Source organism: Phyllobates terribilis, unplaced genomic scaffold, assembly GCF_046119375.1.
Source record: "Phyllobates terribilis strain yellow unplaced genomic scaffold, ASM4611937v1 Scaffold_11__3_contigs__length_659146591, whole genome shotgun sequence".
NCBI lineage: Eukaryota > Metazoa > Chordata > Amphibia > Anura > Dendrobatidae > Phyllobates > Phyllobates terribilis.
In genome coordinates, this window is record NW_027362771.1 from 16,359,029 (window position 1) to 16,647,386 (window position 288,358).

At 44.1% G+C, this 288,358-nt stretch overlaps 1 long non-coding RNA gene across 1 annotated transcript; it reads left to right on the forward strand.

Annotated features, from left to right (window-relative positions):
• The first annotated feature begins 5,881 nt into the window (after positions 1-5,881).
• On the forward strand, positions 5,882-238,027 carry LOC141164965 (uncharacterized). Its single transcript, XR_012251003.1, has 3 exons — positions 5,882-5,982; positions 31,019-31,060; positions 236,949-238,027. It is a non-coding gene; the product is annotated as an uncharacterized lncRNA (long non-coding RNA).
• The last annotated feature ends 50,331 nt before the right edge of the window (positions 238,028-288,358 follow it).

Genomic DNA, 288,358 nt, shown 5'->3' on the forward strand with positions numbered 1-288,358 from the left:
GCAGCACCAAGGCGGTAGGCATGTGAGGGTGGGGGAGATGGTTTTACCAATGCGCATGGTAGCAGCCAAACTAGTGAGGAAGGTGCAGGAGCCCAGGAAGAAGTGGAGGACGAACTGATGGAAGACTCATCAGATGAGGGAGTCCTTGATCACATTTCTGTTGTGCGAGGTTGGGGACAGAGGGCAGAGGAAGGAAGCATGATTGTTACCTCGCCACCAACACAACAGGGACTTGGTGCTCCTGGATGCGCAAGACACATGAGTGCCTTCTTGCTGCACTACCTGCAACATGACCCTCGAATTGTGAGAATTAGAAATAATCCTGACTACTGGGTTGCCACACTGTTAGATCCCCGGTACAAAAGTAAATTTGCAGAAATTATTCCTGCCATAGAAAGGGATGCACGCATGCAGGAGTATCAGCAGAGACTGTTGCAGAATCTTACATGTGCTTTTCCACAAAACACCAGTGGTGCACGTAGTGAATCTCACAGTTCCAACTTGCCAACCGTAGGACCGTCGAGTGTTCAGCACTCAAAACGTAACAGAAACACAGTATCTGCTGGAAACATCAATTTTGCGGAATCATTTCACCACTTTTTTAGCCCATCCTTTGCAAGGCAACAGGAGACAAGAAGTCTGACACATAGTCAACTGCCTAGAGACGATGGTACAGGAGTATCTCCAAGTAAACATTGAAGCCATGACTGTGTCACTGGACCCTTGCTCTATTTGGGCTTCCAATCTGGATAAATGGCCGGAGCTCGCCACTTACGCCTTGGAGATCTTGTCATGCCCCGCAGCCAGCGTTCTGTCTGAACGTGTGTTCAGCGCTGCTGGTGGTGTGCTGACAGATAAGCGCACGCGGCTCTCCACTGATAATGTAGACAGACTCACGTTCATAAAGATGAACAAATCATGGATCCGAAAGGATTTTTCTACCCCTGTGTCATCCTGGGGAGAGTAAAAGCTTGATGATTTGTTAAAATCACCTCACCAACAGTTTTAAGCTTTCAAATTACTAATCATGTTTATCTGTATCTTGACTGTATAATAATTTTGGCCTTGCAGCACTGTGCAGTACACATTCTATTAGGCCATCTATACTAAACTCCACCAGATTTAAAATTACTAATCATGTTTATCTGTATCTTGGCTGGAAAATAATTTGGGCCTTGTAGCAGTGTGCAGTACTGATTCTATTAGGCCATCTATACTAAACTACACCAGATTTAAAATTACTAATCAAGTTTATCTGTTTCTTGGCTGGAAAGTAATTTGGGCCTTGTAGCAGTGTGCAGTACTGATTCTATTAGGCTATCTATACTAAACTCCACCAAATTTAAAATTACTTATCATGTTTATCTGTATCTTGGCTGGAAAATAATTTGGGCCTTGTAGCAGTGTGCAGTACTGATTCTATTAGGCCATCTATACTAAACTACACCAGATTTAAAATTACTAATCAAGTTTATCTGATTCTTGGCTGGAAAGTAATTTGGGCCCTGTAGCAGTGTGCAGTACTGATTCTATTAGTCTATCTATACTAAACTCCACCAAATGTAAAATTACTTATCATGTTTATCTGTATCTTGGCTGGAAAATAATTTGGGCCTTGTAGCAGTTTTCAGTACTGATTCTATTAGGCCATCTATACTAAACTCCACCAGATTTAAAATTACTAATCATGTTTATCTGTATCTTGGCTGGAAAATAATTTGGGCCTTGTAGCAGTTTGCAGTACTGATTCTGTTGGGCCATCTATACTAAGCTCCACCAGATTTAAAATTATTACTAACCATGTTTATCTCTATCTTGCCTGTAAAATAATTTTAGCCTTGTAGCAGTTTGCAGTACTGATTCTATTAGGCCATAAATACTAAGCTCCACCAGCTTTCAAATTAATAATAATTTTTAGCTGCATCTAGCCCGGAAAATAATTTTGGGGCTCCTAGATGCGCTAGACACATGAGTTCCTTCTTGCTGCACTACCTGCAACATGACCCTCTGATTGTCAGAATTCTAAATAATCCTGACTACTGGGTTGCCACACTCTTAGATCCCCCACACTCTTCGATCAACCTTTTCATTTTAATAAAGAACAAAAAATGGTCATTTTTGAAATTATAAGCATTAGCAGGTTATTATAAACTGAAATCAAACAGTTTTCAACTCAAAACTTTATTCTAGGTGATGTTACATTTGCACATAGGACCCCTTGTTCGAAAGGAGCTTCTGAACTCTCTCGTCCATTGAATTTGTCAGGTTTTGGATGGTTTTTGCTTCAATTGGTTTGCATGAGGACAGAATACCCTCCCAGAGCTGTTGCTTAGATGTGAACTGCCTCCCGCCATCATAGACACTGCTTTTGATGATGCTCCAGAGATTCTCAATGGGGTTGAGGTCAGGGGAGCATGGGGGTCACACCATAAGTTTGTCCCCTTTTATGCCCATATCAGCCAGAGAAGTAGATGTGTTATGTGCAGCATGAGGCGGCGCATTATCAGGCATGAAAATGATCTTGCTGCGCAATACACGGTTCTTCTTCTTGAACCATGGCAGGAAGTGCTGTTTGAGAAACTCCACATACATTATGGAGTTCATCTTTACCCCTTCAGGGATCCTAAAGGGGCCGACAATCTCTCTCCCCATGATTAAAGCCAAAACATTACTCCACCTCCTCCTTGTTGGCGCCGTAGCCATGTTTGCATGGGGTGTCCATCAACTAGCCATCCTCCACTCCATCCATCTGGACCATCGAGCGTTGCACGGCACTCATCGGTGAACAAAACAGTTTTGAAGTCAGTCTTCATGGTTTGTTTGGCCCACTGGAGCCATTTCTGCTTGTGTACAGTGGATAGAGGAGGTCGACAGGATGGCTTACTCACAGCTGCAAACCTCTGAAGGACCCTGCATCTTGTTGTTCGGGGGACGTTGGAGGCCCCAGCAGCTTCAAAAACTTGTCTGCTGCTATGACAAGGCTTTTTTTGCCGCGGCTCTTTTAACCTGACGTAATTGCCTGTAGGACTGAGTCCTCAATTTTCCCTTATCAGCACGCACACGTGTGTACTGTGAATCAGCTACATACTTCTTGATTGTGCGATAATCAGGATGAAGTGTCTTGGCAATGTTGATTGTAGTCATGCCTTGACCTAAACACTCCACAAGTTGTTGCTTCTCAGCAGCCGACACATCCTTTTTCTTTCCCATTTTGGCAGAAAATGTAGGCTGCTTAATAATGTAGGACAGCCTTCTTAAGTAGTCTTGCCTTTCATTTTACACACTGCCAAACTAATTAACACAGGTGTCTGCAATTGCTTACAGTGATATAAAGAGCCCTGACACACATTACCATCAATGAGTTTAACTGCCAAACAAAAAAATTCTTACCTTATCACTCCTAAACACTTTTTGCATAATAATTTGGAACACAGTGTACATTTGCTTTTCCACAAAACATCAGTGGTTTACGTAGTGAATCTTACAGTTCTAACTTGCCAACCGTGGTCTGTATGAAGTTGTTCAATAAAGGGCCCAAAATTAAGATAACATAGACGGGAGAGGTCTCTATGAATAGGAATTCCTAAGTATTTGATACCCTGTGAGGGCGAGGCAAAGGGAAAGTTGGACTGGATGGAATCCTGTATGGATTTGGGGAAGGAGACATTGAGGGCCTCAGACTTCCCTGCATTGATTTTAAAATTTGACCATGTAACAAAGTGATCTATTTCAGCCATAACAGCAGGGATGGATATATGTGATTGAGTGATATATACTAGGATATCATCGGCAAATGCAGATCACTTGTACTTGGTGACTCCCACCTCAATCCACCTAATATTAGGGTTTTGGTGTATTGATGAGAGCAGGTGCTCCTTCACTAGGATGTATAAGAGAGGGGACAGAGGACATCCCTGCCTTGTCCCATTGGTGATTATGAAAGGTGATCAAAATGTTCCATTTATCTTCAGCCTAGGTGACGTATTGCGATACAGGGCCTTGATTTTGGCTATAAAAGGGTCCCCTAGACCCCTACCCCAAGCTTTTTAAGAGAATAATATATGGCGTGCCAGGAGACTCTATGGAATGCTTTCTCAGCATCAAACGAGGGTATCTAATTACAAATTTTTAACTGCATCTAGCCCAGGAAATACTTTTTGCCTAGTAGCAGTGTCTGCTAGTCAGCGGATTATCCCAGCTGTTAAGCAAGCTACACGACCTGTAGTTTGGACACTTAATTTTTTCAAAGGAAATGCTTCGGGCCCCTGGGACTCTCAGTGAAGAGCATCAGGAGGCACCCCAAGCCACAGGGGCTGGGACTGGCGGTAGGACGCCTTGAAGTGGACAGCCAAGCTCGATCCTTATAAAAGCTTTCTAACTGCAGCAGCTTTAGTGGACGCTACTGGAGCTGTAATTCCCATGGCTGCTGGCATCAGACTTGCCCTCCAATAGATCCTTGTAAAATGATTTAAAGTGTACTCATTCAAATTAGAGAGACAATTTAAATTTAAAAGCTTAGAGCTGCCTCCACCACAGGGGGGCTCTCTCGACCCACCAGCGGACAGGCACCAGTATTGGTAGAGGGGGGCTGGTCCACCACAGCTCTGGCACAAACCCGGCGACACGGAGGTCGCACGGGCAGGAACGGACTGGCCTTGTCAGCTTCGCACTTTCTTGATTTTAGAAGGGCATGATATGCCTATAGCTGTGTCTCCCCCTCCTTTTACTCCTCAACCTCTTTTCTTTTTGCATGACTATATGTACTTGTCACTTTTCCTTGTGTTAGTTGTGTCTTCTGAGCAGTTTGTCAGCTTTTGGACACCTTTGAAGTGCTTTCTATGTGTTTTCTATGTGTTTCTATGTGTTTTTGTTTGCCTGCCATTGGTTTTAACGGTGTTTGAAGGTGTTCGACGAACAGTTCGATGAACATACGGGTGTTCGACGAACCGAACCGAACTCGAACACTACCGGGGTGGCTCAACTCTAGTCTTTAGTCTGGGTTTGGCTGACCATAATGTTTACAGGTCCATCATTCTTGTCTGGGTCTCTGGTTATACAGAGGTGGGGCAGTAGCAGTCACAGTCTTAGATTTTTGTGCATCAAAACATTCATAATACATGTTACACCCCATTGCAGTCTCTTTACAGCTGTACTGATGTATTTCCTCAGCCACACAACACCATTTATTCACCTGTTGTTCTCTACCTTGTCTTTTAATCAACCCTTATTTCTCTTCCTGAAACTGTGTCTTTCTTGTACTTCTAAACATCCACACTCTGTCATGTCTGCCTCTTTTAGTATTGTTCCCACATTTTTCACTGCTTCCTTTCCTTCTTCTTTACTCTCTGTACAGCTGTTTTGGATCCCACTTGGGGCCCTCACTGACAACAGAACAAGTTGCCCACTGCTTCAACTTATTCTTCACACAGCTCACCTTTCTGCAAATGCCCTCTCAGTGTGCCTGGACTTTGTCCACTAGCCACACTTTAGCAAGTCAGAATGAGCTCTCAAGGTGTAGCGGGAAGGCTCTGGCATCTCTGTCACCTGTTAGACTAGCTGACTGTAATAGGAAGGCCCAGATGTGATAGGCCTCTCACCTACCAGACCAGCTTCATGGACAGTGGAAAGTCTCAAGCAGATCTCTAACCACTAAAACCACCCCCTCTGCTGACCCTTAAACAGCTGTACAGCAGCCACACAACACACAACTAGAAGCAGGGACAAGCACACTGATAACCAATCACTTCCAAATCTTCTTAAAATAGGCACAATATTTTACTTTCAGCATCCAATTTCAGCTTACAATTTTACCTTCAACTTTTGTACAGTAATGTCTCTTTAAAAACACACACACTTCTCAGCAGAGAAAACTCGCACGCACACAGCTGCAGCAACTTCACCCCTGCACACAGCACCAGCCCCTCCCAATAACACAGCACAGAGAAGGATTTTTCTCACACAGAGCTTGGAAGAATGCAGCAGGTATGGCAGTTTCTTAACAGAACTTATTATATTTATTCAGCATAACATAGAAGCTCCAAAAATTCCACATCAAATTCCTGTAGTACTCAGCCTGGCATACTGCACCCAGGACACTTCTATGCACCTTTCCCAGAATGACAAGTGACGAATCATTCATGCATGTTCATTCCTGGATCTACTCAACAGTGATTTATTTTTCTTTCACGTAGAGTCCTTTATCTTAATCACTCTGCCTGTTTCAACTCAAAGGGAGTTGAATATCCTCTCTCACATACAGTGGACCACGCCTAATGGAACCTCTTATATCAATCAAGGATTTATTTATTTGCCCTTTATACTCAGTTACTCATCACTCATGTCATTCAGAGGTTCTCATAAACATACATACAAAAATTCACAAAAAACTCACAGCCTGCCTGTCATGGGTGTATCAAGTCGTGAGCAAGTCAGTTCCTGTTTATTCACACAAAGAACACTATCTCTTATACCATTTACAAGCAGTGCAACTCAATGTAGCCCATTTAGCCCTCCCTCTAGGCATTTCATAATGACTTTATTCACCCTGTACCCATAACATGTTTTTGCATTCAACAGAATATTGCATATGAGATAAGAAGCATAAAATCCTTGACTGCAAAACTGTGAGGCTGGATAATTTTAAACAAAGTATAAAACAGAGACCAGACAGAAATGTAGAGCAGAGAGGAAAAACCTTAACCATTCTATATCATCACTAACTATGGGTCTTTTTGGAAGCCTTGCTATAGATATCCCCAAGCTCTCAAAGATTCCTTTGATGAAAATTTGAACACGAATGTCTTATGCAAAGCAAACAGAAAAATGTTAATACCCTTGGAAAAAATAAACATCAAACTTAGGTTCACTGTTTTTAGTTATATCCCACATTAAGTTTTAAATAAAATGGCGCTACTCGTCCAGACATCAAGGTTTAAGCACACAGTATAACAAGACACTCCACTGTATACGTCCGTTATTTGTTCATGATTCTATACCTGTCTTAGTTCACGCACCGCTACCCTCTATCCAATCCAAAATGCATAGAAAAACTAATAAAACATTAATAGGTTCTCTTAATCTAATTTTGTGTTAAGTTTTTTTTTAAAAAAAAAGCAATAAAAACCCAACTAAAATAAAGTAAATTTACCTGCTTAACCCCTTTACAACCCAAGGTGGTTTGCACGTTAATGACCAGGCCAATTTTTACAATTCTGACGACTGTCACTTTATGAGGTAATTACTCTGGAACGCTTCAACTGATCCCCCCTATTCTGAGATCGTTTTCTCATGACATATTGTACTTCATGATTGTGGAAAAATTTCTTCGATATCACTTGCGTTTATTTGTGAAAAAAATGGAAATTTGGCGAAAATGTAGAAACTTTTGCAATTTTCAAAATTTAAATTTTTAGGCCCTTATATTAGAGATATGTCACACAAAATAATTAATAAATAACATTTCCCACATGTCTACTTTACATCAGCACAATTTTGGAACCAAATTTTTTTTTTTATTGGGGAGCTATAAGGGTTAAAATTGACCAGCAATTTCTCATTTTTCCAACAAAATTTACAAAACCATTTTTTTAGGGACAACATCATATTTAAAGTCACTTTGAGGGGTCTTTATGACAGAAAATACCCAAAAGTGACACCATTCTAAAAACTGCACCCCTTAAGGTGCACAAAACCACATTCAAGAACTTTATTAACCCTTCAGGTGCTTCACAGGAATTTTTGGAATGTGGAAGAAAAAAATGACCATTTAACTTTTTTCACAAAAATGTTACTTTAGACCCAATTTTTTTTATTTTCGCAGGGGTAACAGGAACAAATGGACCCCAAAATTTGTTTTGCAATTTCTCCTGGGCACGCAGATACCCCATATGTGGGGAAAAAACACGGATTGGGCGCACAGCAGGGTTCGGAAGGGAAGGAGCGTCATTTGACTTTGAATGTAAAATTTGCTTGAATAATTAGGGAGCCCCTGATGTGCCTAAACAGTGGAAACCCCCAACAAGTGACACCATTTTGGAAACTAGACCCGTCAGGGAACTTATCTAGATGTGTGGTGAGCACCTTGAACCCCCAGGGGCTTCACAGAAGTTTATAACATTGAGCTGTAAAAATAAAATTTTTACACTTTTCCCACAAAAATGTTTTTCAGCCCCCACTTTTGCATTTTCATAAGGGTAACAGGAGAAATTGCACCATGCAGTTTGTTGTGCAATTTTTCCTGAGTAAGCAGATACCCCATATGTGGGGGAAAACCACTGTTTGGGCACACGGCAGGGTTCGGAAGGGAAGGAGCGCCATTTGACATTTTGAATGCAAAATTTGCTTGAATAATTAGCGGATGTGCCCCTGATGTACCTACACAGTGGAAACCCCCCCACAAGTGACCCCATTTTGGAAACTACACCCCTCAAGGATTTTATCAAGGGGTATAGTGAACATTTTGAACCCAGAGGCACGACACAGAATTTGATAACAATAGGTTATCATATTGAATAAGTTGTCATTAGTCTTGAGCGCAAGTGCTGCTACTTGAGTTTGCATCGGGCACTCAGGTATGCACCATGTATTGCGGGTGCTCGAGTGACATGCTCGAGTCCCTGCCCGCATGTTTCATGGTTATTAGACACCCAAAAAAAAACATGCGGGGATCGCTCATGCATGGCAGGCAATCCCCGCAAGATTTTTTTGGCCGCGAGGCATATGGGGCAGAAACTCGAGCATGTCACTTGAGCACCCGCGATACTCAGTGCATACCCGAGCAAACTCATGTAGCGAGCACTTGCTCTCAATACTAGTCGCCATATCATCATCCTTTTTTTTTTTTTTTTTTTTTTTTTACTTTTGAAAAAAAAGCAAACAACCCCAACCCTAACCCCAACCAACCCCAGCCCTAGTGTTTAATTTTTACGCCGTTCCTAGTGCGGTATAAGTGATTAGACTACTTTATTCTTCGGGTCGGTGCGATTACAGTAATACCAGAATCATATCGGGTTTTTATGATTGACAGCTGTCACACACTAAAAGACACATATTTTGTAAAATCTATTTTTTGCATCGCCATATTTTGAGAGCTATAATTTTTCCATATTTTGGCCGACAGAGTCATGATGTGACGGCTTGTTTTTTTGCAGGACAAGATGACGTTCTTATTGGTACCGTTTTCGGGCACATGACATTTTTTGATCGCTTTCTATTCCGATTTTGGAGAGGCAGAATAAACAAAAACCAACAATTCAGGAATTGTTTTTTTTTTGTTTTTTTTTTTATTCTGCTCCACGTGTGGTAAAATTGATAAGGCAGTTTTATTCTTCGGGTCAGTATGTTTACAGCGGCACCACATTTATATTGTTCTTCTATGTTTTGGCGCTTTTACACAATAAAAGCTGTTTTATAGAAAAAATAAATTTTTTGCATCGCCCTATTCTGAGAGCTATAACTTTTTTATTTTTCGGCTCATGGAGCTGTATGGTGGCTTGTTTTTTGCGGGATGAGATGACTTTTTCAGCGGTACCATTTTTGTTTACATCCATCTTTTTGATCGCGTGTTATTCCATTTTTTATTTGGCAGTATGATGACAAAGCATTGTTTTTTGCTTTGTTTTTGTTTTTTTACTGTGTTCACTGAAGGGGTTAAATAGTGGGATAGTTTTATAGGTCAGGTCGTTCCCGACGCGGTGATGCCAAATATGTTTACTTTTATTGTTTGTTGTTTTGTTTTTCAGAATAATATTTATTGATGGGTACATTATATTTTTATTTTTGGTGGATTATTTTTTTTATTTATTTTTTAATATTTTTACAATTTTTTTTTTTTATATTTTTTTTTCACTTTCTTACAGTTTTTTTATTTGTATACTTTGTCCCACTATGGGACTTTCACTTTTTTTATTCTAATCGCCTGCATTGCATAGGGATGGAGCACCATCCCTGTGCCATGCAGGCAGTCAGCGCTGCACAGTGAGAAGATCGTTTGGTCATGTACTGCGCATGAACAAACGATCTTACTGCTGTCTGGTGACCCGGATGTTGTCATGACGACATTGGGTCGTCATGGCAACATCCGGGAAGCAACGGCAGACAGCGCTGGAGGCCAGAAGAGGAGGTGAGTATCCCGATCACCTCCCCTTAGCCACCGCAATGCTGCGATCGACTTCCCTCTTCTTCCAGCCAAAGGAACCTTCCTGGGTTATCAGTTCTTTGATACGGCTGACAACCAGGTCACTGTCCTGGGTCTCCTTCCAACTGTGGTGAGGCAAAGTGTTTAGTGTCTTACCATGATACCTCCTGGAGGTGCGCTGCTCGTGGACCATCCCATTTCTGTGGAAGGCAGGTAGCTCCATCTCCTCCAGGTCATCCACTTCTTCAGTATCCGACTGGTGCGGCATTCTGGATAGGGCATCGGCATTGGCGTTCTTGTAGCCTGCCCGCCCGGTACTTGATGGTGAACTGATAGTTTGACAGTCGGGCCATCCAACGCTGTTCTATGGCTCCCAACTTGGCTGTCTCTAGATGCGTCAAGGGGTTGTTGTCAGTATAGGCCGTGAACTTACTGGAGGCCAGGTAGTGCTTGAATCGTTCAGTGATGGCCCAGACCAAGGCCAGGAGCTCCAACTTGAAGGAGCTATAGTTTTCCGGATTCCTCTCGGTCGGACGAAGCTTCCTGCTAGCATAGGCAATCACTTTCTCCTTGCCATACTGCTTCTGACTCAACACAGCTCCTAGTCCCTCGTTGCTGGCATCAGTGTACAGCAGGAACGGTTGGATGTAGTCAGGGTAGGCCAGGATTTCTTCGTCAGTCACGATCTCTTTCATCACTGCAAAGGACTCAGCCTGCTCTTTACCCCACTGGAAGGGGGGGTTCTTGCCTCTGTGGGACTGTCCTACCAGGAGATCTTGCAAAGGTGCTGCCTTCTTGGTGTAGTCCTTTACAAACCTCCGGTAATACCCGACCAGTCCCAGGAACTGACATACCTCCTTGAGACTCTTTGGTTCCAGCCATAACTGGATGGCAGTGACCTTCTCCAGGTCTGGTGCTACTCCTTCTGGACTGACGATGTGCCCCAGGTACTGAACCTTCTCTTTGAGCCGGTGGCACTTGGAAGGCTTCAATTTCATCCAATATCGGGACAACGACTCAAATACCTCCGCCAGGTGCTTCAAATGGTCCTCATACGTCTTGGAGTACACTATCACTTCATCCAGATATAGCAGCACGGTCTCAAAGTTACGGTGTCCCAAACAGCACTCCACCAATCTCTGGAATGTTCCAGGGGCGTTGCAGAGTCCGAACGGCATACTGTTGAACTCGCAGAGTCCCATCGGGGTAGTGAAGGCCATCTTCTCCCGGTCCTCCTCAGCAACTGCAACTTGCCAGTACCCACTAGTGAGGTCAAGGGTAGTGTTGAGCCACCCCCGTAGTGTTCGAGTTCGGTTCGGTTCGTCGAACACCCATGTGTTCGCCGAACTGTTCGTCGAACTGTTCGTCGAACACCTTCGAACACCGTTAAAACCAATGGCAGGCAAACAAAAACACATAGAAACACATAGAAAACACCTTCAAAGGTGTCCAAAAGCTGACAAACTGCTCAGAAGACACAACTAACACATGGAAAAGTGACAAGTACATATAGTCATGCGAAAAGAAAAGAGGTGGAGGAGTAAAAGGAGGGGGAGACACAGATATAGGCATGTCATGCCCTTCTAAAATCCAAAAAGTGAGAAGCCGAGACGGCCAGTCCGCTCCTGCCCGTGCCACCTCCGTGTCGCCGGGTTTGTGCCAGAGCCACGGTGAACCCTGACGGCCAGCCCCCCTCTCCCAATACTGGTGCCTGTCCGCTGGTGGGTCGAGAGAGCCCCCCTGTGGTGGAGGCAGCTCTAAGCTTTTTAATTTAAATTGTCCCTCTAATTTGAATGAATACACTTTAAATCCATTTACAAGGATCTATTGGAGGGCAAGTCTCATGCCAGCAGCCGCGTAATTCCAGCTCCAGTAGCGTCCACTAAAGCTGCTGCAGTTAAAAAGCTTTTATAAGGATCGAGCTCGGCTGTCCACCGCAAGGCATCCTACTGCCAGTCCCAGCCCCTATGCCTTGGGGTGCCTCCTGATGCTCTTCACTAAGTATCCCGTGGTCCCGAAGCATTTCCTTTGAAAAAATTAAGTGTCCAAACTACAGGTGGTGTAGCTTGCTTAACAGCCGGGATAATCCGCTGACTAGCAGACACTGCTACTAGGCACAAAGTATTTCCTGGGCTAGATGCAGTTAAAAATTTGTAAGTAGATACTCTCGTTGGATGCTGAGAAAGCATTCCATAGAGTCTCCTGGCACGCCATATATGATTCTCTTAAAAAGCTTGGGGTAGGGGTCTAGGGGACCCTTTTATAGCCAAAATCACGGCCCTGTATCACAATACGTCACCTAGGCTGAAGATAAATGGAACTGTAGCACCGAGGGCTCGGTTGCTACAGACGTATTGCACCTCACCCAGAGGTGTGATATCTCACTCTCAGATAAGGATGGAGTGTGGATCAGGACCCGACACCTGCATGCATTACACCACATTGCCGTGGGGCAGGGCGACCAATATGCCCCTGAGATGGGCACGACAGTCCCTGTCCCTGGCTGGAGTGGGGGGAGGGAACACTGAGGAAGGGGAACCCTGCAGTGCAGGAGCAGGGAGGAAGCAGTTCCTGGGTGCATTGAGAAGGGAGTATAAAAGGTGGGCACCATCTTAGTTCAGTGCAGAGAAGTCTGAGCAGAAGTGGCAGGGAGCAGGGGCTCTGCATGAGCTCTGCTCCGGAGGCGGGCCTAGTAACAGAGGCCCAGGCCTGCAAGAGGGAGAAGGAAGGAAGAGGAGCGGAGAAGGCTCCAGGAACGAGGAATGAAGGGATCCCAGGGGTGCGGACGGGCGAGTCGCCACCGCACGCCCGAATCCACCTGCGTGGAGGGGTCAGGCCAAAGGGGGAGACCGGTCCCCGAACTAGTGGAGGCAGGAAACGACCCTCAGCTAGAAACCGGAGGCTCTGACATTTTATGTGGCGCAGCCCCTTGCTCCACCCGCTAGGAAGGCACCACATAGGGTCAGGGAAACTGGCGCCAAGTTTACCAAGAGGAGGCCCGAGGCAGCCGGACAGAAGTGTTGGTAAGAAAGGCCAGACAAAGGACACACAAAGTGGGTCCTGTGAAGCACTCCAAAGTTATCTGGGAGTTGTCTGAGCCCCTCACCTGGTGAGCACAGTACGACGTGGGCAGCCGTTACCTGCAGACGTGGTCTGGATAATAAGAACTGTGAGTAAAGGCCCTGAACTGCATCACTGACTCCGTGTCGTTATTGCTGCTGCCCTGCACCATCACCCCCATCCTCCGCATACACTGCCCTGAGGCTATACTCCTCCCGTGGGGAGTTATGCTACGCTCTGCTGCACCCACAACACCAGCCTTAGCGGTCTGCCCTGTAGCGGCGGTTCACTCTGACCGCAATCCACGGGTGGCGTAGTCGGACATTTAAACATCAAAACCACATAAATAGTTCCGCCACTGGTTTGACCGCCCTGAGCCACGGAACCGGATCGCCGCCACGAAGACTACAACCACCAGCATCCACCAAAAAGTGTCCGGCTCCGGGTGTCCCAAGGCCCAGGGGGTGCGTCAGAACATTTTCATCACCTTTCAAAATCACCAATGGGACAAGGCAGGGATGTCCTCTGTCCCCTCTCTTATACATCCTAGTGACGGAGCACCTGCTCTCATCAATTCGCCATAACCCCAATATTAGGTGGATTGAGGTGGGAGGCACCGAGTACAAGTGCTCTCTATTTGCTGATGATGTCTTAGTATATATCACTCAATCACATATATCCATCCCTGCTGTTATGGCTGAAATAGATCACTTTGTTACATGGTAAAATTTTAAAATCAATGCAGCGAAGTCTGAGGCCCTCGATGTCTCCCTCCCTAAATCCATATAGGATTCCATCCAGTCCAACTTTCCCTTTGCCTGGCCCTCACAGGGTATCAAATACTTAGGAATTCCTATTCATAGAGACCTCTCCCATCTATGTTATCTTAATTTTGGGCCCTTTATTGAACAATTCCATACAGACCACGGTTGGCAAGTTAGAACTGTAAGATTCACTACGTGAACCACTGGTGTTTTGTGGAAAAGCACATGTACACCGCGTTCCAAATTATTATGCAAAAAGTGTTTAGGAGTGATAAGGGAAGAATTTGTTTGTTTGTCAGTTAAACTCATTGATGGTGATGTGTGTCAGGGCTCTTTATATCACTGTAAGCAATTGCAGACACCTGTGCTAATTAGTTTGGCAGGTGTGTCCAATGAAAGGCAAGACTACTTAAGAAGGCTCTCTCACATTATTAAGCAGCCTACATTTTCTGCCAAAATGGGAAAGAAAAAGGATGTGTCGGCTGCTGAGAAGCAACAAATTGTGGAGTGTTTAGGTCAAGGCATGACTACAATCAACATTGTGCGATGATCAGGATGAAGTGTCTTGGCAATCAAGAAGTATGTAGCTGATTCACAGTACACACGTGTGCGTGCTGATAAGGGCAAATTGAGGACTCTTTCCTACAGGCAATTACGTCAGGTTGAAACAGCAGCGGCAAAAAAGCCTTGTCATAGCAGCAGACAAGTTTTTGAAGCTGCTTGTGCCTCCAACGTCCCCCGAACAACAAGATGCAGGGTCCTTCAGAGGTTTGCAGCTGTGCATATGCCATCCTGTCGACCTCCTCTATCCACTTCACACAAGCAGAAACGGCTCCAGTGGGCCAAACATTACATGAAGACTGATTTCAAAACTGTTTTGTTCACGGATGAGTGCCGTGCAGCGCTCGATGGTCCAGATGAATGGAGTGGAGGATGGCTGGTTGATGGACACCCCACGCAAACACGGCTACAGCGCCAACAAGGAGGAGGTGGAGTAATGTTTTGGGCTGGAATCATGGGGAGAGAGATTGTCGGCCCCTTTAGGATCCCTGAAGGCGCTAAAGATGAACTCCATAATGTATGTGGATTTTCTCAAACAGCACTTCCTGCCATAGTTCAAGAAGAAGAACCGTGTATTTCACAGCAAGATCATTTTTCTGCATGATAATGCACCATCTCATGCTGCACATAAAACATCTGCATCTCTGGCTGATATGGGCATAAAAGGGGACAAACTTATGGTGTGACCCCCATGCTCCCCTGACCTCTACCCCATTCAGAACCTTTGGAGCATCATTAAAAGGAGTGTCTATGATGGCGGGAGGCAGTTCACATCTAAGCAACAGCTCTGGGAGGGTATTCTGTCCTCATGCAAAACAATTGAAGCAGAAACCATCCAAAACCTGACAAATTCAATGGACGAGAGAGTTCAGAAGCTCCTTTCGAACAAGGGGTCCTATGTGAAAATGTAACATCACCTAGAATAAAGTTTTGAGTTGAAAACTGTTTGATTTCAGTTTCTAACAACCTGCTAATGCTTATAATTTCAAAAATGACCATTTTTTTGGTCTTTATTAAAATGAAAAGGTTGATCGAAAAGTTTGGGGGATCTAAGAGTGTGGCAACCCAGTAGTCATGATTACTTCGAATTCTGACAATATGAGGGTCATGCTGCAGGTAGTGCAGCAAGAAGGCACTTATGTGTCTTGCGCATCTCGGAGCCCCAAAATTATTTTCCGGGCTAGATGCAGCTAAAAATTATTTTTAATTTTAAATCTGGTGAAGCTTATAGATGGCCTAATAGGATCAGTGCTGCACACTGCTACAAAGCCCAAATTATTTTCCAGTCAAGATACAGATAAACATGATTAGTAATTTGAAAGCTTAAAACGGTTGGTAGGGTGATTTTAACCAATCATCAAGCTTTTACTCTCCCCGGGATGACACAGGGGTAGAAAAGTCGTTTCGGATCCATGATTTGTTCATCTTTATGAACGTGAGTCTGTCTACATTATCAGTGGAGAGCCGCGTGCGCTTATCTGTCAGCACACCACCAGCAGCGCTGAACACACGTTCAGACAGAACGCTGGCTGCGGGGCATGACAAGATCTCCAAGGCGTAAGTGGCTAGCTCCGGCCATTTATCCAGATTGGAAGCCCAAAAAGAGCAAGGGTCCAGTGACACAGTCGTGGCTTCAATGTTTACTTGGAGATACTCCTGTACCATCGTCTCTAGGCGTTGACTATGTGTCAGACTTCTTGTCTCCTGTGGCCTTGCAAAGGATGGGCTAAAAAAGTGGTGAAATGATTCCGCAAAATTGATGTTACCAGCAGATACTGTGGTTCTGTTACGGTTTGAGTGCTGAACACTTGACCGTCCCACGGTTGGCAAGTTGGAACTGTGAGATTCACTACGTGCACCACTGGTATTTTGTGGAAAAGCACATGTAAGATTCTGCAACAGTCTCTGCTGATACTCCTGCATGCGTGCATCCCTTTCTATGGCAGGAATAATTTCTGCAAATTTACTTTTGTACCGGGGATCTAACAGTGTGGCAACCCAGTAGTCAGGATTATTTCTAATTCTCACAATTCGAGGGTCATGTTGCAGGTAGTGCAGCAAGAAGGCACTCATGTGTGTTGCGCATCCAGGAGCACCAAGTCCCTGTTGTGTTGGTGGCGAGGTAACAATCATGCTTCCTTCCTCTGTCCTCTCCCCCCAACCTCGCACAACAGAAATGTGATCAAGGTCTCCCTCATCTGATGAGTCTTCCATCAGTTCGTCCTCCACTTCTTCCTGGGCTCCTGCACCTTCCTCACTAGTTTGGCTGCTACCATGCGCCCTGGTAAAACCATCTCCCCCACCCTCACATGCCTGCCGCCTTGGTGCTGCCGACCGTCTGGACCTTGCAGATGTTAGCCCTTCCGCATACAACTCCTCCTCCTCTACTTCCTCCACCTCCTCTTGTGCCACCACCTGACTCCGAATTCTGTTTAACATGTGCTCCAGCATGTAAATCACCGGAATAGTCATGCTGATAATGGCATCGTCAGCACTAAACATCTTCGTCGCCATTTCAAAACTGTGCAGAAGGGTGCATAGGTCCCTGATCTGAGACCACTCCTCCAGCGTGATTTGCCCCATCTCTGAATCTCGTTGGCCCAGGCTATACGTCAGAACGTATTGCACCAGGGCTTGTCGGTGCTGCCACAGTCGCTGCAACATGTGCAGAGTTGAATTCCACCGGGTAGGCACATCGCATTTTAGCCGGTGAAGTGGCAGGCCCAACGACTTCTGTAGAGATGTAAGTCGTTGAGCTGCGGGATGCGAACGGCGGAAGTGAGCACACAGCGACCGTGCCCTCTGCAGAAGGCCATCTAGTCTGGGATAGTTTGCTAAAAATTGCTGGACAACAAGGTTCAACACGTGAGCCATACAAGGCACGTGTGTGACATTGCCCCGGCGAAGGGCCGCACCCAGGTTTGCAGCATTGTCACATGCGGCCTTCCCTGGTTTCAGGTCCAGTGGAGACAACCATTCATGAAATTGGTTCTCCAGAGCTGACCACAACTCCTCAGCTGTGTGACTCACATTTCCCAGACATTTCAATGTAAAAACCGCCTGATGACGTTGAGCCCTACTGCCAGCATAGTAAGGAGGTGTGCAGGATCCCTTCTGCGCAGTTAGAAAGCTTGTGGCATGACCAGACAGGCTTTGGGTGCAGGTGGAAGACCGAGAGGAGGTTGAGGAGGCAGAAGCAGTGGAGGAACTTTGACATAAAGAGGATTGACGCACAACTCGTGGGGACGGCAAGACTTGGACAGCAGCCCCTTGTCCTGCTGTCACCATAGTTACCCAGTGCCCAGTCAGCGACATGTAACGCCCCTGTCCATGCCTACTCGTCCAAGTGTCTGTGGTGAAATGCACCCTGTCACACACAGAGTTTCTCAAAGAAGCGGTGATGTTGTGTGCGACATGCTGGTGGAGCGCAGGCACACCTTTCTTTGAGAAGTAGTGCCGACTGGGCATCTGGTACTGGGGCACTGCGACGGACATAAGGTCTCGAAAATCCTCTGTGTCCACCAGGCGGAAAGGCAGCATTTCTGTAGCCAAGAGCTTGCAGATGGTGAAATTCAACCTCTTAGCTTTCTCATGGCTAGGAGGAAATGGTCTTTTACTTGTCCACATCTGAGGGACCGAGGGCTGGCTATTGTGCTTAGACGGGGTTGATAAGGGTGTCCCCGGCAAACTGCCGGTCTGTGAGGAAGATGCAGGCGGACATGTTAGGTTGCCTTGATCCAAAGGTGGTGCTATCGATGTCGGACAGCGCTCAACACCAGCTGGTGTTACCACCTCCAAAGAAAATGATGACCTGCCAATCACGCTGGCTGTTGCGGGTAAAGAGGTGGCAGGTCTGTGCCCCAAAACAGGTGTGACTGCTGTCCCCCCAGTCACAGAGGATGAAGAGGCCGCGGATGCACAAGATATGGCAGACGGTGATTGGCCCGGCCGGCTAGGCCGCATTGTAGCACACTGAGCTTCCCACTGCAACTTATGCTTCATGTCCATGTGCCGGTTCATGCATGAAGTACTCAAACTATGTATTTTTTGGCCTCTACTTAGCTTTTGCTGACAAATGTTACAGATAACACGAGTTGGGTCATCTTTATCGATCTGAAAAAATGCCCAGGCTATGCAAGGCCTAGCACCCATGCGACCTGAAGAGCCACCATGACTTGTGGTGAGAGGCAGAGTTCTGTTTGAGGATGCAGTTGTTGACGTGCTTCCAGTACTACGTCTCTGTCCAGGAAGGCGCAACCTGACCTCGTCGTCACTAGCATCTTCCTCCACCTCCTCTGCTGACCTCATCTCTTGGCTGACTGTGGGTTGACAGTAAGTGGGATCTCCGACCTCATCATCATCACCCTGTGCGTTATCACACCCGTCGTCCTCAGAGCCAACCTGTTCCTGCCCTGACAAAAAACTAAAGTTGTAGCTCCAATCAGGTATTTGAGTCTTATCATCGTCTTCCTCATTGTCTCCACCAACAGGAGTTACAGTTTGGGAATGAGGGTCTACATTATGGTCAGAACCTTCTGCGTCTGGTCCTGGATCCGACTCATAAAGATTCTGGGCATCAGTGCAGATCATTTCCTCGTCTGGATTCACAGAAGCGCTGGAGTCGACCTCTGATTCCCAGGCTATAGTATGAGTAAACAGCTCTGCAGACTCAACCATCTGTTCTACCTCATACTCAGACGGGCAGCTGGAGATTTGGGAGCTGTGAGGAAGCAAGTGCGATTTGGGTGACACCTTTGAGGACTGGAGTATTTGTGATGTTGAAGTTGATGTGGAGGAGAGCCCACTTAAAGGAGCACTTGATATCCGTTGAAGCACCTGCTGTTTTTGTGCCTCATCTGGAATTTGTGGTGATTGGCGTGGCCGTAAGAAAGGGATCTTATCACATTGTCCGCTAAAAGAAGTAGACATTTTAGTTTGGCTGGAAGATGGTCTTTCTTCTGCACCTACCCCACGGACACAACCTTTTTTCCCCTTCCCAACACGCCTATTCCCCTTTCCACCAGCAGCAGGCCTTTTTCCACTCATTTTGGTGGTTAACTAATTCACAACTCTGGAGTTGTTTGCACAAAAAAACAATGGATGGTAACCGAGCAGAGCTGAGTGGCCAAACTGTGGTATTAGGCCAAAACTATTGGCTGGGCTAGATGCAGAAAAAAATTATTTTTAATTTGCAACCTGATGGAGGTCAGTATAGATGGACTAATAGAACAAGTCCAACACGCTGCTAGAAGCCCAAATATTTTTTCAGAGATAAATGAAGAAAAAAATTATTTTTAATTTGCAACCTGATGGAGGTCAGTATAGATGGACTAATAGACCAAGTCCCACACACTGCTAGAAGCCCAAATATTTTTTCAGAGCTAGATGCAGAAAAAAATTATTTTTAATTTGCAACCTGATGGAGGTCAGTATAGATGGACTAATAGACCAAGTCCCACACACCGCTAGAAGCCCAAATATTTTTTCAGAGCTAGATGCAGAAAATTTTTTTATTCAATTTGCAACCTGATGGAGGTCAGTATAGATGGACTAATAGACCAAGTCCCACACACTGCTAGAAGCCCAAATATTTTTTCAGAGCTAGATGCAGAAATTTTTTTTATTCAATTTGCAACCTGATGGAGGTCAGTATAGATGGACTAATAGACCAAGTCCCACACACTGCTAGAAGCCCAAATATTTTTTCAGAGCTAGATGCAGAAAAAAATTATTTTTAATTTGCAACCTGATGGAGGTCAGTATAGATGGACTAATAGACCAAGTCCCACACACTGCTAGAAGCCCAAATATTTTTTCAGAGCTAGATGCAGAAAAAAAATATTTTTAATTTGCAACCTGATGGAGGTCAGTATAGATGGACTAATAGACCAAGTCCCACACACTGCTAGAAGCCCAAATATTTTTTCAGAGCTAGATGCAGAAAAAAATTATTTTTAATTTGCAACCTGATGGAGGTCAGTATAGATGGACTAATAGACCAAGTCCCACACACTGCTAGAAGCCCAAATATTTTTTCAGAGCTAGATGCAGAAAAAAATTATTTTTAATTTGCAACCTGATGGAGGTCAGTATAGATGGACTAATAGACCAAGTCCCACACACTGCTAGAAGCCCAAATATTTTTTCAGAGCTAGATGCAGAAAAAAATTATTTTTAATTTGCAACCTGATGGAGGTCAGTATAGATGGACTAATAGACCAAGTCCCACACACCGCTAGAAGCCCAAATATTTTTTCAGAGCTGGATGCAGAAAAAAATTATTTTTAATTTGCAACCTGATGGAGGTCAGTATAGATGGACTAATAGACCAAGTCCCACACACTGCTAGAAGCCCAAATATTTTTTCAGAGCTAGATGCAGAAAAAAAATATTTTTAATTTGCAACCTGATGGGGGTCAGTATAGATGGACTAATAGACCAAGTCTCACACACTGCTAGAAGCCCAAATATTTTTTCAGAGCTAGATGCAGAAAAAAATTATTTTTAATTTGCAACCTGATGGAGGTCAGTATAGATGGACTAATAGACCAAGTCCCACACACTGCTAGAAGCCCAAATATTTTTTCAGAGCTAGATGGAGAAAAAAATCATTTTCAATTTGCAACCTGATGGAGGTCAGTATAGATGGACTAATAGACCAAGTCCCACACACCGCTAGAAGCCCAAATATTTTTTCAGAGCTAGATGCAGAAAAAAATTATTTTTAATTTGCAACCTGATGGAGGTCAGTATAGATGGACTAATAGACCAAGTCCCACACACTGCTAGAAGCCCAAATATTTTTTCAGAGCTAGATGCAGAAAAAAAATATTTTTAATTTGCAACCTGATGGAGGTCAGTATAGATGGACTAATAGAACAAGTCCCACACGCTGCTAGAAGCCCAAATATTTTTTCAGAGATAAATGAAGAAAAATATTATTTTTAATTTGCAACCTGATGGAGGTCAGTATAGATGGACTAATAGACCAAGTCCCACACACTGCTAGAAGCCCAAATATTTTTTCAGAGCTAGATGCAGAAAAAAATTATTTTTAATTTGCAACCTGATGGAGGTCAGTATAGATGGACTAATAGACCAAGTCCCACACACTGCTAGAAGCCCAAATATTTTTTCAGAGCTAGATGCAGAAAAAAATTATTTTTAATTTGCAACCTGATGGAGGTCAGTATAGATGGACTAATAGACCAAGTCCCACACACCGCTAGAAGCCCAAATATTTTTTCAGAGCTAGATGCAGAAAAAAATTATATTCAGTTTGCAACCTGATGGAGGTCAGTATAGATGGACTAATAGAATGATGCTATGCCCAAAAGATTTTACTTCACTAGGTGCAGTAAAAAAATTGGTATTCTATACACAGGTGGTATATCTTGCAACACAGATAGGCTACTCCACTGACTAACACACTCTGCAATAGGCCAAAAAGGATTAGCTTTGCTAGATTCAGCCAAATGCTGTGAAAAAAACTTGCACAGCACTGGCACAGACCTGCCTGGCAAAAACTGATAGGAACTGATGTAACCTAGTCCTGAAAAGGACTCCAATTACAATTAGTCTTTACTCCCACAATCTATCTATTTAAGAGCACAGACCTGCCTGATAAAAGTCGTAGGAAATGCTGTAACCTAGTCCTTAAAAGGACTGCAATCACAACTATTCCCTACTCCCAAGCTATCTGTATATTTGTGCGAAAATTGGCTTGAAATTAACAAGGTATAGCGCACACAGCAACAGCGGTGCCGTCTAACACGCAGCTGCAGCAGTGAGAAAATGGTGGCGACGGGGAAAATGGCTTGGTCTTATAGGGCAAGGACATGTGACATACACTGCCAATCACACATGCCCTTGCTTGTGTGAAAAAAAGCACTTTGCTCCGTGTGTGCGCTGCTGATAGGCTGACAGATTGCACCTCCCCACTGCAAATGCGGGAAAGAGAAAAAAAAATGGAAATCTTCATTGTTCCTGCAGAGATCCATCCCCTGCCCCTCCCCCCGCCCCGCTGTACACTCAAACTGCGTATTAACATTAATTTTCATCATTACTGAGAAAAAATCCAGTTATGATTTTGGTGCACGAACAGTTATCGAACATAACCTCGAACAGCCGAATTTTTCTCAAATTGTTCGTGTTCGCCGACCGGCTCGAACACCGCCCAAAACAGCTCGAATTTGAGATTGGCGAACAGTTCGAGTAGAACAACGCTCATCTCTAGTCAAGGGTAGAGAAGTAATTTGCAGACTTTAGTGCTGACAGGGATTCCTCTATATGGGGCAAAGGGTATGCATCCTTGTGTGTTTGCGATTTACCTGTCATTAATCTACACACAGCCTCATGCTTCCATCCTTTTTCCTGATTAGGACCAGGGGAGCTGCCCAGGGGCTACAGCTATCTCTTATTACCCCTGCCTTCTTCATGTCATTCAACATTTCCTTCGCTTTCTGGTAGTGTGCTGGTGGTATGGGCCTGTAACATTCTTTGATGGGTGGATGGTCACCTGTGGGTATATGGTGTTGTACCCCTTTAAACCTCCCGAAATCAAGTGAGTGTTTGCTGAATACTCCCTAGTATTCTTGAACCACCCTGTGTACACCTTGTTTTTGATGGACAGGAGTGGCGTCAGTCCCAACATGGAGCTGTTGACACCAATCCTCCAGCTGGGTTTCAAAGTCATTATCCTCCACTCTGTCTGGTGAGGTTAAGGACTCCACGGTGTGGATATCGTGTTATTTACAGTGTACAACCTGGCAACAGTGGCATAGTGGTAATTTGACTTCATCCTCCCCACAATTTAGGAGACGTACGGGTACCCTCCCATTGCGTACATCCACTACCCCTCTGGCAGTTAAGAGTGTAGGTCTATGTTCTGAGCTAAGGTGCTCTACTACCTCCTGGTAGCTCTGTCCTCTGAGACCTATTGCTGCTCTACACCAAATCAGCATTTCACTCATCGGGGGAATCACAATGGGTATCGAGTCTGTCACCCGTACATTACCAATATCACCACCTGTTAGCTTTACCTGTTGCTGGTACATAAGGACTTGTATCTCTTTCTGGAGCACCCTCCTCTGCCCTGGCTTGGCAGTGTCAGCCATCTGTTGGAGCAAGAACAACACTTCTCCCAGTTATCAACAACATTAGTACCAAGTATCATGTACAAGTCTGTATCATCAGGATTAGTCTCTACTACAATTAGTCCCTGGTCCTTCAGTTCCACTCTTCTCACCTTTACTGCCACATCCTTAACCCCGACTAGGTTAAGGGGAAGGCCATTGGAGGCATACACGGAAAGATTTGGAGCTGGCGGCTGAAGTTCATCTATGGACCTGAACCTTTTGTAGAGGACATCAGGCATGATGGTTACCTGAGATCCAGTGTCCAGCAGGGCAGGTGTCGCGATGCCATCCAGCACAATGGACAGGAAAGGTCTTCCTCCCACGAACCGATGGTACCAGCCTGATGGGCCTGCTTGATCTACTCCTGGGTGTCGGCCCTCGGCCCCAGGGTTTGCTCGTTTAAGGGACAGTTCCGCACAGTGTGGCCTGCCTTCTGGCAGCGGTAGCAGATGAATTCTCCTGGATGACGACGTTGGTCGTTGGTCCTCCTCCGGGGTGGCATTGTCCTCCTACAGGGTGGCGTTGTCCTCCTACGGGTGGTGTTGTCCTCCTTTTCCTCCTCATCCAGGGGACGTCCTCAGGGCTGTCGGCCAGTAGGATCCTTCCTTCTGGCTCAGACTCCGTCTGTAGCTGCAGGGTGCTCAGGACAGTGGCCAGGGCTTTACTTAACTGGCGCACTTCAGAGCGTAGGCTGTCCAGCTCGCTAGGAGGCACTGTTTGCATCTTTGTCTCAGCCGTTACTGAAGGAGCAGTGGGTGATGCGGGCACTGGGGTAGCCCCACCCTGGTAACGCTGGTTAGCAGTATCTATTGATTCCAGGGGCTGCAAACCCTTTATAGCTATGTCCATAAGGTTGTCAAAGGTGGCATCTGGATGGTCTAAGGCCCACCACCGTACAGTCCTGCTCTCCTCCTGAGACCTCAACCCCCGGATGAACTGTTCCATCAGCATTTTATTTTCATTTTGTTTGCTGGCTGGACTAAACTGTTTCAGGGCCCGCAGGGCTTCCTGTACACGCCAGGCGTAGTCCTGGACACTGTCCTCAGGTTTCTGGACACAGTGGTAGAACCTCATCCGGAGTGCTGTTTTCAAACACAGTTTGCAGTCTCTTAAAGATGATGGATACTGATTCCTGGTCTGCGGCTGACTAGGTTTCAACTTCCCGCTCTGCGGCACCAGTCAATTGTCCTAGTACAACAGCGGCTCTCTGTTTGCCAGTCATAGAGTACATATCCAGCACACTGCATATTTTTCTCTTGAATCCGGACAGAGTGTCTGGTTTGCTGTTATACTGGGGGAGCCATTTCGCTCTAGGGATATATGGCAGGGCCACGGGTATCAACGGGGTCATAACCCCTGCTTATGAAGCGGCCGCTCTGGCCTGTGCAGCGCCGGGCGCAAATTGGGCATCAGGAGCATTAACCGGTACTCCGGCGGCTTGCTGGTCGTCGGCCATGGTTGCGCCCCCCTAGTGAACCGGAGCCTACCTTCTTCACTTTTCATCCGGTAGGCCGCAGCTCCGCGGGCGACGGTCTTCTTTCAGGACCTTGCGTCGCTCGCGCCTGACGTCAGAGCATCCTCTGGGCTCCTTCCAGGACCTGACACTTCCTGGTTCGACGTCAGGGGCGGGGCGTGTCCTGGGCTTCGCGCTCTGATTCCCGCGGTTACACCACTCTTCTTCCCGTGTGGTGACAGGAAAATGGCGGACAATGGCGGTAAATTTTGGGAATGGCGGGAAACCTTCACCACAGTGAGTATCACAGTCTTTTAAGGCGCACAGTACCCGGTGGCAACGGGCACGGAATCCTGTTTGTGACGCCAAGACATGACGCGCCCCCTGGGCCGTGAGAGTACTCAGCAGCCGGGCCTCTGCGTATGCCGGTGGGGGATATCACGGTGGCTGGCCCGGTCCATGACCCAGGGCGGTCAGTAAAAAGGGGAATTTATAGGGGATTTGAAAATTTTGTGATGCCACCTGTGGAATGCGGCAAAAGGGGTGCCGCCGCTGCGGAGCAGTCCTCTGGAGCTAGTGTAATGGCAGCAGGGATGGTGTGGCTCTCCACAGGTAGAGCTAGCTCCAGGGCAGCGTGGGGTGTAATGGAGGATGCTGGGGAGAGACGGCAGGACGGTCCCAGAGGAAAGACAGACACTCACACGGGGGTAAGCTTCTGTACCTTTACTGGTGATGGTGCAGGCACGGTCCAGGGTACTCCAGGCAAAGGGTGCATTTTTGGACTCTCCCCAGTGAGCGAGTAAAGGGCCTCCTGATCCGTGGCTTTTCTCGTTAAGCTTATGGCCTGCCTGGAACTAGGCCTAGCTTGGTTACTTTCTCTCTCTCTCTCTCTCTCTCTCTCTCTTTCTTGCACCTGCTGATCTGGTGGTAGGGCCTTCTCTTTGGAGATCACTCTCCCTGGATGCTGGGACCTCCGTGACTCCTAGCCCTGGTACTGTAGTCAGCGTTTGCAAACCTGGGACCTGTAGTCCTCCAGGGGTTCCGGTAGTCCCTACTGGGTGTAAAGAGTCCCTGTAGGCGCGGTCGCGGTGTCCGGTATGTATCTGGGGTGAGCCTGGTATGCTCCTCTGCCCCCTTGCTACTTTTTCCTTCTCCTCTCGCCTTCGGCCCACTCAAGGCCCTCACTAGGCCTTCACTCGTGCTGTAGGTCTTGGCTCGCCTAAGCACAGCAGCCAGCATGCTACCTCTTCACTTCTCTCTGAGCGTCAGCACGCTGTCAGCTCAACTCTGAGCTCTGTCCCTCTCTGTGTCTGAGCAGGAGCTGAACACTAAACTGAGCTGCCTGGCTCCACCCTCCCTATATATATCCCTATCAGTGCTCCTCTGCTGGTCTGAGGTGGTAGGGTGGAGGTGTGTGAATGTGTGAAGGCCTCTTGTGGAGAAGTCCATCCATGCACCCTTCTGGGTTCTGTGGCACCAATGCGCAGCAGGGCGCCACATTTGCATGTCAGTACATATACAAATCAATATGAAATCCATATACTAATTTATACACAGTTGCAATACATACAAACACCCATAAAAATACCCTTAACCGTTCACTTATAAAGACATGCAAAAAACACAAAACAAGCAGCCTCCCCCAACCGTAACAATACTAACTGTACCGATTACTAAGAGGACACAATGCTATAACACAAAGAGGTATAGGGGTATTAGAAAGGGTTAGGGTGTAAATAGGGGGAGACACAGGAGTAGGGTTTGATACTTATGAGGATCTTGTTCTGCTGTGGTCTTGGAGGTGGTTCTGGTGGATTCTCTTCTTTCTCTGTGTGTTTGTAATCAGTCAGTGTCCTGAGCTCTTGGGAGGCTATGCGCTTCATAGATGTTCAAAGCTCCGTCCATCTCCCAAGGTACTGCCTATCTCTTGGGCTATCTTTTTATCTACATTTCAGTCATTGACTATAATGTGTCCTTTCCTGATTGGTCTAGTCACCTTGTTCTGATGGAATGTGTTTGTATATTTACAAATATGGAAAGGTGTAATTTGCAATCATTGTATTCTGGCATTTATGGCTGTCCCCAAGCTACTACCACAGGTGTGATGTGGGGGCACAAAGTAGCTGTTTTTGTGAATGACAACAATCATATCCTTGTGTATTCCATCACAAATGCCTGACAGTTTTACCATGACCTTAGGATGCAAAGCTACCTATCTAGCTGCGGATCTAATTGTGTTGATGAAACAGCTGACCACCCTTCGTCCCGGAGCCAATGTAGAAATGTCACAGGAATTCCCTGAGCTGCGGTGAACATGCAAAAAACAAGCTAACATTTTCCAAGTGGGGTGAAAAGTTGACAGCAAGAACATGAGAGTAAATACTTTATATACATTTAGTACACATCGATGTATATACTCTACATGTCAAATCATACATTTAAATTTCACAGATTTCTACATTTTCCTTTACACTGACCAACTTAAAAACATTTGTTTATTGATAATAAAATTATCTTTATTTTACTTTTGTCGGATAAAGATAAAAAAGCAAAACAAGTTTTGTGCTTCTTTAGTGCCTCCAATTCCATATTCTACAAAGATTTATGCTTTAGTTTTTTAAAAAAAGGAGGCCTCAGTACATAAACTAACTAAAATAGAATACTTAACCAGAACACTGTCTAATCACTCTCTACTAAAGTTAATGGAAGACTTCTGCATGGGTACCTCAACTGAAGGGTTGGTCTTTAGACTAAATGCTTCCTGTATTCCATTATGAGATGATTGCTTTATTATCAAACACATTGTTAAATAATAAATAAATGTATAGCAAAATTAAGGGTAGTATGAGATTCCATGAAGACATTATCTACTACACACTACTTGGTTTCAGTTGTATTGCTCATGTGTTTTTGGTGTGTAGCTTAGCACCCATTTACTCTAGTGATGCCTGCTTTTTCTCTTTGTCTGCTGAGTAGAATAATTGAATGGTGAATTAATCAAACTGATTAGACATAAGAAGCTAAAAAAAAGGCTGGAAGGTGAGGCCTTGCATAAGAGAGTTGCAAGGTGACTCTGCTAGGTGAAGCTTTGTGTAAGAGGAGACATTTTGTACTTCAAGGCAAAATGTGGGCAGTGGCTATAAAAGGGGGCAAGAGAGGCTATAAAGGAACATATTTTGGAGGTGACAATGTCTTTTTAGTAGGCAATACTATTTTGAGGACGAGAGAGCACGCTCGCTTATGCTGGTTTATCATAGCTACAGTAAGTCTAAAGGTGGGTCATTATCAATGTGTTACAATTCTGAACTGGAGATGTGATCACTAGTGTTGATATAAATATTGGCCATGATAGTGGCCACTGGACTTGAGAGAGAGTACAACCTCTTACCTGGCAGCGTTTGTGGCTTTTCTTTTGAATGGCACAAAATGACACAAGTGCATCACACTGCAATGATGACATCATATCAGGCTGGCTAATCAAAAGAAAAGACATGTATACCTCCAGTTAAGTGGTTGTACTCCCTTTCATATCAAGCAGCCACAGACCACTGTTGTGGTCAATGGAATGAGACGTGTGGACCTATTCACGCCAACTTTATTGGTCACAGATGTTGTGGGTACCTCCAATATTTTATATAGCTAATATAATGAAGTTCATCAAACTAGACTGCAGGCCTTGCAATATTACATTTCAATATTGTCTAATGATAGGATATTTATTGAGTCATCATAACAGTTGGTTTTTGGAGATATATTGGTGACAGTGCATCATCTTTCACAATTTATGTAAGAAGCTATCATCATAGTGCTGCTGAAACCAGGGAACAACTCATTTATTCTGTACTACTGCTGCTACTACTGATATACCTACTACCAGTGGATGTCAAGTTATTGAAGAAGGTCTTGTACAGGCAGTAACAACCCTGATTCATCAAGTCCAAATGAGCTTCTTGCTAGTGAAATTGACTGCAATTAGTTTTCAAAGAACAGTTTTGAACTTGTAATTGACTGAGGACATTACTGGTCACAGAGATATACTATATGTTGTTTAAATGTGTAGCAATTCCTTTTGACAGCAAGGATTGGGGGTGCTGGTGGAGGCATATAAAAAAATGGGCTTCTGAGAAACTTTTATTAAATAGGCACCACTCACGGCAATTTATCCTAAGTAAAGTGTTCTATGAGTATTGTTCTTATGGAGGTCTTTGTCATGGGCAGGGCAAACAGTAGAGTTGATTCCTAACTTCTCATCTTTACATAGCCGCTATTGAGCCTTTGGTTGCATGCTTAGGACACACTCCTACTTTTACTAGATAACTTTGATGGTTCACTGTAAAATAGCATATCTGCCATCAGGGAATTTGGATGGTATTTTCGAGTTTCGAGTAACCAGTATAATGGGAGTAAATGGGAAATCCGATCATTTTTCTGGAAGATCCTATAAGGAGGTTTGGGGGGCAGTGACAATGTTGAAATGCATGGAAAAAGTGCTGAATGGAAGGAGAATAGCATGGGAAGACCCCTGGAAGCATCTCTGACCCCCAGATCGCTGCTGAGAACAATGCTGTTAAACTTTTACTCCACTTTAAAGACTGACAATAAAACATTCAAAATCTGCGAGAAATTGGAGTTTTCAGGAAAAAAATGTTAAAAAACTTTCTTTCCTGTATAATGACTTGTAAATAAGGCAAAATTTAAAAATATTTAAAAAAATAATAATTTAAGTAAACCAAAATTGAATTTTTTATTTTTTATTATTTTTTTCTAAAAAAAAACTATGTGCTGCTGTCATTTTGTGGTGTGGAAAAGTTTGGACTAATCCTGGCTTTGTTCATGTTTATCAGAGTGAGACTGTCAGCACTTTCGGTGGACAGGCGAAAGCGCCTCACTGTTATGACCCCCTCCAGTGGCATTAAAACCTCATTCAGACAAGACGCTAGTGGTTAGGCAGCACAACACCTCCAAGGCATAGAGGGACAGCTCATGCCAAGCTTTGAGATCCAATAGTTGAAGGTTGCAGAGGAATTAGGAAGTATGCTAGTTTTGTCGGCCAGGTATTGCTTGACCAACTTTAAAAAAGTTTCCCTCCTTGTCAAAAATACCCAGACATCACGGCCTGGACACTGAGAGGGTGTTAAATATTTGGCCCAGGCCTTTGACAGTGTACCCCTGCCTCAGTTGTACCTGGTGAGTGTCTCCCTTGCCTATCCTCCTTGGTTGGGCAATCTAGCTTGTTCCCTGCCACTAGGGTTGTCTGATGGGAATTTTTTCAACATATTTTCCACAATGGCTTTCTGGTATAGCACCATTTTATTAGACCTCTCCACCTCATGAAGGAGAGATGCAAGGTTGTAGTTTGGGTCCAACAGGTTGAACAATCAGTACTCTTTTTTGACCAAGATGAATGTAACGCGAGGGTCACGAGACAGACAGCGGTACGTAAAGTCTTCCATATCTGCCAAGGTCCCTACAGCCAACACTTCCCTGTCTCCACTATGATGACTATTCAACATCTCCTCCTCCATCTCTTCCTCCTCATTCCCTTCCTCAGTCCATCCACAAAGGAGAAACAGGACAAAATTTCTGTAGGTACTAGCCTCTGTTGTGCTATCAGCCAGCTCCTGTTCCTCCTCCTCTTGTGACAATTGAAACGTCAACATTTGTAGGCATACTTATATATTTGGAAATCCTGCTGACTTCATATTCTATTAAGTTACATTAGCTGTAGCTAGAATGTTATATATGGGGAGAAGACTTATTGCTCAATATTAACCTTGGCAGAGAGAGTTTGGAAAAAAATTAACTGGCTATAAAATGCTTCTCCTTTATTAGTATCTATATGGATTTTCCATAGTGAAAATGATGTCACATGTTATGTATTGTAACTTTTTCTTTTCATTTTCTGAAGGACACTGTGGATATATCTTACCAGTCTAACCACGGATGAGAGGTGGGTATTTTCTGGTTGTTATTGAATTCTAAAACATAAAATATATTTCAAGAAAAAAAATTAATTGTTTAAAAAAAATTGCTGTGCTAAAGTGAATTCTAACTTTTTCACGTGCTGTTAGGCTACCCAGAGGTGACCCTCAGGAATAGCCTGCCATACTCACTCACAACGCACCCATCACTAAAATTGGGAAATGCTTTAAAGCTCTATGGATCTTCATGACGTGTATGCTACTAAACATCAATGGCTGTAAGCATGTAAAATCTCACAATATTATATGGCAAAACAGTCCAGACTTTTGCCCTTGTTAGAAATGGATATTGTCTTTTCAATGGACAGATTTACTTATAACATCTTGAGCAGCAGTACAACTGAAATTGTCATTTACTCAGTTACACATAGAAGTGAGAAGCATTCTTCAAGGAATCTGCTGTGCTTTATAATGTCCCACCAGTATCTTCACTCTACTGGAATTTGACAAAAAGGCATCTCATTAGTCAATAATCTAAATGTAACACATCTCTCATGATCTGTTGAGTTTATCAGAGCCCTTTTAAAGCACTGACTTTAAAATGGCTCTGATAGACTCACATACTCTGTCTCAGCTCATTAGCTTGTTTTTAGACAGCAACACCCAGGCACACATGTGCAGCACCATATGATACTCTATATGTCTTGGTGTTTAGCTAACTGATGGTATCCTGTCAGCTACAATGGACTATTGTGCACACAAGGTTCGGACTTCACATGACTTTCTTCTGTCTTGAGACCACAGTCACTTTTGAGTGTCAGTTGTGCCTTTTGCCTACCAGCTAACAAACTGAGCAAGTTACTCTAGTCATTTATACGGGCACTGTGTACTCTTTATTGCTGGCATTAAAATTCCATTCTTGAAACACTTAAGCTGCTTAAAGAGGCTCCAATGATTGAACATACAAACAGCATGTCTTTTTTACTTTTATTAATGTTTTTTCAGGTACTTTTATGAGTGGATCTACTCCAAGTTTTCCTGAAATATGTCTTGTATAAACATAGTCTACTAGTTCCCAGTGGTGATGAGCGAGCACTAAAATGCTTGGGTGATTGTTGCTCGAGTCGACTGGATTGGAATGCTCGGGTACTCGACTCGACAAATGTAAGTCTAGAGGAAACTCGAGCATTTTTCCGGTGGGCCCCCCCGGAGGTCTGCAGGGGGTCTAAAAATTGCCCAAAATCTATGGGAACAGTGCTCAAATGACATGGGAACTGCACGGGAAAGACTCCTGGAAGCATCTCTGACTCCCATGTCACTACTATGAACAATGTTGTCAGAGTATTACGCCACTTTTACGGGCTCACAATAAAACATACAAAAACAGAACCAAAATGGATTTTCCTGGGAAAAATGCTAAGGAACATCCTTTCCAGGGTAATGACTTGTATATAAAGCAAAATATTAAACCAAAAACAAAGATGATCCTCTACACCTTGGGCTATGTTCACTCATAGCGTTTTTGATGCGTTTTTGCACTTTTGCATTGCTTTCAACGATGGTGAAAAAATACATTTACCTGTAAATGTCATTTTAACATGTTAATACCTTATCTGGCCATGTAGTGTGTGAGACATGATTAGACACATCATGTTTCATTTATGAAGGAGGGACTCTGAAAGTCACAAAGCCAATTTTTATAGGGCCATCAGATGGCCTTTACTATTCTTAAAGGGCCAGCAGTCAGCCCTCACTATTGTTAGAGGGCCATCAGCTAGCTATGCTTTGTTTTCCCATTAAGAAGCAGGTTTCCTATAGTGCTATAGCATATGCAGTGACTGCAAGGGCTGCCCAAAATTTGGAAAAACCCCATTACCCCTTTTGAAGAGACATAGAGGGCCTGATTTAAAAAAATAATTTCCCATTATTAAGAAGCGGCTCTCCTATACTGTTATTGCATATTCAGTAACTGAAAGGGCTGCCTAAATTTTGGAAAAACCCAAAATATAAATTTGAAGAGACATAGAGGAGGGCCTCAGTAACAAAATGTTCTCATTATAAAGGAACGGTTCTACACTACAGTAATTGTCTATTCAGTGACTGCAACGGCTGCCTAAATTTTTGACGCATCCCAATACCCCTTTGAAGAGACATACAGAAGGATTTCAGTAACAAAATGTTCCCATTATAAAGGAGCGGTTCTGCTATACAGTTATTGCGTATGCAGTCAACGGCTGCCTAAATTTTCGATGCATCCCAATACCCCTTTGAAGAGACATAGAGGAGGGCCTCAGTAACAAAATGTTTCCATTATAAAGGAGCGGGTCTCCTATCCTGTTCTTGCGTATGCCGTGACTGCAAGGGCTGCCAAAATTTTGGACGCACTCCAATGCCCCTTGGAAAATACATAGAGGAGGGCCTCATTAAAAAACTGTTCCCATTATAAAGTAGCAGGTCTCCTATACTTGTAATGCCCGTGCACTAAGTGCATGGGCTGAAAAACATTTACCCCTGTGGGGTGTACATGAACATGCTGTATAACAAACATTTCCTACAGGCATCATAAACACTCTTAAAAAAAATATGTGGGTGTTACATCACGGTCACCCTAGTGATATGGTGGTGGAGGATGAGGAGAAGGAGGAGGAAAACAGAAAATACACAAAATCAGGAAGCGTATACCCATGTCTGGGTGTGAAAAGGTGCATGGAAATAGACCTCCCAAAAAAAAGACACTGTATTTGAGGTTGTTATGCTGCTATCATTCGGCGGTGTTGAGAAGTCTGGCCCAATATGTCCCTTGTTCATTTTATAAGAGTCAGCCTGCCAGCATTTTCAGTTGACTGGCGGATGCGCCTATCAGTTATAGTTCCCCCGACAGCACTAAAAACCCACTCTGAGGGCTAGCAATAGGGCAGGACAGCAGCATCTTATATAGACCCAATGACACTATGCAGCCAGCCATTCACTGTAATGCCACAACCAAGATGGCTACGGCATTACAATGAGTAGCAGACAATCCCTGCATCTTCATTGGCTCTCTAAAGAGTGGCAAACATCGCCCGAGCCTCCCATAAATACTCGCTAAGCATCTCGAGCAGTGAGATGCTCGGGCGAGTACCGAGCAGTGACAAGCACACTCGCTCATCATTAGTTCCCAGTACTACCTAAAGTCCAAAAAGAAAAGTAAGGCTTATTCCACACTAGCAATTAATGCAGTCTATTCAGTTTTATAATAAAATTTCTAATACCTTTAACAAAATGGTTATCTTAGTCTATAACTGTTAGGCGCCAGGCGCTTGCTGGATCAGAAATGGGTTCTGAGTCATCAGTGTATTTGGTGGTCTCCCATTCTGGTCCAGCCAGGGCTGATGCTGCACAGCATCACTGTCAGTCCCAGCACCTAGCCAATGTATGAGAGGTACAAGTGGTATCTGGTGTATTTGTGCCTAGCAACATGAAGCACAGGTTGCGGAGAGAGACTAGGCTACTGCAGCCTAAGTCCAAGATGCATCGCACTGAGCAAGCCCGTGACATGGCGGACCGTGATTGGTGGTTCGGGAACCAGCTGACCCGGTGACCTGGCACCGCCTGATTGGTCACAGTTGACGTCACCAATGGTATGACAGTGGGGCAGGGCTTAGTCTATAAGAGGCCCGCCCACAAACATGGCGGGGCGCTCAGATCATTTGAGCTGGTTGTTTTGTGTTTGCACGCTTCTCTCTGGAGCTCCTTTAAGAGCCATATTGAGCGGGTCGGCTCAGTCCGGTAGCATGCCGGCTGAGTGCACGTATACCTGGCGGGAATCACACCCGCACACTAGCGCCTACTCCTATAGCGTAGCGCCTGTATCGAAGACAGGACTATAGCTTCTTCTCCGGTCACACGTCTCCCTGCGGTTCTTGGAGATTGTGTGAACCACTTTAGCACCATTCCCCATAGCGTAGCGCCTGTATCGAAGACAGGGCTACTGCTTCTTCCCGGTCACACGTCTCCCTGCGGTTCTTGGAGATTGTGTGAACCATTATTCCCTTTCTGTGTGCAGTAACACGGTGAGGTTAGGCAGTTTGTAGGTGCGTCGCCGGATGCTCTTCTTCTGTGCACCTATCGGAGATAGAGCGTACCGCTATACCCGGTCCTGTGTGAAGTTAACACGGAAGGGTTATCTTTTAGTTGGTTTCTTCCCTTCTCACCCGGGAAGTGTTCGGCAGCAGTCCACCAGGCTGCATCGCGGACCCCGGGGTCGGTTGCGTTCCAATTTAATAAAGTTGTTTGCAACCGTCCCCCTAACAGTATCTGAGCGACAGGGTCTCGCCGAACATGGCCGACAATCAGCAGCTGCAGCGCTATATACCGCAACTGGAGACCAGACTCAGGTCTCTGGAACAAACTGTCCCGGTTGCTGATACCACTGCAGTAGGTACCCAAGCGGCTTCTCTAGCAGCCAACATGATTAACTCGGCTGCCACCACTGCAAGTGCTCCATTACCCCGCTTTGCCCTCTCGGAGAAATTTTCTGGGGACAGTAAATTCTGCAGGGGTTTTATAAATTTATGCTCCATACACTTGGAGATGATGGAGGCACGATTTCCCTCTGAGAGAGCCAAATTGGGTTATATTATCTCGTTGCTCTCCCAAAGGGCTCTGGAGTGGGCTACTCCACTGTGGGAGCGGAATGATCCGGTCGTGGCTAATGCAGGTCTTTTTCTTAGGACCTTAAAGAGTGTTTTTTGGGGGGCCTCAGGTCACGCATGATACGGCTCTTAAGCTGCTTGCATTGACCCAGGGTTCGGCCACCTCCAGCCACTATGCCATTCAGTTCAGAACCTTTGCGGCTGAACTGGATTGGCCGGAGCGGTCGCTAATCCCGGTGTTTTGGAGGGGGCTGGCTGGGCATATTAAAGATGCTCTAGCTACCAGGGAGATTCCAACCTCTCTGGAAGAGTTAATTACACTAGCTAACGCTGCGTCATGCAGAATGCAAGTTAGAGCTGGAGGTTTCCATACCTCGATTTTGGTTGGCACCAGCTTTCTCTAGGCCTATCTCCAAACCCACGGTTCCCAACCCGGAGCCTGAGGCTATGGACATATCCCGGACTAAGTCTAAGCCCCCTCGTTCCCGACTCCCTGGAGTACCCCGTTAATAAGGTCTCCAAGCAGTCGGGAAACGAGGGTGTCTAACCACCGTTGGAGGGGGGGTGTTAGATTCAGGGGTTTCATCCTCCAAATTACATTATGAGGTGACGTTGTCCTTCGGAACAACCGTGGTTACCGCCAAGGCGTGGGTGGATTCTGTAGCTGATGGCAATTTTTTGTCTTCAGCATTTGCCCAAAGGCATGCCATTCCTATGGAGTTACTGTCTAGGTCAATGAACATCAGGGTGGTCAATGGTTCTCTGCTGGATACACAAATTACTCACCAGTCTGTTCCCCTCACCATGTCATTTCCTCAGGGTCACTGGGAGGTTATCTCCTTCCTTATTATCCCTGGAGGATTAGATGAGGTGTTATTGGGCCTTCCTTGGCTACGACATCACTCTCCACACATTGACTGGAGTACAGGGAGAATTTCTTCCTGGGGTAAAGATTGTGTGCCCCAGTGTATGGTTACAGCTGCCCGAGGAGCAGTCTCAGAGCCTTCTCCCGACTTGTCCGCTCTTCCTGTGCAATGCTTTGCGGATGTCTTTTCTAAAAAGGCTGCTGAGACTTTACCGCCCCACCGACCGTATGACTGCCCTATTGACCTGGTTCCCAGTACTGAGCCTCCTCGCGGTAGGGTCTACCCTCTGTCTGTACCCGAAACCCAGGCCATGTCTGACTATATCAAAGAGAATCTGGCTCGGGGGTTTATCAGAAAATCGGTCTCTCCTGCGGGAGCAGGGTTTTTCTTCGTCCAAAAGAAAGGGGGTGATTTGCGTCCCTGCATTGATTACAGAGGATTAAATGCCATCACCATCAAGAATAAATACCCTCTGCCCCTTATTTCTGAGCTATTTGACAGGTTGCGGGGGGCTCATATTTTCACTAAGCTGGACTTGCGAGGGGCATATAATCTGGTGCGAATCCGTGAGGGCGACGAGTGGAAAACAACCTTTAACACTCGCGATGGCCATTACGAGTATCTCGTCATGCCTTTCGGATTATGCAATGCCCCTGCGTTTTTTCAAGATTTTGGCAACGATATCTTTCGGGGTTTGCTGCTATCTTCCGTGGTAGTCTATCTTGATGATATTCTTATTTTTTCCCCGGACCTCTCCACACACCGAGAGGATGTTCGCAGGGTTTTTGAGCGATTGCGAGCAGATTCTTTGTACTGTAATCTGGAGAAGTGTCAATTTGAACGAGAGTCGTTACCGTTCCTGGGCTACATCATATCCAGTAAGGGATTGGCTATGGATCCACAAAAGTTGGTGGCGGTGCAGAACTGGCAGAAGCCCCATTCTCTTAAAGCGGGACAACGCTTCAAGGGCTTTATTAACTACTACCGGCAGTTCATACAACATTTTTCCACCCTGGTGGCTCCCTTAGCCGCTTTAACCCGGAAGGGTGCCAATCCCAATGACTGGTCTCCGGAGACTTCCGAGGCGTTTCGGGAGATTAAATCCTACTTTGCAAGAGCTCCCATTCTCCATCGCCCGGATGTGGACAAGCCATTCTTCCTGGAGGTCGATGCCTCCTCTGTCGGAGCAGGAGTGGTTCTCTCCCAAAAGACTGAACAGGGTCGGACAAGACCATGTTTTTTCTTCTCCAAGACCTTCTCTCCAGCAGAGAGGAATTATACTATTGATGACAAGGAATTGCTGGCCATTAAAATGGCTTTTTCGGAATGGAGGTACCTCTTAGAGGGAGCTAAGCATCCTTTTGTGGTATATTCCGATCATAAAAACCTATTATACCTACAGACCACGCAGAATCTTAACCCGTGGCAGGCCAGGTGGTCTCTTTTGTTTTATCGGTTCAATTTTTCCATTCGTTTCTTAAAAGGAAAAAAGAACCCTCGTGCGGACGCTTTGTCCCGGTCTATGGATTCGGCTGAGGATGAGGGCGAGCCAAGGATTATTGTTCCGCCAGAGTGTATGCGGACGCTGGCTCCAGTGTCTCTGAACCAGGTTCCTCCCGGGAGGACCTTCGTTCCTCCAAATTTACAGAATGAGGTACTGTCCTGGGCACATGCCTCTAAGATCGAAGGTCATTTTGGGGTTAAGCGTACCACAGAGCTTCTCCAATGGTCGTATTGGTGGCCTCGCTTATCCCAGGATGTTAAGGACTATGTCCAAGCGTGTGTCTCCTGTGCGAGAAAGAAATCGTCCCGTCAGAGGCCGGCTGGTCTTCTTCATCCGTTACCCGTGGCGGATAGACCTTGGAAGCTGGTTGGGATGGATTTTATTGTTGAGTTGCCCAAGTCCCGGGGAAATACGACTATTTGGGTGGTGTCTGACCATTTCTCTAAGATGGTTCACCTGGTCCTTCTGCCCAGGGTCCCTTCCTCCCGGGTTCCGGCATCGTTGTTCATTCGTCACGTTTTCCGTCTCCACGGGGTGCCTGATAGGATTGTCAGTGACCGGGGACCACAGTTTTCCTCCTGGTTTTGGAAAGAAATCTGTAATTTGCTCAGCATTGAACTGAATCTTTCCACTGCCTATCACCCGGAGACCAATGTTCTGGTGGAACGCACTAACCAGACGCTGGTGACATACTTGCGCCATTTAGTTTCGGCCAACCAGAATGACTGGTCGATATTGCTTCCCTGGGCAGAGTTTGTCTTAAACAACGCAGTGGCGGATTCCATGGGTCAGACTCCGTTTCTCCTAAATAATGGCCAACATCCGCGAGTCCCGGTTCCTATGCCGGTTTCCTCTGTGGAACTTGGGGTCAGAGATTGGGCTCAGGAGGCGCGGGAGGTTTGGGATCATACCAAGGACGCTATTTTGGCTTCCAAGAATCGGATGAGAGAGTCGGCTGATGCTCATCGTCGTCCAGCTCCCGTATTCTCCCCGGGCGACAGAGTGTGGCTCGCGGCTCGCAATATCAGAGTACGCGGGGAATCCGCTAAGTTTGCTCCCCGTTTTATTGGTCCTTTCAGAATCCTGGCCCAAATAAACCCCGTAGTGTACCGCTTACAATTACCTCGACACATGAAGATCTACGACACCTTTCATGTGTCGCTTCTCAAACCGGTTCATCTGACCAAATTTTCGGAACCCCAATCTGCTCCAGACTCCAGGGGTGATGATTTCAAGGTACAGGCGATTGTGGGGTCTAAGATGGTTCGGGGGAAAAAGTTTTACCTTGTAAACTGGAGAGGTCATGGATCTGAGAATAGCTCCTGGGAGCCAGTGGAACACATTCATGCCCCCCTGCTCATTGAGGAATATGAGCGTCAAGTGGAGGGGGAGGATAATGTTAGGCACAGGCGCTTGCTGGATCAGAAATGGGTTCTGAGTCATCAGTAGTGTTGAGCCACCCCCGTAGTGTTCGAGTTCGGTTCGGTTCGTCGAACACCCGTGTGTTCGCCGAACTGTTCGTCGAACTGTTCGTTGAACACCTTCGAACACCGTTAAAACCAATGGCAGGCAAACAAAAACACATAGAAACACATAGAAAACACCTTCAAAGGTGTCCAAAAGCTGACAAACTGCTCAGAAGACACAACTAACACATGGAAAAGTGACAAGTACATATAGTCATGCGAAAAGAAAAGAGGTGGAGGAGTAAAAGGAGGGGGAGACACAGATATAGGCATGTCATGCCCTTCTAAAATCCAAAAAGCGAGAAGCCGACACGGCCAGTCCGCTCCTGCCCGTGCCACCTCCGTGTCGCCGGGTTTGTGCCAGAGCCGCGGTGAACCCTGATGGCCAGCCCCCCTCTCCCAATACTGGTGCCTGTCCGCTGGTGGGTCGAGCGAGCCCCCCTGTGGTGGAGGCAGCTCTAAGCTTTTTAATTTAAATTGTCTCTCTAATTTGAATGAATACACTTTAAATCCATTTACAAGGATCTATTGGAGGGCAAGTCTCATGCCAGCAGCCGCGTAATTCCAGCTCCAGTAGCGTCCACTAAAGCTGCTGCAGTTAAAAAGCTTTTATAAGGATCGAGCTCGGCTGTCCACCGCAAGGCATCCTACTGCCAATCCCAGCCCCTATGCCTTGGGGTGCCTCCTGATGCTCTTCACTGAGTATCCCATGGTCCCGAAGCATTTCCTTTGAAAAAATTAAGTGTCTAAACTACAGGTGGTGTAGCTTGCTTAACAGCCGGGATAATCCGCTGACTAGCAGACACTGCTGCTAGGCACAAAGTATTTCCTGGGCTAGATGCAGTTAAAAATTTGTAATTAGATACTCTGGTTGGATGCTGAGAAAGCATTCCATAGAGTCTCCTGGCACGCCATATATGATTCTCTTAAAAAGCTTGGGGTAGGGGTCTAGGGGACCCTTTTATAGCCAAAATCACGGCCCTGTATTGCAATACGTCACCTAGGCTGAAGATAAATGGAACTGTAGCACCCTGAGGGCTCGGTTGCTACAGAGGTATTGCACCTCACCCAGAGGTGTGATATCTCACTCTCAGGTAAGGATGGAGTGTGGATCAGGACCCCGACACCTGCATGCATTACACCACATTGCCGTGGGGCAGGGCGACCAATATGCCCCTGAGATGGGCACGACAGTCCCTGTCCCTGGCTGGAGTGGGGGGAGGGAACACTGAGGAAGGGGAACCCTGTAGTGCAGGAGCAGGGAGGAAGCAGTTCCTGGGTGCATTGAGAAGGGAGTATAAAAGGTGGGCATCATCTTAGTTCAGTGCAGAGAAGCCTGAGCAGAAGTGAGAGGGAGCAGGGGCTCTGCATGAGCTCTGCTCCGGAGGCGGGCCTAGTAACAGAGGCCCAGGCCTGGAAGAGGGAGAAGGAAGGAAGAGGAGCGGAGAAGGCTCCAGGAACGAGGAATGAAGGGATCCCAGGGGTGCGGACGGGCGAGTCGCCACCGCACGCCCGAATCCACCTGCGTGGAGGGGTCAGGCCAAAGGGGGAGACCGGTCCCCGAACTAGTGGAGGCAGGAAACGACCCACAGCTAGAAACCGGAGGCTCTGACATTTTATGTGGCGCAGCCCCTCGCTACATCCGCTAGGAAGGCACCACATAGGGTCAGGGAAACTGGCGCCAAGTTTACCAAGAGGAGGCCCGAGGCAGCCGGACAGAAGTGTTGGTAAGAAAGGCCAGACAAAGGACACACAAAGGGGGTCCTGTGAAGTGCTCCAAAGTTATCTGGGAGTTGTCTGAGCCCCTCACCTGGTGAGCACAGTACGACGTGGGCAGCCGTTACCTGCAGACGTGGTCTGGATAATAAGAACTGTGAGTAAAGGCCCTGGACTGCATCACTGACTCCGTGTCGTTACTGCTGCTGCCCTGCACCATCACCCCCATCCTCCGCATACACTGCCTGAGGCTATACTCCTCCCGTGGGGAGTTATGCTACGCTCTGCTGCACCCACAACACCAGCCTCAGCGGTCTGCCCTGTAGCAGCGGTTCACTCTGACCGCAATCCAAGGGTGACGTAGTCGGACATTTAAACATCAAAACCACATAAATAGTTCCGCCACTGGTTTGACCGCCCTGAGCCACGGAACCGGGTCGCCGCCACGAAGACTACAACCACCAGCATCCACCAAAAAGGGTCCGGCTCCGGGTGTCCCAAGGCCCAGGGGGTGCGTCAGAACATTTTCATCACCTTTCACAATCACCAATGGGACAAGGCAGGGATGTCCTCTGTCCCCTCTCTTATACATCCTAGTGACGGAGCACCTGCTCTCATCAATTCGCCATAACCCCAATATTAGGTGGATTGAGGTGGGAGGCACCGAGTACAAGTGCTCTCTATTTGCTGATGATGTCCTAGTATATATCACTCAATCACATATATCCATCCATGCTGTTATGGCTGAAATAGATCACTTTGTTACATGGTAAAATTTTAAAATCAATGCAGCGAAGTCTGAGGCCCTCGATGTCTCCCTCCCCAAATCCATATAGGATTCCATCCAGTCCAACTTTCCCTTTGCCTGGCCCTCACAGGGTATCAAATACTTAGGAATTCCTATTCATAGAGACCTCTCCCATCTATGTTATCTTAATTTTGGGCCCTTTATTGAACAATTCCATACAGACCACGGTTGGCAAGTTAGAACTGTAAGATTCACTACGTGAACCGCTGGTGTTTTGTGGAAAAGCACATGTACACCGCGTTCCAAATTATTATGCAAAATGTGTTTAGGAGTGATAAGGGAAGAATTTGTTTGTTTGTCAGTTAAACTCATTGATGGTGATGTGTGTCAGGGCTCTTTATATCACTGTAAGCAATTGCAGACACCTGTGCTAATTAGTTTGGCAGGTGTGTCCAATGAAAGGCAAGACTACTTAAGAAGGCTCTCTCACATTATTATGCAGCCTACATTTTCTGCCAAAATGGGAAAGAAAAAGGATGTGTCGGCTGCTGAGAAGCAACAAATTGTGGAGTGTTTAGGTCAAGGCATGACTACAATCAACATTGTGCGATGATCAGGATGAAGTGTCTTGGCAATCAAGAAGTATGTAGCCGATTCACAGTACACACGTGTGCGTGCTGATAAGGGCAAATTGAGGACTCTTTCCTACAGGCAATTACGTCAGGTTGAAAGAGCAGCGGCAAAAAAGCCTTGTCATAGCAGCAGACAAGTTTTTGAAGCTGCTTGTGCCTCCAACGTCCCCCGAACAACAAGATGCAGGGTCCTTCAGAGGTTTGCAGCTGTGCATACGCCATCCTGTCGACCTCCTCTATCCACTTCACACAAGCAGAAACGGCTCCAGTGGGCCAAACATTACATGAAGACTGATTTCAAAACAGTTTTGTTCACGGATGAGTGCCGTGCAGCGCTCGATGGTCCAGATGGATGGAGTGGAGGATGGCTGGTTGATGGACACCCCACGCAAACACGGCTACAGCGCCAACAAGGAGGAGGTGGAGTAATGTTTTGGGCTGGAATCATGGGGAGAGAGATTGTCGGCCCCTTTAGGATCTCTGAAGGCGCTAAAGATGAACTCCATAATGTATGTGGATTTTCTCAAACAGCACTTCCTGCCATGGTTCAAGAAGAAGAACCGTGTATTTCACAGCAAGATCATTTTTCTGCATGATAATGCACCGTCTCATGCTGCACATAAAACATCTGCATCTCTGGCTGATATGGGCATAAAAGGGGACAAACTTATGGTGTGACCCCCATGCTCCCCTGACCTCTACCCCATTCAGAACCTTTGGAGCATCATTAAAAGGAGTGTCTATGATAGCGGGAGGCAGTTCACATCTAAGCAACAACTCTGGGAGGGTATTCTGTCCTCATGCAAAACAATTGAAGCAGAAACCATCCAAAACCTGACAAATTCAATGGACGAGAGAGTTCAGAAGCTCCTTTCGAACAAGGGGTCCTATGTGAAAATGTAACATCACCTAGAATAAAGTTTTGAGTTGAAAACTGTTTGATTTCAGTTTCTAACAACCTGCTAATGCTTATAATTTCAAAAATGACCATTTTTTTGGTCTTTATTAAAATGAAAAGGTTGATCGAAAAGTTTGGGGGATCTAAGAGTGTGGCAACCCAGTAGTCATGATTACTTCGAATTCTGACAATATGAGGGTCATGCTGCAGGTAGTGCAGCAAGAAGGCACTTATGTGTCTTGCGCATCTCGGAGCCCCAAAATTATTTTCCGGGCTAGATGCAGCTAAAAATTATTTTTAATTTTAAATCTGGTGGAGCTTATTATAGATGGCCTAATAGGATCAGTGCTGCACACTGCTACAAAGCCCAAATTATTTTCCAGTCAAGATACAGATAAACATGATTAGTAATTTGAAAGCTTAAAACGTTTGGTAGGGTGATTTTAACCAATCATCAAGCTTTTACTCTCCCCAGGATGACACAGGGGTAGAAAAGTCATTTCGGATCCATGATTTGTTCATCTTTATGAACGTGAGTCTGTCTACATTATCAGTGGAGAGCCGCGTGCGCTTATCTGTCAGCACACCACCAGCAGCGCTGAACACACGTTCAGACAGAACGCTGGCTGCGGGGCATGACAAGATCTCCAAGGCGTAAGTGGCTAGCTCCGGCCATTTATCCAGATTGGAAGCCCAAAAAGAGCAAGGGTCCAGTGACACAGTCGTGGCTTCAATGTTTACTTGGAGATACTCCTGTACCATCGTCTCTAGGCGTTGACTATGTGTCAGACTTCTTGTCTCCTGTGGCCTTGCAAAGGATGGGCTAAAAAAGTGGTGAAATGATTCCGCAAAATTGATGTTACCACCAGATACTGTGGTTCTGTTACGGTTTGAGTGCTGAACACTTGACCGTCCCACGGTTGGCAAGTTGGAACTGTGAGATTCACTACGTGCACCACTGGTATTTTGTGGAAAAGCACATGTAAGATTCTGCAACAGTCTCTGCTGATACTCCTGCATGCGTGCATCCCTTTCTATGGCAGGAATAATTTCTGCAAATTTACTTTTGTACCGGGGATCTAACAGTGTGGCAACCCAGTAGTCAGGATTATTTCTAATTCTCACAATTCGAGGGTCATGTTGCAGGTAGTGCAGCAAGAAGGCACTCATGTGTGTTGCGCATCCAGGAGCACCAAGTCCCTGTTGTGTTGGTGGCGAGGTAACAATCATGCTTCCTTCCTCTGTCCTCTCCCCCCAACCTCGCACAACAGAAATGTGATCAAGGTCTCCCTCATCTGATGAGTCTTCCATCAGTTCGTCCTCCACTTCTTCCTGGGCTCCTGCACCTTCCTCACTAGTTTGGCTGCTACCATGCGCCCTGGTAAAACCATCTCCCCCACCCTCACATGCCTGCCGCCTTGGTGCTGCCGACCTTCTGGACCATGCAGATGTTAGCCCTTCCGCATACAACTCCTCCTCCTCTACTTCCTCCACCTCCTCTTGTGCCACCACCTGACTCCGAATTCTGTTTAACATGTGCTCCAGCATGTAAATCACCGGAATAGTCATGCTGATAATGGCATCGTCAGCACTAAACATCTTCGTCGCCATTTCAAAACTGTGCAGAAGGGTGCATAGGTCCCTGATCTGAGACCACTCCTCCAGCGTGATTTGCCCCACCTCTGAATCTCGTTGGCCCAGGCTATACGTCAGAACATATTGCACCAGGGCTTGTCGGTGCTGCCACAGTCGCTGCAACATGTGCAGAGTTGAATTCCACCGGGTAGGCACATCGCATTTTAGCCGGTGAAGTGGCAGGCCCAACGACTTCTGTAGAGATGTAAGTCGCTGAGCTGCGGGATGCGAACGGCGGAAGTGAGCACACAGCGACCGTGCCCTCTGCAGAAGGCCATCTAGTCTGGGATAGTGGGCTAAAAATTGCTGGACAACCAGGTTCAACACGTGAGCCATACAAGGCACGTGTGTGACATTGCCCCGGCGAAGGGCCGCACCCAGGTTTGCAGCATTGTCGCACACGGCCTTTCCTGGTTTCAGGTCCAGTGGAGACAACCATTCATGAAATTGGTTCTCCAGAGCTGACCACAACTCCTCAGCTGTGTGACTCACATTTCCCGGACATTTCAATGTAAAAACCGCCTGATGACGTTGAGCCCTACTGCCAGCATAGTAAGGAGGTGTGCAGGATCCCTTCTGCGCAGTTAGAAAGCTTGTGGCATGACCAGACAGGCTTTGGGTGCAGGTGGAAGACCGAGAGGAGGTTGAGGAGGCAGAAGCAGTGGAGGAACTTTGACATAAAGAGGATTGACGCACAACTCGTGGGGACGGCAAGACTTGGACAGCAGCCCCTTGTCCTGCTGTCACCATAGTTACCCAGTGCCCAGTAAGCGACATGTAACGCCCCTGTCCATGCCTACTCATCCAAGTGTCTGTGGTGAAATGCACCCTGTCACACACAGAGTTTCTCAAAGAAGCGGTGATGTTGTGTGCGACATGCTGGTGGAGCGCAGGCACACCTTTCTTTGAGAAGTAGTGCCGACTGGGCATCTGGTACTGGGGCACTGCGACGGACATAAGGTCTCGAAAATCCTCTGTGTCCACCAGGCGGAAAGGCAGCATTTCTGTAGCCAAGAGCTTGCAGATGGTGAAATTCAACCTCTTAGCTTTCTCATGGCTAGGAGGAAATGGTCTTTTACTTGTCCACATCTGAGGGACCGAGGGCTGGCTATTGTGCTTAGACGGGGTTGATAAGGGTGTCCCCGGCAAACTGCCGGTCTGTGAGGAAGATGCAGGTGGACATGTTAGGTTGCCTTCATCCAAAGGTGGTGCTATCGATGTCGGACAGCGCTCAACACCAGCTGGTGTTACCACATCCAAAGAAAATGATGACCTGCCAATCACGCTGGCTGTTGCGGGTAAAGAGGTGGCAGGTCTGCGCCCCAAAACAGGTGTGACTGCTGTCCCCCCTGTCACAGAGGATGAAGAGGCCGCGGATGCACAAGATATGGCAGACGGTGGTTGGCCCGGCTGGCTAGGCCGCATTGTAGCACACTGAGCTTCCCACTGCAACTTATGCTTCATGTCCATGTGCCGGTTCATGCATGAAGTACTCAAACTATGTATTTTTTGGCCTCTACTTAGCTTTTGCTGACAAACGTTACAGATAACACGAGTTGGGTCATCTTTATCGATCTGAAAAAATGCCCAGGCTATGCAAGGCTTAGCACCCATGCGACCTGAAGAGCCACCACGACTTGTGGTGAGAGGCAGAGTTGTGTTTGAGGATGCAGTTGTTGACGTGCTTCCAGTACTACGTCTCTGTCCAGGAAGGCGCAACCTGACCTCGTCGTCACTAGCATCTTCCTCCACCTCCTCTGCTGACCTCATCTCTTGGCTGACTGTGGGTTGACAGTAAGTGGGATCTCCGACCTCATCATCATCACCCTGTGCGTTATCACACCCGTCGTCCTCAGAGCCAACCTGTTCCTGCCCTGACAAAAAACTAAAGTTGTCGCTCCAATCAGGTATTTGAGTCTTATCATCGTCTTCCTCATTGTCTCCACCAACAGGAGTTACAGTTTGGGAATGAGGGTCTACATTATGGTCAGAACCTTCTGCGTCTGGTCCTGGATCCGACTCATAAAGATTCTGGGCATCAGTGCAGATCATTTCCTCGTCTGGATTCACAGAAGCGCTGGAGTCGACCTCTGATTCCCAGGCTATAGTATGAGTAAACAGCTCTGCAGACTCAACCATCTGTTCTACCTCATACTCAGACGGGCAGCTGGAGATTTGGGAGCTGTGAGGAAGCAAGTGCGATTTGGGTGACACCTTTGAGGACTGGAGTATTTGTGATGTTGAAGTTGATGTGGAGGAGAGCCCACTTAAAGGAGCACTTGATATCCGTTGAAGCACCTGCTGTTTTTGTGCCTCATCTGGAATTTGAAGCGATTGGCGTGGCCGTAAGAAAGGGATCTTATCACATTGTCCGCTAAAAGAAGTAGACATTTTAGTTTGGCTGGAAGATGGTCTTTCTTCTGCAGATGTTACTGTTGCTTTAACACCTACCCCACGGACACAACCTTTTTTCCCCTTCCCAACACGCCTATTCCCCTTTCCACCAGCAGCAGGCCTTTTTCCACTCATTTTGGTGGTTAACTAATTCACAACTCTGGAGTTGTTTGCACAAAAAAACAATGGATGGTAACCGAGCAGAGCTGAGTGGCCAAACTGTGGTATTAGGCCAAAACTATTGGCTGGGTTAGATGCAGAAAAAAATTATTTTGAATTTGCAACCTGATGGAGGTCAGTATAGATGGACTAATACAACAAGTCCCACACACAGCTAGAAGCCCAAATATTTTTTCAGAGGTACTGTAGATGCAGATAAAAATTAGTTTTAATTTGCAACCTGATGGAGGTCAGTATAGATGGACTAATAGAGAAAGTCCGACACACTACTAGAAGGCCAAATATTTTTTCAGAGGTAGATGCAGAAAAAAATACATTCAGTTTGCAACCTGATGGAGGTCAGTATAGATGGACTAATAGAACAAGTCCCGCACACTGCTAGAAGCCCAAATATTTTTTCAGAGGTACTGTAGATGCAGATAAAAATTAGTTTTAATTTGCAACCTGATGGAGGTCAGTATAGATGGACTAATAGAGAAAGTCCGACACACTACTAGAAGGCCAAATATTTTTTCAGAGGTAGATGCAGAAAAAAATATATTCAGTTTGCAACCTGATGGAGGTCAGTATAGATGGACTAATACAACAAGTCCCGCACACAGCTAGAAGCCCAAATATTTTTTCAGAGGTACTGTAGATGCAGATAAAAATTATTTTTAATTTGCAACCTGATGGAGGTCAGTATAGATGGACTAATAGAGAAAGTCCGACACACTACTAGAAGGCCAAATATTTTTTCAGAGGTAGATGCAGAAAAAAATATATTCAGTTTGCAACCTGATGGAGGTCAGTATAGATGGAATAATAGAACAAGTCCCGCACACTGCTAGAAGCCCAAATATTTTTTCAGAGGTACTGTAGATGCAGATAAAAATTAGTTTTAATTTGCAACCTGATGGAGGTCAGTATAGATGGACTAATAGAGAAAGTCCGACACACTACTAGAAGGCCAAATATTTTTTCAGAGGTAGATGCAGAAAAAAATATATTCAGTTTGCAACCTGATGGAGGTCAGTATAGATGGACTAATACAACAAGTCCCGCACACAGCTAGAAGCCCAAATATTTTTTCAGAGGTACTGTAGATGCAGATAAAAATTATTTTTAATTTGCAACCTGATGGAGGTCAGTATAGATGGACTAATAGAGAAAGTCCGACACACTACTAGAAGGCCAAATATTTTTTCAGAGGTAGATGCAGAAAAAAATATATTCAGTTTGCAACCTGATGGAGGTCAGTATAGATGGACTAATACAACAAGTCCCACACACTGCTAGAAGCCCAAATATTTTTTCAGAGGTACTGTAGATGCAGATAAAAATTAGTTTTAATTTGCAACCTGATGGAGGTCAGTATAGATGGACTAATAGAATGATGCTATGCCCAAAAGATTTTACTTCACTAGGTGCAGTAAAAAAATTGGTATTCTATACACAGGTGGTATATCTTGCAACACAGATAGGCTACTACACTGACTAACACACTCTGCAATTAGCCAAAAAGGATTAGCTTTGCTAGATTCAGCCAAATGCTGTGAAAAAAACTTGAACAGCACTGGCACAGACCTGCCTGGCAAAAACTGATAGGAACTGATGTAACCTAGTCCTGAAAAGGACTCCAATTACAATTAGTCTTTACTCCCACAACCTATCTATTTAAGAGCACAGACCTCCCTGATAAAAGTCGTAGGAAATGCTGTAACCTAGTCCTTAAAAGGTCTGCAATCACAACTATTCCCTACTCCCAAGCTATCTGTATATTTGTGCGAAAATTGGCTTGAAATTAACAAGGTATAGCGCACACAGCAACAGCGGTGCCGTCTAACACGCAGCTGCAGCAGTGAGAAAATGGTGGCGACGGGGAAAATGGCTTGGTCTTATAGGGCAAGTACATGTGACATACACTGCCAATGACACATGCCCTTGCTTGTGTGAAAAAAAGCACTTCGCTCCGTGTGTGCGCTGCTGATAGGCTGACAGATTGCACCTCCCCACTGTAAATGCGGGAAAGAGAAATAAAAATGGAGATCTTCATTGTTCCTGCAGAGATCCATCCCCTGCCCCTCCCCCCACCCCGCTGTACACTCAAACTGCGTATTAACATTAATTTTCATCATTACTGAGAAAAAATCCAGTTATGATTTTGGTGCACGAACAGTTATTGAACATAACCTCGAACAGCCGAATTTTTCTCAAATTGTTCGTGTTCGCCGAACGGCTCGAACACCGCCCAAAACAGCTCGAATTTGAGATTGGCGAACAGTTCGAGTAGAACAACGCTCATCTCTAGTCATCAGTGGATTCGGTGGTTTCCCATTCTGCTCTAGCCAAGGCTGATGCTGCACAGCATCACCATCAGTCCCAGTGCCTAGCCAATGCACGAGAGGTACCTGTGGTATCTTGTGTATTTGTGCCTAGCAACATGAAGCGCAGGTTGCGGAGAGAGACTAGGCTACTGCAGCCCAAGTCCAAGATGCATCGCACTGAGCATGCCCATGACATGGCGGACCGTGATTGGTGGTTCGGGAACCAGCTGACCCGGTGACCTGGCACCGCCTGATTGGTCACAGGTGACGTCACCAATGGTACGACAGTGGGGCAGGGCTTAGTTTATAAGAGGCCCGTCCACAAACATGGTGGCGCGCTCAGATCATTTGAGCTGGTTGTTTGGTGTGTGCACGCTTCTCTCTGGAGCTCCTCTAAGAGCCATATTGAGTGGGTCGGCTCAGTCCGGTAGCACGCCGGCTGAGTGCACGTATACCTGGCGGGAATCACACCCGCACACTGGCGCCTACTCCTATAGCGTAGCTCCTGTATCGAAGACAGGGCTACTGCTTCTTCTCCGGTCACACGTCTCCCTGTGGTTCTTGGAGATTGTGTGAACCGCTTTAGCGCCATTCCCCATAGCGTAGCACCTGTATCGAAGACAGGGCTACTGCTTCTCCCCGGTCACACGTCTCCCTGTGGTTCTTGGAGATTGTGTGAACCCTTATTCCCTTTCCATGTGCAGTAACACGGAGAGGTTAGGCAGTTTGTAGGTGCGTCGCCGGACGCTCTTCTTCCGTGCACCTATCGGAGATAGAGCGTACCGCTATACCCAGTCCTGTGTGAAGTTAACATGGAAGGGTTATCTTTTAGTTGGTTTCGTCCATTCTCACCCAGGAAGTATTCGGCAGCAGTCCACCAGGCTGCATCGCGGACCCCGGGGTCGGTTGTGTTCCTATTTAATAAAGTTGTTTGCAACCGTCCCCCTAACAATAACAATGTTCTTGAGGAAAAAAAATCTATCTCAATAAAATCAACAGTCTTCCTGATTAATTCACTATTGTTCATTAAATAGATCATGCCTATTTGTCATGGCTTTATTATGCATCCTAACAAAAGGAATGTACCCTTTTCTGTGTACCAGTGTTAGAGAATAGTTTTGTAAGGCTACATTCCCACAATGTGCTTTTGGTGAGCTTTTGATGTTGCACATTTTCTGTACCCATTGAGTAAAATAGGTTACTTTGCATTTCTTTGAAAATAGCAGCGTAAAAAATTCACCAGAAACTCATGGTGGGAACAGTGACTTACACTGTGTTCCAAATTATTATGCAAATAATATTTTCTCAGATTTTCCCAAATTACCTATATGAATTGCAGTCATTGTAATGTTCCAGTCAAATAACTATTAGAGTACAATTGAAAGGTTTTTGTACAAACTGCCTATGATAACAGTATATTTTTTAAAAAAATAAAAAACTCAAACTGCACTCAAAATGCATGTTCCAAATTATTATGCACAGCAGAGTTTTCAACCTTTTCATTTTAATAAAGAACAAAAAAATAGTAATTTTTGAAATTATAAGCATTAGCTGGTTATTACAAACTGAAATCAAACAGTTTTCAACTCAAAACTTTATTCTTGGTGATGTTACATTTGCACATAGGACCGCTTGTTCGAAAGGAGCTTCTGAACTCTCTCATTCATTGAATTTGTCAGGTTTTGGATGGTTTCTGCTTCAATTGTTTTGCATGAGGACAGAATACCCTCCCAGAGCTGTTGCTTAGATGTGAACTGCCTCCCGCCATCATAGACACTCCTTTTGATGATGCTCCAGAGGTTCTCAATGGGGTTGAGGTCAGGGGAGCATGGGTGCCAAACCATAAGTTTGTCCCCTTTTATGCCCATAGCATCCAGAGATGCAGATATGTTATGTGCAGCATGAGACGGTGCATTATCATGCATGAAAATGATCTTGCTGCGGAATGCACGGTTCTTCTTCTTGAACCATGGAAGGAAGTGCTGTTTGAGAAACATACATTCGACATACATTCTGGAGTTCATTTTTACCCCTTCAGGGATCCTAAAAGGGCCGACAATCTCTCTCCCCATGATTCCAGCCCAAATAATTACTCCACCTCCTCCTTGTTAGCTATGTAGCCGTGTTTGCATGGGGTGTCCATCAACCAGCCATCCTCCACTCCATCCATCTGGACCATCGAGATCATTTCATGCATGATAATGCCCCGTCTCATGCTTCACATAACACATCGGCATCTCTGGCTGCTATGGGCATAAAAGGGGACAAACTTATGGTGTGGCACCCATGCTCCCCTGACCTCAACCCCATTGAGAACCTCTGGAGTAGAGATGAGCGGTGTTCGACTAGAACTGTTCGCCAATCTCAAATTCGAGCTGTTTTGGGTGGTGTTCGAGTTGTTCGACGAACCCGAACGATTTGCAAAAAATTCGGCTGTTCGAGGTTATGTTCGATAACTGTTCGTGCACCAAAAGCGTGTCCTGCATGTCTGGCGCTATTTAGAGCACCAATCATGCAGGGATTGTCTGCCACTCACTGTAATGCCACAGCCATGGTGGTTGTGGCATTACAGTGATTGCCCAAATCGATGGGAACACTGCTCACAGTGAAACATGAAAAGCCGGCAATTCAGCAGCGGCATACACCGGTACCCGACAATTTAGAACCGAAAGAATAGAGCTTCACACATAGATTAGATACATAGAAACATGTCAGTCACACATATAAGAAGTACAGTGACAGTGTTGCTTACTGTACTTGTCATTTAGTGCAAAGGATTTATCAAAAAAAATAATAGTGTTTTCATGCACCGTCTCTTTAAAAAAGCCGGCCGGCAATTCAGCAGCGGTACCCGACAATTTATAACAGACAGAATAGAGCTTCACACATAGATTAGATAGATAGAAACATGTCAGTCACATATATATGAAGTACTGTGACAGTGTTGCTTACTGTACTTGTCATTTACTGCAAAGGATTTATTAAAAAAAATAATAGTGTTTTCATGCACCGTCTCTTTAAAAAAGCCGGCCGGCAATTCAGCATCTGTACCCGACAATTTATAACAGAAAGAATAGAGAATCACACATAGATTAGGTAGACAGAAACATGTCAGTCACATATATATGAAGTACTGTGACAGTGTTGCTTACTGTACTTGTCATTTACTGCAAAGGATTTATTAAAAAAAAATAATAGTGTTTTCATGCACCGTCTCTTTAAAAAAGCCGGCCGGCAATTCAGCATCTGTACCCGACAATTTATAACAGACAGAATAGAGCTTCACACATAGATTAGATAGATAGAAACATGTCAGTCACATATATATGAAGTACAGTGACAGTGTTGGTTACTGTACTTGTCATTTAGTATTAAAATAAAGGATTTATTATTAAAAAAAATTGGCGTGGGGTTCCCCGTAATTTTAGTCTCTAGCGGAGGTTAAGCAGACAGCTGGGGCAGATGTTTGAAGCCTGGGAAGGGGGTAATACCCACGGAGCTTCCCAGGCTACTAATATCAGCCCCCAGCTGAATACCTAGCCTTTACTAGCTATTAAAATGGAGGACCCCCCCCCAAAAAATGACGTGGGGTCCCCCCTAATTTAATAGCTAGCAAAGGCTAGGCAGACAGCTGGGGGCTGATATTAATAGCCCAGGAAGGGAGCCATGAATATTGGCCCCCTCCCAGGCTAGAAACACCAGCCGTCAGCCGCCCCAGAAATGGCGCATTCATAGGATGCGCCAATTCTGGCACTTAGCCTCGCTCTTCCACGCTGCCCTGGTGCGGTGGCAGGGGGTAATAGGGTTGGGGTTGATGTCAGCTTATAATGCCAGCTGACATCAAGCCCAGGTTAGTAATGGAGAGGCGTCTATAAGACACCCCCATTACTAACCCCATAGTCAAAGTTAAAAGAAAACACAAACACCCAGAATAAAGTCCTTTAATTGAAATAAAGACACATTCCTTTATTGTTCTAAATTAAACCATACTTACCGTCACGCCCATTCCAGCTGAAGCCAACGATCTCCTGCAATAAAAGAAAAATAATAAAGCAACCTCATCCTTACCTTTCCATGGTTCCCACGACAGCTTCAGCTCTGCTACATCGAGATAACAGGCTGGACCGCAGCAGAACGCTGCCATCCAGCCTGTCATCCCGCAGACACTGAGAAGCGCAGGCATGCTTGCGCTCTGCAGTGTCTGGCTGTGACGGCATAAAGATGAGACGAGTTCATGTCCAATGAACTCGGCGCACCTCATGCACGTCACTGACAGCGTGGGAGAATTCTCCTGCACTCAGCACTTCAGCGTGAGAATTCTCCCACGCTGTCAGTGACGTGCATGAAGTCAGCTGAGTTCATTGGACATGAATGAGCTCACCTCATGCACGTCACTGACAGCGTGGGAGAATTCTCACGCTGTAGCGCTGAGTGCAGGAGAATTTTCCCACGCTGTCAGTGACGTGCATGAGGTGAGCTGAGATCATTGGACATGAATGAGCTCACCTCATGCACGTCACTGACAGCGTGGGAAAATTCTCCTGCACTCAGCGCTTCAGCGTGAGAATTTTCCCACGCTGTCATTGACGTGCATGAGGTGAGCGCATTCATGTCCAATGAACTCAGCTGACCTCATGTGCGTCACTGACAGCGTGGGAGAATTTTCACACTGAAGTGCTGAGTGCAGGAGAATTCTCCCACGCTGTCAGTGACGTGCATGAGGTGCGCCGAGTTCATTGGACATGAGCTTGTCTCATCTTTATGCCGTCACAGCCAGACACTGAGGAGCGCAAGCATGCCTGCGCTTCTGAGTGTCCGCGGGATGACAGGCTGGATGGCAGCTTTCTGCTGCGGTCCAGCCTGTCATCTCGATGTAGCAGAGCTGAAGCTGTCGTGGGAACCATGGAAAGGTAAGGATGAGGTTGCTTAATTATTTTACTTTTATTGCAGAAGACATTGGCTTCAGCTGGAATGGGCGTGACGGTAAGTATGGTTTAATTTAGAACAATAAAGAATTGTGTGTTTATTTCAATTAAAGGACTTTATTCTGTGTGTTGTGTTTTTTTAAATACTTTACTAGAAATTCATGGTGGTCATGTCTAATATTGGCGTGACCCCATGAATTTCGGGCTTAGGGCCAGCTGATAATGCCAAGCTGACCTTAACCCCTTTATTACCCAGTGAGCCACCGCATCAGGGCCCTGGATGAGTTGGGTACAGCGCCAGAAGATGGCGCTTCTATGAACGCGCCATTTTCTGGGGAGGCTGCGGACTGCAATTTGCAGCGGGTGGGGCCCAGAAAGCTTGGGCCTCCCTGCGCTGCGGATTCCAGCTCCCAGCTGCCTAGTTGTACCTGGCTGGGCACAAAAATAGGGCGAAGCCCCACGCATTTTTTTTTTAAAATTATTTCATGAAATTCATGGAATAATTAAGAAAAAAAGGGCTTCCCTATATTGTTGTTTCCAACCAGGTACAAATAGGCAGCTGGTGGTTGGGGGCAGCCTGTCCCTGCCTGCTGTACCTGGCTGGACACAAATATAGTGCGAAGCCCCACGTCAATTTTTTTTAAATTATTTCATGAAATAATTTTTTTAAAAAAGGGCTTCCCTATATTGTTGTGTCTGGCCAGGTACAAATAGGCAGCTGGTGGTTGGGGGCAGCCCGTTCCTGCCTGCTGTACCTGACTGGACACAAATATAGGGCGAAGCCCCACGTCAATTTTTTTTAAATTATTTCAGGAAATTCATGAAATAATGAAAAAAATATTGATGTGGGGCTTCGCCCTATATTTGTGTCCAGTCAGGTACAGCAGGCAGGAACGGGCTGCTCCCAACCACCAGCTGCCTATTTGTACCTAGCCGGATACAACAATATAGGGAAGCCCTTTTTTTCTTAATTATTCCATGAATTTCATGAATTTAAAAAAAAAATACGTGGAGCTGGGGGCTGGAATCTGCAGCACAGGGAGGCCCAAGCTTTCTGGGCCCCACCCGATGCAAATTGCAGTCCGCAGCTGCCCCGGAAAATGGCGCGTTCATAGAAGCGCCATCTTCTGGCGCTGTACCCAACTCATCCAGGGCCCTGGTGCGGTGGCTCACTGGGTAATAAAGGGGTTACCTTTCCATGGCTCCCACGACAGCTTCAGCTCTGCTACATCGAGATGACAGGCTGGACCGCAGCAGAACGCTGCCATCCAGCCTGTCATCCCGCAGACACTGAGAAGCGCAGGCTTGCTTGCGCTACTCAGTGTCTGGCTGTGACGGCATCCAGATGAGCCGAGGTCATGTCCAATGAACTCGGCTCACCTCATGCACGTCACTGACAGCGTGGGAAAATTCTCACGCTGAAGCGCTGATTGCAGGAGAATTTTCCCACGCTGTCAGTGACGTACATGAGGTGAGCCGAGTTCATTGTCGGCTCATCTGGATGCCGTCACAGTCAGACACTGAGGAGCGCAAGCATGCCTGCGCTTCTCAGTGTCTGCGGGATGACAGGCTGGATGGCAGCGTTCTGCTGCGGTCCAGCCTGTCATCTCGATGTAGCAGAGCTGAAGCTGTCCTGGGAACCATGGAAAGGTAAGGATGAGGTTGCTTTATTATTTTTCTTTTATTGCAGGAGATCGTTGGCTTCAGCTGGAATGGGCGTGATGGTAAGTTTGGTTTAATTTAGAACAATAAAGAATTGTGTCTTTATTTCAATTAAAGGACTTTATTCTGGGTGTTTGTGTTTTTTTTTTAACTTTGACTATGGGGTTAGTAATGGGGGTGTCTTATAGACGCCTCTCCATTACTAACCTGGGCTTGATGTCAGCTGGCATTATAAGCTGACATCAACCCCAACCCTATTACCCCCTGCCACCGCACCAGGGCAGCGTGGAAGAGCGAGGCTAAGTGCCAGAATTGGCGCATCCTATGGATGCGCCATTTCTGGGGCGGCTGACGGCTGGTGTTTCTAGCCTGGGAGGGGGCCAATATTCATGGCTCCCTTCCTGGGCTATTAATATCAGCCCCCAGCTGTCTGCCTAGCCTTTGCTAGCTATTAAATTAGGGGGGACCCCACGTCATTTTTTTGAGGGGGGTCCTCCATTTTAATAGCTAGTAAAGGCTAGGTATTCAGCTGGGGGCTGATATTAGTAGCCTGGGAAGCTCCGTGGGTATTACACCCTTTCCAGGCTTCAAACATTTGCCCCAGCTGTCTGCTTAACCTCCGCTAGAGACTAAAATTACGGGGAACCCCACGCCAATTTTTTTTAATAATAAACCCTTTATTTTAATACTAAATGACAAGTACAGTAACCAACACTGTCACTGTACTTCATATATATGTGACTGACATGTTTCTATCTATCTAATCTATGTGTGAAGCTCTATTCTGTCTGTTATAAATTGTCGGGTACAGATGCTGAATTGCCGGCCGGCTTTTTTAAAGAGACGGTGCATGAAAACACTATTATTTTTTTTAATAAATCCTTTGCAGTAAATGACAAGTACAGTAAGCAACACTGTCACAGTACTTCATATATATGTGACTGACATGTTTCTATCTATCTAATCTATGTGTGAAGCTCTATTCTGTCTGTTATAAATTGTCGGGTACAGATGCTGAATTGCCGGCCGGCTTTTTTAAAGAGACGGTGCACGAAAACACTATTATATTTTTTAATAAATCCTTTACACTAAATGACAAGTACAGTAAGCAACACTGTCACTGTACTTCGTATATATGTGGCTGACATGTTTCTATCTATCTAATCTATGTGTGATTCTCTATTCCTTCTATTCTAAATTGTCGGGTACAGATGCTGAATTGCCAGCCGGCTTTTTTAAAGAGACGGTGCATGAAAACACTATTATTTTTTTTAATAAATCCTTTGCAGTAAATGACAAGTACAGTAAGCAACACTGTCACAGTACTTCATATATATGTGACTGACATGTTTCTATCTATCTAATCTATGTGTGAAGCTCTATTCTGTCTGTTATAAATTGTCGGGTACCGCTGCTGAATTGCCGGCCGGCTTTTTTAAAGAGACGGTGCACGAAAACACTATTATATTTTTTAATAAATCCTTTACACTAAATGACAAGTACAGTAAGCAACACTGTCACTGTACTTCATAGATATGTGACTGACATGTTTCTATCTATCTAATCTATGTGTGATGCTCTATTCCTTCATGTCTAAATTGTCGGGTACCGGTGTATGCCGCTGCTGAATTGCCGGCCGGCTTTTTTAAAGAAAGCGTCTTCTGAGCAGTTTGTCAGCTTTTGGACACCTTTGAAGGTGTTTTCTATGTATTCCTATGTGTTTTTGTTTGCCTGCCATTGGTTTTAACGGTGTTCGACGGTGTTCTAAGGTGTTCGACGAACAGTTCGACGAACAGTTCCTCGAACATCCCGGTGTTCGACGAACTGAACCGAACCCGAACACTACGGGGGTGGCTCAACACTACTCTGGAGCATCATGAAAAGGAGTGTCTATGATGGCGGGAGGCAGTTCACATCTAAGCAACAGATCTGGGAGGGTATTCTGTCCTCATGCAAAACAATAAAAGCAGAAGCCATCCAAAACCTGACAAATTCAATGGATGAGAGAGTTCAGAAGCTCCTTTCGAACAAGGGGTCCTATGTGCAAATGTAACATCACCTAGAATAAAGTTTTGAGTTGAAAACTGTTTGATTTCAGTTTGTATAACCTGCTAATGCTTATAATTTCAAAAATGACCATTTTTTTTTCTTTATTAAAATGAAAAGGTTGAAAACTCTGCTGTGCATAATAATTTGTAACATGCATTTTGAGTGCAGTTTGAGTTTTTTATTTTTTAAGAAATATACTGTTATCATAGGCAGTTTGTACAGAAACCTTTCAATTGTACTCTAATAGTTATTTGACTGGAAAATTACAATGACTGCAATTCATATAGGTAATTTGGGAAAATCTGAGAAAATATTATTTGTATAATAATTTGGAACACTGTGTAGAGTAACATATTCTCATCTGGACCCAGCCTGTTCATGTGTGGCACCCCTGCGGGTTTAGTCGCCAGAGAGGTACTGCATCTCGCCCAGAGGTGTGGTACACCACTCTCAGGTAAGGATGGAGTACTGCCCGGGAATCACACATTTGCATCCATTACACTTCAGGATGGAAGGGCGAGATTGCTCCTAAGGGAGAGCACAGTCCATGGTCCCTAGCTGGAGGGTGAAACCATATAGTGGTTGTGGGTGGAGGAAGAAGCAGTTTAGGGGAGCACTTCAGTAGGAGTATCAGAAAGCAAGGGAACCATGTAGAAGGAGTCCAGTCAGAGAAGACAATCTGAGGAGGAGGAGTGGGAGCAGGAGCTCTGTAGGAGCTCTGCTCAGAGGAGCCGTCCTACAGAGAGAGGCCCAGGAGGACTGGGAGGATGAGGAAGGGAGCAGAGGAAGGCTCCAGGAGGAACAGAAGGGATCCTAGGGGCACGGGAAGTGCGGATGCCACCCGTGTGCCAGAATCTGCAGGAACGTAGAGGGATCAGGCCGCAGAGGGGACCGGTCTCTAAACTATTGGAGAACTACAAGGCTCAGCTAGAAAGCGGAGGCTGCTGTACTTGCAAGATGCAGCTGCCAACCACCACAATTATATCGCCAAAAAGGTGGCCACAGAGGGTCCAGGGGACTGCAGGTCGCCCGACAAGATCCGAGGCTACCAGCTTGGGACACTGATTGTGAGGCGCAGGGCAGGAGGGTGAAAGCCAGCACAGGAAGACGACCGAGGAAGGCACATAGAGCGAGGTCCCATTTAAGTACTCCTGAGTTACTTGAGAGATTGCTGAACCCCTTCCTTGGTGACTGAAGGACGACGTGGGAGGTTACCCTGGTACTGGTAACCTGGAGTTCAACAACTGTGAGTAAACCTTGAAGACTGCACCCCACTGTGTCCTGGAATTATTATCTGCACCATCCCCTGCACTACACTGCACAACAGCTACCTCATCATTAACCATCACAGCACTGCCCTGGAGCTTAGCTCTACCTGTGGAGAGCTGAACCAACTCTGCTGCATTACCAACAGCTCCAGAGGACCTGCTCCACAGCGGCGGCTCCATATAGCCGCATACCACAGGTGGCATCACGAACATTAAACATAAAAACTATAAATCCCCTTTTATTTTCCGCCCTCGGTCACTGACCGGGTCACCGCCACTGTGACATCTCCCCTAGCAATGACTGGCCCGGCTACTGAGTACCCCACGACCCAGGGGGCGCGTCACATGCATTACAACAAAATCTATTTACACTGACGAGCAAAATGGTAACAATGTTTTGAACTTTTGACTTTTAGGCTCCATATCTTACCATCCACTATTGCTTTGAACGTGAGACTACCATAACTTTATAGACAATCATCTTGGCTTTATCAAACATAAATTTGACTGGCAGCTATTTATCATATGATTAATTAGGCAGATTCTTGTCATGTCACTGCATTGGTACTGTTTTGCTCCTAAAAATCTAAATTTATATTTTTATTACTTTGTTAATATTTTGTAAATCCACCTTTGGCTTTTAACACTGCCTGAATCCTTCTCAATCATATTCAAGCATGTCTTGACCGAAATCTGATCCTAAGTCTCTTCTTTCCCTCTTCTTCTTCTCTTCTTCTTCTTTCCCAAAGTTGGTGCATACTGGTCAACTCACTTGGGTATGTATACAGCTTTTTCTTCAACTCTACCTTCAAATGTTTGGGTTGAGGTCGGGAACTATGGAGTCCAATTCAGCACCTCTACTTCATTGTCATTGAACCATTTCTTTGGCAATCTCAACATCTGCTTTGTGTTGTTGTCCCATAGTACTCGAGTGTACGAAGTAACTCATCTTGTAGGACACTTATATATACTGTATCTGAATGGCTGCCCCTATTGCTAGTGATAACAGCTAATTTCCAAGTGTTTCAGCAGCTGGGCTGACATCATCATAGCGGCTTCCATTCAAAAAAGGTTGTCCACTTGAATCAATCCTTTTAATTTTGAAGTGAGTGATCATAGTTGTAACTATTTATGGATGTAAAAATAATTATTAATTTGGCTGTTCGGTAAGTTATCACTTTTCATATTTGTGACAACACTTTGAATATTTTTCTTTCTGTTGTGAATAAACATCAAGAAACTGCATTATCTTTAACATTTTAAAGCTGCTATGGTGTTTGCAACAAATAGAAAAGTGTAATATATCTATTGTGTTTTGCAGCTAAGCTAATTTATTGATATGGAGGAAGCTTTATGCATTGTGACAAACTAAGCAAGCTTCAGGGTACTCGTCTGTATGGAGCTCATTTCAGATTTCTGTTCTGCGAACATGTCTTGAAATCTATTCTGCATTGTTGCAAATGCCTCACTCAATTAGAAAAGTTTTACCAGCTCAGAGAAATGGGATGTATGAATTATGCTAAAAATTACAGCTTTGTCATTTTAAAGAAAATATTTTTAAAAGTAAATAGAGCTGGAAATTCTAAATAGTGTAAGAGGATATATTAAATCAGAAGCATCCAAATTCTATGAAACTTTGTTATTTAAATCTCTTATGATAAATCTGTATGACTGCAAAAGTTATTTGCAAAACTGCAAGAATAAGAAATGTCTAAAGTATCTGAATCTTGAAAGCATAAAGCGAGAGACAATTATATTTGTATTTTTGCATGTATAATAGTTTCAATTTTGACTGTGCTTCAACTTACAAAATGTTAAGAAGTTATACAAATAGTGTACTTATTTTTTTCAGAGTAATTCTGAATGTGTCTTCTACTACCACAAAGGGGTCTTGATTTCTGTTTTAACCTTTTGTAATATCTAGGCTTTATAAGGCTGCATTCACACATTGGTGTGACATGTCCAAGGGCTTTCTGATATTTTTATCAGATAGCCCTGGGACCAATAAAAAAGAGAGGTATTTACACATCCATTAATGTTACGGATCTGAGAGGGAGTTCCGTGGGACTCAAAGCATGTCCTATTTTGATTTGATTTTGTGGATCAGATACCGCCATTAAAGGCTAAGAGAATTGGTATTTTTTGCATCAGTTTTACATCAGAGTTTCATCTGTCTTTAACTGTTCCATTATTGAGTCAATTGCTAAAAAAAGTTCAAACAGCATAACCTTCATCAGTTAAAAAAATGGATGCGAAAAACGTGTGCAATTAATTTGAAACTTTTTAAAAAATTGGCCATTTTCTCTCTTATGGTAACACTAAATTTTTACTGATAAATAATTTAAAAGAACTTTAAAAAAAACATACAATGCCAGAAGCAAAGGGAATATATCAACAAAATAAGCATGCATTTTCTTTACATATAAGTCATTTAGTAAAAAATATTTATAACATTTTGCAATTTGGATTTTGGAGATGGATGCTCAAAAAATGATTATGAGTAGAAGGTTTGCAATGTAAAAACATATTAAGGATGGTAAGGTAGTAAATAATGATAGGGTTATACATGCTATAAAATGCATACACAGTGATGCATACACATGCGCATCTAGGGAAAATTAACCTGACACGCGTTTTGCATCAAACTTCATCAGAGAAGTTATGAAAAATAAAAAACCCAGGATATTTAACTCTAATTGAACCAATTGTAGTGTCTCTTGCACACATTATCAAATTTGCAATACTCAGACTTAAATGATAAACATGAAAACTGGATATTGGAAAAGGAAGTAAGCAAAACAATGACGCATGCGTCTTGCAAATAGCACGGAACACATGTGAAGTAGTCACACAATCAGAATGGTCCAACATCATCGTACGACCTTGTCAGTTGAGGAGTGGGAGTCAATATGTGACTGCATCATCAATTGGGCAGGAATACTGCAAATTATGCAGGTTAGTTATATAGTTGGGAAAATATAACCGCAATAACAACAGTGGTTACACAACCTATACCACTGAATTTGCTAAAAAAGGTTTGCACAACATGCTACCGTATCATTAACTAAAAGCAGAATATAGAAAAAAAGTATATTACTGTGGTTATGGTAAATAACACACTACCCTAAATGAAAAAAGGTGCTGCAGAAGTGACTAGTAGTGATGAGCGAGTATGTTCTGTTAACCCTTTCGCCGAGTATGCTCGGCCGAGCACCGAGTATTTACAGCTGCTCGGTGTTATGTTTGAATGACTCCCGTGTGCATGATTTGCAACTGTTTGACAGCTCACATGTGAGGAATGTGTAAGAAGCAGGCATTCCTCACATGTATTAAAGCTGTCAAACAGTCGCAAATCATGTACACGGGAGCGATTGAACCATATCACCGAGCAGCTGTAAATACTCGGTGCTCGCCCGAGTATACTTGGTGAAAGGGTTAACAAAACATACTCGCTCATCACTAGTGACTACATCATCAAATAAGTAAAAAAAAATTAAACTTACAAGAATTTGATTAAAAAGATTCAAATATAAGAACACACAAACCTGTGAACAACCTGCAAAGTGCATTCTTAAGTCATCTAAATTTAAAAATGACATAGTATCCCCTATAATTCAATGAAATATATAAATGTTTAATAAGACTATAAGTATGGAGGCTATGCATATTTATAATGCAAATGGGGTTGCGACCATGTTACTGCTGGGCATCGCTAAACCATAGCTTTGAAGTGGGAGTACTAACAACAAGCAATCAGTCACATGATTGAATTGATACCATAATACCATATTGCATTGTAAAAAACAATAACCCTAAAAGAGTACATCATCAAGTAGATAGAGATGTCCTTGAGAAACTAATTAGAATAATTACAGTGGCGTACATAGTAAGGCAATAAGAATGAGCCGCAAAATGCATACTTCAGTTAGGTGAGTTTATTAGAATAATAATGTTGGCGGATGACTATGGTATACATAAGTAATACATCTAAAATAGGTATTACAATAGTAAAATGCTACATTAAGTACAGATAGCTTAAGATTATGAACTATACTGAAAATCTTAGATTGAAAATAAGTAAATAAATAAAAACAGATATAACAATGAGTGCATTAAGATACTCCCAGAATTAATTTGATGAAATCTATAGACCCCGAACATCACTGCAAAGTTGTAAGGTTAGCTGAGGCTGATACAGTAGTGATTTTGTGAGATTTTAACTATCCAGATATTTATTGGAGTCAAAGCTCTGAATAAAATGCAAGGAGATAAAAATCCTTAGCATGTTTCAGGATAATTTTACAAACCAGTTCATGTAAGATCCAACAGGGGCCGTTCTGTTGAATCTGGTAATTTCTAATTGAGAAAGCTAGGCAAAACGCGCTTTGGGAAGCGGGGTCATGTGATCCAGACTGACAGCCTCTAGTTATGTTCACTATATACCACATTTCATGTTTTGTTGATATTTACAGTGGGGAAAAAAAGTATTTAGTCAGCCACCAACTGTGCAAGTTCTCTCACTTAAAAAGATGAGAGAGGCCTGTAATTGACATCATAGGTAGACCTCAACTATAAGAGACAGAATGAGAAAACAAATCCTGAAAATCACATTGTCTGATTTGGAAAAGAAATTTTTTTCAAATTTTGGTGGAAAATAAGTTGTTGGTCAATTACAAACAAGCAAGATTTCTGCCTCTCACAGACCTGTAACTTCTTCTTTAAGAGGCTCCTCTGTCCTCCACTCATTACCTGTAGTACTGGCACCTGTTTGAATTTGTTATCAGTATAAAAGACACCTGTCTGCAACCTCAAACAGTCACACTCCAAACTCAACTATGGTGAAGACCAAAGAGCTGTCGAAGGACATCAGAAACAAAATTGTAGCCCTGCACCAGGCTGGGAAGACTGAATCTGAAATAGGCAAGCAGCTTGGTGTGAAGAAATCAACTGTGGGAGCAATAATTAGAAAATGGAAGACATATAAAGGCCACTGATAATCTCCCTCTATCTGGGCCTCCACACAAGATCTCACCCCCTGGGGTTAAATTGATCTCAAGAACGGTGAGCAATAATCCCAGAACTACACAGGGGGACCTAGTGAATGACCTGCTGACAGCTGGGACCAAAATTACACAGGCTACCATCAGTAACACACGCTGCCGCCAGGGACTCAGATCCTGCAGTGCCAGACATGTCCCCTTGCTTAAGCCATTACATGACTGGGCCCATCTGAAGTTTGCTAGAGAGCATTTGGATGATCCAGGAGAGTATTGGGAGAATGTGATGTGGTCAGATGAAACCAAAGTAGAACTGTTTGGTAGAAACACAACTCATCATGTTTGGAGGAGAAAAAATGTTGAGTTGAATCCAAAGAACACCATACCTACTGTTAAGCATGGGGGTGGCAACATCATGTTTTGGGGCTGTTTCTCTGCCAAGGGACCAGGACGACTGATCCTTGTACATGAAAGAATGAATGGGGCCATGTATCATGATATTTTGAGTGCAAACCTCCTTCCATCAACAAGGGCATTGAAGATGAAACGTGACTGGGTTTCAGCATAACAATGATCCCAAGCACACTGCCAGGGCAACGAAGGGGTAGCTTCGTAAGAAACATTTCAAGGTCCTGGAGTGGCCTAGCCAGTCTCCAGATCTAAACCCTATAGAAAAGCTTTGGAGGGAGTTGAAAGTCCGTGTTGCCCAGCGACAGCCCCAAAACATCACTGCTCTAGAGGAGATCTGCATGGAGGAATGGGCCAACATACCAGCAACAGTGTGTGCCAACCTTGTGAAGACTTACAGAAAACGTTTGACCTCTGTCATTGCCAACAAAGGATATATAACAAAGTATTGAGATGAACTTTTGTAATTGACCAAATACTTATTTTCACCAAAATTTGAAAAAAATTCTTTCCAAATCAGACAATGTGATTTTCAGGATTTGTTTTCTCATTTTGTCTCTCATAGTTGAGGTCTACCTATGATGTCAATTACAGGCCTCTCTCATCTTTTTAAGTGGGAGAACTTGAACAATTGGTGGCTGACAAAATACTTTTTCCCCACTGTGTTAATGTTGTGTTAGAATTTTTTAGTCTACTTATACTCTGCACTTCTAAACATTTGAGGTAACCCTACTCTGGATACTGGACCAATATACAATTTTCAATCTCAACCTTTTACCTTATTAACCCTAGAACGCATACCTGGGGCCTCACAGGCCCGCCCTGTTAATTGTTTTCTATTTTCTGCATGATTACTTTAGTTAGAATTTTGAAACTCTAGGTATTCCTCAGGTATATAGTTGTTTGTCATTTCCAGTTGTTCATTTATTTTTTATGTAACAGGCATTTTCGGTATAACAACTCTTTTTTGAAAATACCCATTTTTATGGTCATGCGTTCTAGGGTTAAAACATAGAGACAAAAATAAAGAAGAAAAGTGGAACCTGTATGCCCCATTTGAAGAACACAAAAAATGTATATAGTGCTTAATTCATGTATAAAAGTGTACATTTTATTAAATACATTAAAAAGTAGTTACTCAAATAAATGAATACAGTCAGACGTTCGTGTGTCTGCCACAATGAATATAACCTACATGTACGACACAGGAACTAGGGTGCCATAAAATATAACATTTATTGATATATATAAAATACACTTACTAATATAAAATATAAGGGAAAAGTGTCACAACAGAGGCCAAGTGGGGGTTGTTAATAATACATTATATTCATACAATCATGTGTGGAGATACCATGAATAACAATTACATTAAAAAGTAAACATCATAGCAAAATGAAAATAACATAAATCAATAGTAACAGGTATGAGGTGAATAGTATGAACACAGGGTATAATACCACTCACAGATCATAAGCAATCCATGGTAGTATAGACAATATATATCCTATTAATGTGTCAAAGGGGTCTAATCTATAACACGGGGGTGGGGGGGGGGCAGGACCTTAATGCCTAAAGCTCTCTATCCAAAGAAATACTGCTAAGTAGCGGTTATAAATAATTTTATTTGAGTATAGGGTTCAGCCTGGGTGCTACAGAGAAATTATGAGTTATTGTCGTACCTTTTTATACCTGGAAGAGGCTGTTTAATTTGTTATTCTGACTGGTTTATGGACGTTTAATAAATTGCCTGTTTGTTTGCCCCGGCAAACTGCATCCCTGTGTGTGAACCAGTGGCTACCACAGAGCACACCTTGTGTTGAATTTATTGTCTGCATATGTCCCCGCTTAATTGTAAAGTGCTGCGGAATATGTTGGCGCTATATAAATAAAAATTATTATTATTATTAAAATAGAACTTTTTGGTATGAACTCCACTCGCCATGTTTGGAGGAAGAAGGATAAGTACAACCCCAAGAACACTGTCCCAATCATAAGGCATGGTTGGGGAAACATCATACTTTTCGGCAAAGGGGACAGGGCGACTGCACCGTATTGAAGGGAGGATGCATGAGGTAATGTATCAAAAGATTTTGGCCAACAACCTCCTTCCCTCAGTAAAAGCATTAAAGATGGGTGATGGCTGGGTCTTCCAGCATGACAATGACCCAAAACACACAGCCAGGGCAACTAAGGAGTGGCTCCGTAAGAAGCATTTCAAGGTCCTGGAGTGGCCTAGCCAGTCTCCAGACCTGAACCCAATAGAAAATCTTTGGGGGGATTTTTAGATTCTGTCTCTTACAGAATCTTAAAAAAATTATGGACCTCTCCATTCTTTGCAGGTGGAAAAACTTGAAAATCGGCAGTATATCAAATGCTGTACTTATATTCTCCACTGTATAAGGACTGATCTCATAGGGTTGTAGTAGTGGTGAAGGAGATAGTCTCTTCCTGACACTAAAAAGGGTTTAAAGCGAGTTCCCAAAGTTAGAACCATCTGGGGCTGTAGTTTAGTAAAGGTGGGGTTAACTGTGACAGCTGGCCCAGAAGAGGGAGGGGGAACTCAGTACTAGTGTCTAGTGCAGGAAGTGAGCACAGTCAGTAGTGTGCAGTACTTCAGCTAGCTGACAGGCTCTATACTGTCTGCTAGGGTAGATGTGGGCCTAGTATCCCGGACAGTGGATAACCAGATAAAAGAATCCCTTGACAAGAGTCCCTTTAGCCGGCCTGGGAACCTCGAGAGAGCACATTCTGTCTGCAAGCCTGCAGAAGAAGTTAGGACTCAAGTCTAGGATGTGGAGGGAACTAGGATCCAAATATACTGTCTTTGGTTAGGAAGATTCTCTAGGGCTAGAGAAGAAAGCAACAGAGATACTTCATCTAAAATGGGAACCAGGGCTGAAGTTGTATCCAGTACCTGTGGGAAAGATAACAACCCATTGGCCTTATCCTTTATACCTGCCTGCAAACACTGTAAATACTGCAAGTTACTAAGTAAAATTCCAGATGTTGTTCTGAACTGTGTGTCCCCTGAATTTATTGCTGCCCTGGTTCCAGAAGAGGAATTCCTGGAGTCAGAAGAGGTCGGCTGGTCAGAAGTAAGTGGAAAACACAACATACACCGCAGCACATCAGAGGGAGGACACACTTTGTCTGTAGGGTGCAAAAGCGAGCATGGGCTACAGCTCGCCCATGACTACCTCGCTGGGGCACCTTACAGGGTTATACACTTCTTTTCTTGGTAGATGCATTATAACAATTAACTTTTTTAGGGAATATTAAGCGAAGCTAGCAAATTTGAATTTCATAAGATCTGCTGATCTCAAGCATATTTTCACATTAATTATAGTTTATGGTATGTCCTTCTCGGCAAATTTCTTTACAAAAGCTGGCCACAGATATATGGGAGCACCTATCCCAGGTCTAATACAAAATAAAACATTCTACCAATTGGTGGTGTACAAATGAAAAGATTTACTGTCTCACCTTTCTAATGAAACATTCAATGTACAATTTTATTTGAGGCATAACTTCTGTTCTCTACTAAGATTTCATTTCCTTCTGCCCCAGACTTTGATTAAATCTATTTCTGAATCTTACAACTCACTATGAGGGCTGACATAAAGTATCAAACAGAATGTTGTTGTCCCAAATGAAGTAGTTCATTTCTGTCAAGGATTAGACAGAGATTTAAAGATTCGATAGTAGATGAGTGACATTATTTCATGTGATCTAAAGCAGAACATTTTGACCACATGAATAGCTCAACTGGAAGCATGTAAACTAGCTACTGCTGCTGCTTTTGCATATGTCAAATAAGATACTATCAGGATAGTTAAAATACTTTATTAAAAATATTATGAATTGCAAATTCACTCATTCATTCAGCTGCACTTCTAGCAGAGCTGGGTTTTTGAGCTGTGTATAAACTTGCCCACAAGTTGCTCTTTAAACTGATACATGCCTCTTCATTAATGTAGAGCATCTGCTCCAGCACTCTCTTCATTAATTCTTTGTAACAAATGCTAGATATTGCATAAACAATGTTTAACAGCTAAAGATTTTGACTGTATAGAACAGACTCTGGAGCCACATGAGGCACGTGGCTGTCTGCCAGCTTGGTGCATTAGCACCAGGTCTAGCAAACAACCATGTATAGCAGGTCTCTAGATGGTGAATTTTGTATGTAGCCATAACAGAAGTGCAAACCTGAATGTACATATTCTGGCCTTGGGGGTTTGGAGATAATTTAAGTATGGTACGCTGGAGACCGGATGATGCTAACAGTCAGAGGAGGTACTTGAAGCTGGATGCAACAGTGTGGTGGGAGTGCTTGATGGGAGAATACTGGACGGGGGTATAATGGGAACCTCAGGATCTTGGCATGCTGCCTCGGAGTGATTTCTGTGTGATTTCTTTGGCTGTCATTATACCGTTAATGGGGGCTCTGTGTGTCGCTACTCTGAGGAGCGTGTGAGCTGGATGTGGCTCGCAACCCTCTCTTAGAACTAAATGTGGCTCACGACCCTCTTTCAAAACTGATTGTGGCTTTCTAGGTCAGAAAGGTTGTGGTCCACTAGTATAGAACATCTCAGACAATTCAATTATTTTCTTAGCTCCCTAATGACCAAGTCTGAAAGGACATTAGTGATCTGTCATATTTTGTTTTCTGTTTTCCCCTTTCTTCTCCTAAAATCTTTAACTTTTTTGTTTTTTTTTCATTGACATGGACGTATGAGGCTTCTACTTATTTGTGACAAATTGTAATATTTTAGCACTATTTTGTGACGCATATAATTTACTGTGTAACGTATGTATTTTTTTCCAAAGCAAATAAATAAAAAAAATTTCTTCGGATTAGTCATTTTTTTAAATTTTTTTTTACTCTGCATGTTTCACACTAAATAGTCTGATGAATGAATTATTCAGCTTACAACAGTATCCATTGTAACTGTAACATAGAAAAGAGCCCCAGCTATAGTGGAAAACAGCCCACTACAATGACTGAAGCTGCTGGTAAAGCTAATGTGGGTCTGCTTGGACCCCGCTGCTATGGTATGCCAGGCAGACACCCAGAAGCCATTTGCTAAAGAAATATTGGCAATGTCAATGCCTTTATTCAGTACATAGCGCTCACTCCTGCGCATCTTATTACTGCTTTGCATCCATCAAAAGATGCAGTAATAAATCACTTCTATCTAATCTTAAGGATCCCAGGGTATGGGATCTTCATGATCCCAATGTGTATGTGACAACTGAAGACACAACCTCCTCTGCTACATTGTAGGAATAAGAACTTTAACCCCACACAATAAATTTATAATTGCTCAAGCTTAGAGTGCTAACTTAAGCATTATTCATTTACATTGCATGGTTTACAGGTCAAGTAAAGGGAAAAAATATTGAATACGTTTATAAATTGCATTTCTTAAAGAAATATTGACAAAAGCCAAAAGGTAAGATACATTGAAGAGCACATCAGCAATAAGAATTTACCACTAATCAAAAATACTGCAAAGACTCCAGTTGCCATGAAAAGATGTGGCTGACACTCTGAGGTCTCCTAGGTCTGCATGCAACTCCTTTCACCCTCTTTAAAGTCAGCATTAGTAATATCAAAGTGACTATCTGGCTAAAGGTAAATGGATGGTAACCATGCTGTCACACTCACACACTGTACAGTTTATTCAGTGCTTTAAGACTTTCTCTAAATATCTCAATGCAAATCTCTGAGCTAAAATGCCCTCTCACTATCCTTATTCACCACAAAAGAGCTGCTATATTTCCTGGTTCTTTTATACAGGGTCTTATAGCTGCATCCGAGGTTATGTGAGCTTTCTTTGGCTCCTATAATTTTCTGCAATGTGTAAAATGGTGGTGGCCATTTTGGGCTATTCGAATCACAAACTGCATTTGTCAGGTTCAATGAATTAAAAAGTTCACACAAATTAAATTTTCATTGAATTAGTTTGCTCATCTCTACTTTGCTCTACATGAAATAACTTATAAATAAATTAGACCAAAAATACTCCAGATTTTCACACATGTCCAAAAAGTAAAGAGAAACAAATCAACCAAGAGAGTCAAAAATATTAGACCCTGTCTTTATTTTTTTTTAAGAAAATGTTTTTATACTACATATGTGTGAGTGGCAAAAGTATGTGAACTTTTAGAATTAGCAGATAAAATGAAGGTGAAAATAGAGTTTAGTGATTTCAATCAATGTAATGACAATCAGGTCAAAGTTAACAACCTTATTATTTAAAGAACAGGGATCTATAAAAAAAAAAGAATTTTCACAACTCATTTGTGTACGTGTATCAAGCCACAAATAAAGAAAACTCCTGAGGGTCTCAAAAGAAGATTTTTTTGATGCTCATAAGAATATTTTTTGATGATAATAATAATAATAATATTTCTTTGTGATTTACCATTTTGTTGATATAGAGAGGTTTAGGAAGGGAAGAAAAAAGTCTCATCATTCAAAAATCACACTGCAGCAGTTCCTAAAGCCTCTTCTTTTCTTCTCCACTGCATACAACATCTTTATTCTGTGTCAGGGTTTCTGTTGCTGAGTAGGCCTCAGATGTCATGGCTTTTGTCATGTTGTCAGCTTGTCACGCCGGCTATGTTTCATTGTTCCCATTACTAAAGAGTGGGTCTCCTATACTGTTATTGCGTATGCAGATAGTGGCAGGGCTGCCCAAAATTTGGACGCACCCCAATATGTCTTTGAAGAGACTTAGAGGAGGGCCTCCTGAAAACAATGTTCCCATTATTAAGAAGTAGGTCTCCCATTGTGTTTGCCTATGCAGTGAATGCAAGGGTTGGCAAAAATTTGGAGGCACTCCAATGTCCCTTGGAAGAGATGTAGAGGGCCTCATGAAACAATGTTCCCATTATTAGGAAGTAGGTCTCCCATTTTGTTTGCCTATGCAGTGAATGCAAGGGTTGCCTAAAAATTGGAGGCACTCCAATGCCCCTTGGAAGAGATATAGTGGGCCTCCTGAAAAAATGTAACCATTATTAGGAAGTGAGTCACCCATAGTGTCGACCTATGCAGTGAATGCAAGTGCTGCCAAAAATTGGGAGGCACTCCAATGCCCCTTGGAAGAGACATGGAGGAGGTCCTTATTAAAAAAAATTCCCATTAGAAAGAAGCAGGTCTCCTATAGTTGTAATGCCCATGCACTAAGTGTATTGGCTGACAAACATTTACCCCTGGGGGGGTATACATGAACATACTGTATAAATTTTTTTTTTACGGGCATCATAAACACCCATTAAAAAAAATTATGTGGGTGTTGCATCAAGGACCACTGTCACCCTGGTGATATGGTGGTGGAGGATGAGGATGAGGAGAAGGAGGAGGACAAGAGCAAATAGCCAAAATCAGGAAGTGTATACCCATGTGTGGGTGGGAAGAGGTGCATAGGAATACATCTCCCAAAAAAAGACACTGGATTTGAGTTTGTTACGCTGCTATCATTCGGTGGTGTTGAGAAGTCTGGCCCAATCCAGCCCTAGTTCATTTTTATAAGAGTCAAACTGTCAGCATTTTCAGTTGACAGGCGGATGCAGTTATCAGTTATAATTCCACCAGCGGCACTAAGAACCCGCTCTGATAAAACGCTGGCAGGAGAGCAGGCCAGGACCTCCAAGGCGAAAAGAGCCAGTTCATTCCATGTATCCAGCTTGTATACCCAATAATTAAAAGGCACAGAGGAATCACGGAGGATGTTGGTACGGTCGGCAAGGTACTCCCTCAGCATCTTCCCAAACTTTGCACTCCTTGTGAGAGTACCCCGCGCCTCAGGGCCTGTGCAATGGGAGGGACTGAGAAAACTCTCCCTGAACTTTGACAGTGTTCCCCTGCCTCTGCTGGATTGAAGTTGTGTCTCTCTCGCCTGTTCTCCTTGGTTGTCCTACAAACTGTGACCTCTGCCGCCAGCGTTTTCAGATGGGAATTTTTTTTAATAGTTCCGCAACAAGGGCCTTCTGGTACTGCCCAATTTTTATAGACCTGTCCACCTCAGGAATAAGAGATATAAAGTACTCCTTGTAGCGTGAGTCTAGAAGTGTCACCAACCAGTAATGACTGTCACCCAAAATTTTGAAAATGCGAGGCTAATGGAAAAGGCAGCATAACATAAACTCAGCCATGCGTGCCAGACTGCTAACAGGCAAGACTTTCATGTCCTCACCAAGAGGATGACTGACCGTGCTCCCCTTCTCCTCCTCTTCCTCTCTGTCCTCTGGCCATCTGTAGCATCGGCGTCCCTGCCCTCTGCTAGGCAGGGACACCGTCCCTCTCACCTCCGCGCTCCTCACATTGGCCCCTCCAGCGCTCCTGTCTCTGTCGGCGCAGCAGCGTCCCTGCCCCATGTCAGACAGGGACACCGTCTCTCTCGCCCTCCGGCTCCTGGCGCGGCTTCTCCCTGTGCTCCGTTCCCTGCTGTGGCCGGCGCGCGTTCCTCCTCCAGCAGAGTGCTTAGGGTGCGCACGCACTCCCCCCCTCTTAAAGGGACAGCACGCGTCTTCCTAAAGAGTCCCCGGCCAATGGCCAGAGGACTTCCCACATTTAAGGCACCTCCTCCAAAATGGAGGTGCCCGAGCAAAGTTGTTTGCACTGTGTCTAATCTGTGCTTCAGCCCTCAGGTTCCGCTGCTAGCCTGACTTCTCGTCCTGCCTGCCAGCCTGTTATCTGCCCGTTACCTGCCGAGCCTGCCAGCCCGCTCACCTGGAGCGCTCACCTGTTATCTGCCTGTTACCTGCCTTGGCTATCTGTCCGCTCACCTGGAAGCGTCCGCCTGCCTTGTCTGTCAGACCGCTCACCTGGGAGCGCCCACCAGTTACCTGCCAGTTACCTGCCTCGTCTGTCTGCCCGCTCACCTGGGAGCGCCCACCTGTTACCTGCCATTTACCTGCCTCGTCTGTCTGCCGGCTCACCTGGGAGCGCCCACCAGTTATCTGCCAGTTACCCGCCTCGTCTGTCTGCCCGCTCACCTGGGAGCACCTGCCTGTTTCCTGTCAGCCTGCCTGGAGACCCTGCCGTCACTTGCTGTGACCACCTTCCTGGTAAACCTAAAGACTGCTACTTGCCCTGCTTTCTCGAACTGTGCCCACCTGTCTGCCACCAGAGACTTCCGCCAGCTTGCCGTGTCCATCAGCCATACTGGTCAGTCCCAGCCATCTGACCCGTGGGAGCCACCTGCTCTCTTACAAGGTCGTCCCCAGAGTAGCACCTGGTCCCTCAGCTCGGATCCTCCCTGGTCACGGTGTTGTTTGCTGTTGTACGACCAGGGTCGGTTCGGGTGGATACTTAGTCACGCGCCTCTGGGTCCCTCCTTGCACCTCGGCACAGAGGTTCCACCACCCGGACCCGTAACACCATCCATGTTGAATAGACAGTATGACAGTTGAGCAGGTAGTACTGTCCATAGCGCATGAAACTTGCTCCTGTTCTTCCTCCTCCACCTCTTCTTCCTCATTGTCACCCAATCAACCTTGGGATGAGATGAGGCTTGACTGTGTGTAATCACCCTGTATGGCTCATTGCTCCATCTCATCGTGCTCCGCCTGCAATGCATCTTCTTTGATTGTGAGCAGCGAGCATTTTAGAAGACAGAGAAGTGGGATGGTGATTAGAGATGAGCGTTGTTCTACTCGAACTGTTCGCCAATCTCAAATTCGAGCTGTTTTGGGCGGGGTTCGAGCCGTTCGGCGAACACAAACAATTTGAGAAAAATTCGGCTGTTCGAGGTTATGTTCGATAACTGTTCGTGCACCAAAATCATAACTGGATTTTTTCTCAGTAATGATGAAAATTAATGTTAATACGCAGTTTGAGTGTACAGCGGGGTGGGGGGAGGGGCAGGGGATGGATCTCTGCAGGAACAATGAAGATCTCCATTTTTTTTTCTCTTTCCCGCATTTGCAGTGGGGAGGTGCAATCTGTCAGCCTATCAGCAGCGCACACACGGAGCGAAGTGCTTTTTTTCAAACAAGCAAGGGCATGTGTCATTGGCAGTGTATGTCACATGTCCTTGCCCTATAAGACCAAGCCATTTTCCCCGTCGCCACCATTTTCTCACTGCTGCAGCTGCGTGTTAGACGGCACCGCTGTTGCTGTGTGCGCTATACCTTGTTAATTTCAAGCCAATTTTCGCACAAATCTACAGATAGCTTGGGAGTAGGGAATAGTTGTGATTGCAGTCCTTTTAAGGACTAGGTTACAGCATTTCCTACGACTTTTATCAGGCAGGTCTGTGCTCTTAAATAGATAGATTGTGGGAGTAAAGACTAATTGTAATTGCAGTCCTTTTCAGGACTAGGTTACATCAGTTCCTATCAGTTTTTGCCAGGCAGGTCTGTGCCAGTGCTGTGCAAGTTTTTTTCACAGCATTTGGCTGAATCTAGCAAAGCTAATCCTTTTTGGCCTATTGCAGAGTGTGTTAGTCAGTGGAGTAGCCTATCTGTGTTGCAAGATATACCACCTGTGTATAGAATACCAATTTTTTTACTGCACATAGTGAAGTAAAATCTTTTGGGCATAGCATCATTCTATTAGTCCATCTATACTGACCTCCATCAGGTTGCAAATTGAATATAATTTTTTTCTGCATCTAGCTCTGAAAAAATATTGGGCTTCTAGCTGTGTGTGGGACTTGTTCTATTAATCCATCTATACAGACCTCCATCAGGTTGCAAACTGAATATATTTTTTTCTGCATCTACCTCTGAAAAAATATTGGGCTTCTAGCTGTGTGTGGGACTTGTTCTATTAATCCATCTATACAGACCTCCATCAGGTTGCAAACTGAATATATTTTTTTCTGCATCTACCTCTGAAAAAATATTGGGCTTCTAGCTGTGTGTGGGACTTGTTCTATCAATCCATCTATACAGACCTCCATCAGGTTGCAAACTGAATATATTTTTTTCTGCATCTACCTCTGAAAAAATATTGGGCTTCTAGCTGTGTGTGTGACTTGTTCTATTAATCCATCTATACAGACCTCCATCAGGTTGCAAACTGAATATATTTTTTTCTGCATCTACCTCTGAAAAAATATTGGGCTTCTAGCTGTGTGTGGGACTTGTTGTATTAGTCCATCTATACTGACCTCCATCAGGTTGCAAACTGAATATATTTTTTTCTGCATCTACCTCTGAAAAAATATTGGGCTTCTAGCTGTGTGTGGGACTTGTTGTATTAGTCCATCTATACTGACCTCCATCAGGTTGCAAACTGAATATATTTTTTTCTGCATCTACCTCTGAAAAAATATTGGGCTTCTAGCTGTGTGTGGGACTTGTTCTATTAATCCATCTATACAGACCTCCATCAGGTTGCAAACTGAATATATTTTTTTCTGCATCTAGCTCTGAAAAAATATTGGGCTTCTAGCTGTGTGTGGGACTTGTTCTATTAATCCATCTATACAGACCTCCATCAGGTTGCAAACTGAATATATTTTTTTCTGCATCTAGCTCTGAAAAAATATTGGGCTTCTAGCTGTGCGTGGGACTTGTTCTATTAATCCATCTATACAGACCTCCATCAGGTTGCAAACTGAATATATTTTTTTCTGCATCTACCTCTGAAAAAATATTGGGCTTCTAGCTGTGCGTGGGACTTGTTCTATTAATCCATCTATACAGACCTCCATCAGGTTGCAAATTGAATATAATTTTTTTCTGCATCTAACCCAGCCAATAGTGGCCTAATACCACAGTTTGGCCACTCAGCTCTGCTCGGTTCCCATCCATTGTTTTTTTGTGCAAACAACTCCAGAGTTGTTAATTAGTTAACCACCAAAATGAGTGGAAAAAGGCCTGCTGCTGGTGGAAAGGGGAATAGGCGTGTTGGGAAGGGGAAAAAAGGTTGTGTCCGTGGGGTAGGTGTTAAAGCAACAGTAACATCTGCAGAAGAAAGACCATCTTCCAGCCAAACTAAAATGTCTACTTCTTTTAGCGGACAATGTGATAAGATCCAATCGCTACAAATTCCAGATGAGGCACAAAAACAGCAGGTGCTTCAACGGATATCAAGTGCTCCTTTAAGTGGGCTCTCCTCCACATCAACTTCAACATCACAAATACTCCAGTCCTCAAAGGTGTCACCCCAATCGCACTTGCTTCCTCACAGCTCCCAAATCTCCAGCTGCCCATCTGAGTATGAGGTAGAACAGATGGTTGAGTCTGCAGAGCTGTTTACTCATACTATAGCCTGGGAATCAGAGGTCGACTCCAGCGCTTCTGTGAATCCAGACGAGGAAATGATCTGCACTGATGCCCAGAATCTTTATGAGTCGGATCCAGGACCAGACGCAGAAGGTTCTGACCATAATGTAGACCCTCATTCCCAAACTGTAACTCCTGTTGGTGGAGACAATGAGGAAGACGATGATAAGACTCAAATACCTGATTGGAGCGACAACTTTAGTTTTTGTCAGGGCAGGAACAGGTTGGCTCTGAGGACGACGGGTGTGATAATGCACAGGTTAATGATGATGAGGTTGGAGATCCCACTTACTGTCAACCCACAGTCAGCCAAGAGATGAGGTCAGCAGAGGAGGTGGAGGAAGATGCTAGTGATGACGAGGTCAGGTTGCGCCTTCCTGGACAGAGACGTAGTACTGGAAGCACGTCAACAACTGCATCCTCAAACACAACTCTGCCTCTCACCACAAGTCGTGGTGGCTCTTCAGGTCGCATGGGTGCTAAGCCTTGCATAGCCTGGGCATTTTTTCAGATCGATAAAGATGACCCAACTCGTGTTATCTGTAACATTTGTCAGCAAAAGCTAAGTAGAGGCCAAAAAATACATAGTTTGAGTACTTCATGCATGAACCGACACATGGACATGAAGCATAAGTTGCAGTGGGAAGCTCAGTGTGCTACAATGCGGCCTAGCCGGCCGGGCCAACCACCGTATGCCATATCTTGTGCATCCGCGGCCTCTTCATCCTCTGTGACTGGGGGGACAGCAGTCACACCTGTTTTGGGGCGCAGACCTGCCACCTCTTTACCCGCAACAGCTAGCGTGATTGGCAGGTCATCATTTTCTTTGGAGGTGGTAACACCAGCTGGTGTTGAGCGCTGTCCGACATCGATAGCACCACCTTTCGATCAAGGCAACCTAACATGTCCGCCTGCATCTTCCTCACAGACCGGCAGTTTGCCGGGGACACCCTTATCAACCCCGTCTAAGCACAATAGCCAGCCCTCGGTCCCTCAGATGTGGACAAGTAAAAGACCATTTCCTCCTAGCCATGAGAAAGCTAAGAGGTTGAATTTCACCATCTGCACCATGGCTACAGAAATTCTGCCTTTCCGCCTGGTGGACACAGAGGATTTTTGAGACCTTATGTCTGTCGCAGTGCCCCAGTACCAGATGCCCAGTCGGCACTACTTCTCAAAGAAAGGTGTGCCTGCGCTCCACCAGCATGTCGCACACAACATCACCGCTTCTTTGAGAAACTCTGTGTGTGACAGGGTGCATTTCACCACAGACACTTGGACGAGTAGGCATGGACAGGGGCGTTACATGTCGCTGACTGGGCACTGGGTAACTATTGTGACAGCAGGACAAGGGGCTGCTGTCCAAGTCTTGCCGTCCCCACGAGTTGTGCGTCAATCCTCTTTATGTCAAAGTTCCTCCACTGCTTCTGCCTCCTCAACCTCCTCTCGGTCTTCCACCTGCACCCAAAGCCTGTCTGGTCATGCCACAAGCTTTCTAACTGCGCAGAAGGGATCCTGCACACCTCCTTACTATGCTGGCAGTAGGGCTCAACGTCATCAGGCGGTTTTTACATTGAAATGTCTGGGAAATGTGAGTCACACAGCTGAGGAGTTGTGGTCAGCTCTGGAGAACCAATTTCATGAATGGTTGTCTCCACTGGACATGAAACCAGGGAAGGCCGTGTGCGACAATGCTACAAACCAGGGTGCGGCCCTTCGCCGGGGCAATGTCACACACGTGCCTTGTATGGCTCACGTGTTGAACCTGGTTGTCCAGCAATTTTTAGCCCACTATCCCAGACTAGATGGCCTTCTGCAGAGGGCACGGTCGCTGTGTGCTCACTTCCGCCGTTCGCATCCCGCAGCTCAGCGACTTACATCTCTACAGAAGTCGTTGGGCCTGCCACTTCACCGGGTAAAATGCGATGTGCCTTCCCGGTGGAATTCAACTCTGCACATGTTGCAGCGACTGTGGCAGCACCGACAAGCCCTGGTGCAATACGTTCTGACGTATAGCCTGGGCCAATGAGATTCAGAGGTGGGGCAAATCACGCTGGAGGAGTGGTCTCAGATCAGGGACCTATGCACCCTTCTGCACAGTTTTGAAATGGCGACGAAGATGTTTAGTGCTGACGATGCCATTATCAGCATGACTATTCCGGTGATTTACATGCTGGAGCACATGTTAAACAGAATTCGGAGTCAGGTGGTGGCACAAGAGGAGGTGGAGGAAGTAGAGGAGGAGGAGTTGTATGCGGAAGGGCTAACATCTGCAAGGTCCAGACGGTCGGCAGCACCAAGGCGGCAGGCATGTGAGGGTGGGGGAGATGGTTTTACCAGGGCGCATGGTAGCAGCCAAACTAGTGAGGAAGGTGCAGGAGCCCAGGAAGAAGTGAAGGACGAACTGATGGAAGACTCATCAGATGAGGGAGACCTTGATCACATTTCTGTTGTGCGAGGTTGGGGGGAGAGGACAGAGGAAGGAAGCATGATTGTTACCTCGCCACCAACACAACAGGGACTTGGTGCTCCTGGATGCGCAACACACATGAGTGCCTTCTTGCTGCACTACCTGCAACATGACCCTCGAATTGTGAGAATTAGAAATAATCCTGACTACTGGGTTGCCACAGTGTTAGATCCCCGGTACAAAAGTAAATTTGCAGAAATTATTCCTGCCATAGAAAGGGATGCACGTATGCAGGAGTATCAGCAGAGACTGTTGCAGAATCTTACATGTGCTTTTCCACAAAATACCAGTGGTGCACGTAGTGAATCTCACAGTTCCAACTTGCCAACCGTGGGACCGTCAAGTGTTCAGCACTCAAACCGTAACAGAACCACAGTATCTGCTGGTAACATCAATTTTGCGGAATCATTTCACCACTTTTTTAGCCCATCCTTTGCAAGGCCACAGGAGACAAGAAGTCTGACACATAGTCAACGCCTAGAGACGATGGTACAGGAGTATCTCCAAGTAAACATTGAAGCCACGACTGTGTCACTGGACCCTTGCTCTTTTTGGGCTTCCAATCTGGATAAATGGCCGGAGCTAGCCACTTACGCCTTGGAGATCTTGTCATGCCCCGCAGCCAGCGTTCTGTCTGAACGTGTGTTCAGCGCTGCTGGTGGTGTGCTGACAGATAAGCGCACGCGGCTCTCCACTGATAATGTAGACAGACTCACGTTCATAAAGATGAACAAATCATGGATCCGAAACGACTTTTCTACCCCTGTGTCATCCTGGGGAGAGTAAAAGCTTGATGATTGGTTAAAATCACCCTACCAACCGTTTTAAGCTTTCAAATTACTAATCATGTTTATCTGTATCTTGGCTGGAAAATAATTTGGGCTTTGTAGCAGTGTGCAGCACTGATTCTATTAGGCCATCTATAATAAGCTCCACCAGATTTAAAATTACTAATCATGTTTATCTGTATCTTGACTGGAAAATAATTTGGGCTTTGTAGCAGTGTGCAGCACTGATCCTATTAGGCCATCTATACTAAAGCTTCACCAGATTTAAAATTAATAATAATTTTTAGCTGCATCTATCCCGGAAAATAATTTTGGGGCTCCGAGATGCGCAAGACACATAAGTGCCTTCTTGCTGCACTACCTGCAGCATGACCCTCATATTGTCAGAATTCGAAGTAATCATGACTACTGGGTTGCCACACTCTTAGATCCCCCAAACTTTTCGATCAACCTTTTCATTTTAATAAAGACCAAAAAAATGGTCATTTTTGAAATTATAAGCATTAGCAGGTTGTTAGAAACTGAAATCAAACAGTTTTCAACTCAAAATTTTATTCTAGGTGATGTTACATTTTCACATAGGACCCCTTGTTCGAAAGGAGCTTCTGAACTCTCTCGTCCATTTAATTTGTCAGGTTTTGGATGGTTTCTGCTTCAATTGTTTTGCATGAGGACAGAATACCCTCCCAGAGCTGTTGCTTAGATGTGAACTGCCTCCCGCCATCATAGACACTCCTTTTAATGATGCTCCAAAGGTTCTGAATGGGGTACAGGTCAGGGGAGCATGGGGTCACACCATAAGTTTGTCCCCTTTTATGCCCATATCAGCCAGAGATGCAGATGTTTTATGTGCAGCATGAGATGGTGCATTATCATGCAGAAAAATGATCTTGCTGTGAAATACACGGTTCTTCTTCTTGAACCATGGCAGGAAGTGCTGTTTGAGAAAATCCACATACATTATGGAGTTCATCTTTAGCGCCTTCAGGGATCCTAAAGGGGCCGACAATCTCTCTCCCCATGATTCCAGCCCAAAACATTACTCCACCTCCTCCTTGTTGGCTCTGTAGCCGTGTTTGCGTGGGGTGTCCATCAACCAGCCATCCTCCACTCCATCCATCTGGACCATCCAGCGCTGCATGGCACTCATCCGTGAACAAAACAGTTTTGAAATCAGTCTTCATGTAATGTTTGGCCCACTGGAGCCGTTTCTGCTTGTGTGAAGTGGATAGAGGACGTCGACAGGATGGCGTATGTACAGCTGCAAACCTCTGAAGGACCCTGCATCTTGTTGTTCGGGCGACGTTGGAGGCACAAGCAGCTTCAAAAACTTGTCTTCTGCTATGACAAGGCTTTTTTGCCGCTGCTCTTTCAACCTGACGTAATTGCCTGTAGGAAAGAGTCCTCAATTTGCCCTTATCAGCACGCACACGTGTGTACTGTGAATCAGCTACATACTTCTTGATTGCCAAGACACTTCATCCTGATCATCGCACAATGTTGATTGTAGTCATGCCTTGACCTAAACACTCCACAATTTTTTGCTTCTCAGCAGCCGACACATCCTTTTTCTTTCCCATTTTGGCAGAAAATGTAGGCTGCTTAATAATGTGAGACAACCTTCTTAAGTAGTCTTGCCTTTCATTGGACACACCTGCCAAACTAATTAGCACAGGTGTCTGCAATTGCTTACAGTGATATAAAGAGCCCTGACACACATCACCATCAATGAGTTTAACTGACAAACAAACAAATTCTTCCCTTATCACTCCTAAACACTTTTTGCATAATAATTTGGAACGCAGTGTACATGTGCTTTTCCATAAAACACCAGTGGTTCACGTAGTGAATCTTACAGTTCGAAGTTGCCAACCGTGGTCTGTATGGAGTTGTTCAATAAAGGGCCCAAAATTAAGATAACATAGATGGGTGAGGTCTCTATGAATAGGAATTCCTAAGTATTTGATACCCTGTGAGGGCCAGGCAAAGGGAAAGTTGGGCTGGATGGAATCCTATATGGATTTGGGGAGGGAGACATCAAGGGCCTCAGACTTCGCTGCATTGATTTTAAAATTTGACCATGTAACAAAGTGATCTATTTCAGCCATAACAGCATGGATGGATATATGTGATTGAGTGATATATACTAGGACATCATCAGCAAATAGAGAGCACTTGTACTCGGTGCCTCCCACCTCAATCCACCTAATATTGGGGTTATGGCGAATTGATGAGAGCAGGTGCTCCGTCACTAGGATGTATAAGAGAGGGGACAGAGGACATCCCTGCCTTGTCCCATTGGTGATTGTGAAAGGTGATGAAAATGTTCTGATGCACCCCCTGGGCCTTGGGACACCCGGAGCCGGACCCTTTTTGGTGGATGCTGGTGGTTGTAGTCTTTGTGGCGGCGACCAGGTTCCGTGGCTCAGGGTGGTCAAACCAGTGGCGGAACTATTTATGTGCTTTTGATGTTTAAATGTCCGACTACGCCACCCGTGGATTGCGGTCAGAGTGAACCGCCGCTGCAAGGCAGACCGCTGAGGCTGGTGTTGTGGGTGCAGCAGAGCGTAGCATAACTCCCCACGGGAGGAGAATAGCCTCAGGGCAGTGTATGCGGAGGATGGGGGTGATGGTGCAGGGCAGCAGCAGTAACGACACGGAGTCAGTGATGCAGTCCAGGGCCTTTACTCACAGTTCTTATTATCCAGACCACGTCTGCAGGTAACGGCTGCCCACGTCGTACTGTGCTCACCAGGTGAGGGGCTCAGACAACTCCCAGATAACTTTGGAGCGCTTCACAGGACCCCCTTTGTGTGTCCTTTGTCTGGCCTTTCTTACCAACCCTTCTGTCCGGCTGCCTTGGGCCTCCTCTTGGTAAACTTGGCGCCAGTTTCCCTGACCCTATGTGGTGCCTTCCTAGCGGGTGTAGCGAGGGCTGCGCCACATAAAATGTCACAGCCTCCGGTTTCTAGCTGAGGGTCGTTTCCTGCCTCCACTAGTTTCGGGGACCGGTCTCCCCCTTTGGCCTGACCCCTCCACGCAGGTGGATTCGGGCGTGCGGTGGCGACTCGCCCGTCCGCACCCCTGGGATCCCTTCATTCCTCGTTCCTGGAGCCTTCTCCGCTCCTCTTCCTTCCTTCTCCCTCTTCCAGGCCTGGGCCTCTGTTACTAGGCCCGCCTCCGGAGCAGAGCTCATGCAGAGCCCCTGCTCCCTGCCACTTCTGCTCAGACTTCTCTGCACTGAAATAAGATGGTGCCCACCTTTTATACTCCCTTCTCAATGCACCCAGGAACTGCTTCCTCCCTGCTCCTGCACTACAGGGTTCCCCTTCCTCAGTGTTCCCTCCCCCCACTCCAGCCAGGGACAGGGACTGTCGTGCCCATTTCAGAGGCATATTGGTCGCCCTGCCCCACGGCAATGTGGTGTAATGCATGCAGGTGTCGGGTCCTGATCCACACTCCATCCTTACCTGAGAGTGAGATATCACACCTCTGGGTGAGGTGCAATACCTCTGTAGCAACCGAGCCCTCAGGGTGCTACAGTTCCATTTATCTTCAGCCTAGGTGACGTATTGTGATACAGGGCCGTGATTTTCACTATAAAAGGGTCCCCTAGACCCCTACCCCAAGCTTTTTAAGAGAATCATATATGGCGTGCCAGGAGACTTTATGGAATGCTTTCTCAGCATCCAACGAGAGTATCTAATTACAAATTTTTAACTGCATCTAGCCCAGGCAATACTTTGTGCCTAGTAGCAGTGTCTGCTAGTCAGCGGATTATCCCGGCTGTTAAGCAAGCTACACCACCTGTAGTTTAGACACTTAATTTTTTCAAAGGAAATGCTTCGGGACCATGGGATACTCAGTGAAGAGCATCAGGAGGCACCCCAAGGCATAGGGGCTGGGACTGGCAGTAGGATGCCTTGCGGTGGACAGCCGAGCTCGATCCTTATAAAAGCTTTTTAACTGCAGCAGGTTTAGTGGACGCTACTGGAGCTGGAATTACGCGCCTGCTGGCATGAGACTTGCCCTCCAATAGATCCTTGTAAACGGATTTAAAGTGTATTGATTCAAATTAGAGAGACAATTTAAATTAAAAAGCTTTGAGCTGCCTCCACCACAGGGGGGCTCGCTTGACCCACCAGCGGACAGGCACCAGTATTGGGAGAGGGGGGCTGGCCATCAGGGTTCACCGCGGCTCTGGCACAAACCCGGCGACACGGAGGTGGCACGGGCAGGAGCGGACTGGCCGTGTCGGCTTCTCACTTTTTGGATTTTAGAAGGGCATGACATGCCTATATCTGTGTCTCCCCCTCCTTTTACTCCTCCACCTCTTTTATTTTTGCATGACTATATGTACTTGTCACTTTTCCATGTGTTAGTTATGTCTTCTGAGCAGTTTGTCAGCTTTTGGACACCTTTGAAGGTGTTTTCTATGTGTTTCTATGTGTTTTTGTTTGCCTGCCATTGGTTTTAACGGTGTTCGAAGGTGTTCGACGAACAGTTCGACGAACAGTTCGGCGAACACACGGGTGTTCGACGAACCGAACCGAACTCGAACACTACGGGGGTGGCTCAACACTAATGGTGATGCTAAATATGGATCACCATCTTGGTGGACTCTTCAAAGTTTTGAGGGATGGTACATATGTCTGACATCCATCTCCACTCCTGAGGTCTTATGTGTGGAGTCTGAACTGAATACTGACTGCGTTGTTGATGATGATACTCAACAACTGCCCTCTTCTGCTCACAAATCCTTTCCAACATCTGCAGTGTACAGTTCCAACACGTGGGGACATCACACACCAGTCTGTGAGCCGGAAGCTGCAAACACTGCTAAAACACGGCAAGAGTGGCGGAAGCTGTAGGTGACTTTCTAAAATGGGCACACAGGCATATACTTTAACAAGCATATATGGCAGCTCCGGGTAGGATTTTAGAAACCGCTGAACCATGAGGTTAAGCATATGGGCCAGGCATGGTACGTGTGTGAGCTCACCTGCCTCAGAGGTTCCGGCCATTATCACACATGGCCATGCCTGGCTATAGGTTCAGCGGTGTGAGCCACAGATCTGCCTGATCTTTCAGAGCAGTCCACAAATCTTCAGCATTGTGCGGTTTGTCACCTAAGCACATTATCCTCAGCACAGCCTGTTGCCGCTTGGCCGAGGCAGTGCTGCAGTGACTGATGTGGTCATTTCAGAGATGGAGGCTGAAGAGGAGGAAGAAGCTGAGGAGGATGAGGTGCAGGAGCTGTACACTGTGGGAGCAACCCTGATTGACCTAGGGCCCTCAATCCTTGGCGTCGGGAGGACATGTTCCATCCCAAGGTCCAACTGGGTCCCGGCTTCCACTATGTTAACCCAGTGTGCCGTCAGCGAGATGTACCGTCCCTGCCCGCAAGCACTTGTCCACGTGTCCGTGGTTAGGTGGACTTTGCTGGTAACTGCTTTGTTGAGGGCACAGCTAATTTTTTGGGACACGCGCTTGTTTAATGCTGGGACAGCACACTGGGAGAAATAGTGGTGGCTGTAGACCGAGTACCGATGGTTGCCTACTGTCATCAGGTTGCGGAATGCTTCCATCTTCACGAGCCTAAAAGGCAACATTTCGAGCGCAAGCAGTCATGAAATTTGGGAGTTTAGTAGTGTGGCCTGTGGGGCGTTGGCTGAGTATTAGTGCTTGCATTCCAAGGACTGAGGTATGGACAACTGAACGCTAAGCTGGGACAAGGACGTGGACATGCTTCCTGATGCTGCTACGTGAGAGTGCAATGACAGGTGCAGGGCAGGAGTCGGGTGCTTTACTGACATGTGCCTGATCATGCTGGTGGTGGTCAGGCTGCTAGTTTTGCCACCCCTGCTGATGCTGGCCTGGCAAGTGGTGCAAATGGCCTTTTTGGGGTTATCAGCAGAGTCTTTAAAAAAACAACCAGACTAGGGAAGACCTAGCAGTTGTACCGGGAACGGTTGCCTGCCTTCTGTCTGCGGCCACAACATTGCTTCTTTCTTCCTGTTGGGGTGTTCTGCCTCCCCCACCCTGGGTGCTGCTGTCCTTGATCTGCATGTCCTCCTGCCAGGTTGGGTCAGTTACTATATCATCCACCAATTTGTTTTCCACTTCCGCACCCTGGTCTTCCTCCTGACTTTCTGGCAATTGTGTCTCACCATCGTCCACCTCTTGTGACACTTTCCCACCGTCGCCTTCATGTGACCATGGCTGCTCAAATATTTGGGCATTGCTACATGTGATCTCCTCTTGCCCCGCTTCAAGTGGACCGGGCGAGAGGTTCGAATCTATATACGGAAAAGTGAACAGCTCTTCAGAGTGTCCAAGTGTGGGATCAGTTGTCTCTGGGCTTTCGGCATGGTGGGAGGAAGGAGAATCAGTGTGAGGAATATGCAGTCCAGACTCATGGCTACTGAGACTTGACCATGTGGAAGACAGGGTGGTGGTGGTGGTGGTGGCTAAGTGACAGGAAGCATTATCCGCTATCCAACCAACAACCTTTTGACACTGCTCTGGGTTCAATAGTGGTATGCTGCGGTTCCCTAGAAATTGGGACAGGAAGATCTGGCGAGAAGATCTGGGTGTTTGTTGTGGCACAATTTCAGCTTGCCCATGGCCTCGGCCGTGGCCTCTGCATGCACCATCACCATCACCTCCAGTTCCCGGTCCCTTGCCACGCTCCTTGCCCATTTTAAATGGAGGACAATATCTTCCACGCTCACTACAAATGGCTGAATTTGGAGTGAAGTTACACTATATGTAATCCATGTGATGGAGAAACCACAGTTTTAAATACCTGTCCTGTAGGTAACTGTTTTTGAACAGCAAACCTTTGTCAAAAACTCTGTTGACACACTGAAAAAAAATTTGAATGGAGGCCAAAATTGCCAGTATTTTCAGCGCAATTATATGTGATCCGTGCTACGGACAAACCACAGTTTTAAATAGCTGCAATATGGAAAGGACCTGGCTCTATTCTGCAGTGCCAACAAGCAAATGGCGCAGAAACACAGTGTTCTGTGGATTGCTTTTTAAGCAAATAGTGAGGATTAAGATCCCCAAAAAATTCCTGCTATATACACTGCCTGCCTGCTTATATACTCTGCCTGCCTGATATCTCTGCAGATGGATTAGTCCTCAGAAGGACTGCCTGTTGAGATGTATATGTGTAATGTACTTGTTTTCTCCCTACACTACCTAATACACAACCAAATCTCTCCCTAGCTCAGCAGCACCTCTCCCTTCACTGTGAAGAACAAACGGAGAACAAAGGAGTAGTTAGCAAAGAGACAAAATCTTTATTAATAATTCATAATCACAGTGATAAAAAGTTATATAGAAAGATAGCAAGGCAAGGGGATCAGGAAGAACAGTGCCAGAAACAAGACAACCCCTGGCAATAAGGCTGCTGGGCAGTCCAAAATACAAGGGTACAAATAAATCTACAGGCAGAGGGACACTCCATAATTATGTAACTACAAGTAAAAGCAATAAATAAGTATCACAATTCACCCATTAAGGGATAAGAGTCAGTAAGATAGGTATAATCTACCATAGCATGTGCAAGAATCGCTAAGTAGCAGCAATAAAACAAAGATACAAATTAAGGATGAGTTGTACAACTACCCTATGCCATGTAGTGTTAAGTAAGAAGATATACCAAAAGTACCCGGAACGTGGATGGAATCACTCACCCACTCACTCACGCGTCTTTACTTGCAGCACGTTCTGTGGCTCCCCTGGCATCCTGCGGGCTTCCTGTCACCCGGGCACTCTGCCACTGGGTGAGTGATTCCATCCACGTTCCGGGTACTTTTGGTATATCTTCTTACTTAACACTACATGGCATAGGGTAGTTGTACAACTCATCCTTAATTTGTATCTTTGTTTTATTGCTGCTACTTAGCGATTCTTGCACATGCTATGGTAGATTATACCTATCTTACTGACTCTTATCCCTTAATGGGTGAATTGTGATACTTATTTATTGCTTTTACTTGTAGTTACATAATTATGGAGTGTCCCTCTGCCTGTAGATTTATTTGTACCCTTGTATTTTGGACTGCCCAGCAGCCTTATTGCCAGGGGTTGTCTTGTTTCTGGCACTGTTCTTCCTGATCCCCTTGCCTTGCTATCTTTCTATATAACTTTTTATCACTGTGATTATGAATTATTAATAAAGATTTTGTCTCTTTGCTAACTACTCCTTTGTTCTCCGTTTGTTCTTCATATTGGACATGAGTAGGCAATTTGAACCCGGTACCGGACAATCTGTCTTAGCACCGGGTTTTGTATTTTAGCATATAATTGGCCAGTTTTTTCTCACCTCTCCCTTCACTGCCTGATTGTGGAGTAGACTGAAGAGCACAGCGGCGTCAGGTTTGATATAGACCTAATGACACTGTACGGCCAGCCAATCACTGTAATGCCTCAACCAACATTGGCTGCCGCATTACAGTGAGTGGCAGGCAATCCCTGCATGTTAATTGGGGCTCTAAAGAGCGCCAAACATGCAGGGAGGGGACCTGAGCATCCGCCCGAGCATCTCGCAAGTACTCGGCGAGCTCCGAGCATCTTGAGTGCTGAGATGCTCGGGCGAGTAGAGAATACTTACGATTATGCTCGCTCATCACTAATCAGTATAAATAGGCTCAGAATCCTCTTAATAAATAAGAGCATCTCAAATGTATTGCCACATAAGATGACAAATGCCAAATTTTAAAAATGGTGCTCTTCACCCCTAATGACACGACCATAGGGCAGAAAGGGTTTTTTGGTATTCAACTTCAATTCCCTAAAGACTTGACTAATTTAAAAAAAAAAAAAAATTATCATTATGTATAGTTGATGCTCCAGCACTGACTCTCCTTTTTTTTAAAAGTTGTTCCACTACTAATATATTGATAGATCGTTGTGGTAAGGTCATCAATATAGGATACTTGTGGGACCAACAGCCAGCACCCCCACTGATCTGCGGTTACGAGTGTACATAGCAGAACTCCACCAGTTTGTCACACTCTGGTTTTTGCCGGCTGGGTACCGTAGATCTGTTCCTAATTTTTGAATAAGAGATGATCAGCAGTAACCAGCAGCAGCCACTATGTGATGAAGAGGTTGTGTCACGATCCACATACAGTTTATATCCAGACACTATCAAAGTCAGCAACAGCTATAATACTAGTGTAAAACCCCTTACTCATTGCCTTTGAGATCCTGTGTACAGCATATTAATACCACAGTAAATATTTTGACTTGGCCAAGGTAAAACAGATTTATAGAAAAAATTGAGCAGTTTTGCAGAGTGAATGATCAATGCTGGAGACAAAAAGTGACTGATAGGTGAGAAAGGGGGCATTTTTCTGTAGCAAGATGTTTTACAAAGTTTCTTATCTGCTTTTGCAGTGTTGAGTTATAAAAAAAAATAATAATCAAAGCATTGTCTCTGGGTACCCAATACCCAATATATTGTAAGCCAGTGTTTACTTAGTATCAATAATATAACCGGAGATGCATCCCTCTGTCTGAAGATTTTATAGACTGCGCAAGCATGACACGCCTATGCTGTCTGGCTCCAGACAGAAGAACGCGTGGAACCATTACTGGTAAGAGGAGTGTGTATGGCACCAGAGGTCGTGGTATGCGTAAGCACTGAATGCATACAACGATCTCCGACACCATACTGACATACTTACATGACTGGGAGCAGCGTTGCCGCGGCGCCTCTCTTCTCGCCGGAGATGGAGGCAGGAGTGACGCATCAGAATCGGCGCATGCACATAGCGCTATCCGGTGCCATTGTACTGAAGACACATTTGCGGTATGGGAACACGTGTACTCCGGCGCCGCACTCCTCCCCCAGCCTCCGGCAGAACGGGACACAGCTCTGGAGCACAGGGAAGAAAGGTTGATATAATTGTTTATATTTTTGTAAGTGTGCATAAGGATAAGCGGTGCCATACATACCAGGATTGGGAGTGAGGGGACCATGCATACCAGGATTGGGGGGTGAGGGAACCATGCATACCAGTATATCAGGATTGGGGGGTGAGGGGACCATGAATACCAGGATTTGGGGGTGAGGGGACCATGCATACCAGGATTGGGGGATGAGATGGCTATGCATACCAGGATGGGGGAGTGAGGGGACCATGCATACCTGGATTGGGGAGTATAGGGACCATGCATAACAGGATTGGGGGGTGAGTGTTCTCATGCATACCAGCATTGGGGATGAGGGGTACCATACATACCAGGATAGGTATGAGAGGGTACCATGCATACCAAGATTGGGGGATGAGGAGTGACATGCATAATAGGATAGCGATGCGGGGTGCCATGCTAACCAGGATAGGGATGAGGAGGCCATACATACCAGGATTGGGGATGAGGGAGCCATGCATACCAGGATGAGGGATTGGGTGCCATGCATACCAGGATTGGGGGATGAGGAGGCCATACATACTAGAATTGGGATGAGGGGTGCCATGTATACCAGGATGACGGGTACCATACATACCAGAATAGGGATGTGGGGTACCATGCATACCAGGATGAGGGATGGGGTGCCATGCATACCAGGATGAGGGATGGGGTGCCATGCATACCAGAATGAGGGGTACCATACATACCAGAATAGGGATGAGGGGTACCATACATACCAGGATGAGGGATGGGGTGCCTTGCACACCAGTATTGGGGGATGAGGATTGCCATACATACCAGGATAGGGATGAGGAGTGCCATGCATACCAGGATGGGGGTGAGGGGCCCATGCATACCAGGATAAGGCTGAGGGGGCCATGCATACCAGGATTGGGTATGAGGGAGCCATGCATACCAGGACGAGGCATGAGGGGCACCATTTATTTCAGGATTGGGATGAGGGGTGCTATGCGTACCAGGATTAGGGGTGAGGGTTGCCATGCATACCAGGATTGGGAGTGAGGGGTGCCATGCATAACAGGATTGAGGGTGAGGGATGCCATGTATACCAGGATTGGGGGTGAGGGATGACATGCATACCAGGATAGGGATGAGGGGCGCCATACATACCAGGATGGGGGCAGTACATAACAGGAAGGGGGCAGCACATACTGGCATGTGAGACCATATACCAATAAAAATGCTCGCCACCCAGGCGTAGAACGAGTTCAATAGCTAGTTTATAAATATATATATATATATATATATATATATATATATACACTGCTCAAAAAAATGAAGGGAACACTTAAACAACAGCATATAACTCCAAGTAAATCAAACTTCTGTGTAATCAAACTGTCCACTTATGAAGCAACACTGATTGACAATCAACATTGCATGCTGTTGTGCAAATGGAATAAACAATAGATGGAAATTATTGGCAATTATCAAGACACACTCAATAAAGGAGTGGTTCTGCAGGTGGGGACCACAGATCACATCTCAGTACCAATGCTTTCTGGCTGATGTTTTGGTCACTTTTGAATGTTGGTTGTGCTTTCACACTCGTGGCAGCATGACACGGACTCTACAACCCACAGAAGTTGCTCAGGTAGTGCAGCTCATCAAGGATGGCACATCATTATGAGCTGTGTCTGTCAGTGTAGTGTCCAGACGCTGGAGGCGCTACCATGCCTCACTTGATATGACATCAGTGGTGGATCACATGATGCCTGTGAGTGGCCCGCGATAGAGCCGCTCACAGGCAGTAACTGCAACGCAAGGTAATTACGAAAACCCTTATGGGCCCCGGGGAATATATTGGGGAGGGGGATAATAAAAAGTAATGGACATCTTCTTTAAAGTGGTTAAAAGATGCTCAACATATCCACAACAAATCATTTTTTTATATAAAATTGCATATGTTCATTCTTTTAAACATTTTATGAGTGCTTTTTCCGGTGGAATCTGCCAGAAAAATGTTTTCTTATCTGAAAACATGTCTTTATTGAGTTTAGTCCTGTGGCTTGTCTGAACTCTGTGACTCCAGCATGTTTTGGTAATTTGGTAAACTGTGCTTTTTTTACATTATTTTTCTTTTTTTAACCCCTTAAAGAGCACTGATACGCCTTTTAACAGCGGTCATTAAGAACCTAAGTGCTTTTAATGTCACTGAGGAATAAGTGAATAATGCCCCTCTCCCCCATAGGTGCAAATCCTGTGGGTGACAGCTGTACATGACAGCTGACCTCCTGAGGTGTCCACCCCAGCCGGTTTTGTGCGCCCCCTGGGCCGTGGGGTACTCGGTGCCAGGCCGGTCAGTGCAGGGGATGTCACAGTGGCAGTGACCCGGTCCATGACCCAGGGCGGTCAATAAAAGGGGATTATAGTTTTTATAGTTTAATGTTCGTGATGCCACCTGTGGTATGCGGCTATATGCAGCCGCCGCTGCGGTGCAGATCTTCTGGAGCTGATGGTGACACAGCAGAGTTGGGACAGCTCTCCACAGGCAGAGCTTAGCTCCATGGCAGGAAATGGTGATGTTATAGATGTTGCTGTGCGGTGTAGTGCAGGGGATGGCACAGATAATAACCAGTCCACAACTTAATGGCGGTTTCCTCTTATCTTTACTTGCGGTGGTTAGGCAGACCTGGGCACGGTTACTAGCTGGTAGTAGAGGTCTGGGCAGCCTGGAAGCAAGTTGGGAATCCACCTCCCCAGGTGAAGTTGGAGGCCCCCTTTGCTCTAATCTCTTTGGCCCTGTTGCTTATAGCTGTGCTGTGGCCCTCGTCCCTGAGTAAAACATCTTTGTGCTCACCAGTATGGCAGGCAGCTCGGGCCTTCCAGGAGTGTTGCTCCCACGTGGCAGTGCTGGGCCCTATGTGCTGCTGAGCCTCTGGGCATCTGATGGGGCCAGGAGACCTGCAGTCTTCTGCCCTCCGCTTTCTGCTGCTGGGCCTTCAGTGTCCCACAACCTTGGACTCCGGTGTCCGGTTCTTCTACGCTCCTCTCTGGGGTGAGCTGCCGTGCAGCTCCACTCACCAGGTCTTTCCTCTTCACTGTCCTGTCTTCAACTCCTCTCACTAACTTTAACTAACCCCGCCTTCAGATCCCAGTTGCTAAGGGGAAGAGCTTCCCTTGCTGGTCTGGAGCCAGGAAAGTGTTGCCATGCCTCGAAGCAAGCAGGGGTCCCCTAGTCAGGTATACTAGCATGCATCACCTCTTGTGGGGGAGGCAATGACACTGTGGCAACCACACCCCTGGGGTGCCACAGTTTTGAAACAGATCGGGCCATTTAACACTTTAAATACCATTAATCATGACAGCGGTATCTAAATGGTTAAAGGGGAGTTAAAAGACCCTCTTTGGCAGGATCAAACCCTGTGATTGTACAGTCATGGCCAAAAGTATTGAGAATGACACCAAAATTATATTTTCACATGATCTGCTGGCCTCTGGTTTTTATTAGTGTTTGTCTGATGTTTATATCACATACAGAAATATAATTGCAATCATATTATGAGTACCAATAAGTTATATTGACAGTTAGAATGAGTTAATGCAGCAAGTCAATATTTGCAGTGTTGCCCCTTCTTCTTCAAGACCTCTGTAATTCTCCCTGGCATGCTCTCAATCAACTTTTGGACCAAATCCCGACTGATAGCAGTCCATTCTTGCATAATCAATGCTTGCATTTTGCCAGAATTTGTTGGTTTTTGTTTGTCCACCCATCTCTTGATGATTGACCACAAGCTCTCAATGGGATTAAGATCTGGGGAGTTTCCAGGCCATGGACCCAAAATCTCTATGTTTTGTTCCATGAGCCATTTAGTTATCACCTTTGCTTTATGGCAAGGTGCTCCATCATGCTGGAAATGGCATTATTGGGCGCCAAACTGCTCTTGGACGGTTGGGAGAAGTTGCTCTTGGAGGACATTCTGGTACCATTCTTCATTCATGGCTGTGTTTTTAGGCAAGACTGTGAGTGAGCCGATTCCCTTGGCTGAGAAGCAACCCCACACATGAATGGTTTCAGGATGCTTTACAGTTGGCATGAGACTAGACTGGTGGTAGCGCTCACCTCTTGTTCTCCGAATAAACTGTTTTCCAGATGTCCCAAACAATCGAAAAGGGGATTCATCAGAGAAAATGACTTTGCCCCAGTCCTCAGCAGTCCACTCCCTGTACCTTTTGCAGAATATCAGTTGGTCCCTGATGTTTTTTCTGGAGAGAAGTGGCTTCTTTGCTGCCCTCCTTGAATCCAGCCCTTGCTCAAAGAGTCTCCGCCTCACAGTGCGTGCAGAAGCACTCACACCAGCCTGCTGCCATTCATGAGCAAGCTCGGCACTGCTGGTAGTCCGATCCCGCAGCTGAAACAGTTTTAAGATACGGTCCTGGCGCTTGCTGGTCTTTCTTGGGCGCCCTGGAGCCTTTTTGACAACAATGGAAGCTCTCTCCTTGAAGTTCTTGATGATGCGATAGATTGTTGACAGAGGTGCAATCTTTGTAGCTGCGATACTCTTCCCTGTTAGGCCATTTTTGTGCAGTGCAATGATGGCTGCATGTGTTTCTTTAGAGATAACCATGGTTAACTGAAGAGAAACAATGATACCAAGAACCAGCCTCCTTTTAAAGTGTCCAGTGATGTCATTCTTACTTAATCATGACTGATTGATCGCCAGCCCTGTCCTCATCAACACCCACACCTGTGTTAATGGATCAATCACTAAAACGATGTTAGCTGCTCCTTTTAAGGCAGGACTGCAATGATGTTGAAATGTGTTTTGGGGGTTAAAGTTCATTTTCTGGGCAAATATTGACCTTGGAAGTACAGTAATTGCTGTTAAGCTGATCACTCTTTGACATTCAGGAGTATATGCAAATTGCCATTACAAAAAATGAAGCAGTAAACTTTTGAAAAATTACTATTTGTCTCATTCTCAATACTTTTGGCCATGACTGTAATTCTGGGTGCCGATCGTTGCCATCTAATGTCCCCAGGGTATGGTGGCCTGTAAATTCCTGCTATAACCAGGGTCTCACAGGCTTTGTCAGTGAATCAATGACAGATCTCATGCATCGCAGTACACAAGTGCAAAAAATTAGCCCTCATAAAGCTCTGTTTGTTAAAAAAATAAAAAAGTTACACAATATGGCAACCAAAAGCTATTGATTTTATAAGAAAAACATTTTTACTGTGTGATAGCAGCAAAACCTGATATAAATTTAGTATTGCTGTAACTTACCCTAAGAATAAATCCATGTAATCACTAATACCACACATTGAACTGCACAAAAATAAAAGTTAGAACTACTTTCACATTTATCCTGCACCTTTCGTTGTGTGCTTACATCAAGGTTTCCGTGTAAATTCCAAGAAACACAATTCAGACAAAACCCCAATCAGGACCACTCAATTATGAGGCAGATGGAGTCCCTTTGGACTCCTTCTGGTCTCTGTTCCGGCAGTATTCCATCATTTTAGGCGCCTTTTTAGACCACAAGTGTGGACGACCACAGTTAAGTGCACACCTAATCTGATGAATCTCATCTGAGCACACGCCAAACAGAGTCCAAAGCATCTCCATCTGCTTCATTAGATTGAGTGGTTTCATTGGGGGTATTGTCTGAATGGCATTTTTGTGGGATTTACATGGAAACCCGACATAAGTGCTCAACATAAAACACAAGAATGTGGTCCCAGCCTTATACGGAAAGTGATCAAAAAATGTTATGTACCCCAAAATGTTACCAACAAATCCCTAACATATCCCGCACAAATCCAGCCTCCACTCAGGTCCATTATGTGTTACTGGATATATAGAGGTCCCCACGTTACTGGTAGACTTTGGAAAAATTACACAAATAAAATCCAGTGAAATCTGAGCTCCCAAATCTAAATGTCCTGCTCCTTCTGAGCCACACTGTGCTCCACTGTACCTAACCAAAGCAAGTGGCCACATGTTTGGCATTAATGTAGTGGGTAGAGAGCACTTAACAATTTATGTGTTATGTTCTGCAACTTAGAACTAAGGAATAGGAGGGAAAATCTGTCCATGCAATGATACTCAGCTTAACCCTACGCTGGGGTGGGTGCCCTATTCCTTATGAATAGCCCCAATGAAACTTCAGCACTGAACTCAAACGAAGACCTGTAGGAAGGGGAAAGGGGTCCCTTAAAGATCTAAGGACTGGGAGCAAAAGCAGGAGACCTCCTTACAGAAAAGTTAGTTGCAGAAACAAAGATTAAATGGAACAAAACTGGTGGAACAAGAAGTCCCAGGATAACAATTGTCCAAAGCACAAAGAACTAAACAAGGCTACTTACCCCGAGCACAAGCATAACAACACTAATGTCCAGCGGGGAATGGGAGCAAGGTGCTGTGTAATAAAGAGTGCAGAGATCACGTGACCAAGAAACCCAGCACCAGAGGAAAAGACTAGAAGCCAGCAAACCACAACAAGATGGCCGATAGTAAAACAAAATAGATTTTAACATTATGTGGTGCATGTCTCCAGAAGCACAAGCTAGATTCAATGTATGGGGGCACTACAATATATGGAGGCATTACACTGTATGGGGGCACAATGTATGGGCAATTTTCAAGAAAAACAGCCTTGCATGGATGTAGCAAAATAGTCACTGCAGCCACAGATAAACACATTGAGAGGTTCAACTTCTACACTTTTGGGATTTTATTGCTTTTCTGGCACCTTAGGAGCTCTACAAATGTTGCCTGTAAACTATCCTAGCAAAATCTGAGCTCCAAAAGTTAACTAGCGTTGCTTCCTTCACAGCCCTGATGTGTGGCCAAATAGTAGTTTCCGATGACATATAGGACATCACGTTTGGGGGAAATTGTGCGCTGCAGTTTCACCTATTAACCCTTGTGTAACTGACAAATTTGCAGCAAATAAACAAAATATTTTTTAACACTAAAATGTTATAATACCACTTCCAAATACTATAAAATTCTGTGAGGCACCTGTTGTTCAAAATACTCACTACACCCATATATTAATTCCTTGAGGAATGAAGTTTCCAATATGGGGACACTTGATGGGGTTTCAGCTGTTCTGGCACCTCAGTGGCTTGGCTAATGTCGCCCATAATCTATTCAAACGGAAACTGCGTTCTTAAAGCCAAGTAGTGCTATGTCCCATCCAATCCCTGTCATAAGCTCAAACAGTAGTGTGGAAAAATTACAATTTATTTTCTTTTCATTCCACTTTGCATTCATTTCTTTGTAGCACTTGAATGTCTAAAAAAATTCCTGACAGCAGTTTTGACAGCAGTCTACTTAAATCTGGATAGGTCTCTAAAGAAAAAGTTTTGGAAATTTCTTGAAAAAATGAGAACTTGCTGCAAAAAATTAACCCTTCTAACATCCTAACAAAATAAAACAACATTTGAAAAATGATGCAGATGTAAAGTAGGAATATCAGAAATGTTATTTATTAATTATTTTGTACAGCATGACTAACTAGTTTAAGGATATTAAGACTGAAAGTTTGCAAATTTTTTATTTTTTTCCCCAAAATTCCGATATTTTGACAAATAAATGCATAACATATCAAGCTAAATTCACCATTAACATAAAGTACAATGTGTAATGAAAAAACAGTCTCAGAATCACTGAGATATGTTGAAGCATTCCAGAGTTATTACCACATGAAGTGAAAATTTGACCTGGTTAATAAGGTTAAAATTGATTTGCTATGTCACTAAGGGGTTAATAAACTTTTTCAACATAGTTTTCAAATACCTTTAAATTGGTTGTACTTATCACATGGTTGTATTGCATTTCTATAATATCTAAATTACCATTATTATTTTAAAGAATCTATCACTAAAATGACTTGAATATGTGATAAGACTGATTCAGACATTCCATAAACCTCCTGAATATTTGAATGCACATAATTTTCCAGCTTGAATATGTAGCTTTGGAATCTTTTCTCCAAAATTTAAATATTATTAATATGATAATACATCTATTTTACACATTTTATTTTTAACTTAAATTGTTAATATTTCCTGGTGATAGAAAGTGTCACAGTAAGAGCAATGGGAAATTCCAGCTCATCATTGACCTATAGATCAGGTAAACAACCATGATTCACCTCTTAGCCTTTCCTGTAACTGTCAATGTGAATTAACATAGTAATTGATGGTCTGCTTTGATGAGAAATAGGATTTTTAATTCACTATACTGCTTGCCATGTCTATCATTCCAACAGTTGTCATTGTAGCTTTCAGTGGAACTAATTCATGTTAAATTGAAAATGGACTGGTATCCTAATATATTCCTATATAAACTTTGTTCTACAATTACAATGATTTTAGCAGCTTATAACATAATAGATTTTCTGCTTCACTGAACTAAGCAGGCCATTCAGGAAAGTGGAATGTAAAAATGATTGTTTTAATCCCTTTTAACTGTTTTCTGTTGGTGGACCTCAAATACTGTCTCTAAATCCTAACACACCATGATCAGTACTTTCAGGAGCACCTAACTGATTGTACAATGAAATGAGGTATCACTGTAATTGTATCGAGCTGTTAAATAACGTTAACATATTATCTATACTACACCAGTGTCCCCTGTGGAGAACCAAACATTAAAACTTTATTCTGCAAAAGACCTGCCCTAATCTGGAAAAGTCAATGAAAATAAACAAAGTTATGACTTCGAAGTGTGGCGATGGAAGGAAAAAAAATTCAGTGTCAGAAAGGACTAGATTAGGTCGAGACTTAAGAGCAGATTCTAAACACTTGAGGTGACAAAACAATATAAAAAGATCATCCATAACATTAAAACCACTCACCTACATAATACTGTTTAGGTTCTCATAAAAGAGCTCTGACATATTGAAATATGGACTCTCTGGAGTTGTCTTGTGGAATTTAGCACCAATACAGTAGCAGCAGATCGAAAAAGTCATGAAAATTGAAAGGTTGGGCCACCTAGTTTATTCCCTCTTCCCTGCCATCACTCATCCCAAACCTAAAATTAATCTTCCCTCTATAAAGAACTGAGCATTTTCTTATTTTGGAACCAGAAAATCACTTGTTGTTGCTCTGTTTCATTTAGGTCTTGATTGTAATAGCTCTGTATGCTAATGATCATTCTCTCTTCAAAATCTCTTGACAATCTGTCCTGTTTGCAGCAGCTGGGCACAGATTTCTGTCATATTGCTATACTGATTTCTCAACCTTATGCCAGGCACTGCACTCAGGTGATAGGTTGATCTTGTTGCCTTTCACACTTTGGAGACTAAAGATCGTGGCATGTTGAGTGGTACTTTATCACTCAGTGTCGCACAAAAAAGCATCAGATATCTGTAACAAACACTAGTTCTGTAAGTATATGCTGTATGTGAATTTTAGTAATGGAGGGATAATTTCGAAACTTGGGTCAAAAGGTGGTGTAAGCCTCCTCTCCATCCTCCCAAAGCCCCATTACTGTACGAAAGTACAGTAAATGTACTTTCGTACAGTAATGATCTCGCTGTAAACTCCAAAGAGTGATAACAAAATGTTCAGTAAATTGTTTATTCACATTCAAATGCTCATGTGAGGACAATGAGGACAACCTGACAGAACGCTAGTCTTGCCATATTTTCCAAACAAACAAGAACTCCCCAAGAAAGCCGGTATTGCTTCTAAGCGTTTTTGAACCCACTCCCACCCATTTGTAAAGGCTAACAACTCTTTTTAAGGTGTATCTGTAAGGAAAACAAAAACCCAACAGACACCTGAAAAAATCGATAAAATCACAAGTTCAGCAGAAACACAAGTGCAGACGTGAAAACAAGTTGAAAGGAGTGGTTTCTTCTTTTGTACGTTAATGGGGTTTTGGGAGGATGGACAGGAGGCTTACACCACCTTTTCACCAAAGTTTAAAAATTTTCCCTCAGTTACGAAAATTCATTTCAAGGGGTTGAAATTTGGGGTCTTTTTTATGTCCTTCCCCAAAATGAGGATTGGAGTTGGCAGTAATGCCACAAAAATGTGGGGCATTCCTTACTACAACAATACACACCACAATCCATGCTGAGTGTGTCCAAAATGCCTCAACCCCCCACTTTTACGAGGGGGGTGTTAAGGGTGTTTTTACCCCTTGGTGGCTTTTGACAGGTAATCTGATGGTGCAAATTGGTTAGACTGATCAGTAAATATGACATGAACACAATGTTTGCCTTTTAGCATAACATGACGTTTTGGGGGTAAATTCTAAGGGGCACACATGCAAAACCCCTGAAAATGGGGATAAACATTCCGATTTCTTGACAAGCTTCCAGACATTTTTGAGCATCTTTGAAAGTATACTGATTCAACCAAGGATAACATTATTGCCCCATTTACAACCCTTTGGGGAGGGTTTGAGTTTAGGGGTGCACCGGAGGGGTAGTTTTTTAAGTAGGCAGTTGAACAGGATCACAAATGATGGGCAATTGACCATCACTGAGGAGATTTTCAAACCAATCCATTTGACAGTTTCAGAGAAAAGTCGACTTCTTTTGAAATGCTCTAGTCACTTTCCAATTTGGGGTGTTTGGAGGGTTGCAGCACATAGAATTGATTTGAACAGCAAAACAATTTCCGTATCATGAAATTCATGGTCTGACCTAGAGCCATGCAAATTTTTGTTTCAATCCGACCATTGTTTCCATTTGAAAATGAGTTTGGAAATATTGATGCTTTAATTTTTCACTGGAGTGTATATATACAGGGTGGTCCAAAAGTAAGTGGACAGAATGTGTAATAAGGTTATGAAGGAGGAGATTTATCAAGCATGGTGTAAAGTGAAACTGGCTCAATTTCACGAGAACATGCATTTAACATTAGAGCAACAACTAAATGAGCCTGGTGTCAATGTTTGGGGTGGTATTTCAAGTTTTGGTATTTTAGGACCAATATTTATTGATGGAACAGTCACAGGAGATAAGTATCTCAAAATTCTAATGAATCAAGTTGTTCCCCAGTTACAGCAACAGCCTAATTCAAATGACCTTTATTTCCAACAAGATGGGGCCCCTCCACATTATTCAAGAGTAGTCCGCGAGTATCTTGATGAAACATTTCCTAATAAATGAATTGGCCGAAGAGGCCTACTTGATTTGCCGACACGTTCACCAGACTTGACCCCAATGGATTTTTTCTATTGGGTAGTACTCAAGGACAAAGTTTATAGTCGAAAACCAAAAAGTGTCAGTGATTTGAAAAATTACTTAAGAGATGCATTTCAATAAATTAATACCCAAAGAGACTTGTGCAAAAAAGTTTGTCGAAGAGTAAGAGGTAGTGTTGAGCGAACATGCTCGGTACTCACCCGAGCATCACGCTACTCGGGATGCTCAGCGAGCACCGAACATTTCCAGGTTACTCTGGCGGGAGGTCGGGTCTCCGCCCTGCATGTTTGGCGCTCTTTACTAGAGATGAGCGTTGTTCTACTCGAACTGTTCGCCAATCTCAAATTCGAGCTGTTTTGGGCGGTGTTCGAGCCGGTCGGCGAACACGAACAATTTGAGAAAAATTCGGCTGTTCGAGGTTATGTTCGATAACTGTTCGTGCACCAAAATCATAACTGGATTTTTTCTCAGTAATGATGAAAATTAATGTTAATACGCAGTTTGAGTGTACAGCGGGGCGGGGGGAGGGGCAGGGGATGGATCTCTGCAGGAACAATGAAGATCTCCATTTTTTTTTCTCTTTCCCGCATTTGCAGTGGGGAGGTGCAATCTGTCAGCCTATCAGCAGCGCACACACGGAGCGAAGTGCTTTTTTTCACACAAGCAAGGGCATGTGTGATTGGCAGTGTATGTCACATGTCCTTGCCCTATAAGACCAAGCCATTTTCCCCGTCGCCACCATTTTCTCACTGCTGCAGCTGCGTGTTAGACGGCACCGCTGTTGCTGTGTGCGCTATACCTTGTTAATTTCAAGCCAATTTTCGCACAAATATACAGATAGCTTGGGAGTAGGGAATAGTTGTGATTGCAGTCCTTTTAAGGACTAGGTTAAAGCATTTCCTACGACTTTTATCAGGCAGGTCTGTGCTCTTAAATAGATAGATTGTGGTAGTAAAGACTAATTGTAATTGGAGTCCTTTTCAGGACTAGGTTACATCAGTTCCTATCAGTTTTTGCCAGGCAGGTCTGTGCCAGTGCTGTGCAAGTTTTTTTCACAGCATTTGGCTGAATCTAGCAAAGCTAATCCTTTTTGGCCTATTGCAGAGTGTGTTAGTCAGTGGAGTAGCCTATCTGTGTTGCAAGATATACCACCTGTGTATAGAATACCAATTTTTTTACTGCACCTAGTGAAGTAAAATCTTTTGGGCATAGCATCATTCTATTAGTCCATCTATACTGACCTCCATCAGGTTGCAAACTGAATATAATTTTTTTCTGCATCTAGCTCTGAAAAAATATTTGGGCTTCTAGCAGTGTGTGGGACTTGGTCTATTAGTCCATCTATACTGACCTCCATCAGGTTGCAAATTAAAAATAATTTTTTTCTTCATTTAGCTCTGAAAAAATATTTGGGCTTCTAGCAGTGTGTGGGACTTGTTCTATTAGTCCTTCTATACTGACCTCCAGCAGGTTGCAAATTGAATATAATTTTTTTCTGCATCTAGCTCTGAAAAAATATTTGGGCTTCTAGCGGTGTGTGGGACTTGGTCTATTAGTCCATCTATACTGACCTCCATCAGGTTGCAAATTAAAAATAATTTTTTTCTGCATCTAGCTCTGAAAAAATATTTGGGCTTCTAGCAGTGTGTGGGACTTGGTCTATTAGTCCATCTATACTGACCTCCATCAGGTTGCAAATTGAATAAAAAAATTTTCTGCATCTAGCTCTGAAAAAATATTTGGGCTTCTAGCGGTGTGTGGGACTTGGTCTATTAGTCCATCTATACTGACCTCCATCAGGTTGCAAATTAAAAATAATTTTTTTCTGCATCTAGCTCTGAAAAAATATTTGGGCTTCTAGCAGTGTGTGGGACTTGGTCTATTAGTCCATCTATACTGACCTCCATCAGGTTGCAAATTAAAAATAATTTTTTTCTTCATTTAGCTCTGAAAAAATATCTGGGCTTCTAGCAGTGTGTGGGACTTGTTCTATTAGTCCTTCTATACTGACGTCCAGCAGGTTGCAAATTGAATATAATTTTTTTCTGCATCTAGCTCTGAAAAAATATTTGGGCCTCTAGCGGTGTGTGGGACTTGGTCTATGAGTCCATCTATACTGACCTCCATCAGGTTGCAAATTAAAAATAATTTTTTTCTGCATCTAGCTCTGAAAAAATATTTGGGCTTCTAGCAGTGTGTGGGACTTGGTCTATTAGTCCATCTATACTGACCTCCATCAGGTTGCAAATTAAAAATAATTTTTTTCTGCATCTAGCTCTGAAAAAATATTTGGGCTTCTAGCAGTGTGTGGGACTTGGTCTATTAGTCCATCTATACTGACCTCCATCAGGTTGCAAATTAAAAATAATTTTTTTCTTCATTTAGCTCTGAAAAAATATTTGGGCTTCTAGCAGTGTGTGGGACTTGTTCTATTAGTCCTTCTATACTGACCTCCAGCAGGTTGCAAATTGAATATAATTTTTTTCTGCATCTAGCTCTGAAAAAATATTTGGGCTTCTAGCGGTGTGTGGGACTTGGTCTATTAGTCCATCTATACTGACCTCCATCAGGTTGCAAATTAAAAATAATTTTTTTCTGCATCTAGCTCTGAAAAAATATTTGGGCTTCTAGCGGTGTGTGGGACTTGGTCTATTAGTCCATCTATACTGACCTCCATCAGGTTGCAAATTAAAAATAATTTTTTTCTGCATCTAGCTCTGAAAAAATATTTGGGCTTCTAGCAGTGTGTGGGACTTGGTCTATTAGTCCATCTATACTGACCTCCATCAGGTTGCAAATTGAATAAAAAAAATTTCTGCATCTAGCTCTGAAAAAATATTTGGGCTTCTAGCGGTGTGTGGGACTTGGTCTATTAGTCCATCTATACTGACCTCCATCAGGTTGCAAATTAAAAATAATTTTTTTCTGCATCTAACCCAGCCAATAGTTTTGGCCTAATACCACAGTTTGGCCACTCAGCTCTGCTCGGTTACCATCCATTGTTTTTTTGTGCAAACAACTCCAGAGTTGTGAATTAGTTAACCACCAAAATGAGTGGAAAAAGGCCTGCTGCTGGTGGAAAGGGGAATAGGCGTGTTGGGAAGGGGAAAAAAGGTTGTGTCCGTGGGGTAGGTGCAGAAGAAAGACCATCTTCCAGCCAAACTAAAATGTCTACTTCTTTTAGCGGACAATGTGATAAGATCCCTTTCTTACGGCCACGCCAATCGCTACAAATTCCAGATGAGGCACAAAAACAGCAGGTGCTTCAACGGATATCAAGTGCTCCTTTAAGTGGGCTCTCCTCCACATCAACTTCAACATCACAAATACTCCAGTCCTCAAAGGTGTCACCCAAATCGCACTTGCTTCCTCACAGCTCCCAAATCTCCAGCTGCCCGTCTGAGTATGAGGTAGAACAGATGGTTGAGTCTGCAGAGCTGTTTACTCATACTATAGCCTGGAATCAGAGGTCGACTCCAGCGCTTCTGTGAATCCAGACGAGGAAATGATCTGCACTGATGCCCAGAATCTTTATGAGTCGGATCCAGGACCAGACGCAGAAGGTTCTGACCATAATGTAGACCCTCATTCCCAAACTGTAACTCCTGTTGGTGGAGACAATGAGGAAGACGATGATAAGACTCAAATACCTGATTGGAGCGACAACTTTAGTTTTTTGTCAGGGCAGGAACAGGTTGGCTCTGAGGACGACGGGTGTGATAAGGCACAGGGTGATGATGATGAGGTCGGAGATCCCACTTACTGTCAACCCACAGTCAGCCAAGAGATGAGGTCAGCAGAGGAGGTGGAGGAAGATGCTAGTGACGACGAGGTCAGGTTGCGCCTTCCTGGACAGAGACGTAGTACTGGAAGCACGTCAACAACTGCTTCCTCAAACACAACTCTGCCTCTCACCACAAGTCGTGGTGGCTCTTCAGGTCGCATGGGTGCTAAGCCTTGCATAGCCTGGGCATTTTTTCAGATCGATAAAGATGACCCAACTCGTGTTATCTGTAACATTTGTCAGCAAAAGCTATGTAGAGGCCAAAAAATACATAGTTTGAGTACTTCATGCATGAACCGGCACATGGACATGAAGCATAAGTTGCAGTGGGAAGCTCAGTGTGCTACAATGCGGTCTAGCCGGCCGGGCCAACCACCGTCTGCCATATCTTGTGCATCCGCGGCCTCTTCATCCTCTGTGACTGGGGGGACAGCAGTCACACCTGTTTTGGGGCGCAGACCTGCCACCTCTTTACCCGCAACAGCCAGCGTGATTGGCAGGTCATCATTTTCTTTGGAGGTGGTAACAGCAGCTGGTGTTGAGCGCTGTCCGACATCGATAGCACCACCTTTGGATCAAGGCAACCTAACATGTCCGCCTGCATCTTCCTCACAGACCGGCAGTTTGCCGGGGACACCCTTATCAACCCCGTCTAAGCACAATAGCCAGCCCTCGGTCCCTCAGATGTGGACAAGTAAAAGACCATTTCCTCCTAGCCATGAGAAAGCTAAGAGGTTGAATTTCACCATCTGCAAGCTCTTGGCTACAGAAATGCTGCCTTTCCGCCTGGTGGACACAGAGGATTTTCGAGACCTTATGTCCGTCGCAGTGCCCCAGTGCCAGATGCCCAGTCGGCACTACTTCTCAAAGAAAGGTGTGCCTGCGCTCCACCAGCATGTCGCACACAACATCACCGCTTCTTTGAGAAACTCTGTGTGTGACAGGGTGCATTTCACCACAGACACTTGGACGAGTAGGCATGGACAGGGGCGTTACATGTCGCTGACTGGGCACTGGGTAACTATGGTGACAGCAGGACAAGGGGCTGCTGTCCAAGTCTTGCCGTCCCCACGAGTTGTGCGTCAATCCTCTTTATGTCATTTTTCCTCCACTGCTTCTGCCTCCTCAACCTCCTCTCGGTCTTCCACCTGCACCCAAAGCCTGTCTGGTCATGCCACAAGCTTTCTAACTGCGCAGAAGGGATCCTGCACACCTCCTTACTATGCTGGCAGTAGGGCTCAACGTCATCAGGCGGTTTTTACATTGAAATGTCTGGGAAATGTGAGTCACACAGCTGAGGAGTTGTGGTCAGCTCTGGAGAACCAATTTCATGAATGGTTGTCTCCACTGGACCTGAAACCAGGGAAGGCCGTGTGCGACAATGCTGCAAACCTGGGTGCGGCCCTTCGCCGGGGCAATGTCACACACGTGCCTTGTATGGCTCACGTGTTGAACCTGGTTGTCCAGCAATTTTTAGCCCACTATCCCAGACTAGATGGCCTTCTGCAGAGGGCACGGTCGCTGTGTGCTCACTTCCGCCGTTCGCATCCCGCAGCTCAGCGACTTACATCTCTACAGAAGTCGTTGGGCCTGCCACTTCACCGGCTAAAATGCGATGTGCCTACCCGGTGGAATTCAACTCTGCACATGTTGCAGCGACTGTGGCAGCACCGACAAGCCCTGGTGCAATACGTTCTGACGTATAGCCTGGGCCAACGAGATTCAGAGGTGGGGCAAATCACGCTGGAGGAGTGGTCTCAGATCAGGGACCTATGCACCCTTCTGCACAGTTTTGAAATGGCGACGAAGATGTTTAGTGCTGACGATGCCATTATCAGCATGACTATTCCGGTGATTTACATGCTGGAGCACATGTTAAACAGAATTCGGAGTCAGGTGGTGGCACAAGAGGAGGTGGAGGAAGTAGAGGAGGAGGAGTTGTATGCGGAAGGGCTAACATCTGCAAGGTCCAGACGGTCGGCAGCACCAGGGCGGCAGGCATGTGAGGGTGGGGGAGATGATTTTACCAGGGCGCATGGTAGCAGCCAAACTAGTGAGGAAGGTGCAGGAGCCCAGGAAGAAGTGGAGGACGAACTGATGGAAGACTCATCAGATGAGGGAGACCTTGATCACATTTCTGTTGTGCGAGGTTGGGGGGAGAGGACAGAGGAAGGAAGCATGATTGTTACCTCGCCACCAACACAACAGGGACTTGGTGCTCCTGGATGCGCAACACACATGAGTGCCTTCTTGCTGCACTACCTGCAACATGACCCTCGAATTGTGAGAATTAGAAATAATCCTGACTACTGGGTTGCCACACTGTTAGATCCCCGGTCCAAAAGTAAATTTGCAGAAATTATTCCTGCCATAGAAAGGGATGCACGCATGCAGGAGTATCAGCAGAGACTGTTGCAGAATCTTACATGTGCTTTTCCACAAAATACCAGTGGTGCACGTAGTGAATCTCACAGTTCCAACTTGCCAACCGTGGGACCGTCAAGTGTTCAGCACTCAAACCGTAACAGAACCACAGTATCTGCTGGTAACATCAATTTTGCGGAATCATTTCACCACTTTTTTAGCCCATCCTTTGCAAGGCGACAGGAGACAAGAAGTCTGACACATAGTCAACGCCTAGAGACGATGGTACAGGAGTATCTCCAAGTAAACATTGAAGCCACGACTGTGTCACTGGACCCTTGCTCTTTTTGGGCTTCCAATCTGGATAAATGGCCGGAGCTAGCCACTTACGCCTTGGAGATCTTGTCATGCCCCGCAGCCAGCGTTCTGTCTGAACGTGTGTTCAGCGCTGCTGGTGGTGTGCTGACAGATAAGCGCACGCGGCTCTCCACTGATAATGTAGACAGACTCACGTTCATAAAGATGAACAAATCATGGATCCGAAACGACTTTTCTACCCCTGTGTCATCCTGGGGAGAGTAAAAGCTTGATGATTGGTTAAAATCACCCTACCAACCGTTTTAAGCTTTCAAATTACTAATCATGTTTATCTGTATCTTGACTGGAAAATAATTTGGGCTTTGTAGCAGTGTGCAGCAGTGATCCTATTAGGCCATCTATAATAAGCTTCACCAGATTTAAAATTAAAAATAATTTTTAGCTGCATCTAGCCCGGAAAATAATTTTGGGGCTCCGAGATGCGCAAGACACATAAGTGCCTTCTTGCTGCACTACCTGCAGCATGACCCTCATATTGTCAGAATTCGAAGTAATCATGACTACTGGGTTGCCACACTCTTAGATCCCCCAAACTTTTCGATCAACCTTTTCATTTTAATAAAGACCAAAAAAATGGTCATTTTTGAAATTATAAGCATTAGCAGGTTGTTAGAAACTGAAATCAAACAGTTTTCAACTCAAAACTTTATTCTAGGTGATGTTACATTTTCACATAGGACCCCTTGTTCGAAAGGAGCTTCTGAACTCTCTCGTCCATTGAATTTGTCAGGTTTTGGATGGTTTCTGCTTCAATTGTTTTGCATGAGGACAGAATACCCTCCCAGAGCTGTTGCTTAGATGTGAACTGCCTCCCGCCATCATAGACACTCCTTTTAATGATGCTCCAAAGGTTCTGAATGGGGTACAGGTCAGGGGAGCATGGGGGTCACACCATAAGTTTGTCCCCTTTTATGCCCATATCAGCCAGAGATGCAGATGTTTTATGTGCAGCATGAGATGGTGCATTAATATGCAGAAAAATGATCTTGCTGTGAAATACACGGTTCTTCTTCTTGAACCATGGCAGGAAGTGCTGTTTGAGAAAATCCACATACATTATGGAGTTCATCTTTAGCGCCTTCAGGGATCCTAAAGGGGCCGACAATCTCTCTCCCCATGATTCCAGCCCAAAACATTACTCCACCTCCTCCTTGTTGGCGCTGTAGCCGTGTTTGCGTGGGGTGTCCATCAACCAGCCATCCTCCACTCCATTCATCTGGACCATTGAGCGCTGCACTGCACTCATCCGTGAACAAAACAGTTTTGAAATCAGTCTTCATGTAATGTTTGGCCCACTGGAGCCGTTTCTGCTTGTGTGAAGTGGATAGAGGAGGTCGACAGGATGGCGTATGCACAGCTGCAAACCTCTGAAGGACCCTGCATCTTGTTGTTCGGGGGACGTTGGAGGCACAAGCAGCTTCAAAAACTTGTCTGCTGCTAAGACAAGGCTTTTTTGCCGCTGCTCTTTCAACCTGACGTAATTGCCTGTAGGAAAGAGTCCTCAATTTGCCCTTATCAGCACGCACACGTGTGTACTGTGAATCAGCTACATACTTCTTGATTGCCAAGACACTTCATCCTGATCATCGCACAATGTTGATTGTAGTCATGCCTTGACCTAAACACTCCACAATTTGTTGCTTCTCAGCAGCCGACACATCCTTTTTCTTTCCCATTTTGGCAGAAAATGTAGGCTGCTTAATAATGTGAGAGAGCCTTCTTAAGTAGTCTTGCCTTTCATTGGACACACCTGCCAAACTAATTAGCACAGGTGTCTGCAATTGCTTACAGTGATATAAAGAGCCCTGACACACATCACCATCAATGAGTTTAACTGACAAACAAACAAATTCTTCCCTTATCACTCCTAAACACTTTTTGCATAATAATTTGGAACGCGGTGTACATGTGCTTTTCCACAAAACACCAGTGGTTCACGTAGTGAATCTTACAGTTCTAACTTGCCAACCGTGGTCTGTATGGAATTGTTCAATAAAGGGCCCAAAATTAAGATAACATAGATGGGAGAGGTCTCTATGAATAGGAATTCCTAAGTATTTGATACCCTGTGAGGGCCAGGCAAAGGGAAAGTTGGACTGGATGGAATCCTATATGGATTTAGGGAGGGAGACATCGAGGGCCTCAGACTTCGCTGCATTGATTTTAAAATTTTACCATGTAACAAAGTGATCTATTTCAGCCATAACAGCAGGGATGGATATATGTGATTGAGTGATATATACTAGGACATCATCAGCAAATAGAGAGCACTTGTACTCGGTGCCTCCCACCTCAATCCACCTAATATTGGGGTTATGGCGAATTGATGAGAGCAGGTGCTCCGTCACTAGGATGTATAAGAGAGGGGACAGAGGACATCCCTGCCTTGTCCCATTGGTGATTGTGAAAGGTGATGAAAATGTTCTGACGCACCCCCTGGGCCTTGGGACACCCGGAGCCGGACCCTTTTTGGTGGATGCTGGTGGTTGTAGTCTTCGTGGCGGCGATCCGGTTCCGTGGCTCAGGGCGGTCAAACCAGTGGCGGAACTATTTATGTGGTTTTGATGTTTAAATGTCCGACTACGCCACCCGTGGATTGCGGTCAGAGTGAACCGCCGCTACAGGGCAGACCGCTAAGGCTGGTGTTGTGGGTGCAGCAGAGCGTAGCATAACTCCCCACGGGAGGAGTATAGCCTCAGGGCAGTGTATGCGGAGGATGGGGGTGATGGTGCAGGGCAGCAGCAGTGACGACACGGAGTCAGTGATGCAGTTCAGGGCCTTTACTCACAGTTCTTATTATCCAGACCACGTCTGCAGGTAACGGCTGCCCACGTCGTACTGTGCTCACCAGGTGAGGGGCTCAGACAACTCCCAGATAACTTTGGAGCGATTCACAGGACCCCCTTTGTGTGTCCTTTGTCTGGCCTTTCTTACCAACACTTCTGTCCGGCTGCCTCGGGCCTCCTCTTGGTAAACTTGGCGCCAGTTTCCCTGACCCTATGTGGTGCCTTCCTAGCGGGTGGAGCAAGGGGCTGCGCCACATAAAATGTCAGAGCCTCCGGTTTCTAGCTGAGGGTCGTTTCCTGCCTCCACTAGTTCGGGGACCGGTCTCCCCCTTTGGCCTGACCCCTCCACGCAGGTGGATTCGGGCGTGCGGTGGCGACTCGCCCGTCCGCACCCCTGGGATCCCTTCATTCCTCGTTCCTGGAGCCTTCTCCGCTCCTCTTCCTTCCTTCTCCCTCTTGCAGGCCTGGGCCTCTGTTACTAGGCCCGCCTCCGGAGCAGAGCTCATGCAGAGCCCCTGCTCCCTGCCACTTCTGCTCAGACTTCTCTGCACTGAACTAAGATGGTGCCCACCTTTTATACTCCCTTCTCAATGCACCCAGGAACTGCTTCCTCCCTGCTCCTGCACTGCAGGGTTCCCCTTCCTCAGTGTTCCCTCCCCCCACTCCAGCCAGGGACAGGGACTGTCGTGCCCATCTCAGGGGCATATTGGTCGCCCTGCCCCACGGCAATGTGGTGTAATGCATGCAGGTGTCGGGTCCTGATCCACACTCCATCCTTATCTGAGAGTGAGATATCACACCTCTGGGTGAGGTGCAATACGTCTGTAGCAACCGAGCCCTCGGTGCTACAGTTCCATTTATCTTCAGCCTAGGTGACGTATTGTGATACAGGGCCATGATTTTGGCTATAAAAGGGTCCCCTAGACCCCTACCCCAAGCTTTTTAAGAGAATCATATATGGCGTGCCAGGAGACTCTATGGAATGCTTTCTCAGCATCCAACGAGAGTATCTACTTACAAATTTTTAACTGCATCTAGCCCAGGAAATACTTTGTGCCTAGTAGCAGTGTCTGCTAGTCAGCGGATTATCCCGGCTGTTAAGCAAGCTACACCACCTGTAGTTTGGACACTTAATTTTTTCAAAGGAAATGCTTCGGGACCACGGGATACTTAGTGAAGAGCATCAGGAGGCACCCCAAGGCATAGGGGCTGGGACTGGCACTAGGATGCCTTGCGTGTGGACAGTCGAGCTCGATCCTTATAAAAGCTTTTTAACTGCAGCAGCTTTAGTGGACGCTACTGGAGCTGGAATTACGCGGCTGCTGGCATGAGACTTGCCCTCCAATAGATCCTTGTAAATGGATTTAAAGTGTATTCATTCAAATTAGAGGGACAATTTAAATTAAAAAGCTTAGAGCTGCCTCCACCACAGGGGGGCTCTCTCGACCCACCAGCGGACAGGCACCAGTATTGGGAGAGGGGGGCTGGCCGTCAGGGTTCACCGCGGCTCTGGCACAAACCCGGCGACACGGAGGTGGCACGGGCAGGAGCGGACTGGCCGTCTCGGCTTCTCACTTTTTGGATTTTAGAAGGGCATGACATGCCTATATCTGTGTCTCCCCCTCCTTTTACTCCTCCACCTCTTTTCTTTTCGCATGACTATATGTACTTGTCACTTTTCCATGTGTTAGTTGTGTCTTCTGAGCAGTTTGTCAGCTTTTGGACACCTTTGAAGGTGTTTTCTATGTGTTTCTATGTGTTTTTGTTTGCCTGCCATTGGTTTTAACGGTGTTCGAAGGTGTTCGACGAACAGTTCGACGAACAGTTCGGCGAACACACGGGTGTTCGACGAACCGAACCGAACTCGAACACTACGGGGGTGGCTCAACACTACTCTTTACAAAGCCAAGGAACATGCAGGTATTGCCAGCCAGTCACTCTAATGCCGCAGCCATGCTTGTTGTGGGCATTACATTGATTGGCTGGCCGAACAGCGTCAACTTGAGTATTTAAAAACAAGTCGCCGCCATCTTGGACACAGACAGCTGGGATCAGACAGTGTAGGGACTAGTGTTGAGCCACCCCCGTAGTGTTCGAGTTCGGTTCGGTTCGTCGAACACCCGTGTGTTCGCCGAACTGTTCGTCGAACTGTTCGTCGAACACCGTTAAAACCAATGGCAGGCAAACAAAAACACATAGAAACACATAGAAAACACCTTCAAAGGTGTCCAAAAGCTGACAAACTGCTCAGAAGACATAACTAACACATGGAAAAGTGACAAGTACATATAGTCATGCGAAAATAAAAGAGGTGGAGGAGTAAAAGGAGGGGGAGACACAGATATAGGCATGTCATGCCCTTCTAAAATCCAAAAAGTGAGAAGCCGACACGGCCAGTCCGCTCCTGCCCGTGCCACCTCCATGTCGCCGGGTTTGTGCCAGAGCCGCGGTGAACCCTGATGGCCAGCCCCCCTCTCCCAATACTGGTGCCTGTCCGCTGGTGGGTCGAGCGAGCCCCCCTGTGGTGGAGGCAGCTCTAAGCTTTTTAATTTAAATTGTCTCTCTAATTTGAATAAATACACTTTAAATCCATTTACAAGGATTTATTGGAGGGCAAGTCTCATGCCAGCAGCCGCGTAATTCCAGCTCCAGTAGCGTCCACTAAAGCTGCTGCAGTTAAAAAGCTTTTATAAGGATCGAGCTCGGCTGTCCACCGCAAGGCATCCTACTGCCAGTCCGAGCCCCTATGCCTTGGGGTGCCTCCTGATGCTCTTCACTGAGTATCCCGTGTTCCCGAAGCATTTCCTTTGAAAAAATTAAGTGTCCAAACTACAGGTGGTGTAGCTTGCTTAACAGCCGGGATAATCCGCTGACTAGCAGACACTGCTACTAGGCACAAAGTATTTCCTGGGCTAGATGCAGTTAAAAATTTGTAATTTGATACTCTCGTTGGATGCTGAGAAAGCATTTCATAGAGTCTCCTGGCATGCCATATATGATTCTCTTAAAAAGCTTGGGGTAGGGGTCTAGGGGACCCTTTTATAGCCAAAATCACGGCCCTGTATCACAATACGTCACCTAGGCTGAAGATAAATGGAACTGTAGCACCCTGAGGGCTCGGTTGCTACAGAGGTATTGCACCTCACCCAGAGGTGTGATATCTCACTCTCAGGTAAGGATGTAGTGTGGATCAGGACCCGACACCTGCATGCATTACACCACATTGCCGTGGGGCAGGGCGACCAATATGCCCCTGAAATGGGCACGACAGTCCCTGTCCCTGGCTGGAGTGGGGGGAGGGAACACTGAGGAAGGGGAACCCTGTAGTGCAGGAGCAGGGAGGAAGCAGTTCCTGGGTGCATTGAGAAGGGAGTATAAAAGGTGGGCACCATCTTAGTTCAGTGCAGAGAAGTCTGAGCAGAAGTGGCAGGGAGCAGGGGCTCTGCATGAGCTCTGCTCCGGAGGCGGGCCTAGTAACAGAGGCCCAGGCCTGGAAGAGGGAGAAGGAAGGAAGAGGAGCGGAGAAGGCTCCAGGAACGAGGAATGAAGGGATCCCAGGGGTGCGGACGGGCGAGTCGCCAACGCACGCCCGAATCCACCTGCGTGGAGGGGTCAGGCCAAAGGGGGAGACCGGTACCCGAACTAGTGGAGGCAGGAAACGACCCTCAGGTAGAATCCGGAGGCTCTGACATTTTATGTGGCGCAGCCCCTCGCTACACCCGCTAGGAAGGCACCACATAGGGTCAGGGAAACTGGCGCCAAGTTTACCAAGAGGAGGCCTGAGGCAGCCGGACAGAAGTGTTGTTAAGAAAGGCCAGACAAAGGACACACAAAGGGGGTCCTGTGAAGTGCTCCAAAGTTATCTGGGAGTTGTCTGAGCCCCTCACCTGGTGAGCACAGTACGACGTGGGCAGCCGTTACCTGCAGACGTGGTCTGGATAATAAGAACTGTGAGTAAAGGCCCTGAACTGCATCACTGACTCCGTGTCGTTACTGCTGCTGCCCTGCACCATCACCCCCATCCTCCGCATACACTGCCCTGAGGCTATACTCCTCCCGTGGGGAGTTATGCTACGCTCTGCTGCACCCACAACACCAGCCTCAGCGGTCTGCCCTGTAGCGGCGGTTCTCTCTGACCGCAATCCACGGGTGGCGTAGTCGTACATTTAAACATCAAAACCACATAAATAGTTCCGCCACTGGTTTGACCGCCCTGAGCCACGGAACCGGGTCGCCGCCACGAAGACTACAACCACCAGCATCCACCAAAAAGGGTCCGGCTCCGGGTGTCCCAAGGCCCAGGGGGTGCGTCAGAACATATTCATCACCTTTCACAATCACCAATGGGACAAGGCAGGGATGTCCTCTGTCCCCTCTCTTATACATCCTAGTGACGGAGCACCTGCTCTCATCAATTCGCCATAACCCCAATATTAGGTGGATTGAGGTGGGAGGCACCGAGTACAAGTGCTCTCTATTTGCTGATGATGTCCTAGTATATATCACTCAATCACATATATCCATCCATGCTGTTATGGCTGAAATAGATCACTTTGTTACATGGTCAAATTTTAAAATCAATGCAGTGAAGTCTGAGGCCCTCGATGTCTCCCTCCCCAAATCCATATAGGATTCCATCCAGTCCAACTTTCCCTTTGCCTGACCCTCACAGGGTATCAAATACTTATGAATTCCTATTCATAGAGACCTCTCCCATCTATGTTATCTTAATTTTGGGCCATTTATTGAACAACTCCATACAGACCACGATTGGCAAGTTAGAACTGTAAGATTCACTACGTGAACCGCTGGTGTTTTGTGGAAAAGCACATGTACACTGCGTTCCAAATTATTATGCAAAAAGTGTTTAGGAGTGATAAGGGAAGAATTTGTTTGTCAGTTAAACTCATTGATGGTGATGTGTGTCAGGGCTCTTTATATCACTGTAAGCAATTGCAGACACCTGTGCTAATTAGTTTGGCAGGTGTGTCCAATGAAAGGCAAGACTACTTAAGAAGGCTCTCTCACATTATTAAGCAGCCTACATTTTCTGCCAAAATGGGAAAGAAAAAGGATGTGTCGGCTGCTGAGAAGCAACAAATTGTGGAGTGTTTAGGTCAAGGCATGACTACAATCAACATTGTGCGATGATCAGGATGAAGTGTCTTGGCAATTAAGAAGTATGTAGCTGATTCACAGTACACACGTGTGCGTGCTGATAAGGGCAAATTGAGGACTCTTTCCTACAGGCAATTACGTCAGGTTGAAAGAGCAGCGGCAAAAGAGCCTTGTCATAGCAGCAGACAAGTTTTTGAAGCTGCTTGTGCCTCCAACGTCCCCCGAACAACAATATGCAGGGTCCTTCAGAGGTTTGCAGCTGTGCATACGCCATCCTGTCGACCTCCTCTATCCACTTCACACAAGCAGAAACGGCTCCAGTGGGCCAAACATTACATGAAGACTGATTTCAAAGCAGTTTTGTTCACGGATGAGTGCCGTGCAGCGCTCGATGGTCCAGATGGATGGAGTGGAGGATGGCTGGTTGATGGACACCCCACGCAAACACGGCTACAGCGCCAACAACGAGGAGGTGGAGTAATGTTTTGGGCTGGAATCATGGGGAGAGAGATTGTCGGCCCCTTTAGGATCCCTGAAGGCGCTAAAGATGAACTCCATAATGTATGTGGATTTTCTCAAACAGCACTTCCTGCCATGGTTCAAGAAGAAGAACCGTGTATTTCACAGCAAGATCATTTTTCTGCATGATAATGCACCATCTCATGCTGCATATAAAACATCTGCATCTCTGGCTGATATGGGCATAAAAGGGGACAAACTTATGGTGTGACCCCCATGCTCCCCTGACCTCTACCCCATTCAGAACCTTTGGAGCATCATTAAAAGGAGTGTCTATGATGGCGGGAGGCAGTTCACATCTAAGCAACAGCTCTGGGAGGGTATTCTGTCCTCATGCAAAACAATTGAAGCAGAAACCATCCAAAACCTGACAAATTCAATGGACGAGAGAGTTCAGAAGCTCCTTTCGAACAAGGGGTCCTATGTGAAAATGTAACATCACCTAGAATAAAGTTTTGAGTTGAAAACTGTTTGATTTCAGTTTCTAACAACCTGCTAATGCTTATAATTTCAAAAATGACCATTTTTTTGGTCTTTATTAAAATGAAAAGGTTGATCGAAAAGTTTGGGGGATCTAAGAGTGTGGCAACCCAGTAGTCATGATTACTTCGAATTCTGACAATATGAGGGTCATGCTGCAGGTAGTGCAGCAAGAAGGCACTTATGTGTCTTGCGCATCTCGGAGCCCCAAAATTATTTTCCGGGCTAGATGCAGCTAAAAATTATTTTTAATTTTAAATCTGGTGAAGCTTTAGTATAGATGGCCTAATAGGATCAGTGCTGCACACTGCAACAAAGCCCAAATTATTTTCCAGCCAAGATACAGATAAACATGATTAGTAATTTGAAAGCTTAAAACGGTTGGTAGGGTGATTTTAACCAATCATCAAGCTTTTACTCTCCCCAGGATGACACAGGGGTAGAAAAGTCGTTTCGGATCCATGATTTGTTCATCTTTATGAACGTGAGTCTGTCTACATTATCAGTGGAGAGCCGCGTGCGCTTATCTGTCAGCACACCACCAGCAGCGCTGAACACACGTTCAGACAGAACGCTGGCTGCGGGGCATGACAAGATCTCCAAGGCGTAAGTGGCTAGCTCCGGCCATTTATCCAGATTGGAAGCCCAAAAAGAGCAAGGGTCCAGTGACACAGTCGTGGCTTCAATGTTTACTTGGAGATACTCCTGTACCATCGTCTCTAGGCGTTGACTATGTGTCAGACTTCTTGTCTCCTGTGGCCTTGCAAAGGATGGCCTAAAAAAGTGGTGAAATGATTCCGCAAAATTGATGTTACCAGCAGATACTGTGGTTCTGTTACGGTTTGAGTGCTGAACACTTGACGGTCCCACGGTTGGCAAGTTGGAACTGTGAGATTCACTACGTGCACCACTGGTATTTTGTGGAAAAGCACATGTAAGATTCTGCAACAGTCTCTGCTGATACTCCTGCATGCGTGCATCCCTTTCTATGGCAGGAATAATTTCCGGTGAAGTGGCAGGCCCAACGACTTCTGTAGAGATGTAAGTCGCTGAGCTGCGGGATGCGAACGGCGGAAGTGAGCACACAGCGACCGTGCCCTCTGCAGAAGGCCATCTATTCTGGGATAGTGGGCTAAAAATTGCTGGACAACCAGGTTCAACACGTGAGCCATACAAGGCACGTGTGTGACATTGCCCCGGCGAAGGGCCACACCCAGGTTTGCAGCATTGTCGCACACAGCCTTCCCTGGTTTCAGGTCCAGTGGAGACAACCATTCATGAAATTGGTTCTCCAGAGCTGACCACAACTCCTCAGCTGTGTGACTCACATTTCCCAGACATTTCAATGTAAAAACCGCCTGATGACGTTGAGCCCTACTGCCAGCATAGTAAGGAGGTGTGCAGGATCCCTTCTGCGCAGTTAGAAAGCTTGTGGCATGACCAGACAGGCTTTGGGTGCAGGTGGAAGACCGAGAGGAGGTTGAGGAGGCAGAAGCAGTGGATTAACTTTGACATAAAGAGGATTGACGCACAACTCGTGGGGACGGCAAGACTTGGACAGCAGCCCCTTGTCCTGCTGTCACCATAGTTACCCAGTGCCCAGTCAGCGACATGTAACGCCCCTGTCCATGCCTACTCGTCCAAGTGTCTGTGGTGAAATGCACCCTGTCACACACAGAGTTTCTCAAAGAAGCGGTGATGTTGTGTGCGACATGCTGGTGGAGCGCAGGCACACCTTTCTTTGAGAAGTAGTGCCGACTGGGCATCTGGTACTGGGGCACTGCGACGGACATAAGGTCTCGAAAATCCTCTGTGTCCACCAGGCGGAAAGGCATCATTTCTGTAGCCAAGAGCTTGCAGATGGTGAAATTCAACCTCTTAGCTTTCTCATGGCTAGGAGGAAATGGTCTTTTACTTGTCCACATCTGAGGGACCGAGGGCTGGCTATTGTGCTTAGACGGGGTTGATAAGGGTGTCCCCGGCAAACTGCCGGTCTGTGAGGAAGATGCAGGTGGACATGTTAGGTTGCCTTGATCCAAAGGTGGTGCTATCGATGTCGGACAGCGCTCAACACCAGCTGGTGTTCCCACCTCCAAAGAAAATGATGACCTACCAATCACGCTGGCTGTTGCGGGTAAAGAGGTGGCAGGTCTGCGCCCCAAAACAGGTGTGACTGCTGTCCCCCCAGTCACAGAGGATGAAGAGGCCGCGGATGCACAAGATATGGCAGACGGTGGTTGGCCCGGCCGGCTAGACCGCATTGTAGCACACTGAGCTTCCCACTGCAACTTATGCTTCATGTCCATGTGCCGGTTCATGCATGAAGTACTCAAACTATGTATTTTTTGGCCTCTACTTAGCTTTTGCTGACAAATGTTACAGATAACACGAGTTGGGTCATCTTTATCGATCTGAAAAAATGCCCAGGCTATGCAAGGCTTAGCACCCATGCGACCTGAAGAGCCACCACGACTTGTGGTGAGAGGCAGAGTTGTGTTTGAGGATGCAGTTGTTGACGTGCTTCCAGTACTACGTCTCTGTCCAGGAAGGCGCAACCTGACCTCGTCGTCACTAGCATCTTCCTCCACCTCCTCTGCTGACCTCATCTCTTGGCTGACTGTGGGTTGACAGTAAGTGGGATCTCCAACCTCATCATCATCACCCTGTGCGTTATCACACCCATCGTCCTCAGAGCCAACCTGTTCCTGCCCTGACAAAAAACTAAAGTTGTCGCTCCAATCAGGTATTTGAGTCTTATCATCGTCTTCCTCATTGTCTCCACCAACAGGAGTTACAGTTTGGGAATGAGGGTCTACATTATGGTCAGAACCTTCTGCGTCTGGTCCTGGATCCGACTCATAAAGATTCTGGGCATCAGTGCAGATCATTTCCTCGTCTGGATTCACAGAAGCGCTGGAGTCGACCTCTGATTCCCAGGCTATAGTATGAGTAAACAGCTCTGCAGACTCAACCATCTGTTCTACCTCATACTCAGACGGGCAGCTGGAGATTTGGGAGCTGTGAGGAAGCAAGTGCGATTGGGGGTGACACCTTTGAGGACTGGAGTATTTGTGATGTTGAAGTTGATGTGGAGGAGAGCCCACTTAAAGGAGCACTTGATATCCGTTGAAGCACCTGCTGTTTTTGTGCCTCATCTGGAATTTGTAGCGATTGGCGTGGCCGTAAGAAAGGGATCTTATCACATTGTCCGCTAAAAGAAGTAGACATTTTAGTTTGGCTGGAAGATGGTCTTTCTTCTGCACCTACCCCACGGACACAACCTTTTTTCCCCTTCCCAACACGCCTATTCCCCTTTCCACCAGCAGCAGGCCTTTTTCCACTCATTTTGGTGGTTAACTAATTCACAACTCTGGAGTTGTTTGCACAAAAAAACAATGGATGGTAACCGAGCAGAGCTGAGTGGCCAAACTGTGGTATTAGGCCAAAACTATTGGCTGGGTCAGATGCAGAAAAAAATTATTTTTAATTTGCAACCTGATGGAGGTCAGTATAGATGGACTAATAGACCAAGTCCCACACACCGCTAGAAGCCCAAATATTTTTTCAGAGCTAGATGCAGAAATTTTTTTTATTCAATTTGCAACCTGATGGAGGTCAGTATAGATGGACTAATAGACCAAGTCCCACACACTGCTAGAAGCCCAAATATTTTTTCAGAGCTAGATGCAGAAAAAAATTATTTTTAATTTGCAACCTGATGGAGGTCAGTATAGATGGACTAATAGACCAAGTCCCACACACCGCTAGAAGCCCAAATATTTTTTCAGAGCTAGATACAGAAATTTTTTTTATTCAATTTGCAACCTGATGGAGGTCAGTATAGATGGACTAATAGACCAAGTCCCACACACTGCTAGAAGCCCAAATATTTTTTCAGAGCTAGATGCAGAAAAAAATTATTTTTAATTTGCAACCTGATGGAGGTCAGTATAGATGGACTAATAGACCAAGTCCCACACACCGCTAGAAGCCCAAATATTTTTTCAGAGCTAGATACAGAAATTTTTTTTATTCAATTTGCAACCTGATGGAGGTCAGTATAGATGGACTAATAGACCAAGTCCCACACACTGCTAGAAGCCCAAATATTTTTTCAGAGCTAGATGCAGAAAAAAATTATTTTTAATTTGCAACCTGATGGAGGTCAGTATAGATGGACTAATAGACCAAGTCCCACACACTGCTAGAAGCCCAAATATTTTTTCAGAGCTAGATGCAGAAAAAAATTATTTTTAATTTGCAACCTGATGGAGGTCAGTATAGATGGACTAATAGAACAAGTCCCACACGCTGCTAGAAGCCCAAATATTTTTTCAGAGCTAAATGAAGAAAAAAATTATTTTTAATTTGCAACCTGATGGAGGTCAGTATAGATGGACTAATAGACCAAGTCCCACACACTGCTAGAAGCCCAAATATTTTTTCAGAGCTAGATGCAGAAAAAAATTATTTTTAATTTGCAACCTGATGGAGGTCAGTATAGATGGACTAATAGACCAAGTCCCACACACCGCTAGAAGCCCAAATATTTTTTCAGAGCTAGATGCAGAAATTTTTTTTATTCAATTTGCAACCTGATGGAGGTCAGTATAGATGGACTAATAGACCAAGTCCCACACACTGCTAGAAGCCCAAATATTTTTTCAGAGCTAGATGCAGAAAAAAATTATTTTTAATTTGCAACCTGATGGAGGTCAGTATAGATGGACTAATAGACCAAGTCCCACACACTGCTAGAAGCCCAAATATTTTTTCAGAGCTAGATGCAGAAAAAAATTATTTTTAATTTGCAACCTGATGGAGGTCAGTATAGATGGACTAATAGACCAAGTCCCACACACCGCTAGAAGCCCAAATATTTTTTCAGAGCTAGATGCAGAAAAAAATTATATTCAATTTGCAACCTGCTGGAGGTCAGTATAGAAGGACTAATAGAACAAGTCCCACACACTGCTAGAAGCCCAAATATTTTTTCAGAGCTAAATGAAGAAAAAAATTATTTTTAATTTGCAACCTGATGGAGGTCAGTATAGATGGACTAATAGACCAAGTCCCACACACTGCTAGAAGCCCAAATATTTTTTCAGAGCTAGATGCAGAAAAAAATTATATTCAGTTTGCAACCTGATGGAGGTCAGTATGGATGGACTAATAGAATGATGCTATGCCCAAAAGATTTTACTTCACTAGGTGCAGTAAAAAAATTGGTATTCTATACACAGGTGGTATATCTTGCAACACAGATAGGCTACTCCACTGACTAACACACTCTGCAATAGGCCAAAAAGGATTAGCTTTGCTAGATTCAGCCAAATGCTGTGAAAAAAACTTGCACAGCACTGGCACAGACCTGCCTGGCAAAAACTGATAGGAACTGATGTAACCTAGTCCTGAAAAGGACTCCAATTACAATTAGTCTTTACTCCCACAATCTATCTATTTAAGAGCACAGACCTGCCTGATAAAAGTCGTAGGAAATGCTGTAACCTAGTCCTTAAAAGGACTGCAATCACAACTATTCCCTACTCCCAAGCTATCTGTATATTTGTGCGAAAATTGGCTTGAAATTAACAAGGTATAGCGCACACAGCAACAGCGGTGCCGTCTAACACGCAGCTGCAGCAGTGAGAAAATGGTGGCGACGGGGAAAATGGCTTGGTCTTATAGGGCAAGGACATGTGACATACACTGCCAATCACACATGCCCTTGCTTGTGTGAAAAAAAGCACTTCGCTCCGTGTGTGCGCTGCTGATAGGCTGACAGATTGCACCTCCCCACTGCAAATGCGGGAAAGAGAAAAAAAAATGGAGATCTTCATTGTTCCTGCAGAGATCCATCCCCTGCCCCTCCCCCCGCCCCGCTGTACACTCAAACTGCGTATTAACATTAATTTTCATCATTACTGAGAAAAAATCCAGTTATGATTTTGGTGCACGAACAGTTATCGAACATAACCTCGAACAGCCGAATTTTTCTCAAATTGTTCGTGTTCGCCGACCGGCTCGAACACCGCCCAAAACAGCTCGAATTTGAGATTGGCGAACAGTTCGAGTAGAACAACGCTCATCTCTAGTCTCCCCCTCCTTTTACTCCTCCACCTCTTTTCTTTTCTCATGACTATATGTACTTGTCACTTTTCCATGTGTTAGTTGTGTCTTCTGAGCAGTTTGTCAGCTTTTGGACACCTTTGAAGGTGTTTTCTATATGTTTCTATGTGTTTTTGTTTGCCTGCCATTGGTTTTAAAGGTGTTCGAAGGTGTTCGACGAACAGTTCGACGAACAGTTCGGCGAACACACGGGTGTTCGACGAACCGAACCGAACTCGAACACTACGGGGGTGGCTCAACACTAATCACCAGCCACCCCAATGCATACCACACCAAAGGGAAAAACTGAACCCCCGTACACCCAGTAGAACTGCACATATTTTTGAGGGGCTTTTGTTGAATATAGGCCTAATACAAAAAAAAAGCAAGAATAAAGGTCAACAGGTTCGCTAATACTTTATATTTAATACACCACTTTATAGCACAGTACTGAGAAGGGCATGTTTTGAGTTCATTCTCAAATTTGTCCACTGTAATAATAATTCCTGCTGCCCACCACCACAGGACCCCGATTACAGTAGACATTATAAATTCAGGTCTATGACAGGCCCAACAAAATGTAATATTTTTCCAAATTTAAACCCCTGAAAAAAATATAGTGATCAATGAATCCCCCTTAAGTTTTAAAGGGCTTGCTATGGGATCAAGATATGCAAAGTATGTGAAGTTGAACCTGTTTAAACAAACTGCTTTGAAATTTAAGAGGAAAAAGATTTGAAAATTGATCTCCCTGAGTGCCCACCATTCATTGGTATCAGTGCCAAGATTACTTGGACAGTGATATCACCTATACCTAGATAATATTTATAATAGTATTCCCCTCCTGAATTCAATTCAATCCAGATCCACCATGGGCGGAGGCACCATAAGTAAAACTCAGTTGGACCTCACAAAAACTCTTCTGTGGCAAACATTGCAAAAAACGAAAAGTAATGCAGTTTGCAATGAAAATCTCCTATTCCTTAAATTCAAAGTTAAAAGGGGCATGCTCATTCTGTCCTTCACATGTAATCCCAGCACCAGAACTATCACAGTAGGTGAATCTTGCACTCGAGCCTCTAAGCCTGTCTGCATCCTGGATTACCATCGCTTTATGGGTGGGGTGGATCTATCTGATCAAGTTATCAAACCATTTAGCACCATGCGTAAAAGCAAAACGTGGAATAGAGGCTGGTAGTTCCTCTTACCCAAATAGCATTTTATAATGCGTTTGAGGGCGATCTTAAAAATCATTATATTTGGAACCCTGAAGGGAAGTATACCACCTCAGGGATTAAAGTTAGCTCCATTATTCAAGGTCAACATTTCCTCAGATTGATACCCTCTACGGAGGTAAAATATGACCTATCAAAACTTTTTGGGTGTGCATAAAAAAAGGAATTTTAACCCCTTCACAACACCCGCTGTACATGTACAGTGCACTTCAGAAGCGAGTGTACGGAATGAGCTCACAAGGTGACTCGGCCTCCATATTCATCAGAAAATATTGACCCAACCTCCACATTTTATTTTTTTTTACAAACTTCTGATTATTTTTGCACTACTTAAAAAACTGGACATTTTTGTAATCACCATAATCTTATTGATGAGCAGAATCATATTGAGAAGTCATTTTTACCACAAATGTACACCATAAAAACAGTTACTAAAGAACAATGTCAGAATTATGTTTTTTCACAATTTCTTCCCGCTTGGAATATTTTTCCCATTTTCCATTACACTATGTGATAAAATCAATGATGTCATTCAAAAGTACAACTTGTCCTGCAAAAAAATAAGACCTCATATATTTATGTGAATAGAAAAAAAAAGTTATGGCTCTGGGAAAAAAAGGGAGGAAAGAACAAAAACACAAAAAAATTAAATTGGCTAGGGGTTAAAAGACACACGACATCAATACGACACATACCACAATAATTTATTTTCCCATTTTCCGCTTTTAAAAAACTGAATAACCTCAAAAACACTTAAATGGTCTCTAAAAATTGGATTATCTGTTAAAACCCGTGAAAAAAATCTGCCCTTTTCCTTCTGATTTGCTATTCGACACACATATTGGTTCCTACCCTGTTCCAAATTGCACTCCTTCTGTTAGAACCCTACTGTGTTCCAAAACAGCAATTAATAATCACGTATGGGGTATTGTTGTACTTTTTTTTTTTTTGTTTACAAATGATTGGGTCCATTTTCTTTTGTTATGCTTTTAGAATATTTTAAATTTGGAGCTAAAGTAACATTTTAGTGAAAAAATTACATTTTTCAATTTTATGGCCTTATAAAATTCAGTGAAACACATGTGGGTTCAAAATATTCACTCTAGATAAATTTTTTGAGGGGTGTGGGATCTAAAATGGAATAAATTGTGGGTGGTTCTTTGATGTTTTAGCCCCTTGAGGATTATACAAATGCATTATAGTGCCTGCAATCCATTCTAGCCAAATTTGTGCTTCAAAGTCAAAATAGTACTTATTTGACCCAAATGTACAATGTGTCAGCAAAAACATTCTCAGAATCACTGGGATATGTTAAAGCATTCCAGAGTTATTACCACATAAATTGACATGTCAGCTTTGAAAAATGGGGCCTGGTCATAAAGGTCAAAATTTTTTCAGTCATTAAGGGGTGTAAGCCTATTTATGTCTTCAGTTTTAAACTGATCCATTGCTAAGAGTTATTGGATAAAAATTGTTCTGTTAGTTTACCTTTAGTTTTAAAAAATTACTCAGAAAAAATGGATGCAAAATGAATGCAAATCAGCAGCAATACAGATGCCACACAGATGCTACAGGGAAGAAAAATGGGCTGTTTTTCCAGGGATGTGAAAATTCACATGGACATGTGAATGTAGACTAATTGTGATTATACATAAAATGAGAAGGGTTTTAGTTCCTAGAGCACTGGACAACACAAAACCAATATTGTAGCCTCTTCCTTATAAAATTTGGATCACCACAAATCATAAAATGAAAATGACATTTCATTTTTTTAGCTAAATTTACATATTATTGGAGGAAATGTAATCTTTCATTTTCACAGTAAAAAAATATGTGAAACACCTGTTTGATTAAAATGCAAAAATCACCTCTGTATCAATTTCTGAAGTAGTACAGTTTGAAAAATGGGGTCATTTCTGGACGAATTCCACTCAATTGGTAACAAAGGGGCTTCGCAAATGATAAATCATGTCCAAAAACAATTCCAGCTAAATTTGCACTCAAACAGTGAAATGGCACCTTTACCTTCGGAGCCATTCTCTTTTGTCCAAACAATGATTTATGATGAGTCTGACAAGTAAGATATTGCAGTTCTTGTTAGAAATTGCAAAAGTTATTGGGAAGTGATCCATGTAAAAAATACCCTTTTGCTTAAATTTTTGCTTAATAAATATGTCAAAAAAGTAGAAATTTGATTGCTTTGTTTGAGCAAAAAAAGCTAAAAATTGAGACTGAAGAATTTATCTAATAATTTGATGCATTTTAATTTTAAAATTGCTGCATATTATGTGTCCAAATTTTGCCACAATTTAAGACTACAATCCGGCATACAAGTAATAGTTAAATTGCTCTTCATTGCAGATTGTGTGTTAAACTTTCATCTTTCTTATCATCTTCCCCCTCAAGCTGTCCATATTTATTATAAAAATGCTGCCAATTATCTAATGTGTAAAAGGACTTCCCCACCACTTCACAGCAGCAACTGTCTGAGAAACGAATGTTCAGGATTTCAACTTGCATCATTCTTTACTGGAGGCAATAATGCTGCTTTTTTTTCTTTTACTCACTAAAATAAATATGCACAGTGGGGTTTTTGGTAGAGTTTTTCTTTTTTTGTGTTATTTTATCTCCAGTTAAGTTTAGCTAAGTTTTACAAGTCTTATAGAAGAGCCTTGGGGAAAAATAAAACACGTTGCTGCGTACGCAAATATGTTGACAACCCCAAAAAATGTATTTGTATATCATTTGTTTATGGTTTAACTCATGAAAGCAATATGACAGAACTATTTGTTATTGCTGGAGTGAAGAGCTGAGCTTTCTTCATTTGTGGTTGATGCTGACAATATTGCATTGTCAGCATCTATGTCTAACAGCAGTAATAGGCGCTCAAATCTCTGTTGATAACCCATCGACCCTCAGGTTATGATCCACTGGGATACCACGACAGAGTGGTCTCCTCTGTTTCAGGGGTAAGAAGTTTGCAGCATTTGGATACACGCACACCTGCACTGGTTGGATCTACTTTGCTTTCCATTTTGCTGTGCTGATTTCCCTTGTTCTTTTGTTGCAAGGGTTAAGCAGTTATGTTTGTCTCCTAAAGTTTTCTGTCCTGGGTTATCTCAGCTGTTCTGATTTCTCCAGTTACCTCTGGTATAATATTCACCTCTTAGCTTGGATAGTTGCCAGTGACAGCTTACGATATCTTGGTATCAGTTTGGAGGTGTGAGCTGTAGAAAGAGAAATTGTCTAGGAGTCATTTCCAGAGATTGCTGTTTGGCAATTTGTTTGATGTTTTCCTTTTCTTTATCTCCCTTTTAGTTTGTCTAATCCTTCTTTTCCTTTTATACCTTTCTGTAGTCTGGGTGCACATTGTGTGATTGTTGTTTCTTTTACCCTTGTCTGTTTCCCTTTGTGTTTAGATCTTAGAGCAAGACTAGTGTTCCTGCTGCCCGAGCACTAGCCAGGGCCATGGTTAGAGGTGGTCTATGTTTTTGAAAAGGTTTCACTTTTTTGTGACTTAATGACTGGGGCTTAAAAGCATTAAAGCATATGCATTTTTCCATTGTTTTCCAGAAGGAGGTATTGGTGGTGAGCCTATTCCCATTTTGCAGAGAGGAGTTGTCATTTCTGCAGTATGTTCGGACATAAGGAGAAGGAGGTCGTAGAAGCCCTGGAGGACGTGCCTGCCACTTGTCCTCCAGTTAAATTCTTGCGGGACATCCTGGTAGTAAAAATACCACTGATGTACTCTCTAATTTTTGGTGGTCAAGGTGTCACCAGGATGTTTGGGATTATGTCTCATCTTGCTATACTTGTGCGCTTTTGAAAACCCTCCCCATACTCATCCATCTGGGGTTCTGCAATCTTTGGCTATTCTTTGTAGACTATGGACTCACCTGTCAGTGGATTTTATCACTTATCTGCCCGTGTCCATGGTTAAAATGGTAATATTAGTGGTTGTGACTAGATTTAGCAAAATTACTTATTTTATTGCGCTACCCACACTTACAAGTGCTAAAACTTTGGCACAAGTATTCATTAATGAGATTGTGAAACTTCATCGGCTCCTCTCTGATATTGTTTCTGATCATGGGACCAATTATTTCAAACTTTTGGAAGGCATTTTTTGCTCATTTAGGGATTCATCTCTCATTTTTGTTTGCCACAGTCTAGTGGGCAAATTGAACAGGTGAATCACAATCTTGAAAGGTATGTTAGGTGTTTTGTTTCTGAAAATCAGGAGGATTGAGTTTCTTATTTAACCTTATCTGAGTTAGCACTGAATAATGAATCTACAGGCAAGTCCCCATTCTTTGGGGAATATGGTTTTCATCCTCAATTCTGCACCTTTATTGGAAATTGTTCTTCGAGAGTTCATAGGGAGGAGCGTTTTTCTTCGTCTTTTACTTCTGTGTGGATGGAGGTTCTTAATAATTTGATAATAATAGATTCTAAATATAAGAGTATGGCTGATCGGAAGCGACCTTTGTGTTGGTTATTTAGTGTGGTTGTCTACTAAAAACATTAAATTAAAAGCTCCTTCTTGGAAACTGGAACCCAGGTTTCATCGGCTCCTATAAGATAGTCACTGTAATCAACCTAGTAGCATTTCGTCTTGCCTTGTCACCTACTTTCAAAATCCATAATGTTTTTCCCCTTTCCCGGTCATTGTTAATGGGAATCTGGAGTTTCAAATAGCCAAGATTATTGATTCCCACTTTGTACGCCAGTCACTTTAGTATTTGGTGCATTGGAAGGGTTTCGGTACAGAAGAGAGAATGTGGGTACCAGCATCTGATGATCAAGCGATCAAGTTGATTCGGTCCTTTCATGACTTACATCCAGATAAACCTGGTCCTGAGGGTCCGGAGTCCCCTCTTAGGAAGGGGGGTACTTTCATGGGGATACCGCAACAGAGATTGGTCTATTTCAGGAGTCAGAAGATCGCAGCATTTGGCTGCATGCATGCCTGCATGCCAGCTGGGGGCATTCACATAAGGGCCCTTTACATTAAAATCTTGGAACTAATGTGAAACTTTGCAGTAGTCTGAGCTTCATATTGAATGTAAATTTTTTTAATTCTGCAATTCTGTGATATTGCAGGATATAGTATAAGCAAACAATTGTAGGTACAAGTCTCCTAAAGCTACGGTAAAATAAAATTAAAAGATAAACATATTGGTTGTTGCCGCTTGTATGAAATAAAAACTGATCAAAACATCTTATCTATCCCAAATTGGTATCAATAAAATCATTTGTTCACCACACAAAAACAATCCCTCACACAGCTTAATTGACAGAAAAATAAAAAAGGGAAAGTATGGACAGAAGCTAAAAATGTTTTGCTTCTATGATAATTTTCTGAATTATATTTCACCACTTAAATAAAAAAAATTATTCAAGTATGGTGTCGTTGCAAGCATACTGGCCTGGAGAATCATGTTTCTGGATAATTATTACCACAGACTGAATGCGCTAAAAAGTAAACCTCCGAAAAAAAGGAGGAATTGCATTTTTTTCACCATTCATTACGCTTATATTTTTTCCATTTTCCAATATATTATATAGTAAAAACATGTATGTAATTTGAAACTACAATTCATCACCCAGTAAATCAATTCCTCATACAGCTATATCAATGGAAAAATTAAAAAGTTCTTGGAACAAGAGGAGTAAAATGCTAAAGCGTAAAAATGTAAAACAAAAACAGTCATTAAGAGGTTAATATAGACTGTAAAAATCTAGTTTAACAATAATAGCACTGAAAAACTGTTGCAAATGTCATGAAAAAGCTCTATAAAAACACAAATATATGTGGGAGGTTAGCCTTAAGATAATTTAGTTGAGTGCTGAACTTTATGAACAAATAACTCCAGCTAGTCTACAACCCTGTGTGCTCATATACATAGTGCAGGGCCGGCGTCTCCACCAGACACACCCGGGCAAGTGCCAGGGCTCTGGACAAACAGGGGAGAGCCCACTTGTCGTTGGGAACACCAGTACACTGTGGAGCTCATGATCCAGGGGGGCCCGGTGCCGGCATCGCCACCCCCGCATCGTACTTTCAACTGTTTCGGCATCCTTGATGCCGATACAGTTGAAAGTTGAAAACGATGGCAGTAGGAGCATCCGCTGGGTTCTGTGAGGACTCAGTGCAGAGGGCAAGATGATGTCACTACAGCGCACCTTCTGTGCCGAGCAGTGCAGAGGGTCAGAAGATGTTGAGAAGACTGCGGGGGAGCAGCTGGGGAATGGGGAGAGGTGAGTATTATTTTTTATATATGGACGACTATGTGGGGCCCATATTACTGTATGTAGTAATATATGGGGCCCATTATTCTGCATGGAGTAATATTTGTTGCCTAATATACTGTATGGAGCAATATATGGGGCCCATTATACTGTATGGAGGTCTATATTGGGCCCATATTACTGTACGGAGTAATATATGGGGCCCATTATACTGTATGAAGCACTATATGGGGCCAGTAATAATGTATGGAGCACTATGTGGTGCCCATAATACTGTATGGAGGACTATGTGGTGCCTATAATACTGTATGGAGGACTATGTGGTGCCTATAATACTGTATGGAGCACTATGTGGTGCTCATAATACTGTATGGAGGGCTATGCGGTGACCAGAATACTGCATGAAGGACTGTGTGGTGCCCATAATTCTATATGGAGGACTTTACTGTCTGATCTCAAATGAAAAGTCTGCAGCCATTGTGTGTGACTGCAGTCTTTTGAATCCCCCCAGGACACGCACTGTGCGCTGAGCGGATTCACCAGTTTCTGAGTTATTGTAGAATTTACAATAGATATCACTCATGTAATGTAAGAAGTAAGTGAAATCTTTGCTTTATTTGTGCAAAAGTGGTGAAGAGATATATTATAATATATATATATATATATATTATATATATGGCATTTTTTGGTTTTGCATGAGCCTTGATCTAGTTCTGCTACGTGTGAGGGTGACATGTGCTCGGCTAATTTAATTGATATTACTATGTTCAACTCTTTTAACAACGATGCTCCTTGTAATATTCCACTACGTATTCCAAACACCTGTACAATGTGAATTTACTTTATGGTGTACTGATGCTGACCCTTAAGGTCAAAATGTCTTTGAACAAGAAGAGCTGGGCATACACTGGGTCTGAAACTAAAAATTGAAATATTTTATAGGCAATCTTTCTTTAATAAAAATTGGCAAGCTTGAAAGAGAGAGAATTTTCTGTAACACAAAAATCTTTGATGTTGGCTCATCTTTACATCATGGAAGGAGCTCAAAGGGTTAATTAAAATTTAATGATTTAGCCAGTACTTTGAAAAAGTTATAAACTTAGATGAGATCAATCACTTTCTTGGACTGCCTGACTTCAAAGTAGACATTATGCAAAAAAAAGGAGAAAAAAGGGGGGAAATCCATTCTGTACTGAATACATAAGCAAATATTTTCTCATTAGTCCACAGCACACAGTTTGAATGCTCATAGTTAAGCTGATGCACTAGGAAAATGGTTAAATGCCTTTACTATAGTTTCATATACATTTATACATAATTACAAGCTATTTCTTTGAACAGATCTAATCTCATCATTTCATTAAATGCCATATCAATAAGTGGGGGCTATTTGATACTTAGTAAGATAGCTACAGTACTCATCAAAAGTTTGGACACACCGGTTCATGCAATACTGTTAATTGTTCTTATTGGAATGTGCACATTATAAATTCAGACTGAAGTCAGCAAAACCATGAGAGAATGGAATAAAGAAGTAAAGAAACACACTTTAAACAAATCAGAATATCCTTACATTTCTCAAACTACCTCCTTTAACTCTGACCTGGAGTTACTTTCCAGTAGTCTTGATGGAATTTTTAAAGGTGCTGAATACTTGTAAACTGCTTTTGTAACAACACACTGTGCATGGAAAAAGTCAGTATCATCTGAGACCTCATCATATTAGATCTATACATGTAAGAAACGCTAAAACAAATGGCTATAGTGGAGCAACTACTAGGACACGCCCAAGCAGATATATCCTATAAAAGACATGGAGTCCAAAAGTCCAAAGTTTTTTTTTAAAAATGTATCAACATCTATTGAAATGCAAAGGTAAATACACAAATTACATAATAATAATCAAGATAGTCAACAAGGGAAGAGACACGTACTAGACTGCATCTGGGTCACAGGAGTCGGCTGATGAGACTATTACTCCCATCTACCGATGCCTGCTGTCACGGTTAACAGCGAGAGCAGGCGCCACTGATGGGAGTAGCCATCAGCCGGCACCTGTGCGCCAAGTAAAAAAAAAAGTTATAATTAATAAATAAACATTCAAATAAAAAGCACAGTTATACTCACCTACACCTAATCCCAGATGCCCATGTCACCTGTAAAAAATAAAAAATAATAAACCACCATATCCCTCGCTGTAATTCAGGGAATCCAGAGTGTACCATGGCGATCTCACTTGTAGAATAGTCACAATCAGCAGATGTGACTGTTCTACCCAGCAGCCGGCTACACACTGAAAGGAGCATAATCGCTCCCGCAGTGTGTATGCTGAGCTGCCGTGAGATAGATCACAGAAGTTCATCAGCTGATGAGTTCCAGTGATCTCACTTACTGCACCACCGATGCATGAGACAATTCAAAAGGGCTCCATAATAACAACCATAGAGGTCTTCAATAGATCCCCTGCTGTCATAGCAACCCTTTGGCGACCCGTAATCATGACACAGGCATTCCAATTGGCGCATGTTGTAACACCATAACGGCATGTGTTAAATGCTGCTGTCAATGCTTGACAGCTGCATTTAACAGGTTAACATTCACGATTGTTACAGGCCTGTCTTGGCAGTAACACACAGCTATTACCTGGCAGGTATGGGATCAGTTCACATAGTGAGCCTGCTCCATACTCCTGCTTCCGACTTGTGCCATACATATACCGTGGATGTCGTGATGGGGTTAATTTGTAAATGAGCTGTTAAGATCTATGAGGCAGACACAGATCTCTCTGAGAATCTGCCTCCAGCGCTTATTTTAGTCCAAAGGGCTGTTACCAGTGTGAGACATGTAGTCCAGGAGAGCAGTCTGGCAGTAAATACATGTCTCACACTGATAACACCCATTTTCATTTAAAAGAAGCTCTGGAGGCAGATTCTCAGGGAGACATGTATCCATATATGTTCATAGCTAATTTATATGTAAGAAAAATCTGGATTTCTCTGGAATAAAACGTTGGATTGCACATATCAAGGTATGATTTTTTTCACCTCCCTGTGACCTACATGCCTATATACAGTAGATGGCTTAGGAGGTGTAATAATAATAATACTAATAATTTTTATTTTTATAGCGCCAACATATTCCGCAGCACTTTACAATTTTAGGGGGGACTTATACAAACAATACAGAAAAAGCATTTCGCAAATCAAAAGGAGTGAGGGCCCTGCTCGCAAGCTTACAGTCATACTGACAAATTCCCTTTTAACCACTTAGTGTCACAGGCCCAACTTATGTGCCCATTGTGGCCTCATGGTCTGTCACTCTTAGCAGCATGCCACGATATCATAAAATGATTTTTGCTGCTTCATATTTGTTCTTATTTATATTGTAGAAGTCTATCATTTATAAGCCCCTCTCTCTGGGATCATGCAAAAATGAAAAAGAATAGCCAAGAAAACATTTTTTGTGCACATACAATGTAGATGGCTGTGAGCTGAACGATGGCCTATTTTGGCTGTCATACCCATACACAGGAGCACTAGCTCTGCTGCTCTGTGTTCTCTATGAGAGAGCTGCCACCAGACATCTCTGGCTGTGGCTTATCTCATTGAGAACAAAAGGATCTGGAGTCTGAAATCAGACATGCCAGAAGCTTTGGGAGGCCCCATCTTGCTGATGGCAAAGCCTGCTGATATTGCCGAGTTCAGCTGGTGTCGATCTAATGTGTATCTGTGCCTTTAGGTTGCTAACTTTTACATAAAAAAATACCAACAAGTCTTGCAGTGGCATGACAAAGAAATGAAGAAAACTATACACATATATATGTGTAATATCATAGTATCGTATCCATACATGGCACCTCAGCTTTCCAGTCTATGCAATGTACATGACACTGTCACACTGCACTGAGATTCTCTATTACTGTTATTGCAGGTTTCTCTGCTGTAACAGTGGCATATATGTGGCCTGGCATTAGTAAGGAATCCCTCTATACTGTGAGTTAGTATGTACGTGAACATGTTCATATGGAGATGCTCAGTTGAGTGGACATAGGGATGTGGACACTTTTATTTTAGGGCATCATAATGTACATAAGGACCATAATACTGTGTATATGGGGCATCATACTGTGTATTTTTGGCCATATTGAATAATACAGTGTATGAGGTCTATGTGGCACAATACTGTGAATCGTGACTGTCGGGCCATCTTAATGTTTGGAGAGTTGTGTGGCTGCAATACAGTGTGGGGCACCTTTATAAAGAGGCCCCAATGAGGGATCATTGTCATAAAAGGGAAGCACAAAGATATGATATTATAATATTCACAGGGTAATTAAGGGTCACATGGAAATTATTATTAAAGGAGGCACAGGTAGATAATTATTAACCCTTCACCGACATATGAAGTACAGTTACGTCATTTGTCGGCTCCCTGAATTTGATACAGGCTCAAGAACTGCATTATTCAGCCATTATCTGACTCTAAAAGCCATGTATAGAGCTGAGCTCCTCCCACACCTGTTAATCTGTTAAAGTCCTGTCCTGTTTACAGCACGCATCCCTGTGGTGCGCTGTCCTAACCGCCCATCAGCACGCATGCGTGATCGCAGGATGCAGTTGGGTGAACATGACAGCCGGGGTTCTGCTGAAGATACCCCTGCTTGTCATAACAGTACTACAATGAAAGCCAGATCTGTGTTATTACTGTAGCACAAGGCATCAGACAATCGTAGGTTCAAGGTCCCTAAGGAAAAGAAAAAATACAATAAAAAGTAAAAAAAAATATGAAAAAATGAATATGAAAGTTCGAATCACTTACCTTTTCCCCTATTAAAAATTAAGAAATAAAAAAAAGTAAAAAACACACATATGTGGTATCAAAATGTTCATAAAAGTCCTATTTATTAAAATACAAAATTAATTAAACAAATTGATAAACAGTGTAACAAGAGAAAAAAACTAAATGCCAAAATTGTGTTTTTTTTGGCCTCCGCAACACTGCAAAAAATTAAATAAGACCAAAATGTTATCAATGGAAATATTGGCTGCAAAAAAGAAGGCCTGAAACAATACCATAGACTGAAAATTGAAAACATTACTGCTCTCGGAAAATGTCGAAGCAAGCAAAAAATGTAATTCTTTTAAAAATTTGTGAACATGACAATCATGTTTGGTATTGCCGTAATCATACTGACCCCGAGAATCATATTGGCTGGTCATTTTTATGTATAATGAATGCTGTAAATAAGAGAAACATTTGCGGGATTGCCCTTTTTTTGCTATTTTACTGCACTTGGATTTTGTTTCCTGCTTTTTAGTACGTCACATAATAAAATGGATGGTTTCCTTCAAAAGCATAATTCATCCTGCAAAAAACAAGCTCCCATAAAGCTGTGTCAACATATAAATAAAAAAGTTATGGCTTTTGAAAGAAGGGGTAGAAAAAGAAAAGCACAAAAATGAAAATTGGCCTGTAGGGAATGGGTTAAAGGAGGCTCATGGGGGTTTATTATAAGGCAGCAGACAGGGACATTATATCTATAGTGTGAAGTATAACTGTAAGGAGGCGCAGGAGGGCATTATTACTACTTGGAAGTAGAGGAAACATTACAGTGTTGGAGCATACAGATGGAATTTTTATTGTGTGGGGCATAAAAGAAGGGTTCTAGGGAATAGAGGGGTCATTATGACTGTTTAGGGCACTGGTTATAGCACATGTTGTTTTGTGTAGAGGTCGATGAATGTGAGGAAGTTGCTGGAAAATCAGTAAGCCAAAGATGGCTCTGTGTTACATTTTTTAGTAACAAGTTATGGTTGAAACAAGTGGTCATGGCGGTCTGTGCCATATGGTAAAGAAAAAGAAACATGAATGATTACTGTCATGGAGAATGTCACTTGTGAGTATCTGAACATTGTGCACATACCGTATACCATCTGCAGAGCACTGGTGTAGAACTGGTATTACTGTTATATGGTCACTCTATGGTGGTAATATCAGTCCTAGTGGTTTTGATTAATGATCATTATGGTGGTATTATCACTACTTTTTATGCAGATAATTTTTGGTTAAGGTCTGACAGTATTATTTGTCTATTATATTGCAATATTGATGCTAATATTGGTTTTAGTACAGTAATGCTTGTCTACCCCTGTGTAAATTTTCAGCAAATACCACAATTTGCCGAATCCAAATGGTGTGTAATTTGCACACTGTTAGGATTCAAGTCTGCTTGCCGGTCCCAGCAGTTTTTCATGATGGCAAGTATGCAAATTCCATACTTGAACTCACATGACAATTAGAATACAATGCTGAGGGAAGCAGCTGAGTCTTTAATCGCAATGTGACCACAAGTATGCAAATCGCGATAACGTGACAACTGCTGGAACCAACAAACAGACACATTCTAATGGTTTGTGTATTAGAATCCGGCAGGCTGCACTACTACTTCCCTAAAACGTACTCAGGTGTATACAATCCCTTTATTGATCAGTGTGATTGCATTATTATTATTATCAGTATCTGATGGTACTATGTAGCCATTGCTTAGCAGTATTATTTAATTTTATATAGCAGTATTATTGGTAATCTTGATCCGATAGAAAATTTCCTCCAGGCAGGGTAATATTTGAAACAGAGGCCTCCAAATGGGAGGAGACAGCATGAGCCTGTGTGCTTTTAAATGCCAGGACTGAATTTCAGTCCCAGTCCGACCCTGCATGTATGCATATATATATACAGTCATGGCCGAAAGTGTTGGCACCCTTCAATTGTTCCAGAAAATTAAGTATTTGTTCGTGAAAATTATTCCCATTACACATGTTTTGTTATACATGTTTATTTCATTTGTGTGAAGTGGAACAACACAAAAAATTGAGAGAAAAAAGGAAAATTCAACATAATTTAACACAAAACCCCAAAAATGTTATTTCATTTGTTAGAAAGGGCCTTCTTTTTGGCAAGATGTGGGTGAGAGGGGTCCCTGGGCACAAAGGGCACATTGTGCTGCTTAGATTAATTTATAGTTGACCTATAGAAAATGTTCAGAATCAGGACCAGCAGCACCATCAGTGAGCCGGATGATGTGTTCATTGACAGTACCATCCCCACGACTGTGCAGCTGCTTGGTAATTACTGGTAGTAGCATGGCAGAATAGCGGGCTCTGCGGGGATTGGATGATGGAAAATTCCACCCCTCCCATGGCTAATAGTGATTACTCTCCCTGGCTGCCTGTTATAATGAAGCTCTTCCTTTCAGCTTCCTCTGAACAGTAAGTACATCAGTGGAAGAAAAAAAATCAGGAACAGTCTTTCTCTCTGCTCACTGTTGCAAATTTTCGGATGGTTGGTTACCCTAGTACTGGACCCCAACAGTTCATGGCCCAACAGATGTGTTGTTTCACTCAAACAAGTTTCTTCTTGTTCGCAGTTCTGAGTTTTGGCCTTTTGGTGCATCAATGTAACAATATAGGACTGTTTTTTTTTATTATTTTTGTGCATGAGAAGATGTAATTTTCAGTGATACCATTTTATGGTACATTCTTTTAATTAATTTTTCTTGCACTACATTTTTGGAAGTGGAATGTACAATTCAAACAATTCTAAAGCTTTTTTTTATTTAAACACTGCACACTATTTAGTTTAATTGACATATCATAAAATTACATATTGTACCATACAGAATAAATAATTATATAGTTTTATAACACAGGTTGATACAATTACAAAGATATCCATGTGCATAATCTTTGTACATTTTACTGCTTTTGCACTTTTCAACCATATTATATATATTTTTGCATCATATTCGAAGTCATAACTTTTTCATATTTTCATTTATAGAGCTATATAAGGGTACTGTATTTTGCTTAACAAGCTGTAATATTTGTAGGTACTATTTTGACGTATGTACAACTTTATGTAGAACACCCTCCAAAAAACAGATTTTTGGAGGGTGTTTTTACTGTTTTCTTTTAAACTTTTTTTTTTATATTATGCATTCATCCCTCAAAGGAACTTGAACATGCAGTTGTATGATCTTATGACTAATACACAGGACTACTTAAGTAGTACCATGTGATAAACTTCTCTCACTGCTCGATTAACAGGTTAGCCTATCATGTCCAATCTCCCATGGGATCAGATAGACTTTGGTGTATGGCAGACTACAAGGCATTTATCAGGCCTCCGCTTTCCAAAACAACTCATTGACACCTATAAATGCTCATGATAAGCTTATATCTAAAATAGGGGTTAAAGAACTACTCTGATCATCATTAGCATTATTTACATATCTACAGGCTTCTGTCATTCATCTTGCCTGGTGAGCATTATAAGTTGGGAATGAATAAGGGGGTAAGGTAGTTTGCTGGACCTGAAATTGGGTCAGAATCATCTGTGGTCTCCCATTCTAGTCCTGCCAGAGCAGATGCTGCTTAGCATCACCATCAGTCGCAACACCTAGCCAGTGAACAAGAAGTACAGGCTGTCTCTTGGGTGCTTGTTCCTAGTAGTGTTAAACATATGTTGCGGAGGGGAACAAGGGCTGCTACAGCCTAAGTCCAGGATGCACTGCACTGAGCATGCCCGTGACATGGCAGACCGTGATTGATGCTTTGGTATCAGCTGATCCCGTGACTGGGCACTGCCTGATTGGCCGCGGGTGACGTCATCAGTAGTGCGACCAATAATGCGACAGTGGGCAGGGCTTAGTCTTTAAATAGGCCGTCCACAAGCATGGCTGCGAACTCTGATCATTGAGCTAAGGTTGTGTTCATGTGTGGACACTTGTCCGTTTGAGCTCCACGTGCTCTCTTGCTGCTCTCTCCGTGATCTGCTGATGCCAGAGTTCGCTCGGCTGTTTAGCACTGGTCGCTTAGGCAGGCCTAGCTTCGGACAGGCAGGTTTAGCTGGGGATAGGCAGTCTTAGCTGGAGGGAGGCAGGTAGTTCCGTTTGACAGTCTGGCTCAGACAAGGGGGTCACTATACACCCCGAGAAGACTGCAGACTCCGTTTTCCTGGCACCACCTGTTAGTCACGTGGAGGGTGACTCTGCAGTCCAGTCGCACACCGGCTGGGAGCACGTATACGCCGGCGTGAGTCACACATACTTCTTAGAGTCTGCTGCGTAGCCTCTGTGCAGTTAACAGGGCTATGGCTACGTTATTTGTCGCACATCTCTCGTGCAGTTAACGGAGATAGTGTGAATCCCTTTTCCCGTCTCGGTGTGCAGTAACTCTGGAGGGATTTATATATTAGTTGGCTGTTTTACCTTCTTACCCGGAAGGTGTTCGGCCGCAGTCTTCCAGGCTGCATCGTGGACCCCGGGTTCGGTTACTTTCCATTATTAATAAAGTTGTTTGCAACCGTCCCCATAACAAAGAGCTTGACCCTCCAGTTTTAAGGCTGGCTATAGACCAATTGCGTATAGCTATCATTCCTGAACCCCATTCATCCTATACACATGGATTTTCTGTTTGTGTTCTTAGTATGAAGAGGAAAGTAAGCAGCTGCCAGACATCTCTGCTGATTGACTATCCCATATAAAAAGTTCTGCAGTGACAATCCAATAGTGTAATGACAGTTTTGACCAACATCTGCCACCTAGAAAGAGTCAGGTGGCCTGCCATCATACATATGTTGTGGTTTTCTCCTTCAGCAGATGGAACATCTAATTCATCTAAAACATTCAAAATACATAGAACATTTCCCTGGAATTTTTTTTTATTTTAACTGAATATGTCCTCCAATTTGTGTTGCTTCTCAGATTCGGAAACAGTTTTTACTTTTCTTCTGTGCCCCTTCAGTTCTAAAGTTCTATGGCTCTGGTAATAATGGTGGAAATTTTCCTTCAACCAACCGGGCGTGAACCAGAGAACTTGTCTGTTGGTGTTGGCTTTTTCTCCTCTCATGCTGGTCAATGAAAACCTGGCAGTGCCCACAGCAAAGTTCTGTGGTTCACGCCCAGTAGGTTGAAGGGAAAATTTGCATCTTTATTACAAGGGTGCATAACTTTGAAGCAGAAGGGCATAAAAAAATAAATTGGTGCAGCAGGACCAATTGGAGGAGGTAGTCAGTATTGATCTGTTTTACTAGTTTAAAGTGCACTTAGGGAACTTGAAGCTGTGAGCATCTGATTCTGCAATACTGTGGTAATGCAGTACATAGTGTCTAACCTATCTAACTGAGCCTGTAGCTGAGCATCAAAAGGAGTGACAAGATGGCAGTGACAGGGATCTTTCAGTAGGCAACCTGCTGTCATAGTAACCAATTGGCACCCCACTTTTGTGTCTCGGGGGGCCAATGGGAGCTGGTGTGCATGATCACCGAATTGCATTCCTTTTAACCACTACTGTTAGAGACTGACAGAGGCATTTAGATGGTTTACAGCCATGGCCAAAACTGTTAGACAGGTGCTGGCTATTTAATGTCATCAGCACCTTTCGCATATGGAGAGGGCTCAGCTCCTGAGCTCTCTGCACACATTCAACCCACACATTCAAGATTTGGTCAGTGAAATAAATTGCTCTTCTGCCACGCCCCGTTGAATAACATTGGTTTGAGTGCTGAACATTTTTTCATGGACAGCACAGAGTGAAAATATGAACAAACCCTTTTGAAGGCTTTTTTTTGTGGGATGAGTGAGCGCTTCTGCATCTCCCTGGCAGAAAAAAACACATGCGGATTGTACATGCGGATTGTACATGAGGATTGTACATGCGTTTTCCTGCCAGGGACAAGCGTAAGTGAAGCATTCTTCACATGCATTTCTGCATGTGGGTTGACAAGCGCTTTCCAAGCGATTTTAGCATCACTTGGAAAGTGCTTGACAACTTGGTCACACTATATAAATCCATGCAAACGGCATGGATTTATATAGTGTGACCGAGAGAATGTCAAAAAAATAAAAAAATAAATGTAAACTTACCCTCCGATGGCCCGCGCTGTCTTGCTTCACCGTCCCGGCTGCCGGCAGCGGTGGATTGAAGGACCTGCTGACGTCAGCGTCGCGTGACCCGTCACATAACTCTAACGTCAGCACAGGTCCTTCATTCCATCGCGAAGTGCCGGAAAGCAAGGAGGAGCGCAGCGCGGGCCGCCAGAAGGTAAGTATTTATTTTTTATTTTATTCTTTTTTTACAGCTTTTTTAATGGTACCTGGGTGTGGATGAGACTCTCCTCTCCTCTACACTCGGGTACCATCCGCACATTAGAACGCACCAATTATGCAAATACAGATGCAGTCTTGCGGAATTGGCGCGTTCTAATGCAAGTCAATGGTGGCGAAAACGCAGCATTTCCGCAAAATAATTGGTAGTGCTGCGTTTTTTTCCACAATGATAATCCGCAGCGGAAATTTCCACAGCATGTACACAGCACATGTGGATTATCATTGGGGAATATGGCAGGCCTTCTACCATGAGTTTTTTAAGCGTTTCTGCAGCGTTTTTGCCGCTGCGGAAACGCTTAAAAAATGCATCGTGGGCACACAGCCTTATAGTGTTGAATAAAATCATTTATTTTAGCATTTAATGTACTGAGAAAAAAAAAGCGGAGTAAAATTGTGAAAAAACAAATATAATTTCAAAATTGTACCCAGAGTGTTGTTTTTAGATGTTTTTACTGTTGTAAAAAAAAGACCTATCAATATGAGTCTCGGAGTCAAAAAAATTATGGCAATAACAAAGATATAATATTTTGTTCATATTTTAGTGGTTATTAGTGATATGCAACTACTAAAATGCTCGGGTGCTCAACCCTAGTAACAAGTGTAATGGAAGTGAGACCAAGACAGAGCTTTTTGTTAAAGTACCGCATTCAACTGTTTACTGTAAATGGAATGAGGCCTACAAATAACAGCACAGTTTTTACAGTCAAATATGGTGGAAATTCAAAGATATTTAGGGGTTGTTTTGTTGCCACTGGCACAGGGTGCCTTGACTATGTGCAAGGCATAATGAAATGTGAAGATTATCAAAAGATTTTGAGCCAACATGTATTGCCCAGTATCAGAAACTGGGTTTGCATCCATGGGTCTTACAGCAGGACATTGACCCCAAACATACTTCAAGAAACACCCAGAAATGGATAGAAACAAAGAACTGGAGAGTTCTGAAGTTGTAATTCCAGCTCCAGTAGCATAAAGTCTCCCAACACCCCCTCTTACATACAGATGATGCGGATAAACTGCGAATGAACACATTAAATCATTTCATTTTGCCTGCTTTGATGAATTTCTGAGTACAGATCACTGTAAAAATCTTGAATCTATCAGAGTTTTTTGAAGAAAGCAATCAATTTATGGACAGTGGAAGGGATGTATGTGACCAAAATAAACATTCATTTCCAGCAGATGATACCTAGCACCTATCCCTTGTAACAGGGTCACTGGCAATGTATGTGTGGGGAGATATGTGTCACGAAGGTGGCTATTTTCCGTGAGGTGAAACCCAAAAGCTTTCTTCCAGCATGTTAGGTGCTGAACAGGTTAATCAGCCATTTTTGGGTTGGGTTTTTTGAGTAGATGTGAGATGAGCGGGACGCCTACACACCATATCTCCACCTCAAGGTTGTGGCTGGAGTAGTTAAATCTCCAGCCATTGAGTGTTTTTTTCTGTTGTCTATTTGGAGACCAGGTAGTCTCCTGTGTGGAACCTCAGTGAGAGGTGAAGTTTATGATAACCTGAGCGGACGAATCCCGTATGCATAAGGAATGTGCTATACTTTACCTTTTGTTTTGCCTTTATGCCAGCAAGGCCATGTTTATTTTGTTGAACCTGTCGTGGTTTATGCCGTACTGAATGAACCAGCAGACGAAAAGTGTTCCTGTGTTTACCTCTGAAGGGAGCCAATTGAGTCAATCTACCACAGTTGGCATGCTGAATGCAAGCATCGATCCAGGAACACGTGTAGCTGCTACCGGAAATGGTATACGTCCTGAGTAAAGGCTGCCAGCCTGCAAGGGACGTCCGGCAGCATGGAGGACATAAATAAGCACCTGATCCAGTCGCAGCAGCAGGAGGCCAACAGGTTGTTAATGCAGCAAATACAACAGCACCAGCAGGAGCAGTGGCAGCAGATGCAACTTCTGGCGACCGCTATCCAATGCAGGATGAACGCCCCACCCCCAAGTCCGGCTGATGACTCCCACGTCCAGAAGGCGGTAAGACGGGCCATTCAGAAGATGACCACAGGGGATGATTTGGAAGCCTTACTTACAATTTTTGAGTGGGTGGCTGATGAGGAGAAACTCCCACCAGGGCAGTGGGTAGCGGTGCTGGCACCTACTTTGACAGATGAACCACAAAAGACCTATCATGACTTGACACTACAGGATGCCAAGGAATACGCCAAGCCAAAGACTGAGATCTTGGCACACCTAGGATTAACTATGTCGGTGAGAGCCCAACAAGTACACCATTTGGCATATGCTAGCAATAAACCCCATTGCTTACAGATGTTAAACTTGTTACATCTAGTCCAACAGTGGTTGCAGCCAGAGTCTTCCACTCCTGCACAGATGGTTGAATGTGTGGTGATGGACAGATTCATCCACTCCCTTTCCAGGCCAGTGCAGAGGGTCCCGCAAAGACTGTTGTTAAGGACGTGGTCTGTTGGCATTGTCACAATCCTGGACACGTAGCCGCCCAGTGTTATATGTCCTCCGAACCAATGGACTGAAGCCTAGGTCGATGTTGTTCCTATTACACCTATCCGGCTTTGAATGTGGACTGTCAACCTGGCAATGGGCCGCAGGCATGTGCCATGTCCATTAATGGGGTGAAGGAGCTGGGACTGTTTGACTCAGGGAGCTTGGTGACCATAATCAGTGCTACCCTGCCCCATCAGTTGATCCCTGTCAAAACGGTCAGCGTTCGCTGTATAAATGTAGACACCAAGGACTACTATGTGGCCAGAGTAACCGTGGGAACAGACTGTGGTGCCCAGTTCCATGAGGTCAGGTTAGTAAAGGACTTGATGCATCCAGTCATATTAGGAGGGGACTTTTCCTTATTTTGGGACTTGTGAAAAAAGGCGGTCGTATCGACGGTCTCATAAAAAAGCCAGAACCCTCGGGAAGAAACCAGGCCAAAATCACAGGTGGATGAGTTCCCCCTGTGGGTCCTTGCCAGGGAAGAGGATGAGACGGTGACCGAGGAGGCCAACCTCCCTGGTTTAGAAGTGTCCAGAGAGGACTCTGGGACTGCTCAAGTTCGGGACCTGACCTTAAACAGGGCGTTTGACAATTTATTGTCTGTAATGGGGTTGCTCAAAAGCTGGGGGCAGACACAAAATTCCCCCACTTTGCAATTAATGGGGAGCTGCTGTAATGGGTAACCAAACTAAGGGGTGGTGAGATAGTGGAGCAGTTGTTAGTTCCAGGACCCTACCAGTGGAGAGTTTTAGACATGGCCCATTCACATGTTTTGGGAGAACATCTGGGTGTAGAGAAAACTTAGAGGATTATGAGGAAGTATTTTTAGCCCAGATGTTACCAGGAGATCCTAAATTATTGGAGATCCTGCCCCACCTGCCAGATAACCGCTTCCTCTTCTCACTTCTACAGTCCCCTAGTCCCGTTACCTGTGATAGAGGTCCCATTTGAGAGGATTTCCATGGACCTAGTGGATCCCTTAGTTAAATCTGTATGGGGACAGCAATACATTCCAGTGGTCATGGCCTATGTGACCCTGTACCCAGAAGTGGTACCACTAAGGAACTCGTCGGTCAAAAGTGTAGCTCAGGAACTTGTCCATATTTTTTCCAGAATGGGCCTGCCAAATGAGATATTGACAGACCAGAGAACCCCCTTCATGAGCAAAGTGATGAAGAAGCTGTGTAAGGTCCTCCAGATTGCCCGGCTGCAAACCTCAGTTTACCATGAGTAAATGGATGTCCTAGTGGAGCGCTTTAAGAAGACCTTAAATGTGATGTTCAAGAAGGTTGTTAAGAAGGATGGTCTAGACTGGGACTACCTGCTTCTGTTCCTGCTCTTTTACATCAGGGAAGTTCATCAAGCCTCTACTGGCTTCTCCCCATTCGAGCCTCTGTATGGTCGACATCCGTGAGGGCTCCTGGATATCGCCAAGGAAACCTGGGAAGCCAAGGTTACACCCCACTGGAGCATCATAGAGCATGTCGCCCCGATGCAGGAGAGAATGGCAAAAGTGATGCCTATTGTGAAGGCGCATCTCCTCCAGGCACAGGATGCACAGGCAAGGGTGTATAACTGATCATCGAGGCTGAGGCAGTTCCAGCCTGGGGACTGCGTTCTAGTGCTTATTCCTACAGTCAAGAGCAAGTTCCTGCCAAGTGGCAAGACCCATATGAGGCGGTGGAGAAACTCAGCGAAGTTAATTACAAAGTCCACCAGGTATAGTACGCAAACTCTTTCAAGCTGTGGTGAGATCGAGAAACGCTGGGAGCTCCTTGCCTGGGAGCCACTCCCGAAGACAAAGTGGAGGATGTCACGATAGCAGAGACTCTATCACCGGCCAGAAGCAACAGTATCGAGACTTGCTGCAGCAGAACCGTGACCTGTTCTCGGAGTTGCCGGGTCGTTTGCAAGCGGTGGATCATGACGTGCTGACAGAGCTGCATATAAGGGTGAACCTTAAGCCATATAGGATTCCTGAAGCACGTCGTGAAGTGATCTCAATCGAAGTGAAGAGAATGTTAGACCTCGGCGTGATAGAGGAGTCAAAGAGTGAATGGTCTCGTTCTCATGTCAAAGCCCACTGGGGAGTGGAGGTTTTGCAATGACTACCGCAGACTGAATGAAGTTTCCAAGTGTCGATGAACTCATTGAGATGCTTGGACCTGTGAGGTACATTGCCACCCATGACCTGACGAAGGGTACTGGCAGATCCACATGTCCCAGAGGGCCAAGAAGAAGATGGCTTTCTCTATCCTTGATGGGTGTTTTCAATGCACTAGAATGCCTTTCGGACTGCAGGGGGCCCCACTCACCTTCCAGGAGGCCATAGATCAGATCCTAGCTCCACATAAGAAGTATGCAGCAGCCTACCTCAATGACATTGTGGTCTTTAGCCCTGACTGGGGTAGTCATCTACCAAAGGTACAGGCGATTCTGGATGCTCTGTTAAAGGCGGGATTTACTATAAATCAAAAAAATGTGCCATTGGGAAGGAAGAGGCCAAATTCTTAGGCTATATCATCGGGAGAGTCGAAATCCCCAAGTAAAGAAGGTAGAGGCGATCCAGAAGTGGCAGCAACCGCTCTCCAAATATCAGGTGAGGGCGTTTCTTGGAATTGTGAGATATTACCAATGGTTTATCCCAAATTTAGCCATGATGGTCGCACCACTGATGGATCTTCTTAAAGGCACCAAGTCAACGATGGCTGAAACGGAGATAGCATTCTAAGAGCTGAAGCTGGCATTGAAGCAACCTGCCTTGGTCCCATCGGACTTTATTAAAGAATTTGTGGTCCAGATAGATATTTCAGAATTTGGCTTAGGAGCCGTGCTGTCTCAAGAAATAAATGAGGAGGAACATCCCATCCTGTATATGAGCAGGAAGCTCTCTTCCTGCTAGAAAAACTACGTTATTGTTGCGAAAGAATGTTCAGCCATAAAATGGACCATAGACATGCTGAAGTATTATCTATTAGGCCGGAAGTTTAAACTAGTTTCAGAGACCAGGAAGTCTCCTGTGTGGAACTTCAGTGAGAGCTGAAGTTTATGATAACCTGCACGCATAAGGACTGTGCTATACTTTGTGTGTTCCTGTGTTTTTCTCTAAAGGGAGCCAAGTGAGTCAATCTACCACACCCTATACTAAATGCAGCTAACAGCGAATTAATAGGGAATATAATATATATATATTTTTTTTCAGTTGCAGCACCAAGGACTGTTATTTCAGGAACCCTACTGGGGAATATAGTGAAGTGTTTCGCATCTACTCAGCCTGATATGGAAGAGACCAGGATCTCCTGTACTTACTGTACAAAGTCTCCTGTCTCGGCTGTGAAATCCTGTATACAATGTGAGAGCTCCCTGTGTGATGACCACCTGACAGCCCACAACAAGGCACTGGATAATATACTAATAGAACCCACCAACTCTTTCGGTTTCCAAAAATGTTCTCTCAACTAGAAAGTGGAACCTCAGTAAAGCATTTTTTCCCATTACTAAGGAGTGGGTCTCCTAGACTGTTAAAGCGTATGCACTAAGTGCAAGGGATGCAAAAAATTATAAGAAGGCACTCCAATACCCCTTTGAAGAGATGTAGTGGAGGGCCTCAGAAAACATTTTTTCCATTATAAAAGAAGTGGGTATTCTAGACTGGTAATGCACATGCACTATGGAAGAATGTTAGAGGTAGGCCTCTAAAATACTATTTATGCGGGCATCGTAAACACCCTTAAAAAGTTTATAGTGAGGGTAGCATGATCATCATGTTGAAATGGTGGTGAAGGAGGAGGAGAAGGAGGAGGACAACAAAAAAAGATGAAATCCTAAAGCGTATGCCAATGTTTGGGTGGGAAGGGGTGCATGAAAAAAGACCAGAAGAAAAAAAACAAAACGCTCGATTTGAGTTTATGTTCTGCTGCTGTCATCTGGTGATGTTGAGATGTCTGGACCAATCCAGTCTTTGTTAATTTTTATAAGAGTCAGCACCTCAACATTTTCAGTTGACAGTCGGATGCGCCTATCAGTTATAATATCCTCAGCGGAACTAAAAACCCGTTCTGACAAAATACTAGGCAAGGACCTCCAAGGTATCGAGACAGTTTATTCCCCGTGTCTAGCTTAGATACCCAATAGCTGTAAGGCGCAGAGGAATCACGGAAAATGCAGCGCAGGAAACCAGCTCTTGTTCCTCCTCCTCATCCTCCTCATTATCACTCAATCCGTGTTGAAAAGATGAGATGAGGCTGGGCTGTGTAGCATTAGTCTGTATATTTTCTTGCTCCTTCTCAACTTGCTCCATCTGCAAAGCCTCCTCTTTATTTGTGAGCAGCGAGCATTTCAGTAGACAGAGAAGCAGGATTGTTACACTGATTATGTCGTCATCACTGCTCACCATCTTGGCCGAGTCCTCAAAGTTTTTGAGAACCACACAGATGTCAGAAATCCATGCCCACTCATCAGCTGTTATGTGCGGAGGCTGACTGGAATACTGACAGGCATGTTGGAGCTCGTCTTCAACTACTGCCCTCTGCTGCCCACAAAGCCTTGACAACATATGTAATGTTGAGTTCCAACGCTTGGTGACATCGCACACCAGTCAGTAAGCTGGAAGTTGCAAAAGCTGCTGCAGCACTGCAAGGGTGGTAGAAGCTGCAGCTGGCTTGCAGAAATGGGCACACACGCGGAATACTTTCACAAGCAGCTCAGGCAGATCTGGGTAGGTTTTGAGAAACCACTGAAACACTAAGTTGAGCACGTGGGCCAGGCTTGTACGTGTGCAAAGTTGCCAAGCCTCAGAGCCAGCACCAGGTTACAGCCATTGTTACAAACAACTATGCCTGACTGTAGGTTCAGGGCCGAGGGCCACAGATCAGTCTGGTCTGTTAGACCTTTCAATAACTCTGTGGTGATGTGTGGTTTGTCACCTAAGCAGATTAGCTTCAGCAGAGCCTGTTGCCGCTTGGCTGAGACAGTGCTGCAGTGCTTCCAGCTTGCGACTGAGGTTGATGTTTCGGAGATGGAGGCTGAGGAGGAGGTGATAGAACTGCTGTAGAAGGTGGGGGAAACCCTGATTGAACCAGGGCCCGCAAACCTCGCTGTCTGTAGCATGTGTTCCGACCCAAGATCCGACTGGGTCCCGGCTTCCACAATATTCACCCAGGGTGCCATCAGGGAAATGTAGCATCTCTGGCCACAAGCACTTTTCCACGTGTCTGTGGTTAGGTGTACCTTCCCAGTAACAGCATTGGTCAGGGCATGGCTGATGTTATTGGACACGTGCTTGTGTGAGGCGGGGATGGCACACCGGGAGAAATAATGTTGGCTGGGGAACGAGTACTGAGAGATGGCCGCCGCCATCAGTCTGGAAATGTGGCCGTTTAGTTTTGTGGCCTGTGGGTTGGTCGCTGCATATTTATATCTGTATTTATATTTGTATCTATTGTAATGCAGCAGCTTGCGGCATTACTGTAATGGTCCAGGGTGTGTTTTGGCCGACCTTTTACCTCCCCCAGGTGACTAGTCACATGACTGTGACATCGCACAGGTCCTGTGCATACAGAAGGTCTGATCACATGACTGTGACATCAGCACAGGTCCTGTGTGTGCACTAGAGGATATATAAACCCTGGTAGTTTTGAGACAGGGTGTGAAAGGCATGAGGCCTGTTCCCTGTGTGGGACACCGTTAGAGTGTGAGGCTTAGTGAAGCCTGGTGAAGCCTGAAAGGCAGAGGCTGGATCCTTATGTGTAAGCGATGCCAGTAGCCTTGTAGGGCAAGAGGCTTGGAAGACAAGAGTCCTGGAAGGCAGAGGCTGGATGTTAGGTGTGTAAACATACCAGTACCCTTTGAAGGTAAGAGGGCTGGAGACCCCCATCTGGGAAGCCTTAAAGCCACAGCTGTTGCAGAACAAACCTGAAGCAGCTAAAACCCGGCAAAGGTAAAAACACTGAAGGTTGTATCTGGAGCCAAGTGGACATATCTGTCACTGGAAAGGCTCCTGGACATTATATGTGTAATATGTCGGCGAGCCACTGAGATGGACTCGGTTACAAGCAGTTATGAAGTGTAATAAACTGCTGGATTGTGAAATACCGGAGAGGTGTAGCCTGCTGTGCTTTAATTGACCCGGTCAAGCGAGTGTCCCCCAGCATGATGACTAGCGCTGCCTTACACTATATATCTGCCCCAATAGATGATTTGTGGGCACCAGGTCTCATCCCAATCCCTGAATACCTGTAATGTAGAAATATGCAACTTATGTGATTATCTCCCTAGGGGATTGATTACTGCATATTGCTCCTACATATGTATTTACAATAAGGCACAAGATGGGTGGACTAATTATTATTCCACCGGTATTAAAGTTACCATGGGGTGGAAGCCCACCTATCATATTCTCAGGATGGAGTTGAGAATCCTGCCCATAATGGGAATAGTAGGTGTATTACTTCCGGGCAGAGTGCGGGCAGATGGAGCGCATTTGCGGTCCACTGACGCCCATGTCATCTACTGTGGATGGTGACACTTCTTTTGGCCACAAGTCTGATGACAGCGTGGGCTGGTGGAGCACATATGCGTTCCACTGGCGTCCACGTCATTTCTGGGGGGCGGAGACATTGTTCTCGACCGGACCCTTGATGATGTGTGCTGGAGCTCATGATGCGTTCCAGCACTCTCTGCTGTGAATGGGAGGAAGTGACCTCACTTCCTGATGGGGGATAAACGCAGCACATGATGTGTGGAGCGCACGCAACGTTCCACTGGGATCTCAGGCCTTGTAATAATGACTGAAGATACAGACTGATGTACCCATTTCTTCTATGCTTAGCCCCTGATGAACCCCTAATGGGAAGAAAAAGGGGGGAAACGCATCAGGAATTGTCTGGAGAAACCGATGAGCTAAGTACATTTTCTTCTTAGTCCATATGACGAGGACTTTGTATGCCTAAGAGCGTCTCTGCATATTTTTATGCCTGAGATAGCGTGTGCATAAATATAATATATGACTTTCTGAAAACATTGTCTTTTAGATCTGCATACACATGTGGATATTCCGTCCTAGTATCTTATGTGGACCAACTGGTATTAAATATCTTTTTACACCGCTTGGTGTTACACACAGGCAGTACAGGGCATTTCTTCCGTTCTTTGATCTGTTCCCTTTATTATTACCCTTCCCTAACACTGCAGGGTCTGGGTAGGAACTGTAAGGATCAGTCGACGGTGAGTGAGGGTACCAGTACACAGTAGGATTTCACTCCGCTGTCAGGTAGGGTCAGTGGTAGGGCGAATATTAGGCCCCAAGATATACCCTATGACTGTCTTCATTCATCAATCTCTTTACTTTATTTTTGATAATTGTTTACCCTACTAGAACGTTACACTACTATTTTATCATTGCCTGTGCCCATAGACCTCTATAGGGGTTAATAGGGACCAACAGGGTCAGCCAACGTGGAGTGGGGGCACTGACAGGGCCCTATGAGAGTTCACTCATTTCCCTGCACTGGCCTATTTATGAATTTGCGTCATTTATGTGTGTTTTTTCATATTTTAAATATACCTAATAAATAATGATTTTATAAGGGGGTTTTTTTAAATTTGTTTTTGCTGTCATAATGGCTAGAGATGAGCGGTGTTTGACTCGAACTGTTCACCAATCTCAAATTCGAGCTGTTTTGGGCGGTGTTCGAGCCGTTCGGCGAACACGTACGATTTGAAAAAAATTCGGCTGTTCGAGGTTATGCTCGATAACTGTTCGTGCACCAAAATCATAACTGGATTTTTTCTCAGTAATGCTGAAAATTTATGTTAATACGCAGTTTGAGTGTACAGCGGGGCGGGGGGAGGGGCAGGGGATGGATCTCTGCAGGAATAATGAAGATCTCAATTTTTTTTTCTCTTTCCCACATTTACAGTGGGGAGGTGCAATCTGTCAGCCTATCAGCAGCGCACACACGAAGCGAAGTGATTTTTTTTTAAACAAGCAAGGGCATGTGTCATTGGCAGTGTATGTCACATGTCCTTGACCTATAAGACCCAGCCATTTTCCCCGTCGCCACCATTTTCTCACTGCTGCAGCTGCGTGTTAGACGGCACCGCTGTTGCTGTGAACGCTATACTTTCAGTGATAATTTCTAGCCAATTTTTGCACAAATCTACAGATAGCTTGGGAGTAGGGAATAGTTGTGATTGCAGTCCTTTTAAGGACTAGGTTACATCATTTCATATGACTTTTATCAGGCAGGTCTGTGCTCTTAAATAGATAGGTTGGGAGTAAAGACTAATTGTAATTGCAGTCCTTTTCAGGACTAAGTTACATCATTTCCTATCACTTTTTGCCAGGCAGGTCTGTGGCTAAATCTTGCAAAGCAAATCCTTTTTGGCCTATTGCAGAGTGTCTTAGTCAGTGGAGTAGCCTATCTGTGTTGCAAGCTACACCACCTGTGTATAGAATACAAATTTTTTTACTGCACCATGTGAAGTAAAACCTTTTGGGCATAGCATCATTCTATTAGACCATCTATACTAACCTCCACCAGTTTGCAAATTCAATATAATTTTTTTCTGCATCTAGCTCTGAAAAAATATTTCAGCTTCTAGCAGTGTGTGGGACTTGTTCTATAAGTTCATCTATACTGACCTCCATCAGGTTGCAAATTCAATCTAATTTTTTTCTGCATCTAGCTCTGAAAAAATATTATGGCTTCTAGCAGTGTGTGGGACTTGTTCTATTAGTCCATCTATACTGACCTCCATCAGGATGCAAATTCAATATAATTTTTTTCTGCATCTAGCTCTGAAAAAATATTTATGCTTCTAGCAGTGTGTGGGACTTGTTCAATTAGTCCATCTATACTGACCTCCATCAGGTTGAAAATTCAATCTAATTTTTTTCTGCATCTAGCTCTGAAAAAATGTTTCGGTTTCTAGCAGTGTGTGAGACTTGTTCTATTAGTCCATCTATACTAACCTCCATCGGGTTGCAAATTCGATCTAATTTTTTTCTGCATCTAGCTCTGAAAAAATATTTCGGCTTCTAGCAGTGTGTGGGACTTGTTATATTAGTCCATCTATACTGACCGCCATCAGGTTGCAAATTCAATATAATTTTTTTCTGTATCTAGCTCTGAAAAAATATTTCAGCTTGTAGCAGTGTGTGGAACTTGTTCTATTAGTCCATCTATACTGACCTCCATCAGGTTGCAAATTCAATATAATTTTTTTCTGCATCTAGCTCTGAAAAAATATTTAGGCTTCTAGCAGTGTGTGAGACTTGTTCTATTAGACCATCTATACTAACCTCCATCAGGTGGCAAATTCAATATATTTTTTTTCTGCATCTAGCTCTGAAAAAATATTTCGGCTTGTAGCAGTGTGTGGGACTTGTTCTATTAGTCCATCTATACTAACCTCCATCAGGTTGAAGATTCAATCTAATTTTTTTCTGCATCTAGCTCTGGAAAAATATTTCAGCTTGTAGCAGTGTGTGGGACTTGTTCTATTAGTCCATCTATACTGACCTCCATCAGGTTGCAAATTCAATATAATTTTTTTCTGCATCTAGCTCTGAAAAAATATTTCAGCTTGTAGCAGTGTGTGGGACTTGTTCTATTAGTCCATCTATACTAACCTCCATTAGGTTGAAAATTCAATATAATTTTTATCTGCATCTAACCCAGCCAATACTTTTGGCCTAATACCACACTTTGGTCACTCAGCTCTGTTCTGTTCCCATCCATTGTTTTTTTGCGCAAACAACTCCAGAGTTGTGAATTAGTTAACCACCAAAATGAGTGGAAAAAGGCCTGCTGCGGGTGGAAAGGGGAATAGGCGTGTTGGGAAGGGGAAAAAAGGTTGGGTCCGTGGGGTAGCTGTTAAAGCAACAGTAACATCTGCAGAAGAAAGACCATTTTCCATCCAAACTAAAATGTCTACTTCTTTTAGCGGAGAATGTGATAAGATCCCTTTCTTACGGCCACGCCAATCGCTACAAATTCCAGATGAGGCACAAAAACAGCCGGTGCTTCAACGGATATCAAGTGCTCCTTTAAGTGGGCTCTCCTCCACCTCAACTTCAACATCACAAATACTCCAGTCCTCAGAGGTGTCACCCCAATCGCACTTGCTTCCTCACAGCTCCCAAGTCTCCAGCTGCCCATCTGAGTATGGGGTAGAACAGATGGTTGAGTCTGCAGAGCTGTTTACTCATACTATAGCTTGGGAATCAGAGGTCGGCTCCAGAGTTTCTTTGAATCCAGACGAGGAAATGATCTGCACTGATGCCCAGAATCTTTATGAGTCGGATCCAGGACCAGACGCAGAAGGTTCTGACCATAATGTAGACCCTCGTTCCCAAACTGTAACTCCTGTTGGTGGAGACAATGAGGAAGATGATGATGAGACTCAAATACCTGATTGGAGCGACAACTTTAGTTTTTAGTCAGGGCAGGAACAGGTTGGCTCTGAGGACGACGGGTGTGATAACACGCAGGGTGATGATCATGAGGTTGGAGATCCCACTTACTGTCAAAACACAGTCAGCCAAGAGATGAGGTCTGCAGAGGAGGTGGAGGAGGATGCTAGTGACGACGAGGTCAGGTTGCCCCTTCCTTGACAGAGACGTAGTACTGGAAGCACGTCAACAACTGCATCCTCAAACACAACTCAGCCTCTGACCACAAATCGTGGTGGCTCTTCAGGTCGCATGGGTACTAAGCCTTGCATAGCCTGTGCATTTTTTCAGATCGATAAAGATGACCCAACTCGTGTTATCTGTAACATTTGTCAGCAAAAGCTAAGTAGAGGCCAAAAAATTCATAGTTTGAGTACTTCATGCATGAACCGGCACATGGACATGAAGCATAAGTTGCAGTGGGAAGCTCACTGTGCTACAATGCGGCCTAACCGGCCGGGCCAACCACCGTCTGCCACATCTTGTGCATCCGCGGCCTCTTCATGCTCTGTGACTGGGGGAACAGCAGTCACACCTGTTTTGGGATGCAGACCTGCCACCTCTTTACCCGCAACAGCCAGCGTGATTGGCAGGTCATCATTTTCTTTGGAGGTGGTAACACTAGCTGGTGTTGAGCGCTGTCCGACATCGATAGCACCACCTTTGGATCAGAGCAACCTAATATGTCCGCCTGCATCTTCCTCACAGACCGGCAGTTTGCCGGGGACACCCTTCTCAACCCCGTCTAAGCACAACAGCCAGCCCTCGGTCCCTCAGATGTGGAAAAGTAAAAGACCATTTCCTCCTAGCCATGAGAAAGGTAAGAGGTTGAATTTCACCATCTGCAAGCTCTTGGCTACAGAAATGCTTCCTTTCCGCCTGGTGGACAGAGAGGATTTTCGAGACCTTATGTCCATCGCAGTGCCCCAGTACCAGATGCCCAGTCGGCACTACTTCTCAAAGAAAGGTGTGCCTGCGCTCCACCAGCATGTCGCACACAACATAACCGCTTCTTTGAGTAACTCTGTGTGTGACAGGGTGCATTTCACCACAGACACTTGGACGAGTAGGCATGGACAGGGGCATTACATGTTGCTGACTTGGCACTGGGAAACTATGGTGACAGCAGGACAAGGGGCTGCTGTCCAAGTCTTGACGTCCCCACGAGTTGTGCGTCAATCCTCTTTATCTTAAAGTTCCTCCACTGCTTCTGCCTCCTCAACCTTCTCTCGGTCCTCCACCTACACCCAAAGCCTGTCTGGTCATGCCACAAGCTTTCTAACTGCGCAGAAGGGATCCTGCACACCTCCTTACTATGCTGGCAGCAGGGCTCAACGTCATCAGGCAGTTTTCACTTTGAAATGTCTGGGAAATGTGAGTCACACAGCTGAGGAGTTGCGGTCAGCTCTGTAGAACCAGTTTCATGAATGGTTGTCTCCACTGGACCTGAAACTAGGGAAGGCCGTGTGCGACAATGCTGCAAACCTGGGTGCGGCCCTTCGCCAGGGCAATGTCACACACGTGCCTTGTATGGCTCACGGGTTGAACCTGGTTGTCCAGCAATTTTTAGCCCACTATCACGGACTAGATGGCCTTCTGCAGAGGGCACGGTCGCTGTGTGCTCACTTACGCTGTTCGCATCCCGCAGCTCAGCGACTTACATCTCTACAGAAGTCGTTGGGCCTGCCACTTCACCGGCTAAAGTGCGATGTGCCTAGCCGGTGGAATTCAACTCTGCACATGTTGCAGCGACTGTGGCAGCACCGACAAGCCCTGGTTCAATACGTTCTGACGTATAGCCTGGGCCAACGGGATCCAGAGGTGGGGCAAATCACGCTGGAGGAGTGGTCTCAGATCAGGGACCTATGCACCCTTCTGCACAGTTTTGAAATGGCGACGAAGATGTTTAGTGCTGACGATGCCATTATCAGCATGACTATTCCGGTGATTTACATGCTGGAGCACATGTTAAACAGAATTCGGAGTCAGGTGGTGGCACAAGAGGAAGTGGAGGAAGTAGAGGAGGATGAGTTGTATGCGGAAGGGCTAACATCTGCAAGGTTCAGACGGTCGGCAGCACCAAGGCGGCAGACATGTGAGGGTGGGGGAGATGGTTTTACCAGGGCGCATGGTAGCAGCCATACTAGTGAGGAAGGTGCAGGAGCCCAGGAAGGAGTGGAGGACAAACTGATGGAAGACTCATCAGATGAGGGAGACCTTGATCACTTTTCTGTTGTGCGAGGTTGGGGGGAGAGGACAGAGGAAGGAAGCATGATTGTTACCTCGCCACCAACACAACAGGGACTTGGTGCTCCTGGATGGGCAAGACACATGAGTGCCTTCTTGCTGCACTACCTGCAACATGACCCTCGAATTGTGAGAATTAGAAATAATCCTGACTACTGGGTTGCCACACTGTTAGATCCCTGGTACAAAAGTAAATTTGCAGAAATTATTCCTGCCATTGAAAGGGATGCACGCATGCAGGAGTATCAGCAGAGACTGTTGCAGAATCTTACATGTGCTTTTTCGCAAAACACCAGTGGTGCACGTAGTGAACCTCACAGTTCCAACTTGCCAACCGTGGGACCGTCGAGTGTTCAGCACTCAAACCATAACAGAAACACAGTATCTGCTGGTAACATCAATTTTGCGGAATCATTAAACCACTTTTTTAGCCCATCCTTTGCAAGGCCACAGGAGACAAGAAGTCTGACACATAGTCAACGCCTAGAGACGATGGTACAGGAATATCTCCAAGTAAACACTGAAGCCATGACTGTGTCACTAGACCCTTGCTCTTTTTGGGCTTCCAATCTGGATAAATGGCCGGAGCTTGCCACTTACGCCTTGGAGGTCTTGTCATGCCCTGCAGCCAGCGTTCTGTCTGAACGTGTGTTCAGCGCTGCTGGTGGTGTGCTGACAGATAAGCGCATGCGGCTCTCCAGTGATATTGTAGACAGACTCACGTTCATAAAGATGAACAAATCAATGATCCGAAACTACTTTTCTACCCCTGTGTCATCCTGGGGAGAGTAAAAGCTTGATTATTTGTTAAAATCACCTCACCAACCGTTTTAAGCTTTAAAATTACTAATCATGTTTATCTGTATCTTGGCTGGAAAATAATTTGGGCTTTGTAGCAGTGTGCAGTACTTATTCTATTAGGCAATCTATACTAAACTCCACCAGATTTAAAATTAATAATAATTTTTAGCTGCATCTAGCCCGGAAAATAATTTTCGGGCACCTAGATGCGCAAGACACATGAGTGCCTTCTTGCTGCACTATCTGCAACATGACCCTCAGATTGTCAGAATTCGAAGTAATCCTGACTACTGGGTTGCCACACTCTTAGATCCCCCACACTCTTCGATCAACCTTTTCATTTTAATAAAGAACAAAAAACTGGTCATTTTTGAAATTATAAGCATTAGCACGTTTTTAGAAACTGAAATCAAACAGTTTTCAACTCAAAACTTCATTATAGGTGATGTTACATTTGCACATACGACCCCTTGTTTGAAAGGAGCTTCTGAACTCTCTCGTCCATTGAATTTGTCAGGTTTTGGATGGTTTCTGCTTCAATTGATTTGCATGAAGACAGAATACCCTCCCAGAGCTGTTGCTTAGATGTGAACTGCCTCCCGCCATCATAGACACTCCTTTTGATGATGCTCCAGAGGTTCTCAATGGGGTTGAGGTCAGGGGAGCATGGGGGTCACACCATAAGTTTGTCCCCTTTTATGCCCATATCAGCCAGAGATGCAGATGTGTTATGTGCAGCATGAGACGGTGCATTATCATGCATGAAAATGATCTTGCTGTGGAATACACGGTTCTACTTCTTGAACCATGGCAGGAAGTGCTGTTTGAGAAACTCCACATACATTATGGAGTTCATCTTTACCCCTTCAAGGATCCTAAAGGGGCCGCCAATCTCTCTCCCCATGATTCCAGCCCAAAGCATTACTCCACCTCCTCCTTGTTGGCACCGTAGCCGTGTTTGCATGGGGTGTCCATCAACCAGCCATCCTCCACTCCATCCATCTGGACCTTCGAGCGTTGCACGGCACTCATCGGTGAACAAAACAGTTTTGAAGTCAGTCTTCATGTATTGTTTGGCCCACTGGAGCCGTTACTGCTTGTGTGCAGTGGATAGAGGAGGTCGACAGGATGGCTTACGCACAGCTGCAAACCTCTGAAGGACTCTGCATCTTCTTGTTCGGGAGACTTTGGAGGCACCATCAGCTTCAAAAACTTGTCTGCTGCTATGACAAGGCTTTTTTGCCGCTGCTCTTTTAACCTGACGTAATTGCCTGTAGGAAAGAGTCCTCAATTTTCCCTTATCAGCACGCACACATGTGTACTGTGAATCAGCTACATACTTCTTGATTGTGCGATGATCAGGATGAAGTGTCTTGGAAATGTTGATTGAAGTCATGCCTTGACCTAAACACTCCCCAATTTGTTTCTTCTCAGCAGCCGACACATCCTTTTTGTTTCCCATTTTGGCAGAAAATGTAGGCTGCTTAATAATGTGGGACAGCCTTCTTAAGTAGTCTTGCCTTTCATTGGACACACCTGCCAAACTAATTAGCACAGCTGTCTGCAATTGCTTACAGTGATATAAAGAGCCCTGACACACATCACCATCAATGAGTTTAACTGACAAACAAACAAATTCTTTCCTTATCACTCCAAAACACTTTTTGCATAATAATTTGGAACACAGTGTAAATGTGCTTTTCCACAAAACACCAGTGGTTCACGTAGTGAATCTTACAGTTCTAACTTGCCAACCGTGGTCTGTATGGAGTTGTTCAATAAAGGGCCCAAAATTAAGATAACATAGACGGGAGAGGTCTCTATGAGTACAAATTCCAAAGTATTTGATACCCTGTGAGGGCCAGGCAAAGGGAAAGTTGGACTGGATGAAATCCTGTATGGATTTGGGGAGGGAGACATCGAGGGCCTCAGACTTCGCTGCATTGATTTTAAAATTTGACCATGTAACAAAGTTATCTATTTCAGCCATAACTGCAGGGATGGATATATGTGATTGAGTGATATATACTAGGACATCATCAGCACTTGTACTCGGTGCCTCCCACCTCAATCCACCTAATATTGGGGTTATGGCGAATTGATGAGAGCTGCTGCTCCATCACTAGGATGTATAAGAGAGGGGACAGAGGACATCCCTGCCTTGTCCCATTGGTGATTATGAAAGGTGATGAAAATGTTCTGACGCACCCCCTGGGCCTTGGACACCCGGAGCCGGATCCTTTTTCGCGGATGCTGGTGGTTGTAGTCTCCGTGGCGGTGACCCGGTTCCGTGGCTCAGGGCGGTCAAACCAGTGGCGGAACTATTTATGTGGTTTTGATGTTTAAATATCCGACTGCGCCACCCGTGGATTGCGGTCAGAGTGAACCGCCGCTGCAGGGCAGACCGCTGAGACTGGTGTTGTGGGTGCAGCAGAGCGTAGTATAACTCCACACGGGAGGAGTATAGCCTCACTGCAGTGTATGCGGAGGATGGGGGTGATGGTTCAGGGCAGCAGCAGTAACGACACGGAGTCAGTGATGCAGTCCAGGGCCTCTACTCACAGTTCTTATTATCCAGACCACTTCTGCAGGTAACGGCTGCCCACGTCGTACTGTGCTCACCAGGTGAGGGGCTCAGACAACTCCCAGATAACTTTGGAGCGCTTCACAGGACCCCCTTTGTGTGTCCTTTGTCTGGCCTTTCTTACCAACCCTTCTGTCCGGCTGCCTCGGGCCTCCACTTGGTAAACTTGGAGCCAGTTTCCCTGACCCTATGTGGTGCTTTCCTAGTGGGTGTAGCGAGGGGCTGCGCCACATAAAATGTCACAGCCTCCGGTTTGTAGCTGAGGGTCGTTTCCCGCCTCCACTAGTTTTGGGGACCGGTCTCCTCCTTTTGCCTGACCCCTCCAGGCAGGTGGATTCGGGCGTGCGGTGGCGACTCGCCCATCCACACCCCTGGGATCCCTTTGTTTCTCGTTCCTGGAGCCTTCTCCGCTCCTCTTCCTTCCTTCTACCTCTTCCAGGCCTGGGCCTCTGTTACTAGGCCTGCCTCCGGAGCAGAGCTCATGCAGAGCCCCTGCTCCCTGTCACTTCTGCTCAGACTTCTCTGGACTGAACTAAGATGGTGCCCACCTTTTATACTCCCTTCTCAATGCACCCAGGAACTGCTTCCTCCCTGCTCCTGCACTACAGGGTTCCCCTTCCTCGGTGTTCCCTCCCCCCACTCCAGCCAGGGACAGGGACTGTCGTGCCCATCTCAGGGGCATATTGGTCACCCTGCCCCACGGCAATGTGGTGTAATGCATGCAGGTGTCGGGGTCCTGATCCACACTCCATCCTTACCTGAGAGTGAGATATCACACCTCTGGGTGAGGTGCAATACCTCTGTAGCAACCGAACCCTCGGGGTGCTACAGTTCCATTTATCTTCTGCCTAGGTGACGTATTGCGATACAGGGCCGTGATTTTGGCTATAAAAGGGTCCCCTAGACCCCTACCCCAAGCTTTTAAGAGAATAATATATGGCATGCCAGGAGACTCTATGGAATGCTTTCTCAGCTTCCAATGAGAGTATCTAATTACAAATTTTTAACTGCATCTAGCCCAGGAAATACTTTGTGCCTAGTAGCAGTGTCTGCTAGTCAGTGGATTATCCCAGCTGTTAAGCAAGCTACACCACCTGTAGTTTGGACACTTAATTTTTTCAAAGGAAATGCTTCGGGACCCTGGGACACTCAGTGAAGAGCATCAGGAGGCACCCCAAGGCATAGGGGCTGGGACTGGCGGTAGGACGCCTTGCTGTGGACCGCCGAGCACGATCCTTATAAAAGCTTTTAAACTGCCGCAGCTTTTGTGGACGCTACTGTAGCTGGAATTACGCGGCTGCTGGCATGAGACTTGCCCTTCAATAGATCCTTGTAAAAGGATTTAAAGTGTGTTCATTCAAATTAGAGAGACAATTTAAATTAAAAAGATTAGACCTGCCTCCACCACAGGGGGGCTCATTCGACCCACCAATGGACAGGCACCAATATTGGGAGAGGGGGGCTGGCTGTCAGTGTTCACCGCGGCTCTGGCACAAATCCGGCGACACGGAGGTCGCACTGGTAGGAACGGACTGGCCGTGTCGGCTTCGCTCTTATTAGGTTTTAGAAGGGCATGACATGCCTATATCTGTGTCTCCCCCTCCTTTTACTCCTCCACCTCTTTTTTTTTCGCATGACTATATGTACTTGTCACTTTTCCATGTGTTAGTTGTGTCTTCTGAGCAGTTTGTCAGCTTTTGGACACCTTTGAAGGTGTTTTCTATGTGTTTCTATGTGTTTTTATTTGCCTGCCATTGGTTTTAACGGTGTTTGAAGGTGTTCGACGAACAGTTCGACGAACATACAGGTGTTCGACGAACCGAACCGAACTCGAACACTACGGGGGTGGCTCAACACTAATAATGGCCCCTGATGTTATCTAAATCTGTTTTTGCTATCATAGCAGGCTGTGAAACTTTTTACACTTGTTCAATATGATGAGTTAGGAGTTCATGGCTGTGGAGACACAAGGGTTAGTGGGTGCTCTCATCCGCTGGTCCGGCTGTCTTTAGAAAGACCGCACGGACAAGGGCTCATCCCACTAAATGCCAATAACATGTTAAACAGTTCCAGCAAATACCCAAGATGGTGCAAATTATAGAGTCTCACCCTTTCACTGACTCGCCGGGATTAGAACAGCTGTGACTTCGCGGCTTCCAGGGCCGACTACCTCCTCCAGTGGCACCCTCCTTTGGGCAGGCATTCACATAGAGGAGGTAAAGACAAGCTTAGGAAACTGACAGTCCATTGTGGTACGTGATCAGAGGGTCCCAACCTGGCTTCTCCGAACATCTCCATGTGGCCAGGTGATGGGAGGGTCCCCACCTAGCTTCCCCAAACGTCTCCATGGGGCCAGGTGACCTAAAGGTCCCAACCTGGCTTCCCCAATTGTCTCCACGGGGCCAAATGGCCAGAGAGTACCAACCTGACTTTCCCAAATGTCTCCATGGGTTCAATGATGGTCAATGAAGCAGATCTTTATTCTTCCAGCTAGGGTCATGGTCCCTTAGGCTGTCATCCTGTAGAATGTCAAATTTGTGTCCCCCTTGATGGAGCTATGATATCCTGGCTGCTGTTCTGTAGAGTCTCCCTGCAGAAGGATGTAGATTCACAGGTCAGGGGGGAGGTGAGATGAGATTAACTCTCATTATTAATCAATCTTCATAATTTGGCCTTCACTGTTTGCAGGTCAATAAGATACCTGGACTTATACAATAAGTAATCAATATATTAGCAAACATTGATTGTTCAATGAACCTACATCTCTGTCCTCCAAGAATAGCAGTACAATAAACTGTAGGAGCTGAAATAAGAGGTAAACAGCAACCAATCAACAATTCCCAAACATCAATTCAAAAGTCAACTTTCAGACTCATATGAACAACAGTTTGTCTCTTTCCCTGCGGAAAATATACGTCTGGCATAATTAAGATTAAATGCTGCGTTGTCACAATGGTATTGGAGCTAACAGTATCTACTAGAGAAAGCACACAGTGCAGGTGTTAGTGATCCTGGCTGTTTAGGCGACAAAACTTTCTTTGTGAAGTGCATCAGTATGTTGAACAGACAGACAAACCATCTGGTCTATTATGTCATATGTATTTTTATTGGCTCTACTGCCACCTTGGTTATTTACAAAATTGTTAATTTTGAGGAAGCAAATTGCACTCATTCAATTCAACGGATTTTGTTTTGATAATTTTAAACAGTTTAGCCCTTTCTGCCAATTTTTCCCTTTCTAATTGAAAAAGAAGGAATCAAAATAGCTGGAATCATCAACAATCCTAAATGTACAGACTTATATCATACAAACAGACAGCATTGATATCAATAAGTGGAGATGGAATGAAGGAGTTATGACGGAGTGTCAAGCTGTACACTGTTCCAAATTATTATGCAAATAATATTTTCTCAGTTTTTCCCAAATTACCTATATGAATTGCAGTCATTGTAATTTTCCAGTCAAATAACTATTAGAGTACAATTGAAAGGTTTTTGTACAAACTGCCTAGGATAACAGTATATTTTTAAAAAAATAAAAAACTCAAACTGCACTCAAAATGCATGTTCCAAATTATTATGCACAGCAGAGTTTTCAACCTTTTCATTTTAATAAAGAACAAAAAAATGGTCATTTTTGAAATTATAAGCATTAGCAGGTTATTACAAACTGAAATCAAACAGTTTTCAACTCAAAACTTTATTCTAGGTGATGTTACATTTGCACATAGGACCCCTTGTTCAAAAGGAGCTTCTGAACTTTCTCGTCCATTGAATTTGTCAGGTTTTGGATGGTTTCTGCTTCCAATTGTTTTGCATGAGGGCAGAATACCCTCCCAGAGCTGTTGCTTAGATGTGAACTGCCTCCCGCCATCATAGACACTCCTTTTGATGATGCTCCAGAGGTTCTCAATGGGGTTGAGGTCAGGGGAGCATGGGTGCCACACCATAAGTTTGTCCCCTTTTATGCCCATATCAGCCAGAGATGCAGATGTGTTATGTGCAGCATGAGACGGGGCATTATCATGCATGAAAATGATCTTGCTGCGGAATGCACGGTTCTTCTTCTTGAACCATGGAAGGAAGTGCTGTTTGAGAAACTCAACATACATTATGGAGTTCATCTTTACCCCTTCAGGGATCCAAAAGGGCCGACAATCTCTCTCCCCATGATTCCAGCCCAAAACATTACTCCACCTCCACCTTGTTAGCGCCATAGCCGTGTTTGCATGGAGTGTCCATCAACCAGCCATCCTCCACTCCATCCATCTGGACCATCGAGATCATTTCATGAATGATAATGCCCCGTCTCATGCTGCACATAACACATCTGTATCTCTGGCTGCTATGGGCATAAAAGGGGACAAACTTATGGTGTGGCACCCATGCTCCCCTGACCTCAACCCCATTGAGAACCTCTGGAGCATCATCAAAAGGAGTGTCTATGACGGCGGGAGGCAGTTCACATCTAAGCAACTGCTCTAGGAGGGTATTCTGTCCTCATGCAAAACAATTGGAAGCAGAAACCATCCAAAACCTGACAAATTCAATGGACGAGAGAGTTCAGAAGCTCCTTTCGAACAAGGGGTCCTATGTGCAAATGTAACATCACCTAGAATAAAGTTTTGAGTTGAAAACTGTTTGATTTCAGTTTGTAATAACCTGCTAATGCTTATAATTTCAAAAATGACCATTTTTTTGTTCTTTATTAAAATGAAAATGTTGAAAACTCTGCTGTGCATAATAATTTGGAACATGCATTTTGAGTGCAGTTTGAGTTTTTTATTTTTTTAAAAATATACTGTTATCATAGGCAGTTTGTACAAAAACCTTTCAATTGTACTCTAATAGTTATTTGACTGGAAAATTACATTGACTGCAATTCATATAGGTAATTTGGGAAAATCTGAGAAAATATTATTTGCATAATAATTTGGAACACAGTGTAAAGCCTGAAAATAGAACTACTACTCAACACAAAGAAGACAAAAATATTGGCTACTGCCACGTACGACCAAAGACATTTGAGATGGACAGCGATGACCGGGAAATTGTAAAGGACTTCAAGCTACTCGGATCAATGATCACTTAGGATGCAGTGATGACACCGGAAGTCAATACAAGAATATCTTTGGACAAATTAACAAGTCACTGGACAAGGTCTTCAAATCATGGAACAATTCACTAGAGGTGAAGACACAGCTCGTGCATAGTTTGGTCTTTTCTGTGGTATCATAAAGATGCAAAACCCGGATAATAAAGAAATGAGACAGAAGAAAAATTGATGCCTCCAAAATGTGGTGCTGGAGAAGGTTGTTATCAATACCATGGATGGCAAGATAACAAACAAATAAATTTTGTAACAAATCAAGCCAGACATGCCTCTCGAAGCAATGATCTCCAAGCTACAAATTGCCTACTTTGGACACATCATAAGAAGAGAGCAATCACTGGAGAAAGACTTCATGGTCGGAAAAATAGAAGGAATAAACCGAACTGGAAAACCAGGAACTTGATTTCTTGAAACTATCAAACTAACGGCAGAGGAGACCCTGGTGGACCTATCTAGACTTTCACAAGATTGATCTCTCTACAGATCGTTCATCCATCAAATCGCCATGGCCCAGGATTGAGCCAAAGGCTGATTTAAAAAAAAAACATGTCCATCAATCCTGTAATTCTATAACTGCACAACTTTTCCTTCTTGGTTTTGCAATTGCAATGATGAGGAGTAAACTATGTGCATGCAATATACACTGATCACATGCTCACATCTTTAGCTGTACCATACAACATGCATACCACTTACATATTATTCCCAGGTAGAATGTACACTGCTCACGCATTATATCTGTATATCGTGCACACCTTCACATATTTTGCGCAAACAGCATTCACACCACTTGCGCATTTTATGCATACAGCACGCAAGGACATACCTGACTGTTAACATGTTATAATTTTACAGCACGTACTCTGCTCCAATGATGCACAGTGTATGCCTATAGCACATAAGTCACTCAATCAAAGAGCTTGTCAGTCTTGCACCAGGCAAAGGTTGGCAACATACAAAATTCACATAATACATACAACACAAGATGTTTATTCAGACAAAGAAATATATTTTACTTATGAGGTAGAAGATCTAAGGTGCAGACAAACTTCTCCCTCTTACAGATTAGGCCTATCTTCTCATCCTGATAAGCTCCAAACTTATAAAGTGATTGAAAAAAATGGCAGGCAAATCTCCCCATCTTATCAATTCTAATCCTAGACAAAATCAGCAGTGCATTGTGGAATATAGCAAAGAGTGTACACCCCAAAAAGTAAAGTTAGTTTGAGAGGAAGGCAGTGAGGAACAGCAGTGATGTATGTACACATGAGTTGGATGCATATACATAAGCATGAGGATAAGCAGAAGGCAGATAGCCAACAAGGTTGAAAAATGCAGCCTAAGGGGAGTAGCGTACCATAACCTTATAATGCGTTCAACTGTACACTGCTGATCCATGGAGAGGATCTGGTTATCATGTGTTCCAGTTGCAGGAATTAATAGTCCTGCAGTAACTCATTTTCCCATGATTCAATGCAACATGGGAAAGTGATGTTGTCAAAGAAGAGGATTATGGAAAATCATGTGTGTATCCTAGGAGATGTTTTTTCTCTGGATACATCTTTACATGTTTACTTAAACCTAAATATTAAAATTTGAGAGTCCTCAGTGGTTGATACCTTTTAATGGCTAACTGAAAAATTGTAACAAATAGCAAGCAATCAAGACTTCTCAGGTGTCTTCATCAGGCTCAGTATAAGGGTATGTGCACACGATGCAGAAATGAAGCAGAAAATTTCTGCATCATTTCTGCATATCCCAGGCAGAAAAAAAGCATGCAGATTGTGCATGCGTTTTTCCTGCGGAATACATGCGGATTCACATGCGTTTCCACATGCGTTTCCGCATGTGGATTGATAAGCGCTTTCCAGGTGATTTTAGCATCACCTGAAAAGTGCTTGACAACTAGGTCACACTATATAAATCCATGCAACCGGCATGGATTTATATAGTGTGACCCGAGAGAGTGGTAAAAATAAAAAATAAATGTATACTTTACCCTCCGATGGCCCGTGCTGTCCTGCTCAATCCGTTCTCCCTCGCCGGCAACTTTGAATTGAAAGACCTGCCGACATCAGCGTCACGTGACCCGTCACATGACTCTGACGTCAGCGCAGGTCCTTCAACTCACTGCAAAGTGCCGGGAACCAAGCAGGAGCGGTGCGCGGGCCGACAGAAGGTAAGTATACATTTATTTTTTATTTTATTCTTTTTTTACAGCTTTTTTATGGTACCTGAGTGTGGAGGAGAGTCTCATCTTCTCCACACTCGGGTACCATCCGCACATTAGAACGCGCCAATAGCGCAAGTACAAATGCAGTCTTGCGGACTTGGCGCGTTCTAATGCAAGTCAATGGTGGCGAAAACGCCGCGTTTACGCAAAATTAATTGACATGCTGCGGATTTTTGAGCGCAGCGTTTACGCTGCGGAAAAATCCGCATCATGGGCACAGTACATGCGGATTTCAATTGGGGAACATTGCTGCCCTTCTACCATGTGTTTTTAATGCGTTTCCACGGTGTTTACGCAACTGCAAAAACGCCGCGGAAACGCATTAAAAACGCATCGTGTGAACTCAGCCTAACACAAAATCTGAAGCGTTATATATTTTTACATAACAGGACACAGGAATAATGCAGTAAATAAAAAAAGTGACCTGAAGCAGAATTATCAATATGAGAAGAGGACAAACAGGTTTGGCAGCAAATATTGGGGGAGTTCATACATAAGAAGAGTGAAAGATTTATTGTCCCCTGGAGCAGACCTCAATCACAGGATAATAAAACTTTCACACTCCTTATCTATGAACTGCACCACAATTTACTGCCACAACTATTTCTTCCTCTCCCACATTGATAGTTCTGTTTCATGTCACTTGTCTTATTTACTGCACTATTCTATGTCCTGTTGTGTATAAATATGTGACTGTTCAGATATTGTGTTATACTATGCCTGATGAAGAGACCTGAGTAGTCTCAAAAGCTTGTTATTTGTCATTTTCTTTTCAGTTAACCATTAAAAGGTATCAACCACTGAGGACTCTCAAATTTTAATATTCAACTATTTACTGGCTAACATGATTCAAAGATATATATTTTTCCTGTATTTATACCTATGTAAGGTTCCTGAGCGAGGTTGTCATGGGCGAGATGCTGTTTCTATTTGCTCTGGCCACCTACAGACAAATTGTATCCCCGTCCTGGTGTGCTGCTGTTTGTGGGGAGCATTACACTTACTTCTGGCCTGCAGGCATCCACTAGCTCCAGGCTTTCCTTTTTTGGAACCTCTTCAGCATTTAATCCAGGGGACACAGAATTCGTAAAAACAATCAAACTTTTATTTGGCAACTGGCAGTCTTTACAAACAGGCATAAAGGGTAAGGACCAATGGGTAGTTGTTAGTTATGAGCGAACGTGCTCGCCACTGCTCAGTACTCGCCCGAGCATCACTGTGCTCGACAAGCTCGGCGCTTGGCGAGTATTTCCGGGTTGCTCGGGGGGGAACTCGAGTCCCCGCCCTGCATGTTTGGCACTCTTTAGAGAGCCAATGAACATGCAGGGATTGCTTGCCACGCACTGTAATGCCGTAGCCATATTGGTTGTGGGCATTACAGTGATTGGCTGGCCGCACAGCGTCATCAGGTCTATATAAGACCTGGCACCACTATGCTCGTCACAGTCTACCCCAGAATCAGGCAGAGTAGGGAGAGCTGCAGCGGAGTCAGAGAAAGATTTGCTTGTTTAGAGTTAGTATAGGTATTCCACAACATATATCTATATATCCATCTGAACTAACAGTCCTTCTGAGGACTAATCCCGGTGCAAATTTTCAGTGGTGAAGGTGATAGCAGGAGTTAGGCAGGCAGGCAGTGTATGTGGCAAACTGCAGTGCATATAGTGCAAGAGGGTCCATAGAATGTTATTGCTGCTGCTGTTCTTACAGATATTTGCAAACATATCCCCATATATCAGGGGCCAGGGCCAATTTTTTTTTATCTTAATCCTGGTTATTTGCTTAAAAAGCAATCCAGAGTACACCATTTTTTTTGCTCCATTTGCTTGTTCTCAGTACAGAATACAGTCAGATCTGTTCAATATTTCAGCGATAAAAATCCAGAAATTTGAACTGATCCTGTAAAATATTGGCCTCCTTTTCCATTCTGTTGCAGTGTGTTGGTCAAACTGTTCACACTAGGTCTCTGTGTAGAATAATATTAGTAAAATACAGGCCTGATATTTAAAACCGTGGTTTTCTGTCAGACTTATCACATATAACAGTATGAAAACCTATCTGCCGACCATATAATACATGGTCCGCAATTCCTGTAATACGAACAAAAAACGACACAAAGGAATGGTTTGGAGAAAGAGGTTTAGATATAAAAGGAAAGAAATGCCCAAATGAGGATAATTATCTCAATCTACCTGTAGGTGATCCCCAAAATGACACACATAAGGGATTTTAATCATAAATATAAACTTTATTGAAAAAAATTATATTGATATGATAACATTTCAGTCAATATAAATAAGGAAAGAAAAGGATGAAAGAGAAGGGGGAGGGAGGGGAGAGGACAGCTAGAGGGAGGCAGGATAGGATGGAAGGTCCTGCAAGGAGACTAACATTCCAAGATAGCATTCAATATGTAACAGATGTTAGTATGCTGCCAATGAATGAAATGGAAGTCCTAGCACAGACCATGCCAGATGATTTTGATTAGAAAATCCATAGGTGAAGCCGATAACGATAGGAAGATATGATATATGATATATGACAAATATCCCTGTACATAAAATATATACAGTTAGAAATTGAAACAATTAGGTGCAAAAAATGTAGCTTTAAACATGGTAATTGCACTTTCAGATAACTCACATCATCGAGCCGTGAATAATGACGTTAGGCTTCCATTACTTTGGGTCATACTGGTAAGGTCTGAGGCAGAATCACATATAACAGTGTTCCAAAATCAGCCATTTCTGCCTTCCATTTCGTTTCAGTGTGTCGGTCAAGCTATTCACACTAGGTCTCTCTGAAGAATAGTATTAGCAAATTACAGGCCTGCTATTTAAAACTGTGGTTCTCTGTCTGACGTATCACATATAACTGCGTTCCAAAATCAGCCATTTCTAGACAATGTGGAAAATATCATCCTCCATTTAAAATGGGCAAGGTGCGAGGCAAGGTGCGTGGAAGAGGACGTGATGGTGATGGTGCATGCAGAGGCAGAGGCTGTGGGCAAGCTGAAATTGTGCCACAACAAACACCCACATCTTGTCGCTCGAACTTCCTGTCCCAATTGCTAGGGGACCGCAGCACACCACTATTAAACTCAAAGCAATGTCAAAAGGTTGTTGGTTGGATAGCGGATAATGCTTCCTGTCACTTTGCCACCACCACTACCACCCTGTCTTCCACACGGTCAAGTCTCCGTAGCCATGAGTCTGGACCGCATATTCTTCACCCTGATCCTCCTACCTCCCACCATGCCCAGTGCCCGGAGACAACTGATCTCACACTTGTACATGCAAAAGATCTGTTCACTTTTCCATTTGTAGATTCGGGCCTCTCGCCCGGCCAGCTTAAAGCGAGTCAACAGGAGAATGCGTGTAGAGAGTTTTCAGGTTCATGTTGTCCCTAGAAGCCTTTAATATGTGACTGCTGCTGTCACTTCTCTCTACTTCTCTCTACTGACTGTCACTTCCTGAATCTCTCAGTCCTCCCCCCTCCCTAATCTGTGCTGGCTGTTACAGTTAACCCTATCTAGGCTAAACTGCAGCCCCAGAGTGTCCTAACTTAGAAATATACATTCATATAAAACACATTTAACCATTTGGAATGTCAAACCTCCACATACACCACTACTACACCTAGACAGTGCTAAAAAAATGTTTGTTTGTTTTTTTACTTTTACTATTACATTTAAACCATAATATAATTATTGATATATCCTCTTTAAAGGTAGCAATTATTTCTGCTTGCAACATATCAATATCTAGAACTGACTGCTCGCGTACTGTCTAATATAAATATCCTCTTCCCTGGCAGCTTTTATTGTAACCAGAATATAACATTTACTATTCTGTATGTAGAAATAACAAAATGTAAGACATGATAGAATGATTTTGATTCTATTGCTTTTTTTATGCTTCTACCAACTTTCTTTTGCACTTAACACATAAATAATTCCTTTAGTGTTCTGCTTAGCTTGCAAAGCACATATTGTGATGTCTTTATGTAACTTTTAGTTGATTTTTACAACCTTTGGCATATTAAAAAAACTTTTTGTATTTAAAATTATTTATATAAACATAAATAGTATGCTTATCTCTATATAATAATAAAGTTTGAACAGCGATCAACTTGTAGATTATAATTTGAAGTAATCCTTTTTGGTTCATATCTCTATAGTTAAGTAGTAGACATGCATTCATTTAACATGAGAGGACAGCAACAACTTTCATTATCAACTTTTAATTCACTTTGTTGAGCTAAATTTCAGTATTTTATTGCATAGAACAATTAGCCCCAACTAATGATGTTTATATTTATATGCAAATGTATCTGCAAGTAATAAGATCTTTGGAAGAAATGTTATGCAAATACTTGTAGGAGATCTGAACACCCCATCTGTCACTACCAAATATTTTCCATTAGCTCTAAATGCAATCTATTTTTTTGTTCTAAGGACTATTTTTGTTCTTGAGTACACCATTTGATTCATTATGCTCATTTTCAATTACCTTGCCACTTTTTTCTATTGCCTAAGGGTGTTGGTTATGTGTGAATAATTAAATTAAATAAAAATGTTATAGTGAACTTATTATGATATATATGTGGCATATATATACAGTTAGGTCCATATATATTTGGACAGAGACAACATTTTTCTAATTTTGGTTCTAGACATTACCACAATGAATTTTAAACAAAACAATTCAGATGCAGTAGAAGTTCAGACTTTCAGCTTTCATTTGAGGGTATCCACATTAAAATTGAATGAAGGGTTTAAGAGTTTCAGCTCCTTAACATGTGGCACCCTGTTTTTAAAGGGACCAAAAGTAATTGGACAGATTAAATAATTGTAAATAAAATGTTCATTTCTAGTACTTAGTTGAAAACCCTTTGTTGGCAATGACTGCCTGAAGTCTTGAACTCATGGACATCACCAGATGCTGTGTTTCCTCCTTTTTGATGCTGTGCCAGGCCTTCACTGCGGTGGTTTTCTGTTACTGTTTGTTTGTGGGCCTTTCTGTCTGAAGTTTAGTCTTTAACAAGTGAAATACATGCTCAATTGGGTTGAGATCAGGTGACTGACTTGACCATTCAAGAATATTCCACTTCTTTGCTTTAATAAACTCCTGGGTTGCTTTGCTTTATGTTTTGGGTCATTATCCATCTGTAGTATGAAATGACGACCAATCAGTTTGGCTGCATTTGGCTGGATTTGAGCACACAGTATGGCTCTGAATACGTCAGATTCATTTGGCTGCTTCTGTCCTGTGTCACATCATCAATAAACACTAGTGACCCAGTGCCACTGGCAGCTATGCATGCCCAAGCCATCACACTGCCTCCGCCGTGTTTTGCAGATGATGTGGTATGCTTTGGATCATGAGCTGTACCACGCCTTCGCCATACTTTTCTCTTTCCATCATTCTGGAAGAGGTTGATCTTGGTTTCATCTGTCCAAAGAATGTTCTTCCAGAACTGTGCTGGCTTTTTTAGATGTTTTTTGAGCAAAGTCCAGTCTAGCCTTTTTATTCTTGATGCTTATGAGTGGCTTGCACCATGCAGTGAACCCTCTGTATTTACTTTCATGCAGTCTTCTCTGTATGGTAGATTTGGATATTGATACACCTACCTCCTGGAGAGTGTTGTTCACTTGGTTGGCTGTTGTGAAGGGGTTTCTCTTCACCATGGAGATTATTCTGCGATCATCCACCTCTGTTGTCTTCCATGGGTGCCCAGGTCTCTTTGCATTGAAGAGTTCACCAGTGCTTTCTTTCTTTCTCAGGATGTACCAAACTGTAGATTTTGCCACTCCTAATATTGTAGCAATTTCTCGAATGGGTTTTTTCTGTTTTTGCAGCTTAAGGATGGCTTGTTTCACCTGCATGGAGAGCTCCTTTGACGGCATGTTTACTTCACAGCAAAACCTTCCAAATGCAAGCACCACACCTCAAATCAACTCCAGGCCTTTTATCTGCATAATTGAGAATGACATAACGAAGGGATTGCCCACACCTGTCCATGAAATAGCCTTGGAGTCAATTGGCCAATTACTTTTGGTCCCTTTAAAAACAGGGTGGCACATGTTAAGGAGCTGAAACTCTTAAACCCTTCATCCAATTTTAATGTGGATACCCTTAAATGAAAGCTGAAAGACGAACTTCAACTGCATCTGAATTGTTTTGTTTAAAATTCATTGTGGTAATGTCTAGAACCAAAATTAGAAAAATGTTGTCTCTGTCCAAATATATATGGACCTAACTGTGTATATATATATATATATATATATATATATATATATATATATATATATATATTTTAGTGATGAGCGACTGCATTTGTTACTTTTCGCTATTCGCACGGCTAGTACGGTATTCGGGTTACTCATTATATTGTGAGTATTTGTGTACTCTCCTCGCTATATACGGATTTCCCGCCCTGCAGTTTTGGCACTTCCTTTGCAGCCACTAAACATGCTGAGCTTCATAACCAATCACAGTAATGCCGCAGACATCTTGCATTACTGTGATTGGCTGGCCGCCCAGCGTCATAGGGTCTATTTAAGCCCTGACGCCGCCATTTTGTGCAGAGCCTGCGTTCTACAAGCATAGGAATAGATCGCTGAGCTGGTAGGGAGAGTGTTTAGGCCTTTTGATCAAACAAAAGCCCTTGTAAGGGCTACCTGCAGTGTATAATAGTTCTATGTTTAAAGGAGCCGCTCACCAGCTCCATAATACCACCAAAAAATAGCTCTTTTCAGAGCTGAAGACACACAACAAAGTCAGAGTACAGGGAGGGAGAGATTGTGTATTAGGTAGGGAAAGGTTAAAGTGTTCTTAAAAGTGTCCATATTAAAACAGCTCTTGTCAAAGTCAAAGCAATATTTTTCCAGCACACAGAGTAGTACCATTTTTTTTAAAGCACCGGACTATTTTCCCTACTATTTTAGGGCTCAAAGTCTGCCTTCTGCTGTCCACATTAGTCCACTTATAAAGGCGGTTAGTGCCCTACGCAAAGCAGTAGTCCAAACATTTCCTACTGCCTGCTACCAAGCATGCACCAGGCCATTTTCTCCGCTGTTTTTGGGATGACAGCCTGCCTTCTGTCCACATTAGTCCACTTAAAAAGTAGTGTTGAGCCACCCCCGTAGTGTTCGAGTTCGGTTCGGTTCGTCGAACACCTGTGTGTTCGCCGAACTGTTCATCGAACTGTTCGTCGAACACTTTCAAACACGATTAAAACCAATGGCAGGCAAATAAAAACACATAGAAACACATAGAAAACACCTTCAAAGGTGTCCAAAAGCTGACAAACTGCTCAGAAGACACAACTAACACATGGAAAAGTGACAAGTACATATAGTCATGCGAAAAGAAAAGAGGTGGAGGAGTAAAAGGAGGGGGAGACACAGATATAGGCATGTCATGCTCTTCTAAAACCAAAAAAGTGCGAAACCGACACGGCCAGTCTGTTCCTGTCCGTGTCGCCGGGTTTGTGCCAGAGCCGCGGTGGACCCTGACGGCCAGCCCCCCTCTCCCAATACTGGTGCCTGTCCGCTGGTGGGTCAAGCGAGCCCCCCTGCGGTGGAGGCAGGTCTAATCTTTTTAATTTAAATTGTCTCTCTAATTTGAATGAGTACACTTTAAATCCTTTAACAAGGATCTATTGGAGGGCAAGTCTCATGCCAGCAGCCGCGTAATTCCTGCTCCAGTAGCGTCCACTAAAGCTGCTGCAGTTAAAAAGCTTTTATAAGGATCGAGCTCGGCGGTCCACCGCAAGGTGTCCTACCGACAGTCTCAGCCCCTATGCCTTGGGGTGCCTCCCCGATGCTCTTCACTGAGTGTCCCGGGTGCCCGAACCATTTCCTTTGAAAAAATTAAGTGTCCAAACTACAGGTGGTGTAGCTTGCTTAACAGCTGGGATAATCCGCTGACTAGCAGACACTGCTACTAGGCACAAAGTATTTTCTGGGCTAGATGCAGTTAAAAATTTGTAATTAGATACTCTCGCTGGATTCTGAGAAAGCATTCCATAGAGTCTCCTGGCACGCCATATATTATTCTCTTAAAAAGCTTGGGGTAGGGGTCTAGGGGACCCTTTTATAGCCAAAATCACGGCCCTGTATCGCAATACGTCACCTAGGCTGAAGATAAATAGAACATTTTCATCACCTTTCATAATCACCATTGGGACAAGGCAGGGATGTCCTCTGTCCCCTCTCTTATACATCCTAGTGACGGAGCACCTGCTCTCATCAATTCGCCATAACCCCAATATTAGGTGGATTGAGGTGGGAGGCACCGAGTACAAGTGCTCTGCATTTGCGGATGATGTCCTAGTATATATCACTCAATCACATATATCCATCCCTTCTGTTATGGCTGAAATAGATCACTTTGTTACATGGTCAAATTTTAAAATCAATGCAGCGAAGTCTGAGGCCCTTGATGTCTCCCTCCCCAAATCCATACAGTATTCCATCCAGTCCAACTTTCCCTTTGCCTGGCCCTCACAGAGTATCAAATACTTAGGAATTCGTATTCATAGAGATCTCTCCCATCTATGTTATCTTAATTTTGGGCCCTTTATTGAACAACTCCATACAGACCATGGTTGGCAAGTTTGTACTGTAAGATTCACTACGTGAACCACTGGTGATTTGTGGAAAAGCACATGTACATTGTGTTCCAAATTATTATGCAAAAAGTGTTTAGGAGTGATAAGGTAAGAATTTTTTTGTTTGTCAGTTAAACTCATTGAAGGAGATGTGTGTCAGGGCTCTTTATGTCACTGTAAGCAATTGCAGACACCTGTGCTAATTAGTTTGGCAGGTGTGTCCAATGAAAGGCAAGACTACTTAAGAAGGCTGTCCCACATTATTAAGCAGCCTACCTTTTCTGCCAAAATGGGAAACAAAAAGGATGTGTCGGCTGCTGAGAAGCAACAAATTGTGGAGTGTTTAGGTCAAGGCATGACTACAATCAACTTTTCCAAGACACTTCATCCTGATCATCGCACAATCAACAAGTATGTAGCTGATTCACAGTACACACGTGTGCGTGCTGATAAGGGAAAATTGAGGACTCTTTCCTACAGGCAATTATGTCAGGTTAAAAGAGCAGTGGCAAAAAAGCCTTGTCATAGCAGCAGACAAGTTTTTGAAGCTGCTGGTGCCTCCAACGTCACCCGAACAACAAGATGCAGAGTCCTTCAGAGGTTTGCAGCTGTGCGTAAGCCATCCTGTCGACCTCCTCTATCCACTGTACACAAGCAGAAATGGCTCCAGTGGGCCAAACAATACATGAAGACTGACTTCAAAACTGTTTTGTTCACCGATGAGTGCCATGCAACGCTCGATGGTCCAGATGGATGGAGTGGAGGATGGCTGGTTGATGGACACCACATGCAAACACGGCTACGGCGCCAACAATGAGGAGGTGGAGTAATGTTTTGGGCTGGAATCATGGGGAGAGAGATTGTCGGTCCCTTTAGGATCCCTGAAGGGGTAAAGATGAACTCCATAATGTATGTGGAGTTTCTCAAACAGCACTTCCTGCCATGGTTCAAGAAGAAGAACCTTGTATTCCGCAGCAAGATCATTTTCATGTATGATAATGCACCGTCTCATGCTGCACATAACACATCTGCATCTCTGGCTGATCTGGGAATAAAATGGGACAAACTTATGGTGTGACCCCCATGCTCCCCTGACGTTAACCCCATTCTGAACCTCTGGAGCATCAGCAAAAGGAATGTCTATGATGGCGGGAGGCAGTTCACATCTAAGCAACAGCTCTGGGAGGGTATTCTTTCCTCATGCAAAACAATTGAAGCAGAAACCATCCAAAACCTGACAAATTCAATGGACGAGAGAGTTCAGAAGCTGCTTTCGAACAAGGGGTCCTATGTGCAAATGTAACATCACCTAGAATAAAGTTTTGAGTTGAAAACTGTTTGATTTCAGTTTGAAATAACCTGCTAATGCTTATAATTTCAAAAATGACCATTTTTTTGTTCTTTATTAAAATGAAAAGGTTGATCGAAGAGTGTGGGGGATCTAAGAGTGTGGCAACCCAGTAGTCAGGATTATTTCGAATTCTGACAATCTGAGGGTCATGTTGCAGGTAGTGCAGCAAGAAGGCACTCATGTGTCTTGCGCAGCTAGGAGCCCCAAAATTATTTTCCGTGCTAGATGCAGCTAAAAATTATTATTAATTTGAAAGCTGGTGGAGCTTAGTATAGATGGCCTAATAGAATTAGTACTGCAAACTGCTACAAAGCCCAAATTATTTTCCAGCCAAGATACAGATAAACATGATTAGTAATTTGAAAGCTTAAAACGGTTGGTGAGGTGATTTTAACAAATCATCAAGCTTTTACTCTCCCCAGGATGACACAGGGGTAGAAAAGTCATTTCGGATCCCTGATTTGTTCATCTTTATGAACGTGAGTCTGTCTACATTATCAGTGGAGAGCCGCGTGTGCTTATCTGTCAGCACACCACCAGCAGCGCTGAACACACGTTCAGACAGAACGCTGGTTGCGGAGCATGACAAGATCTCCAAGGCGTAAGTGGCGAGCTCCGGCCATTTATCCAGATTGGAAGCCCAAAAAGAGCAAGGGTCCAATGACACAGTAATGGCTTCAATGTTTACTTGGAGATACTCCTGTACCATTGTCTCTAGGCGTTGACTATGTGTCAGACTTCTTGTCTCCTGTGGCCTTGCAAAGGATGGGCTAAAAAAGTGGTGAAATGATTCCGCAAAATTGATGTTACCATCAGATACTGTGTTTCAGTTACGTTTTGAGTGCTGAACACTCGACGTTCCCACGGTTGGCAAGTTGGAACTGTGAGATTCACTACGTGCACCACTAGTATTTTGGGGAAAAGCACATGTAAGATTCTGCAACAGTCTCTGCTGATACTCCTGCATGCGTGCATCTCTTTCTATGGCAGGAATAATTTCTGCAAATTTACTTTTGTACCGGGGATCTAACAGTGTGGCAACCCAGTAGTCAGGATTATTTCTAATTCTCACAATTCGAGGGTCATGTTGCAGGTAGTGCAGCAAGAAGGCACTCATGTGTCTTGCGCATCCAGGAGCACCAAGTCCCTGCTGTGTTGGTGGCGAGGTAACAATCGGGCTTCCTTCCTCTGCCCTCTCCCCCCAACCTCGCACAACAGAAATGTGATCAAGGTCTCCTTCATCTGATGAGTCTTCCATCAGTTCGTCCTCCACTTCTTCTTCGGCTCCTGCACCTTCCTCACTAGTTTGGCTGCTACCATGCGCCCTGGTAAAACCATCTCCCCCACCCTCACATGTCTGCCGCCTTGGTGCTGCCGACCGTCTGGACCTTGCAGATGTTAGCCCTTCCGCAAACAACTAGTCCTCCTCTATTTCCTCCACCTCCTCTTGTGCCACCACCTGACTCCGAATTCTGTTTAACATGTGCTCCAGCATGTAAATCACCGGAATAGTCATGCTAATAATCGCATCGTCAGCACTAAACATCTTCGTCGCCATTTCAAAACTGTGCAGAAGGGTGCATAGGTCCCTGATCTGAGACCACTCCTCCAGCGTGATTTGCCCCACCTCTGGATCTCGTTGGCCCAGGCTATACGTCAGAACATATTGCACCAGGGCTTGTCGGTGCTGCCACAGTCGCTGCAAGATGTGCAGAGTTGAATTCCACCGGGTAGCCACATCGCATTTTAGCCGGTGAAGTGGCAGGCCCAACGACTTCTGTAGAGATGTAAGTCGCTGAGCTGCGGGATGCGAACGGCAGAAGTGAGCACACAGTGACCGTGCCCTCTGCAGAAGGCCATCTAGTCCGTGATAGTGGGCTAAAAATTGCTGGACAACCAGGTTCAACACGTGACCCATACAAGGCACGTGTGTGACATTGCCCCGGCGAAGGGCGGCACCAGGTTTGCAGCATTGTCGCACACGGCCTTCCCTGGTTTCAGGTCCAGTGGAGACAACCATTCATGAAACTGGTTCTCCTCAGCTGTGTGACTCACATTTCCCAGACATTTCAAAGTAAAAACCACCTGATGACGTTGAGCCCTGCTGCCAGCATAGTAAGGAGGTGTGCAGGATCCCTTCTATGCAGTTAGAAAGCTTGTGGCATGACCAGACAGGCTTTTGGTGCAGGTGGAGGACCGAGAGGAGGTTGAGGAGGCAGAAGCAGTGGAGGAACTTTGAGATAAAGAGGATTGACGCACAACTCATGGGGATGGCAAGAGTTGGACAGCAGCCCCTTGTCCTGCTGTCACCATAGTTACCTAGTGCCCAGTCAGCGACATGTAACGCCCCTGTCCATGCCTACTCGTCCAAGTGTCTGTGGTGAAATGCACCCTGTCACACACAGAGTTTCTCAAAGAAGCGGTGATGTTGTGTGCGACATGCTGGTGGAGCTCAGACACACCTTTCTTTGAGAAGTAGTGCCGACTGGGCATCTGGTACTGTGGCACTGCGACGGACATAAGGTCTCGAAAATCCTCTGCGTCCACCATGCGGAAAGGAAGCATTTCTGTAGCCAAGAGCTTGCAGATGGTAAAATTCAACCTCTTAGCTTTCTCATGGCTAGGAGGAAATGGTCTTTTACTTGTCCACATCTGAGGGACCGAGGGCTGGCTGTTGTGCTTATATGGGGTTGAGAAGGGTGTCCCCGGCAAACTGCCGGTCTGTGAGGAAGATGCAGGGTGACTTGTTAGGTTGCCTTGATCCAAAGGTGGTGCTATCGATGTCGGACAGCGCTCAACACCAGCTGGTGTTTCCACCTCCAAAGAAAATGATGACCCGCCAATCACGCTGGCTGTCGCGGGTAAAGAGGTGGCAGGTCTGTGTCCCAAAACAGGTGTGACTGCTGTCCCCCCAGTCACAGAGGATGAAGAGGCCGCGGATGCACAAGATGTGGCAGATGGTGGTTGGCCCAGCCGGCTAGGCCGCATTGTAGCACAGTGAGCTTCCCACTGCAACTTATGCTTCATATCCATGTGCCGGTTCATGCATGAAGTACTCATACTATGTATTTTTTGGCCTCTACTTAGCTTTTGCTGACAAATGTTACAGATAACACGAGTTGGGTCATCTTTATCGATCTGAAAAAATGCCCAGGCTATGCAAGGCTTAGCACCCATGCGACCTGAAGAGCAACCACGACTTGTGGTCAGAGGCAGAGTTGTGTTTGAGGATGCCGTTGTTGACGTGCTTCCCGTACAACGTCTCTGTCCAGGAAGGCGCAACCTGACCTCGTCATCACTAGCATCCTCCTCCACCTCCTCTGCTGACCTCATCTCTTGGCTGACTGTCGGTTGACAGTAAGTGGGATCTCCAACCTGGTCATCATCACCCTGTGTGTTATCACACCCGTCGTCCTCAGAGCCAACCTGTTCCTGCCATGACAAAAAGCTAAAGTTGTCGGTCCAATCAGGTATTTGAGTCTCATCATCATCTTCCTCATTGTCTCCAACAACAGGAGTTACAGTTTGGGAATGAGGGTCTACATTATGGTCAGAAACTTCTGCGTCTGGTCCTGGATCCGACTCAAAGATTCTGGGCATCAGTGCAGATCATTTCCTCGTCTGGATTCACAGAAGCGCTGGAGTCGACCTCTGATTCCCAGGCTATAGTATGAGTAAACAGCTCTGCAGACTCAACCATCTGTTCTACCTCATACTCAGACTGGCAGCTGGAGATTTGGGATCTCTGAGGAAGCAAGTGCGATTGGGGTGACACCTTTGAGGACTGGAGTATTTGTGATGTTGAAGTTGATGTGGAGCAGAACCCACTTAAAGGAACACTTGATATCCGTTGAAGCACCTGCTGTTTTTGTGCCTCATCTGGAATTTGTAGCGATTGGCGTGGCCGTAAGAAAGGGATCTTATAACATTGTCCGCTAAAAGAAGTAGACATCTTAGTTTGGCTGGAAGATGGTCTTTCTTCTGCAGATGTTACTGTTGCTTTAACACCTACCCCACGGACACAACCTTTTTTTCCCTTCCCAACATGCCTATTCCCCTTTCCACCAGCAGCAGGCCTTTTTCCACTCATTTTGGTGGTTAACTAATTCACAACTCTGGAGTTGTTTGCACAAAAAACAATGGATGGGAACCGAGCAGAGCTGAGTGGCCAAACTGTGGTATTAGCCCAAAACTATTGGCTGGGTTAGATGCAGATAAAAATTATATTGAATTTGCAACCTCGTGGAGGTTAGTATAGATGGACTAATAGAACAAGTCCCACACACTGCTACAAGCCGAAATATTTTTTCAGAGCTAGATGCAGAAAAAAATTTGATTGAATTTGCAACCTGGTGTAGGTTAGTATAGATGGACTAATAGAACAAGTCCCACACACTGCTACAAGCCGAAATATTTTTTCAGAGCTAGATGCAGAAAAAAATTAGATTGAATTTGCAACCTGGTGGAGGTTAGTATAGATGGACTAAAAGAACAAGTCCCACACACTGCTACAAGCCGAAATATTTTTTCAGAGCTAGATGTAGAAAAAAATTATATTGAAATTGCAACCTGGTGGAGGTTGGTATAGATGGACTTATAGAATGATGCTATGCCCAAAAGGTTTTACTTCACTAGGTGCAGTAAAAAAATTTATATTCTATACACAGGTGGTCTAGCTTGCAACACAGATAGGCTTCTCCACTGACTAACACACACTGCAAGAGGACAAAAAGGATTTGCTTTGCTAGATTTAGCCAAATGCTGTGAAAAAAACTTGCACAGCACTGGCACAGACCTGCCTGGCAAAAAGTGATAGGAACTGATGTAACCTAGCCCTGAAATGGACTGTAATTACAATTAGTCTTTACTCCCAACCTATCTATTTAAGAGCACAGACCTGCCTGATAAAAGTCGTAGGAAATGATGTAACCTAGTCCTTAAAAGGACTGCAATCACAACTATTCCCTACTCCCAAGCTATCTGAAGATTTGTGCGAAAATTGGCTTGAAATTAACAAAGTATAGCGCACACAGCAACAGCGGTGCCGTCTAACACGCAGCTGCAGCAATGAGAAAATGGTGGCGACGGGGAAAATGGCTGGGTCTTATAGGGCAAGGACATGTGACATACACTGCCAATGACACATGCCCTTGCTTGTGTGAAAAAAAGCAGTTCACTCCATGTGTGCACTGCTGATCGGCTGACAGATTGCACCTCCCCACTGTAAATGCGGGAAAGAGAAAAAAAAATGGAGATCTTCATTATTTCTGAAGAGATCCATCCCCTGCCCCTCCCCCCGCCCCACTGTACACTCAAACTCCGTATTAACATTAATTTTCAGCATTACTGAGAAAAAATCCAGTTATGATTTTGGTGCACGAACAGTTATCGAACATAACCTCGAACAGCCAAATTCTTTTCAAATCGTTCGGGTTCGCCGAACGACTCGAACACCACCCAAACAGCTCGAATTTGAGATTGGCGAACAGTTCGAGTCGAACACCGCTCATCTCTATTAAAAAGGCGTTTAGTGCCATACGCAAAGAAGTAGTCCAAACATTTCCTACTGCCTGCGACCAAGCACGCACCAGGCCATTTTCCCCACTGTTTTTGAGGTGACAGCCTACCTTCTGTCCACATTAGTCTATTTAAAAAGGCGTTTAGTGCCCTATGCAAAGCAGTAGTCCAAACATTTCCTACTGCCTGCTACCAAGCACTCACCAGGCCATTATATCCACTATTTTGGAAGCCACCAGCCCAAGGGCTACCAATCACAAATAGTAGTTAGGCTGGAGTAGGAATACTGTCTTGGTTTGTCAACTGCACAATGTGCATAGGGTTTGTAAAAATTAGCCCTATGGGCTGAGTCATGGTTGACGAAGGAAGGAAATGGGTTTTTATGGAAAGGGGGTGACGTTAACAGCAGTAACATGAATCAGCATTTTTGGTGAATTTAGGTTGGCTTGCTGTCAACTGCATGGATTACAAACTGTGGAGATATCCAGTACTTGTTGAATTTAATCAGAGTAAGTCTGTCTGCATTTTGCGTGTGCGCCTATCAGTAATGATAGTCCCAGCAGAACTGAAAAGTCGCTCTGACACCACACTAGCAGCCGGGCAGGCCAGCATCTCCAAGGCATGTAAGGAGAGGTCGGGCCAAGTATTCAGCTTAGACACCCAATAATTAAAGGGAACTGAAGCATCAGAAAGGGTTCACATATGGTCACTTAAGAACCCCTTGACCATGTTCTGCAACTTATCCCTCCTAGGCATTGTTACAGGCACAGATGGCTCTTGCTGTTGTGCTGGTTTATTGAAAATTGCCCAATTTGTGCACATTTTCCCCCACCTCTGTTGGAGCTGGTGTTCGTGTCTCTCCCCATTATCCCTTAGTATTGAAAAGAGCCGATACCTCTGCCACCAGCATTGTCTGGGGGTGATGTTTTCAGCAACTGATCTACAATGGCCCTCTTGAGCGATTCCATTATAAAACTGTTTGGAGACTCCAAAAGGAGAGAAGGAAATTTCTCTATGTACTGTGGATCGAGAAAGGTGGCCAACCAGTATAGGCTGCTCTTGTCACCTGCACCTTAAAAACTTCTCCAGAATCTGACCTTTTCTCAACTTTGAAACTGCTAAAATTCTTACTGTCGCTCTTATTCATTCTCGTCTGGAATACTGCAACTCTCTTCTGATCGGTCTCCCTCTTACCAAACCTTCTCCTCTCCAATCCGTCCAGAATGCGGCAGCCTGGGTCATATTTCTGTCAAGCCGCTTCACCGATGCTTCCATCTTGTGCCAGTCATTACACTGGTTGCCCATTTGCTACTGGGTCCAATATAAACTCATCACTCTCACCCACAAAGCTCTCCACAGTTCTGCACCGCCTTATCTCTCCTCTATCACCTCTGTCTATCGCCCTACAATTGTCCTCCGTTCTACAAATGACCTAAGACTAACATCCCCCATAATCCAAACCTCACACCTCTGTCTCCAAGACGTCTCTCGTGCTGCACCAGTTCTCTGGAATGCTTTACCCCAGACTATCCGACTGATGCCTAGCCCCCACGTCTTCAACCGCTCTTTAAAAACCAATCTCTTTAAACAAGCCTACCACCTCAACTACTCAATAAACTAACTTTCCCCTGTTCCCTCCTTCTAAATATTATTCAGAATCTGCAACCTACTATTCATCTGTCTCCACACCCTCCATGTACATGATAACTGCACTCTATACTTGATTATTGCACTTAAGCTGCATGACCAGATCATGCAGCTTTACATGAAAATCCCTAATTATTATAATTGCCAGACCTGAAGTAACAAGCACTTTTCACCTGTTCTTTCCACCCATTCCCTCCATTTCCTTGTAGAATAAGCTAGCGAGCAGGGACCTCATTCTTAATGTAACTGTTTAACTGTCTTACCTTGTATTCACTTTATTGTATGTACATGCCCCCGCTTAATTGTAAAGTGCTGCGGAATATGTTGGCGCTTGTTATAAATAAAAATTATTATTATTGTTGGATAAATGTGTATCACGTGAGGGTCTTGCCACAGACACTTACACATGAACTGTGCCATGTGGGCCAAGCTGCAAAAAGGCAAATGTTCTGTGTCCCCAACAGTAGAAACAGTACCCATCCTCTCCACATGCTGACTCGCCTCCTTCTCCTCCTCCACCTTCTCCTCTCCAAGTGTCTGTGGTGAAATGCACCCTGTCACACACAGAGTTTCTCAAAGAAGCGGTGATGTTGTGTGCGACATGCTGGTGGAGCTCAGACACACCTTTCTTTGAGAAGTAGTGCCGACTGGGCATCTGGTACTGTGGCACTGCGACGGACATAAGGTCTCGAAAATCCTCTACGTCCACCATGCGGAAAGGAAGCATTTCTGTAGCCAAGAGCTTGCAGATGGTAAAATTCAACCTCTTAGCTTTCTCATGGCTAGGAGGAAATGGTCTTTTACTTGTCCACATCTGAGGGACCGAGGGCTGGCTGTTGTGCTTATATGGGGTTGAGAAGGGTGTCCCCGGCAAACTGCCGGTCTGTGAGGAAGATGCAGGGTGACTTGTTAGGTTGCCTTGATCCAAAGGTGGTGCTATCGATGTCGGACAGCGCTCAACACCAGCTGGTGTTTCCACCTCCAAAGAAAATGATGACCCGCCAATCACGCTGGCTGTCGCGGGTAAAGAGGTGGCAGGTCTGTGTCCCAAAACAGGTGTGACTGCTGTCCCCCCAGTCACAGAGGATGAAGAGGCCGCGGATGCACAAGATGTGGCAGATGGTGGTTGGCCCAGCCGGCTAGGCCGCATTGTAGCACAGTGAGCTTCCCACTGCAACTTATGCTTCATATCCATGTGCCGGTTCATGCATGAAGTACTCATACTATGTATTTTTTGGCCTCTACTTAGCTTTTGCTGACAAATGTTACAGATAACACGAGTTGGGTCATCTTTATCGATCTGAAAAAATGCCCAGGCTATGCAAGGCTTAGCACCCATGCGACCTGAAGAGCAACCACGACTTGTGGTCAGAGGCAGAGTTGTGTTTGAGGATGCCGTTGTTGACGTGCTTCCCGTACAACGTCTCTGTCCAGGAAGGCGCAACCTGACCTCGTCATCACTAGCATCCTCCTCCACCTCCTCTGCTGACCTCATCTCTTGGCTGACTGTCGGTTGACAGTAAGTGGGATCTCCAACCTGGTCATCATCACCCTGTGTGTTATCACACCCGTCGTCCTCAGAGCCAACCTGTTCCTGCCATGACAAAAAGCTAAAGTTGTCGGTCCAATCAGGTATTTGAGTCTCATCATCATCTTCCTCATTGTCTCCAACAACAGGAGTTACAGTTTGGGAATGAGGGTCTACATTATGGTCAGAAACTTCTGCGTCTGGTCCTGGATCCGACTCAAAGATTCTGGGCATCAGTGCAGATCATTTCCTCGTCTGGATTCACAGAAGCGCTGGAGTCGACCTCTGATTCCCAGGCTATAGTATGAGTAAACAGCTCTGCAGACTCAACCATCTGTTCTACCTCATACGCAGACTGGCAGCTGGAGATTTGGGATCTCTGAGGAAGCAAGTGCGATTGGGGTGACACCTTTGAGGACTGGAGTATTTGTGATGTTGAAGTTGATGTGGAGCAGAACCCACTTAAAGGAACACTTGATATCCGTTGAAGCACCTACTGTTTTTGTGCCTCATCTGGAATTTGTAGCGATTGGCGTGGCCGTAAGAAAGGGATCTTATAACATTGTCCGCTAAAAGAAGTAGACATCTTAGTTTGGCTGGAAGATGGTCTTTCTTCTGCAGATGTTACTGTTGCTTTAACACCTACCCCACGGACACAACCTTTTTTTCCCTTCCCAACATGCCTATTCCCCTTTCCACCAGCAGCAGGCCTTTTTCCACTCATTTTGGTGGTTAACTAATTCACAACTCTGGAGTTGTTTGCACAAAAAACAATGGATGGGAACCGAGCAGAGCTGAGTGGCCAAACTGTGGTATTAGCCCAAAACTATTGGCTGGGTTAGATGCAGATAAAAATTATATTGAATTTGCAACCTCGTGGAGGTTAGTATAGATGGACTAATAGAACAAGTCCCACACACTGCTACAAGCCGAAATATTTTTTCAGAGCTAGATGCAGAAAAAAATTTGATTGAATTTGCAACCTGGTGTAGGTTAGTATAGATGGACTAATAGAACAAGTCCCACACACTGCTACAAGCCGAAATATTTTTTCAGAGCTAGATGCAGAAAAAAATTAGATTGAATTTGCAACCTGGTGGAGGTTAGTATAGATGGACTAAAAGAACAAGTCCCACACACTGCTACAAGCCGAAATATTTTTTCAGAGCTAGATGTAGAAAAAAATTATATTGAAATTGCAACCTGGTGGAGGTTGGTATAGATGGACTTATAGAATGATGCTATGCCCAAAAGGTTTTACTTCACTAGGTGCAGTAAAAAAATTGATATTCTATACACAGGTGGTCTAGCTTGCAACACAGATAGGCTTCTCCACTGACTAACACACACTGCAAGAGGACAAAAAGGATTTGCTTTGCTAGATTTAGCCAAATGCTGTGAAAAAAACTTGCACAGCACTGGCACAGACCTGCCTGGCAAAAAGTGATAGGAACTGATGTAACCTAGCCCTGAAATGGACTGTAATTACAATTAGTCTTTACTCCCAACCTATCTATTTAAGAGCACAGACCTGCCTGATAAAAGTCGTAGGAAATGATGTAACCTAGTCCTTAAAAGGACTGCAATCACAACTATTCCCTACTCCCAAGCTATCTGAAGATTTGTGCGAAAATTGGCTTGAAATTAACAAAGTATAGCGCACACAGCAACAGCGGTGCCGTCTAACACGCAGCTGCAGCAATGAGAAAATGGTGGCGACGGGGAAAATGGCTGGGTCTTATAGGGCAAGGACATGTGACATACACTGCCAATGACACATGCCCTTGCTTGTGTGAAAAAAAGCAGTTCACTCCATGTGTGCACTGCTGATCGGCTGACAGATTGCACCTCCCCACTGTAAATGCGGGAAAGAGAAAAAAAAATGGAGATCTTCATTATTTCTGAAGAGATCCATCCCCTGCCCCTCCCCCCGCCCCACTGTACACTCAAACTCCGTATTAACATTAATTTTCAGCATTACTGAGAAAAAATCCAGTTATGATTTTGGTGCACGAACAGTTATCGAACATAACCTCGAACAGCCAAATTCTTTTCAAATCGTTCGGGTTCGCCGAACGACTCGAACACCACCCAAACAGCTCGAATTTGAGATTGGCGAACAGTTCGAGTCGAACACCGCTCATCTCTATTAAAAAGGCGTTTAGTGCCATACGCAAAGAAGTAGTCCAAACATTTCCTACTGCCTGCGACCAAGCACGCACCAGGCCATTTTCCCCACTGTTTTTGAGGTGACAGCCTACCTTCTGTCCACATTAGTCTATTTAAAAAGGCGTTTAGTGCCCTATGCAAAGCAGTAGTCCAAACATTTCCTACTGCCTGCTACCAAGCACTCACCAGGCCATTATATCCACTATTTTGGAAGCCACCAGCCCAAGGGCTACCAATCACAAATAGTAGTTAGGCTGGAGTAGGAATACTGTCTTGGTTTGTCAACTGCACAATGTGCATAGGGTTTGTAAAAATTAGCCCTATGGGCTGAGTCATGGTTGACGAAGGAAGGAAATGGGTTTTTATGGAAAGGGGGTGACGTTAACAGCAGTAACATGAATCAGCATTTTTGGTGAATTTAGGTTGGCTTGCTGTCAACTGCATGGATTACAAACTGTGGAGATATCCAGTACTTGTTGAATTTAATCAGAGTAAGTCTGTCTGCATTTTGCGTGTGCGCCTATCAGTAATGATAGTCCCAGCAGAACTGAAAAGTCGCTCTGACACCACACTAGCAGCCGGGCAGGCCAGCATCTCCAAGGCATGTAAGGAGAGGTCGGGCCAAGTATTCAGCTTAGACACCCAATAATTAAAGGGAACTGAAGCATCAGAAAGGGTTCACATGTGGTCACTTAAGAACCCCTTGACCATGTTCTGCAACTTATCCCTCCTAGGCATTGTTACAGGCACAGATGGCTCTTGCTGTTGTGCTGGTTTATTGAAAATTGCCCAATTTGTGCACATTTTCCCCCACCTCTGTTGGAGCTGGTGTTCGTGTCTCTCCCCATTATCCCTTAGTATTGAAAAGAGCCGATACCTCTGCCACCAGCATTGTCTGGGGGTGATGTTTTCAGCAACTGATCTACAATGGCCCTCTTGAGCGATTCCATTATAAAACTGTTTGGAGACTCCAAAAGGAGAGAAGGAAATTTCTCTATGTACTGTGGATCGAGAAAGGTGGCCAACCAGTATAGGCTGCTCTTGTCACCTGCACCTTAAAAACTTCTCCAGAATCTGACCTTTTCTCAACTTTGAAACTGCTAAAATTCTTACTGTCGCTCTTATTCATTCTCGTCTGGAATACTGCAACTCTCTTCTGATCGGTCTCCCTCTTACCAAACCTTCTCCTCTCCAATCCGTCCAGAATGCGGCAGCCTGGGTCATATTTCTGTCAAGCCGCTTCACCGATGCTTCCATCTTGTGCCAGTCATTACACTGGTTGCCCATTTGCTACTGGGTCCAATATAAACTCATCACTCTCACCCACAAAGCTCTCCACAGTTCTGCACCGCCTTATCTCTCCTCTATCACCTCTGTCTATCGCCCTACAATTGTCCTCCGTTCTACAAATGACCTAAGACTAACATCCCCCATAATCCAAACCTCACACCTCTGTCTCCAAGACGTCTCTCGTGCTGCACCAGTTCTCTGGAATGCTTTACCCCAGACTATCCGACTGATGCCTAGCCCCCACGTCTTCAACCGCTCTTTAAAAACCCATCTCTTTAAACAAGCCTACCACCTCAACTACTCAATAAACTAACTTTCCCCTGTTCCCTCCTTCTAAATATTATTCAGAATCTGCAACCTACTATTCATCTGTCTCCACACCCTCCATGTACATGATAACTGCACTCTATACTTGATTATTGCACTTAAGCTGCATGACCAGATCATGCAGCTTTACATGAAAATCCCTAATTATTATAATTGCCAGACCTGAAGTAACAAGCACTTTTCACCTGTTCTTTCCACCCATTTCCTCCATTTCCTTGTAGAATAAGCTAGCGAGCAGGGACCTCATTCTTAATGTAACTGTTTAACTGTCTTACCTTGTATTCACTTTATTGTATGTACATGTCCCCGCTTAATTGTAAAGTGCTGCGGAATATGTTGGCGCTTGTTATAAATAAAAATTATTATTATTGTTGGATAAATGTGTATCACGTGAGGGTCTTGCCACAGACACTTACACATGAACTGTGCCATGTGGGCCAAGCTGCAAAAAGGCAAATGTTCTGTGTCCCCAACAGTAGAAACAGTACCCATCCTCTCCACATGCTGACTCGCCTCCTTCTCCTCCTCCACCTTCTCCTCTCCAGCCCATCCAAGTTGGACAGACATAAAGCTTGGGTTGGGTGTCCCCTCTATAGCATTATGAGTCCGCTCGGTAGCACAGAAAAACAAGTCCTCTCCCTCCTCATCCTCCTCATCTTCCTTCCCACCCAATGTTGCTTCAGAATATTGGCTGGGCTGGGTAGTATCACTCATTGGGAAATCTGGCTCCATTCCAACATGCTGGGCACTCAAAGCTTCCTCTTTGAGATTATGCAGTGATTGTTTTAAGAGACACAGCAGCGGGATGGTTACACTGATAATAGCCTGATCACCGCTCACGAGGTTGGTGCAGTACTCAAAGTTCTCAAGAACCTCACAAATGTCAGCGATCCACACCTACTTGACAGTTGTTATGCGTGGTGGCTGACTCTCAGTCTGACGGCCATGTTGAAGCTGGTATTCAGCTACTGCCCCCTGCTGTTCATTAATCCTTGCCAACATATGATAGGTTGAGTTCCACCGCATGGGCAAATTGCAAATGAGTCGGTGACTTGGCAAACTCAAGGACTTTTGCAGCACTGTCTGAGCAGCAAAAGAGGTAGAGGAATGGCGGAAATGGGCGCTAATACGGCGCACCTTCTCATGTAGGTACGGCAAGTCACTGTAAGTTTTCAGAAATTTCTGAACAACTAGGTTCAGCACTTGAGCCATGCATGGCATGTGTACCAGTTAGCCGACCTTTACAGCCACCACCAGGTTATGCCCATTATTGCAGATGACCAGACCGGGTTGGAGGTGCAGCGGGGAGAGCCACTGATCGGTCTGTTTTAAAGCTTGCCACAGCTCTGCTGCAGTGTGTGCTTTCTGACCTAAATAGATCAGCTTCAGCAAAATGTGTTGCCGCTTTGCCAATGCACTGCTGCACAGGACCCAGCTTGGCAGTGATGGGGAGGGTAATTCAGCAGAGGATGAGGAGCAGGAGGAGGTGAGAGAAGAAGTGGAATATGAAGAGTCGGAAACCCTAACAGAAGTTGGGCCCTCTATTCATGGCGTGGGTAGGATGTGTGATGTTCCCGTTTGTGTCTTTGTCCCACACTTCACCAGGTTCACCCAGTGTGCCGTGACAGAAATGTATTGTCCTTGTCCACAACAACTGGTCCAGGAGTCTGTTGTTAGGAGGACCTTCCCGGTTGTGGCGTTGGTGAGAGCATGGTTCAGATTGTTTAACACGTGCTTGTGTAATGCAGGGACGGCACACTGGGCAAAATAGTGGCTGCTGGGAACACTATATCGTGTGGCAGCCACAGCAAAGAGATCACGGAAAGACTGTGTTCCCACAAGCCTAAAGGGCAACATCTCCACAGCTAGCAATTTGGCAATGTGCGAGTTTAGTATTTGTGCCTGTGGGTGCATGGCTGGGTATTTACGCTTTCTTTCCAAGCTCTCAGGCACAGACAATTGGACGCTTCGCTGGGACAAGGAAGTGGATGTGGTTGATGTTTGCTGTGTGTGAGCAACCGCAACTTGTGGGCAGGAGGTATGAGCGCCTGCTTCCTGAACAGCAGATTCTGAAGGACATAGCCCAGGTGACATGGCATTGGTTTGACCCGCAGATGCAGATTTGGTATCCTGGTGTTCCGCCCACCTAATGGGGTGCTTGGCTGACATGTGGTTTCGCATACTGGTGGCGCTCAGGTTGCCTTTGCCCTTGCCTCTGCTCAACTTGGTATGGCAGATGCTGCAGACAACAATGTTTTTCTCTGAAGGACTTTCAGAAAAAAAATTCCACACAGCAGCTGAACGCCCCCTTGCCATGACTTGGCGCACAGCATGGGTGCTCTTGGGAACAGTTGACCCAGTTCTCACTCTGGGCAAACCACGACCCCTTGGTGCCTGTGTTGGTGCTACATATCCATCTTCCTTTGTGTTGCTGTCATGGCTATGCATGCCAAAGGTCCAGGCTGCATGACGTTCCTCCAAGTGGCTTTCTTCTGGCCGTAGGTCAAATACTTGATCATCAACGCAAGCCACCTCCTCTTGTTCCTCTTCCATGCTGCACGGTGATAGGCCAGAGCCAACCAAAGGATACGTACCAAACAGGTCTTTGGAGTGGCCAAGCTTGGGGTCATATGTCTCCTGTGACTGATAATGGCGGGAGGAAAGAGAACCAGCTTCAAAATTGGATGGGCTAGCCTTCTGTGTATCCACAATAGACTGTGTCGTCATGGAAGATTTGTTGCTGCTTGACTAATGCGTAGAGGCCTTGTCTGTTATCCAAGACAGAATCTGCTTTTGCTCTTCTGGCTTCCACACACGTTTACGTTCCAGACCGGGAAATTTTTTCAGGATCATAGTGGATGCATCAAGCTTCTTCTGACATGACACAGACTGAGTGACAACACCACGTCCACGTCCATGTCCCTTAATAACAGGCTTTGCTGGCATTTTGGGTTTTGTTGACAGATTTTCTGATGTTGATGGCACAAGCCAAGCTAGCTGTCACAGCCAAAATAGTGAGTCAACCATGACTCAGCCCATAGGGCTAATTTTTACAAACCCTATGCACATTGTGCAGTGGACAAACCAGGACAGTATTACTACTCCGGCCTAACTACTATTTGTGATTGGAGGCCCTTGGGATGGTGGCTTTCAGTGTCAACCATGACTCAGATAATAGGGCTAATTTCTACAAACCCTATGCACATTGTACAGTGGACAAATCTGGAATGTACAGTGGTCCTACCAAACTAATATTTGTCATTGGAGGCCCTTGTCACAGGTTGTGCCTCATTGTGACAGAGATAGGGGATACATATTCAATAGAAATGTACTGTCAGTCACCCTATTTGGAAAAAAACGTGACTGACATAGGGAATAGATATTCAATAGAAATGTACACTGACTGTTGATGACCGACTGATGGCCCTTTGAAAACTTGAACTGAAGGCCACAACTACTACAGTACTCCATTGTAGATAATGTTTGTCAAGGGAGGCACTTGTCATGGAATCTTCCTGCACCTATGACACAGCCCCCACGAGTAATTTTTGGAAATACGATGCACATTTTGCACTGGACCAACTAGTACAGTATCAAGAAGTCTTCTCTTGCTATATAATCTGGGGAATATTGACAATCAAAATCTCTGAGCCATTTGGAGAAGCTTCTCCAACCCTTCCTGAAGGTGGGGGCACCATATATCCTTTGTACATTGACTTGCACAAGTGATATGTTTGAGATCGTCATCCAGTTGACGAGTGCAGCTTTATTTTTGCGGTTCAAAGACTTCAGCCATACCTGAGGATCGCAGGCCGCACTCACTGCTACCTTCTAGTTCTCCATGTCTCTTGCCTTTTCTCTGCCCTTAAATTAGTTAAATAATAGAATGAGGGCCCTATAATATGAATAAGTGAGGGCACTCTCAAATGTACGCAAGAAGTCAAAATGTATGTTATAGGGCCACAAGAGGGCTCTCACAAAACTCTGCTTTCCTGCCTACTGCAGGCCCTCTGAACATTTGAATTTAGGGCCGCAGTATCACATGGTGGTGGAGGAGGAGGAGGAGGGTCAAGCCCAAAGCTACAATGCGCACATTGTAAACTGCTGTGGAATATGTATTCCAATATCTGAGAGACATTTGGGTGGTCCCTCCATCATTGACAAAGTAACAGAGGTCCCTCCGAAACACATGTTTCAGAACCACCTGAGGCCTCTGAGGTCAAAGATCAACATACCCACTGGTGCGTTTTAGCTGTGCTTGTAAAGTGCTGGGGAATAGCAAACTAAAATGATGTATGACAGACGGACCTGCAAAATGTATAAGTCAGGGCCCTCCCAATTGTAAAAGGCAAAAAAAAGCCACAACAGTTTGTGTGAACAAACGTTAAAAGGGATATTTTTTTTTTCTGGGTTATTTAGCCTTATATACAAGTGATTGTGCAGGAAAAACTGTTTCTTAACCTTTTTAGCCTGTTAAGTGCAATTTAGGTTAGGTTTGGTAGTTGTTCTTGTGTGTCTGTAAAAATGGCGTAATACTGCGACAAACTTATTCCCGGAAACCATATGTGAGTCAGAAATGCATGCAGGCACATTCTCCAGGCTCTTCCCATTCTGTTTCATCACTTTCCAATCCATTTCAGCCTTTTCCTCAGGCTCTCAGACCCCTTTTTAAGGTCCAGCAGAAAATTACTCTCATTTCCCATTGACTTACATTGTACTCGCTATTAGGAACGAATACACGGTTATTACAAAGTACTCATTACGAATTACGAATATTACGATACTCGTTCATCACTAATATAAATAATATACATATATGTGTGTGTATATATATACACAGTATATTTATATACAGTGGGGGAAATAAGTATTTGCTCCCTTGCTGTTTTTGTAAGTTCACCCACTGAGAAATACATGAACAGTCTATAATTTTAAGGGTAGGTTAATTTTAACATTGAGAGTCCCTAGTCACAAGCACTTGTCCACGTGTCGGTGGTTAAGTGGACCTTCCTAGTTACTCCGTTGGTCAGGGCACAGATGATGTTAAGGGACACGTCCTTGTGTAAGGCAGAGAAGGCACAATGGGAGAAATAGTGGTGGCTGGGGAGCAAGTACCAAGGGATGGCTGCGATCATGAGTTTGCAGAAAGCCTTAGTGTCCTCAAGCCTAAATGGCAACATTTCTACAGCAAGCAGTCTGGAAACGTGCCCGTTTAGAGTTTGGGCCTATGGATGAGTAAATGCGGATTTCTGCTTGTGTTCCAAGGCCCGGAGTAGAGTCAACTGAACACTGTGCTTGGACAAGGAAGTGGATGTGATTGCTGATGGTGCTTGAGAATGTCCAACTACAGACAGGGCCATTTTTAAACTTTTCGGTAGTATTTATATGTGCTTAGTTCAGGCCGCTAAAGAAGCATGATCGACAATATTGAAGTCATTGAATACTTGTTTCCCGGCCTCTTTATACCAGCTGAGGAAGAATAAAGGGGACAGAACAATCACTAATAGATCATTCTATCCCCATACAGTATCATGTTATCAGCAGCACATTTACAGTTTTCAGCGGGCGATGTGCTGCTGAGAACAATGATTACTGTTCCAGCATAGACAATCCAATTATTCGATGAATGAACAGCATTTTGCTTGTTTAATATGACACACCCTGTGGTCCTCCACATAGTATAATGCATCCTATAGTCCTCCATATTGTATAATGTGCCCCATAGTCCTCCATATTGTATAATGCACACCCCATAGTCCTCCATATAACATGTTGTGCCTCATAGCCCTTCATATAGTATAATACACTCCCCATAGACCTCCATATAGTATAATACACTCCCTAGAGTCTTCAATATAGTATAATGAACACCCCATAGTCCGTCATACAGTATAATGCATCCCATAGTTCTCCATACAGCATAATGCGTTCTCCATAGTCCTCTATATAGTATAATGCACAGCCCATATCCTCCCTATAGTATAATGCACTCCCCATAGTCCTCATTATAGTATAATGCATCACATAGTCCTCCATATTGTATAATGCACCCCCCATAGACCTCCATATAGTACAATGCACTTCCCATAGTATAATGGACCCCATAATCCTTCATATAGTATAATGCATTCCCCATACTCCTCGATACAGTAGAATGCAGGTCCCACATAGAACATATAGTATAATGCACTGCCCATATTCCCTGATAGAGTATAATGCAGCCCCCCATATAGTATAATGCAGCCCCCATGTAGTACATATAGTATAATGCACCATATAGTCCTCAATAGAGCATAATGCAGCCACCTCATACAGAATAATGCAGCCACTCCATACAATATAATGCAGCCCCCCATAGAGTATAATGCAGTCATCCCATATATTATAATGCAGTCACCGCATATAGTATAACGCTGCCACCTCATACAGTATAATGCAGCCACCCCTCAGAGTATAATGCAGCCACCCCTCAGAGTATAATGCAGCCACCCCTCAGAGTATAATGAAGCCACCCCTCAGAATATAATGAAGCCACAACTCAGAGTATAATGCAGCCACTCCATACTGTATAATGCAGCCACCCCTCACAGTATAATGCAGCCCCCCCATACAGTAGAGTGTAGCCAGCCCTCAGAGTATAACACAGTCCCCATACAATATATTGCAGCCACGCCATACAGTATAAAGCAGCCCCCCTCAGAGTAAAATGCAGCCCCCTTATCCCCTTCGCAATCCTGGGATTTTCCATTTTTGCATTTTCGTTTTTTGCTCCCCTTGTTCCCAGAGCCATAGCGTTTTTATTTTTTGGTCAATATGGCCGTTGGAGGGCTTATTTTTTGTGGGACAAGTTGTACATTTCAATGCCATTACTAGTTTTATGATATCGTGTACGGGAAAACAGGAAAAAAATTCCAAGTGCGATGCAACTGTAGTCACAGGAACATCAAGCTGCTTGGAGATTATCTTATAACCTTTAACATGCTTGTCTATAATTTTCTCTTATCTCCTGAGACAACTCTTCCTTTGCTTCCTCTGGTCCATGTTGAGTGTGGTACACACCTTGTCACCAAACAGCACAGTGAGTATCTCTAGCCCTATATACAGGCCCACTGACTGATTACAAGATTGTAGATACCTGTGATGCTAATTAGTGGACACAACTTTCCCTTTTGTCACATTATTTTCAGGGGTACCATTATTTCTGTCCAGGCCTATTTCATGAGCTAAATTTTTTTTTAATTCTGTAGAAGCAGGGTTGAAAAGCAATGTCTGACTTTCATTTGTTCATTTTCATAGATTTTTAATTTATTATTCATTTTGTCAGATTCAAGTTATTTCTGTGACCATTGTGGGTTTTTCTTTCATTAAACGAGGGGTACCAACAATTCTGACCACGTTTGTAGCCCTCCTTCAGAGTATAATGCAGCCCTCCTTTCAGATTATAATGCAGCCCTCCCTCAGAGTACAATGCAGCCCCCATACTGTATAATGCAGCCACCCATACAGTATAATGCAGCCCCCCTCAAAGTATAATGCAGCTCTCACAGTCCTGTAGTGTTATAGCCACCCCGTATAAAAAACAAGTACAATACTTACCTCTCCTCATTTCCTCACTGCTCCATGCTCTGCAGAGCATCTCAGAAGCTCCACTGCCTTCACAGTGTGGTGCAATGAAGTGACATCATTGCGCCCGCTGCATCAGCGGCAGAGGGGGAATGATGGGAGAGGGAGCATCATCTGACTGTCTCTCCTTCATCATTGCTTTCAGCGGTATCGGCATCTATGATACCAATACAGTTGAATGCGCCATGCGGGTGGGACTCACGGGCCCCATAGAGGCGGCGTGGTGTGCTGCTATTAGAGGCACACCACTGGCTGGGGGCCCCTGGGCGAGCGGGTGCCCTAGGCAGATGCCTAGTCTGCCTGGCCCTAACACCTGCTCAGACTTCAGGTGAAGGGCAGGAGGCTTCAGTGCCTGTGTCCTGGATAGGGGATTTGTAAGCACATAGCAAAGGGGAAGAGGCAGTGGTGTCACCCCCAGACACTGATTGTGGACCCAGGAATTCGGCCCACTTAGTCGGGTTCTTTGATGACATGTGCCTGAGCATGCAGGTGGTGGTCAGGCTGGTAGTACTCAGGCTGCTGATCTTGATATGTCACAGGTTGCAAAAAGCAGGTTTCTTGTCTTCCACATTTTCTGTAAAAAAGTGCCAGACTGGTGAACACCTAACTCTTGTCCTGAGAGCTTGCCGCGTGTGGGTGCTCTGAGGAACACTTGCCTAACTTCTCCCTCTTGGCACCCCACTGCCTCTGCCTGCCTGTTGTGGTTTTGCAGATCCCTCCACCTCTGCGCTGCTGTGCTTGCTCTGCATGGCACCTTCCCTGGTTGGGTCAGTGACTTCATCGTACACCAGCTCGTCCTCCACTTCTACACTCTGATCCTCCTCCTGACTTGCTGACTTTGCAAAATGACTTGTGTCTTATCATCATCCACCTCTTGAGACAATAATTGCAGTGTAAGGGTGTGACAGGGGCTGTCATAGGCCTCTCTCTCTTTAAACTGTTTGTGCCAAGTGTATGGTTTTATTGTATTTTTGTGACTGTATTAATATGCGAGTCTGTATATAGTGTATAGGGAAAGCATATAATATAGTTCAGGGTTTAGTTAGTGATACATAGAAACATTAGGGCTGATATGCAGTAGTGGGCCTAATAGTGTATAAGATTTAAGGCATAGTTTAGGACATAGGAGGTTTAGTAACTGCAGTATGGTAGTAACAGAGAAGTTTGCCTAGCGACGGGGGAGAGTTGGTGATTGGTCCAGTTAAAAGTGAAAGGGGTTTGGACTAGAGTAGAGCAATAGTTTTCCAGTTAGTCAGCTAGTGAGTCAGAGATGGAGAGTTTGTAGGAACATTGAAGTATGTGCAAGAGGGTCAATTGAGAATAGTGAATAGGTTCAGGGCCAGTCCAGTGGGCTGAAGGTCAATAATGATGCAAAAAGAGGAAAAGAAAGAGGGAAACAGCATTATGGAGATGGAAGCGACCAACTTCAGGGAATTTTCCCTAAAATCCGAGGCCTATGGCCTAGAAATGATATGTAGGAGCCAGCCTTACTTACATTCCTGAGGGGAATAATGGATGGGGATACCCAGATAGAAAGTGCGATTGTGTTCTTGGAGGCTGCAGAGTTGGGTGGAATATCCCTGGGTCAGAAAATAGAGGGATAATGCAGGTGGGTGAAGCTGTGACTGCTGTATCACATGGTACTGTAACTGTGACCAAAACTGAACTGAAGGAGTTAAGTAAAATGGTTTAGTTAAGAATGGCTTGACTGTGTGCCTGCCACTGAAAGAAGGACCGAGTATCAGATGAGGCCCTCAACGGAAAACGTAAGTGTTATCTACTACACACAATCCACATGAAGAATAGGACTCTATCTTTTATTTGTGGGGTGCCAGGGTGTGGGAGGAGAACAGCAGCCCTTTGCCATGACTAACACCCTGAGCCCCTCACAGCAGTTCCTCGCCATCATCTTCTACTGACCGTGGGTGCTCAAATATTTGGGCATCACTTCACACAAGCTCCTCATGTCCCTCTTGAAAAGTGCAGAGAGAGAGGTCAGAAGAAGCAATAAATGTAAAGAGTTCCGTGTGGGATCACTTATTTCCTGGGAGTTGCCATGGTGGGAGGAGGGAAGATCAGGGTGAGAGTTAATTGGTCCAAACTCTTGGCTAATGAGACTGGACCATGTGGAAGACAGGGTGGTGCTGTGAAACATACTGGAAGCATTATTATTTCAGTTTTAGTTTTCTGCAGCAATGACTGTAAAGCTATAAACCCTGCCTATAGGCCTGTATTGCACTACTATCCCTTCTCCAGCAGTTAGCCCTACACTAAACAGAACAGCTAACTACAGTATTTAATAGAATAGATATAGGCCTAATAAGGAGTTTTGATTTTTGGTTTCTGCATCAATGCCTGTAATGCACTACTAGCCTTTTTCAAGCAGCTAACCCTTCACTAAATAGTACAGCTAACAGCAGTATTGAATAGAATAGATGTATGCCTGATTAGGAGTTTTGGTTTTTGGTGTCTGCAGCAAGGACTGAAATGAACTACTAGCCCTTCTCCAGCAGCTTACGCTACAATAAATAGTACAGCTAACAGCGGTATTGTATAGAATACATGTAGCCCCGAAAAGGACTGTTTGGTTTTAGATTTCTGCAGCAAGGTCTATAATGAAATATAAACCATGACTAGGCCTCTAATGCACTCTGTATCCAGGATACAGTGTGGCGAGCATTGCATCATCGGGTCTTATATTGACACGATGACGTGATGCGGCCGGCCAATCGCAGTAATGCCAAAAGCCAACATATCTACAGCATTACTAGTATTGTGGCTGAAAAACACCCTCAAATAGTGGGGCGGGGACTCAAACATGTGCACGAGCACCAGGGATACTCAAACGAGTACTGAGCATGGCCAAGCGCCCAAATGCTCGATCGAGTATCGAGCAGTGCCAAGCATGCTAGCTCATCACTATCTAGAATAAAATCCATGCATAGAAACCTTACAGTAAGTAAATAGTAATGAATGTAAAAACCATAGGATTAACATTAAGTTAATATTTTTTTTAATCAAAAAAGCGTAAAATCCATCCCACCGGGAAAATGTGTCCCCTATCAAGATGGACCCTACTCTATTAACTCACATGGATATGTGCCAGTAAGCCTCCAAAAGAAGGCTGCAGAGCTGGACCTGAGAGCCAGCACATCTGTTTGTACACTTGAAATATGTAGGTGCATATACACACTGTTGCCATTAATAGACAAAAACAACCTTGACTAAAAACAATGCATAGAAACCATATGTAAATATAGTAAATAGTAAATAGTAGTAAAACATAAAAACATAGGGTACTTAGATTTAATATTTTTTTTGATCAAAAAAGTGTAAAAGCCATCCTACCAGAACAAGGTGTACCCAATCAGGATTATCCAGAATAGACTGTTTTGGTATTCACTCCACGCGAATTTAGCATGGAGAGCTAACCATATAGGGCCAGCAAAAGGTTAAAAAAAGACAAATAAGAAAACCAATGCTCCCCTAAAAGTTCACCTTTTTGGCCACTTCCACTGCTTGCTGTCCCCAGTATGGTCCTAAACATCTCTTCTTACCACAGACTTGCTGAAACCCTCACACTTTTTCATAGTAGGCCAGAACATCCAGCTGCAACCAGTACCAGGATAACACTGCACATGCATGTCATAAGTTTGTGATGTGATGTGGAAATTGACACACATTCTGGATCGGGTCACAACTAGAACCAGGACTTCTCTACACATACATGTCACAAGGTTGCAATGTCATGCACAGGTACGTTATGGGCTTGATCGCAGCTGGCTGTCCCTAGTGTGAAAATGCTTAGGTTTTCAGTGTGGGAAGGTAAGAAAAGGTGCTGAGGACCATATGGTAACAGTAAGCAGTGCGTGGGGTCAGAGAGATGAGTGTTGGCTGTTTATTTTTCTTTTTTTCTACATCTTATGCTCATTATTCTCTGGGGTCTCTCCAGATCTCAGAGTAAAATATGGGACATTGAATTTGTGAAGCACTTTTAACTGTCTTATTGGACCCTACATGCACTCTATTTTTTAACATTCAATGGATTCTATTACCTCTGTGGTTGTAGTGCAGTAAATAAACTATTTGTTTTGGCCTTAAGCTTGTGCTTACAAAAATTGCAATGACCACATCTGAAAATCCCAACTATGATTTTTTTTTTGTAATCTATTATTATCCACATTATGCATTAACAATGTAAACAATGTAAACGTTACCCCCACCAAAACCGAGAAAGAAGGGGCAAAACATTGCTACAGATATGCCATCATTTTATAAAATGAGAAAATCACTTTAAATATCAGATTTATAAATCTAACTATACTTGCATAACAATAATAATAATAATAATAATAAATATAATACGCATTTTGCTACCAATGGTATAAAATTGCTTCCAAAAGTCGAACTTTTCTTTATAAATACAATAAGTTTGCCTTCAGCACGAATACATTGAATTCACTTTATAAAAAATGTGCCCATATGCCCCATAAATAATAGTCTTTGATGTTGATATTTAGCAACTAAATTTGAAAGAGATAAGGTGGCAAACACTCCACCAAATCCTATTTTCAATCTCATCTTATTTTTTCAGTACATCTGGCAATAGATGCACTGCGTGACCTTTTGCTGCATGTTGTAAACCACACTACAAACTTCAATCTTGCAAACCTTTTTTTAAGTTTTTGAATTTAATACACTTTGTGATGCTTTCAAGTACAGTCAGGAGAGGCCATTAAAAAGTTTCCTATGACTTCTCCGTTATCATCTAAAGGGTGTTTAAACTATACTAATCTTTAGCTACCATATGTGTCTAGGGATCAGATTAATATTACATTACTTTTTTTCTAGAGGCCACTGTAAAGTATTATATAGTAATTCCTATAGCTCTGACAAATTATAAAATGTTGCAATTCAAAAATAGACATTACTTATGTATTAAAGCTATTATTTTCATTGCTTTTATACTTTATTGTTTTCATTCTATTACTTCATAATCATAACATCGCTGGCTAAAAACTAATATTGAGAAACTCGCAGCAATACCTGTATAAAAGATACATCATTTAGCAGTTATTTATCTTATATTCATATGGAAAAGTTGTATGTATTGTACAGGTTTACATGGTTTAAATCAAAGAGAAAACATTCAACATTTATAAACTACATATACTTTCTAAACTACCTTAGCATTGCACCAACATGTTTTTAATAAGGATTTTTCAGCATGTTAGTGAGCAATTATTTAGTGAGCTCAATCTCCTAATCTGTATGGTCTTTACCAAGGGGACATTGTTCACAGGGTAATTATATAGAGCCATTCACCCAGAAAATCCAGTGTGCAAAGACCCATATGTACTGATCATACAAATTACCATATTGGGCGCACTAAATAAAAAGTTTCCAAAGATATACTGTAGGACTTTTTATTTAGTCAATCCAATCTGCTAATCTGTATGGTCTTTACCAAGGGGACATTGCTCACAGTGCGGTCTAAAGTCAGGCCCGTAGAAAATCTAGTGAGTAACAACTCCTACATAAACACCATACAAATTAGCATATTGACGCACTTAATAAAAAGGCTCATATCCTCAGAAATGAATGACAGATTTTAAAAAATGGAATACTCAGGAATCAGCTTGAATAAAATAAGCAAAAAGTGGCCACTTTTGACATGCTAACAAGTTCTCTTTTAAAAAAATATATCTATACCACTATAAAGATGGTCATTTGTATATTATTAGCAATCAAGCAAATAATGAATTATGAATTATCAAGCATTAATTTAAATAAATAGCATAGAAGAGGAGTCCAGAATTAGTGGATGAATCAGGGCACTCCATGAGCTTTAAATGCATAAGCAAACTTATTCACTTTGTCATGTTCATGTGCCATGAAAAAAAATGGAAGACTTTATTGATATCTTATAATATGGAACTTCTGTGTTCTAAGCCAACATGGAATATTTAAATTAATATATAAATGGTACTTAATAGTATTGGACTTCTGTGCTCCAAGCCAACATGGAAGATTTGTTTTTATATCTAATGAAATGGAATTTCTGTGCTCCAAGCCAACAAACTATATTTAGTTTTTATCTATTAGGCCATGTTCACATGTTCAGTATTTGGTCAGTTCTTTACCTCAGCATTTGTAAACCAAAACCAAGAGTGGATAAAAATACAGATGTGGTGATGTGTTTCTATTATACTTTTCCTCTGACTATTCCACTCCTGGTTTTGGCTTTCAAATACTGATGTAAAATACAAATACTGAATGTGTGAACGTGGCCTTATACCGTGGGGAAAATAAATATTTCATACTCTGTCGATTTTGCAAGTTTTGTCACCTACAAAGAATGGAGAACTCTGTAATTTTTATTGTAGGTACACTTCAACTGTGAGAGATAGAATCTAAAAAAATCAAGAAAATCACATTTGTAGGATTTTTACATAATTTTATTTAATTAATTTATTATTTTAATTTGCATTTTTTTGCATGGAATAAGTATTTGATGCAATAGAAAAACAGAACTTAATATTTAGTACGGAAACTTTTGTTTGCAATTACAAGTCAGATGTTTCATATAGTTCTTGACCAAGTTGTCACACACTGCGGCAGGTATTTTGGTCCACTCCTCCATATAGATCTTCTACAGATCTTTCAGGTTTTGGGCTTTCGCTGGGCAACATTGAGTTTCAGCTCCCTCCAAAGATTTTCTATTGGGTTCAGGTTTGGAGAATGGCTAGGCCATTCCAGAATCTTAAAATGCTTCTTACAGAGCACTGGCTGTGTTTTTCTTGTCATTGTCTTGCTGGAAGACCCAGCCATGACCCATCTTTAATGCTCTTACTGAGGAAAGGAGGTTGTTGGCCAAAATCTCGCCATACATGAATCCATCCATCCTCCCTTCAATACGGTGCAGTCGTCCTTCCCCTATGCAGAAAAACATCCCAAAGCATGATGTTTACCCCACTATGCTTCTTGGTTGGCATGGTGTTCTTCAGGTTGTACTCATCCTTCTTCTTCCTCCAAACACGGTGAGTGGAGTTAATACCAAAAAGTTCTATTTGGGTCTCATCTGACCACATGACCTTGTGCCATGCTTCCTCTGGATTATCCACATGGTCATTGGTGAACTTTAAACTGGACACGTGCTGACATGAGCTGGGGGACCTTGCATGCCCTGCAGGATTTTAATCCATGACGGTGTAATGTTTTAATAATAGTATAGTTTGAGACTGTGACCCAAGCTCTCTTCAGGTCATTGAGCAGGTTCTCCCATGTAGCCCTGGGCTGATTCCTGAGCTTTGTCAGAATCATCCTTACCACTCGAGGTGAGATCTTGCATGGAGCCCCACATCGAGGAAGATTCACAGTCATCTTGTATTTCTTCTATTTTCTAATAATTGCGCCAACAGTTTTTGCCTTCTCAACAAGCTGCTTACCTATTGTTTTGTAGCACATCCCAGCCTTGTGCAGGTCTACAATTTTTTACCTGGTGTCCTTAGACAGCTCTTTGGTCTTGGCCATGGTGGAGAGGTTGGAGTGTGATTGATTGAGTGTGTGGACAGGTGTCTTTTATACAGGTGCAATTAATACAAGTAATGAGTGCAGAGTAGGAGGGCTACTTAAAGAAAAACTAACAGATCTGTGAAAGCCAGATCTTTCTGGTTGGTAGGTGATACAATTCTTATTTCATGCAATAAAATGCAATTTAATTATTTAAAAGTCATACAATGTCTGGATTTTTTTAGATTCTGTCTCTCACAGGTGAAGTGATTTACGATAAAAATTACAGACCTCTCTATTCTCTGTAGATGGGAAAACTTGCAAAATCAGCAGTGTATCAAATACTTATTTTCCACACTGTACATACTCTTTGCAGTTATTATTAATTCCACATTTAAAAGTGAAATAAGTACTCTTTGGAGAAGGAGATAAAAAGTTATTTTCAGATGGTAAAAGTGTCAATGTTTTATTCCAATGCTCATCTCATATTTGAGAAAGAAAAGATACATGCTTATTGTGGATATGTAGATAATTTCTACAACTCACGAGTTGTTTTATCTGATGAACCTGTTGGTCATAGTGGACAATGCCTAAACTCATTGGACTAGCTTTGGTGCATCAATCAAAGCATTTTCAGACTATAAAAAAGACACAACCAAATCTGAGTGAAAAACCTTATCTTAAGTTATTTCAATTAGGTGCTGTCCTTCCCCAAATAATAATAATCTTTTTATTTATACAGCGCCAACATAATCCGCAGTGCTTTACAATACAGACATTATCGGCACTGTCACCATTGAGGCTCACAATCTACATTCCCTATCATACTGTCTTAAGAGTTTTGAGAACCCGAAGGAAACACACGCAAACACGGGGAGTACATACAAACTCCTTGCAGATGTTGTCCTTGGTGGGATTTGAACCCAGGACCCCAGTGCTGCAAGGCTAACCACTGAGCCACCATGCTGCCCAAATACTAAGGATTAACATTAGGTTGGGATGATACATACGTTGACCGGTCATAGTATTAAAGCTCAGTAGTGAGGTGAATAACATTCATTATGCTGTTATTATGGTGCCATTCATGCAGTGAGATATGTAAAGAATCAAGTAAACAATGAGGAGCAGATGTTGAAGTGTTGGAAGTAGTAGAATTAGCAAGCATAACAATCTTGGAAAGGGACAAATATTATGGCTAGACAGCTTGGCCAGAAAATCTCCAGCATAGCACATTTTGTGGGATGTTACAGTTAAACAGCGGTTGATGTCTACCAAGAGTAGTTATAAATAATATTTATGCATATAGTGGGTATTTGGATTTAATGTTTTTTAATTTTAATTTTTTGCACCTAGTATAATAGATATGGCCCTAGTATAGAAAATTGAGAGTGCTTATGATCAATTTATAATCATCAATACAAAATCAGCCCAGAGAATTAGTTTAATAATTTTACAATAATTTGAAGCATAACAATGATGTCCTTGGTATATGTGCCAATATTCGATTTATGATGTAAAAACAACTAATATCTGATTATGATTAGTGTTGAGTGAATTTGTCATCTGCGTAACAGCTAGGTAAATCAGGGATGTTCATGGGCGGAGCCGATTTTTTGGCGCAAACCGGCTGGAACCCCAAACACGAACCCAAATTTGAAATGCTGAACAAATTCGCTCAACACTAATTATGATAATAACAAGTAATGGGTGAAAGGAATAATGGATTAATTATTATTAATTCGCCTGAAATATTATTGAAATATCAATAATTTAATATTTAATCTTAATACTGATTATATGTATATGATATATTACTATGTTATAAAGAGACATCAATTTATTTAAGAAATATGTGCGATTCTAGCCATTTAGATAGTGCTATACAGTTGGGAGAGCTGTTTAGCTCAAGATACATCAATATGACGATTGTGATGATGTGGCTGTGTCTGATTGGTGCGGCTGATTAGTTTCTGATCTCGCGATGTATTGGGGACATCCCACTGGCCTTGCCGCAATTGGCTGTGAGAGAGAACAATAGAATCGCACCACATAGTTGTGACATCACCTATGACATGTCTGATTGTGATTGGAGAATCGTGGTAAACGAGACAGTGTTTTGGATAATCATTGCCATAGCTACAAAAAGGTAAAATGCATATTATGACAGCATATCAAAATGCTTCTTATATTGAATTTTCCTATAATAGGATTGGGCTGTTCTCTTGGTGATGTGTATTGGTGCTGATATATATGTTGTCATATCCTGCACTTTGATATACGAATAGATACATACAGAGGTTATATATAGATGGCGTGACTCGCATGCAGTTATTCACGCCAGTGTCCCATCCCCTGATGATGCCGCTGTAGTGGTGAAACATGTTGGAGGGAGGTGTGCTAATATGACTATTGTCCTGTTCTACCACAAATGGTAACACCCCATGGTGTAATGGGAACAAATATATAATGATCATATAGACAAAATAATTTGGTAGATTAGGGACAACCTTTTAATATCCATTAGGCATTTTAATGGAATAATTAAATAAAAGTTAAATTTTATAGCCCTGTAGAGAGGGATTTTATATTGGGTTTCCCCATCTGGTTAATAATCGAGTATACATCCCTTCAGGCTGTAGTTTGTCCTCTTTTGACTTTGGTATTTGAAGTATGGAAGTCACACACATGCAATTTTTTTACAGAATTTTTTACAGAAATTAAGACACATCCTATAATAAAGTAATTTGCAAAGTTTGACTTTTTATGCTGGACAAAATTATTAAAAAGAGATACCGTAGTTCTCCTAATATGTTACATTTACACTGGACACATTTGGTAATTTTCTAGAGACATTTTGGCAGCATGATAGAGACCTACATAATATTAGGCAGACTTTTTTAAAGTTGTAGCTAATCGATATACAAGACTTACAAGGTTTTCGGCTTATGAAGAATTCTAACCTAATTTATCAATTAATAATGTCAAAAGTCTATAAGAACCATTATTCTAGAGGGGTATTTGTTGTATTTTCTACTTTTTACTGTTCTGTTTGTTATACTCCTTATTTGGTATTCGCTACAGTATATCTATTTTCTGACAATTTACATGCACAGCAGGAATAACATCAGATATGTTCTAAAAGCCATTCCAGGAACTCTGTAAGAGTGTCGAGAAGGATAAATTATTCAATCTTGTATTAAATGCCTTCATATATTTGCAAGTTAGTTTTTTCTGCTTCTCTTCCAAGAGCTATAACTTTTTTATTTTTCACTCAACATAAACAAATAGGGGCTTGTTTTTTTGTGGGATGAGTTAACTTGTAGCTCTGAATGACACAACCTTCATTGTGCAGTAAAATGACCTGGCAAAGTCATTCTTTAGGTCAATACAATTATGGTGATACCAAGCTTACAAAACTTTTATTTTCTATGGACAAAAATTAAGAAATTTGTTAAAAAAAAAACAAAACAAACATTTTAGTGTGTCACCATAATTTGAGTCCCAGAACTTTTTTATTTTTCCATTGATGGAGCTCTCTGAGAGCTTGATTTTTGCATGGTGAGCTGTCATTTTTGTTGATACTATCTTTCATTGATTTTTATTGCATATTTATGAGAAGGTGTAGCAAACAAAAAGCAGCAATTCTGGCACTTAGATTTTTTTCTTTATGACATATCAAAGGTTAAATAATTTTACACTTTGATAGATCAGACTTTTACGGATGCCTATTATAATTTGTTTGCTATTTTAGTCTCATTATTTTTATTTGGGGGAAAAGGAGAGTGAGTTGAAATTGTATGTTTTTTTTATTTTATTAATGTTGTTCATTTTTTTTTAATTATTTTGTAGTACAGGTAAAATCACAGTATCCTATGAAGCTCATTCTATGTAGTACCAAAATGACAGTCATACTATGCATTTATGTCATATCTGCCATACATTTAGCAGCCCCTGGCTGCCATGATAACCTATAAGCACCCAAAATTCACATTGTGCGGAGCTGATGGGTGCCCGGAATGATGCATCCAGGGGACTGCATGCCTTAAATGCCATGGTCACAGATTGATAACCAGCATATATGGGATGAATAACAGCTTACATCATTCAGTTTATTCATCTGTGTACAAGTACTGCAAAGGTGAATAAACTTGTATTTGTGTGGACAGTGTACCAAAGTAGCTATATATTTTATATATTTAAAGGAAAAGGAGAGAGTATTGATAGAATATAGAGGGGCCCAGAAATTGGTTTCCAGCAATACAAAGTCATCAGTCATTAAATCCACCATTCTCTAATGAGCATGAACTGTCGTAAATTGGAAGGGAACCTGAAAAAAAAGATATTAACCTGCAGATATGGGGTTAACCTGCAGGCTAATAGCGTTCTGGACCTGCCCAGCATACGAACTTACAGTCCTGTTGACGGGAGGAAATTAACTTTTGGTTTCAGTCATGGGAGTAATGACTGCACAGGTTCAATACCGCTCTGTGTATAGAGAGGGGTGGCTGTAACTGCACCCCTGCACTGACTGGCAGCCGGCTCTAATGTTATGCCGCTGTCAGTCAGTGCAAGGATGGCGGCTGTAGCTGCCACTTTTTATCCACAGAGCAGTGACAACCTGTGTCAACGCCACCCCCATGACTGAAACCAGAACTCTGCTAGAAGCAATAAAGTTAATTTATTCCCAGCAGCTGGGCTGTAAGTGCGGGCGCTGGGCAGGTTCAGATACATATATTGTGCAGGTTCAAATTCATATGTTCAGGTACATATATGGCACAAGTCGGAAGGGGGTTTATGGAGCGGACTCACGCAGCAAACCCGCCCAATACCTTGCAGATGATGGCTGTGTAATACAGCCAAGACCTGCCATTAACAATCTCAGGTGGAACAGTGCTCATCTCGTGATTCTTAACCTGTTAAATGCTGTTGTCAATCTCTGACAGTGGCATTTAACATGCGCCGGCATGCATGCGTGCCATTTTCCATTGACACACCCATGACGTGATTGTGTGTCGACAATGAGTTGTCATGACAGCCGGGGGTCAGCCGATGACCCCCGTGCTGGTCTTTACAGTGCTTCTTTGAAATCCTTCTTAGTGACATCATTGTATATAGCAAGAGATTGGATGATCACGTCTTCAAGTCCCCTAAGGAGGCTAACAAAAACAGTGAAAAGATAAAAATATATATAAAAAAAAAAACATAAAAGTTCAAAACACCCACTTTTCCCCCATTGAAAATAAAGATTTTCAAAAAATATAAAAATACACTCATGTGGTATCGCCACATTTAGACAATTCTAATCTATCAAAATATAAAACAACATCAAAAATTGTTTTTTTGGTCCATGCAATTCCACAAAAAATGCTGTAACAAGTGATCAAAAAGTCACATCCATCCCTAAATGATATTAATAAAAACATAGTCTAACCCCACAGAAAATAAGCCATTATACTGCTCTATCGGCAAAAAATTGAAAATGTTACTGATCTCGGAAAATGGTGACACAACCCAAAAACATTTTTGGGCAAAATTCTGATTATTTTTTCATTGCTAAAATATAAAAAAAACTGGACATGTTGGGCATCTCTGTAATTGTGTTGATGAACAGAATCATATTTCAAGATCATTTTTACCACAAAATGTAGACGAAAAAAACAATTCTTCCCAAAAAATATCAGAATTGCGTTTTTTTCACAAATTCTCCTCCCATTTTCCAGTACACTATGTAGTAAATGAATGGTGTCATTCAAAAGTACAACGCGTCCCGCAAAAATCAATCTCTCATATGTCTATGTGAACAGAAAAATATATGGAAGAAGGGGAGTAAAAAACAGAAAGACAAAAACAGAACTTGGCCCTGTTGCAAAGGGGTTAACCTGCAGAATAACCTCATATCTGCAGGTTAATAGCTTTTTTTCACATGATAGGTTCCCTTTAAATTAACTTCTTTAGAATTTACACTGGTTTTACATTTTATGAGATCATAAATAAGTTATGTAGCACTATGGTATTTTGATTCTAGCAATAATATCTATATTATTTTATGAATATATTGCATTTTACTATCTAATCTATTTAATACATTATACTACGCACCTTGGTGTCTTTCTTCTCTTTTCAACTAACATTGGAAACCATAGTCTGAAGGTGATTACAGAGTATCCATTTTACATAAAACAGAATAAAACTGAATTCCTTGGGGATTTTTTTCTGAGTTAGAATTTGACACTTTAGAAAGCAACCTTTTCTGTCAAGATAACAAATATCATTGCAAAATGAACAAATTGAGCCACATGGGGATGGTACAAAGAGAAAGCTTCAAATAAATGCCATTCATATGATTACAAAGCAAAGTAAATGATCTACTGACTCTGATTCAGTCACACACACCAACTACTTTAGTTTTCTCTTTCTGCTAATAATTAGATGAGTTATTTGCTTTACTGTAATGGCTTTGATATATCTGTGAAGTGCCTGAAACTTTTCTTAATGGCTAAGGGTCTTTTTACATGGGTAGACTTTCTGCCTGAAGCGAGGATGATCAACCATATAGCAAGTCAATTGTTATCTCCATTTACATGGAACAATCATCAGCACTATATCTTGAAAAGCAATTATTAGTGCAATTAAAAGATTTTTAATGTGCGGGTAAAAAATGTTACTGAGCAGCAAATAAGTATTATCTTGTTGTTATATTAGTAAACATGATTATATAAATCATTGATTTGGAGCAAATGTTTAAAGGGCCCTATCTCTAAACCTAAAATACTGTAGATACTATAGATAGACTGCTTGACATTTACTACAGACACCTTCATTTGCTACTTGTTTGTCAATTTATCAGCTTTTAGTGAGCATGTATTCATTAACTGAAAGGGATGAAGTTAGGAGGCTGATTCAGCTATTGAAGAATACTCCATTTAGTCACCATAGGAAGCTTTTAGGTTGTAAATCAATGTCATAGTTACATAGGTTGAAAAAAAGAACTAGGGCCATCAAGTTCAACCTTTCTCCACCAATTATACATTTTTGTCACTAAATTATCTATAACCCATAATGTTATGTGTACTGAGGAAATTATCCAGCCCTTATATAAAAGCTGTTAGTGTCTGCCATTACTACCTCTTGTGGTAGGGAATTCCACAGTCTGACTACTCTGACTGTAAAGATCCCTTCCCTGTGCCCCTCTGGTCATTAGTATAGTCTTTGTAAGGAAGAAGTCATGTGCCAGGACTTTGTACTGAGTGACCAAACATTTATTTATATGTATAAATGAGATCTCCTCTGAGTCGTCTTTTTTTCTAAGGCCTTCAATCCCTTATAATAATCTAGTTGTCTGACTTTGAACTGACTCTAACTTCTGAATATCCTTTGTAAAATGTGGAGGCCAAAGCTAGATCCCATATTCCAGATGTGGCCTCACACGTGATTTATAAAGGGGTAACAATACATTGGGATCGCGGGATTTTATCTTGCTTTTTATACACCCTAAAATCTTGTTTGCTTTTGCGGCTGCTTCTTGACATTGAGTACTGTTGCTCAGCTTACTAGTAACCAGAATACTCAAGTCCTTCTCCTCTTCTGATGTCCCGAGTATACTCCCATTTAATGTATATGTGGCAATAGCATTACTCCGTCCTAGGTGCATTACGCTACATTTATCGACATTAACCCCTTTAAAGCATGGGGCATATTAGTACGCCCCAGGTCGTCACCCCCGGTTCAGTGAGGGCTCCGGCGCTGAGCCTGCACTGAACCGGGCACATATCAGTTGATTCTTACAGCTGACATGTGCCCGCAACAGCCACGGGTGGAATCGCAATCCACTCGCGGCTGTTAACCAGTTAAATGCCGCTGTCAATCTCACTGATCGCACACTGGGTTAAAATAGTGGAATCCGGGACTCAGTCTGACATTGGACCTTGGGACAGAACACGTCCTCCCGACACTGAGGATTGTGGGCCCTAGGTCAATCAGGGTTGCACCCACAGTCTACAGCTCCTGCACCTCATCCTACTCAGCCTCCTCCTCCTCTTCAGCCTCCATCTCCGAAATGACCACATCAGTCACAAGCTGGAAGCACTGCAGCACTGCCTCGGCCAAGCGGCAACAGGCTGTGCTGAAGCTAATATGCTTAGGTGACACACCGCACAATGCTGAAGAGTTGTGGACAGCTCTGAAAGAGCAGGCAGATCTGTGGCTCACACCGCTGAACCTACAGCCAGGCATGATCGTGTGTGACAATGGACGGAACCTGGTGGCGGCTCTGAGGCGAGGCGAGCTCACTCATGTACCATGCCTGGCCCATGTGCTTAACCTCTTGGTTCAGCAGTTTCTCAAATTGTACCCGGAGCTGCTGGATTTGCTTGTTAAAGTCACCTACAGCTTCCGCCGCCATTGCCGTGTTTCAGCAGCGTTTGCAGCTTCTGACTCACAGACTGGTGTGTGATGTCCCCACGCATTGGAACTCTACACTGCAGATGTTGGGAAGGATTTGTGAGCAGAAGAGGGCAGTTGTTGAGTACCAGCATCAACAAGGCCATTGGTATTCCGTTCAGGCTCCACACATAAGACCTCAGGAGGGGACATGGATGTCAGACATATGTACCATTCTCCAAAACTTTGAGGACTCCACCAAGGTGGTGAGCGGCGATTACGCCATAATTAGCGTCACCATCCCAATTCTTTGTCTTCTGAAATGCTTTCTGCTCACAATCAAAGAGGATGCATTGCAGGCAGAGCACGATGAGATGGAGCAAGGAATCATACAGGGTGATTATACACAGCCCAGCCTCATCTCATCCCAATGTGGATTGGGTGACAAAGAGGAAGAGGAGGAGGAAGAAGAACAGGAGCTAGCTTCATGCACTATAGATGGTACAACCTGCACAGCTGTCATACCGTCTGTTCAGCGTGGATGGCCAGAGGACAGAGAGGAGGCGGAGGAGAGCATGGTCAGACATCCTCTTGGTGAGGACACAGAAGTCTTGCCTGTTAGTAGTCTTGCACGTATGGCTGAGTTTATGTTACGCTGCCATTCCCATGACCCTCGTGTTCTGAAAATTTTGGGTGACAGTCATTGCTGGTTGGTGACACTTCTAGACCCACGCTACAAGGAGAGCTTTATATCTCGTATTCCTGAGGCAGACAGGTCTACAAAAATTGGGCTGTACCAGAAAGCCCTTGTTGCGGAACTATTAAAAAAGTTCCCATCTGAAAACACTGGCGTCAGAGGGCACACTTCGTTGGACAACCAAGGAGTACAGGTGAGAGAGATTTAACTTCAATACATCAGAGGCAGGGGAACACTGTCAAAGTTCTGAGAGAATTTTCTCAGCCCCTCCCATCGCACAAGCCCTGAGGCGTGGGGTACTCTCACCAGGAGTGCAAAGTTTGGGAAAATGCTGAGGGAGTACCTTGCCGACCATACCAAAGTCCTCCGTGATTCCTCTGTTCCTCATAATTATTGGGTATCCAAGTTGGATACATGGAATGAACTGGCTCTTTATGCCTTGGAGGTCCTGACCTGCCCTGCCGCCAGCATTTTATCAGAGCGGGTTTTTAGTGCCGCTGGTGGAATTATAACTGATAAGCGCATCCGCCTGTCAACTGAAAATGCTGACAGGCTGACTCTTATAAAAATGAACAAGGGCTGGATTGGGCCCGACTACTCAACACCACCGAATGATAGCAACGTAACATTTACTCAAATCCAGTGTCTTTTCTTGGGAGGTGTATTCTCATGCACCTTTTTGTGATTCAACACCCACATAATTTTTTTAAAGGGTGTTTATAATTGTTATACAGTATGTTCATGAATACCCACTATTGGTAAATGTTTGTCAGTCCATACACTTAGTGCATGGGCATTACAAGTATTGGAGTCCCGCTCCTTTCTAATGGGAACATTTTTTTTATGAGGCCCTCCTCCACGTCTCTTCCAAGGGGCATTTGAGTGCCTCCCAATTTTTGGCAGCCTTTGCATTCACTGCATAGTCAAACACTATGGGAGACCCACTTCCTAATAATGGGAACATTGTTTTGAGGAGGCCCTCTGACCTCCATATCTCTTCCAAGGGGCATTTAAGTGCCTACAAATTTTTGGCAACCCTTGCATTCACTGCATAGGCCAGCACTATGGGAGTCCCACTTCCTAATAATGAGAACATTGTTTTGAGGAGGCCCTCTGACCTCCATATCTCTTCCAAGGGGCATTGGAGTGCCTTCAAATTTTTGCAACCCTTGCATTCACTGTGTAGGTCAACACTATGTGAGACCCACTTCCAAATAAGGGGAACATTTTTTCATAAGGCCCTCTACGTCTCTTCCAAGGGGCATTGGAGTGCCTCCAAATTTTTGGCAACCCTTGCATTCACTGCATAGGCAAACACTATGGGAGACCCACTTCCTAATAATGGGAACATTGTTTTCAGGAGGCCCTCCTCTAAGTCTCTTCAAAGGGGTATTGGGGTGCGTCCAAATTTTGGGCAGCCCAGGAATTCATTGCATTCGCAATAACAGTATAGGAGACCCACTCTTTAGTAATGGGAGCAATAAAACATAGCCGGCTGATGGCTCTCTAAGAATAATAAGGGCCGACTGCTGGTCCTTTAAGAATAGTAAAGGCCGCCTGATGGCCCTATAAAAATAGGCTTTGTGACTTTCAGAGTCCCTCCATCATAAATGAAACAGGATGTGTCAGATGATGTGTCACACACCACATGGCCAGATAAGGTTGTAAAATGTTAAAATGACATTTCCTGGTGAATGCATTTGTCACGGTTGAAAGCAATACAAAAGTGAAAAAAACGCATCAAAAACGCTACGTGTGAACATAGCCCAAGGTGTGGAGGAGCATTTTTGTTTTTTCTTATTTATTTTGCTCTATATACAAGTCATTACCCTGGAAAGGATGTTCCTTAACATATTTCCCAGGAAAATCCATTTTGTTTTCGTTTTGGTATGTTTTATTGTGAGTCCGTAAAAGTGATGTAATACCTCTGACAACATTGTTGACAGAAGTGACCTGGGTGTCAGAAATGCTTCCAGGGGTCTTCCCCATGCTGTCCCCATGACATTTGAGCACTGTTCCCATCGATTTGGGCAATTTTTAGGCACTCTGCAGACCGCCGGGGGGAGCCGCCTGAAAAATGCTCGAGTTTCCCATAGACTTACATTTGGCTCGTTGCTTGGGTCGAGCACCCGAGTATTCCAATGTGCTCGACCCGAGCATCGAGCACCCGAGCATTTTAGTGCTCGCTCATCACTAATGAAGAAAGGTTCAATTTCCCAAAGACAACTAAGAAATACATTAAAAAGTGAAAAAAAAGTTATAAAAAATATAAAAAAAATTTTTAAATAGTCACCCCCTTTTGCCCAATTGATAATAAAGCAATGAAAATAAAATTAAAAAATACACAAATTTTGTATTGCTACAGTCGTAGATGTCTGAGCTATCAAAATAACAAATAAATTAAACCAATCGCTAAATGGCGTTGCAAGAAAAAAAAATAAAAACGTCAGAATTAAAAAAAATTTGTCAGCTGCAACATTGCAAAAAAATGCAATAAGAGGCAATCAAAACATTCTATCTACCCCCAAATGTAATCAATAAAAATGTCAGCTCATGGCAAAAAAAATAAGCCCTCACACAGCCCCACATCCCAAAAACATTATGGGTCTCAGAAATGGGAACACAAGGAAATTGTTTTTTTTTTTTTACAAGTTTCAGATTTTTTTTTCACCATTGAAATAAAAAAGTTATGCATGTGTAGTATCGGTGTAATCATACTGACCTGGAAAATCAAAATCATATCACCATCACCAGGTCAGTTTTAACATATAGTGAACATAGGAAATAAAAAAAAAAGCAAAATCACTTGCGTATTTACACATTTTTTTGCAATTTCAACGCATTTGGAATATTCACAATTCAAATGATAAATTGAATAGCGTCATTCAAAAGTACAATTTATTATGCAAAAAGCCCTCATATGGCTATGGGGATGGAAGAATAAAAAAGTTATGGGTCTTGGAAGAGGGGAAGAAAAAAAAAATCCAAAATTGGCAGCGGCATGAAGGGGTTAATGAAGCGATAGGTAGCAAATTCCTAGCCAATCATGCACCATTTGCTATTATCTGTCTGATATGAATAGAGTGTATTATTTTAATGTTAGTCTGCATGAATATTCTAGTCTATTTTCATATTTGACATGTGTGAATTATATAATAATATTCAGAATTTGTGATATCATATTTGAAATATATATTTATATGCACCCATTTACTTCAATTCAATCTGTATGAATCCATATTTGACTCCTGCCCTGATGGTGGTTACAGGCTAAGTATTACATAATGGGAAATGCCTTTGGAGTGTTGTGTAAGAAAAATAAGTTCTTGTCCTTTAAATTTAAATAAGAAAACCTATATTTGTACCAAAATAATCACATATTCTATTAATAAATCTACTGCACTTTGTTACTACAAAAATGTGAAAATGTGTACATTTTAAAAATTACAAAAAGAAAAATGAGCTGATGCAAAAGTTTGGGCATCTTGCATGGTTAGTACCAAGTAGCACACCCTTTTGTATATATCACAGCTTGTAAGCACTTTTTGTAGCCAGCCATGAGTCTTTCAATTCTTGTTTGAGGGATTTTCATCCATTCTTCCTTGGAAAATTCATCCAGTTCTGTGAGATTCCTTGGACTTCTTGCATGCACTGCTATTTTGAAGTCTAGCCACAGATTTTCAATGATGTTCAGAACAGGGGACTGTGAGGGCCATTGTAAAACCTTCAGCTTGCACCTTTTAAGGTAGTATATTGTGGATTTTGATGTGTGTTTTGGATCATTATCCATTTGTAGAAGCCGTCCTCTTTTCAACTTCAGCTTTTTCACAGATGGTGTTATGTTTGCATCAAGAATTTGCTGAAATTTCGAAATGTTCTGTTACGCTCGCGCCCGGACTGACTGGCGTGAGTGTGATAGTGATCCCACTGTACCATGAACCGAGGAGTGCCTGGAGGGGCATAACTAAGTATCTACTTGATCCGACCAAGGTTGCACGGTGGCTAACGACTCCGTGAACCAAGGAGGAACCGAGCAGAGGGACCAGGTACTACTCCAGGTCAGACCTCGGTCACAGCTGTTGACCCACACCGGGAAATGCAGGAACGGGCAGGTTAGGCTGGCACACAGACAGGTGGGTATTGGCAGGCACGGCTGGAGTGCGGACAGGAGGATACTGGCAAGCACGGCTGGTATGTAGACAGGGGGGTACTGGCAAGCACGGCTGGTGTGCCGACAGGGAGGCACTAGCAGGTTGGAGTGCAGGCTGGATAGGGTCCAGTACAGACTGGGATTCAGGTGAGCAAAGCAGAGCAGAGAGATACTGCCGGAGCGGTGAGCAAGGCACAGCAGGGCGAAACTGCCAGAGCAGTGAGCAAGGCAGAGCAGGAGGAACCGCTGGAGCGGTGAGCAAGGCAGAGCAGGAGGAACCACTGGAGCGGTGAGCAAAGCAGAGCGGAGAGATACCGCCGGAGCGGTGAGCAAGGCAGAGCAGGGCAAAACCGCCGGAGCAGTGAGCAAAGCAGAGCAGAAGGAACCGCCGGAGCGGTAAGCAAGGCACAGCAGAGAGGAACCGCCGGAGCGGTGAGCAAGGCAGAGCAGAGAGGAACCGCCAGAGCGGTGAGAAAGGCAGAGCAGAGAGGAACCGCCGGAGCGGTGAGCAAGGCAGAGCAGAGAGGAACCGCCAGAGCGGTGAGAAAGGCAGAGCAGAGAGGAACCGCCGGAGCGGTGAGCAAGGCAGAGCAGAGAGGAACCGCCAGAGCGGTGAGAAAGGCAGAGCAGAGAGGAACCGCCGGAGCGGTGAGCAAGGCAGAGCAGAGAGGAACCGCCGGAGCGGTGAGCAAGGCAGAGCAGAGCGAAACCGCCGGAGCGATGAACAAGGCAGAGCAGGGAGGACAGGGCTGTGTACACACTGAACAGACTGGAAGGGACAAGAAGAACCAGATACACGCAAGGTACTTGCAATGAAGTAGTGAGTGGACTCTAAACTCACAACAGAAGTGCCGAGACAACGAGTAGGAGTTAGGTGCAGGTTCAGAGACTACAGGAAAAGGGAAGGCACGGACACAGGGACAAACAGGCTAGGAGAGTATTCAGACAGGAACTGACACTGCAACAAGATACAGGAGCGAGTCTGGGTATACGGCCCCCAGAGAGGTGGACAAACAGGCTAGAAGGGTGTTCAGACAGGAACTGACACTGCAACAAGATAGAGGAGCGAGTCTGGGTAAACGGCCCCCAGAGAGGTGGACAAACAAGCTAGGAGAGTGTTCAGACAGGCCTGAGAATACAGCCCCAAGTTTGGCGGACAGGCAAGAAACAGAACAGGACCTGGCACATCAGAGGCAAGGAGCCCTCTGAAGGTAAGTGTTGCTCAGGCACCTTCTTCTGGGAGAAGGAGGCTTAAATATCCAGTGACCCACAGCAATAGGCTGGGGACGCATTCGGGGTGTTGCCATAGCAGCTACAAGAATCAGGAAGTAACCGGGCCGCCGCCCTAAGCAGTCAGAACAGAGGCATGCACACAATATGAACAGGAGCAAGATTTGCAAGCTGGACTGAAAGGTAAGATTGTGATCTTGCATAGTGGGAGATGGTGCACTATGCAAGCATGCCGCCAGGGATGTTACATGTTCCATGTGCCATTGGCTGCAACACAACCCCAAAGCATGATTGATCCACCCCCCATGTTTAACCCTGGGTCTGGTGTATTTCTAGCACTCCCGAATTCACCCACAATGCACCTGACAAGCACAGATAATTTGGAGGCCAATCCTTCTCTTCAAGAGGATTACCTCTTCTGTCCACTAGAGGAAACAAAACTGGTCTCAACATCTTGGTAACTAGGATGCTTCCTCCCATCAAGCCATCCTCAGCAACAGATGAAGTGGGTGAAGTACCAGGGACAGCACACAGGAAAGTCTCTCTCCATTTGTTATCAGATAGCACCCTGGTGGATTCAGGAGACAACTGGAGGTCTTCCGCCTGGTTGGAGGGGTGCAGAGACTCGGGGGTAACCATCGCCTTGACGTACACTTTGCCAAGATTACTGGATGAAGCGGGCGGCATACCAAGTACAGGGTGTAGGAAAGTCTCTCTTCCTTTGTAATCAGGTAGCACACCGGGGAATTCAGGAGACAACTGGAGGTCCTCCGCCTGGTTGGAGGGGTGCAGAGACTCGTGGGTAACCACTGCTTCGGAGTCCACTTTGTCAAGCTCACTGGATGAAGTGGGCTGCGTACCAAGTACAGGGTGTAGGAAATCTCTCTCCATTTGTTATCAGGTAGCACCGCAGAGGATTCAGGAGGCAACTGGAGGTCCTCCGCCTGTTTGGAGGGGTGCAGAGACTTGGATTTATCCACCGCCTTGATGGATGTAAGGCCAGATTTATTAGAGATGTAGGGTCCTTGCTTTCGGACCATCTTAAGTCTGGTTTCAGAGATGACATGTCTGTGAGGCGGGACGGTACCTGAAGCTAGATCATTGGTACAATCGTCGAAACTGTGTGGGGACATTGCCTCCGCTTCTCCTCCTTCGGAGACTTCAGCGCATAGCGAGTCAGCGACTAGCAGATCTCGTGAAGAAGAAGAAGAAACTGCTGACTGTCCTGAAGATATGGGGACTGGACACCCCTTGTACCTTAGCAGCCCCCCAGGATACACCATACAGGGTCTCCAGACCAGAGCGAGCACTAGATCTCTCGGCTCTGGACGACTTGTGGATAAACCAGTCAGCACCTGGAATGTAAGCTTCTTCATGTGTAATGCTCCAATCTGGAGCTTAATTTGTACAGACATATTTTGACTGTTTCTGAGTAGGGCTCGTCCTTCCGCTGACAATGCCCAAACCGGCTTCTGGAGTTTTCGGACAGGAATCAAACACTGACTCTTCAAGGCTTTAAGCCCTAAACTTCCGGTTAATCTGAGGCTTTTACTTGCCACAGAGACAGTCATGGTCATCTGTGGAGAGGAAACACTAAAGCCAAGGGCAGCCTCTCCTACAGGCCTAATGTCTTTGGATTCTCCAACCTTCTCTGGACAAAGACCTTCAGGGGGTCCCAAACAACCGCAGCGGGACGGCAATCCGATTTTGTGACTGAGTTCCGGCCTCTGCTTTGCCTGACGAACATGGTCAACCTTCATGGATTCAGTTTGGGTAGCTGCTTTTACAGACAGGTGTAAAACAGGAGGTCTTTGGGAGGACAGAACCTGGCGTGATGGTTTGCCTCTAAGCCTTGCACATCTGGACTGCCTCTTGAGGTTGGGAAGAGGAGTATTCTGTGGAGCGTAGTCATCCTTTGTGGATTCTGGGTGAGCAGCAGTCTCTTCAGGCTGGAGAACTGGTGAGCTACCCACACACATTACCCATCAGGGCTATTCCGGGATATTGAGAAGGGAAGCTTTAGCAGAGGCTTCAGGATTAGGGTCATTGAAGACCATTAGAAAGGCCACCAGGAAGGCCTGCAGGTCATAGACGATAGGATCCATTGCTTCCCATAGGGGGGTGATCCATTCCAAGGCATCACCCTCTAGGTAGGACATCATAAATCCCACTTTAACCCGATCGGTTGGAAAATAGTGAGCATAGAACCGGAACTGCATAAGGCATTGACATACAAAGTATCCAACCAAGGTCGCAAGCCGGCTAACGACTCCGTGAACCGAGGAGGAACCGAGCAGAGGGACCAGGTGCTACTCCAGGACAGACCTCAGTCACAGCTGTTGACCCACACCGGGGAATGCAGGAACGGGCAGGTTAGGCTGGCACACAGACAGGTGGGTATTGGCAGGCACGGCTGGAGTGCAGACAGGAGGATACTGGCAAGCACAGCTGGTATGTAGACAGGGGGGTACTGGCAAGCACGGCTGGAGTGCCGACAGGGAGGCACAAGCAGGTTGGAGCGCAGGCTGGATAGGGTCCAGTACAGACTGGGATTCAGGAACAGAACCGCAGATGCGATAGACAAGCAGAGCAGAGAGGAACCGCCAGAGTGTTGGATAAAGCAGAGCAGGAGGAACAGCCGGAGCGGTGAGCAAGGCAGAGCAGAGCGAAACCACCGAGCGGTGAAGAAGGCAGAGCAGGGAGGACAGGGCTCTGTACACACTGAACAAACTGGAAGGGAAAAGCAGAACCAGAAACACACAAGGTACATGCAATGAAGTAGCGAGTGGACTCTAAACTCACAACAGAAGTACAGAGACAACGAGTAGGAGTTAGGTGCAGGTTCAGAGACTACAGGAAAATGGAAGGCACGGACACAGAGACAAACAGGCTAGGAGAGTGTTCAGACAGGAACTGACACTGCAACAAGATACAGGAGCGAGTCTGGGTATACGACCCTCAGAGAGGCGGACAAACAGGCTATGAGAGTGTTCAGATAGGCCTGGGAATACAGCCCCCAGATTGGCGGACAGGCAAAAAACAGAAGGAGGCAAGGAGCCCTCTGAAGGTAAGAGTTGCTCAGGCACCTTCTTCTGGGAGAAGGAGGTTTAAATATCCAGTGACCCACAGCAATAGGCTGGGGACGCATTAGGGGTGTGCCCACAGCAGCTACAAGAATCAGGAAGTAACCCGGCCACTGCCCTAAGCAGTCAGAACAGAGGCTTGCACACAATATGAACAGGAGCAAGATTTGCAAGCTGGACTGAAAGGTAAGATTGTGATCTTTCATTGTGGGAGATGGTGCACTATGCAAGCATGCCGCCAGGGATGTTACATGTTCCATGTGCCATTGGCTGCAACACAACCCCAAAGCATGATTGATCACCCCCCATGTTTAACCCTGGGTCTGGTGTATTTCTAGCACTCCCGAATTCACCCACAATGCACCTGACAAGCACAGGTTAGATAACCACCTATAATATTTAATTGTCTCAATTTCTGGGCTCTAAAAGTAATCAGTGACCTTCATAGGGATGTATTAAAAGAGAGTAAACCAAATCAAATGCAATAAAAAAAATTAATAACCAGAAACGTAATAAAAGCAAAAACTATCCAAATTTCACAACTACCGCCAAATAGCAGGTGTCTCTGAACAGTAGAACAATGTACCACAACTACTGCTAAATTTTTCTGATGGTCTATTGCAGTCAATCGGGGCTTCTGATTCACTTCTCTAGCAATCTTATGAGCAGCTCTCACTGAATTTTAGCTTGGCCTTATCTTGACCTCCACTCTTTTTGTTAACTACCATTTCACAATTACAATTAGAACTGGGGAAAGGGCAGCTTGAAAACGCTTTGGTATCTTATTATATCCTTCTCCTGCTTTGTGGGCCTCCACCATTTTCATTTTCAGAGTGCTAGGCAGCTGTTTAGAGAACCCATGGCTGCTGGTTTTTGGCATAAGTTTAGAGGAGGCTGAGTTTTTATAAAGCTGGGAAATTTGCATCACCTTGCCTTTCCTAATGATGATAGTTAACAAGCCATAACCCACTAACAGGCTAATTATGGTCTGAAACCTTGGTTAAAGTTATCTGAACACACAAATCTCCAAGGATGCCCAAACGTTTGCATTGGCCCCTTTTCTTTTTTATTATTTTTAGAATGTAAAAAATGACAATACATTTTCTTTGCATTTTAAAAAATATATATATGTCATCTTTAACTTTAGGCCTTTTACAGATCATTTTGCTTAATTGTTCACAATAACAGTAATTTTGACCAGGGGTGCCCATAGTTTTACATGCCACTGCATTCAAGTTTTTTGCTACAATTTTAGCCAATTTGCTAATTACTAATTTAAACACATTGAGTGCCATATATAAGAATTGTATAATAACCAACAGTTTTGCTCCTTTTTTTCTTATTTTATTGCTCCAGACAAAAGCAAGTGTCCTATATCAGCCTATTGCAAGTTTAGTTTTAACAAGCATCTTTGAATGACTTAATTCCTGCATGGAAACACATGCAACCATTACAACCATCTTGCACTTTTTGCCCATCTAATAGTTGAGAAATGAAAAAGAAACCAAGACAGGCTCTTTAGGCTCCTACTCAGAAGGTTCCCACTGTTCTAAGTCCTGATGTTCCCATCTTCACTTCATACTGAATAATATCACTGGTGCCCCAGTATTTGAAATCCACAGCATCATCAGTCAAGCATTATTCTTCTAGATTATTGCTTCCAAGATCTTAACTTTCCTCTATTTAACTGTCTGATAACAGTTATAAGGCCTGATAAAGTTCCAGTCTAATTATCTGCCTTATCTTAAATCTTCAAGAAAAAGATTTAAGTTACATGTCTAAGAAAAAAAATCTTTTAGAATAAAACAGTCCTAAAATACATATATTAAAGTTTCTGAAAGACAGACAAAATCTCCCCGCCAAAAAAAATTAAAACAAGGAGTCCTGTCAGCATGGGAAAATTCAGAATTTGGAGGATAGAGTAATGAAGAAATAGACTGGATTGACTTGAGAAATTTCATTAAACTATTTCCTAACAATGCACTAGAACCAATAACTAAATACTTTTAAGACATATTAATAAATAAGAATTATAATATGTTGGTCACAGATTTGAAACACAAAGCTCCAAAACTATTCCGATTTTTTAAATGGTATTTGTGGATAGATCTTTATTTTAAAGCTAAACCAGATTTTATCTTTCGAAAAGGTTAATTTCTTATTTACAGCATAGCTTCTATAACTGTTATATAATTATCATACATGTAAGCAATATAAATAATGGGTATGCTTAAAATGAACCTAGCATTCTAATTCTCCTTCACCATGCCTTCATGATTATCTACTTTATAATGTAGCAGATTATTTTTTAGAAGTAGGTGTAAAAGATTTTGTATTAATGAATATTCTGTGGAGGAAAATGGGTACAAAAACCTTCTCTTCTACTCGTTAACCAGAGGTGAGTGAAATCCTTTGGCAATTGACATTCCTTCTGGGATCTTATGGTTATTCTTGACATGGCAGGTCAAATACATTTTCTACTTGATTTAGCTATCAAAGGTGCTAAAATTGAAGCTGAAATTATTTGCATCACACAGAGAGCAAGGCTTTCTGGTCTCAGGAAACATGAACAAATATGCTGCTAAAGAAAGTTCTACCATATTAAGGTATGTCAAAAGACGTATCAGTTTCAGTTTCAGTCTTATACTAAAAGCAAAAAAAAAAAAAAAAGTATCCCTTAAACATAATTATGATATTGTTTTATTGATATCTCCTATATCTGATATCTTCATATCTGAGTGGTGGAGGATGAAAGTACGTGTCACCTAGAGCTGAATGAAATTAAATTCCGATTAGAAAATTAATTAATTAGGCGCCAGTATTTTCAGTGCCCCATATCTCATCAATGGATTAGAGAAACAAAAAATAAAATAAACGTTTCAGCTACTGTGTACATAAGCAAAAAAGATGGAAAAAGGTCCTCCTTAAGGAAAATTCACAGGACGTGTAATACGTATTTGAAATGTACCTTACTCAATGACCTACTGTAGATACCAGAGGTCAGTACTCTTTGCTTACCCCTATTCAGAAAACAAAGGGGACAAAACGATAGGATGGGGACACCTTAAGGGGCATATTTTTGATTACATAAAAGCATGTACAATTGTTTGTAAATTAATTGTATGTTTTAACCCCTTATTGACCACAAATACATATTTTTACTGACCTGAGATATAGGCAAATAGCCTCCCCAACAGGTGAAATTGCAGCAGCTGTTAACTGTACACTATACAGTAGCTGACACCCAGCTGCATCAGCCATAATCAGTGTTGCAACTGAGCATGGCTATTTAACCCCTTTGATGCTGCTATCAATAGTGACTATGGCATCTAGATGGTTAACAGAGTATAGGGGATCCCTCTTTAACCCCATTGGCAGCCTGAGATCATGTTTGTAAGATCCTGATGCTTGCCATGCCAATTCACAGAAAAATAATGGCCTTAGATTCTGCCAGTGATCTGTTCAGAAGTTAGCAAACTTTAGGTGGTGAACAAATGATCAGATAAATGGAGTCCCTACCTGGCAGTTACCTCAATGTGCTCCTCCTTGTTCGATGCTGGTTAAACACCAAGATTTTAAGAACAGAAACATAATTCTTCATAAAGCCAGCGTGTATGTTAACTTTGCAAAAAGTGGAAATTAAATTTCTATTTTCTGGATAATAAAAAGAGGCTAAAGGATTTGTAAACCCTTTGCTCAATGCTTTGTCTGTCATGGCTCCGTGTGGAAGCCTTTAGTAAAATTCATATGTTTGATTCTCGGTCTAATGCTCTGTCCTGGCTGGACTTTAATTAATGTACCTTTTAGAAATATCAAACACTGATGGGAGCATATCTGCTTCCCCAATAGGTCTACAAGTGCTTTTGTATCTTAAATCGCACCTGTCAGCAGGATTGTGCTCAGTAAACTACACACACTGTCAGGTGGGTGACATTAGACTGATTAATATGATACCTTGGATGATGAAATCCGTCCTGTGGTTCCCGTGTAATCTTTACTTTCAGTTTGGAGATAATGATATGCTTGTGCTTCGGGCCGGCCTGTGGGTGGTGCTCTATCTGGTTCTCTGCTAACATATTCATCTGTATGCTCTTATGACAACTCACTGTGCCTTAACTGACCTGCCTCCTATTTTACCTAGCCCCGCACTACCTGATGCATTATGTAAAATAGGAGGCAGGTCAGTGAAGGATCAGTGAGCTGTCATAAGAGCATACAGATGAATATGCAAGCAGAGCACCAGATAGAACCCCCCCACTGGCCGCAAGATTGCGTAAAGATTACGCAAGAATGACAGGACAGATTTCATCTACCAAGGTATCATTTTAATCAGTGTAATGTCGCCCACCTGACAGTGTATGTAGATTACTGAGCACAATCCTGCTGGCAGGTGTGCTTTAATGTATAGTAAAGATAGCTTTTGCATTCATGTCAGTGTATGTGCTGAATAGTAGATTGTGGGTTGTAGCATACAGCAGTTGATTACTTTCTCATTTATTTTAGACCTACATGACAAATATTTTTGGATGAATATTTAATTTCTCTGGCTACCCAAAAAATATTTTTTACTAAACAATAATGCTTAATGGATGGAAAGGGTGCTAGGTATTTACTTGCAACTGTAGTGAAGCCAAATGATGGATTGACGTATATCACCAGATTAATGTCAAAGAATGAGGAAATAATGGGAATATAATGGTTTAGAGACTATGAGCACTATATATTCAGACTGCCATTGTACACACCAGTCTTAATGAATGAGCATGGTGGGGTAAGATATGCCTAATTCACTAAGGTGGACTTCACTTAATGACTTATGCATATCTTAAAATTGCCCTGTGTATCTACCCGAAATGTACTACACAGGTACAGGAGTACATTTTTGGTGAAATTAATACCACCAAAGTAGCATAAATCATGATGAATCAGACGGGTGGGCTAATCCCTACCTTATGACAACAATGGCAAAGCTGGCAGCGTCTGGCATAAAAATGTCAAAAGTCACAACTTTTTTGCGCAACCTTTCAATGTGCAAAAGTTTGCAACTTTTTATGTTTTTTTGCCAGAATGCTGGTGAAAACCTCTAAAGGGGTTGTCCGGTCCAATTCAATAAGTCTGCAGTCACTCTGTGTTTCTGCAGACTTATGAATCCTCCTATTGCACGCACTTTGCGCTGCAGGGATTCACCAATTTCTGACCCAGGATTAGAGGGTATGTATGCTTTATACATACTTACGGCCAGTTGGCGCGACCTCTCTCAATACAAGTGTATGGAGCGAGGCCACACCCACTAAACGGGCCTTGCCAGAGAGTATGTATAAGGCATACATACCTTTCAGTGCTAGGTCAGAAACAGTGCATGCGATTTGGACCGGAATAACCCTTTGATGAATAGGGGTACCCCTATGTATTTCTTGCAGGGCTATTACACTCAAATATATATTTTTTATCTACATCTTCTGGGTCAGAGGAAAAAAATAGTTCATTACTCATGTGGATCGCATTTACCTCAGTTATTATTGGAGTTTAGGGAAAGTGTAGAACACCCAGTTATATTTGACGAGCTGGACACAGCTATATAATTAATGCAAAATGGAAAGGCTTCAAGCTTTATGCGGCAGACCTCTGTGTGTGCACTGGACGAGTGTGTGCACAAGCAAGAAATAAATTACCTGTTCCTACTTGAGCATTACTTTATAGTATTTGGGATAGAGGTAAACAATTATTAGGTGTTCAATTACAATTTGAGTTCCTATTAACTCATAGTTCCGTTTATTAACACTTACAACTTCAAAATACATTTGATATACAGAAACAGCAGATAAATCTATAAATAGTCACTTTATTTTAAAGTCACCTCTCTTATCAATGTAAAAGGTTAAGGCCCCAAGTTATCAAAATATTTTTTACAGAAATCTGGCATAAAACATTTTAATGAGATGAGAAATTTTTGCGCAACTTGAAGTTTTGCAAAAATTTTGTTTCTTGGCATTTTTATGCCAGTTTTTCTCAGCTCCGCCAATATGGGCTGAACTGGGGCAGGATAGGAGAATGATGCCACAGATCGTGTAATTCATGACGAATTGTGGTGTACCTAATGCCAGCAATCTTAAGAAGCTTGCGCTTTTTAATGAATCATAAGCATCTGACTTCAACACGCACCCTCATCAAGAATGCCATTGCTCATGCCAGTCCTGATCAATTGGCGCATTAATTTCCTCTATCTACAGGACCTTCTAAATGTCACATCTGTACAAATTTCTTCTACAGACAAAGGGCAGGTGGGAGAAGAATGTAGGGTAGATGACTGAGGAGCAGTGGGATAAAATACTGGAGTTAACACTTAAACTATCTTTGAGTGAATTGCATAGTTTATCATCACTAATCTATCTGATTCATAGCATACAGTGTGTACAGAATGTTAAGTATGCTTCATATAAAGAAGCTATGAGCGGATGCGGGCTGTCCAAATTGTGGACATGAGGCTACTTATTTAATGCATATGCATTAGGAATGTGTAATTGTTTTATGAAAGAAATCTATATATTCAACAGAAAATATATATTACATTAAATTGCCAGCAGATCTAAGGTTATGTATATTATGTATGTTTGGTAAATTGTGAGTCTCCAATTGCAATAGGTATATTACAAATTATTTTTCAGCCACACAAAATTCTGGCATATTATTGGCTATATCCAAGCGTGCCCACAATTGTAGAATTGAAAAATAAAATTAATAATGTTAGTAAAGATAAGCAAATGTATTTGCGTGGAATTGAGTATGTAAATGTATATTCGAGTTCTACTAGAATATACAAAAATAAAATCGGCATTTTTAGAATACAGATTTTTGTAAATTTTCTTCTCGCAGATTCAGCAAAATGGCGGCCAACTGGCCTCCATTTTGCTGAATAGTACATGTGAAAAAACGTAAAAAATAAATACACAACCAAATAATGACATAATTCAAAGCTACTTTATTGTAACAAGATAAGGTTAAAAGGCAGGAACACAAGGGCAAATCCCACAGGTGGGAAAAATGCAGGTGGTGTGGGCTACAGAGGCTATATGCAAAAAACTGCAGTCTCTTCCAAGGAAAAATTAAGTACGGGAATAAAGTGCATGTCTAAGAAATACCAAACCTATGAGAGCAAGCACAAGTGGCTAATATATAAACATGGAACTGAATGCAGTAAATAGATGGTACCATCTATTTCCTGCATTCAGTTCCATGTTGATATATTAGCCTCTAGTGACCACTTAACACAGTGATCTATTATTTATTATCAACTTTTATTCTCTATTTTCATACTTGACATTGCTTTGTCTACCTTTCAGTGGTCCACCGGTTGTATTTTTCTATTTATTGATTATACTTCATATGCTTTCTTTTCATGTTATTTAACCAATTTGGACCCAGATGATCATTGTTTGATATTTGCTGTAGCCCACATCACCTGCATTTTTTCCACCTGTGAGGTTTTTCCCCAGTTCCCTTGCCTTTCAACCTTATCTTGTTACAATAAAGTAGTTTTTAATTATGTTGTGTATCTATTTTTTAGTTTTTTTCCATATTGAGAGTTACACAACATCTGGATTATTATTTTGGCTTGCTATGTACTGAACAGTACATATGTAAGAGGGTGTGACATAAAGAGTGAAAATCCCCAATGTTGTGTAGCATTTGTGCAGTAAGACTTCTATCTACTGTTCAAAACGTGACCCAGCGGAAACGACTGGAAGAGGAAGAGTTTCAGGAGGGACAAGCTTGGATGGAGCATCGGGTGAGGTGACCTTGATGACACAGTTCCCCGGTGTAAAAGGCCATTGCGCCAAAATGGGACAAGATTTGGTGCCAAGACAAGGGATGAACAAGATGTGTGTCATGGGAGACGCTGAAGCCAGGGTGCCAGGTCGTGACAGGAAGTGTGAACCAGCAGCTTCTGGCGCTCCTGGAAGCAAAATCCAGGTGGTGCCAGATGAGCTCCGAAATCCAGATGATGCCGGTCAAGGCCAAAGACCGGAACTGCGCCGGTCAAGACCCAGAGGCCAGGTGACACCAGTCAAGAGCTGAGGCCCAGCCCTCATCCCACCAGGTATGAGAGACAACCACCGTTGGTCAAGCATCGAAGATTCATGAGGAACCTACGTTCTAGGGTAGATGACTGCGGTGGTGAATGGGAGGCACGAGTTAGCCGGGCCATTGCTCCCAGCACTGCCATACGATACAGGGGTTGAACAGGGCAAGTACAACAGAGAGGACAGGGGTCAGTTGAAGCAAAGGAGGCCCAGTGAGCCTTGTTAGACTTTGTCAGGAAGACTTGCGGCTTAACGGGAAGAACCGGAGATCCCCACTAGGGTCTGTGTTAGAGAAAGAAACAGCACATTGACTCTCATGCTACTGGGATCATCAACCCTGTTAGAAAGTTCTGAGAATGAATAACAAGACACTGTTATAATAGAGTGAACCTGAGGATACATTGTATATCTAATATTGTATAAGTCATGCTGTAATTACCCTGTTTGTGCTATTTACTGCTGCTATAGTTACCCTCCCCATTAGGGAAATAAAAAGTTTCATTGGTTATTTCCGACTTGACCCTGTCTGCGGGTTGCATCCGGTCATTTATTTACACTTGGTTGGCAAAAGTTAAAAAACCTTAAAGCAGCCCTCTTCTACTTGCCTCCTACTGTCTTCAAAGTCACTTATTCTCTCCCCTGAAAGGAGCCACATCTGATGGGCTATTCCAGGCCTCAGAAGTCACTGTGCATCACACATGACGTCGTAGATGTGACATGAAATTATCTCTGAGGACAGTTCACTGTCTGAAGTCCTGGTTTGGAGTAAACAAGTCAAACCTACAACATCAGAAACAAGAGGAACAGATGGTGGGCAGTGTTGCTCACGGTCCACCATCTGGTTCTCTTCCTTCTGTTGTCATAGCTCCGGCCTTCTTACTCTAGGCTGGGATGTTCGGCCGTGACCAGGCCTCAAAAGTCACTGCACCTTGCACATCCTTGATCTTATGACTTTCGATTGACAGTGACCTGCGAGACCTGGTTGCAGCCAGAAGTTAAGTCCTAAAGTGAACAGAAGGGAAGACACGGCTTTTGCCTGGGGAAGGAAGAGGCGACTCTGAGATCATTATGTTGGTGACCAAGTAGCGGAGAGCCCAGACACGTGAGTTGAGTATAATTATTTTGCTCTGGATTTTGGAGTGGCCCAGAGCATAACAAAGGACATTTAGTTTGCAGAGAATAACCTCATTACAAATCGAATTTCCCATGAAAATCCATGTGAGTTGGTGAATTAGAATTTTGGTAGATCCACTCATCTCTACTGATTAGACATAAACAGGGAATATATCATAAAATTAATTTGAATAAATCTGGGGAGTATGATTGAACATATTTAGTTTTCTCATCTAGAGTTTTATTTAGAGGCCAAATGTCACAAGCATTATGTGCATCAATAATGTTTAATAGCTGAGAAGTCTCTGAAGTACACAGTATGTAGGTCAGATGTGGCTCCTGTCCTTAGTACTCAAGACTGCTAGGATTAATGCAGTTTGTCCTCTGGCCTCAAAGTGTTAAAGTGACTCCTTTGAACATGACCTTCTTATTTTGGGATTATGGTATACCGTGGCGACCAAAGGTTTTTAATTTTTTTTAAAGTGTGATTACTTCTGTCTGGTTGTTGTGATGCCATTTTACTGATGATTTTAGTATACCAGAAACAAATGGTTGTCAGTTAAAAGGATAAAAATTGTGTTCAACATTGTTTAATCCATTTATGTGTTAGTTTTCAACATTTGCTGGGCCAAATGTTTTGCATATTTTGTCATGGGTAGTTGAATTTTGCCTATTTGTTTTTTTTGTGTGTGTTTTTAGGTTTAAACATGACAAAGGCAAAGCCAAATGTACCACTAGATATCAGGAAGATTATAATTATGAGAGTGAAGTCAGGCAAAAGCCAAAAAGAGATAGCTATAGAATTCAACTGTTCTTAGAGTTAAGTGTCAAGTATATTAAACAAAGAAAAAGAAAGTTATGGAACAACTGACAAGCCTAGAAGTGGACGACCACAGAAAACTTCCTCCACAGTTGATCACATTATTAAGAAAAAGTCAGTATCTGATGTACATAAAGGTGCTGTACATATTTCACACAAAATGAATGAAGAATATGGGGTCAAAGTGAGTCGCCAAACTGTGGTGCGACAGCTAAGAGTAGTAGAGTTGTATGCACGAGTTCCAGTCAAGAAGCCCTTCATCTCTGCAAAGAACCGGAAGGTCTGACTTGAGTTTTCCAAAGAACACAGCCAATGGAAAGAGACAGATTGGTCTAAGGTGTTGTGGTCAGATGAATCCAAGTTTAATCTGTTTGGTAGTGATGGCAAGCACTATATATACAGCCCAATTTGAAAAAGTAATGATGTAAAATACCAAACATCTACAGTGAAACATGGGGGTGGCAATGTCATGGTTTGGGGCTGCTTTTCTGCATCTGTCATTGGCCCTCTGCATAGAATTAATGGAAATATGAATGCTACCATGTACATGGATACACTGGAGAATGCAATGCTGCCACATGTTTAAACCACAGTAAGCAACGGATGGAAATTGCAGCAAGATTCTAAGCACACATCCAATTTAGTCAAAAATTGGTTAGCAAAGAAAAATGTTCACCTGTTGCAATGACCAAGCCAATCACCTGGTTTAAACCCCATAGAGCACCTTTGGGATGAGTTAGGGTGATGAATTGGGGCCCGTATCCATAGCAATAAAGATGAATTGTTTGCAGATTTGCAAATGGAATAGAGCAAGATCCCTCAAGATGTCTTGAATATCCAAGTGGCTTCAATGCCCCATTGGTGTAGTGCAGTAATTAAAGTAAGAGGTTATGCTACAAAATACTAAGTTATGGCATTGTAAACAATGAATTGCTCTCTATGTTGAATATGCAAAACTTTTGTCAGTCAGTTTTCTTTAATTGAATGACCATACCTATATTAAAATGCATTTTAGTTAAAATTAAGGTCTTGCATGATGACAACTTCGTGCACTTTCAATTCATCACCAGGGAAATGGCATCACAACAACCAGACAGAAGTAATCACACATTTAAAAAATATGCTAAACTTTTGGTCGCCATTGTACGTTACTGTGGTGAAGAGCTTGGTTTAATTTGTTTGATAATAAGAAGGAAAAATGTAATCTCTTTACTTATAACATTTGATAACCTAATAAATCTCAAATTACTCAATTTTTATAATTTTTTTATGCCATCATTGCAAGTTTTGCTCTACATAAATCATAAAATGTAAAAAATATAAAACATGCTGATATTTTCAATAAAAAAAAATCAATATGCTGTGCATTTAATTTAGACTTCAAGACTAAAAAATATACTTTTTTTCTGTTTTATCAAACAGAAGTGTATATTTGGAAAATGATTTATTCTAATTAATTACAATTTCTTAAGAGAAGATCACATTTTTTTATTGTAATTTTGCTTTAAAAAGTACATAATTAATTTGCAAAATATGTAATGCTATAAATGTTGTGGTAAAAAAAAAAACAATTTTATAGAACCCCACAGTAAAAAATTAAATGGTGAAACTCCTTATCTTGTATTATTCAAATTGACAATATTATTATTTTACTAATTTCTCACGTTAGGAAATTTAATTTAGTTACTATTATCCGAAACTGCATCTAAGGCAAATTAATAGTGTAAGTGGTATGTAATCGGCATTATGGCATATATATGACACATCAATCATCTCAGTAACAGAAGAATGATACCTCCTACCTCTAACACCCCAACACCTTCAATTTAAGCCATTGTTCTGCTTCCAATGGATTGCCTTGCACCAGCCTACCAGTATGCTTTTTGAAACAAAAAGTGCTTCAGGGTAGCGACAGCAGTGTTTTTCCCAAAGATTTTTTTTTTCTGACGGTTTTTGGGATCTTTTTGTGGTGGATTTGCCTTTAGTGTTACATCTTACACTTATTATGCTTTGTGGTCTCTCCAGGCAATAAAGCATAATAAGCGACATTCAATTTGAGGAGAATAACTTCTCTAAAAGTAAAATTTCCAGTTGAAATCCATGCAAACAGGTGAATTCAAATTTAGCTGATCCAATCATCTCTACAATTAAACATAACTACTAGCTTTTGAGCACACATACTGCATACAGGATTGAGTGATTTATTGTACATTTCTACCAGAAAGTCATCTATGGACTGTTACTTAAATTAGAGGGCCCACATTGCGCACTGTGAAGATTCTCCGGTTCTGGGAGTGGGCAGTCAAGTGACAGCAAGTATGTGATTTGCATACTTCTAGCCATATTCCAACTAGACATGTTCAGCCTCATTGAATACAGTTGCATTCAGTAAGGCCTCTCACATCTAGTTGGAATATGATTGCATGTATGCTTCACTGACACACTGCTACAAACAGTAAATGGAAGATAATATTTTCCATGGTCGCTACAAATGGCAGGATTTGTACCGCAGTTATATGTGATACGTCTGACGGACACCCACGGTTTTAAATAGCGGGCTTGTAGTTTCCTATTCTTCACAGCAACAACGTGTGAATAGTTTCACTGACATGCTGATGCAAAACTCTAAATGGAGGACAATATTTTCCACTTTAATTACAAATTTCTGGATTTGTATCGCTGTAATTGGGATCACATCTGATGATGAAAAAAATCAGGCTGTATTCTGGAGTGCTAGCAAGCAAATGGAGCACTAAAATGGTGTACTCTGTATTGCTTTTTAAGCAAATAATCAGGATTAAGATAAAAAAAAATTAGCCCCGGCCCCTGATATATGGGGCTATGTCTACAGATATCTGTAACAGCAGGAGCAGACAGAACGAGCAATGGACCCTCTTGTGCTATATACACTGCCTCAAACCCTGCCTAACTCCTGCTATCAGGATTAATATATGCAGCTGGATTAGTCCTCAGAAAGACTGTTAGTTCAGATGGATATATATACTCCTGGAGTACCACTACCTATGCCTAACTATTACACCGCCAATTCTGTCCCTTACACAGCAGCACCTCTCCCTACTCTGTCTGTTTCCGGGATAGACTGTGATGAGCATCACCAGGTCTTACATAGACCCTATGACGCTATGCAGCCAGCCAATCACTGTATTGCCACAACCAACATGGCTCTGGCATTACAGTGCGTGGCAGACAATCCCCGCATGTTCATTGGCTCACAAAAGAGCGCCAAACATGCATGGCGGGGACCTAGCTCCCACCTGAACAACCTGGAAAAACTCGCCAAGCTTGTTGAGCAGGGCGATGCTTGGGCATGTACCGAGCAGTGGCGAACACGCTCGCTCATCACTACAATTCACTTCTATTATAATGGTGTTTTGTCATTAGCTATGTGCATAGTTCAGATTTAGTGGTTGGCTATTTTTTATCTGCCCTCAAATTTGGTTTTGTAACCCTTATTGCTTACCATCTGACTAGGGTTTAAGAGGGACCGTTGGGGAAAGTCGAGGAGTGAGGGCACCATTTGCGTCTCAAGAGGGTGCTAGCCTCCGCTCACAGGTAGGGATAAAGTCAGTGACCAATGTTGGGTTACTGCCCCCCTTGTATGTATTACCCTGCCTGTGGTTTATACTGGGTATGGTCAATTTTTTTTTTCGAGGCAACTTCTTTGTATTGCTTTATTTTTAATTGACACCAATAAAAGTGATTTTATGTGTATGATATGAGCGTTTAGCAGTTTTATATATACTTTCTATACTAACTAATCGGTGACTCTTTTCTGTAATTACTGGAACAGGGAACACCTGAAGGGAGCTCAGCAACACCCAGACTCAGATTGGATGGCCAAACTGTCAATTACTGCACATATAGCTCAGCAGGCCCCTGCACCAGACTGGATGACTGAGATGCATCCTAAGACATAATGAGAGGTGGAATCATTACAAAATCTTAAAGAAGCGAGACTGGAATTTGCCAAAATGCATATTGACAAGCGACAATGCTTTAGGGAGAATGTCCTCTGGAAAGATGAAACAAGTCTAGAACTTTTTGGCAAGTCACATCAGCTTAGGTTCACAGACATAAAAAAAGCATACAAAGAAAAGAACATTGTATCTACTGTGAAATAGGGAGGAGACTTGGTTATATTTTGTAGCTGCTTTGATGTATCTTGCACAGAGTATCTTGAATCTGTGCAGGGTACATTGAAATTTAAATACTATCAATGCATTGTGAAGCGAAATTTGCTGCCCAGCGTCAAAAAGCTGGGCCTGAATCATAGGTTATGGGTACTTCAACAGGATAATTACGCAAAACGCACAGCTAAAAACATCCAAGAATGGCTAAAAGCAAAACAGTCAAATGTTCTGGAGTCACCTACTATGAACCCTGATCTAAATCTTATTAAGTATCTTTGGAAGAAGCTGTAACATTCAGTCTGGAGAAGGCTCCCTTCAACCCTAAGACAGCTGGAGAAGTTTGCTCACAAGGGTTAGGTCAAAATACCTACGGACATGTGCTGAAGTCTCAGTGAAAGTTACCTAAAGCGTTTGCAGTGATTGCTACAAAAGATTGTGCAACAAAATATTAAGTTAATTGTATCATAATTTTTGTACACAACATTTTCATTGCTTTAGGTTTTGTTTTTTACATTTTTTCTGTTCAACTACAATTCAAAAGCAGTGTCTCATTTTCATTAGTTGATATTCAGTAAATTCTAATTGAAAATTACTGTTCCCAGTTTAATGTTATTTCAGTGACCATTTTGCATTTATATCACTCTAAGGCTAAGTGCTCACGATGCAGAAATTCTGCAGATTTTTTATGCATCTCCCTGCCAGGTAGAAGCGTTTGTCAAGCGTTTTTGAATGCATTTCTGCATGCGGGTTATCAAGAGCTATTCCATGTGATTTTAGCATCATTTGGAAAAGTGCTTGAAAACTTGGTCACACTATATAAATCCATGCAACTGGCATGGATTTATACAGTGTCACCAAGTTAATAGTTAAAAAAAAAAATAAAAATGGTAAAAAATAAAAAAAAATTATACTCACCTTCTGATGGCCCACGGTCTTCTCTCCAGTGCATCTGGTCTCTTGCATGGCTCGCGGTGGTGTAAAAGGACCTTTCAAGATGTCATTTAGTCATGTGACAGGTCACGCGACTGCCGACGTCAGCGATCGCGTGACCTGTCACATGACTAAATGACGTCATGGAAGGTCCTTTTACACCATCGCGAGCCACCGGGGAGCCAGGACGCACCATAGAGGAGACTGGGGGGACATAAGAAGGTGAGTATAATGTATATTTTTTATTTTACTTTTTTTTTCTAACAGGTACTATGGTACCCGGGTCTGGATGAGAGTCTCCTCTTCTCCAAACCCAGGTACCATCCGCACATTGAATCACTTAATATCCGCATGTGCACATGTAGTCATGCGGATATTAAGCGATTCAATGCAAGTCAATGGTGGCAATTACGCTGCCTGTCCGCAAAATTAATGGACATGCTGCGGATTTTTCCGCAATGATAATCCGCAGAGGAAATTTTCGCAGCATGTGCACAGCACATGCAGATTGTGATTGGGGACCATGGGGCACGTATTACCAAGCGTTTTTCCACGGCAAAAACGCTTGAAAAACGCATAGTGGGCATGCAGATTAACAGAAGGGTGCCAAGAATTTTGTCCATGTGTGTATTACATGTTATAAAATGTTCTTTTCAAATTGTGCTAAAATTTTTTGTAAATATAGCTAAATTAGTTTCGGAGAAATTTGTTTAAAACATATAAAAAATGACAAGCTGTGAGACATATACATTATTTTAGTAATAATAATCTATGTTCCCATAATCCAGAGTTTTGAGCCTTTAATTTGCAATTAAACTGGAATCTCAAATATCAGGATGTGAAAGCAAGTACAATAACAATTTATCTAAAAGCTTATCTTTTGCATCAGAAAGGCTGTGAGGATTTAATTCTAATTTTATCCTAAAAGATCAGAGAGGTCAATGACAAATAGATACATAGAATTAATTTTGAGCATTTTAAAAGCAGAACTCATTAAGTAGTCTGATAGATTTTCAGAAATATTTTGTTTACTGAAAAAAATAGTTTAGCACTTTGACTTATTTTTCAAAATATGCATCTAATCTGAGAACAAAAAACTATTTGAAATGCTTTTACTGAAATAGCACATTCTTATAGTCATTTTAGCATAAATGTCAAAGCTTTATGTAGATTATTGGAAATGAAATATAAATATAACTAAAATGTTACATATAATACCTATATTCTATCATACTCAAATAATTGTATTTTTTGTAAAAAATTATAGAACTTTTTAATTCAGGAAATTAGAGAAAAATAAAATTTTTATGTTAAACACACTTAAAAAATATATTAAAGGGTGTCATAGAAATATTGAAAATCTCTCTCTCCTTGTGATCTCTCCCTCTCTCTTTTCCTCCAAACCGCTCTTACCTCTCCCCTCTACCATTTGTCAGGGTAGAAGAGCTGGCAATCTAAGGAGCAGTCTCCATGCAAATCGCCTTACACAGGAGACAAGCTTAATAGTCCATTCTAATTAACATACGAATGTACAGGGTGTGCCATTTACATAGATACACCTAAATAAAATGGGAATGGTTGGTAATATCAACTTCCTGTTTGTGGCACATTAGTATATGGGAGGGGGAAAACTTTTCCAGATTGGTGGTGACCATGGCGGCCATTTTGAAGTCTGCCATTTTGGATCCAACTTTATTTTTTTCAATAGGAAGAGGGTCATGTGACACATTAAACTGATTGAGAATTTCATAAGAAAAACAATGGGGTGCTTGATTTTAACGTAACTTTATTCTTTCATGAGTTATTTACAAGTTTATGACCACTTATAAAATGTGTTCAAAGTGCTGTCCATTGTGTTGGATTGTCAATGCAGCCCTCTTCTCCCACTCTTGACACACTGATAACAGCACTGCAGAAGAAATGCTAGCACAGGCGCCGATCTGGATCATCCTCGTTGAGATGCTGCAGCAGCCGGATTTTGTAAGGGTGCCATTTGTGAGTAGCTAATATCCGCCGAAGGGATGTTCGACTGATGCCACTCTCCAGTGACATACAGTGAGTGCTACGCTGTGGGCTCTTGCTGAATGAAGCTCGGACACCCACTGATGTTTCTTCATTAGTGACAGCTTTCTTGCATCCACATTTTGGCAAATCCAACACTGAACCTGTTTAATGAGATTTGGCAAGCAGTTTGCTAACTGTAGCATGGGAGATGGGTGGTCTCATAGGGTGTCTTGCATTGAAATCTGCTACAATGACCCGGCTTCTGCGTTCATCAGACAACAACACCATTTCTATCCGCTCCTCACGTGTTAACCTCTGTGACATGTCAATGACTGTAAACAAAGAGAAACTTGTAAATAACTCATGAAAGAATAAAGTTATGTTAAAACCAAGCACACCATTGGTTTTTTTATGAAATTCTCAATAAGTTTGATGTGTCACATGACCCTCTTCCTATTGAAAAAAATAAAGTTGGATCCAAAATGGCCAACTTCAAAATGGCCACCATGGTCACCACCCATCTGGAAAAGTTTTCCCCCTCCCATATACTAATGTGCCACAAACAGGAAGTTGATATCACCAACCGTTCACATTTTATTTAGATGTATCCATATAAATGGCACACCATGTAATTGTAGTAGCACAGGTCTGTGATAATAATACACCTTAGTGAGAAGGGTGCAGTTCCTAGATTCAAAAGAATTCTCTCTCATCCCCAGGGCATACCCATTTACTCAACAGAAATCTGCAGTCTCGCAGGCACTGACACAAAATATGGAATATTGGAAGTTCTATACTTCCGATAATAATTGGACTCATATCTTTAGCGGCAGGTCAGCTAAGGAACAATGCGCATATTGTTCCGCAGCTGTATGCCCCTCCGGTGAGCTGTGGCGCAAAAGTACCAAAATAACGAACTGCAGCTATGTCGTGTAGTCTCTAAGGAAAGGTAAATTTGTATTGAAAAATATGGCGTCACTTGCAAACTTCTGTGATCAACCAGCGTGAAGTTATGCACGAAGTGTGAGATTTTAATAAAAATAGGAAGGCTGGAGCCCCATGCACATGATGTCATCACAGGGGGTGTGTGGGCAGGTCGCCCAGTTGAAGATGGGTCCATACTCATGCCAGAAGTTACAAATTTTGTAGCAGGGGTCCCATTCAATTACGGTCCATTGGAGCGCCTTCCCTCCAGCTAAACTGAATCGTCTCTGTGATCGGTATAATATGTTTGTTCTATTAATCCCTTTCATTCTCATGTAACTGCATATGTATTGTATTGTCTCTCTTTGTAAAACCTTTTGTATATTTTTATAAACACTGCCTCCTTTTTGAATTAAATATAATATTTAATACTTCTGTTTCTTTTGCTCTGTAATCGTTCTCTCGCTTGAAGCCATACGCTATCAGAAAGCAGGTGTCCGATCAGGCCTGTATTGTATTTCAGCATAGCAGAATTATCCGTATTACAAAAAGGCTTGTCCTTTTGCCCATCCAATAAATGTAACACTTTCAGATTGGATATGGAATTACAGAGATTCTATCGGTCTATTAGACTCAAGGCACACTTCACTCAGGGGAACATCGGCAACGCTACCACACCCATAATAGACTTGGCCAAGATCCATGCAGTTGGTCTTGGATTGAAAAGAAAAAGCACTTACCAGCCCCCACAATATTATCATGCGGCTGAGACTTTCATTCAGTTCATCGACAAAACTTTATAAAAACTGCGGTCTGATATTGATTTGGGTCGGATACATTACCACCATAACCTATCTCCTCTAGACATACAGGCATTAAAAATTCTTAAATCTGACCCTTCCATCACTATCAAACCAGCGGACAATGGTGGGGCGATAGTTGTCATGGACAAAGCATCCTATCTCAATGAGATTAAAAGACAGTTGGAGGACATTTCAGTATATCCAAAACTGAAACATGACCCCACACCTGCAATTAGGGATTCCATCTCTAAGATCTTGGAACATCATTCCCAGAAATGGACAATTGACCCCAAGACCTGTGAATATTTATCCAAAAAATTCCCAATCACTCCGGTATTCTATACACTACCGAAGATCCATAAGAACTAAGAAAATCCCCCAGGACGTCCGATCGTAGCCTCTACTGAATCCATCTTGTCCCCTTTATCTATCTTTTTGGAAAAAATCTAGACCCCTTTAGTCAAGGAAAGCACATCTTTTATTTTAGACATGGGCGCCTTCCTTACCATCATCAGGGATATCAAACAGATTAGTTCAGATTCTCTACTGGTCACTCTTGATGTCAAAAACTTATATACCTCAATTCCCCATGAAAAAGGCATCCAATGCATCAAAAATCTACTAGACAACTCACAGACATTACCTGAAGTCAGCCAACTCTGCCTTGATCTCTTAAACTTGGTCCTAACAAAGAATTTCTTCCTTTTTCAAGACACCTACTTTTTACAAAAAACAGGGTACCGTGGGACAAGTTGCACTTTTGAATGACATCATTCATTGTATCACGTGATGCCCTAGAAAGTGAGAAAAAAAATTCTAAGTGCTTTGAAATTACAAAAAAAAGTGAAATTCCACAATTGTTTTTTTTTTTTTATTTACAATGTTCACTATATGGCAAAACTGACCTGCCCATAATCCAGGTCATTACAACTATGCAGATACCAAACATGTATAGTTTATTTTTTATTTAAGTGGGGGGGGGGGGGATCAGAAATTGGTAAGAAATTTTTTTTGCTTTTGTCGCCATTTTCAGAGACCCATAATGTTTTCATTTTTGGGATATGGAGCTGTGTGAGGGCTTACTTTTTGCACCCTGAGCAGACATTTTTACTGATGTCATTTTAGGGTAGCTACAATGTTTTGCTCACCAGTTATTTTATTTTATTGCAATGCTGTGGGGAAACAAAAAAAAATAATTATGGTGTTCTGATTTTTTTTCATATAATGTCATTTAGCAATCGGATTAATTTATTTTATATTTTGATAGAATTGAACTTTTATCAACACAGCGATACCAAATTTGTGTATTTTTTAGGTTTTTTTAATTGTTTTATTTTTAAGGGGGGTGATTTGAACTTTTGTGCTTTTTTGTTTATATTTTTAAGAACTTTTTTTTTACTTTTTAGGGTATTTATTAGTCCCCTTAGGTGACTTGAAGCTGCAATTGTCTGATCGCTTCAGTGTTGTCGATGATAACAGCAATAGTAACATAAACAAATGTAGGCTGTAAATAATCAGCATAAATAACAAGAAGAAAATACTTCAATGCAGAACTACAAAAACCAGGGGTCAAATTACGAACATAAAAATAGCAGTCAATAAACAACAATGATGATTTTAATAATTTAGATATGTGCAATATATAGATTATAACTAGTGTTGAGCGAGCACTAAAATGCTCGGGTGCTCGAAGCTCGGGCCGAGCTCACCGTGATACTCGGGTGCTCGACCTGAGCAACGAGCCCAATGTTAGTCTATGGGAGACCCAAGCATTTTTGCGGCGGCACCCACGGCAGTCTTTTAAAAGCCTAACAAGTGCCCAAAACGATAGTAACAGTGCTCAAATGACATGGGAACATCATGGGGATCGCCCCAGGAAGCATTTCTGACCCCCAGGTCACTGCTGTCAACAACGTGGTCAGAGGTATTAAGCCACTTTTACGGGCTCACAATAAAACGTTTAAAAACGAAACTGAAACTGCTTTCTTGTGAAATATGTTAAGGAAGTTCCTTTCCAGGGTAAAGACTTGTGTATAAGGTAAAATGTTATGGGTCCGGATGGTGGAACCTCTGTGCCGAGGAGCAAGGAGGGACCCAGAGGGGCGTGACTAAGTATCCACCCGAACCGTCCCTGGTCGTACTGCAGCTAATGACACCGTGACCAGGGAGGATCCGAGCTGAGGGACCAGGTGCTACTCTGGGGACGACCTTGTAAGAGAGCAGGTGGCTCCCACGGGTCAGATGGCTGGGACTGACCGGTATGGCGGATGGACATGGCAAGCAGGCGGAAGTCTCTGGTAGCTGACAGATGGTCACAGTTCGAGAAAGCAGGGCAAGTAGCAGTCTTTAGGTTTACCAGGAAGGTGGTCACAGCAAGTGATGGCGGGGTCTCCAGGCAGGCTGACAGGAAACAGGCTGGCACTCCCAGGTGAGCGGGCTGACGGACACAGCAGGTAACAGGCAGGTAACTGGTGGGCGCTCCCAGGTGAGCAGGCAGACAGACGAGACACGTAACAGGCAGGTAACTGGTGGACGCTCCCAGGTGAGCGGTCTGATAGACGGGGCAGGCGGATGCTCCCAGGTAAGCGGACAGATAGCCAAGGCAGGTAACAGGCAGGTAACAGGTGAGCGCTCCAGGTGAGCAGGCTGGCAGGCTCGGCAGATAATGGGCATATAACAGGCTGGCAGGCAGGACGAGAAGTCAGGCTAGCAGCCGGACCTGAGGGCTGAAGCACAGATCAGACACAGTGCAAACAACTTTGCTCGGGCACCTCCATTTTGGAGGAGGTGCCTTATATATTGGAGGTCCACCGGCAATTGGCCGGGGACTCCTTAGGACGGCGCGCATGGTCCCTTTAAGAGAGGGGGAGCGCGCGCGCGCGCGTGCCCTAAGCACACTAGCGGGGAAGGAGCGCGTGCCGGAAGCAGCGGGGAGAGAAGCGCTGGAGGACGCCGCGCCAGGAGCAGGGAGGTGAGAGGGACGGCGTCTCTGCCTAGCAAGGGGCAGAGATGCCGATGCTACATAAAATAAATAACCCCCCCAAAAAATACTCCACACATTGACCTATGTTCACAAGTAGCATTTTTTATGCGTTTTTGCACTTTTGTATTGCTTTCAACCGTGACAAATGCATTCACCGGGAAATGTCATTTTTACATTTTACAACCTTATCTGGCCATGTGCTGTGTGACACATGCATACAGTGCTGAAAAGACATGGGAACAGCATGGGTAAGACCCGTGGAAGCATCTCTGTCACCCAGGTCATTGCCTAAAAGTGTGCCCATCAGAAGTCATCCTTGCTGCATCAGAAGATGCAGACTTGCAACTATCCCCGTGCAAGTTCCTGTCCCAGGGCAGTGTTCATTTGCACCTCCCCCATTCCTTGCAATGCAAAAGCAAATATACAGCCAACCACCCACCCACCCCCAGGCTGCAATACCATACGGCTTGCTTGCACTTGAAATTGGGCCTTTTAGGCATGTGGAGGCGGAATCTGGACACCACGTCATGGCTGCGTCGGCGGCCTGGTATCCATACTCAGTCCCCAGTAGTGTTGAGCCACCCCCGTAGTGTTCGAGTTTGGTTCAGTTCGTCGAACACCCGTATGTTCGCCGAACTGTTCGTCGAACACCTTCGAACACTGTTAAAACCAATGGCAGGCAAACAAAAACACATAGAAACACATAGAAAACACCTTCAAAGGTGTCCAAAAGCTGACAAACTGCTCAGAAGACACAACTAACACATGGAAAATTGACAAGTACATATAGTCATGCGAAAAGAAAAGAGGTGGAGGAGTAAAAGGAGGGGGAGACACAGATATAGGCATGTCATGCCCTTCTAAAACCAAAAAAGTGCGAAGCCGACAAGGCCAGTCCGTTCCTGCCCGTGCGACCTCCGTGTCGCCGGGTTTGTGCCAGAGCCGCGGTGTACCCTGACGGCCAGCCCCCTTCTCCCAATACTGGTGCCTCTCCGCTGGTGGGTCGATCGAGCCCCCCTGCGGTGGAGGCAGGTCTAATCTTTTTAATTGAAATTTTCTCTCTAATTTGAATGAGTACACTTTAAATCCTTCTACAAGGATCTATTGAAGGGCAAGTCTCATGCCAGCAGCCGCGGCACTTCCTGGGTGTGTCAGTGTGTGGACTGCAGCTGAGGAGAGAGGTGGTGGACTGAGGAGCTGTCCCGCGACCCCACCTTGGTGGGGGAGGTTGTGCTGCCGGGGTCCCGGGCAAGTGTGTCATCTAATGGGTCTGCGGGGGCCCCGGGGCCAACTAGTAAGAGCAAGGGGTCGGCCGTGATAGCAGCCGCCATCCTACCCCCGCCTGTACCCTCGGCGGGGGGGGCGGCCCGCCGGGGCCTCCTGTGAGCCCGCTTCCACCTGGGGCTGTGGGGACCTCGGCGCCGGTAACATCAAAGGGTGGGAGGAGTGTCGTGGCTGAGGTACAGCCGGCCGTGTCCCGGACCGCACCACCAGCGGTGGGGGCGGTGTTGCCGGGGTCCCCTGTGTGCCTGCCACCATCTGGGGCCGCAGGAGCCTCGGCGCCAACAATATGTAAGGGCGGGAGCTTAAGAGTTAAAACCGTGGCAACACTGCCGGCCGCGTCCCTGATTGCAACCCCGGCAGGGGGTGCGGTGCTGCCAGGGTCTCCTGCCATCCTTGTACCACCTGTGGTGGCAGGGACCCCGGTGCCGGTTAAAGTAAAGGACATGTGCAGTGCAAATGAGGTGAAAATAACATCAAAAACATGCCAAAAAACATCCCAAATAACATCCAAAGTAGTAAACATGGAAGCCCCGCCCCCAGCCGCAGGGGGGGGGAAAGCACCGTCGGGGTCCCCTGTTGGCATTTTGTCACCTGGGTCGGCAGGGTCCTTGGAGGTGGCTGCTCCCTCAGGGCGCGATGACCTGCAGCATGGAGTGCAGGAGGAATGTTCTGTTGCTGAGCTGGCTGTTGCTGCTGCATGCTCTGCTGGAAATTTGGGTGTACCTATTTCCAGCAGTGATTGTGAATCCCTTAAAGTGGCAGTACGCGAGAAAAATCTTAAAGCGGCAACCAGACAGAATCTCCCAAGCAAAAGTCCAGGAAGTAACAACACCGGCAAGGGAAGAGCAGAGAAAGGGGCTGTACCTGTAAGTGGAGCAGGGAAAAAAATACAGGGTATGAATAATGTGGGGGGGAGGGGAAAAAACGCATGGTGTGAATGATGGGGTGGGAGGGAAAAAAGCGCATGGTGTGAATGAGGGTTTAGGTGGAAGTGTGATTGGAGAGAATGGGGAGTGTATAGAAATGGAGGAATGGCCAGCCCTGTCAGGGGGGGGCAATGTGAGAGGTGATACAAGAGGGGTGAGTGGTGACAGTGTGGGGGCCGGTCCATGGCCCCCTGCTGGCAATGTTTTGAATTTTTCTGGGGCTGTGGCGGGGTTTTCCTCACCTTCAGGCTCAGGAGACGGAGATTTCCACCGCCGTCTCGTGCAGTCCCTGAGTCGAGGGGATCGGACGATCTCAGTAGAGGGGAGGGATGTGGACCTGTCCTTTTGGTTGGACAAATTCGGACAGGCCGCCTTCCAAGAGAAAAGGGGGGGAGAGACTGTATGGTCTCTCCCTACAGCCGGGCGGGGGGTGTCCAGGAGGAATGTGGTCCGTCTCCGGTGGAGGGGTGATGATGCGTGCCCATCAAGATCAAGGGTGGTGAAGCTCCTCCTGGAGATGGGTTTCACGGGGAATGACATCTTTGCCCTGATACATCCTTTTGGCACCCCCATCTTTGATGTTAGCTTTGTTCGGCTGGAGGGCATGGAGCTTTTTTTGGTCGAACTACGAGCTGGCAAAGGAGACTCCCGGCTGGCGGGGTCTCGTCGCGGAGGCGATATCCCGCCAGAATGGGCCCAAGAAGGTGACCGTGCTGACATGCAATGAGTCACTTTCAGGAGTCGACATTATGACCTGGCTCAGTAGGCACGGAAAAGTGGTGAAGGTTCCAAAAAAAATAATGGATGAGGGCATTTGGTCAGGGGGCTGGACATTCATGATGAGGTTGAAGAGGTCCGGCGGCACTGTCACCCACATCCCTTCCTCGGCTTTCCTTGGGAGGGACAGGATCCTGGTTTTCTACCAGGGGCAGCCGAAAGTGTGCCACAGGTGCGGTGATCCCACGCACTTTAGTGCAGGGTGCAGAAATGCACCCTGTGTGGTGGGATAGGCCATCTCGCCACCTCCTGTGGTACGGTTCGGTGCCACCTGTGTGATGCCATCGGGCATCCGTTCAGTCGCTGACCTCGTTCTTTCACCAATGCCGTCTTTGGTCAGGCGGAGGATGGCCATGTCAGGGTGGATCCCGGCAGTGCACCCTCTGCTGGGCCTGAGGCTTGTGGAAGCGAGGGGGCTGAGGGGCCAGTGAAGAACAGGAAGGTCCGGGGCCCCTCTTATCATCGGAGGCAGGAGAGGCGCCTGGTTGGGGAAGGGCAAGGGGATCCCCAGGCAACTGGGGTGATGACTGTCCCCCCTCCAGGGGTCTCGACCGGTGCCACTGAGGCCCTGGGGGAGGAGGCGCTGAGCGAAGAGACCAGGAGGATGGAGAGGGAGGAGGCGGCTGCGCTCTCAGATTCCTCCCAATATGAAAGTGTTGAGGAGGACGAGGATGCGCAGCCTACAGCAAAAGGTGACAGTGAAACCCCAAAAAAAAGGCGAAGGAGGAAGAGGAAGATCAATGGGAAGGGGGTTAAAAAATCTGCCCCCCCCCCGACCAGCAAGGTGCCAGCGGAAGGCTCCATGATCTCCCCTCTGATCTCTGTCTCCAATCGGTTTGGATTCCTCGAGGACCCTGATGCGGCAGGGGTCGAGGGCAAAGAGCCGGGGGAGCCACCTGAGGGGCCTGTGGGGGACGGCGAAGTCCTTCCCTCGGGGGGTATACTATCTTCCTCTGGGGGAGGGACTGTCCCTGAACCTGGGGGTGAGGTAGAAAGGGGAGGGAGGGGGTTCTATGGATATGACAGTGTCCCACAAACGCAGTGAGCGTGACAGCAAGGGGTCTTTGTCGGACGGTGAGGGGGGTGGAGGGAAGAAGAAAGCCATCTAATTCGATCACCCAATGGCTGCACCCACCCCGTTGACGCTGGCGTCCATTAATGTCGCCAGCATAAAATCAGATGCGGCTAGATTTACGGCCTTTGATTTTCTCACCCGGTTTGAGGCTGAAATTTTATTTTTGCAGGAGACCAGACTAACGGACATGGGGGCCATTCGCAAGGCAAGGAGTGACTGGAGGTGTGGGCCCTCATACTGGTCTCTTGTGGCCGAGCCGTATAGCGGGGTGGCGGTCCTTTTTAAGACCGCAGCAGTAGAATGCCGGAGGGTTATTAAAGTAGAAATGGGAAGGTGCTTGGTTTTAGATGTCTTCATGGGGGGACAGGAGCTTCGGCTCATAAACATATATGGTCCCCAATCAAAGTGGGACCGCAAATGTCTCCTCCTGAAGATCAAGCCCTATCTTTTTACGAGTCGGCAGGTGGTCTTTGGAGGGGACTTCAACACCGTCACAAGATTACGTGACCGGGGAGGCTCCAATGGCCGGCTGGCTAATGATAGCGTGACTCTGAATAGCATAGCTAGTGATGCTCGCCTGGTGGATGTCCACATCCGGCACACCCCAGGTCACAGTGGTTTCACCTATTATAGGGGTAGTTGTAGGTCTAGAATAGACAGTTTTTTTTTTAAAGGAGGAGGCCGTCTCTTCAGCAGTGTTTCCCTGTGGAGGTTGAATTCTCCGATCACTGTCTAATTTTCTTTTCCTTGAATGTTTCAGAAACCCCCCGGATGGGGAGAGGACTATGGAAGCTGAATTCATCACTGCTGGAAGAAGCGGAGGTGAGACAATCCTTTGAGGATTTTCTTCAGAGCAAGGTACCGCTGTTGGATCTGTGTAGCACTAAGTCTGAGTGGTGGGATATGTTCAAAGATCGGGTTGCGAGTTTCTTCCACCAGCTCTCTAGCCTCAGGAGCCTGAGCAGGAACCGCCTGTACAAGAGCCTGAGGAGGAAACTCGAACAGCTCGTCTCGACTGGAGGTGACCGTGAGGAGCTCTCCAGAGTGAAGTCTTTGCTCAAGATAAGTCAGTATGATAGACACACATCTTTGGTTTTTGAGAGGGATTTCGGGAAGTACCGCTCGCCTGACCCCTACAGAAACTTGTTAGATGTCAGTGAATCGTAAAGTAGTGACCGGCCTGATCGATAGTACAGGTTCCCTGAACAGATCAAAATCAGGGATCCAGGAAGTCGTCAGGTCGTTCTACTCACGCCTCTTGGGAAAGAGGGAACTAGATCGAGACGTGACGTCGACTTTCCTTGCCGAAGCCGTTCCTGAGCCAGGGGATGACCCCTCTCTCAGCGTTTTGACTGAGGCAATCAGGGGAGAGGAAGTGAGACTGGCCATTGATGGGCTTCGGCTCAAGAAATCGCCAGGTCCAGACGGCTTAACGTCTGAATTTTACAAGACCTTTATGGACTCCTTGGTCCCCCTCTTGACGGAGGTGTTCAACGAGTGCCTTTCCTCGGGTGCTCTTCCCCGTTCAATGAGGAGGTCTGCCCTGATTATCCTGTCAAAGGGTAAGGACTCGTCCCATATTGAGAACTGGCATCCCATAGCGCTTCTCAATACGGACCGGAAGGTTCTGGCAAGGGTGCTCTTTAATCGGTTGGTGAAATTTGCGCCCCAGCTCCTTTCGGAGTCCCAGCATTGCTCTGTTCCAGGCCGCAGCACATTTAGTGCTGTACTCGGTGTCCGGGAGGCAGTGGAGCAGGGTAGGGCTGGCCTCTGGAAGGGGTTTCTGCTGTCCCTAGATCAGGCAAAGGCTTTTGATCGGGTGAACCACGACTACCTCTGGTCTGTCCTTTTGAGGTACGGTCTGCCCGGGGGGTTCATAAATTGGTTAAAGGCATTGTATGCTGGGGCTGAGACTTTCCCGCTGGTGAATGGTTGGTCTGGCCGCCCTTTTGAGGTGGGATCTGGGGTTTGCCAGGACTGTCCGTTGAGCTCGCTGTTATACATGTTCGCCATCGACCCCTTTTTAAGGGGGATCGAGGGTGGACCGTTGGCAGGAGTCCGGATGGACCAGGCGGCTCCGGAGGCCACCTTGAGGGCAGTGGCATATGCCGATGATGTCTCCTTGTTTGTATCCTCGAAAGAGGAGGCGGACTGGGTGATGTCTGAGGTTGACCGCTACTCGGAGGGATCTGGGTCTAAGATCAACCAGGAGAAGTGTGAGAGTCTCTGGCTAGAAGGGGGAGACCCTAGTTTTGGTCTCCAGGACACCCTCCCAGAACCTCAAGCCACAGATAAGATCTTAGGCATCAATTTCGGCCCGGGTGATTACCCCCAGCTGAATTGGGAGGGCAGGCTGAAGATTGCCGCTCAAAAGGTGGACCAGTGGAAGGGTTGGACTTTGACCCTAAGGGAGCGGGTGAACCTGATCAAGGGTTACCTTCTGCCTTTGCTGAACTATTTGGGCAGAGTCTGCATTTTGCTAGAGCCTCTTTGGACACGGGTCTACGGCCTGTTTTCTCAGATGTTATGGGGAAACAGGCTCATCCTAGTCAAAAGAGAGGTCACGTACCGTACAAGGAGACTAGGCGGGTTGGGTATGGTCAACCTGGTGGTATTCTTAGTGAATGCCTTCCTTAAAATCAACATAGCGAACCTCTGGCCAGAGAGGGCTGCTCTGTGGGTATTCTCCTGCAGGGGATGGCTTCGACCCTTCTTCCAGGAATGGGATTCAGGAGGGCGAGTGAAGGACCTACGCACACCGCACGGCATCTCCCGGCTTATGCTACCCTGGTTTTGAAAGTGATACGCCGGTGGGGTTTGGGAATGTTGGAGATAAGAGCCATGCCGAGGAAATTCCTTGACAGGAGGGTTCTGTTGACCAGTTTCCAGAAGCCTCTGGCTCTCAAGGATTGCCTGGTCGGGATCTGAAGGTGGGGCGGAGGTTGTTAAATTCTACTCGGATCCCCTTGAAGTTTTGGGACTTGGCCTGGCGCTGCTTTCACAGGAGGCTGTATGTAAGGGGCAATTTGAAGTACAGGAATTCCGATGACCGGGGTTGCCCCCGTGAGGAATGCTGCAACGTGCTGGAAAGCATGGAGCAGTTCCTCCTTCAGTGCCCCTTTAATACAGGGGTCTGCAAGAGGGTGGGTGCTTCCATAGGCTGGCCTAGGCTGGCTCGCCTCTCCTATCCGGAGTGGGCCTACGGAGCATTCGGGTCCCTGGGTGACCGAGATCGGGGCACTTTATCTCTAGTCAGCTTAGTGGTTAGGTTCTACACGTGGAACGCACGCTGTTTAGTTTCTACCCAACAGAAAAACCTCCCCATGGAAGAGGTGGTTAGGAACATTCTGGTGACCTCGGTAAAATGCGCTCGCTGGAATTTGACAGGCTGGGCACCGGGAAGGCCTCCCGCCTTTGGAGGAGTCTCTCATTTGAAGTGCCTTGAGGGCCAGATTAATTTTATTTTTATAGTAGTAGGGGCAGGTATTTAGGCAGTAGGGAGAGATATTCATAGGGACAGTTAGGGACAGAGGAGGGAAAGATAATTAGGCACGAGGTAAGGTAGATAGGGCGATAGGGGCAGGGAGGGACAGATAGGGACAGGTCTTTTAAATTAGGGATAGCTTTTTAGATAGTAAGGGAAAGGTAGGTTTATATTTATATTTTTCCTTGTATCAGGGAGAGTGCCTGCTTTTCCGGCTCCCGGTGGTGGGCTGTCAACTTTCACTGGTAGCTTTTTGTTTTCAAGAAGTACTGAGGTGTATGGGGCTCGCAAGCACCGAGCCATGGCTTAAAGTGTAAGTGGTAGGTGTTAGATTGTCGTCAGGTTATAATGTTGTTAAGTTGTTGTGTTATTATGCTAAGTTGTGAGGTATTCCGTATAAGGCAGTAGGGTAATAAGGTGGGGTGAAGGTAAACCCCACCGAGATATCGCAAAAAAAAAAAAAAAGGATTATTTAAGTAGTAGTATTGTCATGTAGTAGTATTGTCATGTGGTAGTATTAGTGTATGTCATATTTTATGCCAGTAGGAAAAAAAATTTAAAAAAAATAAAAAAAGGAAAAAGAAAAAAAAACAAACACATGGGTGTGTATGTAGGGTTCTAAGTTTCAGTTAGGGTTGTTTTCTCCACAGTGGTTATTATGCTTATGTTGGGTATGTTATGTTGGGTGATGGACCAGGTTTTATTTTCAGGCTGTGTGTTAAGGTTGTCTGTGATTCGTCTGATGGTATGGTAATGCGGTCCCCTTATTCTGTTTCTCTTCCTATATGGAACATCGAGCCGGGAAGGAGGCGGATGGAAAGAGAATAAGAAAGTAGCAAGGGCAAGGGAGAGGAGCAAAAAAGAGCGAAAAGAGCAGGGGTGGAGCGGAGCAGAGCCAAGCCGAGCATAAACTTTAATGTGAGGACTCACGGATTCTAGGACTCTGGGACTCTCTTTGACTCTCTCAAGGACTCTTATGGACTCAATGGACTCCTGTGGCTCTGAATGGAGTACCCGCACCTAGACTTTCATCTTGACCTAGCGGGGACTTTCATGGTATGCTTAGTATCGTTCCTTGCTTATTTTTAAGGCAGCTTAGCCTTCTTTTCAGTTTGGTTATTGTATGACATAGGGGGGTTATAGTTTCTGGGTTTACATGTTGTGTGTTATTTATTTAGTGGCGGCTTAGCCTCTCTTTTGTTCTGGAAAATTGTTGGTGATATATGACATGGGGAGGGTTTGATGGAGTGTTGCGGGGTTTTTATGTTTTTGTACTTTTTCTATAAAATAAAAAAAGAGTTCCAGCTCCAGTAGCGTCCACTAAAGCTGCTGCAGTTAAAAAGCTTTTATAAGGATCGAGCTTGGCAGTCCACCGCAAGGCGTCCTTCCGCCAGTCTCAGCCCCTGTGCTTTGGGGTGCCTCCCCGAATCATTTCCTTTGAAAAAATTAAGTGTCCAAACTACAGGTGGTGTAGCTTGCTTAACAGCTGGGATAATCCGCTGACTAGCAGACACTGCTACTAGGCACAAAGTATTTCCTGGGCTAGATGCAGTTAAAAATTTGTAATTAGATACTCTCGTTGGATGCTGAGAAAGCATTCCATAGAGTCTCCTGGCATGCCATATATTATTCTCTTAAAAAGCTTGGGGTAGGGGTCTAGGGGACCCTTTTATAGCCAAAATCACGGCCCTGTATCGCAATACGTCACCTAGACTGAAGATAAATGAACATTTTCATCACCTTTCATAATCACCAATGGGACAAGGCAGGGATGTCCTCTGTCCCCTCTCTTATACATCCTAGTGACGGAGCACCTGCTCTCATCAATTCGCCATAACCCCAATATTAGGTGGATTGAGGTGGGAGGCACCGAGAACAAGTGCTCTGCATTTGCTGATGATGTCCTAGTATATATCACTCAATCACATATATCCATCCCTGCTGTTATGGCTGAAATAGATCAATGCAGCGAAGTCTGAGGCCCTCGATGTCTCCCTCCCCAAATCCATACAGGATTCCATCCAGTCAAACTTTCCCTTTGCCTGGCCCTCACAGGGTATCAAATACTTAGGAATTCCTATTCATAGAGACATCTCCCGTCTATGTTATCTTAATTTTGGGCCCTTTATTGAACAACTCCATAGCGACCACGGTTGGCAAGTTAGAACTGTAGGATTCACTACGTGAACCTCTGGTGTTTTGTGGAAAAGCACATGTACATTGTGTTCCAAATTATTATGCAAAAAGTGTTTAGGAGTGATAAGGGAAGAATTTGTTTGTTAGTCAGTTAAACTCATTGTTGGTGATGTGTGTCAGGGCTATTTATATCACTGTAAGCAGACACCTGTGCTAATTAGTTTGGCAGGTGTGTCCAATGAAAGGCAAGACTACTTAAGAAGGCTGTCCCACATTATTAAGCAGCCTACATTTTCTACCAAAATGGGAAATAAAAATGATGTGTCGGCTGCTGAGAAGCAACAAATTGTGGAGTGTTTAGGTCAAGGCATGACTACAATCAACATTGCCAAGACACTTCATCCTGATCATCGCACAATCAAGAAGTATGTAGCTGATTCAGAATACACATGTGTGAGTGCTGATAAGGGAAAATTGAGGACACTTTCCTACAGGCAATTACATCAGGATAAAAGAGCAGCGGCAAAAAAGCCTTGTCATAGCAGCAGACAAGTTTTTGAAGCTGCTGGTGCCTCCAACGTCCCCCGAAAAACAAGATACAGGGTCCTTCAGAGGTTTGCAGCTGTGCGTAAGCCATCCTGTCGACCTCCTCTATCCACTGTACACAAGCAGAAACGGCTCCAGTGGGCCAAACAATACATGAAGACTGACTTCAAAACTGTTTTGTTCACCGATGAGTGCCGTGAAACGCTTGATGGTCCAGATGGATGGAGTGGAGGATGGCTGGTTGATGGACACCCCATGCAAACATGACTACGGCGCCAACAAGGAGGAGGTAGAGTAATATTTTAAGCTGGAATCATGGGGAGAGAGATTGTCGGCCCCTTTAGGATCCTTGAAGGGGTAAAGATGAACTCCATAATGTATGTGGAGTTTCTCAAACAGCACTTCCTGCCATGGTTCAAGAAGAAGAACCGTGTATTCCGCAGCAAGATCATTTTCATGCATGATAATGCACCGTCTCATGCTGCACATAACACATCTGCATCTCTGGCTGATATGGGCATAAAAGGGGACAAACTTATGGTATGACCCCCATGCTCCCCTGACTTCAACCTCATTGAGAACCTCTGGAGCATCATCAAAAGGAGTGTCTATGATGGCAGGAGGCAGTTCACATCTAAGCAACAGCTCTGGGAGGGTATTCTGTCCTCATGCAAAAGAATTGAAGCAGAAACCATCCACAACCTGTCAAATTCAATGGACGAGAGAGTTCAGAAGCTCCTTTCGAACAAGGGGTCCTATGTGCAAATGTAACATCACCTAGAATAAAGTTTTGAGTTGAAAACTGTTTGATTTCAGTTTCTAATAACCTGCTAATGCTTATAATTTCAAAAATGACCATTTTTTTGTTCTTTATTAAAATGAAAAGGTTGATCGAAGAGTGTGGGGGATCTAAGAGTGTGGCAACCCAGTAGTCAGAATTATTTCGAATTCTGACAATCTGAGGGTCATGTTGCAGGTAGTGCAGCAAGAAGGCATTCATGTGTCTTGGGCATCTAGGAGCCCCAAAATTATTTTCCGGGCTAGATGCAGCTAAAAATTATTATTCATTTGAAAGCTGGTGGAGCTTAGTATAGATCCCCTAATAGAATCAGTACTGCAAACTGCTACAAGGCCAAAATTATTTTCCAGCCAAGATACAGAGAAACATGATTAGTAATTTTAAATCTGGTGGAGTTTAGTATAGATGGCCTAATAGAATCAGTACTGCACACTGCTACAAAGCCCAAATTATTTTCCAGCCAAGATACAGATAAACATGATTAGTAATTTTAAATCTGGTGGAGTTTAGTATAGATGGCCTAATAGAATCAGTACTGCACACTGCTACAAGGCCCAAATTATTTTCCAGCCAAGATACAGATAAACATGATTAGTAATTTTAAATCTGGTGGAGTTTAGTATATATGGCCTAATAGAATCAGTACTGCACACTGCTACAAGGCACAAATTATTTTCCAGCCAAGATACAGAGAAACATAATTAGTAATTTGAAAGCTTAAAACGGTTGGTGAGGTGATTTTAACAATTCATCAAGCTTTTAATCTCACTCAGATGACACAGGGGTAGAAAAGTCGTTTCGGATCCATGATTTGTTCATCTTTATGATCGTGAGTCTGTGTACATTATCAGTGGAGAGCCGCATGCGCTTATCTGTCAGCACACTACCAACAGCTCTGAACACACGTTCAGACAGAACGCTGGCTGCGGGGCATGACAAGATCTCCAAGGCGTAAGTGCCGAGCTCCGGCCATTTATCCAGATTGGAAGCCCAAAAAGAGCAAGGGTTTAGTGACACAGTCATGGCTTCAATGTTTACTTGGAGATACTCCTGTACCATCGTCTGTAGGCGTTGACTCTGTGTCAGACTTCTTGTCTTCTGTGGCCTTGCAAAGGATGGGCTAAAAAAGTGGTGAAATGATTCCGCAAAATTGATGTTACCAGCAGATACTGTGTTTCTGTTACGTTTTGAGTGCTGAACACTCGACCGTCCCACGGTTGGCAAGTTGGAACTGTGAGATTCACTACGTGCACCACTAGTGTTTGGGGGAAAAGCACATGTAAGATTCTGCAACAGTATCTGCTGATACTCCTGAATGCTTGCATCTCTTTCTATGGCAGGAATAATTTCTGCAAATTTTCTTTTGTACCGGGGATCTAAGAGTGTGGCAACCCAGTAGTCAGGATTATTTCAAATTCTCACAATTCGAGGGTCATGTTGCAGGTAGGGCAGCAAGAAGGCACTCATGTGTCTTGCGCATCTAGGAGCACCAAGTCTCTGTTGTATTGGTCTCGAGGTAACAATCATGCTTCCTTCCTCTTCCCTCTCCCCCCAACCTCGCACAACAGAAATGTGATCAAGGTCTCCCTCATCTGAAGAGTCTTCCATCAGTACGTCTTCCACTTCTTCCTGGGCTCCCGCACCTTCCTCACTAGTTTGGCTGCTACCATGCGCCCTGGTAAAACCATCTCCCCCACTCTCACATGCCTGCCGCCTTGGTGCTGCCTACCGTCTGGACCTTGCAGATGTTAGCCCTTCCGCATACAACTCCTTCTCCTCTACTTCCTCCACCTCCTCTTGTGCCACCACCTGACTCCGAATTCTGTTTAACATATGCTCCAGCATGTAAATCACCGGAATAGTCATGCTGATAATGGCATCTTCAGCACTTAACATCTTCGTCGCCATTTCAAAACTGTGCAGAAGGGTGCATAGGTCCCTGATCTGATACCACTCCTCCAGCGTGATTTGCCCCACCTCTGGATCTCGTTGGCCCAGGCTGTATGTCAGAACGTATAGCACCAGGGCTTGTCGGTGCTGCCACAGTAGCTGCAACATGTGCAGAGTTGAATTCCACCGGGTAGGCACATCGCATTTTAGCCGGTGAAGTGGCAGGCCCAACGACTTCTGTAGAGATGTAAGTCGCTGAGCTGCGGGATGCGAACGGGGGAAGTGAGCACACAGCGACCGTGCCCTCTGCAGAAGGCCATCTAGTCCTGGATAGTGGGCTAAAAATTGCTGGACAACAAGGTTCAACATGTGAGCCATACAAGGCACGTGTGTGACATTGCCCCGGCGAAGGGCTGCACCCAGGTTTGCAGCATTGTCGCACACGGCCTTCCCTGGTTTCAGGTCCAGTGGAGATTACCATTCATGAAACTGGTTCTCCAGAGCTGACCTCAACTCCTCAGCTGTGTGACTCACATTTCCCAGACATTTCAAAGTAAAAACCGCCTGATGACGTTGAGCCCTACTGCCAGCATAGTAAGGAGGTGTGCAGGATCCCTTCTGTGCAGTTAGAAAGCTTGTGGCATAACCAGACAGGCTTTGGGTGCAGGTGGAAGACCGAGAGGAGGGTGAGGAGGCATAAGCAGTAGAGGAACTTTGAGATAAAGAGGATTGACGCACAACTCGTGGGGACGGCAAGACTTGGACAGCATCCCCTTGTCCTGCTGTCACCATAGTTACCCAGTGCCCAGTCAGTGACATGTAACGCCCCTGTCCATGCCTACTTGTCCAAGTGTCTGTGGTGAAATGTACCCTGTCACACACAGAGTTTCTCAAAGAAGCGGTGATGTTGTGTGCGACATGCTGGAGGAGCGCAGGCACACCTTTCTTTGAGAAGTAGTGCCGACTGGGCATCTGGTACTGGGGCACTGCGACGGACATAAGGTCTCGAAAATCCTCTGTGTGCACCAGGCGGAAAGGCAGCATTTCTGTAGCAAAGAGCTTGCAGATGGTAAAATTCAACCTCTTAGCTTTCTCATGGCTAGGAGGAAATAGTCTTTTACTTGTCCACATCTGAGGGACCGAGGGCTGGCTGTTGTGCTTAGATGGGGTTGAGAAGGGTGTCCCTGGCAAACTGCCGGTCTGTGAGGAAGATGCAGGATTGACATGTTAGGTTGCCTTGATCCAAAGGTTGTGCTATCGATGTCGGACAGCGCTGAACACCAGCTGGTGTTTCCACTTCCAAAGAAAATGATGACCTGCCAATCATGCTGGATGTTGCGGGTAAAGAGGTGGCAGGTCTACATCCCAAAACAGGTGTGACTGCTGTCCCCCCAGTCACAGATCATGAAGAGGCCGCGGATGCACAAGATGTGGCAGACGGTGGTTGGACCGGCCGTCTAGGCCGCATTGTAGCACAGTGAGCTTCCCACTGCAACTTATGCTTCATATCCATGTGCCAGTTCATGCATGAAGTACTCAAACTATGTATTTTTTGGCCTCTACTTAGCTTTTGCTGACAAATGTTACAGATAACACTAGTTGGGTCAACCTTATCAATCTGAAAAAATGCACAGGCTATGCAAGGCTTAGCACCCATGCGACCTGAAGAGCCACCACGACTTGTGGTCAGAGACAGAGCTCTGTTTGAGGATGCAGTTGTTGACGTGCTTCCAGTACTACGTCTCTGTCCAGGAAGGCGCAACCTGACCTCGTCGTCACTACCATACTCCTCCACCTCCTCTGCTGACCTGATTGACTGGCTGACTGTGGGCTGTCAGTAAGTGGGATCTCCAACCTCATCATAATCACCCTGTGTGTTATCACACCCGTTGTCCTCAGAGCCAACCTCTGACTGCCCTGACAAAAAACTAAAGTTGTCACTCCAATCAGGTATTTGAGTCTCATCATCGTCTTCCTCATTGTCTCCACCAACAGGAGTTACAGTTTGGAAATGAGGGTCTACATTATGGTCAGAACCTTCTGCGTCTGGTCCTGGATCCGACTCATAAAGATTCTAGGCATCAGTGCAGATCATTTCCTCGTCTGGATTCACAGAACCTCTGGAGCCGACCTCTGATTCCCAGGCTATAGTATGAGTAAACAGCTCTGAAGACTCAACCATCTGTTCTACCCCATTCTCAGACGGGCAGCTGGAGACTTGGGAGCTGTGAGGAAGCAAGTGCGATTGGGGTGACACCTCTGAGGACTGGAGTATTTGTGATGTTGAAGTTGAGGTGGCGGAGAGCCCATTTAAAGGAGCACTTGATATCCATTGAAGAACCTGCTGTTTTTGTGCCTCATCTGGAATTTGTAGCGATTGGCGTGGCCGTTAGAAAGGGATCTTATCATATTGTCCGCTAAAAGAAGAAGACATCTTAGTTTGGCTGGAAGATGGTCTTTCTTCTGCAGATGTTACTGTTGCTTTAACATCTACCCCACGGACACAACCTTTTCTTCCCTTCCCAACATGCCTATTCCTCTTTCCACCAGCAGCAGGCCTTTTTCCACTCATTTTGGTGGTTAACTAATTGACAACTCTGGAGTTGTTTGCACAAAAAACAATGGATGCGAACCAAGCAGAGCTGAGTGGCCAAACTGTGGTATTAGCCCAAAAGAATTGGATGGGATAGATGCAGTAAAACAATTTTATTACATTCACAGGTGGTGGAGGTTAGTATAGATGGACTAATAGAACAAGTCCCACACACTGCTACAAGCCCAAATATTTTTTCAGAGCTAGATGCAGATAAAAATTATTTTGAATTTGCAACCTGGTGGAGGTTAGTATAGATGGACTAAAAGAACAAGTCCCACACACGCTACAAGCCCAAATATTTTTTCAGAGCTAGATGCAGATAAAAATTGATTTGAATTTGTAACCTGGTGGAGGTTAGTATAGATGGACTAATAAAACGAGTCCCACACACTGCTACAAGCCCAAGCCAAATATTTTTTCAGAGCTAGATGCAGATAAAAATTATTTTGAATTTGCAACCTGGTGGAGGTTAGTATAGATGGACTAATAGAACAAGTCCCACACACTGCTACATGCCCAAGCCCAAATATTTTTTCAGAGCTAGATGCAGATAAAAATTACTTTGAATTTGCAACCTGGTGGAGGTTAGTATAGATGGACTAATAGAACAAGTCCCACACACTGCTACAAGCCCAAGCCCAAATATTTTTTCAGAGCTAGATACAGATAAAAATTATTTTTAATTTGCAACCTGGTGGAGGTTAGTATAGATAGACTAATAGAACAAGTCCCACACACTGCTACAAGCTCAAGCCCAAATATTTTTTCAGAGCTAGATGCTGATAAAAATTATTTTGAATTTGCAACCTGCTGGAGGTTAGCATAGATGGACTAATAGAACAAGTCCCACACACTGCTACAATCCCAAGCCCAAATATTTTTTCAAAGCTAGATGCTGATAAAAATTATTTTGAATTTGCAACCTGCTGGAGGTTAGTATAGATGGACTAATAGAACAAGTCCCACACACTGCTACAAGCCCAAGCCAAATATTTTTTCAGAGCTATATGCAGATAAAAACTATTTTGAATTTGCAACCTGGTGGAGGTTAGTATAGATGGACTAATAGAACAAGTCCCACACACTGCTACAAGCCCAAGCCCAAATGTTTTTTCAGAGCTAGATGCAGATAAAAATTATTTTGAATTTGCAACCTGGTGGAGTCCCACACACTGCTACAAGCCCAAGCCCAAATGTTTTTTCAGAGCTAGATGCAGATAAAAATTATTTTGAATTTGCAACCTGGTGGAGGTTAGTATAGATGGACTAATAGAATGATGCTATGCCCAAAAGGTTTTACTTGGCTAGGTGCAGTAAAAAAAATTGTATTCTCTACACAGGTGATGCAATACAGATAGGCTACTCCACTGACTAACACACACTGCAAGAGGCCAAAAAGGATTTGCTTAGCTAGATTTAGCCAAATGCTGTGAAAAAAACTTGCACAGCACTGGCACAGACCTGCCTGGTAAAAAGTGATAGGAACTGATGTATCCTAGCACTCAAAAGGACTGTAATTACAATTAGTCTTTACTCCCAACCTATCTATTTAGGAGCACAGACCTGCCGGATAAAGGTGATAGGAACTGATGTAACCTAGCCCTCAAAAGGACTGCAATTACAATTAGTCTTTTCTCCCAACCTATCTATTTAAGAGCACAGACCTGCCTGATAAAAGTCGTTGGAAAAGATGTAACCTTGTCCTCAAAAGGACTGCAATCACAACTATTCCCTACTCCCAAGCTATCTGTAGATTTGTGTGAAAATTGTCTTGAAATTAACACTCAAAGTATAGCACACACAGCAACAGCGGTGCCGTCTAACACGCAGCTGCAGCAGTGAGAAAATGGTGGCTACGTGGAAAATGGCTGGGTCTTATAGGGCAAGGACATGTGACATACACTGCCAATGACACATGCCCTTGTTTGTGTGAAAAAAAGCAGTTCGCTCCGTGTGTGCGCTGCTGATAGGCTGACAGATTGCACCTCCCCACTGTAAATGCAGGAAAGAGAAAAAAAATGGAGATCTTCATTATTTATGCAGAGATCCATCCCCTGCCCCTCCCCCCGGCCCTTCTGTACACTCAAACTCCGTATTAACATTAATTTTCAGCATTACTGAGAAAAAATCCAGTTATGATTTTGGTGCACGAACAGTTATCGAACATAACCTCGAACAGCCGAATTTTTTTCAAATTGTTCGTGTTCGCCAAACGGCTCGAACACCGCCCAAAACAGCTCGAATTTGAGATTGGCGAACAGTTCGAGTCGAACACCACTCATCTCTTCTCCACAACTGCTCTCTTCTGCTCACAAATCCTTTGCAACATGTGGAGGGTAGAGTTCCAATGTGTGGGGACATCACACACCAGTCAGTGTGCCGGAAGCTGCAAACGCTGCTGCAACACAGCAAGGGCGGCGGAAGCTGTAGCTGACTTTCGAAAATGAGCTGAAAGCCGGTGTACTTTGACGTGCAGATCTGGCAACTCGGGGTACGTTTTAAGAAACTGCTGAACCACGAGGTTAAGCACATGAGCCAGGCATGGTACGCGTGTGATCTCGCCTCGCCTCAGAACCGCCACCAGCTAACGGCCATTGTCACACACGACCCTGCCTGGACGTAGGTTCAGCGGTCTCAGCCACAGATCTGCCTGCTCTTTCACAGCTGTCCACAACTCACAAGCAGTGTCAGGTTTATCACCTAAGCTTTATGAGTTTCAGCACAGCCTGTTGCCACTTGGCGGAGGCAGTACTCCAGTGCTTCCAGCTTGTAACTGATGTGGTGATATCTGAGATGGAGGCTGAACATGAGGAGGAGGAGGAGGATGATGCGCAGGGGCTGTACACTGTGCGGGCACCTCTCACTGACATAGGGCCCGCAATCCTCAGTGTGGGGAGGATGTGTTCCGTCCCAAGGTCTGACTGGGTCCGGCTTCCACTATGTTTACCCAGTGTGCAGTCAGGGAGATGTACCGTCCCTGGCCACAAGCACTTGTCCACGTGTCCGTTGTCAGATGGACTCTCCCAGTAACTGCGTTGTTGAGGGCACTGCAGATGTTTTGGGACACGTGCTTGTGTAGTGCGGGGATGGCACACCGGGCAAAATAGTGTCGGCTGGGGACCGAGTACCAAGGGACGGCCACCACCATAAGGTTGCGAAAGGATTCCGTCTCCACCAGCCGAAAAGGCAGCATTTCCAACTCAAGAAGTCGCGAAATGTGTGAATTTAGGACTGTGGCCTGTGGGGCGTTGGCTGCGAATTTGCGCTTTTGTTCAAAGCTCTGGGATATGGACAATTGAACGCTGCGGTGGGACGTGGACGTTGAAGCTGTTTCTTGATAAACTGCCATAACAAGTGAAGACTGAGAGGAGGGGGCATCTTTGCATGCAGTATGGACAAGGGGTTCTCTTACACGCACAACAGCGGAAGAAGCAGTAGTGACACCCGCTGACATTGGTCGTGGACCCTGGGGTTCGCCCCACAAAGTTGGGTGCTTTGCTGACATGTGCCTGATCATGCTGGTGGTGGTCAGGCTGGTAGTTTTGTCACCCCTGCTGATGCTGGCATGGCAGGTGGTACAAATGGCCTTTTTGGGGCTATCAGCAGAGTCTTTAAAAAAATTTGAGACTCTGGAAGACCTATCGTATGTACTGGCAACGTCCCTCGTGTTGGTGTTACGGGGAACTGTTGCCCGCCTTCTGTGTGCGGCCACCACACTGCTTCTTCCTGCCTGTTGGGGTATTCTGCTTCCCTCCCCCTGTGTTCTGCAGGCCTCGCTCTGCGTGTCCTCCTACCACGTTGGGTCAGTTTCTAGACCATCTACCACCTCCTCCTCTTCCACTTGCGCACCACGATCCTCCTCCTCACTTCGTTGCAATTATCTCGTCATCGTCCACCTCTTGTTACAAATTGCCAGCGTTGACTTCCTGTGGCCGTGGCTGTTCAATTATTTGGGCATCGCTACATGGGATATCTTCTTCCACCACTTCAAGCGGAGCAGGCGAGGGGCACAAATATGGAAATGGACCAGTGAACAGCTCTTCAGAGTGTCCAAGTGTGAGATCAGTTGCTGTCTGATGACACTCGGCATAGTGGGAGGAAGGAGCATCAGGGTGAGGAGGAGTATGCGGTCTAGACTCACGGCTACTAAAACTTGACCGTGTGGAAGACAGACCGGAGGTGGTGGTGCCCAGGTAACTGGAAGTATTATCTGCTTTCCAATTAATAACCTGTTCACACTGATCAGTTCGCAATACTGGTTTTGTAGTGTGCTTCCCTAGTATTCGGTCAAGAAGTGGGAGCGAGAAGATGTGGCTGTTGGTTGTGGCACATTTTCACCTTGGCCACGGCCCCGTCCTCTACACGCCCCATCACCAAAACGGCCAGTTCCACGTCCCTTGCCAGGCACCTTGCCCATTGTAAATGAAGTAAAATAGTTACACTCGCATTATCAATGGAAAAAGGATAATAAAAAGGAGATTAGAACTGTGGAAGAGGAAAACCACAGTTCTATTTCTCTGGCATACACCAGACTATTTTAAACAGATATATTTGTGTCTGTACAGTCAGGGAGACACTATTACTGTTTTTTTTTACGGAAAAAATTCTAAAAGCAGAATAATAGAGAGATTTGAACAGTGGAACTGCAAAATGACAATTCTAGTTATCTGGCCTACACCAGAATCTTTTAAACAGATTTATTTGTGTCTGAACAGTCAGGGAGACACTATTACTGTTTTTTTTAGGAAAAAAATGCCAAAAGCTGGATAATACAAGGATATGAACCATGGAAATGTAAAACCACAGTTCTAGTTATCTGGCCTACACCAGAATCTTTAAAACAGATATATTTGTGTCTGAACAGTCAGCGAGACACGATTACTGTTTTTTTTTGTACGGAAAAACGGCCAAAAGCTGGATAATACTGAGATTTGAACCGTGGAACTCCAAAACCAAAGTTCTAGTTATCTTGCTTACACCAGACTCTTTTTTAACAGGTATATTGGTGTCTGAACAGTCACAGACACACTTAATTTTTTTGGGGGGTGGGGAAATACCAAAAGGTTAATAAGACACGTATTTGTTCAGTCTGACTGAGGAAAAAAAAATACATGAATTAGATGAAAAATCAAGGATTTTTCCTGGCCCCTGAGACCAGGGGATAAGTCTAGCAATTTGACCAGCAGGAGCATACAGGACTATAATGCAGCATTTGTTGGTATAAACACTGCATCTCCTAAACAGCCTGCCTGCCTGCCTGATATCTAGGATGGATATTAGTCCTGAGAAGGACTGCTTGTTTGAGTTGGCAGGCTTTAGAGACCCTACATTCCCTATTTCGCACTATATATCTCTCCCTAACTCAGCAGCACTGACCCTACACTGTCTGATCCCGGGCGACTGTGTCCAAGATGGCGGCGCCCGGTTTTAAATACTCGAGGTGACGCTGTGCGGCCAGCCAATCAATGTAATGCCTACAAACAACACGGCTGCGGCATTACAGTGACTGGCTGGCAATCCCTGCATGTTCATTGGCTCTGTAAAGAGCGCCAAACATGCAGGGTGGAGACCCGAGCTCCCGCCCGAGTGACCCGGAAATGCTCGGTGCTCGCCGAACATCCCGAGTAGTGAGATGCTCGGGCGAGTACCGAGCAGTGTCAAGCATGCTCACTCAACACTAATCACCACCTTATTTCATTCTATGTCAAGAACTCTCACCTCGCTCAGGACACCCCCACTTACCACATATATAGAAACATATACGCTATAAACGTGCAGAAATGAAGAATGAAGAATTTGAAGTCATCATTTGGCCCCAATCTCCTCCCTTTAATGTCCTGACTCTGCACTGGAACATTATAATGATATATTGCAGAGTTGCCTGTATGGAGCTGTACCTCCTACACATAGAAGAACTTGCACAGATGGCGATAACCCTGGCACACCCTGCAAACACATTTCCTACAGCAGTGCTCCAGGTGCTCCAAACGTCTATGGAGAAAATCCAATCTGGCCGAAGATTTCAGACATTATAAGTTTATGCTTAAAACATACAACTCTGACCTTCACCTCTTCAAACAAATCTATTTCAACACCCTCATTACTAGAGATGAGCGAACATGCTTGGAAAACGTTTGTTTTTTTCAAATTCAGCACAAACTTTGGACATTCAGATTCATGCTCAGACCCCCAGTGTTTTTCTCAAAATTAGCACAAATCGCGCACGAACCCAAAGTTCAGTAGCCTCCCAATCTGTCATCTACTTGACAGCGTGGGAAACAGGGGCTTTGATTTGCCGGTCACAGCACTGTGGGTTCACATTGTTGGATGTTAGTGTGATTTCACAGCTGTCACGGTGACCCGCAGTAAAAAGCTTACCACGGGTGACAGGCGCAGCCTGACGGGACTACTTGTCCCATCAGCCATTGCCCGCACTCACTGTTATCAGCGAGTGCAGGTGCCGCTGATGAGAAGAGTAGTCTCATCAGCTGGTGGTTGTGCAGTGAAAGTAAAACAAAGTTTAAAGTAATAAATAATTATTTACATAAAAATAAAAAACACATTATATTCAACTAAACCTAGTCGTCGATGGCTTTGTCCCCTGTAAAAAATAAAAATAAAAAAACACGATATACTCACCTTAATGCCTAATCCCTGATGCCCATGTCACCTGTAATAATGGAAAAATAATAAACCACCATAATCCTCTTCTATCCGCCGTAGTCCACATAATCCAGATTGTCCAACACAGATCTTATCATTGATTGAACAACCACATCTGAAGATGTGACTGTGCTATCTGACAGTCGGCGATACACTAACAGTAGAGTCATCACTTCTGCAGTATATCGGGATGAGCTGCTGTGAGAAAGGTCACACAAGTTCATCAGCTGATGATCTCCTGGGACCTCACTTAACGCACCAGCACTGCATGAGAATATTCTTATGCAGCGCTGGTGCCATGACGTCACAGGAGTTCATCAGCTGATGAACTCAAATGACTTCTCTCATGGCAGCCCAATTGCTATACACTGCAGGAGTGATGACGCTCCTGTCAGTGTATAGTTGTCTGCTGGATAGAGCATTCACATCAGTGACAGCTGATGTGACTTTTCTATCAATCCGATCGCTGAGGGACAATCTAGATTATTTCAGCAGGTTGGACAGGGGAGTATTATGTTTCTTCATTATTTTATCTATGTTACAGGAGACATGGGCCTCAGTGCAATAGGCATTGGGTAAGTATAATTGTTTTAGGTTAATTAAGAATCTTTAATCAAGAGAGGTCATGTTATGATCTGCAACATAAACTAAGGAAAGAATGGGAAAAGCTGTCCCTACAGTAAGACTAAGCTGAATCCCTACGATGTAGCGGGCAGCCTGATCCTTGTGAACAGACCCGCCTTCGTCCTCCGCTAGTCTGAACGGAGACCTATAGAATAAAGGGAGGGGTCCCTAAAAGAACTAAGGACTGGGGGAAAAATGGGACACCTCCTAACAGAAGTTGTTTCAGAGCAAAAAGACAAACTGAGAAAAAGTACTAGAGGTCCCAGAGGACCAAGCAAACTAGACAGAGATAGGCACCGAAGCACCTGGCTAGAGAGACAAGCAAAAAACACTGAAGTCCAGCAAAGCCAGAAGGGCAGAGCTGGAATATATAGGCAGCTGGTCACGTGACCGCAAAACACAAGATAGCAAAAACTAACAGTAGGGTTCTAACAGGTCGCTTGAGTTCAGCACCTGATGACCTCACTTACTGCACCAGCGCTGCAAGAGAACGCTGCAAACATTCAAGAGCTTTAACAAACTGCTAAAGAAGAGGGGCAGAAAATTCCAGCTGAGAAATGCAAGAAGCTTATAGATGGCTACAAAAAGCATTTGGAGCCTGTCAGCAATGCCAAAAGTTGTGCGACCAAGTATTAATTAGGGGTGCCTTTATTGCTGACATGCTGTTTATTCTGTTTTTTTCTTTGAAATTGCAACATGAAAGTTGAAAAACAATGTTTTATTGTATTACTTTGGACCACTAATTAAAAAATCCTGAGGATATAACTTTTGTGCATTTCCATTTATTTCTGAAGATATTGTACAGTCTATGAAAAAATGAAGGGGTGCCAATAATGGTGAGCAGCATATCATTTAAAATACAAACTCATAAACAAGATCGGTGCCCCCCTTTAAACACCTTACCCCCGAAGGCGGTTTGCGCCTTAATGACCAGGCCAAATTTTACAATTCTGAGCAGTGTCACTTCATGAGGTAATTCTGAAATAATTCAATGGATCCGACTGATTCTGAGATTTTTTTTAATGATATATTGTAATTCATGATAGTGGTAAAATTTGTTCGATATGACTTGAGTTTATTTGTGAAAAAAATGTAAACTTGGTGAAAATGTTTAAAATTTTGCAAGTTTCAAACTTTGAATTCTTATACTCTTAAGTCAAAGAGAGAAGTCAACAACAGTTAATAAATTACATTTCCCCATGTCTACTTTACATCAGCACAATTTTTTAAACACATTTTTTTTTTTGCTAAGAAGTTAAAAAGGTTAAAATTTGACCAGTAATTTCTCATTTTTCCAACAAAATTTACAAAACCATTTTTTTAGGGACCACATAACATTTGAAGTGGCTTTGAGGGGTCTATGTAACAGAAAATACCCTAAAATGACACGATTCTAAAAACTGCACCTCTCAAGGTGCTCAAAACCACATTCAAGAAGTTTATTAACCCTTCAGGTGCTTCACAGGAATTAATGGAATGTGGAAGGAAATAATGAACATTTAACTTATTTTCACTAAAATTTTACTTTAAACGCAAATTATTTTTATTTTCATAAGAATAACAGGAGAAAATGGAATACAAAATTTGTAGTGCAATTTCTCCTGAACATGACAATACCCCATATATGGGGAAAACCACTGTTTGGGCGTACGGTAGGGCTCGGAAGGGAAGGAGTGCCATTTGACTTTTTGAATGCAAAATTTGGTGGAATAATTAGAGGATGCCATGTCACGTTTTGAGAGGCCCTGATGTGCCTAAACAGTGGAAACTCTCCACAACTGACCTCATTTTGTAATCTAGATACCTCAAGAAACTTATGTAGATGTGTGGTGAGCACTTTAAACCCCCAGGCGCTTCACATAAGTTTATAATATTGAGCAGTGAAAATAAAAAAAATCAAATTTTTTCCACAAAAATTTTATTTTAGCCCCAATTTTTTTATTTTCAAAAGGGTAAAAGGAGAAAATGGACCTCAAAATCTGTTGCGCAATTTCTCCTGAGTAGGCACATAAGGGGCATGGAAAATGCATAAACAGTAAAAACCCCACCGGTGACCCTAAATTGGAATTGATCCAGAGTTTTCCTGGTATGCGAATTTTACAATATTGTGGCATATACTTAAATTGTGTAGAGTGCAGCAGGTTGGCATACATGAGTAGTGCAGTGTAAGTCAGGTTGGCATATGTTAGTAGTTTAAGTCTGAAATTCATTTAGCGTTCCATGGATGTATGGTACAGTCTGAAGCATTCATTTATACACAGGCTAGGTTTGTCGGGGCATGTGTCGCATTGTCAAATGTTGTTCTTGCGTATTCCCCTTTTTTAACAGACTCAGCACCTTTTTTGTGACCTTCCTTTCTTTGCAGTTTGAGGGACCTCACCGACAAAATGTTATCCTAGTTCGATACAAGCACCTTTAGTTTCGTATCTATTGGGACCCACTCCTTCCTGACTGCCAAATATCAAAGGCTTAATCACTACCTCTTGGAACTGAAGGTACAACCTAGCGGTCTGGCCTGCACATCGTGATAGCAAGAAAGGATTATACTTTGCCATTTATGTGATGTGCACTGCCATCTTCTTGTACCACAACTTGGCCTTTTTCATGGCACTGAATGGCTGGAGGACTTGATTAGAAAGATCAACTCCCCCCATTTTCTTGTTGTACCCCAGTACACAATGTGGTTTGTGGACCTGTGTAGAGGTACCTTGTACATTCGTGAGGGTGCTGCCATAACTATGTATGGTGGTCATGAAAAGGGCATCCCTCTTGTTCTTGTATTTGACGACCAGCATGTTTTCGCCACATTGGACTCTGCACTCTCCCTTTTGGAGCATCTGCCCAATTAGCGTCTTAGGGAGACCTCTATGATTTTTGTGGACAGTACCACAGACTGTGGTAGCTCTCACAGAGAGGGACTTGAAGAGTGGGATTCAGGTATTAAATTTATCTACATAGAGATGATAACCTTGATCCAGCAGTGGGTGCACCAAATCCTACACAATTTTCCCACTCACTCCCAGAATAGGGGAACATAGGGGAGCATTCAGGGGGTTCAATCCAGGAGTCCTTCCCTTCATAACACCTAAACTTGTGGGTGTACCCTGAGTTACTCTCACACAGTTTGTACAGCTTAATTCAGTACCTGGTCTTCTTACTGGGCAGGTACTGTCGGAATATGAGCCTCCACTTGAAATGTATTAGGGACTCATCCATGCTGATGTCCCTTTGGGGAATGTAGACCTCAGCAAACTTGATGCTGAAGCGCTCAATGACGTTTATGAGTCATGGTAATGCGAAACACTGCAGTGTTATACAAAACGTCAACAATCCAATATTGATGAAGTTCTGTTTTTTCACTAACCCCATGTGAGGAACCAGGCACCAAAAGTAATCATTTCTACTACAGAGGTCCAGTTAGAAAATGATGAAGGGCAGTTTTGTGATAAAAATTGCTGGGCATACAAATTTGTCTCGGCCACCATCAGGTTTACAAAATCCTCAAAGAAAAAGACTTTGAAAGTCTACTTATGTGAGTCTTGTGGTGTCAAATTAGATTCCTGATTGCGTCACAAAATCAGGAATCTGTGGCTCATAGTTTTTGGGGGGTGAGGTCCATACAGAGTTAGTAACGGTGGGCACTAGTTCATTTTCTGTCCTGGGCGTCTACATGGTGGTCGGGTATCACTTGAGGATGAGAATGGGTCAGAAAACTAAAGGAAGGTGGGATCTTCTCACTCACTGTCAGTGTCGGAGGCAAGGAAGGCATATGCCTCCTCCGCTGAATACCAAGTTTGGAACGAATGGAAAAACATTTTTCGTGTGTGTGTGTGTAAAATAACTACATTTTATTCAGGTGTGTATGTGTGTGTTTGGTGTAAACCTTTTTTATTTAGAAGAGAAAAAAAATCGAATCCTCTCAACTAATCTAATCAGCAGTTGAAGGTCAATCAGTGATGTTTTGTTGATCAGTACTCGGCGGCTCTAGGATGGGTGCATGGCTTGATTCTTTTTTTCTGCGTGCTCTGAGACTAATTCAACTATAACTCAATTCAGTAAAAAATACTGTAGTAGATGACAATTACTATAGTATATTTTACTGTTCCTAATCTAAATTATTTTATTCTATAGAAAAAAAAAAAATAACCGGAGGTTGATCACTGATGTGAGTTAGTGATCAGGGCTCGACGGCTTTAGGACATATGCACGGATTTGACTCTTTTTTTTCTCGTGCTCTGATACTGACCCTAACTCAATTCAGTAAAATATACCGTAGTAGACAATGATTACTATGGTATATTTTTTACTATTTACTATCTGACACTAACTCAATTCATTAAAAAATACCATAGTAGAGGACGATTACTACAGTACATTTTTACTCTTTACTATCTGACACTAACTCAATTCAGTAAAAAATACAGTAGTAGATGACGATTACTATGGCATATTTTTACTCATTAGGGTTTGTGCCCAAGATCAGGAAATAACGACAGTCTGGACTCAGTGTATTTTCGCTGTGTCCAAAATGCTACGTTCAGTCAGTTAAATCCGCATGTGTTCATTGAACAATGCGAATTTACCGCATCTAATGACAGTCTCTGCAACAGAAATTGACATTCCTTGGCTCTTAAACCCGTGCCGCGGGTGAGTTTACACAGTGTTAAATAGAAGCACAGTGGGCATGGGACTTCTATATAATTCTATCCACTGTGCTTGTAATGTGGAACACAGCATTTTGGACACAGCACAGGTGAGCTACATCCAAAATGCTGCTATTCCTGATCGTAGTCACGTAACCTTACTATCTGACACAAACTCAATCCATAAAAAAATTACTGTGTAGACGACAATTAGTACAGTATATTTTTACTGTCCTTAATCTACTTTTATCAACTAATTTAAATTATTTTTACTCGATTCTTTTTTCACACACAAACAAACCATCAACCGGAGGCCGGTCAGTGATGCTCGTCACCGACCAGCGCTCAATGGCTGTAGGATGCATCCAGGGTAGTGTGACCCTTCCTATGGTAATATGCCCCATCCAGGACACCTTCCTGGGGCAATGTGCCTCTTATTGGGGTAGTGTGCCTCATCCTGGGCCCCTTCCTGTTGTAAAGTGTCCCTTCCTGGGGATAATGTGCCTCATCCTGGGCCCCTTCCTGGGGTAATGTGCCCCTTCCCAGAGATAATGTGCCTCATCATGGGTCCCTTCCTGGGGTGATGTGCCTTTTTCTGGGGCAGTGTGCCACTTCCTGGGATAATGTGCCTCATCCTGGGTCCCTTCCTAGGGTGATGTGCCTTTTCCTGGGGTAGTGTGCCACTTCATGGGACAATGTGTCTCATCCTTGGCCCATTCCTGGGGTAATGTGTCCCTTCCTAGGGATAATGTGCATCATCCTGGGCCCCTTCCTGGGGTAGTGTGTCTTTTCGTGGGGTAGTGTACCCCAAAATAGGCCCATTCCTGGGGTACTGGGCCCTGCTGTGCGGTGTCCTCTTCTTTACTGGGTACAGAAGATGTTTGTGTGCACATCATGGTGCATGACGCCACTGCCATGCACCCCATTCACAAGCATCCCGATGTTAACTGCTGGCCACTAATTGTCTGATAATGCACATCCAGCTGAAATAGTTGCAGTTCCTAGCGGGTCTCCTCCAGCTCCGAGTTCTAGTGCACCAGCTGCATCGGCAATACATCCGCCCCTGATCGCAAATAGATTTCAATTTATCAGTTATTCATTAATATATATAGTGTGTATATATATATATATATATATATATATATATATATATATATATATATATATATATATATATATACAGTACAGACCAAAAGTTTGGACACACCTTCTCATTTAAAGATTTTCTGTATTTTCAAGACTATGAAGAATGTACATTCACACTGAAGGCATCAAAACTATGAATTAACACATGTGGAATTATATGGTTAACAAAAAAGTGTGAGACAACTGAAAATATGTCTTATATTCTAGGTTCTTCAAAGTAGCCACCTTTTGCTTTGATGACTGCTTTGCACACTCTTGGCATTCTCTTGATGAGCTTCAAGAGGTAGTCACCGGAAATGGTCTTCCAACAATCTTGAACGAGTTCCCAGAGATGCTTAGCACTTGTTGGCCCTTTTGCCTTCACTCTGCGGTCCAGCTCACCCCAAACCATCTCGATTGGGTTCAGGTCTGGTGACTGTGGAGGCCAGGTCATCTGGCGTAGCACCTCATCACTCTCCTTCTTGATCAAATAGCCCTTACACAGTCTGGAGATGTGTATATGGTCATTGTCCTGTTGAAAAATAAATGATGGTCCAACTAAACGCAAACCGGAGGAAATAGCATGCCGCTGCAAGATGCTGTGGTAGCCATGCTGGTTCAGTATGCCTTCAATTTGGAATAAATCCCCAACAGTGTCACCAGCAAAGCACCCCCACACCATCACACCTCCTCCTCCATGCTTCACAGTGGGAACCATGCATATAGAGTCCATCCGTTCACCTTTTCTGCGTCACACAAAGACACGGTGGTTGGAACCAAAGATCTCAAATTTGGACTCACCAGACCAAAGCACAGATTTCCACTGGTCTAATGTCCATTCCTTGTGTTCTTTAGCCCAAACAAGTCTCTTCTGCTTGTTGCCTGTCCTTAGCAGTGGTTTCCTAGCAGCTATTTTACCATGAAGGCCTGCTACACAAAGTCTCCTCTTAACAGTTGTTGAAGAGATGTGTCTGCTGCTAGAACTCTGTGTGGCATTGACCTGGTCTCTAATCTGAGCTGCTGTTAACCTGCGATTTCTGAGGCTGCTGACTCGGATAAACTTATCCTCAGAAGCAGAGGTGACTCTTGGTCTTCCTTTCCTGGGGCGGTCCTCATGTGAGCCAGTTTCTTTGTAGGGCTTGATGGTTTTTGCAACTGCACTTGGGGACACTTTCAAAGTTTTCCCAATTTTTCTCACTGACTGACCTTCATTTCTTAAAGTAACGATGGCCACTCATTTTTCTTTACTTAGCTGCTTTTTTCTTGCCATAATACAAATTCTAACAGTCTATTCATTAGGACTATCAGCTGTGTATCCACCAGACTTCTGCACAACACAACTGATGGTCCCAACCCCATTTATAATGCAAAAAATCCCACTCATTAAACCTGACAGGGCACACCTGTGAAGTGAAAACCATTTCCGGTGACTACCTCTTGAAGCTCATCAAGAGAATGCCAAGAGTGTGCAAAGCAGTCATCAAAGCAAAAGGTGGCTACTTTGAAGAACCTAGAATATAAGACATATTTTCAGTTGTTTCACACTTTTTTGTTAAGCATATAATTCCACATGTGTTAAGTCATAGTTTTGATGCCTTCAGTGTGAATGTACAATTTTCATAGTCATGAAAATACAGAAAAATCTTTAAATGAGAAGGTGTGTCCAAACTTTTGGTCTGTACTGTATATATATATATATATATATATATATATATATATATTTAAAATGGAATATTAGAATACAGACAATTGAAAGCACATCAGCAGAGAGCATTAAACTTTGTCTTTGGGCAGAAGCATTAAGAGCTAAATTGCAAATAATTGTAGTAGAAGCATATTTCAAAAAACTTGGTTCAATTTAAGATAATTTCACTGTAATGTAAATTTCTCAAGTAAGTATTCTAGCATATACTGATAAATGTACTTAATTTTGATGGACAAATAATCAAATTAGTAAGTAATATGTATGTTCAAATAACATAAAATTTGAACAGGTAGCATTTTTATTAAAGTACATAACTTTCATAGTCTAAATTCGTACTTTATATTCTTTTTGATTGTTTAATTCTGTAGTAACTGTTACAGAACTGCCTCAAAACACCATAACACTGAATTCTCACTCTGCACTCATTAGCTTTTTTTATTTAAACTTTTAACCCCTTCATGACATGTCCAATTTCCATTTTTGCATTAACGCTTTTTCCTCACCTTCTTACCAGAGCCATAACATTTTTTATTTTTTCCGTCCACATTTAGTCAGACGAGTTGTACTTTTGATTGACACCATTCATTTTACCACATAGTGTACTGGAAAATGAGGAAAAAATACCAAGTTGGGAGAAATTTTTGAGAAAAACAATTCTCACATTGTTTTTTGGGAATTGTTTTTACGGTGTACATTTTCTGGTAAAAATGATTTCGCATAATGATTCTCCTTATTAGTATGATTACGATGATATCAAGCATATGCGTTTTTTTATATTATTTTTGTGGCAAAAAAAAGGAGAAATTTTAAAAAAAATTTGGAGGGTTTGTGTCGCCAATTTCTGAGACCCAAACAGTTGAAAGAGCTGTGTGATGGCTTATTTTTTGCAGGGCAAGACGACGTTTTTATTGCTACTATTTTGAGAAAAATATGACATTTTAATTGTTTGTTACAGCATTTTTTGTGATATTGCAAATCTTAATCTTAATTTTGTTTTTTCATTTACAATTTTTACTAATTGGGTTAATTATTTTTATATTTTACATTTCTGAATGCGTCAATATTAAATATGTGAATGTTTTTATTTTTATTTTTTACAGTATCTTTATTTTTAATGAGGCAAAAGGGGTTGATTTGAACTTTTATGTTTTTTTTATTTTTTTTTATATTTTTTAAAACATTTTTTTACTTTTCACTGTTTTTATTAGTCCCCCTAAGGGACTTGAACCTGGGAGCATCTGATCACTTGTTCTATGTACATCAATGCTGTATATATCATAAAAATCATGGTCTCCTTTGAAGCCCAGTCACAGTTTGGTTTTCAAGAGAGTTCCTTAATGACAAACATGGAGGTCTTCAACAGACCCCCTGCTGTCATAGCCACCCATTGGCCAGTCGTAATAACTTCATCATGGGCATATGGAATGATGCACTCCTATCCTGGCACATGTTAAATGACAGAATTTAACAGTGACATTTAACAGAATAACAATTGCTGGCATTGTTTCACCAAAAGTATTTTTTCAGCTCCCTTATTTATACAGTTAGAGTAGCTGCTTTGAGATGCATCTGTCCCAAAAATCCATATGCCAGTGTAAGCTTCTCTGCTACCCTCTTCCATGCTCAGACAATGAAAGTGTTTGTAAATAAATTATGAGTATGGGAGGGCAGTGAAGCTTGCATTGGAGTATGGATTTTTGGTACTGCTGCAGTTCAATTTAGAACGTTTAAGTTCTTGAACAAGGCAATTGAAACACCTCTTTCAGCATATTCTCAAATTTCTTTTTTACAATAAGCACACAAGTCCTTCTGTGGGCATGTTCTTGTAGCTAATTAATTTAATTCCTCAGGGGACAAAGTTCTTAGTATGAAAATCCAAAAGGATTCTCTATTAACCAAAGTCCTAAATCAATATGGATGAGATTTGAGGAATTTATTCTATTATTTTCAATCTTAAAGAAGTTGTACACTACTTTTCCATTGATGCCCTAGGATCTGTAGGATAGGGCATCAATGTTGGATTGTCCGGGGTCCCGCACCCGGCACCCCCTGCCAATCAGCTGTTACCAATGCCAGTGGTGCGTAGTTGCAGTGGCCTCTTTGAAGTACTACACATCCGCCTCTTATTCAATTCAATGGGAGTCGGATGTGTAGTACCCCACAGTGGCCACTACAACTAGACGACCAAGCACCACAAACAAGTACTACCGACCGACGGCCGCCGCCACCGACACCGGTAATAGCTGATTGGCAGGGGTGCTGGGTGCGGGACCCCGGCCGATCAAACATTGATGCCCTATCTTAAGGATAGGGCATCAATGGAAAAGTAATGGACAACTTCTTCAAACAAGAGGGATATTTATTGTGTGCAGAACAAAAATGTATAGAAAAACTATGATTTTGAAACTAATTTTTTTATGTTGTGTCTGTGTTTATTCATCCTTTTTGTAATGGTCTGAATAGTTTTTCTGACGTATTGTAAATTGCAACTACTTTTTTCAATTTTTCGCACTGACTGACCTTCATTTCTTAAAAGTAATGATGGCCACTTATTTTTCTTTACTTAGCTGCTTTTTTCTTGCCATAATACAAATTCTAACAGTCTATTCAGTAGGACTATCAGCTGTGTATCCACCAGACTTCTGCACAACACAACTGATGGTCCCAGCACCATTTATGAGGCAAGAAATCCCACTTATTAAACCTGACAGGGCACACCTGTGAAGTGAAAACCATTTCCGATGACTACCTCTTGAAGCTCATCAAGAGAATGCCAAGAGTGTGCAAAGCAGTCATCAAAGCAAAAGGTGGCTACTTTGAAGAACCTAGAATATAAGACATATTTTCAGTTGTTTCACACTTTTTTGTTAAGTATATAATTCCACATGTGTTAATTCATAGTTTTGATGCCTTCAGTGTGAATGTACAATTTTCATAGTCAAGAAAATACAGAAAAATCTTTAAATGAGAAGGTGTGTCCAAACTTTTGGTCTGTACTGTATATACAGTGGTGGCCAAAACTATTGGCACCCCTGCAATTCTGTCAGATAATACTCTGTTTCTTCCTGAAAATGATTGCAATCACAAATTGTTTGGTATTATTATCTTCATTTAGTTTGCTTGCAAGGAAAAAACACAAAAAGATTTGTCCTAAAGCCAAATTGGATATAATTCCACACCAAATCTAAAAAAGGAGGTCGACAAAAGTATTGGCACTGTTTGAAAAATCATGTGATGCTTCTCTAAGTCGTGTAATCAACAGCACCTGTAACTTACCTGTGGGATCTAACACGTGTTGGCAATAACTAAATCACACTTGCAGCCAGTTAACATGGATTAAAGTTGACTCAACCTCTGTCCTGTGTCCTTGTGTGTACCACATTGAGCATGGAGAAAAGAAAGAAGACCAAAGAACTGTCTGAGGACTTGAGAAACCAAATTGTGAGGAAGCATGAGCAATCTCAAGGCTACAAGTCCATCTCCAAAGACCTGAATGTTCCTGTGTCTTCTGTGCGCAGTGTCATCAAGAAGTTTAAAGCCCGTGGCACTGTGGCTAACCTCCCTAGATGTGGACGAAAAAGAAAAATTGACGAGAGATTTCAATGCAAGATTGTGCGGATGGTGGATAAAGAATCTCTACTAACATCCAAACAAGTTCAAGCTGCCCTGCAGTCCGAGGGTACAACAGTGTCAACCCGTACTATCCATCGGCATCTGAATAAAAAGGGACTGTATGGTAGGATACCCAGGAAGACCCCACTTCTTACCCCGAGACATAAAAAAGCCAGGCTGGAGTTTGCCAAAAAGTACCTGAGAAAGCCTAAAATGTTTTGGAAGAATGTTCTCTGGTCAGATGAGACAAAAGTCGAGCTTTTTGGTAAAAAGCATCAAAATAGAGTATTCAGGAAAAAAAAGAGGCATTCAAAGAAAAGAACACGGTCCCTACAGTCAAACTTGGCGGAGGTTCCCTGATGTTTTGGGGTTGCTTTGCTGCCTCTGGCACTGGACTGCTTGACAGTGTGCATGGCATTATGAAGTCTGAAAACTACCAACAAATTTTTCAGCATAATGTAGGGCCCAGTGTGAGAAAGCTGGGTCTACCTCAGAGGTCATGGGTCTTCCAGCAGGACAATGACCCAAAACACACTTCCAAAAGCACTATAAAATGGTTTGAGAGAAAGCACTGGAGACTTCTAAGGTGGCCAGCAATGAGTCCAGACCTGAATCCCATAGAACACCTGTGGAGAGATCTCAAAATGGCAGTTTGGAGAAGGTACCCTTCAAATATCAGGTACCTAGAGCAGTTTGCCAAAGAAGAATGGTCTACAATTCTAGCAGAGCATTGTAAGAGACTCATTGATGGTTACCGGAAGCGGTTGTTCGCAGTTATTTTGGCTAAAGGTTGTGCAACCAAGTATAAGGCTGAGGGTGCCAATACTTTTGTCTGGCCCATTTTTGGAGTTTTGTGTGAAATGATCAATGATTTGATTTTTGCTTCATTCTCTTTTGTGTTTTTTCCTTGCAAGCAAATTAAATAAACATAATAAAACCAAAGAATTTGTAATTGCAATCATTTTTAGGAAGAAACTGAGTATTATCTGACAGAATTGCAGGGGTGCCAATACTTTTGGCCACCACTGTGTATATATATATATATATATATATATATATATATAAATATATATTTATATATATGTTGTGAAATACCTATACTAACTAATAAACAAGCAAATCTCTCCCTCACTCATCAGCAGCTGTCCCTATTCTGCCTTTTTCCTGGGGTACACTGTGATGATTATAGGGTCACCAGGTCTTATATAGACCTGATGACGCTATGCGGCCAGCCAATCACTGTAATGTCACAACCAACATGGCTACATTACAGTGAGTGGCAGGCAATCCCTATATGTTCACTGGCTCTCTAAAAAGCGCCAAACATCCTGGAAATATTCGAGAAGCGCCGAGCATCTGGAGCAGTGAGATGCTCGGGTGAGTACCGAGCAGTGATGAGAACACTCGCTCACCAGTAATTATAAACTATGCATATGTTGTCCCATTGTGTACTCATTTTTTTATACTAACCATTATGTGGGACATGTAATTTACTTGAATCACAGCTTACGTTATAAAGTTGCTTTATATACTGTATTTTTCGTAATGTAAGATGCTCTTTTTTCACCCAAATTTGGGAGGAAAAATAGGGTGTGTCTCATAATCCAAAGGTTGCTTACCATGGGGTGGGTGGCCACAGTCTAGCAGGGTCACAGGAGGCAGGTCTCTGCCTTAGGAGCCTGGTGGCGGCAGGAGTGGGGTGATGGACCGCCTCTGGCAGCAATTATCTAGAAGTCCACCGCAATGTAGTCGATGGTAAGTGGGAACGGGCTCCGGGCCAATTTCTTAGATGAGCCAAGGACCCACAGCCCCACAGTGCTGGGACACCCCTCTCCTTCCAGCCCGGGGCCCACAGCATTGCCCTACTCCAGTCTCCGCCGCCCTCCTAAAACAGCAACCCTGCCTACTGAGACCCCACTCCACCGCTGCCGGCCCCCCCCGGTAAAATGGGACAATAAGAAGCACCATAATTTTATTTAAAAAAATTGTTTTCCTGTTTTTCTCCCCAAAATTTGGGGTATGTGTTATAGTCCGCAGAATATGGTACTTCATGGTATGAAAGCCTGAGGAAGAAGACAGATCGATTTTGAAATGCATTGCTAATTTTTAACACTTGTTTGTTGTATTTCTATACCTTCTCATCCTTGTCTTCATCATGACTGCGCCCACCACAATGTTTTATTTTCTTATTTTTTGCCCCATACTTTTTACGATACTTTATGGCAAACAAAAAATATTTGTGTCAGTAGCTCTACAGTATATTAAGATTACCGGGGAAAAAGTCACAGCAGGTCCACTTCAGAGATGTGTTGAACACAGTAGTGTGGCCTGTGGGGTGTTGGCTGCATATTTGCTCTTGTGTGTCACCCCAGGCCTGGATGCCACAAATATTAAAGGCTGTGTCTGAGAGCAGGAGGGAGGTTCCCTGGTCAGGGACCATTAGCATGCAACACCTCCTGTCCCAGGCCAGTAGGGGGAGCAGGCTGCCCCTATAAAAGCTGGAACTGAGGGCAGGGTTAGAGAGACCAGGACCCACTTCTGAAGCATCCAGAAGGGTTCCCAGAGGAAAGGGACAGGTCAGCAGCAGCTGAGGAGTCCGGGAGGCAGAGGAGGAACAGCAAGCCAGGGACAGAGGCGACGAGAGCCGGTCCTGGCTGAGAGAGAACTACACAACCGGACACTGGGGTCCGAGGCTTTCAGGGTTGCCAGCCCGGCAGCAGATAACCAACCCGCCACACAGAGGGACCAGTACAGCACGGAGAAGCAACAGGTACCTAAGGCCCGAGTCACAAGTCATGCAGGCGTAGTACACGGCCAGCTCAGGGACGTGGGCTATCACACCACGAAAAGGGGGATAGTCAGCAAGGCCAGAGAGAGAACAGTAGGCCTACCCACTCAACCTGACCAGTGGGGCTCGCCCGAATGCTCTCAGACACCCAGGCCTATTCCTACCCTGTACTCCTGTTGGGTCATTAGTACTAACTACAATAAAGACCCTGGACTGTTTGAAGCAGACTCTGAACCCTTATTATTGCGGCTTGCACCATCACCCCTAGCATCCTATTACACTGCCCTTAGGCTACACTCTTCCCATGGGGAGTTATCCTATCCCTGTGCTGCATACCAACATCAGCCTCAGTGGTCTGCCTTGCAGCGGCAGTCATCCCTGACGGCAAATCATGGGTGGCGTAGTCGGACATTCAAAACCCTACAAATAGACTGCCACAGCATTTGGTCTGACCACCCTGAGCCACGGGATCAGGTTGCCACTACTACCCCCAACATTGCACCGAAGCCCGGTTCCGGGTGCCCCACGGCCTAGGGGGCGAGTCAGCTTTGGCGTAGTCGGCAGGATTGTGACCAACCCGCCACCAACGGGTATTGCGTGCCTGAAAAAGACTGTACACATACCTTAAAAAGAGATTTCGCGCCATCTTCAGCCGTTTTCCCGCCATCTTCAGCCGTGTTCCCGCCATCGCATGCCATCTTTGGGACGCCGCACGGGAAGAAGAGGGGCGTGGACGTCCAAACCGTGAGAGACCTGAAGCCCCGCCCTACGCACTGACGCTGCGCAAGGTCCTGGAAGGAGCGAGAGCGACGCTGACGTCACCAGGGCGCGACGCAAGGTCCTCGCCCGGAGCAGCACCAGCGTAGTCGCGGCCTACGGAAGAGGATCAACGGAAGGTAGGCCACGCTTAACTAGGGGGGAGGAAGATGACGGACGCGGAAGGACCTTCTACCACAAGCGTGGCTACAGCAGCGGTGATGCCGTTCTCCATGCCTTACATCCCTGGAGCAGCCTGGCTGCCCCAATACTCAGGGGAATCCCATACGTTAACTGACTTTAAGGAAAGACTGCACAGTTTATTTAAAGTTTATCCCCTGACAGAAGAACAGAAAGTGAGCATTCTGACAGTGCAGCTAACCGGTGCTGCCCAGCGGGAAGTGAAATCATGGTCAAATGAGGAGAAAAGGACTGTAAAGGACATTCTGACCCGGCTGCGGAGTACCTTTGATACCCGTACCTCAGCAGAAATCAAAATGCGGTTCTATGGCTGTAAGTAGCGAGCTCAAGATAGTATCAGAGACTATGCCCTAAATTTACAAGAAGCTCTGGGAGCAATCAAACAATCTGACCTTGGCAGCATACAGGACACCGATTAACTGTTGACTGACCAGTTCATAGAAGGTCTGCTGTCCAGCGCCCACAGAACCCAGCTGCGCCTCATGGCCCTACAGGACCCCGATCTGACTTTTGTGCAGTTCAACGATAGGGCCATCCGGGTGCTCCGAGAACCCGCACCAAGTGGCGCTGTAGTTCCCCGGCACCATGCCATCACTTACCACCAGGAGGCAGCGCCCTACCCCGCAGACCTTGTGAGGGCTGATGCACAGGTCCTAAATCCATCCCAGCCCGCAAACCTGCACCATCAGGTCCAAGAACTAACAAAGAGTGTGGCTGCATTGACCAGGACCATACAGTCGTTGCAGGTGGAACCATCAAGACCAATCAAGCTGGCTTCCTGTCCGGAGGATGTCCCGTGGTGTTGACAGAGGAGGATCCTGTCATTCAGAGGGAGGCCCGCCGACCGTTACACTGAGGATGGACAGCCGATTTGCCGCCGTTGCAGTCAGCCAGGACACATAGCAAGGTACTGTACTTTAAATGGGTCCGACCTGGGGCAGAGGGCCAACCCCCAGGCATAAGGTTATCAGGCCCATCAAATTGGCATGATAACTACGTGGGGGGACGCCCGGTCTTACCCGTAGTGCTGGACGGTATCCCCATGAGTGCACTACTGGACACCGGGTCTCAAGTGACTACCATCCCCTACGTACTTTTCAAGCGGTACTGGAGTGACGCGGATATAACCCGTTATCCAGACGATGACTTGAGCATCATCGGCCGCAATGGCCAGCCCGTGCCGCAGGTGGGGTTCAGAGAGATGACCATCAAGATTGGTAAGGTTGAACTGCCGGCACAGGGAGTGATCATTGTGGACATTGACCGTCTTGAAAGTCACCCTAAAATAACCTTGGGTACAAATGTAATTGAAAACTGTCTTTCAGAAGTAATTGTGATTTTACAGCAGGTGGCGATGAATGCGAGCTACAGCCAACAGAGGGTCCTCCAGAAAGAGTAAAGAGCCCTGATGAGACGACAACAGGTAGAACTGTCTGGTGGTGAGATCGGTAGCATGAGGATGAGCGAACCGTTCCCCATTGCCATGCCTCCCAAAAGTGAAATGATGATCTGGTGTCAGACTGCAATCGGGTTAAGAGGGAGAGACTACCAAGCAATGGTAGAACCCGTGTACTCAGACAGCAGGCCCACCATTTTGACAGCCAGGGGGGTGGTTGATGTCCGCCATGGAAGGGTGCCCGTCCGGATCTTAAACATCGGGGAAAGGGAAGTACACTTGCCCCGGTACGCTACACTAGCTAAATTGTTTGCCGTCGAACACAATGCTATCTGGGTCGTGGAACCCTTGCCTCCATCTTCCCCGGTGGAGGGTAATGGCTCCCAGAAACACAAGGAGGACAGGTGCCAGAAACTCCATGTGGGTGTTGACTCCACTCCCCTGCACCAAAAACAAGGGGTCTACCGGGTGGTTCAGGAGTACGAGAGAATTTTTAGTAAGCACCCGCTAGACTTCAGCAGAGTAAAGGGAGTAGAACACCACATCCCCACGGGGAGCCACCCACCAATAAAAGAGAGACACAGACCTGTACCCCCTGCACATTATCAGAACGCAAAGGGCATGCTTAGAGAAATGAAAGAAGCCGGGGTCATTAGAGACAACTGTAGCCCCTGGGCAGCCCCCTTGGTTCTGGTAAAAAGGAAATACGGTACCATGAGAATGTGCGTGGACTATAGAGAAACCAATCGTATCACCCATAAAGACACGTACCCGTTACCTAGGATAGAGGAGTCTTTAGCCACACTAAAATCAGCTAATTTCTTCTCTACTTTGGACCTTACTAGCGGGTACTGGCAGGTTCCTGTGGCAGAGGCTGACAAGGAGAAGATGGGATTGAGCGAATTCAACTGTATGCCCTTCGGGCTCTGCAATGCACCAGGGACCTTCCAGAGGCTGATGGAATGCTGTCTAGGGCACCGAAACTTCGAGACCGTCCTACTTTACCTGGACGACGTGATCGTCTATTCGAAGACCTATGAGGACCATCTAAAGCACCTGGCTGAGGTGTTCGAAGCCCTGGCAGGCTATGGCCTGAAGGTGAAACCCTCAAAGTGTCACCTGTTGAAACCAAAGGTCCAGTACCTAGGACACGTGGTGAGTGCAGAAGGAGTAGCCCCCGGCCCCGACAAGGTCACAGTAATCAAGAGCTGGCCAAGCCCCTCAAACATCAAAGAAGTGAGGCAGTTCCTCGGGTCGATAGGCTACTACCGAAGGTTCATCCCCGGGTTCACAAAGATGGCAGCTCCAATGCAGGACCTCCTGATAGGCCAGTCCAAATCCAGAAGTCACAAGCCACCCTTCAAGTAGGACAAGCCGGAAGAGGAGTCCTTCCGCCAGTTGAAGATGGCCCTCACGGGGGATGAGATCCTTGCCTACCTCGATTATGGCCAGCCTTTTATCCTCCACACAGACGCCAGTAATGTGGGGCTGGGAGCCATGCTGTCACAAAACCAACAGGGCAGAGAAAGGGTGATCGCGTACGCCAGCCGGAAGCTGAGGCCCACTGAAAGAAACCCGGAGAATTACAGCTCCTTCAAGCTAGAATTCTTGGCAGTGGTGTGGGCCGTCACAGAATGGCTTAAGCATTACCTGGCCTCCGCAAAGTTCACAGTGTACATGGACAACAACCCGCTGACACAACTGGACAATGCAAGACTAGGTGCCCTAGAACAGCGGTGGATGGCCCGGCTATCCAATTATGACTTCACAATCAAATACCGGGCAGGCAGAACCAAGGCCAATGCAGACGCCCTATCAAGAATGCCCCACCTACCTGAAGGAGAAGAAGACTCGGAAGAGCTGGAGGAAGTAAAGCTCCCTGCGTTCCACCGGTATGGGGCCACTCAGCATTCACACCGGGTAAGAGACAAAGACCTAACCACCGTCATGTTCAACCCCTTACCCCACCACGGCTGGGCTGAAACACTAGATAGTGACCCTGCAGTACGCCTGGTGAAATACCTGTTAACCCAGGCAGACGCTAGCCCTGGCCCTTACACTCCAGAGGAAGCCAAGCAGATATGGTAGGAGAAAAGCAGGCTATTCCTCTACGAGGGTAAGCTGTGCAGAAGTCATGTCAACCACCGGACGCACAAGCTGACCTGGCAGGTAGTGGTCCCAAGACGAGATGTAACAACGGTCCTGGAGGCCTACCATGACAGAGGGGGACTCTTCGGGTGGAAGAAACTGGAGTTCCTACTGAGAGAGCGGTTCTACTGGGTCGGTATGAGAAGGGCCATAGAGAAGTGGAGCAGGGACTGCGGCCCATGTCACCTCAGAAGTAAGGACCGTAGAAGCCAGCAGACACCCTTGAGGCCCATCGTCACCAGGCAGCCTCTTGAGCTGGTAGCTCTGGACCATGTGAAATTGGCTCTAAGCTGGTCGGGCTACGTCTGTACCCTGACAATTGTGGACCATTACTCCTGGTTCCTGGCGGTGGTTCCTGTTAAAGACCTGACAGCTCAAACAGCGGCCAGAGGCTTCCAGCAACACTTCTGCCATCCACACGGGTATCCGGAACAGGTCTTGACAGATCAAGGTCCAGCGTTTGAGGCTGAAGTATTCCAGGAGTTCTGCAACCTCTACGGCTGTAGGAAGATTCGGACAACGCCTTACCACTAAAGATGAGCGTTGTTCGACTCGAACTGTTTGCCAATCTCAAATTCAAGCTGTTTTGGGCGGTGTTCGAGCCGTTCGGCGAACACGAACAATTTGAAAAAAATTCGGCTGTTCGAGGTTATGTTCGATAACTGTTTGTGCACCAAAATCATAACTGGATTTTTTCTCAGTAATGATGAAAATTAATGTTAATACGCAGTTTGAGTGTACAGCGGGGCGGGGAGGGGCAGGGGATGGATCTGTGCAGGAATAATGAAGATCTACATTTTTTTTTCTATTTCCTGCATTTACAGTGGAGAGGTTCAGTCTGTCAGCCTATCAGCAGCGCACACGCGGAGCGAAGTGCTTTTTTTCACACAAGCAAGGGCATGTGTCATTGGCAGTGTATGTCACATGTCCTAGCCCTATAAGACCCAGCCATTTTCCCCGTCGCCACCATTTTCTCACTGCTGCAGCTGCGTATTAGACGGCACCGCTGTTGCTGTGTGTGCTATACCTTGTTAATTTCAAGACAATTTTCGCACAAATCTACAGATAGCTTGGGAGTAGGGAATAGTTGTGATTGCAGTCCATTTAAGGACTAGGTTACAGCATTTCCTACGACTTTTATCAGGCCGGTCTGTGCTCTTAAATAGATAGGTTGGGAGTAAAGACTAATTGTAATTGCAGTCATTTTCAGGACTAAGTTAAATCAGTTCCTATCAGTTTTAGCCAGGCAGGTCTGTGCCAGTGTTGTGCAAGTTTTTTTCACAGCATTTAGCTAAATCTAGCAAAGCTAATCCTTTTTGGCCTATTGCAGAGTGTGTTTGTCAGCCTGTGTATAGAATTTACACAGTGTTGCAAGCTGCACCTAGTGAAGTAAAACATTTTGGGCATAGCATCATTCTATTAGTTCATCTATACTGACCTCCACCAGGTTGCAAATTGAATATAATTTTTTTCTGCATCTAGCTCTGAAAAAATATTTGGGCTTCTAGCAGTGTGTGGGACTTGTTCTATTAGTCCATCTATACTGACCTCCATCAGGTTGCAAATTGAATATAATTTTTTTCTGCATCTAGCTTTGAAAATATATTTGGGCTTCTAGCAGTGTGCGGGACTTGGTCTATTAGTCCATCTATACTGACCTCCATCAGGTTGCAAATTCAATATAATTTTTTTCTGCATCTAGCTCTGAAAAAATATTTGGGCTTCTTGCAGTGTGTGGGACTTGGTCTATTAGTCCATCTATACTGACCTCCATCAGGTTGCAAATTGAATATAATTTTTTTCTGCATTTAGCTCTGAAAAAATATTTGGGCTTCTAGCAGTGTGTGGGACTTGGTCTATTAGTCCATCTATACTGACCTCCATCAGGTTGCAAATTGAATATAATTTTTTTTCTGCATCTAACCCAGCCAATAGTTTTGGCCTAATACCACAGTTTGGCCACTCAGCTCTGCTCGGTTCCCATCCATTGTTTTTTTTGTGCAAACAACTCCAGAGTTGTGAATGAGTTAACCACCAAAATGAGTGGAAAAAGGCCTGCTGCTGGTGGAAAGGGGAATAGGCGTGTTGGGAAGGGGAAAAAAGGTTGTGTTCGTGGGGTAAATGTTAAAGCAACAGTAGCATCTGCAGAAGAAAGACCATCTTCCAGCCAAACTAAATTGTCTACTTCTTTTAGCGGACAATGTGAGAAGATCCCTTTCTTACGTCCACGCCAATCGCTACAAATTCCAGAT